The sequence below is a fragment of the Diplotaxodon limnothrissa genome, linkage group LG19 (assembly GCF_057381915.1).
Source record: "Diplotaxodon limnothrissa isolate DT_005_m linkage group LG19, D_limnothrissa_male_GT1.1, whole genome shotgun sequence".
In the NCBI taxonomy this organism is placed as follows: Eukaryota; Metazoa; Chordata; class Actinopteri; order Cichliformes; family Cichlidae; genus Diplotaxodon; species Diplotaxodon limnothrissa.
In genome coordinates, this window is record NC_140614.1 from 12,439,320 (window position 1) to 12,693,277 (window position 253,958).

Genomic DNA, 253,958 nt, shown 5'->3' on the forward strand with positions numbered 1-253,958 from the left:
TCGGTGAGGTCACGTCACCATTTCTTTCTTCGTACATGTGCAGAAACTTGTGTTGAAAGCAGTTTATCTTGGAAATCTGACACCGTGCCGACTACACACAGCACAGAGCTCCTGTGTTTTCAGCGCCCACCAGGCTTCGTGATTACTTTCCAAGCCTTCCATGCATGCAAATTCAGCTCCCAGGCTTCACTTTCCGCTCATTAAAAGCGGGCCCTCAAACTCAGGTTGAGAACGACAAATCTCTCCGGTCATCACATTTCTCCGCTAAAACAATACTGCAGTGTGTCGACTCAGCACTTCCTCCTCTTCCCACGTTTGGGGGCAGGAGCGGGCCTCGCGGTTCTTGTGCTGGGACGTTTTATTGACTGTTGGACAAAAAAGGTTTGGAGGCGTGTGCGTGCTGCAGGTGGGGATTCAAGTGCAAACACACACACGGGAACACATTACATCACGGCCGGATGCTCATACTCTGGAGGTCGGGTTACCCGGTGTTGCCCTCGTTAAAGGTTCTCCTCTTTTTCCATAAAACCCAATTGTGGCGTTTTCGGCTTCGTTTCTCAGTCACGGTGACCTTTACAGAGGTCAACTCAAAACCTGGACACAACATGGCTGTGAGACTGTTTTGTGTCCATCAACAGCAACAACAACATAACCATGAACTGAAAATGGCGTTGCATGAAGTGGGTTTAAAGGCATGACCTAATTTGGTTGTAGCCAGCCAGCGAAGGATTGCCTCATTGGAGTAAAGTTCAGGCCGCCATTAAGAGCTCATAAAATGACTCGTATGAGATTTTTGCACACCCTGAAGCACCAGGTCACCACAAATAAAGAGTGTATGCCCCACTGCCCCATTTCTTCTTTTTTCAACTCCAATAACATCTGAAGATGCAGACTGGTTCACCCGAGAGAGAAGAGCTGTTTATACAGGGTGTGAGTTCAGTGGCTCTGAGGTTTCCATGTGCTGACCCAAAATAGTGATGACAAGAAACTTGCTGTTGTTTTGAAATAAGTGAGGACATACATCCTCGTTCATTTCAGCCAGGATGTAATTAGATTACATTGTGTACACGGCACAGTTTTTCCTCTGAGTGGTTCATGAAAACAGAAACGCCGCCTCGCTCATGCTCGTGTTTTTGTTGTGAATGATTACACCACATATTTCAGAGTCAAACCCAGAGGGTCAAATGACTGACGTGCAGGGAGGACGCAGGAGGAAATGATCACTTCAGAACAGAACAAAGAAGCAGGCCTCAACATTGACGAGATAATTTGGGGACAGTTTCATGATCCTGCGTTTCAGACTTTCAGTTTCTGTTGAATGTTCTCTGTTTGTGTTCTTGTTCATATTCTGTGTTCGTAGTTCTCATTGTTAGCTATGTTGTAAGCTTGTGTTCCTGTGTTCCCTGCTTCTAGTCTGTGTCTGTTTGGTCTCCCATGTTTACTTCCTGGCGTCCTGGAGCTGCTCTACAAACAGCGATACTGTGCTGTGTTAAAGGTCCGTCTGCAGGTAGATTGTGTTACACATCTGCAGGACTGACACAGCTGTTAGCATGTGACGTGTATCGATGATGAGCTAACCTGCCGAAGGCTTTAGCTCTGATGATCTTGTTAGCGGTGGCACGGTCCTGCAGTGATCGAGCATTTGTGGAGTTACTGTTTCCATCTGTGTGTGATTCAGACCCAGGAAGCCAAAGATATCTAAAATGATAGATAAATGAAAGGCAGTAAACAAACACGGCCTGATTTGTATTAAAAAGCCACATTATTTCTTTTTTAGGATTATTAAATTGTACTATGCTCTGTTCTTGTTTTTTTGCATCTAATTCAAAGTTACAGAAAGTGACTAAAGAGGGTCCACGGCATCTGAAATGTCTTATGTGGAAACAAAGTGTGCACACAAAGTTTGTGTTGTTTTTTCTGATTTCATTGACTTGATTTCAGTTAGTCTGGTGCTGATATGACGATGAGAACCTGGTGCAGGGACTGCTCTCATTTCTATGCTGATACACTTCACGCTGCCACGTCATTTGTTGTAGATTTGCAAAAGCAAGGAAAGCAATGAGCATCAGTGAGCCACGCTGTGTATTCACTATAATTTCAGCTGTCAGGTTGAGCTGTAAGCAGTGACCGGAGGCTGAGGCAGAGATGTTGGTGCTGAGCTCTTTATTCTTTCTATGACAGGATGTCAGTAAACTCATAGAAACGTTGGAGGCATTTCATGAAGAAACAAGTTAAACACAGCACCGCTGGGCGTGTTCTCAGGTTGGCCGGACAATTGATTTGTTATTCTTTGCTTCTCCAACTTTTTGAAGAGGTCATGGGTCAAAGTGAGAGCCTGGGGAGAGATGCAGCCTGCTGATTAGATAAACAGTGTGGTGGCAGGATCAGGTAAGCCCTGAGAGATGGAGAGACGTTGCAGACTCCCCAGAGGAGGAGGTGGGGGGAACCAAGGTCTGGTAATGGGATCCAGAGTGGTGATGTCATGAAGAAAGGCAGCCATGTGCATCAGTGTGTGGATGGATATGTGAAGAAACAGCAACTCGGGGAAGATGATCACATTTAACCCTCTAACACTCTACTGCAGCTTTAATCCTGTTATTGCTAAAACAGGCTGGGTGAGGTCTGTTACAGAGTAAGAGGTTCACACAGAAGCACTCATATTTCTGCTTCTTTAACCTCAGCAGCTAAAGTGGTGGAGCAGTCCTCATTCTCTAAGGTTTTTACTCAAGTTATTAAAAGCCGTGTACGTTTTATTTGATCATAAGCACAGACTGAGTCTGAGGAGGTTTTTTGGGGGGGGTGTAAACATTTAGCCAGCAGGTGTCACTGTTCACCTGCAGCGCCTCTGTCACAGTCTCAGCGCGTAGCTGTTCCCTGTCCAGAAGATCCTGCAAGAACTACCCCCTCAGGCAAGGTACAGAGGTCAGCGCTTTCATTTTTCACTTTCACCCTCATTTTTCTTCTCTACGTTTCCTCGGTGATGAGAGACGATAGGTGACAAGAAAGCCTTACTCTTAAATTGGAATCTAGGGTTTGAAAGGAAGGGTCATCTAAGGGGCAGAGGGCCAGCTTTGTTGGAAGACGCTACAATATTTCAAATTTGAGGGAAAAGGAGCAAACATTGTGAAAGCAGATGCACATAAAACTGACTAAACACGTGGATATTCGTCACGCTGAGCAGCAGGCTCGCTCGTCCCTCCAATGACATCACTGATGATAGTTTTCTATATCACAAGAGCAGCGGTGTGGTACAGCTGGCACAGTGTCCAACCTTTCCAGCATTTCTAAAGCAGTTATGTCATTTGGTTTTATTTGAATTCAAGCTGACCGCATTTTATTAGACACACAATAAAATAAAAAGCATTAAGGACTCGTCGACCGAATGCTGCGTAGCCGACCGCTTTGAAACTGCACTGTGAAAATTATAGTAAAATCCAAGTAAATGCTTTTCAGATGACGTGTGAATATTCAACAAAAGGCAATCTTTAGTGTTAATTTCATTACGGTAGGAATTAAATTCTGGAAAAAGAGCGGAGAGGTTTTCTGCCATTACATTTCACAATCTTACACTTTGATCTGACCCACCGTGAAATCTGGGTCAGGATAGTTATTGAAAAAAATGCCTGTTTAAAAGCCAACTGCAAAAAGAGTTTCACACAAGTGCTGGAGGATTTCTTTATAACCAGTAGATGATGATGGCCACTTAATTTGGAAAGACTGTTGCTGTGGAGAAGACTATTCCAGATGTGATCACCTTGAATTTGAATGAATCATTTGCCTCATTACTTGGACCCCTGGGGGGCTGGGGAGCATTTTGGACCATTTATATGCAAAGACTTCCAGTCACACAATCTTTTGAACTCACGTTGAGGCTGTACACTCACGCATTGTTTCCTATGAGTGTCTGGTTGTTTCAGGGATAGTAAGCCTCCTTCATTCCTCCAGCTTCTAGTTATTTTTCCAAAGTAATGGGCCTCTGCTCTCTATGCTGGATAACTGTTCTAACACAGCTTATGATTAACCTGCTGCTTTCTTAAGTTGTGCGTGTTCTCAAACATATTGTAGCTCCAGCTGACGACACCCTATCCCAACACTAACCATTTTGTGGGCTATTCATCGCAGTCAGCTGATGCGGGAGAGGCTGAAAATGTGACGACATGAACTGCAGAATGAGATGGATGTTGTGTTCTATTTATACACAACTGAGTGACATCACATACTACGTGTGGGTGGGCAGTATAGTGGCTCTCTCATCAACTTTACAGGTCACATGAAGGTTTGGGCATCCGGATGCTGCAGGATACACTTACACACATTTTGGCACCAGTTTGACACACCTATACTTAAAGATGCTTCTAGAGATTCTTAATAAAGTTAAGCAGCTAAAGCTAAGACGAGGAGCTCAGTCTTATTTACCCTCACGATTCCCTGAACCTCTCATTCTAAAATAAAAACCAGACAATCACCTTTCACTTCCTGTACCATACTAAAACTTCAATAGGAAACATCTGTGTTCTCACATCTGCCTGCATTCCTCTGTGTTTGGGATATAACTGCTGTTTTTTATTTTTTACGTCTCATACTCAATTCTATCATTGTCACTTTGATCCAGTGCTTTTCTTTCTCGCTCTCTGTCATCTTCTCCTCCAGCACCAGTCTTTGGATTCTGGGAGTCGCGTCCTGTTTCCCACATTCACCGGCCAAATGATGTATCACTAAAACTCTGTACACCCATGAATAGAGTTTGCTACTTGAAACTGATCTCTCCTTACTGACGTAAACGTTTCTTTGAAATTTTATGATCGTTAGTCTCACCGTTTGTTTTAGCAGCATCATGATGACCAATCTTACATCTGTGTGATCAATAATTACAGAAACACTTCAACGAGCTTGCCATTTGCCTACTTCTCGTGTCGAATAATTGCAGGAGGCACAGATACAGAACATGTCTTTAAAAACAATTTCCAAATCCAAAGGAGCTCCTCCCAGTAAGGAAAGAACACAAGAAAGCAAAACCAGGAACATACACAGACGACACGACAAACTATACACACTCTGGAGGCTAATTAGGGTTAGACACAGGAGTGAAACAACGCACAGGTGAACACAGTCAGGAGACGACAGACAGGAAGCACGACTAACACATAAAAGGAAACGACTAAAACACAGATACGACTGCAAGCACTTTACAAAGCATCACCATGGACATGAGACATGGACATGAGACATGGACAGGGGAGGGAGGGACAAACAGAAGCACTAATATTGATAAATATAATGACTGGTGAGAACTGAAACATAGAGAACGAGAAAACTGAAAACCAGATGAACACAAAATCACAACCTTAAACATAAAACAATAAAACACAAATCTTATATATAACATATGAGTCAAATGTGTTAATTAAAAATCGAAAACAACAATCGGAAGTCAAAAGAAACTACAACACAACCCAAAGACCAGAAGCGCTTTTATCTAAACATCGACATCATTCTCACGTTTGTCTCAACATCCAAGAAATCCAAAAGCAAACTGTTGACCACACAGTTTAGGGGCTGACGTGGTGCAGTTAAAATATGTGAAGTGTGTTTGTAAATATTCAGCATAATTAACAACCCCTGGCTTGGTATGTCATTATTTTTGATGCAGCATGGGAGAAGATGGGCAAAGATGCAGAATCCCGGCTGTTCACAGAAACAGGAGAGCGATGATGGGATCAGGAACAACCAGACTGGAACGTTTGTCGTTTAACTTCAGCGTCTGCAAATGTCTCTCTAACCAGAAATTTTAATTTCTCACTGTTTCTGCAAAGAAGAGACCAAATCATCCCCTTTGAGACTTTTCCATCTTTAGCCTGCCTCATTCGAAGGTTTTCTCTAAGCCTAGCACAGGTTTTATGACAAATGTAATCCTTTATGAACAGGCTTTGAGCATTTCTTCGTTGCTAAAATGGAAAAATTGACAATTTCACATATTCAAGTTAAAAATTCACAAAAAAAATAAAACAGAAATGAAAATGAAATCAGTTTTTTGCGCTGCAAATGAAACCAAAAAAAGGACCCTGTTATTTATCATTTTTCTGTACTTGCATAAATGTGTAAAAAAGCATTGATATTTCTAAGAACAGGGCAGTGAAATGTAGATAATTCTGTAATTAAAAAAGGAAAAAAATCTTTTCCTCGAGTATCCTGTTGGACATTTACCTTTAGGTCACAATGTGATCTTTGGCACACGGGCTGGTTTAAATCTGCCCAAAGGGAGAACATTCCTTCGTTTCAGATTCCCAACATACCAGAGGTCGGATAACCCCAGCACAATACCCCATTATGGGTTTAAAGACTTCTAATGGTCCATCTCTTTGAGTCGGGGCATGCCAGAGGACTGATCAGAATGTGCAGGACTCGCATGCAGAAACTTGCATGGAAACCAGCACATTGGTTCATGTTTGTACACAGCAACAACACTCGGTTTATTTGGCTGACTTCTCAGGCTTTCATCACAGCGGCCACAGATCTCCTCGATGCTATTTGGGTGATAAACAATATGAAGAAGATCTAATTAATCCTTGTCAAACAATCATGAGAAAAGGGATGAGTAGGCTATTAGAATGTAATTAAATAATCAAATGTTTACTGTTGTAACATTTTCCAGAAGCTCTCCGAGGAAGACAAGTTGTATTTTTTGTTCTTTTCCCCAGAGAGTAAAAGAAAAGTAAAAGTTTGAACCGGATGATCCCCAGAAAGCATGTTGAAGAGGATGGGTAATACCAGAGGTCGTCTGTGCACCGATTCCCATGGCAGCGTTTCACTGTTTAGTCATGGAACTGCAATAAAGCCACAATGGCCTCAATGCTGACTTATTATACCAGTAAGCAAACACCAGTGCTACAGTATTCAGTGTTACGCCCACTATTTACCAATCTAAATGGAAACCCCGACTCTCTGCGGCCCTGCTTCAGTGGCTTCTATATAGGGGACATCAATCCATACCAGCAACCAAACCAAAGGGGATTTGTGGCCTTCCAGCTCTTAGTTGTGGCAGCGGAAAGGGTTTTAAATGATCCCTCATCCACAAACCCTGAAATTTGCACCATGTAGGCCTCTCCTTTTCTGTCTGCATAGCATTTTTCTAACTGTTGCAGATGCTCAAAGGGCAGCAGAGCCGAATCCATTTGGCTTCCAGCTGCCAGTCTATAAATTAGCATTCTTTACATTCTGTTAATTTATCGAATAGACAGACGTTGTTTCTCTAGACTGCTCCTAGATCCCCTTCTGCATGTTCATTCATCAGGACTGTGGTCTGGATGGAGCACACGCACACCCTTTGTATCAAACAAGGACAACTGGAGGTGGGGGATTCGGGCCGAGCGTGAGGCTTGGCTCGTTGAAAGACATTTTCCATTCCTCTGGATATGCAGGTCCGGCTCCTCTTTTGCCTGCTTTGTATAATCGGCACCAACACACACAAAAGCTGAGTTTGTTCTCACAAATCCCACATATCCTGGAATTAAACACTCAAATGTTTTATGTGAGGACCATTTATGATGTCAAAGCAAACGTCTAAATTTAGCTGCTTGCTCTATTTAAAGATAATGTGCTGTTTATAAGAACAATAGACACTTATCCCCAGTTTATAGCTGTGATTTTGTGACATAATTACTGATTAGAGCTTATCATTTAGAACCTACTTTTGAAAACAGTTAAAAGGTAAATCTGCTGTAATTCATAACCTTCTGCTCCCATATATCTCATGACTACACAAGCAGATGATTGTTACCTACTTATCGCATTTGCCTCGGGCTCTCAGAGCATTTAAGCATCTTGTAAAGTCTTAAACTTCTCTTACTGTTGCTTTATCTGCAAACGGAGCTATTTTTACATTGAAAAAACTATGATAACTCTACTGTAGCTCAAATGGCAGACAGATGTATGATCTCAGGCGTCCAGTCATCCTCCAGCTCTCTTTCACAACATTGGCACAGCCAACGGTGCTAATTTGTTTTCAACTCTAAACGATCAGGGTAATCAAGCATACTGCAAAAAACTAACAAGCCTGAGTTAGTGTGATGTTAGCAGTCAGATAGCCAGCAAGCAGATGATCTGGCTATTTCTAATGCTGCTGCACATTTTTGTTAGAAATAAGGTTTCTGAGAGTTCACAAACTGAAGACACCTAACTGACTATGACCTGTCATCCTCTGGATAGATGCAGCAGAACTGTGGGTCTAATAAAAGCACAGCATCACTGGAGCTTCCTCCTCACTAAGCTCTGCCATCAAACTGCCAGAGCTGAACTTAGAGGAGGTTTTGTTGTACTGCTTTCTGCTTAAGCTGGGCAAACACTGTGCAATTATTTCAGTCCTGTTATTCAGGGTTAGAAGTTCATAGGTCATGATGCAGGGTCTCACACTATACCGCCCGATGCTCTGATGTGACCTGAGTGCTCACACTGTGCGTCCATAACATGAAGCTTACAACACAAAGTCTGTCTCTCCCTCTCTGTCTTTCACAGACACGCACACCACCACCATCAACTTTGCTAAATTGCTAATGAAAAACATTGATCAGGCAGCTGAGATTGAGCAGCAGTGTCCATCCAACTCTTTTCACGGTTGCTGCGGTCGTGATAATTTTGTGAGGCCACATTAAAAAGGCTCGGATGAGCCAAAGTTCTACAAGTTGTGCCTCCATCGCTTGTGTCCAGATCACACGCTGCACTGCCGTCTTTTTCACTTTCATTTCTGTTTGCGTGTGCGCAGCGTGAGAGATTACGTTGATAGCCTCACGAGGATTTCAAACAGGTTTGATTTTCTTGCGACCATATGATTGATGATCGGGAGCTTGTCATGAGGTGTTAATCGCCAGAGGTGGGACCAAGTCATTGTTTTGCAAGTCTCAAGTAAGTCTCAAGTCTTAATCCTCAAGTCAGAGTCGAGTCTCAAGTCACTGGTGTAAAAGTCCGAGTAAAGTCACAAGTCTGAAACTTTGAATTTCAAGTCCTTTCGAGTCTTAAAAAAAAAACAAAACGGAAAAAGAATGTTGCAGTTATATGCTAAATGTAAATATTAGACCATGTGATTTTTAAATCTGTGTTTTTCTGAACACATGACAAAATAGTGAACAAATTGTGAAAACTGCACCTCTATAAAATGCAGCTCAATTAAACTTAGCTCCAAGAATAATTTTCACCGACAGTTCCAAGATAAGCTGCATGTTATTCTTGGATGCGCTCGTAGGACCGGCTTTAAAATCGCATGACAAAAATATTATACACATAAAAAAACTGTATCACCAACGTAGCCTGGACAACGTTTGCTAGTTATATGAAGTCAGCTATCTCATCGTAGCAAAAGAGAAGCACCACATACCGTTCTTTATGCAACTTCAACTGTCGGACAAAGTTGGAAGTTGTTCCATCTCTGTCTGTGATTCTCTTCTTGCATGTTTTGCATATTGTATTTCGTTTTTTTGTTGACTACTTCATAGTTTATGTACCTGAAAGAAATAACTACTTGCAGCATTTTTTTTTCTTTTTAAAAAAAATCTGGTTAATTTGATTGGCTGTGCTACAGCTCACGCACTCATACATACGGAGTGTGGTTTGAATAAATGAATGAATGAATTGAATTAATAGTGCACACCTTCTATATAATATGCGTGTTAAATTTTATATTTGGGGTGAAATATCAAGTCTTTTCAAGTAAACCGGTTCAAGTCCAATTCAAGTCCCAGGTCATTGGTGTAAAAGTTCAAGTCAAGTCACAAGTCTTAGAATATTTTTTCAAGTCAAGTCTAAAGTCATAAAATTAATGACTCGAGTCTGACTCGAGTCCAAGTCATGTGACTCGAGTCCACAACTCTGTTAATCGCTTCTCGTTACCCCACGTATACTACACGATGCACGACTTATGATTAAGGCGAAACTTGGGTCGATTCCCCAAAACGGTCGCACAACTGAAAACTCGTCTCAAAATGGGCCAAAAATCGCACAGTGTATGCCCAGCATTACACGTGCACTGATGTGATCTGGTCTGATGGGACCTGGGACAAGGTGGGGTGCAGGTGTCCCCTGGAAATGACCAAATGACAGCAAGAGTTCTCAGATATATTAGAAATCTTTTCATTTTGGTCTTTGCTAAAAACAGAGCCGTTGCAGAAAGATGCCGTTCCCTGGTTTGTGTCATACGACGTCTGCAAACACAAATCTTACACCAACATTTTCCCTTTGACATCAGGAATGTTATATTATATCGGTAATCATGGCTTTTGCACACAAGCTAACAAACCCGTCAGCTCTTCAAGTGGAATTAATCAAGCAACAATTATCCAACACTCCCCATAATCATTCAGGTCTAAATATTGAAGATTTAAAGTTTACTTAATCTCAAAATTGAATTTCCATGCCTTCTTATTCCTGTATATACTGGAGTAACACAATGGAACTAATGTATTGACTATAGGGATGAATAACAACTGACAATGTGCTCACACGATTGGCTCCAACTGTTTCTCAAGGTCTCCAGAAATGTTTCTGCACTGCAAAGAGGATTTACTGCTTGCTATAGAAAATAAGTGATGGTCTTTGTTTAAAAAGCAGAGCAATGACTCAGAGGTCTCGGCCTGTTCCCTTACATTAACTTACTGTTTCACAATGGTGCGCTGTCTCTGCAGCTATCGGGCCACGTTTCGTGTAAATAAACAGTGTTGGGAAGGTTACTTTTAAAATGTATTCCATTACAGAATACAGAATACATGCCCCAAAATGTATTCTGTAACGTATTCCGTTACGTTACTCAATGACAGTAACGTATTCTGAATACTTTGGATTACTTAATATATTATCATGATTTTTACAACAACGTGAATGTACTATTGCTGTGTGATTTATTACTAATACTGAAGGTCCGCGACTTCGAACTGTAGTAAAGGGACCTCTGACTAATACGGCGGGGTCCCTGTCGGCTCGTAGCCGAAAAATAGCTTTACTTTGTTGTGTGGGTCAACTTTTCTTGCGAGACACAGAGAGAGGCGTTGAAAGACTGCTCCAACGGAACTTATTGTTTTCGGAGGAAAACACGAACACGGTGTACAGTCGAGTCTTAATAGCTTACTTACAACTGGGCTCGTCAGGCACTCTTCTTGGCTGCAGTGGTTATTATTATATTTACATGCTTCCAGCTCCCGTTTTTCCTCGATGACAGCTCCTACCTTTCCACTCCCCTTTTTCTCCCTCCTCGCGGTCACAGACCCATAACGTGTATGGCAGTCCATTCTCCCTGCAACACGGACTACACTGCCCATGATGCTACATACTTTAGAGCTATGCTTGTAGCATTCTGCCTGTTAGCTTAGCACAACAACAACAACAATAACAACGAAAAGGCGCTCTCTCACCCAGGAAACACACAGTCGCAGAGAGAGAGAGCGTCGCCCTGTAACCATGGCAACGGTAACGCTGCCGCCTGGAACAACAGAACGTAGCTGTCAAACAAAACCCAAACAGTCCTGACCCGCGACAAAATGAAACAGGAAAGTACCGCAGTGTAATCCATTTATTTCAACAAAGTAACTGTATTCTGAATACCACCTTTTTAAACGGTAACTGTAACGGAATACAGTTACTCATATTTTGTATTTTAAATACGTAACGGCGGTACATGTATTCCGTTACTCCCCAACACTGTAAATAAAGTATATTGTTATTGCTCACAGTGTTGCAGCATTAATGAATATTAACACACTGCGAGCCCATGGGAGCTGTTATCCTTTATTGCAAAAGCAAGAGATAAATAAAGTGGTTTGCTATAAGGACAAGCTCTTTGTTGCAGAACAATAAACTTTATTTATTGTGATCAGTTACGTCTGGGCAAACGGGCGGGTGAAAGTCGGCAAAGCTGCTGGATTAGTGCAATCACTCAGCAGATAATACAACTGTCATGTTGTAATCCCAGACACTGTGAAGTTTGAACTCTGAGCCCTGAAGCTGAAATGCACCCAATATTTGGAGTTGTGGAGCCAATCGACAATCAATCTGCCACTCAAAGCCATGGCTGCTGATCACAGCAGGAGCAGCTCTCCTCACTTCAGCCGCGGACACGTGGCACACAGAAGAGGACGGTCTTGGACAGCAGAGATCGGCCTTTTGCAAGCTATGACTTCCTTAAAATTCATGAAAGCTAAAGACTAAATCTGCAAGTGTTTAAGCTGAAATAATCAAGTCATCGACTTAATATTTCTCCTTAAAAAAAGCACACATTGATCTTTATATGCAGTAACCTGGTGGTAAGACACCAGTTTGCAGAGCAGATCCGAAGCCTCTGCATAGATTTTGCCGTGTGACCAGAACATTTGGCTTGCATTAAAAAGAGTCACTTGAGGCGAGTCTTTATGGAAAGATGATACAGTAATTGTCAGTTTAAATATCTCTGCTGCTTCCCCCCACAATTCACCTTCAGACGTTCTCCGCTGCTGGCAGCAAAGCACAGAGCTTTTCCTGGTTTCTCTCTTTAAAACTCCAAACCTGAGGGAACATTTCTTGCCTGGAGTTTCTGGCACAATAGTTATGTTTGTGAACACAATATAACACTGTGGCAGGACGTGCATTTAATCCAGCATGTCAAAACTCCTGAGTGAACGGAGGAGCTGCCGTGTTTTAACGCTTTGCCCGTGTTCTCTGTTTGACATGTGAAGCAAGCGCAGCGAATCACTCCCCTGTTACAGGACTGGTGAGTAATCCACCTCATGTTTTCTTTAGTCAATCAAAGTGAGACATTTCCAAAACTTTTCAACTTAAATTAGTTAATGGAGAAGGTTCTACAAGCTCTTAACAATAATTGGTGTGTAAAGTAATTTCACACTAATGACTGTATCAGAGGGAATCATTAAAACGTCAAAAACTAAAAACTGATTCTGTTTTAAAGTACTTGTTATTTTCATTACGATTATAATCCAGTTACTCATACGGTGCATTCACAAAGAGGAAGAGCGTTTTAGTGTGCAGCATATGTTTCTACAGCTCAGTAGCTACAGATACAGCGTGTGAACATTCTCAGTCAAAATAGCATCGTCTTCTTTTCTGTTCCATGGTGTAGCTGCAGGGTGATGGGAAAAAGAAAGTACCCCCCGCCTTTTAACCACCTGAGTCACATTTCTAAACTGGGACGGCAACACGGCTGTGGAGTTCTCTATCATTGTCTTTATGCTGTGCAGACTCTTTTAAAAAGCAGCTGAAGACTTTTCTATATAAACAAACTTTTGATTAATTAAAATCGTTTTATGTTATTTTTTCATTTCTATTTCTGGTTTTATTGTGAAACACTTTGTGATATTATCCATGAAACTGCGATAAAAATACATTTTACTTACTTACTTCCCTTTTTCGAGGGTAAATAAATCATCTGGTTCTTGACAGGTCTTAAATTATGCAACATACAACTTACTACATTTACTTACTGTGTAATTATTTATTTATTGAATGGTTTAATGGTTTAATTATTTATATAGCACATTTAATTACAACAGGAGCGTTGACCAAAGTGCTGTACAAGAATACAACATATACATAATAAAATAACAAATAACTCTCATGCTGTATTAAAAGCCAGTAAATAAAAATGCGTTTTAAGATAAGGTTTAAAAAGACTGACAGTGGGAGCCTGTCTGATGTATAGGGGTAAATTATTCCACAGCTTAGGCGCTACGACTGCAAATGCTCGATTGCCTCTATGAACCAGCCTCGACCTTGGTACAGCTAAAAGCAAAAGATCACTTGATCTAAGAGATCTAAAGGGGGTATAAGTCTGCAAGAGGTCAGACAAATACCCGGGAGCCTGTCCATTCAGGGCTTTGTAGGTCAACAATAAAATTTTAAAGTTAATTGTGCGGACAGGGAGCCAATGAAGAGAGGCGAGCACCGGGGAAATGTGTTCACGTCCTTTAATACGTGTCAGAAGATGAGCTGCAGCATTCTGGACCAACTGAAGCCTTGCCAGGCAGGTCTGAACCTGCAAAACAAAATGCTGAAGCGCTGTGTGGAAAACTAAGTACACTCCATGACTGATCACCTTATAGATAATATCTTCTCCCACAGTCTCCCACAGCGTTATGTTGCAAATGCTGCTTCAGGTTATTGAGGTTTGTGAACACTTGATGATCCCTCTACAGCAGAGATCTGGGGTTTGGTTGGGCTGTTGCAGCACCTTGACTCCCTCCTTGATCCTTTCTCTAGTAGATTTGCGACTATGCTCGGGATCGTTGTCCTATTTTATGACCCAGTGTTGGTCAAGCTTTAACTGTTGGACAGATGGCCTCGACTCTAAAACACTTTGGCACACAGAGGAACTCTTGGATTTTTTGCAGTCTGACCTTTGGGTGAATTTGCTGGGATGTCCACTCCTGGGAATACTGACAAATTGCTGAATGTTTTGCACTTCAGATGGTCTGAAAGCCGTGCCCAGACTGATGGGCAGCAAAATAAAATCACTCCTGATGTCGGCTCTGCACACACCTGAATCCTCCAGACATGCAAACTACCAACGCATCTGCTTTTATTAGATGATCAGCTGATCAAGTGCAAAGTGCTGGCTGCTGCTTACACTCCTTTCTATTTCGTTAAATAACGACACGGTGTAAAACGGCACGTGCCGTTGTTCATCTGAAGTTTTATTTGTTCTTGTTTTTGCTTTTTTGTGATATCCTGAAATGCAAAAATGCAGATTTGGAAGCAGGTGTTCCTTCTTTCTATCATGACCGTTCGTAAGGACTCGAAGTCAACGACTTTAGATTCCTCTGTTGCAATGACATTTGTGTGGAGTGCTGTTTTCAGATGGTCTTTTTCTGTTAAACTATTTAAATAAACTGCCAGTACTACAGTAGTATACTACACTGATAGTGTAAGCTTAACATCCAGCAGGATGTGATTGTGTGAGGAAACCGTGGTTCTACTTCAGCTTTGTTGGTGGGCTTTAAGATCTTCTATTGTGTTTTTATTTATCGTCTTTAAGAGCCATAAAGAGGAAACCTCAGCACTCATAATGGTAAATGGTCTGTATTTATATAGCGCTTTACTAGTCCTTAAGGACCCTAAAGCGCTTTACACACTCAGTCATCCACCCATTCACACACACATTCACACACTGGTGATGGCAGCTACATTGTAGCCACAGCCACCCTGGGGCGCACTGACAGAGGCGAGGCTGCCGGACACTGGCGCCACCGGGCCCTCTGACCACCACCAGTAGGCAACGGGTGAAGTGTCTTGCCCAAGGACACAACGACCGAGACTGTCCAAGCCGGGGCTCGAACCTGCAACCTTCCGATTACAAGGCGAACTCCGAACTCTTGAGCCACGATCGCGACGTATTCAGCCATACTTCTTGCTTAGACACTGGAGGCACTGCTCACCTTGCATTAAGGTCTAACATGTTTACACGATTCATCCACTTGCTGTCTTGCCAACATCAGACACTCAGCTTTTCCACCTCTAAGCCTTCCCTGTGTATCCGGCCTCAGTTTGTGACCCTGCCCAAAACTGGTTGCTGCGAGTTAGGAAGAGGGCAACAAAAGATATTTAACGAGATAAATGCGTTAAACATTTATAAACATTTAAAACTTCCTCACTTAGAGAACAATGAGCTTAGTTTTACCTGTCAAATCTACTTGGGCATGAAAATCCGTTCATTATTCACAGAAACGCGGGACTTTCATTTAATAAATGGCATTGCAGTATTGTAACTGTGCATGCAAGTAATTAGTCCTATTTATCTACCGTGCAAATGTTCAGATAATTAATGTTGCATGTCTCCTGTCCACTGTTTGCTGCAGCTGTGGAGATGTAGTCTGGGGTGTATTTTTAACCATCCAGATGTGAATGTTTAAAAGCCATCAGGATGAAGCTTCATCTAATAAATAACAGTCATAAGCTGCAGGTACACACCGTTTCATATTGTCTTTTGTCGTGACAACATGATAGGCATGGAGGTCTTTGCACCCCAGGACCAGATGCAGAACAATTTATTTAAAACAACACTGCATGAGGCATTTTTTAAAATATGAGTTTTCCTGTTTAAACTTAACGGCAGGGACATTTAGCAAGTTCACCATGTGGAGCGTTGGCTTCATGACTGTTCACACTGTTGCACTACATGTGAACAGTATTTAATTCCACCCCCGAAGGCTTTATATTTGAAGTCGCTTCAAAAAGTCCAGATGCTCCCCACATGCAAATCTTGCCATAATGAATTAACGGTTATTTATTTTTCTTGCATAGATCCTGCTGTAATTGTCCTTTTTAAGAAGACAAAGATCTTTGGAACACAGAGTATCAGCGCTGAACATCAACCAAGAGCCTTCATTCTGCATTTTTGTAAAGAAACAAAAGAGAATTCTGTTCAAGTCAGATTGAATAGACATAATAATCAGAAACCTTCAGATCCTGTGCGCGCAGCTTTTTAGAATGATGGCCAGCACTCTTATTAAGGCTCCAAATTTAGTCACTGAGTAACTTACGATATCCAGAGAGAAGACGATGGATGTCGAGGGAATTCTTGGAGCCTTGAGGAGACTTCAACCTTCAGGAGTTTGAATAAGTAACTCTCTCATCCTCTGCTTTGTTTAAGTCTGATGATTTAAGGTTGCCAGCAATAAAAACATGCCAGTTAATGGATGCTGTGATTATTTGGTTGTCAATTGATGACGTATGGACCCTGCTTCCAGGTCCAAACGACTCTCTTTATTAAGGCTGTTGTGTTTTTAACACATTTTAATGCTTTGTATTTTGTTCTATTTAATATGAACAAGCCCCCAAAACAGTCAGTGATTACTGTCGGCCTCTCTCAGTTTTTATTACCACTGGTCATTTTAAAGCTCAGTTTTTTTTTTAAAAAACTGACTCATTACCCCCAGTGTGCTCCTGCCTCCTTTTCAATTCTGACAGTTGCACACAACTGTTTCCTGTGATTAATCTGAAAGACTGAGATGTCAAAGAAAGTTTTCACATTTAAAAACAAACCAAGCTATGGTTGAGTTTCATTCCAAGAACCGGCTGTTTGGTTATTTGGCCGTGCCTGTGGTTCGAAGCAGACACGTTGTGTGTAAAAACACCGTGAATTATCATTTGTCTCCTCTCCTCTGTCCTGATACTTTTTTCTATGATTTTTAAACTGCCGTTCAAACGCTGTGGGTAAGCTATTAATCAATTCATAACTATGCCGAAGAAAAACAAACAGAGTCCAGTCATGAATCTTCATGGCAGACCAACCACATTCACTGCACTGCAGATTTATGGAGTAATTAAGGTCTGCACAATTTCTCTGAATGGAAAATGTATGAAGTATTGTGCTGTGCTCTTTAGCTGAACACGCTGTTAACTAAAGAGGTAAGTGCTTCCTTAAGATCATTATTATCGTCAAAAGTTGGTTTATTTCACAGGATGAAATTGTGATATTCTAAGAAGAGCAAAACCAGCAGTAACACTTTGTCTGCATAACCAGGACCTGAAATATCACATTTCCATGTGACCCAGATCTTTATAGCTGTAGCTATCAGTAGCTGGTGTCACGAAATTAATATATTGTTAGTGCTTATTTAGTGCATATTGTTACTTGCTTTTAATATAGTCTAAAAGGGCCACCTCTGAGTCTGAGCCCAAAAGTACTGACAGGAAACTGCATGCTTTTGCAGAGCACATGAGGTGCAGACAGAAAGTGAAAAACGTGTTTGATCGAAACTTAATGTGTGCGCGAAATATGGAGAAATATTCATCTGAGTCCATCCACATCAAAAAGCCCAAGTTGGTGTCAGGATGTCAAAGTGGTCTTTGGAAAAATATTTTTCTTACTTCTAAGTTTTTGGACCTATTTCAACTCACTGTTTTATGTACAAATGCACATTAACTGCTGGAATACACCATTTATTCCAGTTTGAACAGTGTTTGCTAAAAACTACAGCAACACTTTATAACACAGGCCGTGACTAAGAGCATCCTTCTCCTGAAATGAAAATTCATTTCGATGTAATTACATTTACATATATATTTGTAGTATTTTACCTACAAATATTTACAGTAGGCACTAGAATAAAGGAGCAGCAAATCAGGTCTTTACGGGAAATAAAGAAATAATTATACTCTAAGTAAATTTTAGTAAGTAGTAACTAACTTTTAGTGTGGCAAAACAAACACTATCTCCCCATGTTACATATTAAATACACCGAGCTTTTTGGGCCGGGGCCGTATTTTTTACAGGATTCATCTTTACTTTTAAGATCTTTACCTTAAAAATCAAAACATCACAATTTTGCAGTGACCTTAGAATGATGGAACCAATCATATTTGAACAATCACAGTTCAAATATAACATTCAAATGGTGTATTCAGGAAATTAGACCTGGACGTTTGGCAGCGTTAAGCCACTCCATAATATGGCCCAGGACCCGGCACACCTATGACACCTGGCTAATCGGAGGTCAGGGTAGAAACGTGCTATATAGGGCTTTGGAGTTGACGTCACGCCGCAATGCATTGTGGGAGCGCAGCTCCATTTTCGGGGTCTACGAATCAAAACAAACACACTGTGTTGGAACGACGACGACAAGAAACATGCTTAAAAGCAGCTCAAAAGAAAACGGACGGTATAGAGACCGATTGCGTCCAGAGGCGAAGCAGCGGTACTTGAAAAAAAATAGAGTGCATCGCAAATCTGGACCCATTTGAAATACGGCAGTGGAGTAAAGACCCAGACGACTTACCGCCACTGTCCTACCCCGATATCTTCACGTATCTTGTTTGTGGAGTAAGCGCTTACACAGCGAACCAGTTTCGTAATTACAAGTCACTGGAGGCGCACATCCAATTTACAAATGGCTGGGTGCAAGATTTGGCTATTTTCAAGCCGCCAAACTCTGAGTACGTCGTCAAAGTAAGTCAGCTGGAGTGCACTGAGTGAAATAGCCATTTTCCACCCCCCACCATAATTAATGTTACACATTTATCATTTAACTGCTAAAATATCGTTATCATATTATATGCCCATAATTGTAAAGTACATGCAAGTTAACACATTGATAATCGGGTAAATTATTAACGCCAATTTGTGTCCTTCCTGTCTCATTTCATTTATTGTCTTTACATCAACCAATCAAGTCACTCCATTCTATGTTTGATCGCAATTTCTATAACTTCTGAGACCACCAACGATGATATTATTCAGCTATAAAGTGTGATGTGAACATATTTAGAACTTACCGGAATGAAAATGTCTTGAGCACACCAACTGATATCTGGAGACGTAACAGAACTTGATATCAGCTCGTCTCACGGCTGCTATCCAGGCTAGACGCCTTCGTTTGGTAATATCCGATACATGAGCTCCTTCATGTTGCTTCCAGGTTGGGAAAGCATAAAAAGACAATCCAAACTTATTCCCGTGCCGGTCGTAAGATCGAACATTGCAGCCGACCGCACAGCAAGTACGAACCATGGCTATGCTTTCGCTCCTTACTTAGACCCCCAAAATGGCGGATCGGGCCAAAATCCTTTCCACGCCCACCCCCGTGACATCACGCTCCAAAGCCCTATATGAAACAGTCCATTTACTATTTGTTATAAGAGCAGGGTGCAAGATGCTAGCAGGCAGGATGTCATGGAACGCCATAACCAAGTAGCCAGTATAGCATGCAGAAACATCTGTGCCGAGTATGGCCTGGAAGTCCTGAGGTCAAAACGGGAGACGGCCCCCTGGCTGGTGGAGAATGACTGGGCTAAGATCCTCTTACAGTGCACTGCAGCTATTCTGCAACTCTCTAGGCAGAGATCCCACCACTAATCATTAATGGCGACTGTGTAGAAAGGGTGGCAAACTTTTGATTCCTGGGAGTCAACACTGAGGAGTACCTTTCCTGGAGTGCGAACACCTCTGAGCTGCTGAAAAAGGCCCAACAGAGACTTCCTGAGAATTCTCAGGAGGAATAACATCACACAGAGACTGCTGGTGTCCTTCTACAGCGCCACCATTGAGAGTGTTCTAACCTATTGCATATACATCTGGTACACTAGCTGCACAGTGGCTCAGAGGAAAGCACTCCAAGGGATCCTTAACAACGCCCAAAGGATCACTGGCTGCTCTCGTCACACTGGAAGATCTACACAACACCCACTGTCTTAAAAAAGCTCAGAACATTATGAAAGATACCAAACATCCTGGCAGTTTGACCTGTACCGGGCAGACTGTACAGAGCAATCAGTGTAAGGACAAATCACTCAAACACCACTTTTACCCAACCGCAATAACACGTCCGACTGCTGCTACTGAAAAATGTCCATCACGCTACTCTGGTATTGATCTATGCACTGACTGAAGCATGTATGTGAATTTGTGCTCATACTTTTCCTATTAGCACTTTAAGTATTTTATTTATTGATTTTATTGAATAGTATTGTTTTATTTATATTTTCATTGTTTTAGGGATGATGCACTGATCAGGGACCACTTTTAATTTCCTTGTACCTGTGACAATGACAATATAGACATTCTGTGAATGGAATCACACTGATCAATGGTAACTGGTCTCCCAGCCTATTGTTCATTCAGTGGGCTGGTTTCAGTTATTGTGCAAATTAAACAGTTATAAGGTTGGAAACCTGCAGTCAGCTGAGACTGAAGAAGTCACCTGGATGATGACGAAACGTTTCTCCCACTGAAAACATCCAGATGAACAGAATCAACCTTTTGAGGTTTATGTACCTCAAACAGACGCAACAACATTGTCATCCCCTATGTAGCCGGTGTATCAGAGAAACTCAGGAGAGTTTTCTCCAAGCATGACATCCCGGTGCATTTCAGACCCAGCAACACGCTCAGACAGAAACTGGTTCACCCGAAAGACAAAATGCCAAAACACAAACTTAACAATGTGGTGTATGCTGTACAGTGCAGCGAGGAATGCCCAGACCTCTACATTGGAGAGACCAAACAGCCACTTCACAAGCGCATGGCACAACACAGAAGAGCCACCTCCACAGGACAAGACTCAGCAGTCCATCTGCATCTTAAGGATAAAGGTCACTCTTTCGAGGATGCCAATGTTCACATTTTGGACATAGAGGACAGATGGTTTGAAAGAGGAGTGAAAGAAGCCATCTATGTCCACTGTGAGCGACCATCTTTGAACAGAGGCGGGGGTTTACGACACCAACTCTCTGCCATCTATAATCCAGTTTTGAGATCCCTTCCCAGACGCCTTAACGCCCACTCACATCCTGGGCCATCTGACCTCAGGAATTCGCATGATAAGGTGGGGCCAGGTTTCACAATGAACACACCCGAAACTCTGGCTGATTGGGACCCACGCCCAGTTTCACACCTTGGCTCAGGCGATTAGAGGATCATCAGGGGGTCCTTTTGTCCCTCTGTGGGGGGTCACTCCCACTAGGTTTATATCTGGGACTCTCCACCATTTGACCTTAGAACTGAAGAAGCTTCTCAGATGAGAGGTGAAACGTCTTCAAGTAACTTAAAGAAGTCCAGACGCCTTTCTTTGCAAGCTCCTTTGACTACGATGACCTGGATGACTGAGAACCTTCACAGACATCAAGACAAGATCCTGTGGCATCACAGACTGGTGATGGCTAACCAACCAAACATAGTAGTGGTGGCCATGCAGATGAAGAACATTAAGAAGAAAGAACAATATCGGTCCCAGTGGCAATCGGAGCACTCGGTGACCGATTGCGAGCCATAAGCCGGGTGAGCGGCTCCAGCAGATCCCAGGAGTGAGACTCAAGATCTCCCCCCAGAAGAGCGCAGTACTAGGAACAGCAAAGGTGCTGCGCAGGACCCTCAAGCTCCCCGGCCTCTGGTAGACTGCCCACAATATTATACAAATATAATATTAACTAAAAGTAACTTTACCATAAATGCCAAATTAAATACCAGTAAGTTACCATGGAAACTACTGAAGTTGAGGTCTATTTTGTATCTCTTTCCGTCCCAGTCAGTGTGTGATGTCTGTCAAATGAAGAAAAGTGTTGGCTGCACTTTAAGAAGAACACACATTATCTCAACAGAGACGAGTTTAGCCTGAGGGAGCGAAATGTGCTGCTCAGAGGTTTAAACAGCCAAACCTTTGGAGCAGTGGCGCAACATTTTGACTTACTATACAAAAATGGAGAATAAAGAAGTTTCTGATGGCATAAAGGTGCCATCTAAATTTATTTATGAGTTATTGTTGGACAAAAATCATATGAAAGTTGTTTGGACAGTTGTGAACCTGTCATAGATGAGCCCAATCGACTCTTCCTAAGAATGTGGGCCCTTTCAAATAAGCTCGACTGAGTCTGGGTGATTGATCACGAGAGATGGAGAATAGTTACCTGCATTTCATAGATGAAGCAACAGTTATGCTCATTAACGGCTGCTGCCATATTTGTCTGCCTCGACGTATTTCTAAAGAATTTTCCACGTGAAAGCATCGGCACAGTCTAGCAAAGGGGAACAAAGTCCGACCTGTCTGTTTCTCTTACGCCATTTCCAGGATTTTCTTTAAAACAATCAATTAGAGCTGACTGCTCCATTGCATAAGTAGATAGGTGGCCTTGCTGAAAAGGAATTATCCAGTAACGTCTGCAGTTACGCACCCGTTTGAGTGAAGTAAAACACAGATGTGAAATCTGTAGATCTTCAAAGTTGGGCTCGACTTCTAGACAAAAATCAAACGAGCTGAAGCTCACAAAAGTTTCTTAAAACAAAACACCTGAAAACTGCAGTAAAGCTTTAAATGTTGTTTTATATATCGTAAAGCAATCCACAGGAGACTGAGATAATTCGTTCCTGCTTCAACACAATTTAGTTTCCTAAAGTGTTTCACACATTTCACTGAAGATCGCAAATCATTATTATTCAAGGAATGCGGGGCTGTAACAAATTGACTGTATTGAACGTGGCTTCAATTAATATCTTTTTATATTTCCTCTGTGGTCTGTTTCTTTCGTGCTGTTGCTTCACTGCAGCAGAGCGATGCTCGGATGCCAGAGTGTATTACTCCACCGTACTGTCCAGGGATCTTTTTTTCTAAAGGAGTCAGCTCATTAAGTGTAAATGATGATAAATGTATTGTTAATGTTGTGGTTTCTTTCTTATATCTGTATTTGCCTTTGGACCATCTGCAAAAATACCCGATAAATCACTAAAGAATGACTTTAAGTATCACTGAAAATAGCATTAATGGATAAAAGGAAGAAGAAATAAATAGGAAGCTCTTTAACAAGCTGGATTTTCCTCCTGTATAGATAATGCTGTTTCCAAGTGGTTGAAGAAAAGCACAAGATAAATGCAGTTCATTCATCATTTTCAGTGTCAAAGACCAAAGTGCACTCTGAACCGTCGGAGTGCTGCATGACCCCAGCAACACCTCTGCAGATCTGTCAAGGGTTGAAAAAAGGAGCGGATAAACTCCTTAAACTGTAAATAACCAACAAATGTGCGGCTGCGTTGTTGTATGTGAACTATACACACTGTAATCAGCGCGTTTACTCGTGAGCCTCAGCTGCTTTTGTGGGGCTTCCACGTCCTCACGCACACAAGCCGCTGAGCACACGGCGATGAATGACAGCAATCACAGACGGTTATTTCTGGAACCGGTACCAAAAGTGCATCGAGCACAAAACAAATGGAAATATTAGCAGGAAAGCATATGTGAAAACTAAAAGGAAAGAAACCAGTGATTACATTTAGGCTTTAATCTGAGATTCTGTTCAGTTTCCAAAGACTGATCGCCTGCCAGAGTCCACTTCCTATGTGGTGCCAGCAGATTTCAAACACACACAAACCCAATGACATGTTTTTATCAGTGACAGGGGAAGCGAATCCCTCTCTGGAAACACCTTTGTTGTTGCTCTAATTTTTATTCCCTTGAAATAAAAAGATTAAACGATGGGTTTTATGCTGGTGACTTATGCTAAGACGAAAATGACTCCAGACTCATTGCCTAAATTACCACCATGGTTTAATTACAGACTTCCTCCGCGTGGTGGTTGTTACGGTTTGTTAGTACAAGCAATTGCTGTAAATGAAAACTATTTTAAGGTCATTAAATTGTTTTTTGAGTACTTTAGGAACTTTATTTCCATAACGTGTCATCGTTCAGCTTAGATAAAGATCACAGCCGAGTTACACAAGCCCGGATAACCAACTTGACCGAGAGGCCCCAAGATCACTTTGTGGTGCAATGATTAGTCTGTATTTTTGGTAATGAGCATCACAAGAGTGCAATAAACAAGACTGAGAGCCAACAGCCAGCTTTGTTTTTCACCGTGCTGTAATGAGGCAGGACCTACAGGACTGTAGCATCAGGAGTGCAGAGAGAACGGCCTGGGCCACACAGGCACGGAGTTAGCATTTTGTGGATGGATGGGAAATATGGATGCCGATGATGTCACCATGGCTGTGTCCATCTTTTATATACAGTCTATTGGAAAGAGATTGAAGAAGATTGTTTTTAATCAGGCAGGAGAGATGCTGGTTGCTAGCGCTGCTCTGTTTTGCTCTGTTTTGTCTTATTGTTGACACGGTTGTTGTTTATCTCACTCAGTCACCAGGACTGGTGGCTTAGCTGGTTGGTATCTGGTACCCTGGGCAACACAGATTGTGGAAACAGTGGGTGAGCAAGTGGGTTATTCCAGCGCTGGTTATTATGAGGCGTGGCATGAAACAACTGCCATGTTTTCAACATGTTTTAGAGAAATGTCCAAAAATTAATGTAATATTTAAGTCAAGCGTGTGCTTCAAATCTCCTAAGGAAAGAAGTGCGCAAGCTCTCTTTGCTCCAAACAAATTTTGCACCTGCAGTTTATGAATCTCAAAAATGTTTCAAGCTGTCTTCAGTATGAAATGCAACTGCAGAATGTCAGCTTACAACATGCAGAGGCACCGAGCAGCAGATACTGGGCAGTCTCAGCGGTAATAAGCAACAGCCATGTTGACTGCTGGTTGTTATACATCTGCCCGAAGCTGTGAGCGAGACAACATAACATCTCATCATGTGAATCACCAGGATCATGTTCAACATGGGGGGAAAGCTCTGTCAAGCATTACCTGTTAAATCCGTGAATGTGCATGAAACGGAGCTGACAGGTCGCAGCTTCATTTCCCATCATGCCTCCCTCTCTTTCACGCAGCAACAAAAATGGGGAGAAATAGCCAAAGAAGAAAAAACAGAACTGAGGACATCTGCAGCTCTTAAATGTCCACATGAAAATCTGCTGAAAACATTATTTTCCCCTTTTATTTGTTCTTTGCAACCAGCGACTTTTAAACACTTTGGAACATGGAAAATTTACTGAGCTGAGTTATTGACAGAGTTTGTTTATACTACGTTTGCACGCAGAATGTGGAAGGACTTTCAGTTTCTTTAATATCTGCCTTAAGCCTGCAAGTTGAAGCATAATTCAAAACTCTACAGGGAGTCTTCTCCCCCAAAGCCCGCTCAGTGTCGACAGAGCTGCAGCTGAGCGATCTCAGCCTGGATGAAAATGTGTGAAAAAGGGGGTCGAGGGAGTTCGGTCCGCTCTATTCTGGTCAGGATCAGGTTGACTGTTGGCTGAACGATGTTGAGGGGCGCGGGGAGTTTTGATAGGAGGCAACCGACATGATGCCCAGAGCCAGCGATGGATTATATATCTCACACATCTGTGGAAACTCTTAAAGGGACTCGCACACCAAGCAATTTGGAAATCCAGAGAGTCCCAAAGCCCCGAGGCCAAGCTGAGCCATCTAGTTGTGTTATTCTCCCCTCACTGTGAACATTATGTCCAGTACAATCACCTGGGCAGACGTTTGGAGGAGTGCCACTGGAGGGTACATTTAAAATCGTGTTTTTGAAACTCAGTCAGTCAGTTTAAAAGCTGCATCCTGAGTTACTGGACCAAAGGTGCGGTATCTGTGTGGTGGAAAATTTGGAGCTGTAAAACACAGAATTTCCTCAACACAGTTTCAAAGAGGAAGACGAAGAAGTCTCAAGTTCCTGTGTTGGAGAGAAGAAGTGGAAAAAGCTGGACATGCCAAGCTAAGAAAACACCCCAAGAACACAATAAAAAGTGCAGATATGGCTTTGAAGTGTTGGTATATGAATATGTTACGAGTGCAGTAAGATGTAAGTAAGAAATAGACAAAAAGTTAGACGAGTAGTCTTTAATTTTGTTTTGTCAAACTTTAATCTCGATCAAACTCATATTTTCATTAACAAGAAAATAGTGATTATAATAAGTGACAGTGGAGAAAGTTTAAAAGAAATAAGGGAACAAATATTGAGGTTTTGCAGACACATGGACGAGCCACGTTACATTAACTTATCCACCTTTTTGGACGTGTGACAATGGTGACACTGCATGATCCCAGTCACACTGAGAATCTCCCACCAGTTGATGAGGTTGATGGTGAAACTGATTGTTAAAGCCCCCACTTGCAAAGACCAGTCAGAGATCAACCTCCAGCTGCCAGAGAAAAAAGCATGTTCAGGTTGAGAGAGGGGCTCGAGCAGATGTGGAGAGCAGCCTGACAGGTTGGAAAAAGCCTTGTTGCAGTTGCTTTGGTTGCGCGCACATTGCTGCAGTTGCCTATAGTTTGCATCGAACACGCGAAATTGTCTACCAGCGCTTGCCAGCTGCTCTCCGAGTGGTAGTCAAACTTTATTTTGCCTTCAAAATAAAAGTTGTGACTTTTGAAATGTGCTGAAGTGTTAATGCACAGCTTTTACTTTGAAGGCAAACATGGTGCATTTCCAGTTTCCGTTGCACTTTTTCAAGTTTTACTACTGCGTGCTTAGTTGTTAGTGAGTGTTTGCAGACAAGTCAATGTGTTCAGTGTGCAAGCTGTGGGTGATCACAACAATCTGCGAGTGCTCAAAGCAACCACGGAGAATCATGGCAGTGTTTTTGCCGCAGCACCTCTTTGCGACCAGTTGACCTGAACGTTCGCCAACGTCTTAGGCAATCTGCATTTTTGATAAAACACAGCTGATTCTGTGTGCAGGGTGAAGTATAGGTTATATGTTTGCACTATTATCGTCTTAATAATCCAGCCCACTGTGCTGTCGTCAAGATCAAAATCCTGTTTTAGCTGTTTGTTTTTTTTAGTTGATTTTCAAAACCTAAATCTGGAAATTACACACGTGGTTATAGATTTTCCTGAAAGTCCAATCCCCTGTACACAAACAAGTAAGAACAGAACATCCAAAAGATTTGGCTTCAAAGTCGGAAAAGCACTGACATTTATTTGGTTTTAAGGCAAGGCTGCTTTCAAAATATACCTGCGAAGATCATTAAATCATCGTGTTTACTTTGGATGACTCGGAGGAACTCTTTCCTACCATTCTGGCAAACAGTGCAGTAATAATATTGCCATATTTCATTCTGTCTGTTTACTGTGGAATCAGGGACAACCAATAAATTGGGGAAGAATTACAAACAACGAGAAACACCAGAGGCTGTCAGAGAAAAGGAAAGCTTCTGCTGGTACTATCAGAGCTGCTGGTAGCCCATTAAAAAGGCCAAGAATCTGTAATGCTTTGCATTTATTAGTGCGGATAAAACCCACAAACCAAAAATGTTAATGGACCAGTCTGTAAAATTGCGATGGTGTATTGGATTCTTCATGGCGCCTGAACATCATCTCCTTCCTCCGCTGCCATTTTTGCCTCTGGTTGGTGGGACTTTGTGCCGATTGAGTGCGTTCGCCCGCCGTTCTCTGATTAGGCTTCATATTAGTTTCAAATCCACTTGAGGTGTTTCCAGTGTTTGTTCGTAGCCTCAAACAAATCTCCTGGAAATGTAAGCCGTAAACCGCAGGACAAAAAAATGGAGGGAAATGTTTCAGCACATGGCTGACGCAGGACGGAGAAAGAGAGCGGCTCAGCAGCTAGTATCCAGATTACCCTGCTCAGATTGCCAGAAACCACTAAACATTATATATTTACGTATATATATTATTCAAAGCAACTAAATCATGGTATTTAGTATAGTAATGAGATTGTTTGTGATACAACAGGAAATGAGGACAGACAAAGTTGACCCACAGTGAAAATGGGGAAATATTATGGAAATACTAGAGATGGGCAACTTCATAGTCCAGGCATCCAGCTGCCCCATTAAATCATCATCTTTACTCTGGATGACTCTAAAATGTGCGCTCTTGCTACTTCTTAACTTAGTGGCCGGCTGACACCACGACACGTCACACAAGAACCCAGAACAAGGCTCGTCTCACATCTGCTAAAAACATCTGGATCATCCTAAAGACTTCTGCGTAATATTCTGTGGACTGACGAGACAAAAACTGAGCTGTGTGGAAGGTTTCTGCATCAAACTAAAGAGAACATCACAGCAGCAGTCAGACATGGTGGTGGTGGTGTGACGGTCTGGTGTGGTGTAGCGATTCATGTTGGAAAACCCTCCAATGTGGCAGAATTAAAGTAATTCTGCAAAGAAGAGTGGGTAAAAATTCCTCCACAGTGATGTGAAAGTCACAGGGTGGAACAACCTATTGGTTTAGGGGGGCATTTACTTTTCACACAGGGGAGGAAGGTTTACTTTTTCCTCTTAATAAATAAAATCATTATTTAAAAACTGCCAAAGTTTCGTCTAATATTCAAATGTGTTTGTTTGTCATTCATATTCAATGAATCACTCAAAACACAAAGGTTTTCTTCCCAAATTTAAACCGAGTATGTAACCTGTGGAAAAAGACATATTTCTGCTTGTGAAGCAAAGTGGATATGAGTTTCTCAAAGTGTGAGCTCTCCTTTGCTGGCGTCACAAATTTAACCACATCCAACCCTCAGACTCGTCGCTTTCCTTCACTACAACTGATGCAAGCTCATGATGAACGACAGCGGTCGAAGCGGCGGTGAGGAGATGAGCGTAACGTCCCTGGCGTGCCAAAGCTGGAGTTATTGTTTATTTGATTTGACTGATTATTAGTTGAAAATCGCAGGTTTTTGGCATAAAACACATTAAGCAGTGGGTACAAATGATAGGCCGACAGTATATCCCTCAGCTGATGAGCCACAGAATCCACTGCAGAATCTGTATGTAGGGTCTTTGTTTCCACTGGAAAGCTGCCACTTTTATTCTAATCTTTCACATCTGCTTTGTTTAAACATCTATTGCCGTCTCGTCTCACACGGAGGAAAATCTTTCCCGCAGAAAGTTATACTGTATATTTTATATTTACCGAAATAAACAGTCAAACCTGTAGCCGAGCCGAGCCGTATCTACAAAACGTCGCGTTTTATCAGCAAGAAACAAATGAAGAAAAAGAATCAAACACTGAACACATGACTGGAAATCTCCAGAGTCAGAAAACAACTACTTAACTGTGAACACGACTGTACAGAGTCTCCGTGCTGACCTGTGCTGTATGGAACGCCAGGACTGCCATAATGAATTAATTAAATACACCATTAAATAATTAATTAAATGTGTCAATAATTAATTAAAATTGGAATTAATTAATTAAATAAATAGTTATGACACATGTAATTAATTAATTATTGACACATTTAATTAATTATTTATGTATTTCACATTTTAATTAATTATTGACACATTTAATTAATTATTGACACATTTAATTAATTATTTAATGATATATTTATTTATTTCATTTTGGCAGTCCTGGCGCCTGGCTCTCGTCATGAAATAATTTTATCTGTCAGCCTCACCCATCAAACTCAGGGGGCGGGGTTAACGCTGCCCATGCAGCTTCTCTAACATTTGATTGGTTGCCGTGCAAAGTAAGTCAAAACAGGTCGATCCTAGATAATCGATTGCTTGTGTAGACTTGGGGCAGCCAGTTATCCCAGAATGCAGATCAAATCACAGGCAGCAATGGTGGTGGTGTAGTTTTAAAATACCCCGTTTTTCTGTCACCAGCTACACTTTTAACAGTGTTTTAGCCGCGAATGTCGCGCCGTATGTCTGGTCAGGTTGTCAACATAGAACATGCTTGCAAAAGTGCTCAGATGTTTTCAGAGATTTCACTAGCTCTGCTAACAGTTAGCATGCAGAGCGCACCGAGGGGGTACATTAACCGGTTTGTTTACATATTCCACTCTCCGTGTTCCACATGTTGCATTCGCAGATTCTCATTTTCACCGAACGATCGTCTCTTTCCGCCTGGTCTTGTGTCTCTGTGCTTCTGTAACATAAAGAACGAGCTGACATTTTTCTCACGAAACCAGCGATCAGCTCAGCAGACCCTCAGTTTACCTGCATGCATCCTCCTCCTCATCTGTCAGCTGTTTAACACCTGCTGCTAATTCAAGAAACACGCCTAGTTACCTGGTGATAGTCACAGTTTAACTGCACAAGATAAGTAAATATAGTATTTTCCCCGAGCGCAGAGCTGCTGGAGCTCGTTTCCTTACAGAGCACTTTATAGGCGAGCCAGCTTTATCAGCGGCTGATGTCCAATCACCGGCACACAGCTTTCAAACCTCAGCTGAGTTTTAGCTCTCAGTGGTTAAACGCTGGACTTCATTCACTCAGGTTCTGTCTGTCGGGTCACGTTTACTTCGCTGTTTTATTTACAACTGAGCAAATCGGTTTGGCTGAGGTTAAAGTTACGTTTCATAACTGCATAGTTTCACAGACGTTTAATGGTTCACTGGCACATGTGTTAGACTGAACTATCATCTAAATATCATCTGTTTTTTAATAGTTATTCAACTGTATTCTAAGCACCAGCTGTCTGTTAGAATGTGATTTTTTTTCTCTCTCTGTTGGCAGAGGTATAAAAATGCGCAGGAAAATCTGACGTGCATGGCGAACTTCACCGACGATATTTAGGGAGGAATAAACACACATCAAACATAAATGAACCATTTGCCTGTCTCCATAATTGAGAGCATTTTCTCTTCTTATGTCAACACTCTCTCTCTCTCTCTCTCTCTCTTTTTTTTTTCTTTTTTTTTTTCTTTTTCGGTCATGTTATGTTTACCTGTCAAAGGCTTGTTACAAACTATGAAACACATTGTGCAGACTTCTGGATGTTAGAAGAAAACGAATACTGCTCATGAATGAGACTAAAGGCAGGAAGGTGTCCTTTAAAACTAAACATGTTAATAGGACCTCCCTGTTTATATCATAGTTTAAGATATAGCACGTGTATTTCAGTAATAGCCTGCTGAGGCCACTATACGTGCTGGCCTCATATCAAATGTGAAGGCAGACTGAGTCTATGTTTGACGTTTTTTATATCTAATCTTCCTTTTCAAACATTTAAACAGCAGCGAGTCTGCAGCTGAGGGAATACAAATTCAAATTGTCGGAACAGGTTTGCTCGTTTCTTGGATTCATTTGGTGATTTATTAAATGTATAACTGTTATTCTAATCTGCTGCTGAGTCTCTTACACTTTTCTTTATGCTGTATATTTTCATGTCTCTGGAATAGTTGGCAGTTAGATAGTCAGCTGGGAAACTTTGTGTTAACTCATGGAGCTGAGGATATCGTGGATATGCTGACCTCGCTGCGTGGTGTACAGAGCGAGGTCAGCATGATTAATATTCACAATAAAAATATTAGCCGAACATCATGAAGTCTGTATGTGTTTCATAGTGTCGAACAACCTTTGTACAGTTAAAGCCAGCAGTTACTACATGACGGAAACACCAACGTTATCTCTTTTATGTGTTTATACACAGGTCACGCTGATTACTGAACAAAAACCCAAAGATCAGATGTTAAACAGATTTATTTGCTCTCTCTCCTCCTTAAACATGTTTTTAATGTTAGTTATAATTCAGAATTGGCGACTGAAACACGTAGGACACATAAGAACATCAGGAAATAAAACACCGATAAATATAACCTCAGTAAAAGAAGTCAGCGGGGGTTACTACAGCTGTGTACCGGGGCCTGCGCTTTGTCGGTGGGATTGCTTGCGAGGCGAGCGGGTCTATCCCACGCTTTGCCGTGAGACTGGGACGACATCTCCGAAATCATCGAAACACTTTTGCAAAGAGGCTGTATCTTGACAAACCGACCAGACACATGAAGATTAAACCACTACATTCTCGGCTAAAAAAATATTAAAACGGTATTTGGTAACACACAAACAGGGTTTTTCAAAGCTCAGTTCTGTTAGCTTCCACATGCCGGTTGTTGTGTGCTAGAAACAATGGCCACCAGGCCAAAGCAATGGTTTTGACTCGATCAGCGTTAACCCCGCCCCCTGAGTTTGATGGGTGAGGCTGACAGATAAAATTATTTCATGATGAGAGCCAGGCGTCAGGACTGCCAAAATGAAATAAATAAATATATCATTAAATAATTAATTAAATGTGTCAATAATTAATTAAATGTGTCAATAATTAATTAAAATGTGAAATACATAAATAATTAATTAAATATGTCAATAATTAATTAATTAAATGTGTCAATAATTAATTAAAATGTGAAATACATAAATAATTAATTAAATGTGTCAATAATTAATTAATTACATATATCATAACTATTTATTTAATTAATTAATTCCAATTTTAATTAATTATTGCCACATTTAATTAATTATTTAATGGTGTATTTAATTAATTCATTATGGCAGTCCTGGCGTTCCATAGTGCTGGGCCAAGCGAGCGTTTTAGAAAAGCGTTCATCGGATTCACTTGCAGGGTCAAAGAAAATCCACACAAATTTAACATACTCGTTCATGTCTGCTTGGGTGGAGCAAAGTCTATTGTAGTTCAGAAGGAGCAGATTCTAATCCTTGACTTTAATCCAACAGAACCATGTAAATTATAGTTGGAACGTGACAGCTGACAGGCCACGCCCACAATCAACTGAGCGTGCTCTGTTGTGGTTATTATAACGACACTCGGGCCAGCTTAAACTTTCACACACAAGCGAGATTATTCTCCTCGGTGTGATTACTCTTCCTCTCATTGCGGTTGTAATGTAAATTAACAAATCACATCTATTAGAAATGATCCCAAACAGAGCCTGATTTTTCATCGCGGCACCCGTCCTCCATCACTTCTCCAGGAGCAGTCTTATCAAATACCTGCATAAACTCCAGAAATCTGCACGTCATTTGGAGCTAATGCGGTTGCCGTGTTGATTTGTTCCATGCGTGTATTGCATTTCCAGTCTGTTTATCATCTCTGTTCATTGTGCATGACCTCATAACTGGCACAAAACAACCAGAGCCAAGAAGTAATAAATGCTGATTTTTAGCAACGTCCATTAACCGAGGCCGTGTTTCAGATTTAGACACAAATGTCATTAAAAATATCTCAAAGATGATGCAGGGACACGGAGAACCATCACAAAGGGATGCAGTGGGCAGCAGTTTGTCTCAGAACCACATAAGCAAGATATTACAAAGTGAAAGATTTGCATCGTCTCAGTTTGGAGTCAGTATAGTTGCTGCTGTACGTTATACTGTAGACGCAAGTTTCAAACAGTTAAATCAGCAGCCTTCACAATCAAGATGTGATAAAAAGAAAAGTACGGCCTCTTCTTATTTACACAGAGGTTTGGTCAGCACTCGTTGTTTGCCAAAGTACTTAAAGTTAAATTAACTTAACTTGATTGGACCCTTTGTGAGGTCTCAGGATTTCGGTATCAGGGCACAGTAAAATCATTTTCTGGTCATTAGCAGCTGTTAAATACAACCTAAGCTGAACAACACATGACATATGGCAAATGCAGAAGCAGTGTGTGATCTCCAAACAGTGCTTTTGCAGCTTGCTTATATCTTGAAAGACCACCTTTAGCAAGAATATCTTGAAGTCATTCTTTTGTGTTTATCGGTCTCTCACATCACTGTGGAAGAATTCTGGCGCCCACTCTTCTTTACAACATTCCTTCAGCTCGTTGAGGTTTACGGGCATTTGTTTATGCACAGCTCTCTGAAGGTCAAACCACCAACTACGCTGAGGTTTGGACTTTGACTGGGCCATTGCAACACCTTGATTCTTTTCTTTTCAGTCATTCTGTTGCAGATTTGCTGCTGTGCTCAGGATCACTGTCCTGTTGCATAGTTTCAGCCAGGCTCTGGCTGCGGGACACGTGGCCTCACATTCGCCTTGAACACATTGGTACAAGGAGGAGCTCACGGTCAAGGTACCCAAATTATCAGCCCTCCACCGCTGTGCTGACATTCTCCACATGAACTGTGCAGAATGGACAAACGTCTCCACTTTGGGCTTGTGTGTCTTTTTTTGCTTATTCAGATGTTGCAATGCATCCAAACAAGACATAGTTGGTCAGCCTTTGTCTAACTGCACTGTCACAAACTTTAACCTTTAACGTGCTAACTCAGGCCTGCAGAGTCTGAGATGAAACTCTTTCTCTGACCATTACATGCTCTGACCCTGGGGTGAATTTGCTGGGAAGGTTGGCAGCTGCCTTGAATGCTTTCCACTTCTGAATAATCAGTAATGGTGAACTTAAACAGTTGCTTCTCTGCTGATGTCCTTCCTCTTTGGCATTGTGTTGACACAAATCTGAATGCTTCAGACCTGAAACAGCTAAAACGTTTATGGAGGTGCTCACGATCACTAATTATCAGTTCATCAAATGCATTTGATTAGCAGCACCTGGCTGTTACGTATCCTCTTAATCCCTGTGGAATTAGCAAAGATGGACTTTTGGTAAATAAATATTCCAAAATGCAGACGTATGCATGACAAACAAAGAACCACATTCTTTTTTCCCCCATGTATGTAAAGCCTTAGAAATAAAAGAGGGTTACTTTCTTTTTGCAAGAACTGCAAGGAATTTATGTTATTTCATCAACAGGCAAAAGTAAAAGATCCACAGATTCTACTGTGATTCTACTGCACGACCACCCTGTCAGACAGATTAGCAGGCTTGTAGACCGGAACAGCCAGGCTGGGATTCAGACTGTCAGCTGTAGCCAGGGCACCTCTCCCTGCTGATGCGAGAGGATTATCGCAGACTTAGGGACAAACTGTGGAAAAATCTGCACCTCAATAATTCATCTGTAAATTCTAATGATGACTATCGCTAATATCTACAGCTGTTGTTAACACGGTGTCTGCAGGATGATGTCATTGCCGAAATGACTTCACGTCTGCTTCAGACGAGAGGAGAGTTACGGTTTTAGTGGCGAGGAGCGATGCACGTTTAGACGACTTTAGGAGGAGATGAAGTGAGGATTGGATCTCTGGGATGTTATATTTTCTTAAATATTTAATTTTGACTTAATAGAGCAGGATTTAATCCAGTAGCCACATCAGTTTCTGTCTCCCCAACTCTCAGGCTTCCTCCTTTCAACCCCCAAGCACATATGTTGCAAATTAGCCTTTTGGCAGCAAGCGTAATCTGGAGTCTTCCTCCGGTGGATGCGGCCCAAGCAGACTCTCGCTCATCCTCGCTGACAGATCTCAGAGGAAAGTCCAGCTTTGCTGTAAAGACACTCAGAGGGCAGAGCGGAGCTGATCGGAGAGAGGAGCGGTGAGTGACGATGCTACCACCGTGGCATCAGGAAGGAGAGCACCTCCGCTTAATTTGATTTGATTTTACACAGACTGGCTGCTCACATATATCTCTAATATATGCCAGCTGTCAACACCAATGACAACAATATTAATTTCTACTTAGTTATCATGACTTTGACCTGATCTCTGAGCCATGAGGAAGCATGTGTTTGCAGTTAATCTGCTGTGCTGCGAAGAAAAACCTTGATTAGTTTACGACCAAACTGTGAGATGCAAATAAAAGAACAGTCATGTTCAAGCACGTTCAGACCAGGATCCTCAGCTGTGCCTCCATCCTGCTGCTGCTGATTCAGCGTTTCTGCAGCGCAGATTTCCAGATTGCATTTCATTTTCTCCTAATTGTGATAAATCATCGCCCGTCAGTCGATCGAGACAATATGTGCTGTAATGTAATGTATTTGTAATGTACATCATAATGAACACACAGTCATAAATCCCCATTAATAAGCGTTCATTAATCAAACTATGAACTATGTTACTGCACGTGGCTTATGCACATTTCTCCTGGGCTAAGGACAGATATTAAAGTTTATGTCACCGTATTTCTAAGAGGTTTTAGGCTTTTGTAGATCTTTGCTGTGTTTGCACTCTGCCAGAGCGACATCTACATGTCTTCTGTGTTCAATAGAAACACGGTTAACAAGGAAGGAACAATCATACATAAAAATATACCTCAAAAATATCAAGACAGCAAAACTTCACAGTACGTAACATAGTGTGCACAGTTACAGCAGAATGTTAACTCTGTGTGAGCATCCCAGACGTCTCCTTCGCCGCTCCCCTTGATGGCTGTAACACAGAGTATATCCATCCTGGTAATCGCCGGGAGGCATGTGGTAATTTCATTTCTGAATCTTATGGTAAACCACAAGGAAGAAACTATCTGTGCTGGTCTGCATTTCTCTTGTTATGCGATGCTTTCTTGATGTCTACTTAGACATGTGGCAATGCTTAAGACATCTTTTTCCACTGGTGTGAGAATCTGCCATGCATTTTCTTTCCCCTTTCTACTTCATGGAGTTCAAGGCCTCAGGTTTTATTGAACGTTATGGAAATGTAAAGCTGAATATTGTAAATATGAGTTATTTACAGAGGTAGAATAACTGTGGCAAAGCTTTACAGTCGAGCAGACTATACTGCCCGGCTGAACAGAGATCGCTTTTCCTCGTTTTCCTTTTATAGTACTTGGCAATATTCTTGTCTTTTTTTTTAATCTCCAAAGGAAATTAGTGGAGACTTTGTACAGGTAGAATGTGATTTATTGCTAAGTTAATGTGGTGAACTGAAGTTTATTATATAAACCGGTACATTTCATACCAGTACTTCAAAAATTGTTTATTTTCTTAATCAAATTGTATCAACTTAGTAATTTGACCTTGATATATACACATTAACAGAAGTTTGATATTTTGCATCTTACACCAGGAAATAATTACTATACTGTACTAAACTGTACCTGGGCTGTGAAATCTTACTGTAACAGTGTAAACTGTTAAAAACTGTTTGTATTTTTGGACTAAATGAAGACATGGATAGGCTCAACACAACAGGAACTCAGCGCAATTGGCAGTCCACAAATATAATCAATCAGTATATGAGCGACTTTGGTCTTTGCGATGCATGGCGCTCTCTTCACCCCACCAGTAAGGAATATACTTTTTTCTCGCATGTTCATCACTCTTACTCTCGTTTGGATTATTTTTTGGTCAGCAGCTCACTGCTGTGTGACATTTCAGACACTGAGATTCATCCTATAGCTGTCAGCGATCATGCTCCCGTATCCTTAACACTAATACACAAGAATAACACTACGCCAAGAAAAAACTGGAGATTTAATATATCACTACTTAAAGATGAAGACTTTATTAAATATTTTAAAAAGGAATGGACTTCATATTTAGACTTTAATGACACTCCCGGAATATCTGCTTCTGTTTTATGGGAAGCAGGTAAAGCTGTGATGAGAGGTAAAATAATTTCTTTCTCATCACACAAAAAGAAAGAAGAAAACAAAAATATTCAGGAATTAGAAAAAACCATCAAATCACTAGAAGAAGCCTACGCGTGCAACCAAGATCAGGAAACATTGAACAAAATATGCAAAACAAAACTAGAATTAAATGAAATTATTAATAAAAAAACACAATTCCTTATACAAAGACTACGCTTGCAGAATTTTGAACACAGTAACAAATCAGGTCGATTTCTAGCTAACCAGCTAAAAATAAATAAAGAAAAAACAACTATATGTGCTGCTAAAGATTTATCGGGGAACACAATATATGATCCTGGAAGAATAAACAACATTTTTAGGGATTTCTATGAAACTTTATACTCACCACAAATAAACCCATCTAAAAATGAAATTGATCTGTTTCTTGACAACGTAACTCTTCCAAAATTACTAGACAGTCAAGCAATGGAACTGGATTCGCCACTGACGCCAAGTGAACTCCAGGAAGCCCTGATAAGTATGCCCAATAATAAGGCTCCAGGTCCAGACGGCTTCCCTGCAGAATTCTACAAAGAATTCTGGACAATTTTGGCACCAGTATTCCACGGCATGTTGCAGGAAATCGAGGAAAATGGCAGACTACCACCAAATATGAATTCTGCCAACATTAGTCTCCTGCTAAAACCAGGCAAAGACCCTTTATTTCCCTCAAGCTATCGTCCAATTTCTCTTTTAAATGTAGACCTTAAAATAATCTGCAAAGCTCTCTCAAAGAGATTAGAGAAAATGACCCCCCTCTTAATTCATCCTGACCAAACTGGTTTCATAAAAGGTCGGCACTCCTCAACAAACACTCGTAGATTACTTAATTTAATAGACTACTCATACGATAAAAACATCGAAACCATAATATTATCTCTAGATGCAGAAAAAGCATTTGACAGAGTTAACTGGAAATTTTTATTCGCAACTTTACACAAATTTGGTTTTGGAAACTCTTTCATAAACTGGATAAGAATATTATACAACTCCCCAACAGCTCGTATCAGAACAAATGACCAGACATCCTCCAGCTTCTGTCTCCTGAGGGGCACCAGACAGGGATGCCCACTCTCCCCTTCACTTTTTGCAATTTTTATCGAACCTCTAGCAGCAGCATTTAGACAGGCTACAACAATTAAGGGCATAAAATGTAAGAACATAGAACATAAAATCAGTCTCTATGCAGATGATGTGTTGCTTTTTCTACAAAACACACAAACCAACCTCTCAGAGGTAATTACTTTAATAAACTGGTTTTCAAGAGTTTCAGATTATTCAATTAACTGGCCAAAATCTACAGTTCTCCCCATTAACTGCTCCTTCCATAATTCTTCCTCTGCCCCACTGCAATCCGGAAATATTAAATATTTAGGTATTAATGTCTCTCCTAAGCTTTCAGACTTAACTAAATTAAACCACATCCCACTTCTAAAGAAAGTAGAAGGCGATCTGACTAGATGGAAATCTTTACCCATATCACTCATGGGAAGGGTCGCCACTATAAAAATGATGATCTTGCCAAAAATAAATTACTTATTTTTGATGATCCCTAACAAACCATCACAAGATTGGTTCAGATCTCTGGATTCATATATTTCCAAATTCCTTTGGAAAGATAAACCCCCGCGTATCAGCTTAAAAACGCTACAAAGAACCAAGGATAGAGGAGGATTAGATCTGCCTAATTTTTACCAATACTTCTTAGCCAACAGGCTTCAGTTCATCTCAGAATGGTTAAAACATACCTTCTTAGTTGAGCCCTGGCTAGATGTTGAACAGGCACTATGCAAGGATCTAGAGATTTCAGACCTACCATTTATTAGCTCAAACATCAAAAGACATGAATGCTTTAAAAGTATCAACATCAGCTTTTCTCTGACAGCATGGTGGGAGTTTCTAAAAATAACGGAGTCTTCACTAATCCCATGCAAACGTACACCTATCTGGAATAACCCTGACATATTACAAAACAATAATATGATTAATTTCCCAGAATGGAGTTGTAAAGGAATTAAATACTTAGAACATATATTAGAGGGAACAGAATTTATTCCATTTGACAGACTAGTTGCACAATATGGGATCAACAAGACAAGATTTTTAGAATATCAACAAATTAAATCCATAGTAAAAAAGAAATTTAACCTCAGTCAAGTTGAATTACAAACACCACTAAGTGCGGCACATTTTCTTACTTTTAAATCCCCCAAATTATTATCTAAAATATACAGAACACTTTCTAAATTAGATGAATCAATATCCCTTCCTATTGCAAAGTGGGAAGCAGATTTATCAGTCAGCTTAGACCAAAACTTCTGGTCTCAGATTTGCTTAAAAACCTTTAAATTAATTAAAAATCCCAGTCTGCAATTAATACAATACAAAATACTACATAGAGTGCACTATACAGGTCATCGGATGTTCAAGATGGGCTTTACATCTTCCAACAACTGCTCACACTGTCAAGGCAATACACCAGACAATTACATCCACGCTCTTTGGTTCTGTCCACCAGTGCAAAAGTTTTGGCGCGAGATATGTGAAGACTTATCAAAGTGTCTGAAATGTAACATTCCAACTTCCCCCTTAGTGTGTTTGTTGGGCAGCTTAGATAATGTCACTACAGAAAAGAATATCGCCCATATGGTTTTCACTGCCCTATGCATAGCCAAGAAAACTGTCCTCATGAACTGGAAAAATAAAAATAATCTTAATTCTAACCAATATAGAAATTATCTATTAGATTACATTAGTCTTGATACAGCCTCGGCCACCACATCAGATCAATTGCTCTGGGCTCCTTTTATCAGCTCCATCACCTAGTGGGGGTGGGGGGTCATAGTTTGGTCCCGCCTTCACTGTTGTGATTGGTGTGGGGGTAGGGACAGGCTTAGGGCGTCGGGGGGTTCCCCGGAGGCATCTTCCTTGGGGGGCTCAACCCGGGGTAGCGGTCATGTCCGGTTGGGGGCTCTGTTGGCTCTCAGGTGACTGTTTCCTCGCGGCTGCGTGCAGCGGGGCTAGGGGAGGGTCTGTGCTGACGGATGTGGGTTACTGACCTGGTAGCCTGGCTGCCCCTGGGTGGGTCCGGGATGGGCGTGAGGTTGTGGGGGCGCTCCGTCTCCGGGCTGGGGCCCGGGCCGGGCCTCGGGGGCTTGGGTCCTGGTTGGTGTGTTGCCGGGGTTGTGGGCGGGTGGGTGCATGGGGGCCCAGCCCTGGAGCAGGGTGCCGCCGGTGCGTCGAGCCGCCTGGGGGGCTCTTCAACTGGTGGGGGAGATGGTCACATCTGCAGGAGCTTTCCTCTCTTCAGGGACTCTCTCTGCAGGAGGGGGAGACACAGGAGAGGTGGAGGAAGATCTCAGCCTGGGCGTTTACTGTCTTATGTAGTCTGGAAGATGAGTGGATGGTGGGGTGGGTGCAGTTTTCTCTGTGGTGGGGTTGGGTGAACTGTCCCGGGCTCTGTGGGGCCGGGAGGCGCTGCTGCACTGGGCCCCGGTCTGGATGGGCCTGGGCCCTCTTTCCCTGGCGGGTCGCGGAGTGTGGGGGTGCCTACTGGGGTCAGCGGGGGAGCTGGCCCCAGGGAGGGGTTACCTGCCCCTCCCTTCCTTCCCTCCCCATCTCCAGCTGCCTCCCTCTTCCCGCTCCACCACAACCACCCACACATGCAGGACCTTGGAGTAGGGGTATGTCACCAGGGTGCAGAGGAGGCTACCCCCCCCCCTCTGTCCCCTTCCGGCTGCCTCTGCCTCAATTTTATCCCACAACTTAGACATTCACATTATTCACACTCTCATTACACATACATATAGGATCTTGGGGGTGGGCACAATCACGGAGTCCATATTACCATCAGGGTGTACACCTCACCCCTGACGTCGTTGCCCACCTCTCAATTTTAAATAAACTTAGACATTGAGGGCTATCAGGAGGGACTATGCGCTTACCTGCTGCTTCTTGGCAGGTAGCTCCATGCCCTCCTGGGTTTTAAATGCACCTTAGAACACACATGCATCAACACTACAATGAGCGGGTGGAGGGAGGTTTGGAGTCTTCTCCCACCCCCATTCCCTGCGGCCTGCTGGAGCGGGAGGGCTAGGAGGAGTTGGCCGTCCGACTGCGGTCTGGAGTGTGGGGCCTCCCTGCTGCTATGGAGTCGGGGCGGTCTGCCTCTCCCCACCGCAGGGAAAAGGGTAACACCACCTGGGTCTGGGTGCAGTTCCCCCCTCCAGGGGCAAGGGTACCTAGACCCGGTTTGTAGAGTACGCTTGGGGAGTGTGATCGTGTGTACAGCGTCTCTTTATGTCTGTCTCCACGTTGGTTGAGTGTGGAGTGAGTGCATATGAGAGCATGAGGGGGGGAATGGATGTTTGTGTCTGTGTGTGCCTGTATGTCTGTGTCTATATGTCAGGTTGGGTATCAGACACCACCTCTCTGGGGACACCTCAGGCCCTCCAAGGTTTGGAGGCCTATCTCCACCCACCACCACTTCCCCTGCCGGTGGCGGACTCCCTCAGGTGTCGGTGCGTTGGTGGTTCTTTGTGTCTGGGGGTGGGCGTCCAGGTACACACCGGCTCACTCCTTGGCGGCCGCTTATCGGGGCCTGGGACCTGGGGCTCGCTCGGGCCACTTCGGAGGTGGGGTGCCCCCGGCCTCTCGGCCTGGGGCTCGGTCACTCAGGCACAGCTGGCTGCCGGCGGAGCTCACGGGCGCGTCACTGCAACTCCCCCTGGCTTCTGCTCCGCGGCAGCTGAGTGAGCCCTCATCTGGGACTCTCCTCAGCTCTTGCTGGGACAGTGGCGCGGCTGCCCCTCTGTTGGTCTTCTATGGTCTCTTGTGTTCTGGGGGCCTCTGGATGTCTGGAGTTTTGATCTCCTCCATACCTGCTTCATACCCTGGAGGACAGGGCTGTGGCCCCCCCACACTCCCTAGCAGATCGTTACATGGAGAAACCTTTGGAATACAAGCACGCTGATCCACACAGGTATGCACATGGGTGTTCACTGCTCGTAGACTTAAATTATACCTTTCTTGGCTACTACTTCGAAGCACATCTGTCCTGCGTACTGCACAACAACATTGAATATTTAGTATTTACTGCTGTTTACACTTAGCTAGATTAATGCGATGGTGTTGTGTTTAGTATGTTGCTTTGTTTTTTTTTTGTTTTTTTGCTTGTTTTCTATTCTTCTCTCAACAGGTGATCCAGGAGATTTTTTTTTTCTCCCCCCCTTTCTCACTGTCCCTCTCCCCTTCTGTTTTTCCTTTCCTTCCTCTTTCTTTCTCCCTTTCCTATCCCTCACTCATGTCTGTCCCATCTGTAACATCTGAAAATAAAATATAATAAATAATAAAAACAAAGATCGACCAAATGGACCAATACGGCAATGCCACGAAGATCCATTTGGCAAAGTAAATCCATTGGGTATCCTTGTTGGTCTTCAGACAACAATTCTGATGGCTAAAGAACCAAATGGGACAGGCAAAAAAAAAAAACAAAAAAAAAACAACTGTTTGTATTTATTTCAAAAGGTGTAAAGAACAGAAGTAAAGATGGAAAGAAAAAACATCCATTGTGAATAACTAAAATAAGAAGAGAAAGTCACGTTCCTGATCAACAAAAAGCCTAAAACTAAACTTTTCCAAACAAGAACCACAAAAAATCCAGTCTGGAAACTAAACTGAATTAAACACAAAACGTGTCACAGTGTCCGAAGCAGACTATACGTGTTGTGAATGAAGGACACAAAAGCAGATCAAAAACAGAACATGAAACATGACTTAGAATTAACAAAAGGCGAGCTGTTTAATAAGGCTGATAAAAAAAATTTAAAAAAAGGTGCAAACAAAAAGCAAGACAACTGATGCAAAACTAAATATTGACCTAAACTAAAAAGCAACACTTGACATAAACCTGAACATGAAACTTGGAAAAATGGTGAGAAATAAAAGACAAGCTGACAACAAGTGAAAGAAAACATACAGATTAAATACACACAGGAGGCGATCAGGGGAAGTGGGAACACACGGGGAAACAGCCGAGGCAATCTGACAGAAGGAGACAAAGGAAGCAAAGCCAGCTACACTGACATAGGACACAGACTTTCAAAATAAAACAGGAACCAGCATGGAACAATGTAAACATGATAACACAAGCTTGACAACACAAGAAGACAAGAAACATGACTAACACAGAAGACCTGAGTGAAACATAACTAGACTGAACTCAAGACAACCAAATGACAATCCTGTTACTCAACATATTTAAGGGGATAATTTAAGAACTCAAAACGTAAACAGATCAGAGACCCAGGATCGTGACAGAGCATCAAAATGTAATCAAAATAATTCTAAAATACAAATCTATACTAACTCTGCTGTTTCGGGATTAATGGCTGTAACACAGATTATATTCATCCTGGTAATCGCTGGCAGGCATAATTTAATCTCCGAATCTTATGGTAAACCACAAAGAAGAAACTAGCTGCGCTTGTCTATATCTATAAGTTTCAACCTGTAGTGGCATTAAAGGTGGACTTTTTATCAGACATTCCTTTTCTGTGTCCTGATGTTTGGAGCTTGTACCTATTAAATCACCTCTGTGACAGGTTAATGTAAAGGAACTAATTTTACAGCATTTCAGCTTTACACCAATCATCCCAACAGCTGACGTTTTCAAAGCACGTAAGAAGTTCAGACTGTTTTAGATTCCACGGCTGCCCAGACTGTTTACACCGTGGAAAGTTTGGGTCCTTTTAAATTACAACAGTGCAAATATTGTTTGAGGGGAATGCTGTGAATCATCTCTTCCTGATCATTTATTGGAAGCCCTATTGCTGATGTACTACCATTCATGCATAAGCTTCACTACTGCAGCAAAGCATGTGTGCAATGATTTACTGCTCCTGCTATGAATGTGAGTGGAAGGCATCTCAGCTGTGGACACAGTGAGTCACGAAGCCCAGACCGCCCTCGGTTCCTTCTTCTGCAGGTAGCTGGGCCCAGCGCTGGTAGAACTGGCTGCCCGAGAGGTCGGCACCATGGAAAGTGTGGTTTTTGTGGTTCGTTTGAAAGGACAACAGTGCAAAGCCAGCAAAGGCACCTTTAGTTTTACTGCCGCTTTGGTTACAGAAGAGTCTGAGCATCTCTACCCTGGAAAGCCCTGAGACATACAGACGACGCCTTTGCCACATTGTGTTTTTGTCTGCAGACTTCAGAACCTGTCCCGATGCTCAACAACAAGCCTCGTATCATATCTGCTCTTCAGCAGGATATTTTTATATTTATACAAACGCTTTGGGATCATGACGTTAAGGCGGTTAAAGTTAACACCAGAAAACAAAGGAATGTGCAACACTCTCATTTCTTTGTCATGAAACAGTTTCCATCAATAAAATCAAGTTCCAGGAAGCAAAAGCCTTGTCTGGGCTCCGTGAACCAGTGGAACGTGACCTGACTGTTGTGCGTTGCAACACGTACATTAACATGTCATATTAATCACTTTTCAGAAGAAGCCGCTTTCATTGTCTTTCTGTGTATGAAACGTGATATTCCCACGAGTCCAGAAAGTGTCGTCTCCACTAAACAAAATCGACTTTAAACAGTAACACAAACTCTGGCAGCACTCATTAGTCATCTACTTCATTAAACTCCTGTGTTTATTTTGGTCTTTTCATTTTACAGATTTGCTTTAAGCGTCATGTCCTGTTCACTGTTTTTTTCTAAAACTCTGAGGACTGCCGGTCAGTTTCTGCACCTTCACACTGTTTGTGCTTCTACATTATTCCTATAAATTAAACTAATCGGTCGCATCTGCACTCTAACTGAAAGTAAAAATAAGTTAACACTGATTGGACTGATCAGGTGGCGTTCTAACTTTAACGTTACATTTAACAATAAAGTTATAATCACCTCCCGCGTGTGGAGTGGATACGTATGAGGAGGAGCCCCGAGTGTTTGGGTGAAAGCCCAACTTCCTGTTGAAAACATAACCTGTAAATTACAGTAATACAAACTGTTACATTTTGTGTAGTTCTGGTTTAAGTTCTATTCTTTGATTTGTTTGGTTCTCTTTTTATTATATTTATAGTTTCTAGTTTTCTGTCACTGCGCCTTCTCCGTGTTCCACGTTTAGTTACTCTTGTCTCCATGTTTTATGTTCCCTTCCATGTTCTGTGTTCAGTATGTTGAGTTTTGCTTCTTCTTTGTCTCGTTAGGTGTGATTATTCCCAGCTGTCTTCTCCCCGTGTGTCTCATTCCCTCGTTACTCCAGCGTGTATTTAAGCTCTGTGTTTTCCCTCTGCGCGTTGTTGTGCTGTATCCTCATATACTTTCTCAGTGCTGTGGTTCCTCTGTGCGCCTGACAAATTCCCAGTTCTAGTTTTGTTTTCTTGTATTCAGTGTTAGAGTTTTCCCAGCAAATAAAGCTGCTGCTTTGAGTTTCCCTGTCCGAGTCATGCAGTTGTGTCGTTCATGCTCCCTCCCACACAGAAACTTTAAAAACTTTAAAATGCTTGAATTTCCTTTACAGATAATCTGTCAGATTATTATTGCACAAGTGGAAGACAACCCATCTCAAAGCAATAAGTCTGACTTGTACTCACTCGAGTCACAGCCTTTACACACCACAAAATCTGAGTAAATATTTTGTGGATTAAAATATTTTCAGAATTTATTCTTTTTTTTTTTTCTTTTTTTTTTTTTAACAGTCCCAATTTTGCAGAGCAACTCTCAGAGAATCTGAATATCAGTTGCTAATCTGAATTTCTGTTTATGAAAATGGGAACAGAGTTACAATTTTCACCAACTTATCAGAGTTTATTGCCATGTTATCAAATGGATTGCAACAGAAAACAGACCCACGCAGTCGGATGCACCAGAGTAACTGAGACCGTCTGCAGATCTGGTCCTCGTCTTCAAAGCACAGTTTCATCCTGCGGCCCTCCAACCAGTGCATGATTATAGACATACTGGTCCTGCGCTCTGTTACCAGATGAAAACATTTTTGGTATTAAGTGCAGAACACTTAACTGCATAACCATAGCAACAGATGCTAGGACACCCTTCGGAGACCAGGCAGCATATAACTCAATTAAGAAATCGAGACTAGTCATTCCTTTAACCACAGCTCAGGGCAAGAAAGCCGACTGTTTGTCCTTGATTTAAGCACAAATAGACCACTCTGCGCTATTTTCAGCATTACAAGCTCCGTCCTAATGTTAAATTAAAGACTGAGTCAGGATGTGCTATTTACACTGGCTAATGAGAAGCATTCCCTGACGCTGTAGCTGACCGAGAGCCAGCAGACTGTTAACTGCACTCACACAAGAAATCATGCGATGATTGTGATAATCAGCGCCCGATGCCTGAACACGGCTCCTGCAGCCTGTGAACAGATGAAAACATTTGGTCATTTAGGTCATCCAAACATGCAAACCGCAAGCACGATAAAAGCGATAACAGATTTTACTGCCTGTGATATTGAGGCAGTGTACTGCTCTGAGACTTCTCAGACGCCAGCGCTCACTGCTCAGAGCGCGAACTCTTTACCTTGTCACAGACGTTTTTGCTAATGCTGTGATTGTACGTTCGTCGTGTTGGATGCTTAAACCGGTCCAGCTTGTGTTTTTACATCAGAGTTTCCTGTTATGATAGTATTTTCTCCTTTGGATGAGATTTTTATAACAATGACCTCATGTTGATGATCTCAAACTATGTAACAAGGAGAAAAAGTCATAAGGTCAACCAAGAATTCAGACTCAGACCACCAACAGAGCCACCGTGCTTTGTTTCACTGAACAACCTCTTTGGCCACCGTAAGCATTAAACCCTGAGCATGAGTTACAACTGCCCTGAGGCTCGCTGGTTGCTGAGTGGCACTTTTGTGGTTGCGGTAAATGGGCAAGCGGCGCTCAGAGAGGGAAAATTGGTCATGCTTCTTATTCTCTGTGTTGGAGGCAAAATCACAGGGATTCCTTTCTCCTTATTGCAAATTCTCTCATTGTTAACTGGTCCTATAAGAGCATATTATTGTTCTTGTGGCAATTTTAATGCTCACTCTAACAGTATAATGACCCGGTACAAAATAAAGCATCTAACCTGTTGTGGGAACAAGTTTTTCACTTGTGCAGACATATTCTTTCAGGATAAAACGCGTAAAATAAGAAACATCAAGAAGTGAGGATGAACACCTGTATGTACAGTACGTGTGGCCACCCACAGTTTTTAATGCTTCCTTAAACGTTTGCTGCTCTTTTACACATGAGAAAACAAACTGAGGTCCTCTGCTCTGCTTTCTGACATGGAGGTGTCCACAGAAGCTGCAGCAGAGCTCCCGAGGTCATCGACAGAGTCCTCGCATCCTGTTTCACAACAGCGTATGACATCTAAAGACCTGCTGTAATAATCCTTCACATTATAAGATTAGATTTCACACAGGCATGTGAGTTGATTAAGATTAAAGCAAATATCAATCGCAAACCCTGCTTGTTCTAAAGTGTGATAACCTCAGGCTTCATGCTGAATGAATGTTGGTTTTAAGAGCCTCTAATTACACGTCAGGATCATTTATACAGGTGCTGTCAGCTCAGCTGACGGATGCGCAGCGTGCCAAAGCAACGAACTCTCACTAAAGAACATCCTTCCTCTCCTAAAAGTATCCTCTCACAGCACCCTCAGACCCCTCCCCGCGTCATCCCCCCAAACTGAGGTTTAAAGTAATTAGGAAAAAATGTTGGTTGTCTCGTTCTTCTATTTGCAGCTGCTGAATGGTCTTGGCTTGGAAGAATGTGATCTTCCACCCTCTGCTCAGTGTTGCCTCGGCTCATTTGGGAAAGAGAATAGCAAGAACCTTATGGTTTGAGACAAAAAGCATAATTCTGGCTCCTGGCAGCAGCTCCTGGAGTGGTGGTATTGTAGCCCCTCAGTTTACGAGCTAATGCTGGGGACAAAGAGAAAAAACGTCCGGAGCTGTTTGACGCAGCAGAAGTTGGTTTGCAAATAATTACACACAAAAAAGCTCACAATCGCTCTTATTTTGAATCATTGCCATGTTCCCACACAGTACAGTATTAATCATCTACTGTACATGCCAGACAACACATTATATTGAAGTTTTTTTAAACAGGAAACAAAACTGGTCAAACTCGCATAAATAACTCTGCTCCTGTGTTTGCTTTGCCTCCAAGTCCTGCATACCTTGTTATTGAGGAGCGCTGTCCTCAAAGTTTTAGTCCTACTTTGGACATTTTACAGGAAATCGTTAGAGATTAGAGATTTTGCCTCTGACAGAAAACAAAAATTCGTGCAACCAGATTTAAAATTCATCTAAAAAATAAAGAAGACAAAGTTTTCCACTCTGGGTGTGTTTTCCACATGAGAGTGACAGTTAAAGCCACCAAAGGGAGTAAAATCAATAAAGATCATCGGAGCCACACTTTGCTCAGACCAAACCCAGAAGGATCCAAGCATCCCCGTCCGGTTTGACTTCATGTGTCAGGTCGATGCCAAAGAAACATTCACTCTTTTGCTATTTCTAGTTTCGCCCCCCAAAAGAAGCTTTTACTGGAATGATTGTGGAAAATGACACAACAGAACCTCTTAACAGTTTCCAGTGATTCATAAAAAAATTTTCTGGTGCATAATGCGATGGAATGGTAATTGCAAAGCATCTGTAAATGGGCAGTTAGGAGAGGTTTTTAAGAGGGTGGAAAGAGAGGACAGATGCTATAAAAATATCAGACACACAGCTGTGCTTTATAGCTGTTCATGTAAGCACAACTCTGAAAACTCACATTCTGGGGTAACCGTGCCCAGCTCGGGTCAACTTTTTATTATTACCTTGCGAGTCCACCTCAGGCGGATATGGCAGATACTAATTAAAATATGGCACCTTTGTGTCAACTGGCAGACTGTTCTTTCTTTTTGAATAAAGGACAAAAAGAAAGAACTCCCTGCTCCCAAATACTGGAACTTAAGCTTTCCTAGCAGATGGAAAATGTGAGTGGAGGAAGAGCAAACAGTGGGGAAAGAAAGTTCCAGCAATGGTTTGAACAATTTCTAATTGAAGCAGACAGTTCCCGACTGCTCGGACAAGGATCTCATTTTCTGTACATACTTCACAGCAGGAGTGGCTTTCAGACGTTTAGCCCGTGGATAAATAAATCAATAACAGCCTAAAGGTGTAAATTGTCTGCCAGCGTAGACCTTGCAGGGCCACCTCATTTAACTGAAAGCATAGAGGATGTAGATATGTTTAAATGAAAGGAAAAGGTGTCAGTAAGTGGCTTAATGACAGACGGCTGTTTCTCTCTGTGTCTACTTCAAACCCCATCAGCAAGGCTTGTTATCCCTGGTTTAGCTTCCCTGTTTCATCCTCTTTCCATCATTCATACAACCTCCTGCAAAGTGTTCCCGGCTGGAATGTTTTCTAAGGATTGTGTTTACTGCCTTTTATTTTACTGTAAAATATAATCAGCATCAGCTGAATTAGCATTAAGAAACAAATACCAGCCTTCCTCAAACTGCCTCTTTATATGATTTGATTCGGTTGACTTAACAGCTCAGAACTCCTAATTTAATTACTGATGGGCTTGATGTGAAAACCTGCACTGCTGTTTGCACTGGGGAGACTTCAGCTTTTACTTTAAACTTTCCTAAAACACTGACTTTTCCAAGCAAAACTGCTGATCAACAAAGTAGCCCGACACTTGCACATGTCGCACACTTGTAAAGCGCTGATTTTTTGTGGTGATGAACGATAGCAGATGTAGCATGTTGGACCTGCACAGCCTCACAGAGAGGTGCTGGCTGAAGCTAAAGCTGCACTACGCACATTTTAAAGAAGGTTTTAACAAATGCATGCACAGCAGGAAAAAGCACAGATGTCACTGGTATCATTAAGAGCTGCTCTGCTATGCTCAGGTATCCCATTATGTCATTAAACCGCAGCAGCTAAGTGGAGTTCAGGCCTACACCTGTGCATTTTCAGCTGTCGGAGTGGGCTTGGTGTCAAAGCCCCGCCGGCGAGCCGCCGCTAAAGATACCCTGCAGAGTTCTCTTGTAAACTCGTTATCTTTACTCGGTGCCTAGCGGGTTTCCTGGAGCATTAGCAAATATGTCGAGTGGAAAGTACTCTGTCAGTGGAGTGACGTCTTTTTCACGCTACTGTGACTGACTGTCGATCAGCCACCTGACAAATTGTAGTTGATCGATCTGTGGATGTACAAAAGACCTACGACACAATCTGGAGCCTCTTCTTCATCTAGTCACATGATTGCATCCTCATTCATGTTCTCCTACATATCCAAGTCAGGGTCACTGGGGGGCTCGATCCTGTCCCATGTGTGCTCCACCCTGGACAGGTCGCAGACTGACGCAGGGCCAACACAGAGGACCATTCATCCTCACATTCACACCTACAGCCGGTTGAGAACCACCAGTTAACCTAACCTCACTAACTGCATGTCTCTGGGTTGTATGAGAAAGCTAGATGACCTGTGAGACAAGTTCCGGGGTGCTACCCTCTGTGATCATGTTCATGGAAAGTCACCGTGGATCTTTTATGTGGTAGCACGAGTCACTTTTGTTTCACTCACTTACCAGACTCGTACACCAAACACACAGTGGGATGGTTCGAGGCTTGAGCTGTGTTTTGGTTTGCTGTTTGATTTCCTCTCATTTGTTCACTTGGCAAAGTTTAGGCACTAAAAATAGGCACGGTTTGAGTTCAACACTGTTATGGTCACTGTGGTTCTCTTAGTTCGGAGTCATTCTTTGCGTAATTTTCTTCCCCTGCCCGATGCGTTTCCCCGTCTGTCTCCATGTCTTGGTTTCTTCTGCTTCCCTCCTTTGTGATAGTTAGCCTCGCCACCATTTCCACCTGTTTGATTGGCTCCACCTGTGTCTTGCAATTAGATCTCAGATAAATTCATGGCGCTGGCAAGAATCAAACTTCCCACTGATATTGGCTTAAAAGGAAAAATATGCACTTGTAGATAATTCATAAGAAAACACAAGTAAAGCATTTTTCTTACTTTACAATGCTGAGTTTTCTTTTTGAGTTGCAGCTGCACAGATTTTTGAGGGCAGCAGGGTTGGTCTGAAGGCCGAAGGTTTGGATGACAGATGAAATCTTGTGTGCAACTATGTTCTCTCTCTCTCACACCCACACACCCAGTGACTGACCGGACTTTCCCAGTCACTGGTCGCATGGAGGCAGCATCGATCCTCCAACAAGCAGCGTCTCAGCGGCCTCCATCACACACTCGGCCCGAGTCGCCTCCATAACGTGGCTCGCGGCCAGAGGACCTCGCACTCTTGTGGAAGCACACCTGAAAACTCGCTGGCCCAAGAACACTGCAGCTATGACGCGCATGCAATTACTTCGATGCACATAATTATCCAAAGTAAGCAGCTGCACAAATTAATAAAAATAATAAACATGTTCTGGAGTTGAGCATCTGAGGATTTGCAACCACCATCAATCTTGTACTACACTTGCAGTGTTAATGCTCAGACTTCTCAGAGATTTGTGTGACTCATATTGAGAAGATTTAAATTACTGCCATAAGTCTTGATATTGCAGTAAAAATTCTCCTGAAGATTCATGTTAGAATCCTTGATGTATTGGGGATATCTAGTGATATCTGAGCTCAATTATTTAGTATATTTTTAGGAGGTTTGATAGATCAGGGAGATTATCAGCTAAGGCCTCAGTTACAAAGGCCCACAGGAAAAATGTGTATTGGCAAGTGTTTCACCTCCACTTGGAGAGTAAATAACACGTTTTTCATGAAAACCGATGATCACAGCAATCTGCTTGGATTCAAAACAATCACAAGGTGACGGGTGTGTAACTAAGGCCTCAGACTTTAGGCTAAAACCTGGAAAAGTCGCTAGTACTCCTACTGGGACTGGAAGGCTTTAGTTTCAATTTGAGTAGACGTGCACTTCAGCAGATCGCCACTGCTGTGCGCACACAGTTATGAAATGCTTTTGACCTGTTTGTCACATCATTGTTTATGAGGAAAGATTCTGAGCAGATGCTGTGGATGATCTGTTAAGTCCGGAGTTATTTAAACGAGCAGCCGAAGGATTGTCTATGAAGCAGAAAAAAACACATACAATCACTCTTCAGTATTTGCGGCATGTTTCTACGGTGCTGTGGGAAAGTAAGAACGGTTTGTCATGATAACTTTTTAATTGGCAGGAAAATGAAATCACAAGCTTGGCGCTGTGAACAGAGTTTTTCTTGTAAAAGTATATGGGAGGCCCGTTACCTTAGAGGAATCCCCGCGATCAGCCTGGAACTACCTTCATGCAAGAGCCTATTGTTGAGTTCCCTCATCAGCTCAAGAGCGATTACTATCTAACTATGCAGGATCTGAGCGATGCCAGAAAGGGAAGCGAGACGCTGGACACTACCACTGCACTCTTTCCAGTCTAATCAAGACTGTAAGCTCACCAGAGCAGACGAAACCAAAGACATCTGCCGAGACCCGGCTGTGGACCCTCAGTCACATCACTGCTGAACTAGCCAATGCTAGAACTAGCGTTGGGTAACGGTGAACACATGCAGAGGGGTGTGTTTTCATACGTAGGTGAAGTAAACATGACAGTGGATCCAGACCATGAGTGATGAATGGAAGAGACTGCCATCTGCAGCTCCGTGCCGCCTGTTTATAATGCGACCAGAGCTCAAGGCTCAATCTGTAATGCTCTGGCTGTCACTGAAAGCACAAACGCCAAAATCTGAGTCATGTTTGCCAAAGCAGAAACACCCTTGTTCAATGCAGCTGCGTTTTGACATTAGCAACATCCTTAAATCCTAATCACTAGACCCGATCAGAAAAAACACCCAGTGCAATGAGCTCCTTTAGCACTACCACACGATAAGCAACAGGTTTCTCATGTTTTATTTATTATTGCAGTTTTCATCCAGCGAATAACCATAAAGTGTCCAAAGGTGGGCAGACATTAATTTCAGGTTAATCTCAGCCTTCTTGGTTAACTGGTTAATATCAATAAAAGTCATTTAAGACGACATTAAAGCAAATAGTTCTTGATTTACTGCAAACTGTGACTGTGATGGCTGGTCTGATGCACAGCAGGAGGTCCTAAAGGTATCCTGCCATCAAAATGGTGAGAAAAGACGAGTAACAAAGACAGATTGTTTTTCCTGCGTTCATCTCCAACAAGTTCAACGACCTAAAAAACAATGACTAGAAAAAAACCGAGGCAGATCAGGATAGACCCATCAGGATAGCTGGAAAGTGAAACAGTGGAGATAAACTTTCCAAACAATGTTTCATTTGTATTGTAGAACCGCAAATGTGTTTGGCTCCTGAATGAGTCCGAATTAGATGAATACTCTCATGTCTGTACTCTAAACAGAGAGCTACCCCAGAAATAAATGAGCTTAGCTTGCCAAATATGCAGAAATCAGTGGGGAGCTACTTGTCTTACTCTGCGTAAATCCTTCAAACTCTTCTGAAAGCATTGATTGTTACATTTTAAAGACAAAATGATGATCAATGATGTTTGTGAGCTTTAGCATTGAGCTGTAGCTGTTTTCACCTTCCAGTCTTCATCATGAGCTTACGAACAATCTTATAAAGTAGCATTTACTAATCATATTAATTCAGTATTAACATAAATTTGAATAATTAAACTTGACACTAATGTAAGTCTTCAGCTTCAAGCTCCCTGATCACTTTTTCGTGCTCGGCTTGTTTGACTCAGGAGAACAATACAGCAGAAGGTGGTAGCTGCAGATGATATCATGCTGCTACAAGCAGCAGTTAAACAGAAACCGCAAAATAGACTCTGTGGCAGACATATGAATTTGCTGAGTCCAAGTTACCAGGGAGCACAACTTTTGCTGTTACATGAAGATATCTGCACAAAATAAATGGTTACGTGTTCTTTTCTAGGTTTTCCCTCCAACAAACTCAAAACTACACTTTACATGGTGTCCACCTCACCGTAAAATCACCAGGAAATTTTAAATGAGCAGAGATAATTTTCACCTGGAAACTTGTCCAACAAGCCTTTGCAACTGAAACACGATCTTTGCAGCCCAGAATAAAAGCATTAAACCCACAAGCTTAGCAAGAAAGGTTTGCAGACAAGAAAATTGCCTCTGCTGTCAGGAGTCTCTGGTGCCTGCACCTAAAATCTGCCTGAGGAGAGAAAAGTTGGGACCAAATTGGAGTTACAGAAAGTAAAACAGCCTCGGTGAACTCCAGCGAACCTTCAGCCATGGAGTAGTTTGGCCCAGAGCTCTACAACAATCTATGAATTCTGACAGACAACAGGGGAGCCTGAAGGGCTTTGACATGCAGGCCATCAGGTTATCGTCTGTCAGGAAAACCCTTCACACCACATCGTAGCCACCTACACACTGGGAGCAAATGCGAAAAGCAGACGATTCCCGACGGCAGTGCTGCCATGAGAAAACTTTGAGGGTGTTCACGAACTCGGGCTGAGACTCGTTTGTTCTTAACAAAGACACAAATCTCTAGAAAATGGATAAAAATTTAAGATTAAAGGAGTAACAGCAGTGCGTTTATTCTGGGCTTTTTCACTCGCTGATTGTTATATTTTTTTTATTAGCTTTTACAACATGACTCAAGACAAACCGCGGTGTGTGTGTGTGTGTGTGTGTGTGTGTGTGTGTTCAGGCTAATGAAGGAATTTATCACCCAGTGGAACGATGTAATGATGTGGTTTAAACAGTTTTTGGACAACGAGGGAGCCGCGATATCAGGTTTTAGTTATACAGACAATACTCATTAGTAAGATAATGTCATTATTCCAGTGCTTTTCATTAGTTTTTGTTGCCTCTGGTGTTATTTTCTCCCCATGCTTGCTGTGTTCACCTCTCTCTCTAATCATGATTAATGTAAAGTCCTCATGTCTCCATGTTAGCTATTTTTCTTTTGGTTAATTTGGTAGACTTTTCCCATGTGCCTTACTTAGATTTTACTTCATGCTTTCGTTTCCCTTCATTTATGAATGTCTGGCTCATTCTCACCTGTGGTTTGTTCTTCTCACCTGTGCCCCCTGTCTGTGTGCTCGTCTGCAGAAGGTTTCTAGACCAGGCAACTCCAGGCCTCGAGGGCTGGTGTCCTGCAGGTTTTAGATGTGTCCTTGATCTAACACAGCTGAATCAAATGGCTAAATTCCTCATCAACATGTCCTGAAGTTCTCCAGAGGCCTGCGAATGAACTAATCATGTGATTCAGGTGTGTTGACCCAGGGTGAGATCTAAAACCTGCAGGACACCGGCCCTTGAGGCCTGGAGTTGCCCACCCCTGCCTTAGACCATCGTCTGAGTTTGACTCCCTTGTTTCCCCAACGCATGCCTTCTTAGAGAGTGCAGGCAGGGTAGAGTGGGTGGAGACGAGTGTCAGGGGTGATTTAATGTGATGAGTAGTTGATGGTGGCGATAACAAAGCCAGGATTGGAAATGAGTACATCAGAGGGACAGCTCAGGTTAGAAAGGTGAGGCTGGGATGGTTTGGACATGTGCAGAGGCAGGCAGTGTTGGGGAGTAACGGAATACATGTACCGCCGTTACGTATTTAAAATACAAAATATGAGTAACTGTATTCCGTTACAGTTACCGTTTAAAAAGGTGGTATTCAGAATACAGTTACTTTGTTGAAATAAATGGATTACACTGCGGTACTTTCCTGTTTCATTTTGTCGCGGGTCAGGACTGTTTGGGTTTTGTTTGACAGCTACGTTCTGTTGTTCCAGGCGGCAGCGTTACGGTTGCCATGGTTACAGGGCGACTCTCTCTCTCTCTGCGACTGTGTGTTTCCTGGGTGAGAGAGCGCCTTTTCGTTGTTGTTGTTGTGCTAAGCTAACAGGCAGAATGCTACAAGCATAGCTCTAAAGAATGTAGCATCATGGGCAGTGTAGTCCGTGTTGCAGGGAGAATGGACTGCCATACACGTTATGTGTCTGTGAGCGCGAGGAGGGAGAGAAAGGGGAGTGGAAAGGTAGGAGTTGTCATCGAGGAAAAACGGGAGCTGGAAGCATGTAAATATAATAATAACCACTGCAGCCAAGAAGAGAGCCTGACAAGCCCAGTTGTAAGTAAGCTATTAAGACTCGACTGTACACTGTGTTCGTGTTTTCCTCCGAAAACAATAAGTTCCGTTGGAGCAGTCTTTCAACGCCTCTCTCTGTCTCTGGCAAGCAGAGTTGACCCACACAACAAAGTAAAGCTATTTTTCGGCTACGAGCCGACAGGGACCCCGCCGTATTATGCTGGGCTTACACTGTGCGATTTTTTCAGTCGCGCGATTCAGCTCCTGCTCAAACTGTACGATTGACTCGCAGGGGTTAGAAGTTCATAGGTCACGATGCAGGGTCTCACACTATACGACCCGATGCTCTGATGCGACCTGAGTGCTCACACTGTGCGTCCATAAAATGAAGGTTATAACAGAAATTCTGTCGCTCGCTCTCCCTCTGTCTTTCACTCACACAGACACGCCACCACCACCATCAACTTTGCTAAATTGCTAATGAAAAACATTGATCAGGCAGCTGTGATTGAGCAGCAGTGTAGATCCAACTATTTTCAAGGTTGTTGTGGTCGTGATAATTTTGTGAGGCCGCATCGAAAAGGCTCGGATGAGCTTTCCATAGTTCTACAAGTTGTGCCTCCATCGCTTGTGTCCAGATCACACGCTGCACTGCCGTGCTGCGCCGTCTTTTTCGCTGACATTTGTGTTTGCGCGTGCGCAGTGTGACAAACTGCGGTGACACCCTCACGACCAAGCGATTGATGATCGGGAGCTCGTCGTGAGGTGTTAATCTCTTCTCGTTACCCCACGTATACTACACGATGCACGACGCACGATGAAGGCCAAAATCGGGCCGATCGCCTAAACGGTCGCACGACTCAAAAATCGGCTCAAAATGGGCCAAAAATCGCACAGTGTAAGCCCAGCATTAGTCAGAGGTCCCTTTACTACAGTTCGGAGTCGCGGACCTTCAGTAATAGTAATAAATCACACAGCAATAGTACATTCACGTTGTTGTAAAAAGCATGATAATATATTAAGTATTCCAAAGTATTCAGAATACGTTACTGTCATTGAGTAACGTAACGGAATACGTTACAGAATACATTTTGGGGCATGTATTCTGTATTTTGTAATGGAATACATTTTAAAAGTAACCTTCCCAACACTGGAGGCAGGATAGTGGATATACGGGAAAGTGATGTTGAACCCAAGGACCCGCTCAGCGGGAAAAGAAGAGGATGTAGCTGAAGGACATGCAGGGGGGCTGGTGTGACAGAGGAAGATGGTAGGGCAGGGTGAGCTGGAGACAGGTGATCCACTGAGGTGATTGTTGAAAGAAGCAGGTTTCCCCCAGCGTCCCATCTTAGTTTGTTTTAGACTTTGTAGTTTTGTTGTTCCTTTCTCAAACTTCTTTTTTAAATCACGTTTTAATAAAGCTGACCTTTTTGTTTTGGTTCTACCTTTGCAGGAATCTTAACAGGATCATTTGTAAGGATGGTTTCATTAAAATGGAATCTCCCCACCCACTACCGTCCTTGAACTAACTTGCTTTATATAAATTAAAGTGGATCAGTGTTGAGTGTAATGTGGCGCCGCGCTTTGTGGAGAGCTTCAAATCTGGCAGAAACACAAAGTCATGCGATAATATTTCATTAGTGGTGCCACTAGGATACATTTAAAGGCAAAACCAAAACCGCGCAGCCACTGACAGCCTCTCATTCAGCAGTCGGTTGGCGTACAGGCCCAAATTACAAACTCTGTAGGACGTGAAAAGCTTCCATACACGATTCATCCTGAAAGCGTCGTGAGCGCTGACAATGGTTTGACTATTTTATTCAGTTGCGATGCAAAAACGTTGAACATAAAATCTAATTAGCTCTGGCAGTGAAAATGGCACGGGGCTCTCGGTCGTCATCTGTTCAAACCGGTGATTGAATTTCCATTAAATTATGCAGCTATGTTCCCAGAATCATGCAAAAGTGTTTGGATGTAAGTTGCTATGAAAAAATGTAAACGAGGCCATGTTGAAAGTGCCGCAGAAGTTTTCTTCTCATCAAATATAAAAAGACTAAATGTTTTGTCAGTTTTATGTTCAGCTGCAGCTGAACCTTAGTTATCAGACTGATTCTCATTTTGTTTGGCATTGTTGTAATTACAAATAACAATAACAGACTCAGAGTTGTGCATCTGCATCTGCGCTACCTAAGAAAGGGAGAAGGAAACGACTCTTTGAATATGAAGATTTATTAGGCAATTAAAGATCAGTGAGTAATCTGGCTACAAAAAGAAAAAACTGGCTCTAATTGAGTAAATTACAAGGATATTGTTGCATGTTTGGGTATTCTGTTCACCTCATACAGAAACAAGACAAGCAGCGAGCGTCATGAATCAGATGTTTCGTCTGCAGCCAAACTAAACAGTTTACTGACCGTTTCCTAAACCTCTCCCCCCGAAACAGAAATGTCCTTTCAACCACAGATACTGTTTTCTTTTCCAAATCATTGTTCGCGATCGCAGTGTGAAAACAGAATTGACTGAATTCAACATATTTCAGCATAAAGAGGTACGTCTGACCGCTGGAGAGCATACTCAGCATGTCTGTTTTACATTAACCTAAACACTGTCAGTCTTTTAAATCCAACCCGGGGCGCGCTGCCATTTCACATTATTTGGCAAGGACATGCATTTCTTGAGGGGGAACAAACGGGAAGGGGGGGATGGAAAAAGGACGACTCCTCCAGTTGTCGTCCGGTTTCTCTGTAACAGCGCAGCAGTGGACCGCAGACAGTGATAGTCTGCGAAATCCATCACTGATAGGAACTGGATTATAAAACCTCTGCTTGGAATGTCCCTCCCACACAGACAAAGACCATCACGCTTCATAGCACCTCCAGCACGCTGCCCCCACCTCCCACCTCCTTTTCCTTTACCATCTGAGGAAAAAATTACTCATGTCATCAGCAGGGAGTTCAAAAGAGGGAGAAGGAGAAGGAGAAGAAACACAAGTTGATGTTTTCATTTGAATGCATAGATAAATTTTCACATACAAGCTGAGGCGGGATTTTATCATGGAAACAGCTCTGAACTCTCTAGACTTAAACTAATGTGTCCCATCAAGATGTTTGACGGTCATTTCAGTGTGAAGCTGTAAAGTGACTTCAAATGACCAGTGGGGGACACATGGAAGGGCCGCTGTGCCTGCAGTTTCATTCCTCTGGCTGAGCTGCAGCAGTATGGATGGAATTAGGGCTGTTTTCTCAGCCTTAACTCAAACGTGAGGATGGAAAGAGCTGCCTTCCTGCCTGAAATCAAAGTTTAAACTTGTTATGATTTCAAGATTGGCCTTCCCGAGTCAGTTGAAGTGAGAATAAATAAGTGACAATTCAATTTAGGCTCAGCTTGGTTATTAATTAAGACTTTTTGGACCTGCCAGTCAAATCAAGCTTGAATGTCTGTCTAACGGGGACATGTTTAGAGTATAGTGGAAACCAAAACTCTTCTTTTTCTTTTTTTTTTTCCATCGAGGGATTTGTCAGTAAGTAACTTGGATGATCCAAAATACAAATGGTCACCATAACTTAAATTCGTGTGACTTGAGAGGTTTCCCAGCGTTTGCTCCAGCATCACAGTCCTGAAAAGGCCAAATAGTTTTCTGTTTTGTGCGTTGCCCACAGGAGAAACTATTTGTGACCTCCTGATCTTTCAGACCAAACCTCTATCCATCTCTTTTATGACCCTTCTCTGAGACTTGGGTCACAATGACAGCAGGCTCCTCCAGCTCTTCCCAGGCCACCGCAGTGCTTTCCCAGGTTACACGGGCAACACATATGATTTCAAAGAGAGAAGGTCATTGTTCTATTCTGAGAACCTTCCAGATGTCTGCCCCGGGTAAGCCCTGCTACCTCGCTGTTTGTATTCAATATGTTGACTAAGCTCAAGAATCACTAATGTGCCCTCACATCCAAAGATAATGTGCTGCCATATTTGGCCTGCTACGAATATCAAATGATAACGAGCAGTTTGCAGTGGACTAAAGTGAGATGATTTACAGCCTCTGAGAAACGAACCCTTCTAGTCTGGACACTCCATGAATTCAAATTAACAGCTGGCTCTAGATATTTATGATCCTCTGACTTTACCACGAGACATCATCACAAGACTTCTCAGAATGTAATAGGCAGGGATGATATTTGATCACTATGTTATATTACAGCACTGAGAATAAAAACTGTAACCTGGACCAAAGACTGTGACATGTGTTTGAAAGGTCTGCAAGACCTACTGAGGGCAAACTGATTAAGCAAAGTTTACAACACAAACTACAAAATGCTCACAGACCCCAAACTTAAGATTAATAATAGGAAATTCCTAATTTTAAAATCCATAGTTCCAGTAAAAACACAGCGAAACTTCTTAGTAGATGAGTTCATGATGTTAACAGGTTTTGTGGTCATATTAAAACAAGACAAACCTTCATTTAATGTTTTTCATAATTACTCTATAACCCTGAAATACCAACAATTAAACAGCTCTCGTCATTTTCAAGCAGCTTTTCACAATTATCTCTAAATAAGTTTATTGTGTTTTTTTGCAGTGCGTTCATTTCCTTTCAGGAAAAAGAAGTAACGGGCAACATAAGCCATGCTTACAGATATTTTCTCCTTCTTTTTTTGGCCTTTCCCAGAAAAGCAGGCTGTATTCCTCCCATTCCTCCCATTCAGAGACTCCTGTGAGAGCTGAGTCATGCAGACAACTCCTCCGCTGGGGTTTGCCTCTCTGACAGCTGCTCTGGCCTGAAGGGGAAACTGGAGATAATTTTCTCAAAGTTGCTCCACAAGGAGAGAGTGACACAGCATTTTGTTCACCCCAACATGTCTCTACCAGCACTTACCATCCAGGCCCATACATTCGGTAGCAATCAGTAAAGTGGGTGGCTGTAGCTCAGGAGGTGGAGCAGATCATCTACTCATCAGAAGGTTAGTGGTTCGATCCCTGGCTCCTCCAGTCTGCATGCCAAGTATCCTTGGGAAAGATTGATCTCTGATGTGTCCATCGGACTATGACTGGTAGTTAGGAAGCACTAAGAAACCTAGAGTGAATGTGGCGTGTTGTATAGAGCACTTGTAGGAAAGAGGAGCCCAGTAAGGTGGGCCTTACTCTGAGGTTTGACCTGATTTCTATCTATTATTAGACTCGATTGGTTTCTTTCAAAATGTAAAAGAACCCACCCAACACATTAATTGCAGTCTAGATCTCGTTTTAACATATGACATAGAAACTGAACATTTAACAGTGTTGCCTGAAAACCTTCTCCTGTCTGATCATTTCCTGATAACATTGAAATTTAGATTAAGGATGACACAGCAGTGGGGAGCAGTCAACACAGAGCAGAGCAGCTATCTGAATGCTGCTCCCACAGAAGTCGATCATCTTGTTAATAATTTTACTTCTTCAATATGTATGACTCTGGAAGCCGTACCTCCTCAAATCAGAAGTACTTCACTCTTTGCCATAACTCTCAAATATTTTATGACAGCGATTAGAACATGCTGTAGGTATTACAGGTACTGCACTGCAGTGGTTTGTATCATATCTATCTAATAGACTCCAATTTGTGCATGTAAATGGAGAGTCCTCTTCACACACTGAGGTTAATTATGGAGTTCCACAGGGTTCAGTGCTAGGACCAATTCTGTTTACATTATACATGCTTCCCTTAGGCAGCATCATTAGAAGACAGCATACATTTACACTGCTATGCAGATGACACCCAACTCTATCTGTCCATGAAGCCAGATAACACACACCAATGAGTTAAACTGCAGGAATGTCTTAAAGACATAAAGACCTGGATGGCCGCTAACTTTCTGCTTCTTAATTCCGATCAAACTGAGGTTATTGTACTCGGCCCTGAAAATCTTATTTAAAAGTAGAATGGGAGGCAGAGCCTTCAGCTTTCAGGCCCCTCTCTCAGTGGCGGCTCCTGAAAAAAATCTCAGGGGGGGCAATTTTTATGATATCGACTAAAATGACCCATTTAATGAGTACATCAAACAACACAATTTTAATTTAAATTTAAAATGAACAACCATATTCTGGCCATTTGTATAGATTTGTAAAAATGAACATGAACAGATTTTTTTTTTTTTTTTTGAATGAATGAAAAATAACTATTGAAAACAACAACTGTAAACTGATTGGGGGGGTGGGCTAAAGAGAGAAAGAGAGAGGGATGGAGAAAGAGAGTAAATATGGTTAAGGGTTCTTATTTGTACAAGAACTTTGCTCGTCTGTCTTTCTGAGTGGCCTGTCAGCCACGACTTGCGCTGGAACCAACTCCGACAAAAAGTCCTGTTGTATGCTTTTGACTTCTCCTTCGTTGCCTGGGTTAGTTGAATTTCGGGCTTGTCAGGTCCCAACTCTTTAACTTGCAGTTTTTCTGCCATTGTCCTTCTGGCAAAAGGGTAGGTTAGAAGCGATCTAACCGAATTTGGGGGAGGCTGTGCCTCAACCGTTAACAATACCGCTGCCATCGTCTCTCTCTGACCTTATAGCTCACTTAGGCTACTGACTGAGGTAAAATTCTAGAACAGCAAATCTTCGCGCGTTTTCTGCAGGGGCGCAATTTTAAGCGCCCCCAAACCATTTAATTCAGCGACGCTGATAGGTCAAATATTTATTATTTTCCCCTGGCAACCATTTAATGATAGGCTATTTCGCTGCATATCAAGGGCGCTTTGACGAGCGCCCCAGAAGAAGAAAAACACCGTTTGTTGGTTGAACTTTAATGAGTCAGCTGGTGAAAATGTTAAAATACGCCTGGCTGTATATGGGCACACACATAGTAAAACTATCATTGATGAATTTTTTAAAAATATATATTTTTACTCCTCCACATTTGGGGGGGCGGAGCCCGAGCGCCCCCTATGGGCCAGCCGCCACTGCCCTCTCTTGTGTTGAACCAGCTTCCAGTTTGGATTCGGGAGACCGATGTCCACTTTTAAGATTAGACTTAAAGCTTTCTTTTTAGTTAGGGCTGGATCAGGTGACCCTGCATCCTCAGCTGCACTGCGCTGGGTGTAGGCTGCTGGGGGATTCCCATGATGCACTGTTTCTTCTTCAGTCATCTTTTTTACTCACTATGTGTTCACACACATCTGCAGTTAATCATTAGTCATAATGTTTGTCTCTCTTCCACAGCATGTCTTTGTCCTGTCGTTTTCCCTTCCAGTCACCCCAAACGGTCGCAGCAGATGGCCCCGCCCCTCCCTGAGCCTGGTTCTGCCAGAGATTTCTTCCTGTTATAAGGGAGTTTTTCCTTCCCACTGTCACCAAGGCACTTACTTATAGCGGGTCATATGATTGTTGGGTTTTTCTCTGTTTTCTTTGTATTATTGTAAGATCTTTACCTTACAATATAAAGCGCCTTGAGGTGACTGTTATTGTGATTTGGTGCTGTATAAATAAAATTCAGTTGAACTGAATTGACTGTATTCATTTCCCACATTCTTCAGTAAGTAACATTTGTAACTTAATCAATACAGTCTGACACAGAAGAAATGTTCCCATAAAATCTTTCACACCTCATCTTTGACTTCATCTTGACATGCAGCTGTCTTTGGACATCTGATGTCTTTAGTGAAAAATGCTAACAACACTCACTGTGCGCAGCCACTGTGGGGTTACACATCGCTTCGCTTGCAGTGCTGTTAGATTTCACTGGACTGAATGTGCTGGGGGAGAAAAAAGGCTGAAATACATCAGCTCTGATTGAAGCAGATGAATCATGTCACAGGATGAGGTACTTATCCAAAGTCATTACTCATAGCTACCCAGGAGCATTTAAACCGCTCTTCGAGGATGGGAAGAAACATGTCAGGTATTGACGTCAGTTGAGTTAATTGGGTTATAAATGGTTTCGTGCACACCTATGCACTTGGATGATCCAAAGATATAGCAGGATTGGGATTTATGTCTTCAGCTGTATGCCCATAGCACTCAACAACTGTCTAACCCTTTGATGATCATTAAGGCCTCAGTCACAACCCCAAAGTGTCTGAGACCACCCTCAGGTCTTCATAAATATACCATCACGTCTCACTCTGCTTAAAGGTCAGACTTCTTGCACATCCTTTTCTGGGATCGGCAGAGGAATCAAAACACTTGTTGGCTCCCGACCCGTGATCTCCGCAGCTGTGCTCTACGTTGTGTTGCAGGAAGCAGCACATGCAGAGCAGTGACCCGGGTGGGGGACGTCTGCTGAATCGCCTTCCTTGCAAAACAGACAAGTTGCCCAGCATGGAAAAATTTGGACCTTTTCTATTGCATTGGAAGTGACATATATTTGACAGAAAAAGACATTCATGATCAGACTGGAGGTGAAACAAAAGTCGGGGGATCACCTGATGGATACTCCAAGACTAATGACAGTAGCTTTACCTGAAATCCTTTCAGAAGGAGTACAGAAGTTTTTGGCCGTGTGCATAGCAGTGAACTGACCCTCTGTTGGGACTAGCAGGGACTAAAACACTAAACACACTGAGCAGAAGAATCAGAGCTGAACAGTGACTGGGTGTCGATGCTGAGACAGGTTATATAACAAGTGTTAGAGAAAGCAGTGTTTGTCATTAGGATTTAAGTGATTAACTGGGACTATTTTCTCTTTAAGTTGTAGTTCTTTGGTTCTTGTCTGTGGGAAAGAATTCACAAACAAAGACCTTTTTTAAAAAAAAACAAGGTCAGCGGGAGAACTGTTGGCGCTCCCTTTCCCTTCCCATATTCAAAGAGGAGCAGTGCTCAACTGTTGCTTTTGGCATCTCAGTCAGTCAAAACCTTCTGTCTGTATGTTCTCTGAATATTTGCTCTTTTAGGAGTCAACATCCCCCCCATCCCCTTCAAGTTCAAAAGGACTACTCCGTTCCTCCCTCAGGTTTTGGTTGGAAAACCGCGAATCAAGGGCCGTCCGTTATAATGGGTGGCTGCTCAAGGGTGAAGCAATTCCTATACATTTGTGTGATTGTATCTTTATTTATTTCAGACATAATAAAACAAACAAAAAAAAACCAATATATACTCGTCTACATGTATTTTCATTTACGAATATGAATATATGTGTAGATATACACACACACACACACGTATTTGTACAGACAAACAAGAAAAATATAATAAAATAAAACACATTCGTCTAACATGAGATAACAGTTGTCTGGTCTGAAATGTGGTTCTCTTTGAAACCACATTAAAGCCAAGCTAACGTTCTGGGCTTAGAAAGTCTGTGATGAGATGATACAATTTACAGTAAGCCCATGAGTAAATAGCTTTGCTTGTATTCTAGAGAGCTTTGAAAGGATGTTTATAAATCCATATATATCCATAATAATAAATTATTCTGTTGCATTTTCTTGGAAAGTTGGACTGCCACACAGTCTGAATGCTGGTTCATGTTCACAAAGCTAATAATACCTTATAATTTAGTGGGAAGGTTAAAAAAAAAAAAAAAAACTAACTAAAGAAAACCTTTTTAGTAATACAGCATTCAATGAAAAGCTTTATTATTGGTCTCTAAGCATCCATACTGGTCAGTCCCTCCCAGAAATGGTGAGCTTTGCAACCTCACTATTTCTGTAATACATAGATGCCACAGAGCAGCTTCTGTGTCCCGAGCATGGATCCTAAATGTCTGGAGTCCAAAAAAGGTTTCACAGCATTATTCATGAAACCAGTAACCCCCTCATGTCCCACTGATGGAAGGATTGGCATCCTAGCAAAGACAGCTCTCAAAAGGGTAGAAGTGTTTTCATTACAGGATAAACGAGACAATGTTACCACCCTGCTGAAGTGTCCAAGAGCAAGGCAGGGCTTTATATACACCTCACTGACATCTGACACATGAACGGCACCACAACTGATGATTATTGAGACTACAAAGGTTAGGAAACCTCCTTTTAATGTTTAGCAGTGTCTGTTTTAATACATAGTGGTACACAGTACGTATGCACAACTATTAGTTGTAGGCATGTTATGGAGCACGGAGTGAAAAGCACTAGTGGACCAGAACAACGAAGCTCACTACAGTAGAAGAAAAATAGCTCTTAATGGCGCTCAGCATTTGCTCTCTGTGCACTGACTTGATTGTTGATTGAATACAAACGTAATAAAAAGGTGTTGATTGATAACAGTGTTCCGAATCACAGGTGGTGGTTGTCACCATTTCCCGGTTCAGTCAAAACGGCAGTAATTGAAATTTGGCAGAATATCTCAGTTCCGGGATTGGCCCATCCTTTCATGTGCATGCTTGGAGCATGCAGCAAAACTAGCCAGGTATCTGGGCTAGCATTGATCTCTCTTATCTGCCGATCACAGTGATTAATATCATCACACGGCGTGCAGATCAATGCTTAAAGCCTGATTTTAATAAAAAATTTAAATGGCCCATATGTTTCCACCTTCCACTGCATGTGATTTCCATTATTTAGCTGTCAACCCAGAAATTCATCTCATGCTATCACAGCAACCCTAAAAGTCCTCATAAAATTCTACTTTTCAGTCACTGATGACGACTTTTCGATAAGAGATTCCTTTCTTATTGTGATGATGTTAAATGCTCATAAAATGCTGTGATTAACGCCATGAAATGAAGAAGTTGACACGTCTCTGCAGCGTTCTGTAACGTTTTACTCCCACAGCTCTGTTATAAATCAACAGGGTCGAGTGGCTTTGGTGGGTTTTTCTTTCTCTAAAGCCAGTCTGTATTTTTGTTGTATTTTAGTGTGCCAGTGCTGATGGAACACAGCTCACAGGAATTTGACGCTGCCATATTGGACCATTGTGAGAAGAACATCAAAGCATTTTTTTTAAATAAGCAAAACATATCTTTATGTAACATCAATGTCTCCTCGTGACACCCAACATTTATTACATTTATGGAGCATATGGTGAGAGTTTGGCTTCTTCTCTTCTTGCTGAGAGTTAGATGAGAAAGTTGGTATCACTGTCATGTCGGAACAGACAGGAAATGAGAGAAAATGAGTGACTCACAGGTGCCGGCACCTTTTGATGTCATTTTCTAGCTTTTACATCTGATTGACACATTTGGATTGGATAGTCCTCTTTTGTGACTCTAATAATGGCCATACTTTACAAATTAACTTCCCATTTTATTCACATTGACTTGAAACTATCGGCTGAGGTCACAGAGCAGAGCGGGAGCCGAGGGCTGTTTTCCCGTAGACTTCTGTACAAATGGAAGTTTTTTTACGACCAGATGAGTCGCCCTTGACTGTCCATTAAAAATGCAGGTTTGAGCACCAGTTCAGCTCGCTGGTCTGCCTTATGTCTAAAATGTAGCAGCCTCGCTTTGAGTCTGAGAATAAATCTTTTTAAAAATGCAGGTTTACGTCACTGACTGCAGACTGTTGGCCTTTTATGCAGTTTATAGTTTAAACTCTTGTTTTGATTGTCTGCACTTTAAGGCTAATTCTTTCTTTTATTGACTTAGCTTCACAGTGATGGGAACATGTTAAATGTGGAGGGAGGGGGGACTGTTACTGGGAATGGAACATTGTAACTTTGTATCTAAATTTTGGTTTTGTTTTAGCAAATCTAATCAGAAGCTGACCAATTAAGAATATTAATGAAGCCATAAAACGCAGCCATGAATGAAATTCTAAGCACCCACATTAGGCCCCACCTTCAGAGATTGACAGACCACGTGACTTTCGCGCATTGCATGCCGGGAACTCGTGGCAAAACAATCCAAGTACCGCATCAAATGCAAGCATTTGCAGCACCGCAAAACTTTCATTCTCCGGTTCCAATGAATTCTTGGTTTTTCTTTGTCCCCCCAAAAAGTTATGTACAAAACGAAGGAGAACAATGCCGGTCCGTACAAAGACAGACTCGACGAAAAGTCAAAGAAAAGATACGAGGAAAAAAAATCCTCGTATCTTTTGTGAAAGGGTTAGACCCTTACGAGCACACAGAGTGGACAAAATACTGTGGCGAGCTCAGACAAGGAGGAGACGGAGGTATCGTTTGGTCTTGCTTCCCGTGAGTTAGCCAGGGAGCACAGCCGTTTATTGACATCTGCAGAAGAACACTGCTGCTAGCTAACTGCTCAGCGCGGCAACAACACAGCAACAACAACACACAGGGCGCCCTCTGACCCCGGAAGGACACACCGCCGCAGCGAGAGGGCGTCACCCGTCACTATGGCAACATAAACAAAACATAACTGTACAAACAGAACCCTGAACAGCCCTGACCCGCTACAATACGTTAGCGTGCTGCCCAACTTTCACCACGCTCATATTTATAATTATACGGTTCTTGGAGTGAGTGCATACACTCATGAAGTTTAGTAACTTCAGGTCACTGCAACAAGCCCAGGTACAGTTTACCGACGGATGGGTACAGGACCTTGAAATGCACCGTGTAGATCGAAAGACCATCGTATGAACAAAGGTAAGTTTACCAGTCTCACAAATCGTCTTCATAAATACACATTCGCTAACAGTTTATTAATAGGACCTTTGAGCTCAACGGTAATTAATTAGTAGTGGAAATAATTTCTGGTAGCGTTACAGAAATGTAGCAGTGACAATAATACTGCATGCTGTAATCGTACTGGGCAATTAGTGATACAAAAAAAACCTGTTTTATCCTGTGAATAAAAGTATATGTTTTTGTCAATGTACCATGGTAATAACAGAAGCGAAACACAATATTCTGTCAGGACAATTCACTATTTATGCACAATAAACAAAGGAGCGACAATTTCTGTTCAGTGCCAGACTTGCTTGTAACCTATATCACCAATTATGTTAAGAAAAATGACGTATTAACTACAACAAAACACTGACCTTTGTGGGAATGCTTGGAGCAGACTAACATGTGAGCTGGAGTGTTCTGGGACGTTATATTTTGTCTTTGAATGGCTGCAATCCAGGCCATCCGTCGCCTCTTTGTTACTTCGGAAACATGGCTCGAACAATATCTCTTCCACGACGTAATCCGATAACAACCGATCTCTTTACCCGTCGGCTTCCCGTGGCTGTCATGCGACCGGCTATTGCAGTCAAGAATACAACAGCTTCTTGCCATTTTTTGTTTCTTTTTATCGCTGTGTAACTGATTTCAATTGAAAGCCTGCGTGCGCTAGTACCTCTTGCCACGAGTTCCCAGAATTCTTTGCGGTTTTACCCCTGAATGACGTCACATTTTCAATCTCTATGGTAAAACTTGTTTTGGAGATGAAGTATCAGAATTTCAGGAGCAGGACCTCCAAACATGCTCCTTCCAGTTCTCATCTTTTTTGTTCCCCAGTTCTACAAGCTGTTTGTTCTCATTCACGTGCCCCACCCTCCCTCCACTTATCAATTGTTTAACTTCTTCACTTGTATTTATAACACGGGGATCTGCCAGGCCCGGGAGCCCCTTCGAGGCCTTCCCCAAACCGCAGCTCAATTCACATCCAAGCCTTTCAGCTTACCTACTAAAACGCTGTCAAACCTAAAGTGAGGACGTGAAGTGTTCAGATGAACAGATATGTTTTAAAGAGCTTGGAGAGCGTATGAGAAGTCTCAGCTTTGCTGTTCATCCTTTCAGCAAATATGTACATTTTCCAAAACCTTTTCCCTGAAGTCATAAAATGCTACATAAGATTACAAATATTTCTTCCCACTGTAGCCGAAAAAGTGCTTTGTTTGCTGTTTTTCAAGAGGACATCCAGAGATAAAACAGAAGTGCGTAACAACCGCTAGAACAGCCCACTTGAAACTCTGGCCACAAAGTGAACACAGATGGACGCTGGATTGCCATCAAACTCAACCAGACCAGGTGGATTACAGTGAGGCATCAGTAAGTTTGGGGGGAAACGCGGTATCGTTTGGATGTGGTGGAAAAATGGGGGCAAATGTAGCCTCAGAGTTTGCTTGGACGGTGTCGTCGAATGATGTTGAGATGATAATGTGTTTGCTGTATGTTGAAACGCAGTGTGAACTCTGTATGGCGTAAAAACAGGTGTGGATACATTTCCATATGTCGCAGTAAACATGTCTGTAAGTACTATAAAATAAAAAGGGGAGGGGCTTAATAGAGAAATCATGTGATAACTAAAGCAGTGAGAACCATCAGCTGTGGGTCCTTTCACTTAAGCCTTTGTGTAACATGTAGCAGCTGTTTTACACCTTCATGCACTTATCATCAGGAAATAAAGGTAAGACACATCCAGAGTGGAATGTTTCCACGTTTGTGTTGCCGAGCTTGACCTCGGGACATTACTCGCAGCTCTTATCTGTGGCATTTGTGCAGAACCCCTCCTCAGACATGCTTTCCCTTTATCACAACAAACAGAAACTTGTCAGTTGTTGCTTACCTCATACGTCTCTTATTTCACCATTAGACATGCTTGAAGGGCATAAATCTTTGGGTTTTTCCAGTGCTGGTATTGGCCCAGTTACCACTACATTGTTTCCTTATGGATCTCTAAGCTTAATTGTTGCAGTCTGATAGGATAAAAGCCAAGCGGTTTCATGTCAAAGACTGTGAAGTAGCTCAGAAGTTGAGAAAGCTCTTTCTTTCTTTCTCTTCTCGTTGTCTTGACAGGCTCAAAATATCTTTAGCTGTCAAAATAAATAAAGTTTTCCACTTCAAAGTCTTTTCCTGAAAGTCTCATGTTGAGGAAAAACAGGTTCTGTCGCTCAAATAAACATCTAGAGGAATTTCGAACAGACAGCAGCTGCGGCTCAGACCTTTGACGTTTCTGACTCAAAGTTCAGTTTATAGAAAAACGATAAGAAAGCTCAAACAACTGTTACATTTTCAGTAGTTTTATTGAAAAATGCCTCTTTCGTTTCAGAAATAAATAAGAAAATAAGGCTGTGTGGAATTCACAAAATGTGCAGTTAAAACATGAAAATAGCAATCCTATGTCCATAGTCTTGCAACCAAATTGAAACTGCATCGATAGGAAATGACAACTATATTCTGCCTTAGAAATCCTCAGTAAATATACAGCACAATTATGCAATTCCACCTTTGGTAAGAAAACAAAATATTTAAAAAGAAATGCTGCTTGTTACAAAGAGTCAGAATATCAGCGGGTTTACAAATTGGTCACAATGTCACAGGGGCGATGTTTTTTAACTGAAACGGCAGTACTTACTGAAAACGACATGGGTAGATGGAAAGTGTTCAAAACATACACGATGTACATCTCTGGACGGGATTTTACACGATTAGTGCACTGAAGCCCGATTAACACTTGCGGTTATATTACAAGCAGACACTTGGCAAGCACACAGGTTTGTAACATGTACATTTGTATTCATCTTCCTAAAGTTTGTCACATCAAAAAAAAAAATATATGTTCATTATAGCCAGGGGTATCAAACCCATATAAGTACTAGTTTTGCTCTGGATATCGCTTCATCCTCACTTAAGTGTTCCTGTAAGTTATTCAATAGTAGACTTTCTGACCGCTCCTTAACGTAGCTATGATGCTAGTGTTTCTGTATTGTCCTGTGGTAGCGATCGCTTTCCTCTGGGGTTTCGTGTCTCAAACTCTCCAGCTGGCTCCACAGGTATATTCACTACTTCGGGTTCAGGTGGGTACTGGTTGGCTAGAAACATATTGAGGATGGCCAATCAAAAAACGGGCTGCTTCTGCAACTTTTCACATGCACAATTTTAAATTATATTGCACTGTGGACTTTAAAAAATGCCCTGTGTCAAACTGCTTCTCTCTAAAGTAACAAAAAGAAGTTTTAAAAGCTGTGATGACATTTACAATAAAACCCAACAAGATATTGAATAAAAAAGACATAGTAACATAACCAGCTGATACTATAAAAGACAAATGGAAATAGCAGGAAAGCAACATTTAGCACCATTTTCACCAATGTACACAAAGAGCACGATGATTAAAAAGTACAAATGAAACATGCTTCAGTCTGGACCAGAGCTGTTTAGGGCACTCAGGCGTCATAAACAGGGGTTATGCTGATGTAAGTAAGCAGAGGGTTACAAGGCACGAGCTCAATACAGATGTTAACTTGATTTTTAGTGAAATGTCTCGTTTCATACAATCATTTACAAGGCAAAACATTAGTTTTATTTACACGTGTCACCTCTACATTAACGCTCCTCTATGTTAGTACTTGTTTTGGGTGGTATTTGTACATGCTCCTTCCTCTGTAGAAGTGCTCAGTCTCTGCTTTCTATCTCCCAACGGTTTGTGGTTCAAGATGCAAACAGACCAGCAGGTTGCCATCACCGTAGCTTGTAGCTGTGAGATGATGTTAGTCCGCTCCATTCGTGTTTTTTTTTTTTTCTTTTTAAATGTTCAATAATCATGTCCGTGGCGATTTATCCTTACATGCCCCATAGCAAACGGCCAAACATCTCAGAAACGGGACTTCAAAGTGTAAGCAGCACAGTTGACTTAGAACGTTTACTATGCAAAACCTGAAAATAGTTCAAACAAGGTGTGAGTTTTCAGTGGAACAAAGTAAAAAGCATCTCATTTGACCAATAGCTAGAATGCTTTACATGCCAGTTTCAAACCTGGACATTAAATGTATGGAGGTATTTAAATATACAAGTTACAAATTATTTGACCGCTTCTTCAAAAGTTGCTATTTTTGAAAATTTGTCACACGCAAACCAACAAAGCTCAACAGAGCAGCATGAGTAACTGAAAACGAATCCCAGGGAACAAAACTAATAGTTTTATTCCGATATCAACACTCTGCTGCATTCATACCTCCATCCATTGAATTTGTCCAATGAGCTGCCAGTCTAATAATCGTGCATACACTTGGAGTTTCCTCTGATGTAGCACCATGCAGGACCTACAGCGCATCAAGCGTACCTGTGTAACCTTGTCCGTTGTAAGGAATGCCAACACACTGAGAGGAGTCGCAGTACCCAGGTGGTCCCGGTGGTCCCCTCACGCCTGGAGTGCCCTGACGACCTGGAGGGCCACGAGGCCCAGCGGAGCCAGAAGGCCCCGGGGATCCGGTTCGTGACTCTCCGGGTGGCCCTGCAAATGGGAGCGAGAAGGCGAGTGAAGCCAACCTGAGCAGGGAGTCTCTACAGCTAAGCACAAAACCCCACTGACATCATCCGCAACCCGTCTGTGGAAACGGTGGGGGTTCACAGGGCAGCAGAACTGTAATTTCAACTTTTCAGTGGCTCAATTAAAGAGAGGGATGCAGTCTGGGCTGTTTGGAATCACCCCGGCCCCGTCTGTCTAGACAGCAAAACTCACGGTGGAATTTTCCCCCCTCTTTTTTCTCTCCTTTAAGTGAGCCCATGTGTTGTCAATGAAGCCACTAAAGAAAGCTCATTGTACAACAATCTGACCCCCCCACTCACACCCACACACATACACAGTGCGTGTGAGTCATCAGCGTGGACTTCCTAGTTGTTTCTCAATTCATTCACAGAAACAGAGATGTCAGTGTTCGGTGTGGGGTAGACATCAATAGGAGGTTCCTGTTGTTGAGGAATCACTTCCCAAGGGAACGGAAACTTTCTCGAGCACTTTTATAAGCCGCACACCAGATCTCATTTTCACCTAAAGAAAACTACAAGCTCATTCAAACTAATGACATTTTCTCTTTTTCTTGAACTGCAACACGGTCTAAAGACGTCCTGGGTGCTGTCTGAACATCACATGTGGAAATTCTTTTTCCATTTACCGTGGGTGTCTTTGTAGATGTCTAATATGCACACATCACATAAATCTTTAAGAAAGGAAAGAATTGGGAAAATGTTTGGGGCCTCTCCAAAAAATTTATGTAGCGCAGCTGCCCAAACCAAAGATCCTGAGCCACAGTTACTGTAGGTAAATTTCAGCCTCTTGCTGAAATGTGTCGTTTTAATGGGGCCAGTGGGAGTACTCGGTCCTAGAAAGGTCCACCAAGAAGGTTGGAAAAGGCTGTCACGGCGAAACTGTGTTAGAGTCAGGATCGAGTTATAAATTTGAACAGTGGGAGAGCAGCAGACTGTCTGCAGCTGCTGGAGAACAATGTTCAACAGAAAACAAGCTTAAAGCAGCTCGTTTTCTTCTCGCTATGGCCTACTTCACTTCAAAAAGATGAATTGTGTTACCTGGTGGTCCACTTGGACCTCTTTGTCCTCTGATACCGGTTCCTGGAGCCCCTCGCTCTCCTTTATCTCCTGGCAAACCTACAGAAACATTAAAGAGTAGAACTCACTTTCAAACAAATGAAAACAAGTTCTCATATCTGGCAAAAAGGAGAAATGTTCAGGGTGTCTATGAAACACAACTGAGGTGACTCTTGATTAAAGTGTTTGCTTGGAATTGTGGATAAACCACAGAGTTGGTATCGCACCTCTTTCTCCTTGATTTCCAGGTAAACCAGGGTTTCCAGTGAAACCAGTTCGGCCAGGCTGTCCGGGCTCTCCGCGGGATCCCGTGTTGCCAGGAGGGCCCGGAGGCCCAGGTGGTCCAGGAGTGTTGCTACGATATCCGGAAGGAATCTGGTTGAGCAGCATGTCGACTCTGCTCATCTGACCTTCAAACAAAGAGGACGCATCAAAGAGATTTAGGACAGAAATATCATTTAAGATAAATTCCCAGAGTTATATGAAACATTTGACTCACTGTTCACAAGCTGTTCACAAACTTGTCGGGCAATGGAGCGCATCATGTTCTGGGATGCAAAATCTCCCTGGAAAACAAAGATGTTGTCATGAAGCGATTGTTTCCTAAAGCGTTACAAAACAGCGATGAGAAGATGATACGCACCCTCTCTCCTTTCTCTCCTTTAAGGCCAACAGGTCCCTGTTAATGAGAGGAACAACATGAGAACAAGCGTACCACGTCCTGGACCCCTATATTTGTGCCACGTTATTCAGTACGTACTGGACTTCCTGGATCTCCTGGTTTTCCTGGTTTTCCTGTTATTCCTGGAACACCTGGATTTCCAGGATTTCCCTAAAAAAAAAAAGGAGAATTTTCAGAGAAAAGCGGTTTGTATTTGAAATGACTGCACAGTAAATGTAATCGTAACATTTAACTTCTGCTCCCTGTTAATAGCTGCATAACAAGCTTTAGGTAGGGAGCTATACTTTAGCATCTGCAGCGGGTTGGGGGGGGTGTAGGGGCACGTGGCACAAGCTGCCAAGAACAGATTGAAACACACACATGCACACAAACACACTCGCCAGCCGGTGCTAATGGCTCTTGGAGCACTCAGGATGGTATAGTACGTGTGCGTTCTATACTGGCTGGCATGGCGGCTGGATTAAGTGGATTCAGACCTCCTTAAACCACAGAAAAAGGAAATGAGATGCACGCACGAGCCTGGTAACAGTGGAGGAAGCTACAGACTACAGCCTGCTTTTCATGTGCCGTGGAGCCAGAGGAGTAATTGTTGCAGATATATCAGGAAATAAAGCACACTCCACTGAATATTTATTTGGCTCCTTTCAACACAAACAATTCCACACTCACCATGGGTCCTGGTGGGCCTCTGGGTCCAGATGGTCCCTCCTTTCCTGGTGGCCCCTAAGCAGAAACAACATACAATCACACATGGATAACACACTGGAGACCCCTGCAATACATCAAGCCTGTGTGTGTGTTTTTACATTAGGCTTATAGGCAGTGGCTCAATGGTTCTGGCTGACGTAAGTGAGAACATGGAGGCAACATCAAACATGGGGCCGTGTATAAGTGGCTGATCGCATGTAAAACATGTGCTTGAGTATTTCTAGGCTTTGAACACAGTGTGAATACAACGCATGTCCAAAGATCGATCTTACCCGCGCTCCGCTCGGTCCAACGGGGCCCAGAGGACCGCGCTGTCCAGCAGGACCCTGGGAAAAAGGCAGACACACTTCATCAAATGTGAATGATCAAGAACAGGACGTTTATAGAGCTCCCCAGTGGCCCCGCTGACCTAGAATTAACAGAAAAATCCTGCATTTTCCTCAGTGTCGAGCCAAAAACAGTACATATTTTGGTAGGAAAACCTCTCTCTTGTCTCTTGACGTAGGACATCTTGTAGAAATGTACATAGGCTGTTATAATAAGCTGTATTACGTAAGCAACGATCACAATGCTGCCAACAAGCTCTGGGACTTTCTCTCATGTCTGAATTTGCTTATTCAAGGACCAGAATGGCCAATAGTGAGGTTCTCTCCAACTGAACGGTGGGAGTTGGCTGGATGAGTGAAGCGATGATGGCTACGCAATACCAAGCCTCTCAAATCCAGAAAATTCCTAACTATTATATAAAATGGATTTGGCCTAACTTCATATTTGCTTCTGACAGTCAAAAAAAATCCGTGCAACCTCAAAGAACTCCCAAGAGTCTGCTTTTATTTTACCTTCATTTTCATCCACAAGCTCAGCAGGATGTCTTCTGCCATAAGTCAAAGATGCTCAAACTTCAGACAGAGTGCAAGTCTTTACCACGTCCCAATCATCTTCAGTTACAAGGCTGGAGAAGAACATGTTCCATTCCCCATTTCCCCTTTGGTAACATGAGCCTGCACTTCATAATAATTTAACTGCATCAGCGGCCTTCTACCGTTTGTCAATCAGTGGGCTGATCTGAGAGTGTGGGACTCCCTGAGGATGGCATGGTAAACCTCCCACTCTGAGTGTGGTTTTCATCCAGCCATATGGACTAAATCCAGGCTCCAGTAGCAACACCGCTCTCTGTGGATAGTCTCCCGTTTCCTGCTCACAAACCACAAAATAAAGAGAAGTACGTACTTGCAGACCGGGCATGCCTGGGTCTCCGGGATCTCCCTTCGGTCCTGGGCGACCCTGAAGATGGAGGATGAGAAAAGACAAGCTTGCTTTAGACTTTGGGGTTGTTTTCTTTCGGTGAACCTGTGATTGTGATTGATTTTGTGTTTTCACAAGAACATCTGCAGGTAAAAAAAAATCCTAAGCGAGCCCTCTGGTCTTTCTTCACGTCGAGGGGAGTGTGATGTGTTTTGACATTAGTTATAAATCCAACTCACTGGCAAAATGTAAACTACATCAGCTATTCATCAACTTTCACACAAACTTCACTTATCAGCACATGTGAACGGTAATTTAAAGAAAAAACAGTGATAGTGTGGAAACGTACATCTACTCAGAGGATTTCTTTGGAGTGTGGATGAACTTACTGGTTCTCCAGGCAGAGAGAGTCCGTTAGGGCCTTGTGGACCTGGTGGTCCCATCGAACCTGGAAGTCCTTGCTCACCACGTGGACCCATCGAACCCTAAAGCATTAACCGAAACATACAACGAAATGTTACACAGCCTCTGGCAACCTAAAGCAAACCTTTAACTGCACATATAGACAATGATTGCCTCGGGAAACGAGCCTTTAGGTTACCTAACATAGGCCCCTCTAACTGTAGCTGTGGAAAAACATACAGTCGATAACTGACTTCAGATGTGTGCAATTTGCAATAGCTTGCGAAATACCATGGCATCGCGAAGCATATTTATCACATATCTAACTTTACTTTAGGAGCCTCATAAAATCAAAGCCTACAGTGATGTCAAGTTTAACTTACAGGCTTGCCAGGATCTCCTCTGTCTCCTCGAGGTCCTTTGGTGCCCGGGCTTCCCTAGAAAAGTGAGGAGCCAGAAATCCGAGTGAGTGTAACAACAGGAGCAAGTTCCAAAACCCCTAAAGCCCCAAAGCCAGCGAAATCCTTGCATTGGCTTAGTGAGGTTACCAAGCCCACATATTCCAGACCTCTCCTCAAGACGTCTGTACTGCCATTTTTCCGACAGGCATTTATCTTTTGACACTTTTCCCCAAGCCCACTTTTTTTTTTTTCACATGTGCCACTTGTCTCATCCTCAAATGCTCTTTCCAGAGATTAAAAAAAACATCCTCAGTGTGTTTGAGTACAAATGTGAAGCTGTATGGTCACTGTAACAGAGAACGGTCTGGCTTTATCATCATCATCTCTGAAATATTTCTGTCTTCTGAGAAAACTGCTTTATCAGGTGAAGACACGCAGAGGAAGAGGAAGTGAAGGCAGATTAAGGGATGATGGAGGGAGTTTCTGTACCAAAGGTCCAGGAGGTCCCTGGGGGCCGATGCTGTCCTGCGTGCACGTGCAAGAGTGAGGAAGGGATGGACACTTGGCCTCATCTCTCTGAAAAGGACCAAAGTTGAGCAGAAACACACATTATTATTGCATATTTAACACCAACTGACAATCGAAGGCTTGTCTTTGAAATCTGTAGCATACAATTACACAATTAGGCAACAGTATCCCAACAAACTCTGGTCATCGTGAAGCTTCAGGACCAAACGCTGTCCACGTATGGAAATGATTGGTTGATGTGATGTGTTATATAAGACTGGAATCATTGACATGATGGATTAATATGTGATGCAAATTATACAAGAATTACTTGTAATTGCCTAAATGTGCATGCATCCGGTTTTTACCATAATGCATCAAAGTAAATGTGATTTAGTGAGTGCTTGGTGATCTAAAGGAGCGTTTGTTTTCATGTAATCGGGAGGTCATGATGGCAATAGTGCGATTAGCACAATTACACAGGATACAAGGTTCCATTGAGGCCAGCTGAGGCGCTTTCTTTTCAAACAGCACTATAGCGTTTTGCTTAATGACCACATACCAGCAAACGTAGACTTTGGGCTGTAAACCCAGGATAGTGTATACAGTCACAGTGGACCTCTGGAGATGTGTTACAGCTAACAGCAAAGATTAAAGGCTTCAGAGAGAACATGGGAAGCAAATGTGGCAGAATAGCCGAACAGTGCGCATGTATGTCAGCGGCCTTCTGGCTTGTTTACGACACGATTCTAAATTGTTCTTACTGTTGCAGGCAGGTCGCAGCATCTGTCTCGGCTGATCCAGCTCAAACTGCAGACGATATCGAACATCTGGAGCTGGAACTACACAACAGAAGAAGCGAGGCTGTTAACAAATGGCTCCTACGCTGTTAAAAGACAGACGCATTCGGTGGGAGCAGTTAAAAGTGAATTGTGCATTGGACAATTGGACAAGAAGTTTTGGATGTTCTTTCTTTGGAAATTTAAGAGATGATCTTCCAAAAGCGTTTTTCCAAACTTTTGCAGTTTTAATGAGTCCCAGCTCGTTTTTTTGACTTACTGTAGCAGACTGCCTCCTTCCACCTCCAGACTTGACCATCTTGCCAAGCACTTCATAGCCATCCAGTGTGATGTTGTTGGCCTCTTTGATGGGCTTCTCTGCCACCTCTTGGCAGTCAATGTTGAGCTTGACTTTCTCTGGAGAGACGGTGATGTGGAGCTGCAGGAGGGACGGATGAAGAGAGGGCACCATTAACATCTTTGTCTCCTCAGCTGCCAAGTTGGTTGCAACAATTATTTGGCAAATATTTCTAAGAACATTGGCGCTTCTGAAAAGCTGGTTTGGCATTTAAATCTCTTTGGCTGCCGTTTAAATATTAATCTTTTCTTTATAAGAAAGTGAAACCATGAGACTAGAAATGTTTAGTCTTTGAGCTGCTGTTTGATGCCTCCACAGATAAATGGACAGTAAAGTGGGAATATACAACACTGGCATTTCCATGTGGTATTAAAGTGCTAGTCAGTGATTGTATAACAGCACAGAGTGACAAAGTGCCAGTTTCTGAAGTTTCCTTTTCAGAGGACCCGGCTCCACATCTTGAAATAATATCTTTTGCGGTGTGCCATCAAAAGTCCTACACTTTCCATAGTTTCCCTTCAGAGTTGCACATTTTCCTCTGCCTATCAGTCAGACAAGCTTTCTTTATGTCAGGAAAAGCAAGCTACCAATTCTTTCTACAAAGCTATACCAACCACAGACTAGGCCATAGTTCTTGGCAATCAATCTTAAAATTATAGTTTACTTCCTTGGAAACAGAACAAACTATCTGGTGAGACCACATAGAGGGCTGCCGTTTATCTCCAGGTCCTGGCGTGGATATAATTCGCCACGATGCTCCTGAGGGCTTACCAAAACATGGTTGGATGGTATACTGTACATATTACCTCACTGACCAGCAAGTAAACACAGTAAAAAAAACAAAACAAAACACAGTGTCACTGGAAATTGAGGCTTCAGGAAAAATAATGACCAGCGCTCCCTCAGCTGATGGTTGCTGTTAAATGATTTTGTCCAAATGCAGCAAAGCGTTGACAGACGAACAACTTTCATTCATCAATTGTTAACACAGAGGGTTTCACTGTGCTCTGCTGTGTCAACACTCCACAGTCACAGCACATATGGTGAGATTTCAAGCTGACACCGTCGCCGCTCCAATGCACATGACATCCGAGATTTATATAATATCACATTTTGTTGCTCTAGGCTCCGTCCTCCGTCTTCCTCCATTTTTTTTCCAATCCTGAACCTCAAAAGACTCAAAGCCCTGTTAATAAACAGGTGTAAGTCTTCTCTATGAAAAAAAAAACTGAATTATCTTTAACTTTGTCGACTTTTTTGTCAGAAATGAAGATTATAAACAATTTGGCATTGGGCTCACAAAGAGCGGTACACTGGCACCGCCTTCATGAACAAAGACAACGCAAACTAAAATGTACTTTTCACTATTACAACAACTTACATGATCAAACTTTAAGCAGTGAACACGCGATTGGTCATCATGACATATGGAAAAAATCTTTGGTTACCAGCAAGGTTCCCATCAGTCAAATGTGGTGGGGGGCGGGAATTCCCCAGTGGGGCTAGTGAGTGGTTAGCATCTGCTATAGCCATCTCAGAGAGTGATCCCACATGTTTAAGTAGCAGTTGACCACGACCTCCCCAGCTTGGGTTACTCTTTATTAACTAGCCTGAAGGACACAGAAAATACTCTAGAAGCGAGTCAAAAACCTGATTACAAGACACAAAGTGCTTTCTGTCTAACATTCATGCACATCCAGACTCCACTGAAAGCATCGGGACTGGCTTGCAGACAGAGATTGATTCAGTTCCAGTTAGCAGATGATATCCTCTACCAGCTGATCCAATGAAAGCTGAGGTGTAAGGTTAGAAAGTAAGTCTTCACTAAATCTGTATTCACTCCGTATTTCAGATCTCACTGCGTTTCGCTTTTCTGCACACCCACAAAAAAACCCAACTATCATTTGTGACAGTCTCATCAGTGGTCACTCTGGCTGAGCCTGCGCACACTCATGCTGAGGTCAGTCTGTAATAGCCACAAAGTGTTGGAAAACCACTGACAACATGTAAACACACTCCACCGCAGCAGTCAGCAGCGGCATTTACTCAGCAGACCAGCAAATAAGCAGCTAGGTAGACCGCTGCAGACTCGCCAGCTCATGCAACGCACATGCACGCGCAATCGCACGCACCGAAGACTCGACCGACTGTGATGCAATTAAAATCCAATCCTGACCCAACATTTTCCAGGGTCGCATTCGTTCATGAAGTCACCCTGCAATTAGCTGTGTAGACGCTAAACGGTCAAACTAAAAAGTAATTTGCTGCAGGCTCTGATCTCTGGGCCAGTACATCACGCTGAGCTCTTTCATGTCAGGAAGTGGGGTGGCAATCTTTGATGTCAGATAAGATGTCTGTATGTCGAAAAGGGTCGTTTACTTCGATGACCTTAGAATAAATGTACAGTGTACTAAATAGAAATAGCAAATGCAATTGGTTGTGACTTGGAGTACACCGAAACCAGCTGCTTTCCCCCCGGTGATCAATTTAGCATCATAAATCTTTCCAGGTTTGTAAAATATACCGTCTTACTGTGCTGAAACAGAACAGGGGATGTTTTGAAGTCACTGATGCTTTGCACTGGCCACAAAGACAGTCCATGTCTCTATTTACCGCTTTCTGTAGCCCAGAGAAAAAGCATACGATACAAATGGTGTTTATCACAGTAGTAAGCCCGGCATGTGTTCCTAATATAGCGGCTAAACCGACGAAGGGAAAGAAACAGTCTGAAACACAATATCGCCGCTGTTGTTGATATTCTGTGTAAGATGAGAGGTTTTGGCCGATTGTTTGAAGAGTTGATGTTCACGAATCTTTAAATACGTGCCACTTTAGGAGTTCTGGCTTAATTTCTCACAGGAAATCTGGAGCAGATGATGGTTTCAAAATAAAGAAAATGTTTCATCAAGACAGTTGCAAACATCTGGATCCTGGAGCCTTAAATCCACCGCTCACTGTCCTTGCAGCATTCCGCCAATAATGTGTTTCCTTGCTTTCACAATGAGAAAAGTACACATTCCAGCCCAAATCTCCACCGATCGCACAAGCAAATTTCAGCCGATTCATCACGGGGGCTACTGATTTTTATATCTTCAGCGTTAACTTAAACTCGTCCTGAAATTTCAGCTTTTAGTTTGAAAACAGAGAACATTTAGCAGACGGGGAGGTCAGGTGAAAGACGCTTTTTCATGCACCTGCAGGAATGTCTTTTGGGGAATTAAATGAAGATGTTTCGTGTTGTTTGTGGAAAAAATGCAAGCAAGTCAACTGAACCCACATAAAAATTGATACAGCGAGGAGCAGATTGGTTTGGAATTCATCTAACAACTACCAGGAAAGCTTAGAGTATTAATGTGGTCAGACCGCCATGATTCACTCTAACAGTCTGCAGCAGAATTTCCCTCCAGCCAAAGTTTTTAAAACTTATTTATAGCCTCCACAGCCCATTTGTCATATTCACTGGCCGTGGCTTAAATTAAAGAAAGAAATATATATATATATATATATATATATATATATATATATATATATATATATATATATATATATATATATATATATATATATATATATATATATATGTGTGTGTGTAAAAAGGGGCCACTTTGGCAGCAGGTTGCCACTTTGAGATTGATAGCAGGAACCTTTTGATACGGCTACATGACCCTGAATGTTTTGTCACATCTTCGCATTAAAAGGTAATTCAGCCAAAAGAAAGGAGGCATAGAAGCCACAGAGTGTGAAAGGATGTAAAAACAGACGTGAAAAGACTGAAAACACAAAAGCCTTCAGAAAGGAGAAGCAGCGCTCAACTCACAAACAAAAGACTCCCAGTCTTTCGCATTAAAGCCAAAATGTCACTTTGCTCCTCTCTTTAAGAATCACGCCCGATGTTTACCTTGTGGAAGCTGCCATGGAAAACCCGCCTCACTTGCTGCTCGTTAAATGTGGCTCTCTGGATCTCTCCTCGGGTGTCCTTGTTGTAGAACGTGACTGTTTTGCTGGAAGCTGAAAAGAGAAGAGCCTTTGATGAATCCCTGACAGTGTGTTACAGCGCAGTGGCACGCAAAGCACAGACTATAGAGAACACATGCTCGCAGAGAGAGCAGGATAAAGGGAAGGATAAAGGGAAGGCTCGGAGGGATTAGGACAATTCCTGTGGTTATGTGCATGCACATGGTTTGAACAAGGTGCTGTTTTAAGAGTTAAAGCTCCCAGCGAAACAACAAAAAAGTCCAATTGTATTTCAAGCAGTATGTCCTGAAGCTTTGCAACTAGCACCTTTAGTGATTTATACAAAAAAACAAAGTATGATTTTAAAGAGTGTACAGCTCAGGGTAAGAATATTCAGCAGGGGAGACTTACGGTTGACCGTGACCCCGACTTCAGGGTTGTTGTTTTTGTCGGCAATCTGCCAGATATCAAAAGCTTCAGAGGGCGTGTCGGGCAAGAGGCGGAAGAGCAGGATGATGGTGTAAGAAGGGGGAAGACCATCCGGATGGATCTCCCTGTAATTGTGAAAAATCACACCCTGTGATCAGACGCTGTGCGCTCGTTACTGTAGCAGATTAATAATGATATGCATAACAAATGGTCTACTGTGTGACACAGCCGGCACATGTTTTTCCCATGGCCTTGATTAAATTGTGCACATGTTGAAAGGATTTTCTGTCTTCTTTCAGGTTGAAAGTGTTTCCACTTGTGTGCATAAGACAAATGCTGCACTCACGCACACTAAAGTCGCATCATTATAAACATATTAAGAAGACTTTTGGACACTACAGCTGTTGTGCAAGTGTTTAACAACGCCTAAATGGTGCCCAATAAAGAGACAAAGCACTTGACTCAGCGGTGATTTGTTTTCTCCTTGTAAGAAAAAGGTGGGAGGGTGGGGGTCCTGGGGATTAAAACGCTACACCCAAAATGTTCCTGCTAACACCTCATATTCTATGAGCTGCAGCAATAAACAGGCCTGAGCATCGGGGAGACCTCTGTGACTGCAGAGGCTGTTGAACTTTATTACGAATAATGAAGCGTGCAGGCGATAAGGCCAGTAACCTGCGATTATGCACACCCTCAGCTCTTACTTGGTGGGCTGGTTCAGGAAGGAATCTTTGTGCAGCCTGTAGGCGATGTAGCTGTTAAAGGAGCCCGGCTCCATGGACACACCGTTCATGGCAGCGAATGTCTTGTCTGTGATATTGAACGCCTCGAGCATCCTGAAGCCTGGAGGGGAAGAACAACGAGAGAAACCTCCTAGTGTACCACATAACAGCATTTAGCAATGTCAACAAACTCTGCAGGGATTATCTGCTGTGTACACTGCATGGTGATGTTGTGTGCTTACCAGGCGTGGTGAATCCATTGATGTAGATCAGAGGGCAAGCTGAGACACAACGAAAAGATACAATGAGTTGGAAAAACAGATTACGGCAGAAAGAATGTGATTTATATGCCTTTATATATTTCCCCAGGCAATGGATCGGTAGGAGCGTGCGACAAAGGGAGAGCTTCCCCTTAACTCCGCCGTTCACTAATCAACCTGTCTAATAAAGTTTGTCTGCGCCTGCGAGTGAAACTAAACTTTAGTTGTTGTTTTCTGATACATGAAACTTACTGGAAGTGGCTGTTTCACAAATGAAGGTGATCAGGTTGTCCTGGATTTTGGCAAAAGCGTCGTAGTCGTCTACCACAAACACGTGTCTCTCGCTGGGCTTGCTGCCGATGCTTCTCAGCTCGGTCATATCCACGTCGGCCACTCCGACCACAAACACGCTGTAGCCTGTCGGCGCAAAACACAAACACACAAAAACAAACAAAGACCATTGTTAAGTCTGCAACAAAAACCCGCTGCGGGGATTAATACAAGAGTTTATTAAACAGGCCAGAAAGTCTGGTTCAGATGAACTAAATCGACGTTCAGGAGCAAATGCTTCCCCTGTTTTACTTCTTCTATAGCACAAATGCAAACACACGAGCCAGCGATTCATATTTCCACACATACCAGAATGCTGCAGCTTCTCTGCACTCTTCTTGACCTCATCCTGGGAGCGTCCGTCCGTGACGACCACCAGCACCTTCGGGACGTTCCTCCTCATGCCGTTGTCTGAGGTGAACACCTTCTCATAGACGTGCTTCAAAGCAATGCCTGGACGAAGAAGAAAACGGGAGAAGAAGACCATCGAACCTCAAACGTTCACTACAGTCAGAACTTTAAGTTTGCAGCTTTTTTTCCCCAGAGCTTCACCTGTCTTGGTGTTGCCTCCTCTGTAGCGGACGCCCTGCAGAGCTGAGATCACGATGCCTTTGTCGTGGTAGGTGTTCAGTTTGAACTCGGTCCTGGCGTCATCGCTGTACTGCACAAATGAAACCTGTTCACCGAGAACAAAAATAAGAGGATGGTGACGACGGTGAACACAGATATTAGGAAATATGTGCATGATTTTTTTTTTTTAAGAAGCCACCGAAACATCAGCTGACCTGCATGCCTTTAGGGCTGATGACATCGAAGGCTGCAGTCATGCTTGTAACAAACTGGAGGACTTTATTGAAGCTGTCGTCTCCAATACTCCAGGAACCATCGATCAGGAAGACCAGGTCGGCCTTGGCACCTTTGCACACTGCGATGCAGGTAAAGCAACGTTAGAGGCTGATCGCGCCTGGACAAAGTAAATACATTGATTAAAGCTATCCTTACCATCTAACGCAGGTGGGACTGTTGCTGGAGGAGGAGGAGTGGGAGCCTTTGTTGGCACTGGGGTGGGTTTAACCACTGCAACGCAAGAAAGAATCGCATGTATGAATTCATCATAGCTGGTAAAATGACATCTTTGTAACATCAAAGAAACAGGAAGTTCCAGCAGCAGCCGTTTCCTTACACGTCCTCTCTTTGATACTGACTCCAGGTCCCTCGAGATTGGGCGTTTGCGTGTACACGGTGGCATTGTAAAGAGTGTCGGGGGTTAAGCCGTCAAAGCAGTAACTGTTCTCTGAGCCTCTGACGGTGATCTCCTGAGCCCCGCTCCTGGAGGCTAAAGGAGAGGAAAGAGGAGAGCGACTTAGCAACTGATTCTAAAACGTTACTGTGACGTGTAACCGGGTGAACTGAACTTACTATCAAAAGGATTGACTTTGAGTCTGTAAGAGGTGGCCGCTCTGTGAGGGGCCCATCGGAGGCAGAAGGAGTCGTAGCCAACGTTGTAGGTGTTCAAGTCCGTCACATTCAGATACACTAAAGACAAGCAAACGCAGCTCATTACAAATCCATCCGATCCAGACATCAACCATCAGGTAGCAGCGTACTTACAGGTGGTGCCTTGACCGACCAAAGGTGCACTGTCACCCGTGTTGTACTGTGCCAACACCTTCAGGTCATAGGTGGTTCCAGGTTTCAGGTTATGGAGCTGGTGGGAGGTTACGTCTCCAACAGACACCTCCATGGACTCATCCGAGCCTGAAAAGCAACATTAATATGACTTGCATGTAAGCAATGAGGCTTTTTGTCTAGTAACAACTCATACAACTAGAAAAACAACAACAACGATATATAGTTTTTGATCCAATGCTAAAGCATGTCCGTACCCTCAGGTTGGTAGATAATCTTGTATCCGTTAACCCTGGAGGGGGCGGGGTCCCAGGACACCCTGAAGCGGGTGTACCACTCATCAGAAACACGCAGATTCCTGGGGCCGAGCATTCCCACTGCAGGAAGCAAAGACAGAGCGGCGCAGTCAACACAGGATAAGGTTCACTGTAATGGGATGCACAGGATCTGAGTTTTGGTGATCCATCAGCAGCTGGGTAATTTCTGCATCTGACTTCACTGCTCATAATAACATTGAGTGAAATATTCTAATGTGCGATTAGCGGGATGATAAATTCCAGCACATGAAAGAAAGTAAAAAAAAATCATAATAAGAATAATAATCTGCCTGAAGGAGCGGAGCGGCATTACGATACGCAATAGTGTTTCTTTTGTTTGAGAAGCAAAGTTAGGCAAGACTCTGGCCAGCACTACGAGGATACGATCTCCTTCACTGGAGTGCAGGCAGCTTTTCTGCCAAAGGCATTTTGTGCTTTTGGCATTCTTTAAAAGTCAACAATATCACTTATTCCACGTTTGGTATAATGTTCAGTTCCTCAGGAACCTCATTAGTGAATCAATCCGTTCGGATTTTCTGCTCGCCGCTGATCAATAACACTCGCTTATTGAATAAAAACTCTCACAGGGTCGCACAGATGGAACAGCTTGTACCTGTGCGTCCATCACCATCCACCTCTCCTCCTGCTCCATCAGCATAGATGGCGGTCACTTTGATGTTATACGGCGTGTCCGGGTCCAGGTTCTGCAGGATCACGTTGTTTCGGTTTCCTGGCACTGTAGTCTACAAGCAGAAGAATTGGATGCATAAACAAGTGCCTTTGTTATTTATGGCCACAAAAACATCGCTGTCGAATTATAAATATGCTCACATATCCCTCAATCGGGTCTCCTGTGATCTGGGCGTAGGTGATGCGGTACTCCATGACAGGACCATCTGCATGGTCCCAGCTGACAGAGAGGGTAGTGGTGGTGGGGTCGTATACGCGCAGGTTCCTCGGGGCACTTCGAGGCACTGAGCACAGAAACGGGAAGAAGAATATGGTTTTGCATTTTTGTTGAAAACACCTGCGCGTCTCAGAGCTGCTAACAAAACACACTGGCCCGGGTTCTTACATGTCTTTCCTGCATCCATGATAGCAGGTCCTTCGCCATCGCTGTACAGAGCAACAACTCCCACATTGTAATCAGTGTTTGGAACCAGCTGCTGCAACAAGGCTGTGGTGGTTGACCCTGGTACCAGAATCTGTGCAGAGACACAAAATAAGTGAGCTTTTATGCACACATGCACCAAAGGGCCAAATCCAACATTCACGCAGCCACAGACTCTGCCCCTCTCGTCTGGCAGCTGCTTGTTTTCTACACCTGCCTTTTACTGAATGGCTCCTTGTTGTCAGCAGCAGTGAAAGGAAGAGCCAAACAGTCCTTTGATGTTCAGAGGTGTGATAGTGGTTTAAAAAAGGACAGAAAAGGGGGCTAGGTGGGTGACAGCCAGCACTGATGGAGGTGACAGCTGATCGTGTGTCCTTAGCCTCAGAGCGGTTATCTGGACAGGCTAAGGTCAGCGCTCTGGCCTGGTGGAGGTTCAAACATGTTTGTGGGTGTCTGAATCATGCCACAGTGTCTCCTGGTCAAACTTAGGCTTAGGACTCAGCAGCCAATGATGATGAAGCTAAAAAGCTACGCTGCAAATTTCCAGCTGGCGTTGGATTTGGTGGTGCTGGCTGAAACAGGCTACATTACCACTGACCCGCATAATTAGCTCTGGCCATGCAAAGGGCACGATCCTGTCCTAAACGTGCTGACCAAAGGGGGGGAAAAGAAAGCTGAGTGCATGTCTTTATCAATACGCTGGAATTTCTATCACCTTCTTAAAGACACTGTCGTTAGCGACCCAGTGAAGAAACTAGTGGTGCAGTCCATCTGGCATGGATGTTGAAGAAAGCTGATGCAAAGAGACGCTTTAAAAGTTTTATGGATTCTTTGAGCTGCCCAGAAATCTTTAACATATGAAGATGTGGGCCCTCTGATGCCAGATGGCACGCAGCACGGAGAGAGCGGGAGCTGCAGCTAAAGAATTTCTGCTTTAATGAACGTGTTTGAAACTCAAGCACTTATTTACACAAAACAATCCAAATGGCAGAAAGTGCACACATGCAAACACGCTCGCACCAATGCGTTTGGTGAGCAGGCCGAGTGCTTTTAAAAGTAATTGCACGGTAAACTGCAAATGCTCCCACTTCCAGCTCCATGTGGTGATCCTCAATATTTGTGCGCATTCTGTATGATTGAAGGCATTAGAAATAAACCTGCTCTCAGTTAGTTTTCTCAAGTATAATCTAGTAATATAATTTACGTATCAGCCATTCCCACACAGCAGTTGGAAACTCACTGATTCTGAAGGCTTGGCACCGTTCAGAGGAGAGTAGACCACCCGGTACTGCTGGACTGGACCTGTGGCAGCTTCCCAGCGAACGTTCAAAGTGTTGGTGGTGGGGTTGTAAACCTGGATGTTTCTGACGGGGCTGCGCTCCACTGCAGGGACAGGAATATTGTTTGGTAAGAAGGAATTAAAGAGGGGCAAGAGAACGAGGACGAACGGAAAGGAAAGGCTGACAACTGCAAAAATGGCAATAAATTAAGGCTAAAAAACCAACAATTAAACAAAACCCATAAGAATGAAGCACAAATGCATAACTGGGGTTCCAGTACTGGTAAATACTCCAGATGAAAAGGTTTACGAGTATCTAAATAACACCTCTGTGAATCTCCTGTAGTCCTGTCATCCTCCCTTTGTCAAGGTTTATAAATCATGGTCTGGACTCATTTTATGGCCAGAACAGGACAACATGAGAACTCTCCAGTAAAACTCCCCCAGCAGCCAACAGAGACGAGTTTAGGATGCTATTTAACAATACAGCTATCAACAGGGCACTTCCTGTCAGTGCCCTGAAGGTTAATGAAAAGGATACAGAAAGGCCTATGTGCAGCTCTGTGTGAAGCTAGACTTCTAAAAAACCAAAGCAGATGTTTGGAGGTTTTGTGCTGCTCTCAATTATAACCCCATAAACGCAGGAGAAAAAAAAGTAAGCAAGCTTCCGTACTTTAAATGTTTTACAGACCAACGCTTGTTACTTTTAAGATGCTGTGAATGCTCGCCGAGCAGCTTGTTAGCTCAAACGGTTGAATCAGACGAGAGCCGATTCAAGGCCTGACGTTAATGAACATAAATATATGTACACAGGCAGCGTGAGCTTTGACTTGTCCACTGAAAAGCCACTGAACATGATGAACTATTGCTACAGAAGGGAAAATGGGGGTAACAGTAGCTGGCACGGCGCATGACCCCAGCAAAGCAGGCTGAGAGCAATTATACATATAATGCTCTCTATTCATTTCAAAGCCCCTGTTTCTTTTTCCCAGAGAGGAGCCAAATACCCCAGCCCCGCCATTACCCTGACCGCTAGCCTTCACTCAACCTATAAATGGACAATGTTACAGTAAAGAGAGAGGAGACACCATTATAGTGCTGCCAGGCCAGAGGAATTCCTTCCTGCGCAATCACCCCACAAAATGCTGACTAATTCCCAGCAGAGTTCGGTGGTTCAGCTGTGGGAGAAACTGGAAAACCGATGTTCACTCAAACTAAGCTGACTGAGCTCAATGCTGTCATTTATTTTAAGCTTTAAGTTCCAGTTTGCAGGTAAGGTTTAAAGCTCTGTCCCAGCGAGTCAGCTGAATGCTCTCTCTGATGGACGTTTTTCGTACCCGGGACGTCGGGTAATTGCGGGTACCCCGGTTCAGACTTATTCAGGTATTTTTTCACTTCTGGAGAAGGAGATGGGATTTGAGCTGGCTGGATTGCAGATTTTCAGAGGATTTGGATGATATTTTTGAAACAAATCAGTTACAACTGGCTGCCTTATTGAAGGTTTCTGACCCAGCAGGCCAGCAGCCGAGGCCACTCGGTTCATTCCGGATAGACGGGAATTGATTCCTGACACTGGAAAATAAATCCCACTGCCACGTCACGGCATCTCATTCACAGGTCTTCTTCTTGGTCTGCGTGGGCTTTTCTATACCCTGATGACACAGAGGTGGCTGTCGCTGCCTAACGACCTCGCGTGGATCTGCAGTGGATCTCGTTACCTACAGCAGCAGTTGCATGCGTGCAGTGCTTACATGTTTTGCCGTTCTCAGACATGCGCAGTCCTTCTCCAGCAGCATATACGGGAACCACAGACACAGTGTACACAGTATCAGAATCCAGGTTCCTCAGGACGGTACTGTAGGTACTGCCTGATACCTGCACCTGTGCAGAAATACAACACAGCATACATCATGTCGGGGTTGTTCCACTGGAGATGGCTGAATGTCGTTGTTAATGTCTTGCTTACCATGTCTTCCACTCCTCCAGCTGCAGGCACATAGAAGATCCTGTACTGACGGACGCTACCCTCAGCAGGCTCCCACTGGACGGTCAGGGTGCTGGTGGTGGGGTCAGTTACCCGCAGGTACCTAACACCACCCAGAGGCTCTGGAATAACATAAAGATATGATAACGTTGCATCCATCAACAAGGCTGAACACCATGTGTGAGCTTTTTTAAACTGAGAGACTTTCCATGAGTGTGATGTATTCATATATCCAAGACTTGGCTGTCATATTTGTTCACAACTCACTGGTCTTTCCGATGCCCTCCAGCGGCCCGCTAGCTCCTTTGGCATAGACTGCCACCACGCTGATGGCGTACTCGGTGTCAGGCGTCAGCTTAGGAAGCAGGACTGTAGTCTTCTTTCCTCCAACCTGGGTCTAGTTAGGGAACAACAAATGAAACATAGTTACCTAGTTTAGTAAATTTCACTTGGCTTTTCAGTCCTTAAAATATTTCTGCATTTCCTGTCTCTTTTGCTGTAGCTTTAAAAACAACTCTGCAGCTCTTTTATGTGCTGAGGAGGAGGTATTTCCTCTGTTTTAGATGGAATAAAGTATCCTCTGCGGGGTTTCTCAGATTGATAACCTGATGGAAAGAATTCTACCTGAAAGCTTCCAGGTGGAATGCTCTGAGTGTTTTTGGACAAGGTTAGCATACAGTACAGTGGCCAAGGTAAATATGTCCGCTAATGGTGGAAACAGTCAGATGTCTTGTTGTGACTAATGATGGATTTACTGCAACGCTGTTGGCTTTTGCTATAAGGAGTAAATATTCTTAGAGAGTGTGTGTCTGTTTGCATTTGCTGGATTTGTTTTATCACTGCGTTTCGGGTCAAGACGGCACTTATTATTTTTATTATTTGGCACTGTGGCAGTTTTTTCTTCTTTAAGTACAAAATGTGTGCAGCCCATTTCCAAAAAACACACTTATTTAACTCAGGGTTACTCATACACGTTGAAATCCGGACACTGAACCAACACGTAAGTAAGCGTCCGCTTTTCCATTAGCACAATTACATTTCATCAAGAACCAAAAGAAGAAACCTCACCGAGCCGTATTTTAAACATACAAACAGTTTGATGAACTTCCAGTCTTAGTCACCTAAAATGACAAATTCTGGATTGCACCTGTTAAAAGGTGGCTATAAAAGTGTGAAGGACCAGTGCACGGCAGCACTTTAAACTTGATCTGCAGGATAATATCTGACACCAGTGACCGGACTCTGCCTCTTCAAACATCTCAACTTTTTATGACGTTCAAGTTTGATCTCTTTTAATCTCATAAATAAACGATCAGACGCTTCGCATCAGCGTGAAATCTCGTGTGTAGATATTTGCTCGTCCTCAGGCTTCTGGTTCTCGTTTTAATTCTTGCTCGTGGAAGCTCTGAGAAACGTCTGACAGAAAATTGAAACCAAAAATTCAGCTGTCATCCAGAAAGACTTTTGAAAATTCAGCGAGACGGCCAAAAATGCACGACCAGCGGGAGACAGTCTGCAGCGTCAGGAAATACTGAGGAAAGAGTAGGAAAGGTTTTGTCCACACTAATGCCGCTGTATCCAAACAACAGATTATGAGATTTGACTCGGAATAAACTCAAATAATTGAACACCGATGCCACAGCTGTATAGATTTCTTGGAAGCAAAGTCGCTGTGGAGGAAGAAACAAATCCACCGACTGAGTTAAAGCCATAAACTATAAACCGCAGTTGTCTGGATTATTAAAGCGAGACTGAGAAAGAGATGAAAAGAAAGGAGACACTAGCTAAAATATTAAAGCCTGTCACTGCTGCTAAACACTGACAAACACGAGCTAACTGTTGTGTGACTTACAGTCTGAATCCTGTCTCCAGATGTGGGGACGTAAGAGATCTTGTAGTTCTGGACACGGCCCGTCGGTGGAGTCCACATGGCGTTCAGAGTGGTGGTGGTTTCATTGTACACAACCAGGTTGGTGGGCGCTGGAAGAGGCACTGCACAGTGCAACAGGCAAGCACATATATGACAGTTAAAGCTACGCCAACAGCAGTTATACGGTTTCCTTTGAAAGCGTTTCTGATATCACTGAAATATCTTTTAAAGACACAGTCCTTGAGATTATTGGCTGATTTGAGTTCAGATGCCAGTTAATTTTCTGCCTTTTGTTTATGGTTGAAAGAAAATAGAGCAATGAGCGTTAAACAGGACTGCAGCTTTAAAAAAGAAAAGACAGTCGCTCTTCGTCTTTTCTCAAGCAGGTGTCTCTTGACGGACAATAGATGGAGGAGGATGATAATGATATGATGATGATGATGAATGACAAATGCATGGATGAATGAATGAACATGGATGGATGAATGAACTGATGGTGGCTGATGGAACGGGCTTTGAAAACAGGGATTGAAATCCTTGTTTTGCCAGGCATGCATGGTGGAACTCCATCCAGCCATTTCATGTAACCGAGTAAGGACATGAAGAAGCCGTGGGATGATGGCGTGGACAAACGCAGACAAGCAAACACGTAAGAATAAAACCGGGCTGTGACAGCATCAGCACCACTGGAGCGATGGATGGGTTAAGGGTCTTGCTTGATGATGAAATAACAACGGTTCTGATGACTGGTTGCAACAATAAAACATGCTTTTGTCACTTGAAAGAAAAAGCATCCCTTTGGTTTGCTATGAACACACTTACGTGGGGAACCATTTTGACGGCGCACTATAGAGGCAGAAATAGAAAGGCATAATGGGCAAACCCTTGATCGAACACTTCACACAGCATCAAAATGCAAAATTAACACCAAAAGAAGAGAAACTGTGACAAATACTTTAAGCATACAGTGTTAGCTAGAGTTATTACTGAGTCGTCATCACTGTGTGCGTCTTACATGTCCTCTCGGTGCCTAGCAGGTCCTCGCTCTCCGACTCATCCGGGTAGATCGCAGTGACGGACACGTCGTAGGGCGTGTCTGACTCCAAGTTCTCCAGCAGGTGGGTCGTCTCATCATTGTTCAGAATGGCCTGATGAGGAAAACACAAAGACAGCTTAGCCAATAAAAACCAAATGTAAGCCATGTAAAATTCATCGTCTGTTTTTTAGATGTTCTCCCTGCCTCCACCGAAGGTCTTTCCTAAGCAACGCCAAACGCCTACTGTGGGACTCATCGTGAAATACCTGCATGATTTATTCCTAATATAAACATCCCGGACATCTGGTTTTCTCTTACGTATTGGGTGTTGGCATCTCCCTTCTTAACCCAGCCAATGCGGTACAGAGCCACGTCAGGCGCTCCATGCTCCCAGTGAGCTACAAAGCTGGTATGCGTGACTTCTGTGAATCGCAGGTTCTTTGGTGCTGGAACCACATCTTTAGAGCGGAGGAAAGAAAATGCAATTATGATCTCCATCTCGGTCAGAAGCAGCAAACGGGGCCGGCGCCATGGTAACGATTCTGACCTGTGATGGCCTCTCCCAGCATCGGCTGTCCGGGACCTTCGTCGTAGACTGGAGTAACAGCTAAAGCGTACTCGGTCTGAGAGATCAGGTTATCCAACTGTCTGCTGGTCACGCGTCCTCCCACTTCCAGCTGTAGAACAATAAAACACAGTTGTTAAATGTTATTATACAGTATCAATAAAGAATATATAGCGCTTAAGAATCACTTTGCGGAAAAGTGTAAGGCTTCGTTCTCAGGGAAGGTTTCCTGGAATTCTGGTGACCTCACTAATCTGCACCTCATAAAACCGGTAGCAGTGTGACCAGCAGGTATAACACTAAAGCAAACAGGAAGAAACTAAACACACGAAATACTTTGTGCTCTTGGTTTCACTCGTTAGCTGAAAGTTAAGATGTTGTTAGTGGCACCATGTCTCTGTGTTGCATCACATATCTTCAGCTCAGTGTGTTTCCACCTTTAGAGCACCTTAATCTTCACTTCCTGCAGAATGTGCTGCTGTAGCCCAACAACTCCCACATGGGGACATGCAACCATAAAGTATTCCTCCAGTCCCCAGTACCAGAACCAGCCTGTAAGCCTTGCAAAATCACATTCAGAGAGTTTCATAATATTTCTTTAGACTCCAGAAAATCCCCTCATGTCCACTCAAACAGCTGCAATCTCCACAATGTGATAACGGATCAGTCGAGAAATATCCAACAACTTAATCATCATAAATCCTAATGACTATAACAGACAGGAGGTTCTGCAATAGCAGGAAGGGACTGGTCATAACAGCGGTTGTAATACCATGAAAGGAAAGACGAACTCACTTCTTTTGCATCTCCACTCTCAGGCTTATAGGTGATGAGGTACTTGCGAACGGGACCGGGAGCAGCATCCCAGTCAAGCGTCATGGTGCTGTGGGTAATATCCCGAACCCTCAGTTCTCCCGCAGGTGGCATGGGCACTGCACATGAGTTAAAAGCTCTGTTAGTTTATCAAAAATGACTCTGAATTTGTGCTGAAACATTGAAATGATAGGCTGGTTACGAACATGTGACTCCCTGTTTGGTCAGTGGTTCGCTGGCTGATTCTCCATGGAGGGCAAATAGGGAAAGCGTGTAGGCCGTGTTGGGGAGCAACTTCACCAGCTGGACGTCGGTTGTGTCGCCGCCCACTCTGATCTGGAAGCGGACCAAACCAAACAAACAACACAGGTTGAGAGGGGAAGCAGATGAGGGGGACTCCTCGCTGGCTGGGAAATATGGTGAGGAGAAATACTGGAGCACATCTGCTGCATCTGGGTTTGCCCCACTGGGGTTGACACCTCATGAAGAAATGATGATGATGTTCCCTTGGCAGAGTGAGCTCATGGTTCAGCCACCCCTCTGTGGCTGACAATGTTTCTTTGTATTTTTTCCTGTTGCCTTGCTGCTGAGTGACGAGGCAAACACTGGTGTCTTTGTAAAAAGTTATTTCAATGTGTGACATCTGCACTCAGTCAGAAATGCTGACAGCAGGTCACTTTGTGCTTTTAGCGAGGCGCTGCGTGTGTTTGGTGCTCGTGTATGCGAGCAGGCATTCGTGTTATGAACCTACAAACACATGTGAATGTGTCCATTTCAGTTCTATCCACAGCTGATTGGCTGGATGCCTTCTGGTTTCCCAGAATGGATCTTACCTCCTGCTCTGTAGTGGGCTGCGTAGCATTGATGGCGCTGTAGAGCAGCATGTAGCCTGTGGCTCCCGGTGCCCTTTCCCATCTCACTCTCATGGTGGTGACCTGCTGATCGTAAATCTCCATCCTCCTCACAGCACTCAGAGGAACTGGAAAACCAGGAAACAGCAAATACTTGTTAACCACTGCATTTGTATAGCCACAATTATAATTAATTCTTTGATTGCATAAAGTTTGCATTTACACTATATAATCTTTCTTTCAAATTTGGACCTAAAACCAAATTTAATCTCTTAATTTGCATCTAATCAAGATTTGGTACTTTCATCTTTTTGCAGCCACATATGGTTTCACAAACAAGGTGCGTATATATGTGTATATATACATATCCTTTGAACCTTTTATTAATGGAGACCACACACGAATTACAGTCTCTGAGTTGCATTACGTTTGTGTTACGCAACCGTGCCGGAGAGATTGCATGATGGCGGCTGACTCAAAGGGCAACTGCTCGTAAAGCAAAGACTCAGGGTTCGTGAGAGCACCAGAGTCTGCTCGAATTGAAACCGTAGCTCTCTCAGAGCCCCATTTATCTGGCTTTCCTAATAGCGCGAAAGGTCTGTTTGAGTTAGACTCTAAATGATAACCACTTAAGAGCGTGCAATAAAATACGGTCACATCTGCAGTTCATCATCACGTACCGATTTAGCTAATTTTTATTAGTGTCATATGCAGCGCTGTTTACAAAGTTAGGTTTGCATTAACGTTGTGTGTGGAGTTTTAGTCACTCAGTCTCTTTCAGTGAGCTGAGGTGGGACATACGTGTGGTCTCTTTTCCATCCAAAGCATCACTGCTCTCCTCTCCCACCACGGAGTAGACGCTGACCAGGTACTGTGTGAGAGGGTTCAGCCTCTGGAGAACCACAGTGGTCTGACTGCCGTCCACGATCACCTAATAACAGACAGGAGGATCAGAGGATTGATGAAGTTTTACTAATGTGCACCAGAACTGTGAATATCTTCACAGACATTTCCAATCAATCCCAGAAAACAATCTGTAAATTTTTACCAGGCTAAAGGTCAGCCTCACCATCTATAAACAAATCCACAATGTTCACTATTCAAGCAAACCCTGGGAGCTGCAGAAAAACAAACTTCTGCATATTTGTTTCAGACTCCAAAAACACATCCACGCCGTGGAGCCGAGACGCTGCCGGCCAGCGGGGCCATCTCTCATTCAAAGTCACGAGATTTTCTTACTAATCTCTGAAACTGAGACGGCTGTTTTTGTTTCCTTGGCCTGTGTCGAGCTGCAGTGTAATCAGACACCCAAACAGCAAGAAGCCAACACAAACAGGTGGCTGGAAATAGAAGTTGTTTCCCAGTAGCATCAGGGCAGCATTAACACTCACATACTGCACTAGAATTACTTGCGTGTGATTGAAGCAGAGCAAGTTTTTTGGTGTTTTTGGCAAATACCTGTTGTGGGGCTCCCGATAAAGTCCTGTACTCCACACGGTACTTTTCTGGTTGGTCGTCGGGGCCGTCCCAGGTGACTCTGAAGGACCGGTGAGTCACCTCTGATGTCACCAGATTAGTGGGTGCATCTGGAGCGCCTCCTGTTAAGATGCAAGCATAGAATGCTTGAAACCGCTGCGTATAATTAACTCTAAATCACTGATTTAGGGTGAATTATATGTAGTGAAAAGCTCTGAAACTGGCCAACTTTCTCATTTCATAGCTTCATAGCTTTTCCACGTATGAGGGAGTAAATGATGCTCATGCAGGGGTCGTTCTTTGCATCTAATGTGGCTTTTTCACGAGGATCCTTGATGCTGTCCACTATAATTATACTGCTTATCAAACACCTTGGACTTCACACACCTGGCCCTTTGACACTGTTACACAGGTTGTCAGAAACCCGGTCCACAATGTCCAGCAGGAAGGAGAAATCGGCCACGTTGTACATGTGAATGTCATTCGGCTCAGAGGCGATGGACCTCAGCTCGTTCTCGTCTGCATTCTTAATACCTAAATAACAATGATATAAAGGTCAAGGGTCAGCAGCAGCTTTTTAGATGCAGGAAAAGCACAAGTTAACTGCACCACTCTTTGCTTACCAATGGCATAGAGCTCAATGCCCTGATTGCGCAAGTTTTGAGAGTTGGCAATGACATCATCCTGCGATTTTCCGTCAGTGATCAAGACGCCAATCTTTCGAGCGCTGGGACGCATCCCGACGTCCTCTTTGAAATTGTTCTGGAGGATGTAGTTCAAAGCCAGACCTGCCACGAAGAAGGCACAGAGTAATGCGAAATGCTCGTTTGCGTCTACAAAAGCAAAAAGATCAGAAACGAAGCGAATCACCTGTCATGGTGTTTCCTCCCTTGTAGGGCAGGTTGGACACAGCATCCAGGAGAGACTCTCGGGTTCGGTGAGCATTCAAGTGCCATTCGGTCTTTGGGTCTCCGCTGTACTGAGCAAGCCCTAAAGAAGCCGCCAAATCTTAGTTAGAGCACCTCAAAGAAAACCTTTGCTGTATTAACAAATACATACTTTATCATTCTTATTTTGATTCAACGCACCGATTTGGACCCGATCAGGGCCGATGTCAAAGACGCCCACCATACGTGCAATGAAGGCACGAATAGTCTTGAAGTTCAGACGTCCGATACTCCAGGAGCCGTCCACCAGAAGCACAATGTCAGCCTGAGCATTGGTCCTACACATCGTATCTGACAGGGCAGAGGTTCACGTGTCACGAAGGATCCCAGGTGAACGTTACAAATGAGTTTCAAATATAATCAAAAATGCTCTAGTGTAATGGTGGAAGAGCTTTCAAGGACGTGTGAGAAGAAAAGAAGGGAGGAAAGAAGAGCTGACGGCAATAAATTTCCACAAAAATCCAAACAATTTCCTGAATGCTTAACAAACAATCTCTACATGCACGCAACAAATAATTCTGCTCTTTCTTCCATCCCCTCTGTGGATAACAATTATTTTCCAGGTGGTATAATTATGATCTTCTTCACTCGGCAGCATGTGGAGGCAGTAATTCTTTCAGTGGTTTTCCCATCCACGGGGTACTCCCAGGAGAATGTGCCCTTTATATTAAAGGCCTCCGCTGAGGAGATTATTGTGCCCTGCAGAGCAGCGAGGAAACATTCACATCCTGTTTTCCAAACACCTGTGTGATGAAAAGGAAGTCATCCGATCCTTTGTACCTAAAAGAGAACTGCAGATGTCGCACTAACTGCTGCTGTCTGCAACTGAAAACAGGTTACATGATTTTACACATTAGAAGTACACACAACATCTCCAATCTGTGGGCAAAAAGCCCAAGAAGTGGTATGTGGAGGTAAAATATGATTTTCTAAAGTCATTTGAAATAGTTTGTAACAATAAAGATCCAGGAATAAGTGCCTTTAATGTGCAGACACTTACTCGGTAGATGTACAAGGAAACGCTGATTATGTCACCTCACCGAGTCTACATCTGCCTCCTTTTTAGGAGAGGGCTTGCAGCTAACTGGTCACGCTGACCTTTCCTCGCAGCAAACACAACTTCTTTCCTCGTCTCACACTTGCTGCCTGCCACGCTCTGACTCACTGGATAGTAAAACGTTTTATAAGTGCAAACAGATTATACACGCACGGCTCGTATCTCCGCTGGCTGGACTGGAAATAAAGAGCGGAAGCCCAAAGTGACACGGCGAAGAAAGCAGGGAAAGGGCAGGCAGATGGAGTTGCCATTACATCTGTTATTTCGTGAGACAATTCGCTTTAAAGAAAGGTATTCAGCTTTTATGTGGCTTGGATTTACAGAGGGGTTTTTCCCCAAACAAAAATGTAATATGTGACACACTCTCCGATGTTTGACAGAGAAACAAAACATACTGGAGACACTGACTTAAACAGGACGACAGATACAGTAACAGAATGACTAAGACTTTTTCATTTGTTTTTGCATAGAACGTGCTCTGCGCCTTCTCTTATTCTTACAATGACCGTGTGCAATGTACATCACATATATGTGGGTAATATTACTTGGCTTGTCAAAATTTGGAGGATCAGGTGCGTCAGAGTAGGTGGTGTACTCCTCTCCAGCCAACGGCATGCTCTCCCCTCCTTCAAACATACCGAACACACTCACTGTGTATTTGGTACCAGCTCTGTCAACCCAAAAAACAACTTTCATTACAAAATATGCAGGAGAACATAGTCCAAAGTCCAAACGAGTCTGATAATAAACCGTAAAAACACGAAAAAGTGGGACAAACCTGAGTTCTTCCAGCACCACAGTGTTATCATAGGGACCAACCAGAAGTTGCCCCAGGTCGATGTCATCCTCCACTGGGTGGTAAGTGACTTTGTAGCCCCTAACGTCACCGGGAGCGTGGTCCCAGGTTACACGGAAACTGGTCTTGGTGGGCTCTGAAGTCTGGAGGTTCCTCGGGCCTTTGTAAGGTGTTACTGGAGGGGAAGGAATACACAGACTGATCGGGGCAGATGTGGAGGGTCTTTAACGACTTTATAATAGCCTGGATTTACAGTGTCATGATGTGTAGTGAACAGCGGGCCAACCTACATGTAGTTCCTTCCCCTTGCCTTGCTTTGCCTTCTCCGGAGCGATAAACGGGCACCACAGTGATGTCATAAGTGGTGAGAGGGGTAAGGCGTCTCAGCACAGTGGTGGTAGTGCCACCGGGCACTTTGGCCGCCAGCTGGCGCCCTCCTGCCTGTGGTTTGTAAGTGACGCGGTAGTTGACGACGTTTCCAGGTGCCGGCTGCCATGTCACCTTCATGGACTTCTCCGTCTCCTCTGAGACGACGATCGATCTGCCAGCAGCTGAAACTGCAACGAAGGAACAAATATCAGAGAGAAACGATGGATAGATGGCCCCGGGGGAATAAAATCACCAAGGCTTTCCTGCTGCTAAGGAAACGGCGCAGTCAGCTACCTCGCAGTAGCTTTCATCGGCTCATTTTCCACGCGTCTGAATACAAACCTACTCACTTTAAACAGATGCAAAGTTACATGATTGATTGTGTTTAATAGGTGGTTTTGGGCGCCAAACTTTGATGTCTTGCCGTGACATCTTGAGGAAATTCTTTGTGTGTCTGTTGAGTGCTTCTTACTTTCCCTGCAGGAAGGGCAAGTGTGGGCAAGTGTGAATTCTGACCACGCTCATTCGCGTGGTCACGTGGAAGCAAGATGGCGCCGGTGTGCATGGCTGACCGTCTCCGACCACGTCTTCGCCTTGGCGTTGTACTTCTCGTTGTTTTATCTTTGGTTTTATGTTCTCTAGGTGATTGTACACTAATAACTTATGACAGAGACACGCTCCTGAATCTTCGGTTTTCCTGTTCTCAACGACCTGACTGCCTTGGGACCGCCGGTGCCGCTATCCCCCTGATGCCTGTCTCCCCTACCTATGTGACCTATCCTCCTCTTCCCATGCTCCGTAGGAAACGCCTCAGGAAACGGGGTAGGAGGAGCGGCGTCCGTGTCCGCGTTAAGGCTTATATCAGAGCCATGGCTATGGACTTCCCTTCTACAAGCCGTGAGCTATCCTGTTTCTTCCACTATCTCAGCAGCCACTCTGCGGCTAGATTGCTAACCCACCGTTGGATTTGCTCCGTCGGCCTTCAAACCTACCCTGCTCGCCCAGTGGCTTACCACTCTGCCCGATTTTGGATAACACCGCCTGGCCGCGGTGTTCAACATAACAACCTTTGCTCCTTGCGACGGGCTACTACAAAGGTCCTGGCCCCCCGGATTCGGTTGGCCTTATTTAATGTCAGGTCTCTTTCAAATAAGGCCTTCCTCCTAAATGACTTTTTTCTCACCTCGGGACTGGATGTCCTATTTCTAACGGAGACCTGGACTTCTCCGGGTGAGTTCATCCCCTTCTCTGAGCTTCTACCTCCTGACTCTGCCTTCTTTAGCTCACCTAGGCTAACTGGTAGAGGTGGTGGCTTAGCCTCGGTTTTCAATAATAAACATGATGCACGGCTGCTATCCTCTCCAACCTATTCCAGTTTTGAAGTTCAGCTATTGGAACTGACGGGCTCTCGGACCACTTTGTGTGTCGTGGTCTATCGTCCGCCTAAATATCATAAGATGTTTATCTCTGAATTTGCTGATTTTTTTTGGGATCCGTTCTTTTTAAATATGATTCTGTTATTGTTTCTGGAGATTTTAACATTCATGTCTGCTGTATGAATGACCAATTGGCTAAAGACTTTCTTGTGCTGACTGATTCTTTTAATCTTATTCAGTGGGTGAATGAGCCTACCCATGTTCAAGGCCACACCCTTGATTTGGTTTTTTCATTCAATGTGGACATTTGCATTAAGGAAATCAGGAATACTGGTCTCTCTGATCATTCCCCGGTCATCTTCGATGTAGACCTGGGTGATACTGGACAATACCTAAACTCTCCTCTTTATCCTACGCGCACTATTAATGCCAATACTGTGGTCAACTTTATTACGTCTTTTGTTAACTCCCCATTTAGTATGCTGGATTGTTCTTCCCCACACACACTTGAGAACTCTACTAATACTCTTTTTACCACCTGTTCCTCGATTCTTAACATTGTTGCACCCATCAAAATGAAACGCCCTAGAACTTTCTCACAATGCTGGTTAAATGATTCTGTTCGTGCCCTACGACGTATATGTCGGCGTGATGAGAGGAAGTGGAGGAGTGATAGACTTCAGTCTTCTTATGATATTTTACGTATTAGCCGCTCGAAGTTCCAAACTGCTGCCAGAACGGCTAAAGCGGCTTTTCTCTCTAAAATTATTACCACTAATGGTGATAATCCACGAATTCTATTTAAAATTTTTAACTCTGTGGTGAACCCCCGTCCCTCTATGCCACTGCTGTCTTCCCCGGGTCTTTGTGGAAAATTCTCAAACTATTTTTTAGATAAAGTTTTATCCCTTAGATCTACTCTTCCTCTGGTGACTGATTGTATGTCTACTCCTGATTGTTCGGCCACTTTTTATCAATTTGAACCCGTTTCTCTCTCCACTCTGAAGCGTCTAATTGATAAATTGAACAATACTAACTGTGTACATGATGCTCTCCCATCCCGTATTGTTAAGGATTGTTTCAGTGTAATTGGACCTTGTTTATTGTCCATATTGAACTTCTCCTTGCTTTCTGGCTATGTACCTTCAGCTCTCAAGCATGCCATAATCCAACCTGTTCTAAAAAAAAGGAACCTTGAGCTTAGTGATTTTGCCAATTTTAGGCCAATTTCTAAGCTTCCCTTTCTGGCTAAAATACTTGAGAAGGTGGTTCTGCTCCAACTGCAGACCTACCTTGATGAGAATAATATAAATGATAAATTTCAATCGGCCTTCAAACAACATCACAGCACAGAATCAGCATTGCTTCGTGTTTTCAATGATCTCCTACTAATGGCTGACAACGGACGCCCCTCAGTCTTAGTGCTTTTGGATCTATCATCGGCATTTGACATGGTTGACCATAATATCTTATTAGCGAGACTTGAGCACACTGTAGGCATCAAGGGCGCTGCCCTGGATTGGTTTAAATCCTATCTCTCCAATCGGCTCTCTACGGTACATCTGGCTACATCCTCTTCCTCGGCTGTACCTGTTTGCTGTGGTGTCCCCCAGGGATCTGTGCTGGGCCCTACCCTTTTCTCATTATACTTGCTTCCTTTAAGTGCCATCTTTGAGAAATACCATATTGCTTATCACTATTATGCAGATGATATCCAGCTCTATTTTGAGCTAAACGACGATCTTGCTCTGTCTCTGAATAGCCTCCGAGAATGCATGTCTGAGGCCAAGAAGTGGTTGTTGTCGAATTCTCTTATCCTTAATGAGAAGAAAACCGAGATTATGATTTTTGGTAGTAATGCCCTTCGTGCCAAACTCCGGGATGCCTTTGGTTTTCTTAGTTGTTCTCTCTCTGATACTGTCAGGAATCTGGGTGTCTTATTTGACAGCTCCTTTTCACTTGACAAACAAGTGTCTGCTGTTGTCAGATCTAGTTTTTACCAGCTTCGTCTTATCTCTAAGGCCAGGCACTATATCCCGCATAAAGATCTCGAAAAGCTCATCCACGCCTTTGTAACGTCGAGGCTAGACTATTGTAATTCACTTTATTGTGGTCTCCACTCTTCCCTTTTACAGAGATTACAGACAGTTCAGAATGCTGCAGCACGCATTCTAACTAAAACCAGCAAGTTTGCCCACATTACTCCTGTCCTTGCCGATCTGCACTGGTTGCCTGTCAAATATCGTATTCAATTTAAAATTTTGTTGTTTACTTTTAAAATTACTAACAACACTGCACCCAGCTACCTTAAGGACCTTTTAAACCCTTATGCTCCTGCTAGGGCTTTAAAGTCATCGTCACAGTTACTGCTGGCTCAGCCCAGATCTCGACTTAAGACTAGAGGTGATCGATCGTTTGCTCTTGTTGCACCTGTGCTTTGGAACAATCTCCCGATTGGCATCCGGGCATCTGATTCTATTCATTCTTTTAAATCACAGCTTAAAACATATCTTTTTAAACTTGCCTTCTCCACCTTTTAATTGCTGGTTTGTTTGTTTGTTTGTTTGGTTGCTGTGACCTATTGACCTCTTGTATTAATTCCCTCCTATCTTTCTATTGGTGTCTTTTATTATGGTGGTACAGCTTTTATCTTGCTATTACCCATGTGCTGTAGTCATTCTTATTGGTAGCTTTTATCTATGAACATAACTCGTTATTTTTATTTATCCGTTATCAATGTTTGAACCTTTTATTGTTTTATGTAAAGCACTTTGGTATGCCCAAGGCTTTTAAATGTGCTCTATAAATAAAGATTGTTGTTGTTGTTGTTGAATTGTCAGAGGATTTGAAATGGGCTGAGGAAAATATTCAGAGCCCTCTGCATCGGTGGGAGCACGTTTATTAATGGAAAAGGGAAGCACATCCAAGTTAGCTGCGTGTCGCTTCGGCCCAGGGAGGTTCTAGATAGGATGGTTGTATTTGGTGGGTATGCCCCCTCTCCTGCTTGCCAGAATCAATAAACAATAATAGTGTTTGGAAATCTTTTTCCTTGAAATCTTTTTTACTAACTCTTGAACTAAAATCCTCCCAACTGGTGCAAGTTTCTGCACAATATGCATGAGTGAGGCCTATCTGCTCTGGATCTCCCATGAAAATTCGTGCAGGTGTCCTGGACATGACATCACCTCTGCACACATATATAACATACATGCACAGCCTCGAAGACGTGCGTGTGAAGTCTCCAGATTCGTTACTGCTCAGGCTAATGGCATCAGCTATGACGTTATCTCTGAGCTCAACAGAATGAACTGAGCAGTAAGCGCTGATGACAGCTCCCTTTTTCTACAGCTTACAAAATACCACTTTCAACACTATTTTTTCCTGGACCACTTTTAAGCCTGCGTCACTGACCCAGAAAGCTCAGTGATGATGCTCCTGGACCGTATTTGGAGTTTAACAGATGCAAGAAGCCCTAAGGCTTTGTTTGTGTTTTAGGTGGGGGGAAATATCTGAAGGTCCCTTTGTGTCTTCTGTGGTTTTATGGCTGTACGGTGACATCACACATACTTAGCTTCACACTTTCTAGGCATGACCGAGATGAAGTCTTCAGACTTCACACAGAAAGCCTATGAAGAAAGCGAAACAGACCAAGAAAAAAGAAGAGTAACTTACCATCTGTGGTTTCTTCTCCAACCAATGCCTGGCCCGTTCCATGGCCGTAGACGGCAAACACAGACACCTCGTAGCGTGTCTCTGGGGTGAGACCCTGCAAAACTGTGGTGGTGCTGCTTCCTGGTATTACTGCTTCCCCAGACTCCGTAGTGAACAGAGACTTGTACGTGACCCTGTACTGACGAACGTTACCCGGGGCCGCGGTCCAAGACACGGCAAAACTGGTGTCTGTGACGTCACTGGTCACCAAGTCTCTGGGTGAGCCGAGCTCTGGGGGATGGATTCAAAGGCAGAAGTAGATCAGACATAGAAGTTTGTTTTGAGTTGGTTCAGTACTTTATATTTGGGCTGAGATGCTGTTAGTACTGCTAATGCAGACATATAAAGATCTGACGAAAGGGACGGAATGAACAATGGCGGTGATAAACCACCAGACATCACTCATCTGTCTCCACCTTAACCCCTGAGGATGTGTTTGAGCACCCACAGTTTTCTCCCTTCATAATAAGAGACGGTTGGAAAAACTTCTGCAGAACTAATCACATATCCTCAGCACCTCTCCTGACAGCTCTTTAATTTTCCATTGAAGCAGAGGAAACCCGATCCAGAAATGTGCGCTCGCTACAATTGCAGATGCTGTGCTCGCCGTTTTTCTCCTTCACTCTCTTTTCCTAGGAGACTGTCATGAGAGGAGAAAGCTGCAGAAAAGGCAGGGAAGGGAACTTTGCGGTGGCGTCTCGCAACGCACGGCCAGCGCACGCCTGGCTGAGAGGGACGCTCGTGTTGAGACGGCTCTTCAATCTGGCCGCCATATAGAGGAGCTGGATATCTCACAGGAGGATGAGGATGAGCTGCCACGCACAGCCTCCCACACAACCTCCGAGATCCTGATCCTCATTCAAACACCTAACCCACTGCGGGCGAGCAGAGCAGAGCTGACCAGCTGGGTGGTCCCACTCAAACCTCATCTATCAAACCTCACCAAATGAGATTTAATAAAAGCAAAAATGCAGTTGAAAAGAATGTAATGGAACAGAAAAGTCCTATAAATGAAATGCATGATGATTTCAGGCCCTGCGACTCATCCAGTCTGGCTGAATTGGAAAGCGAACGGAAGTAACGGCACCGGGCGTGCCTGCCAAGCAGAAATCTGCACCTTGAGAGCAAAGAGAGGAGGCACTTGTCAAGCGCAACGGCCACGGCCCCAAATTAATGAAGAGTTCCAGATTTATGGATACCATGAAAACAGCGTGGACCGCTCATAAATACCCAGATTGTTCCATCAAAAGAATTATCTTTGCCAAGCAGATGAACTTGACTGACTTTACCGGCTGTGCGTGAACCAACGGTGGAAAAAAAAAAAAAAAAAAAAAAAATCACAACATAATGGTTTCTGCAGACAGCGGCTCACTTTTCATCAGCACTTGCAGACAAGCTATAGAGAAGGGGAAACACATGCTCCAGTCCAAGCAAAACCTCTACAGCAATGCAAAAAAACAAGTTTCACTTCTTTTCTGCACAGTTTGTAGTTCAGTGCTTGGTTACAAAACACATGTTTAGATCTTGTTGCATTGTTTACAGTGCCACCTATCAAAATAGAACAATTATAGCCGCCTCTATATAACACCCCACCCGCCTCCTGAGCATCCTACCCATCAAGGCGAGGAACTCTCAAATTAAGATCTGGAACGAGGGTGGCTCACAAAATAACAGTAAGGCCTCACCCATGTCTAGAAAACCGCATATGACACAACCGAAGATCATCTGAGAGATTTCCTGCAGGGCATGTGCCGACATAACCTTCACATCTGCAGCCAACGACGTCTAAAGCTCGAAAATATAAATGACTGCAGACGGCACTTGAAAGAAATCAGTCGTGCCAGCAGGCAAGAGAAATTCAGAGGAAACACGACTAACCTGCCAGCACTGTCCTAATCGTTTTACGCAGCTACATAGACTCAGGTGGGTCACTGTATATATTACCTGACTAGACTGAGCACGCTTGCTTTCTCTGCAAACTCCTTCAAAATCACATCGGGAAATACATTGTGCCATCTCAGCACTGGCAGCCAGGTTCAAGCTTCCTTCGCTTTATTGCTCTTGGTCAGCTAAGACGTACACGTGGGCCACGAAGATCAAGCCTTCAGTGTCTGTCAGCCAGGGTTGCCTGTCCCTAGTCTTTTTACCTCAAAGGACCTTTTACAGTGGTGGAAAAAAATATGTGGCACGCCAAAGAGTCTGGCACTGCACAAAATTCATTAAAGGGATAGGTTAGAGGAAACCGAGCCAAAGTGCTACAACCTCACCTGGTGCCGAGCTTTTGTGCAAGTCAAAGCTCGAAAGTCCTTCATGGCATAAACACATCAGAGGTGTCATGCAGGTAGTTAAGCATTTGATAAATGAGGGGTTGAACGTTTGACCTCTTAGGGAAGAAACAGCCTGAGGCATTGTGGTTCACATTTTCAAGTACCCTGTTTTCCCTCTGCCTTTCTCTCTGCCCCTGCCTGTCCTTTGCCCCACCCTGGAGGAAGATGAACAGACGGCTCTCCCTGAGACGAGACAGACAGCTCACCCAGCTTTCAGGGTCCTCTTAGGTAACATCTTCCACATGCCGACTAACACTCCCACTCCTTAAGTAAATAGTTAGTGTATAATATCCACATTTAACACATTGATGTAAGCATTCTGTGTCACACCTTCTCTCTGCTCCCACTCGTTTCAGGATGATTTAATTCTGCTCTGCTCAAGGCTTCTGTATTGTCTACCATCCTCTGTTGGCCGTGAGAGAGGCCTTTGTGCGAGCCACTTTCTTCCAGTTCTTGCCTACATGGACTTCACAGAGTGGGTCACTCAAAAAGAGTGGCACACAATGAGATCAGTGTTTAGGCATGCTGATATCATGACAGCTTAATAAAAAATGCCTAAACAGAGTGCTTTGTCATGGAGCTTTTTCCTGTGGGGGTGTGGGGCTGACTGCACAGATTTGACCTGTGGAGACGGCTTTAATCCAGACTGGGCTCTCCGGTCAGTGTGGGAACAGCAAGAAATAAAGACGAGACCACTTTTCATCCACATTTTTATGGTCACCGAAATTTACACAAAAATGCTTTGTTGAAGTTGTAAATTCAAGACGGAAATTTAGTTAATTTTTTGCACTCGAGTCTTCTTATTCAACCTGCACTGGGAAGCCTATTAAAAGCAGATATATCCAGCACGCAGGACCTCGCCAGTGGTTTCAATGTAACAACATAATTGTAAAGACCAACAAATGTACTCTTTAATATGTCCAAGGGCTTAAATTGCTTTCAGAGAAGACTCTGATTCAAATGAGGCACAACTTAGATGTGATGAAAAACAGCCACCGTGCCATTTTCGTCTTGGCACTCGACAAGATGAAGAAAACACAGTCCCACTTTTTCTATTACTGCAAAATTCATTCTCTGATCTTTAACTACCCAAAAAGGACTCATAAGTGAAATCGGCCAAGTCTACTTTCTTTTTTGCCCTTTTATTAACAGTTTGGCCAAAACAACAGCAGACTTTATCTCTTCACACATTATTGAGATTCAAATTATTGTCCGTTTAAACCACAATTTGGGCCAGAACAGCTAGCTCCCCAATAAAACTGAATGCACAACTAATAAAATTCCTGATTTTATAAACAGAATTTGCAATCAGTAGCAATTACTGACAGAGAGACAACCCCGCTGAGCGACTCTAACACAATCATTCGCGTGTCATAGAGATGCAAAGGTCTCAGCAGGCGAGCATATGCCTCTCAAAGTCAGTTCCAAGTCATTCCATAGGTTTACAAGCATTCCACACCCACTCATTTCCATCTTACTGCCTTCATGGGTGGCAAAGTCACCCCGAGCTAGGAGTCCAGCCCGTTCTCACTCCTGAGGCGTAATATGCTGATGATTTGTCAAGTCCTGAGGCGTTCCTGAGGAACACGAAAGGTGACCACCCGCGTTCTTATGCTACGCGCCGGGTTACGGATGAAATCCAGTAGAATGACACTCCCGCGGTATTCCAGCCCTAACCTTAACCCTAACCAGCACTTTAATGACGTTTTAAACAGATTTAAGTAAAACGAACATACATGTGTAGATTGATTCCAAACGGTTCTCATGTTTCCTCATTTTTCAGATCTCGTAACATAGAGATGTGTTGGGTGCTCGGAAGCGTAATATATCGATGATTTGTCACGTAGCGTGAAATATTACGCTTTAGGAGTGAGGACGTGTCGGGGAGTCTGTGGTAAAAGAACGCTTACACATTCCATATTTTTCACACCAACCTTCCAAACTACTACACAACTTTCACTTTATTGGTGCAGGGACCTTTAGAGGACAGGAAACAAGTTCCCAAATGCGTGTAGTTTCACAATAGGGGGCCTGTTAAGCTGGAAATACTAAGCACATCTACAAAGCATGCTGCAAACACTGGAAATAAACATGATCCGACTGTGCTTCAAAGGCTTTAAAGTACCAATATGGCAGCGTCTCTTACCTTCTAAGGTGGTTCCGGTGCCCAGGAGAGGATCGCCCAAACCAGAAGAATAGCGAGCGCTGACAAACAGCTCATACTCAGTGGCTGGCTGGAGGTTCTTCAGTACAGCCTGGGTGGTGTCTCCTTTGACAGAGATCTCCTTCCTCTCACCTCCCTCAGCAGGTTTGAAGGCAATGCGGTATTGAAGAACATTGCCAGGAGCAGACCTCCACGCCAGTTTCATCGTAGATATTGTTTCATCGAAGACACGCAGGTCACGGGGAGAGCCGCGGACTGAAAACAGATCAAAATGCATCATTTCTCAAAATTCACATTTCTCAAAACTTCAGTTTGACAATAGTGTCAGCAGTTGTCCTCGCTCACCCTCCTTGGTGGTTCCATCCACCTGCATCTCGCTTCCAAGGCCGGATGCGTACTCAGCAGACACAGACACACGGTAGGTAGTGATGGGGAAGAGCTCCTGGAGGACTATGGTGGTCTCTGGGCCAAGGGTCTGAGCCTCCAGTATCTCTCCTGTGCCGCTCAGCGGGACGTAGGACAGGCGGTATCTGATCACTGAACCCGGCGCGGCTTGCCACGACACCTTGAAACTGTTGGTTGTTTCTTCTGTCACTCGTAGATTTCTTACAGCTCCTTGTTCTGAGAAGAAAAACGCAACTCTTAGATGCTCAGTGTTTTTATTTTGATTACATTCTGTTAAATTCAGGTAAATCTCTTACCTTCGAGAGTTGTCTCTTCACCCGTCAAAGGGAAACTGTCTCCTTTATCATACTGAGCAAAGACATTGACTTCATAGGTGGTGAGGGGATAAAGATGGGGAAGGACAGCTGTGTTGGTATCGCCGGGCAAAGCCAGGGAAATGTAGTCTCCGGTGACATCTTCCGCCTTGCGGAAACGTAGCAGGTAAGACAAGACATTGGCAAGAGGAGGTACCCAGGTGGCACGGAAGCTTCGGGAGGTAATTTCAGAAAAGCGCAAATCGCTCGGTGGAAGCAAACCTGAAAATCAAAGAGGTAGTCAGGTAGTTAGAGCCTCACCTGCACGTGACTTTTATAAAGCTACTGTAGTTTAACAAATATGGATTTCAAAAGTTGAGATCTTGAAGCACTGGACGGCACACTGGCTGATTGTCGAGTGTTTTGGGCTGCAGCTCTCGGTATCACTCGAGCTCATTCAAGAGGCACGTCCGTGGTTTTTGTGGTATGTTTATTGGCAACTCTGATGAAATGATTCAATTTTGCCATGTCTGACAGCAATTTACAAAATATGTTTCTCTGTTTAGCTTTTCCATGACTGCTCTGGCTGTCAGCGGCTAAAAATGCAGTCACATTTCAGGGTCTAATATCCTGTGGACCAGTGTGAAGGTGCTAACACATGGAAACCATCAGAAAGAGAAGTAAATCTGAGCTCCAGATCATAGTAAAGGAGTTGATCTTCTTCTACTTACTTCTCTTTTTGATGTTGAGCAGCTCCTGTTCAATCCTCAGACAGATGGACTGAGTCAGCTCCTTAGAGATCCTCTGAAAAGCGTCAAAGTCCTCCACCTCATACACATGGGTGTCAGCCGGTGGATTAGCGATGGCCTCCAGCTCTGATCTCACCGCATCCTTCACGCCAACAGCAAATATTTCCACATCAATATTCCTCAGTTTGGTGGCCGCATCCCTAAAAGAGTCTGACGACTTTCCGTCTGTGATCAGGACCATGACGCGGGGGACGTTCTGTCTCGCTCCACGAGCTGGGACGAAGATCTTCTCCCTGACGTAAGTCATGGCCCTGCCGGTGTTAGTGGAACCGCCGCGGTAGGGGAAGGTGCGCACAGCTCTGACGACAGCGTTAATGTCATGGTGAGTGTTGAGGGCAAACTCGGTGTATGTGTCGCGACTGTACTGGACCAAGCTAATCTGGATTTTGTTTGGTCCGATGTCAAAGGAGTTGACCAGAACCTCCAGGAAGGCACGGACTTTTGCAAAGTTTTGTAATCCGATACTGTACGAGCCATCGACCAGCAGGACTACATCGGCCTGCACATCCACTCCCAGTGAGCACTCTTGAAAAAGACAGGAAACCAAGTCACATGACTGCCTGTGATTCATTCACGAGTACATCAAACTTAAAAGCTGACCACACATGACAGCAAACCACCTCACCTGTTGACACCTTGACAGGCTGCGTCTTCTCCAGTTCAACGATGGGTTCACTGGGAGTCAGACCTTTGAGTGCGTACAGGCTGATTTCATACTCGGTCTCGGGGGAAAGGTCACGGACGTTGACGGATGTCTGTCCAGCCCCAATGTACAGCTCTTGGCGTTTCATGCCGGGCAGCATGGGATTGACGGTTAGCTTGTAGCCCGTGATATCACCCAAAGACGGGGCCCACGTCACCCTCATTGACTTGGATGAAACTTCTGTGACCTCCAAGTTGGAGGCTGGCTCCACCACTGTGGGAGGCATCAAAGTAAACAAGATGCTGCACATCAGTATACTGTAACAGCATTTTAGATGAATCCTGCATGGGCATGTATTAAATATCACTTGACTCACTCTCCTCTCCGCTGACCAGAATGTTCAGCTGCTCGTCAACACCGGAGCACACTTGTGTTATGATCTCTTTCTGGACCTCCTGGATCATGTCAAAGTTGGGCACATTGTACACGTGTTTGCTGTGAGGCGTGGAGGCTATTTCCCTGAGCTCATCCTCATCTGCTCCTTTGATACCTGTGAAGGAAAAACAGTAACTCATGTGTTAGGACTGTCTGCTTTACAGATGTGATTTAGGGCATTGCTTATGTTAGGCAATACAACAGTTTGACTTTTACTGGGGCAAAACTGCATCTTAAAACGAGCCATCGATGGAAAATCAAATGGTTTCTGAGAACAGGCAGACTTTCACATGGGAAAGCACAAATCAGAAAGGAAAAAAAACACTGAATAATAAACCATACCTAGGACAAATATTTCCACTCCAATGTTCCTAAGTCTTCTAGCATGCGCCTCCACTGGGTCTTGGGATTTTCCATCAGTGATGATCATGGCTACCTTTGGAAAAGCTTTCCTGGATCCAGCTGCCTCAGTGAAAATGTTTCTCACCAGGTACTCTATGGCATCGCCTTTAAAAAGAAGTTCATGTGTATTTTTAAGTCCTCGCTCGCAATCAGGTTAAAAAACGCAATTCAAAGCCTCCTGATAAACATCGTACCTGTCATGGTATTTCCTCCTTTATACGGAAGTGAGTTGATAGCTTGGAGCAGGTCTCCTCTCCTGGTGTAACGAGTGAGGGGGAACTCTGTACGAGTGTCTGAGCTGTACTGAACCACCGCCACACGGGTTTTGTCCTCGCCAATGTCAAAGGCCCCTGCCAGCGAGCCGATAAAGCTCCGGATGTGTTTGAAGTTTTCTCTTCCTACACTCCAAGAGCCGTCCACCAGGAAAACCAAGTCGGCTATCGCACTGACCGAACACTCTGAGGACAGACGGCGGACAGGAAAGACCGTCAATCAGGAGAACAGTCGATGAGAGAATGAATAAACACACTTTAACTGATTCGTATTAGGAATGGATTGGCTTTCAACTTTTGGTGAACGATGGGGTTAAAATCTCAGAAAGCAGAAAACTACATTCTTTACATCTCACGGTGATATTTTAAATCATGGCATTTCTTCTGTCCGTCTGAATAAAATAAAATCTTTGACAGGTAGTTGGACGACTGAGAGATGTGCATTCTTGCATCAAAGGAACTCTGAGCCATTGCCAAAAGTGGGCTGGTGCAGTTATTCCAGCAGACTGAGGCAAAAATGTGCCTTTGTAGACTAAATATTCAGCAGAAGTTCCACTGGTGATATATACTTTTAAACACTGAGATCCTCAAGCTTTTAAATCACAGATGCAACAGAACATTTAAGTTGAAATGCTAATTGGCAGGGCTTATGTGGATGGACTTTATAATCCTCGCTCCCTGCACTCTCATTGACTCTAAATGCGATTCCTCCTGTCTCACATGAAACATTCAGAAAAAGGCATCTTCAGTCAAAATGCTCTGACTTAATGTTTCAGAGGATCTGCACTCATGGTTGCAGTTTCCAATCATCATATGAGGGAAAAGTGAGCACGTCTGCCCATCAGTCACCACGGACAGTTTGAATAAGCTGAGGAAAGTTTGCAATGGCGACGCTTGATCAAAGCTGAACTCGTACCTCAGACCTGCCTCCTGCTCCTTTCCCCTCCAAAATCGTTCTCCTTAAGGGTTGAAGCTGAGAGCTCAAGGGAGCTTTTCTCTTGCAGCTTCAAGCCTTCCTTTACTTTTTTTTTCTTCCTAATTCTAACCAGGCTGCTGGTTAGAATTAAAGGAACCAATGTGCCTTTCCACTCGCTGCCAAAACCCTGTCTGTCTACCCAGTTGGAACCCAGTAAGATGCCTGACCAAATTATTCCATGGGAAAAATATTATGATGACAGTCAAAAAGGAAAAAATACATTTTAAAAGTTCGGAAAGCCCTGCGAAGGGTCGGGTGTGTTTGGATTTTGGCCGACACTGCAGTAAGCATACTCACTGATTGCATCTGCCTGTGGCCTCCTGACTCGTCCGCTGCTGTTACTGGACTGGACTGAAACACAGGAAACACTCGGTGAGTTAGCGCCGCACATTGAAGCCTCACTGTGTACTTTTTCACAGCGGAAAAAGGCAAGAAAATCAACACATCATAAAAGCAGCTCCGTACGCACACAAACGCTGCATTAACTACAAACAGCGAGCAATTCAAGAGTCGGTAAACAGATGTGATTTTTCCCTTTCCTAGATTTTTTATGGCTGGATGGAAATGCTATTACTTGACTTTTACTAGCATATTATATGATTAAATTCTCTCCGTGTTGCCGAGGGAGTAAATGCTTTGTATCAGTGAACATAATTCAGAGGTTTCAATAGCCAGCAAGGAAAAGTGATTTCCTGATGTCCTGAATTCACATCAGGACACAATAAGAACATTATAGAGCGTAAAAACATACACTTACTTTTTAAAAACCTGTTTTCCACTGAAAAATATGTTTATAAAGCATAATCAACTCACTGGTCAGTTGTCCAAAGATGGGGATGCTCTCCTCTGAGCCATAATAGGAGCTTATTGACACAGAGTAGTCCAAGTCAGGGGTCAGGTCAGTGAGCGATGTCATAGTGGCAGATGCATCTAGGGTAAAGTCTCTGGTCGGTTCATCTATGAGGAGCAAAGCAGGAAGTTAGAAAGCTGCTAGGGTTTCAAAGCGTTTGTAGTGTCAGCACACCAACACACGCACTGACCTCCATCCGGCACTTGCACTTGTATTTTGAAGCCCTCTATCGTTGCCGAGGGTCTCATCCACGACATTTCCACTGTATTCTCATTTAGAATGTGAAATTTCAAGTTTGAGGGCGGCTCCACTGCAAATAAGAGACGAAACGCTGTTAAAACACAAGACGCGTGTGACCATGGGCGTATTTCTGATCAAATGAAATAAAAGGGCATCTTTGATTAAACATTCACATTAATCCCAACGACAAACACTTCGTGGCTGAAGCGGACTTGTTCGTTGTTGGGGCCAAACACACAACACGTCCCTCTGTGAGGGTGACAGGTGAGCAACACGTGACAATGGAAAAGTGTGAGAAGCCATTTTGGAGCAAAATGGCGCTTGTTTGAGTTGCCCAGCCGAGACGGCCCGGCAACTCAAGCACTGGCATACACGTCAGTCTGTGCACGAATCCACGCAAACGCCACTAAAGTGCAGACACTGAGTGAACCATCCAACACATGCTAAGTGCAGTTACAACGCATGCCCCACATATTAAACTGCCTTTATGATGGAGCCGAGCTCAGAGTAACAAACACAACAGTGACTTCATTCTTAAGTTACCGATTATACAATGGAATCAACGATGCCATGTAGCTGTTGGAGTGACAAAATGAACACCATATGTTATATACACAACGTATATAAACATATCTGAGGGACAAAAAAAAATACTTTGTTGTTTATTTGCTTACGACTCTTTACAAAAGCGTGTGGCACACATCCATTGCAAACCTTTCAAAAAGAATACACAATTCGTCACCGGCGACTCTTGTGTACTTTTTCCAGCAGCAGCATAAATGCACAAGAAGGTGTGAGAGAACAAGACTTCCTCAGACAACCAAATGTGCTTTTACAGAGAAAGGTGTACATGTAAAATAAATATGAGAAGACATATACAGTGTGAGAAGACCGCAGGCCTTTACATGGAGCTGACTTGATGACAACATCATGCAGTGTGTACATGAGAAAGTTGTTTGACTCAACAACTTTGACCGGCTGGACATTAGTTTCCATGTACAGAGACAGAGATGACAAACATATTTTAGAATGATATTCTTTCTTACGTCTTTAGGCTGCAGGCAGGCAGAGTGTTAACGTTTGAGTACGTGAGTACCACACATGCATTAAAGTCACATCAGAGTATTTCAGGAACTAGCAGCAAACTTCTGACTGCGCTTCTGTCAACCAGGTTAACCACTGTTAGAGTCGGGTCACGGTATGGGTGTTAGTTCATATTTTGTGAGCTCATCTTTCAGTTACTTCTCATGTAATCATGCAGCTCTGAAAGTCTTTTCACTCAGTAAATTAGTGTCAACAACACAATCAAATTAATTGCCGTGAGGTTAATGAGGTTAGCGCAACCAATCTTACGTGGTCCTCTGGTGCGGGTCCTCGTTTGTCCGTGTAGTGGCGGGGACGCGAACATGCATAAGATGCCACGGCATGCGGTACTGGGTGCATGCTTCATAAGAATATCATTGTAAAATATACTATGAGGAGGAAGCCATAGCTTGGGACACACTGAGTGCACAGGCAGATGACAAAGAGGAGCCCACCAAATATTTAAAAACTGGCATTGGAGGATCACCAACCTGGCATCTCAACTCAAGGAGCCCCGGTGGACCATGTTGCCCCTGATTTCTCCACGAGTACTCATCTCCAACACCAAAACGGTACGGGTGTATAGTGTGTGTTGGTACTTGGGTGTGGATGAGTTGGGGAGGGGTAGTGAGTAGCACAGCGTGGACGATGAGTGGAAAATTCAGCTGCAGGATGCGCCTGCCGCTCCCACGTTTGTTCATGGCGAGCTTGTCTGAGCATCTTGTTTTGATTTGCTACAATTCCTTTCACCGCATGTCTGTCTGCTCTAAAAAAATGTAGCTGAGGAACAAATGTGGTTTTGTCAAAATAATCGCGGGTAGGTTATTTGGACTTTGCGGTTGTGTTTGTTATATGGACGTCTGTCCCATCAGCTCATAATAAAGGACACTTCTGTCTTCCAGGGGCCAGAATCTGGCTCCCGTTGTGTTACCTCAGTCTCCAGCAGTCAGCCAGCCAACCAGCTATCCTGACCTGAGCTGCTGCCAATAGGAGAGACCAAGAAGAGGAGGAAAGAACACTGACTCTCCCAAAGAGGCAGGACAGATGCCAAAGTAATTCCACAGCCTGTGCTGACATTAAACATTACTGCATATTAACTTTCCATATGTCCTGCAACTCAGCATTTTCACAAATGCCCGCAAAGAAGCTCGAGAAAGGCTCTTTGTCTTTGAGCTGTCTGAGGATTAATTGGCTATTCTCCTATTTCATCTTTCCACTCGGTTAGCGGAGATACCCGAGCGCAGACTCCTCTGCCGTGCGAGAGCAGGATTTCATACCCCCTCTCTATGTGTCATTATTTTGGACTGAGATGTTTGAATATTTAATTACATTAAGTCATTTTCTGTCAGAACTACTCCTGCTACAACCGATTCCTAACCGTTGATGATGTTTTACATCATGTCGCATGTGGAGCGAAATCATTTAGTTTCTACTGAAACTGTAACGTAGAAGCGTGAAATCAGTGTTGGGAAGGAAAAAGCCAGACACTCGAGTTTTAATCACTTGCATTTTTCTTGCACAGATCCACTTCTGTCCACTAAATGACTCTACTCCAGTACTGATGCACTTTTCACATTTCTATTTATTATTAAAACTGAAATGACTGTATTCTACTTTATCTTTTGTGCTTTTGCTGTCATGCACAATAATCTAATGTTTTAACAGCTGTTAGAACCACTGCAAAAGAAATTTGCATATGTTTTAGGATCTTTCTGCACCTTTAGTGTAATGATGATAACATTTATGTAAGCCAGATTAATCTGTGCGTAACTACCTGGTTTGGGCCATCTTCCCATTTTTGCTTTGGAAAAAGTGTAAAACGGAAATAGCAAAAACTGTGCTAAAACATTTATAGGGAAACATTAACCACAAAATGCCTTTTGTTACACTTGTAGTCTGTGCCTCGCTGTTTAATACATTCAGTTAGAAACTGGAAATTAAATAAACTTTCGTGTGCACGGTTTCTCACATGTGCCAAATGTGGATGAGAAACTTGCTCGTGCATTATTGGTTTAAAACTCCTAAATTACAGTTTAATTCCAAGTGAGTGGGATCTGGATTTGGAGTTCACATCAAAGCAAACAATGAGTCCTGATAGATACATTGGGAAAATATGCCACTACTGAGGAATAAAAGCATGACAGACATCAAGGAATCAGTCACATAGTCAACATATCATACATATGAAATAAGATTAACTTTATTCAGTCAGTACAAACAGTTCATGTTTGGTTGTGATGAATCGCTCACATTAATTCCAGTAGCTTCAATAAGGAGTGGAGATAAGAGGTAAAAATAGAAAAGGAGGAGATAAAGACTGGACAGAGTTGAATAGTGTGTGTGGGGAGAGTGAGGCCAGATGCTTTGTATTTACCTTGAGCATCTATGGAGGACAACAGGGCCGCCAGGAAGGCAGCCGTGGCCAGAGACAGCCCTATCTTCATGTTTGGCTCTAAAGGGTCAGCAGCGCATCAAAAAGTCTGCAGACAACAACAAAAAAGGACATTTGCACATCTCAGCTCACTTTTACACTGTGGTGTAAAGGCATCAGCTTTACACCTAACGTAGAGCTGCGTCTAAAGCGTGACCTGAGAGCCTTTACAATTAGACAGCGTGCACGCAGTTCTCCCTGGATCGTGTTTCTTTGAATATAAATCTAGATAAATAACTTTAATTAGTCAGTCATCGCTTTCAGTCCCGACACACAAAAAAAAACTGCTGGATCCACCTAGACTCCTTTACACAACCAACCACACCTTGCTGCCTTCAGTTGACTCCCATGGCCTGAGGGAGCACTTTTCTTACCACTGAATGAAGCTCTGCAGTTATTCAGTAATAAGAGAATGAAAGAAATATCCAACACATGCAATTCAGTTTTGATTTTCCAGTGCATAAACTGGAAAATTGATGCATTTCTGGTTGTTTGCTGACTTTGGCAGCTTGCTGTGCGGATCATTACATCCAGCATAGACTCGCTGGTTCTCGTTCACATAACACCTACGGGGATGAAGACTGGATGATTAATTTTAAATCATGCTTTTTATTTGTTTTTGTTTCTAATGTCTCTGTAAAGCACTTTGAATCACCTTGTTGTTGAATTGTGCTATACAAATAAACTTTCCTTGCCTTGGAGGACCTCATAGTATCACTAAGTCTGTGATATCACGGGCTACTCTGTGATGATTCATTTTCATGTATATGAAAATATATTACTCCTCTATCCTTCCCTAAATCTTCACTATGATCCTAAGGGTTCCCTTGGGAAAAGAGAAAAAAAAAAAAATCACAGAAGCAAAAATTTGTTTTTAATACATTCATTTCCTGTTGCAGATTTACTTGGATGTGATTAATTTGCATTTTTGACATTATTTTATTATTATAAACTCATGAGTCGCCCTCACACGGGACACTTCAGGCTGAACTCGAGTTCTTTAAACTTAACCGCAGGCTGTGCGCTCCGCCTGGTGCACATGTGAGGACACTGCAGCCCTGGATCCAATCGGATATCTTGGATCATACAAAACACAAATATTAGGCTAAATCTAAGTTACTACAGGCTTACCTGCCTCTCGCGGTGGCTGCATTTAAATCTGTTCAGCTCAACAACAAAAAATCGAGCTCTTATCTTAAATCTTCTAATCTCAGATCAACAACTCATTTCAAACTTCTATAATTTGCTTTAAGAGCATTCAGCTTGGTTTGGTGATCAAAGCGCATTCAATTGAAAAAGTGTGAATAAAAAATTTAAATATCGTATCGAAATTTTGTGAGGAAAAATAAAAGTTGATCTTTATAACGTAATTGTTAGAAATAAAAGTTTGTCTACTCACCTACTGAAGTTCCCCCAAAATTCTGAACGGACCAAACGTGAGCGCAGCCCGCTTGAAGCCTCCCCCCTCAGGAAAGTAAGAAATTTCAGGAGCTGCTCCTGGACCCCCTTTCCTCTCTCTCTAGCTACTGGAAGCTCCACCAGCAGATGTCCAAGAAAGGAAAGCCTCTTTCCAAGTGGGAAGAATCTTTCCACCATCGGCTACTTAATAAGGGGGGAGTTCCCAGCTCTCAATTTACCATCATATGGGCTTCTTACGAAAGCTCCGTCCTTCACTTGATGTATGTCCCCCGCTAAGACCGACCGGGTGTTCGGAAATTACATTTTTCCCAGCATTCGTTCGGTCTGGCGACGAGTTTCCAGCGCCAATTGTGACTTCACAGCAGGGGCACCTTTGGCCAGAGCGCACCGAGGGGAACTTTCTTATTTGCGCAATGAGCAACTTTATCCAGCTTATTTACACAGATGTCAGCTGAAATTAAAACTTCACCTTTTCATTTATAAACAATAATTTTTTTGTTGTCATTCTCCCCATAATGCGCTCAAGATGCTTAAAGAAACAAAAGCGAAATCACATCAGTCCGTTTGTCTTTCAAGTTTATTTAAACTATAAAGGACTGAGTTTAGTTGGCTTTTATTGGGGAAGCCCTGGATTTTGAGCAGCAGCTGCTCCTGAAACTGAGAGTCGAAGGTTTATGGCGCCCTCTAGTGGTCATACTAGAGATAGACAGCAGATACAGGCTTGGGAAAGAAGTCTAAAACAAGGGTGTCAAACTCCAGGCCTCGAAGGCCGGTTTTAGATCTCACCCTGGGTCAACACACCTGAATCTAATGATTAGGTCATCAGCAGCCCTCTGGAGAACTTCAAGACATGCCGAGGAGGTCATTTAGCCATTTAAATCAGCTGTGTTGGATCAAGGACACATCTAAAACCTGCAGGACACCGGGAAATTCTTGGGATATTTTCCCATAGAATAAATGATTTTGTAGGTTTTAATTAAAAATACCAACATTCCTTTAAAAAGAGAGTGACTGTGATTTATCTGCACAATAAATAAGCAGTGATCTCAAGCATCTGATACTGAACTTTTACAGAGTTACACCATGAGACAAACACCCAGGAGGGTGCTATAACAGTGATCAGACAAGAGACAAGAGGATGCAAAGGGGTCTGCATGGGATCCTACAGCCATGTTGGTGTAATTAACTGGGAATGCTTTTTATTGATCTTGTTTCACTGTGGCTTCCTGGGCATCACAGCACTAACAGCTCAACATATCCACTCCTTGTGAGGAGATCAAACAAGAATTACAGATGTAACCGAGATACAACACAAGTTAATAATCTAGACTTTAAACAGCCTCGATGATGCATCGTCAAATTACAGGCATTTATCTTTAGAAGACAGTTTGGGTTAAAACGCTGGGGTCGGGACGCGGGCGTGTTTTATCCAAAACACAGAGTGAGACATCTGAAATTAGCCTGACTCATCAAATCTCAGACGAGAGCTGACATACCAAACACACTGAGACTTATTGCGGCTCTGTGGAGCGGAGCGTCCTTTGACCCACCCTTCAGATGATGATGGGCATGCTGTTATCCTCCTGATCAAAGAGGGGGAGGAATGAAAGCACATTATTGCTTCAAAGGCTTCAGTTTCTGTGTTCATGCATCTAAAAAAAAACAAAGAAATAATATAAAAATGATTTGAGCAAATTTCTCCCAACAAGAATGTCTAAAGTTTGCTTGCAAAGAGCTCGACTCTGGTTAACCACAGCAATCAAATGATGTGCTGGAACAGTGTTTGTTTTGGGCTCCAGATTTCTAGTATTATGGAAGATCAGCAAAGCCTGGCACACTCTGAATGTTGACTTTGCAAGATTTTTTACTTGCAGCACACAAGAATAACTACTAAAGCCCAGCTCCCCTACAGGCGGAGATCTTTCAATAATGCAGCAGGTATCTCACATATTTATCCTCCAGGCTACAAAAACGTCAAGGTTCTGTCTCCAGAACCTGCAAATCCAAAGAGACCCTTTCATTTTACTGTAACTCACTGAGAAATACAGCCTGTTATCCTGTACCTCCATCTAAAGATTCACATAAAGTAAAAACAATATTTCAAGCAAACATTTGCTTGTAATTTACTTATAATAAGCTTTAAGACGCCACACTGCTGGAGGAGTCTTGTGATCACAATGATGCACAAAACAGCAGCGTTGGTCAAAAGTGAACCGACAAGAAACAACTTCACTTCAAATCATCCCAAAACCACACAATAATACTGAAAGATCTTCACCTTTTCTGCTTCTGTGCTCTGTCTGTCTGTGGGAACCACCGGACCTACAATTAGGCCCTTAAAGGCTGATAAAGCCAAATGGCGACACCTGCTGGTCAGCCCTGTCCGTTGCAGTGAGTTCAGTTAAAAGATGAATTCAATGGTATATACCAGGTTTAGGCAATGCCAGGCCCCGAAGGCCGGTGTCCTGCAGGTTTTAGATCTCACCCTGGGTCAACACACCTGAATCAAATGATTAGTTCATTACCAGGCCTCTGGAGAACTGCAAGACATGTTGAGGAGGTCATATAGCCATTTGAATCAGCTGTGTTTGATCAAGGACACATCTAAAACCTGCAGGACACCGGCACTCGAGGCCTGGAGTTGCCTACCCCTGGTATATACAGTCCATAATTCATATAACGTTAATTAGGCATGATCTAATTACTGACAAAAGTCTTCTTAACAAAAGTTAGCTCCCCATTTTCCCCAGTTCCCAGAGATTATCAGCATGGTGTGTTATTGATGATCGTCTTTGTTGTGTATTTCAGTGTCTGAGACAGTCAGATTTCATTTAACGTTCTGATGATGATGATGTAATCAGCTGGTAAGACGGGCGCGACTGAATCCAGAGCAGTGAGAGGAGCACAGAAGCATTAAGAGTAGGAGAGTGTATAAGAGACACATTAAACACAACCTCCTCCTTACCTGGATAAGTGGTGCAGTCCACACAGGTGAGGCTTTAAGTACAAGGACTGTTTTTTACATTACATTTTACAACATCACACCATTAAGCATTAGTAAGGTATGAGATAATGTTTCATTCATATATCATTACTCCTCCTTAGTATGCCATTTATCAATACAGATGTGTTACTATTGCACCACACAGAGCTATCGCTGCTGGTAATGATCATTAAAATATATCTGGATTTATAAATGACATACTAAGGAGAAGTATATAATGATGTATATAGTGATATATAATTGACAAATTAAGCACTTACTAATACTTTACCAATAGTGTGACATCATTATAAAGTGCTACTTTTTATGTGTTTAAATTCTTGAGGGGATTGTTTCCCCTTATTTCATTAAGTTAATAAAGGCCAATAAAACACATCAACATCCCTACAAATCACAGTAGCATGGATAATGGAAGCAGTGGGAGTTCTACCATTATAATCACAAATGACAGCGATACATTGACCAAGTTCTTTAATTGGACCCTACAAACCTTATAAAAAGCCAAGGAGCTCAAATTGAAAGTTTTAACAGCATAAAAAACCAAGAACAGTCCAGAAGGGCGAAACAAGGGGGAACCGAACAAACGGGACACTTTTAAAGTGCATATCGTTTGGTCAACATTAACCAATCAGACGATTTCACACTCTGGCCGAACCACTAACAAACAATAAATTAAGAATTCCTGTGCTCCACCCACCCAGAGACACCACCTTTGAATTAGGAATACTGTATAAAGTAAGTTTTATGAGTGATAAATAAAAGACTGGCTCCTCGGTCACAGTGGAGGGCAGAAAAGCATATTTCTGTTATTACTTCTTATTAATGCTTTATGACTCTTGAATATCAGTATTTATCCAAGCAATCATAATCACCTTCAGTATTCAAGGTAATCCCAGAACCCACAGAGGTATGTCAACGAAGTGTTACGGTACATTCATCAGCAGGACATATAACTTTACATAATATGGACAAAAACTTGCATTAAAATTACATACATCCTTCAATAATTAAGCCATTCGCAAAGCACTGCTAAAATGAAACAGGTACTTTGATAATGTTCAGATAAATAAAAGACTGCAAACCTGAAGACAAAAAAAAAAGACATTCTCAGCAAATCGGCCTGAAGCTATATACACAGAGACACACGGAGACGCCTCGCTACGCTTAAACACAGCTTTGATGAGAAACTGGAGACGCTACCGCACGACAGCCTGGTACGGCGTACGCACTCGTGCATGCAGAGGCCCGAGCGTGGAACGCGCCGTTTAGCTTGGGATATCCGCACTGGTGTTGCGGTTGTCGTATTTGTGGTGGATGATGAGCAGAACCACACCCAAGAAGAAGCAGATGGAGCCCACGGTGATGTAGGCGATGCCCAGGAAGGGGTTCTTTCCTCCCATCCAGGAGATGGTGCTCAGGATCATCCGCTTGCGACCATCAAAACTGAGTACGGGGTAATCTGATTACATGCGGTTAAAGAGAAACGACAGAGCGCGCGCACACACACGAACAACGATACACCCTTAATCTACTGAGATTCGAGAAACCAGAAAAATGATCTTTTTAAATATCTTTACACTCAATGGACACTTTATTAGGTACGCCTTGCTGTTGTCTTCACAACCGACTTAATGGCACAGTTTCAACAAGGTGCTGGGAACATTTTGATTTTGGAGATAAGGACAAACTCCTGTTTCACCACATCCCAAAAGTGTCTCTATTGCTTTAAATCCATTGACTTTGCAGGGCATTTGAGTGCACTGAACTCTTTATCACATTCAAGGAACCAACTTTGTGACATGGCGCGTTATCCTGCTGTAAGGGCCAACAGAAGATGGATACACTGTGGCCATAAAGGAATATAAAATAATAATCTATTTGTGGCCCAGAGTGGATACTTGAGTATATGTAGATGTGTTTAAAATATTTATATCTGCACACCTCTTGAATCAAAAGCTTCTCCGTGTGCTAATCAAAGAAGCAGAGATACTGCAAGTAAAGACCGTCTGATCTGTTAAGCTTTATAAGACACAAAAAACTCACGCTAGCCTGTTCAAAGCAGCATGTCTAACTCTAGTAATGAGATTACTGGAATGTAAAGGATACTGTAGGTGATGTTCAACATATAATTCCCGTTGGGGAGAGTTGGGGTGGTGCCAGACTTCTTCTGGATGATGCGATAGAGCTTCCGAAAGGTGGGCAATGCAGCCGTGCGCATCCACACGATGAAGTCCTCATTGATAAAGCCGTTGTTATCAGGATCCGACGGGTCCAGCTCGTACACCGGCTTCGCCCAGTTCACCGGCTTCGCTGTGTCTGAGAGAGATGAAAACAAAACCCAGCTGGTCATTGCAACTCGAACCTGCGAGCCTACAGGGTAGGGATGCACCGATACCACTTTTTTGGAAACGAGTACGAGTACTTGCATTTCAGTACTCGCCGATACCGAGTACTGAATAAAAACATGATTTAAATTTACAGGTAACAGCTTTAGTCCTATAATTTAACAAAAAATAAAACAAGGGACTGGCTTGGAATTAAGAATTATTATTTAAAATGAAAAGCATGTTGTATGCAACATATTACAGAATAAATAATTATGAAAAAAATATTTAAACAGTGACAGTGCAACTCACTCACTCGGCCCTTGTGATTAACCCCTTACATGCCGCTCAAACATAGACAGGTCTCAGACCGTGGTATCGGTCCCCGGTATCGGGGGACTTTTAACGAGTACTTTAGAAAATGTGGTATCGAGGCCAATACCAGATACCGGTATCGGTGCATCCCTACTACAGGGGCCTGTGAACTGTGTGCAGATGTCACCTCGGAAAGCTAAAGTCAGGTTGCTGTTTCCAGCAGGATTCCTGAATTTCACATGCTTGTCCGTCCACCACGCAATGCCTTTTTTTACCAGAGGAACTTCAATTTTGCTGTTGTTGGAATCGACGTAGTACAGCACCAGAGTGTCTGAAACACATAATCAGTATATTCAGTACAGATATCAGGCTCTACAAAGCTTTAACACAGCAGTTTTAAACTGTAGATAAGACTCCAGTTAAGCTAAACAGCTGAGAGAGGGAAAGTGAAGTTTTTCAACACACTCACCATTGAAAAGGCTGTTAGCTATGGCCCCACACGGAGCAATGGACACATCTCCGCTCTTACGGTACGGCTCACACTCCTTGCTGGGATCCTGGAAAAAGGACATAATGTTCACCTGATGGAAGAAACATTCACTGGATTCTCTGAATTATCTATAGGCACAAAAAGTACAGCAGCATACCGTCAGAGCAGACAGGTCACCGTTCAGCTGTCTGTCATCTCTGGACTTCACATAGCGTCTGTGGTTCTGGTAGAAGTTGGACAAGCCGTAGTACATGAAGACGTTGCTCTGTACGAGAGAAAAGACGGCATCGCTGACAGAATTAGGAATCAGTAACGACCAGGATGAATGAGCAGCTTTTCCGTGACAGGGTCTTACACACAATCTCTATGATCAACATAAATCATCAAGAAAATCATCAAGATTAAAAGATTCCCCTTCGGAAAACAGTGATGGAAATTCATTTGAACTCACTGGTTACTGGGACTGGGAGATAAAACCAAATCCAATGATATCCATGCATATTTAAAAATAAATAATACATTTGTAAAAAGGTTAACAACATAGAGGGGCTTTGTTTAATGTGGGACATGCGTCTTCTTGCCAGTCTGTGCCTTCATAAAAGGCTGTGGTGCTTGATCAGGTAGTGATGTTTCTCCCACAGCGTTACGGCACCGGTGTCATCTTTGTTTCGAGCAATCAGGCCAGTTTTACAAACTGCTTTTTGTGCGCACCATCACAGCTCACCTGGTTGAGTTAGCAACCCATATACCACAGGCTGGAGTCCTTACTGCAGGGGCCTGGGTTTGAGTCCGCGCAGGTTTATTTGAACCATTTCATTCCTGCTCGCTCTCCCTATTTTCTCTGCTGTCTGTTAAATGAGGACTAAAAAGCCCTAAAATAAATTTTAAATAACCTCATTTTATACCTGTATAAAATGTTTTATACAGGTATAAAATACCTGTATACCTACTCCAACCAGAGACAATAACAGGTGCTGGAAATCTACAAGGAATATAAAAATAACATGGTACAACGCAATAGTGCTGCTGCAAAACGACAAGAGAGCAGCACTCCAGAAAATCATTAATCTTGCACATTCATAAGCGTTTGATTTCAGTATGAAGAGAACGCTGAAATAAACATTTAAAGCCCAGCTCATTTATTTTGTTGATCAGTGCTGCTGTTCGTTTCTACACAACTCACTTCATCAGGTTTGTTAAACTGAAAGAGCACATGATTCCATTTTCTGTTGAACGTGAATAACTTTGTTGACAAAAATACTTCACCTTCAGGTGATTCACTGTTCAGGATGCAGTGTACTTAATACAAATACTTCTTCTGCTTCTCAGAAAAGAAGCACGCAAACATTTTAATTTAAAAAAAAAGCTATTTTACAAGCTAAATGCAAGCTGTTAAATGAGACTAGTGCAGACAAGCAACTGAGAGCTTTTTATAAATAATCAATGAAGCCTTCTGAAAGCTGCAGAGCATATTTTAAACCTACAACAATCAATAGTAAAGCAGCCTCTAAACAAACCTTGAGTGTTTTTTGTTTGTACTCAAAATAGATCTTAATGGACAATTATCATTAGGATTGCACAAGCAGCACTCTCCGTCCTGCAGGTAAATGCATGCATTATTCATTAACTTCCAATGCCTGGAAGCTGGTGGGGGATCTGAGCTCACCTCAAACGGCTGGAGCAAAGTGAAGTTGACGGTGCAGACACAGGGCTCTGTGGTGTTCCAGGTGAAGTTCTTTGCACAGTTGTAGCACGGGCTGTCACTGCTCACACCAGTGTAGTCGATCTGAAGCAAAGAGGAAATAAACTGATGTTGAAATACACTCAGTGCTCCGTCTATTCAGTGCAGCAACATGACTAGAAGAAGGTACAGACTTGAATCAAATACAGGAACACTTTGTTTAATGCACAGGCAGCAATCACTTATGATCACAGCAGCCCTCAAAGGCCCACTGCGAGGCAGGAACCCCGGACACATCCTGTGTTTCTTACCTTCTAGTCCAGCTTTGTTTAGACTGTTTTGAAGCCATGTGGAAGCCACTTTAGAGGCTGTGGTTTGTGGTGCTGTTAAACCACACTGCCCAAACTATGATCAGCCACACTGATATAAGCCGTGATTCTGATCACTTTCTAGCCTCATTAATATTAAATATGTGGTGCCGACTCCCCATGTCTCTGATGTTTTTACCATCTAATATCGACCTTTGATACAAGTGTGTAGCAACCACATTTAAAAGTAACGTCGAATGAATGCGCTTCAAACTGAACTTCAACACTATGTTGTTCATCTTTACAATTAACATTGTTAACATTGGCGTGACGTAAAGAAGCTACGTCACTTATCGAAGAACCACTTATTCCTGTTTAGTGAGCCTCCTTCAGCAGGTTTACTGTGTGTATAAACGGTGTGTAGCTACACCGGGCTGTGTAGGAGAACCGAGAAGAAGCCAGAGTCGGTTAAAGGCGGACAGGAGCGCGACTGTACCTCAAACTCTTTGATGTTGTTCGATGTGACGTACAGGCCGATGCCGATGGGGATAAAGATGAGCCCAATGACGAAAAAAGCCGGCAGCACACTGCCTGCAGTGAGGATGGGCTGCCAGGCTGGAAGTCTCTGCTGTTTGAACGCCGTGTTGTCCGGTTTCTTATTTTTCGAAAGGCCAGTGCCGCTCGAAGCGCCGGAGTGGTGTCCGTCCTCTTCCTTAGCGTTGTAGCTCGACGCCATCATGGCTGCGGTCAGCTTCGAGTTAAATAATCCTCTCTGACAGACAGCCGAGCTGCTCCGTTAATCCCACACGTCAAGTAAGACACAGAGCGGTTAGGCAAAGGGTAAAACTGTGAGCGAAGTGAACTTTACCCCCAGTCTAATGAAAATATCTGCTCATTGTAGCGCTGACTTCTTGTTTGCCTTCAACTGCGGTTCTCTCTCCAGAAGAAGAAGCCGGAAGCTTTCGAACCAATAGCAAGAAGTAGCGTAGTAGTGACATCATCGCAAACATTAGGGTAACGCCCCTTTGTCACTGACAGCTGATAGTACCTGTAGGCGTCTGTGCTCGGGTTTTAACGTGAAGGCTCTACATGTTTGACTGTTTTTAACCTTTTTTCTCTGTCCTCTGTCCCTAGAATCCTCCTCAGTTACACCAAACCTCTGCACGTCCTCCTTCACTACATCCTTGAAGCTTCTTTGTTGTCTTCTTCCTTTCTTCATACCTGATAGCTCCATATTTACCATCCTTTGTCCAGTGTCTCCTCTGTCCAAGCTATCTCAACCTCACCTCTCTAACCTCACTTCCTGGTCACTCCCAATGAAAACCTTCAAAATCTTCAGTGTCACCATCTCCAAACCATGCATCACAGCAGGTCTCACTGCCATCTTGTAAACTTTCCCTTTCCCTCTTGCTGCTATCCTTTTGTCACAAATCACCCCTGGCAGTGCTTTCCGGATGATCTGATATCATCGTGTTGGTGTTGTTCCCACATCATCATAATAAATGTTGTTCCGGGTTTCTCCTTCACCTCTCTTTGGATGCTTGACCCCAGGTGTTTAAGCACATCTACCTTCACGACCTCTGCTTCTTGCACCGTCACTGTCTCATTGTTTTCTTTGTCTGGCCTCGTGCACATTGCTTTTTAAAGATTTCTGTTTATATTACAGGAATCAACCAGAATATTTGTTATTCCAAAAATATTTACGTAAAGCACAGGATATGAATTTTTTCATTTCCCTCAATCCTTGGATGCAGGCCCGGGCAAGAAGCACTGGTTGTCACAACTGCAGGTACACAGATGAGTTAACATAAGTGTCTGCATAAATGATCACACCACACTTTGCTCTAATATCACTTTTATTTACAATATTTTCAATACAAATCCTTTAGAAATGCACCAAATTTTCACATAATTGTGTACTTTTTGTGTCTAATATAAAACAAATAAACTCATTATAGATTAAATATCCACCCCAAGAAAGAAGCCATTGATAGCAGCAGAGTCTTACCCAAATGCCCATCACAACACACTGTAAAAAACAACAAAACAAATCATGGATGTTTCAGTCTAAATGGCAGAAATGCAAATAAGAAGTAAAGAAGTAGAAAATACCTTATAAAAAGTATAAAATCAGTCTCCTGCTTAATAATAATAATAAAGAAATGCCTTGTAAACTATAGTTGAGTTGTACTCAAACACCACAGCTTTTACTATGAATCTCTCTGAAGCACCATGTAGATACGTTTGGTACTGTGTCTCTCAGGCTTTTCCTCCATTCTGTAAAGTACTGCTATTCACGCTGGATTTCTTAACTTCTATCCTCATAGACTGACTCTCAGCCCGCGACTCCAGTTTCACTCCACCGGAGACCCCCAGGGATCCCAGCGCAGCCTTTCCCGTCTTCAGGCTCTTGGACATTGGGATGCGGGTCAGCCCTGAGCGCGGTGGCTGGGCATCGTGCCCGGTCTGTTTGACAATAGAGAGAGAGTACAGTTTCTCAGGCAGGAGAATGAAAACAGTTGAGCCACACCGACACTAAGTTATGGATTCATGGTAAAAATCATGCAGGAAACAGGAATTGTAAATTAGTGCAATGTAACTGATCTTATGTGCTAAAAGAGCAGCACAAATGAGAAATGTAAACATTTATTTTTCACTGAGCGAGCGAGTGCTTGTCCAGGCCAGGTTTCAGTACGCTGCTGACGGTGCCAAGCTGTTTTGTGTCAGCCAGAGCACGGAGGGCCCCGAGCCACGGCTGTTTGTGAATGTAAACAGTAAACACAGTGTAACAACTATAAATTACAGCCTGATTAAAGCAGGGTGGCAAAATTCCACCTCATTATCTCTGCTGCTCTCAGACCTGCACATGGCCCCGTTTCTGTCACACTACCCATCGGATCCACAAAGAGCAGAGTAAAAGGGGTCCCGGGAAACACCACACACAGTGCTGCATTATCTCTCATCTCCAGAGATGTGAAAAGAAGCTCATGGTGAACTTAGGAAACCGCTATCAGCTTGAGTGTTCCTATCAACTCTTTGATCCAAAAATGTAAAAGAAAATGAAGAAGGTAAGGAAAAGAGATGATCCAACTTAAAGAAAACAGGAATTATCCAAAGCTGGATGAAGGAAAACTTACCATGCCTTGTGTCGTTCTGGAAGAGGAGGACGTAACAGGAGAAATTGTAATGCTGCTCATCACTTTGCTCTGCGTGCTCCTGGTAGTAGTGGTGGTGATTTGACGAGGCGAGCGCAAAACTGTCCCAGTCGATAAGGTCATTTCCTTGCTCTCTGTGACAGCAGCCACCGGCCTGACGACCATCTTTGGGGCGATGTTGTTGCCTAGATGAATGTGGATCTTGCTATCGTCAGTCGTGGTGATGATACTCGTGTTGCCGTGACCCTTTCGTACAGGCGATGGGACCATCTGCTTCTCGGGGGTAACCTTGAACACGGCTCGGCCCATGGTCATCTCCTGAGGTTCTGGGGAGGCAGATGCTTCGCACGCTACAGCTGTGCTCACTGTCATGATGGAGACAGGGGACAAGGGTCTTCCTAAGTTAGTGGAGGAGGTTCGGCTGGTTTCTGGAGACTTGGCTCTAGATATAGCTGTGATAGTGACTGGAGACTTGGCCCTTTCGGGGCCCTGAGACACAGCGGGGGACTTTCTCCGCTGGGTCGGAGCAGTGCCGGTGGGAATGATGGTGATTCTGGATTTGGGTTGAGATGGATTGGGGCTGAGGGGAGCAGAACTAGAGAAAACGTCCCCAGCAGTCGGGCTTCTGATTTCAAGAGTTGCCATGTTGTTTTGGTGATCTGGTGTCACTCGGATGTGGAAAGGCTGACCTGGCTTCTGGGGCATGGTCAGCTCAGAGGAGAAGCTCTCTCCATTGTGCAGTGGCTTCTCCAGGTGGGTCTCTTGAGGGCTGTTGTCCTTTCTTCTCATCCAGGGAATCCAAGATCTCTTGATACCTAAATCACTGCCAGATGAAGGTGAACGCTCAACAGCACTGCCTTTCTCTGCTGGCTTCTTCAGGCACTTCTGTCTTAAGTTGTTCATAATGTGGTTCTCTTCTTGAACAGACTTTCTTATAAAGCCAGCCGGGGTATCCTCCTCTGCTGGCTCGGAGGACGACGCTTCTGTCTGCACGCCAGTGGAGGTCACCGCCACGTCCACTATTCTTCTCCCATTCAAGCTGGGTCGCAGCGCTCGACTTTGACGCTTAGCCATCTCCAGTTCTTTGGTGAGATGGAAAACTTCAGTGCTCATGTTCTTGGCTTTCTCTTCTTCTTCCAAGAACCTCTGCTGCAGGACGGAGAAGTCCACTTGGAGCTGAGAAAGCTGGTCTTCTTTGTGCATGAGTTCGTGGATCTTCTCCTTGAGCGCTACCACGTCGCCTTGCAGTTCCCTGGTTCTGGCCTCCTCTCTCTTGCAACGTTGACGCAGATCTTCCTCCTGGCTTTCCTCCTCTCCTTTCTCGATTGCTTTATTCCGTGCTATCTGAGTCCGCATTTCCTCCACCTGCTGGGACAGAATGTTGGCTTTGTCCTGTTCACTCATGAACTTTTTCTCCAACATGTCGTACTGATCCTCTGTCTTGAGAAGATCTCCCTCTACCACTTCGAGCTGTTTGAGACGGTTTTTCAGGCGCTCAATTTCAAACGTCAGCTCCTTAACTTTGTTGTCATCTCTGATGATGGGCTCAGATGTTCTCTGCATGTCACATTTCACTGAATTCTTTCCAGAAAGTTTTTCTGTTTGCTCAAATCCATCTAACTTCTTTTTCATTTGGTTGACTTTAGAGCTAAGGTCCTTAGTTTTATCAATTTCATAAGCTAGCTTAGTGCTAAGCTCGCCCTTTTCATTCGTTAAAGTCTCTATTTTGGTTTCCATCTCTGATTTCAATTTTAGGAGCTTTTTGCTTTCTTCTATCAGCTTCTCTGTCACTTCCATAACTTTATTCTGCTCAGCTTTGACCAGGTTGCTTAAATCGTCCTTTTTCTCCTCACATGACTTCACTGTTTCCATCAGGGTCTTACGTTCTTCCATCAATGCGACGGTCAGTGATTTAAGCTTACTGAGGTCATCCTTAAGGCTCAGCTCAGACTTTTCCAGCTTTATCTCAGATGACTCGAGCTCTTTCATACGAATCTTGAGAGCTACAACTTCGTCTGAAAGCTCTTTGGTCAGGCCCTTCTCTTTTTCTAGAGCACCGTGTAACTGTGCACACTCGGCTTTGCTAACGCTAAATGCTCCCTCGAGTTTTTCCAATGCCATGATTCTTTTTTGGAGCTTCTCCACTTCCAGTCTGAGGTCTTTACTCTTATTGTCCTCCTCTTGTAGCCTCTTCCGTAGCTCCTTACACTGATTTTCTGTTTTAGTAATCTCCTCATCCTTTCCTTCCATCTCCAGCACTCGTTTTCTCAAGTTCTCTAATTCAGCAATCAGGTTTGAGTTGTCACACTCCCCCCTGCTGATCTTCTCCCTTAGCTCATGCAGTTCCTCCTCAGATCTCCTCAGTGCTCTGTTGCTTTCCTGTAGCTCCGCAACCTCATTCGTGAGGCCTGAAAGTTTTGTATTTAGTTGACGATTGAGAAGCTCCTGACCGGCTAGCTTGGCACTCATCTCTTCGTGTTGTTGCTTGAGCTTGTCGGCTTTCTCTTTAAGCTCGGCCTCGAGGCTCAGCACCCTGTGTCCATCTTCCTGAGCACGCTGCCTGGCTTCACTTAGAGCCTGCTCACGCTGCTGCAGCTGCTGGCTGAGCTCCTGGACCCGCTGGCTCTGCTGGTCTATTTGTTCCAGGTGCTGCTGCCGCTCATTGACCAACATCAGGGTGAAAGACTTCAGCTTGACCAGCTCCTCTCGCACCTTGGTCAGACGTTTGGCGTGTTCGTTCTCCTTTCTGAGCTGGTAGGCTTTCTCGTTCTCAAGCAACTTCTTCAGTCTGAAAGGAACAAAAAAAGAAAGGGCATTATTCTGGAAGGTCACTGACTTTAAACTTGAAATTTGCATGTACGGGAGGAAACTAGAGTCACAACTCCAACAGAGTGAATCTAGGAGCCTGTGGCAGGGATTAAGGACAATAACGGATTATGAAGCATCAACAACCGGTATGACGAACGCAGACTGGCAGACAAGCTGAACACTTTCTATGCTCGCTTCAAGGCTGCATCATCAACAAGTGCCCAGTGGAGAGAGTGGACAACTTCAAATACCTCGGAGTTCACATCACGCAGGACCTGTCATGGTCCTGCCACATCAGCACCGTGGTGAAAAAGGCCCGACAGCATCTCTACCAGCTCAAACGCTTGAGAGACTTCCGACTGCCCTCCAAGGTGCTCAGGAACTTTTACTCGCGCACCATAGAGAGCATCCTGACGGGAAACATCTCCACCTGGTTCGGGAACAGCACCATGCAGGACAGACGAGCTCTACAGAGGGTTGTGCGATCAGCTCCGCTCCGAGCTCCCTGACCTGCACTCAATCTACAGCAGGCGGTGCTGGACCAAGGCCAGGAAGATCGTGAAGGACATCAGCCATCCCAACAATGGACTGTTCTCTCTGTTGAGGTCAGGAAAGCGATTCTGCTCCCTGAAGACCAACACAGAGAGATTGAGGAGGAGCTTCTTCCCGCAGGCGATACGGTCTCTCAATCACACCACCACACAGTACTGACCCACACATATAGTTCTTACACACACACTGGACATTCTGGACATTTGTTTACACCAGTGGCCACTGCACAACTACACTGCGTGGTCATCTAATCTAATCACTCTATCACAAGTCACTTAAATAAATCACTTTAAGCATATTTGCACTGCACAAGACACTTACATGTGGATTGCACAGCCCTGGACATTATATTTCTTGATACCATTTAGTACTTTTACAGCTGCTGGTATTGTTCTATATTTCTTCATATATTCTTATATATTTCTATATTGTGTAATTTGTTGTACAATTATTTTATTTTTAACTTTAATATCAATATTTTATTTTATTCCTTCCAAGCTAAATTTACCCTTCATTTTAATTTTCAGATTTATTTCCTATCCTATTCATAGTCTTTTTTTCTTTAGGTCACGAGCAGTTGTCTAAGCATTTCACTGCATATCCTACTGTGTATGACTGTGTATGTGACAAATAAAATTTGAATTTGAATTTGAAAACTTTATGCACTGACTCCACACTCTAAATCAAACAGTGGTATAAACAAGCCCAGCACTTGAAGCTATCTAGAAAGAACACGGATAAAACAATTATCAGTCACAGTCCTGGTAGAACACATAATTCATGCTACAGTGTCCCAAACAAGCATCCAGAGGAAAACCTGTCAGAATGAAACACTCCAACATTCCTACTATTTTCAATCCTGCCAAAGCAATAGTACAAGAGAACAAACTGCTACTGAGTTTCACCAACACCCCCTCACCAAGCAGTCATCTTTTCTCTTAGCTCCTTTCTATGCTGCTCATGTCCATTCTCATTTCCAGCTCGAAGAAAATCCATACAAAGCAGAATGCATGCAGATGCAGTTCCTGCCTGTACACTCCCGGGGATATTGTAATACAATATTCAACCTGAACCTTTTTGCATTGCAAATTAAACCAAATTACAAGAGGCATCAGCGCAACAAGGATGACTGTGCATTTTAAACAACTCGTAAAGAGACTAAATGAGCTCCATTCAAAATGTATGTGGTCACAAGACCTCAGAAACTTGCTAGATTTAAAACTTACCCACTATTGATGCTCTACAAGTAGCACATGAACCCTGTTCTGCCCGTGCAAAAATCCACAGTAGCAGCAATAGGAGTAGCAGAGACCTCCTGTCACTTAAATCTTCCACCGGCACACTCCAGGCGTGGCATGAGGGCAATGAAAGGTGAATAACTACTGCGAGGAAACAGCAGACTTCTAGTGAGTGATGCCACCTCATCCATGTAAAGCAGTGTGAGAGTGTGTGAGAGAGAGAGCTCTGCTTCAGACACTGTGAAGGGGGTGGGACCCTTCCACAGAACCAGTGTTTTGCAAAGCTCCCCTCAGTTTTAATGCTTTTTATAAAAATAGAGATTAGCCCAATATAACTTTGTTTCCAAGTTTACTCCAAAAAAAATGAATTAGTGTTAATGCTTTCTGAGGCTCACATTCAAAGTTATATCATTGTTGCTCCATTTTCCATTCTGTGTGCAGGATAATGTCTCTGCTGTGAGCTCACTGGTACAAGAGAGAATGTCTGCTGCAGTTGCACTTTAGGGGAACCTGGACATGAATGAGGCTCCCTGCAAAGTCTACATATGATGAGGAAACCAGATATGGAAGAGTTGGATGCCTCCCTTGAGGTGACGGAGACATGGGAGGATAGAGACATGGCAATAAGAGTACGAAGCGCTACATCCAGACTGCAGCGCGGGGCCGTGTAGCTACAGTTAATCATTTAAACAAAACCACAGTTTAAAAAAAAACACGTCTGGCAGTGAACTTGTAGATAAACATCGACATTGATTCATAATGCCAGCAGCTTCCATTGCCAAGTGTGTTTAGCATACCTGGCTACTGTACAAAGAGGCCGTCCACATGTGAAAGTGTAGCTCATAACATTTCATACTTACACAGTCAGAAGTCACTGACACCCTAGAAACTGGAACTCTAAAATTACTTTCATGCAAAGGTCAGAGTCATGATGTCAGAGGGGTTTGGCACTTGTGGCCAAGTCATGTAGATTTCTAGTTTACTGTTACTAAGGAAGAAATAATTGTGGTGTACAATGTCCAAAATGGGAAAATACAAGTGTTTGTGTTACCGTTTCTATGAAGCACAGCTTAGCTTGTGTTTCAACTTTGCAAGAAATTGCTTTGCGTCCATGTAAAAGTGTGTGTGATCTAAAAGCCTGTGTCAGTAGGATGAAGATGGATGTAGAAAACAAGTGGCAAAAGGTGCAGAGCCTGAGCTCTGTGCACTCTGACTTGGTGTTAAAAGAGAGCAGACAGCATGCTCGATAACGGCAAACAGTTTAAGTTTGGAGGCCACGTCTTCATTTTGTGTGCGTGACTTTGCGCTCTTTGAAACTCCCGTCAGGAGTGGGAGCTGCTTCCTCCGTCAGTCTGAACACATTCCACTGTGCCACTTGAAATATTTAACATCTTGACACATAAATTACTTGTTGTCTGAGAGGGTGTTAATCGCTGATGGCTGCCGGTCTGAAGGAGCTTCTTCTCTGCCCATTTTCTGCATTCCTCAAGGTGTTTGGCACAAGAGCGTTTGACTTCTCTCTCTTCACTCTCATCTAGATGGCTGGAGGAGATCACATCCATAAGGATGAGAGCATGACACGCTTCCATCTCACCTGAGAGAGTGAATGACTGTCTGTTTGCATGTTTTTGTGTAGCTGTTAGCACTTGTGTCATGTTCTCTTTTAGAATCAGAATCAGAATCAGAATCAGAATACTTTATTGATCCCTGGGGGAAATTATTTTTTGTTACAGTGCTCCATTTTAAACCAACATTAAGACAAGACAGACAATATTTTAAATCAGTTTTTCCTGTTTATGTTAACCCCTCCAGCCCCTGGCTACTTTTTTTCACTTTCTAGGTAAAGTTTTAGTGAGTAAAAACTCCATAAATCTAAGGCCTAAGGGAAAAACCTGCTACTGTGTGGACAGCAAACGTCTGTCCCATCTCTCAGTGCAAGTGAGATTTGAAAAACAAAATTGGAAGTTTTACTTCCGGCTAAACAAAATTGATGTAAATTAGACAAGAATAACACTGCGTGAGCTTTACTGCGAGCTCCGTCAGGCTTTCTCTTTAATGAATATACCATGGACATGTTAGATTTCCTCCTGGAGTTGAGCTGTTTTCGCATCCCTGTGTATGGTGCAAATAGAGGAATCTGAAACGTGCAGGTGTTGACAGAGTAAAGACCTGGCAGAGTTCATCCTCTCTGCTCTCTCTCTTTGGGGTGACAGAGGCCGCCATGTGTGCGAGCCAAGGAACCTGCTGGAAACCACCTGGCATGAGATGGGGATCAACAAATGATCGAGTAGAAGTAAATTAACCCGTTTAGTTATGATTTGGTCGCTATTACCAACCGCAGCACTTACAGCTAAACTTCACTTATCCTTATCTCTCTCAATAAAGGTTATCTTATCTTATTAATTATAAAGTTTCAGATCAGATTCTTTTGGAGTAAAGTTGTGGAATGTCACTCAAACAACTTCACAAATATCAATTAGTTGTTTTCCTTCAGAAATGTTACAATAACCTCATTTGAATATTTGCAGACTCCTTTTGGTTCATGTCGGTGGTAAAGACGGACAATTTTATAGGTGTGGTCAGGGTGAGACCACTACCTATGTACCTCACTGCTTATGCCAGGGGTCTCGAACTCCAGTCCTCGAGGGCCGGTGTCCTGAAACTTTTCCATGTGTCCCTGTTGCAACAAGCCTGAATACAGTTAGTAGGTCATTAGCAAGACCCTGTAGAACGTGACTGCATGCTGAGGTGACAATTCAGCCATTTGATTCATGTTACAGCAGCTCATGAGTGAATGAACATGGTGCAATAAAAGTACTGTTAGAAGTAATTTTTCCACTTCAGCACGCAGTCAAGTTCTATACTCTTACTAATGACCTACTAATTGTATTCAGGCGTGTTGCAACAGGGACACATGGAAAAGTTTCAGGACACCGGCCCTCGAGGACTGGAGTTCGAGACCCCTGCTTATGCAACACAGAAGAGCTCGACCAGTCCAGCTAACACAGCAGGATACACCACAGACAGGTCAGCAGTCCCTCTTTCCTGTTGCTAAAACTCATGAAATACATGCAGTTTAAGCTGGTTGTGTGCACTCTTTCACTAGGGCTCTGTTTAAAACAGGGGTGGGGAACTCCAGGCCCCGAAGGCCGGTGTCCTGCAGGTTTTAGATCTCACCCTGGGTCAACACACCTGAATCACATGATTAGTTCATTCGCAGGCCTCTGGAGAACTACAAGACATGTTGATGAGGAATTTAGCCGTTTGAATCAGCTGTGTCAGATCAAGGACTAAAACCTGCAGGACTCCGGCCCTCGAGGCCTGGAGTTGGACAGTGCTAGATTAAAGTATCAAATTTCACATAAATTTACTTTAGATTAGTCTTTCTCAAACTGTGGGGCGGGCCACAGTGGTTGGTTACTGCAGGTGGTCGTTTCTGTGGGTAAATTCAGCTGCTTATTTCCCAGCTGTGTGTGTGTGTGTGTGTGTGTGTGTGTGTGTGTGTGTGTGTGTGTGCCCGTGCAAAGAGGTAATGTCACAGTTTTAAAGCAACTTTTTCACAGTCATTATAAATTGCCACATAAGTGCTCCAGTCTGTCTTACAGATGATTATGTCGTCCACATATTTTGCTGTTATTTTTATTTTGCAAACTATGAGTGCGAATAGCTTTAAATTATGCATCGCCGTCCGTTTGTGGAAGCTGCAACAAAACAATAACAAAAGAATAATCTCCAACAACCAACAGTCAATTAAACCCTTTTATATGGGAGTGTTTGCAGTTAGCAGGGCCTTCTCTCTCATACACTCCCATGGCACAAATACGCTCTCACATACAGGCTTGCTTTATCTCTATGAGCCTTCTAAACACAGAATTTCACCATCTCCCCTCCTGTGTTGTGTGTCCATGCAGCCGCTCTGAGGTTGCGAGCCCATGTCACAACCTCAGCAATGAAGCTCTGACATGTCCTTTAGCCCTGCGCTTGTCTTTCCTGCTGTTCTTCCACCCCATGGCTCTGTGTCCTCTTCTCTCAATATCTGACCTGTGTCTTTCCCACAGCAGTCCAAGTCCACCCTGCCTCTGGCCTCTCTTTCCTTGAGCTGCCTGACTCTCCCCTGCATACAAAGCTATGCGAGGTTATCATTCAGTAAGCGGCACCTCCCTGTCTTCTCCCGTCTCGCTTGCGTCACAGGTTCGATGAAGCCATCTTTCATGCAGTCTGAGATGTTTTTCAAGCATTCCTTCCCTCGACTCTCTCCCTTGAGCCACTGGATGCACTGGCTTCATAGACTACACTGGAACTGCACTTTATGCTTTCTTCTTCTTCCCCTGCTGCTTTTACCAGGTTCTCCTTCACAGTTCCTCCTTTTACTTCTCATACCTGTAAAATTCTGTATGAGCATCACATGATGTTTGCAGTGCTACAGCAATAAATTTACTTTCTGTACACCATTTTTTCACTTTATGTGCATATTGCTTTCTGTTAAATGAACATATTTGTAGGTGCTTCTCTCAAAGCTTATTTACCAAATGATTTAAAATAGCGGGGCAGCTAAACAGTGTCCAGGTTCAGATAATGGTGTTGCAATTTTACAGCCGCTGGCTCTTGCATTCCTTCCCTGATCTCCTCACCTTTCTCTCTCCTGCTCCAGGAGGTTGGTGAAGTCGTCGCTCTTGTTCATGTAGTCGGCGTGCTTCCTCTTCTCTGTGTCCAGCTCGTGGATCGTTCGCCGGTGGCACTTTTCTGCGAATAGCAGCTGACCCAGCATCCGCCGGTACGTCTCCTTGTGCTTCTCCTGCAGACGCTCGAGCTGAGACGGCAAAGACGAACACGCACACACAGAAACAAATAATTCCAGTTGCTGTGGTGCAACATGCCGAGTGTTTTGTAGCAACAACCTCCTGCCAGGTGGTGACAAAAACATTACTTTTATTAGTTTCTGTCTTGTGATTTCTTGGATTTCGAGGGTCTTGAGGCCTGTTAATAAAAAAGTAATTTTGATCATCCCTCAGGGTTTGTGACTGACACTCGCCTACTAACCTCAGTCATCGGTTTCTGGTAGACACTGTGGTTGTGTGGTTTGGTGCCTGTGATGACGCCGTCTCTCTGAAGGGCCTGGAGGGCCGAGCCAGGGACCGCAGAGCCATACTGTGACTCAAGGGCTTCTGGGGAACTCTGTTTGGACTTCAGCATGCAGATAACATCCTCTCTGGCCTGAAGTTACACAGAAATGATACAGAGGGTGTTAAAAACTTGCTAGTCTTTGCTTTGTGGATCACCAGTTTACCTTTCAGAGTTCTCTAAAGTACCAACTCGATAAAGTCTAAGTGTGGTTGTCAGTTTTCTCTGGTATGTTACATTTTAAACCACAAGAGAGAGCTGTTGTGCAAAACTTGCAGTTACTCAAGCCAATAATGTTCAGGTACTGCGCTCATCCACCCTTTCTCTTATCATTGCACTTGTCCTGCTTACAGCTGCAGATCACATACAGAAAGCTAAACACAAAGGGAAACAATGCCTCGCCCACCTGAATCTCTCCTTCCATGATTCCCAACAGTGTCAGCAAATCCTCTTTAGACAGATCCAGGATGTTCTGTCTTTTATCTCCAGCCTTGGAGGAATCCAACGGTTTGTCTTTGTCAGAGATCACCTCGACCTCCACTGTTTCCTCACCATCTTTCTGCTGGACTTTGGCCTTCAGGGTCTTCACAGGCAGGCTCACTTCCTGTTCTTGGTCACCCTGTGGAACTCCAAGTACCCCATTGGCTGGGGTGTCCACCCCACTGCTTTTGGATCTCATCCTACCTGAACCAGAGAGAGAAGGAACAGGTTTCTCTGTTTTTAATTCAGCCTTTTATTCGGTTGCATCCCACTACCATTCATCTTTTTCCTTTCATAGGTATTTTTGGTTCAGGAGTGTGTTGTTTGAGTTTGGCTTCCATTCCTGTTCACATTAACAGACCTTCTGACCTGCACTGATCCGATGACAAACACAAGCACAATCATTGTGTTTGTATTAAAACTGGATAAACATGTCTTCTGTTAACATCCCTAATCTGGAGTGAATATCAATAATTACCCACCTGTGTGTGTGTGTGTGTGTGTGTGTGTGTAGTCCCAAAATCACAAAGGCATATAAGGGTGAGTGTTGGTAGAAGTGCATGTACATACACTTATCACTGGTTCACAACTTCTGCTGTCATTTCTGAATGTTTTAAATAATTTAAAAGTAGTTTGCAACTGAGCCTGTGCACAGCATGAGTTCATTTGTATTTATGAGTCAAGTTTACAGTTGTCAAAGGTTGGAGACACAGCTACAGTCAATTTAGAATAACCAATGAACCAAACCGCCGGTGTGGCTTCTCAGTCACAGTAATCCACACAAACTCCACAGAGAAAGATTCAAACCCAGAAGCTTGGTGCTGTGAGGTGACCATGCTAACCACTGAACCACTCTGCCACCCTCTTCAGTTAATATCATTTTTTTAAAGTTATGAAAGCAGTGGGTACAACTTTTGGAGGACATGGATACACAAACTAATTTATATTTATCCTCCTACGACCTGGTGTCCACACATGTGGACGTCACATTTTGGGTTATTTAGGCCAAAATCCTCAATTTTGCTCTTCAAGGGCCTGATATCCACTTACGAGGACATTATGCTGCCACTGTTCTATTGAAATTTTAAACAAATATCCTCATATGTGGCTCTCATTTTTCTCAGAAACAAAAAAAAAGGTCAAAAAAAAATCTGGTAATTCTTTGTTTTTACATTCATCAGGTGCCAATCAGCCCAAATATCAAAGAGAAACTTAAAATGCATGTTGTGGAAGAGTTCAGGTCTTAGGAGGTTAAATTAGTTACAAAAAATGGCAAAAATGTGACATTAAAATTTCCACATTTCTGTGATGCTAAAACAAAAGCTAGGGGCAAAGACCTCTACCCAGTTCTCAAGCTGGGAGCTGACTCCACACACGAGAACAACAACCAACAATGTTAAGAGACTGAAGAGAAGTTTGTTTCTCTGTCTCTGTGAATGTGAAAACGTGCGTGTTCTTGTGTGTGTGTTCACGTTCTGTACGAACAGAGTGCTCTTTGTGATCGGTTTCAGATATGACATCAGCAGCTCTTTATAATTACAAACAGAAAAGCACCCTGAGCACCTAGAGTCCCCCTGTAAGCCCACAGTGATGTCATAGCGCCCTGACCTCTGAATCATCCCAAATAAGCCGTCCAAACTGTCAGGACTTCTCTCTGGTGCACGTTCATGGAAGTGTGCGATAGAATTCACACATATGCTCTACTGGAACATCAGTAACTATGCGTATCAGTCCAACCTGATAAAAAAGTAAAGCTCAGTTAGATTTTCTATACAATTTCGAGAAGTTTGAAAGAGAGTCTATCAAACTGCTGCTTCACATCAAGAGAAATGCTTATCTTCTTCAGTAATAAAGGTCACCAAAGTCAAGACTGCAGTGAATTCCAATGACGCTTGAAACCGATCTCTTTGAATCCCACTTGTTTCGGGGAAAAACACCCATGTACGAAAATTGGGGTGCAAGATAACAGTGGCAGCATCTCTCAGTTCAAATAAAGAGGAAAGAAAATCAAACAAACGGACCCATTAAGTGCATCCTTTATCTCGGAGTTCAGAGAGTGCACTTTGGCTCCGAGGAGATCTGGTTCTTAACTGGAGATTAATGGCGGTGCCTTCTTTCCTGCTCATACCTATTAGTTTCAGCTGTAGGCTCGCTAACGTTCATTCCAGTGTTGTGGTGCAGCAGTGTGCGCGAGTGCTGATAGTGTTGGGTCCACCATTCAAACTGTGCCAGTGTTTCTGAATGATGCCCAGAGGTCGAGGGCATTAAAATGACCACCTCTGGGACACGAGCGTGACGAAACACAGAAACATGTGTAGTGCTGCAAATGACTCTGGCAGACTTCCTAAGGACAAGATGGTTGACACCGAGTGAGGACCGTGATGGTTTATTTTTAATTTCTGGGCCGACGCCATGAAAATCCAGCTGCTGTAACAGCTCGGCTCACTTTGCAGTGTTACTATCGTTCAGCAGAGAAGGCGGGCGAGTGCAGTTAGAGCTGACAGATGTAAGAATAAAAATAGCTTCAGGTCAAATTCAGTCTTGTACAATAAAAATTCATATGAGGAAAATGTAAGAATGCATTAAAAGTAAAGCAAACAATCAAAACAAGGTTTCAGACAAACTGCCCCAGAACACAAACATTAATTCTGATCTTATTGTTGAAATGCAGCTCACTTGACTTCACGGCAACTATATATGTTTTTATCATGTTTAGCTCTGAATAAAGGCTTTTGTCCTTTTTCCTAATAGGGGGCGGGACCCTATCTCGCTACTACAGGCTCAGAGGCAGGTCACACCCCGGGCAGGTGACCAATCTGAAGCAGGGCTTTGAGTAAAACATACAAAACTTTATTTAAACCTACCAGCTAATGCAGGGGTGGGCAATCTCAGTCCACGAGGGCCGGTGTCCCTGCAGGTTTTAGGTCTCACCTTGGGTCAACACACCTGAATCACATGATTAGTTCATTACCAGGCCTCTAGAGAACTTCAGGACATGTTGAGGAGCTAATTAGGCCATTTAAATCAGCTGTGTTGGTTCGAGGACACATCTAAAACCTGCAGGGACACCGGCCCTCATGGACTGAGATTGCCCACCCCTGAGCTAATGCCTTTCATTTAGGTTTTTGGAAATAGCACATCATTTTCTACTTAGTTTAGCACTGATTTACAGTACTAATTATCCTCCTCATGAAAGGCAGTATTCACTCTTCTTTTATCTCTTGTTTGGCCTCCACCAGCTGAATATACAACTGTGTCCTCACAGGAACGGTTCTTGCAAAACTAAAACACGGATCGTAAAGAAAGCTCAGATGAGTCCATCCAGCACTCCGTGGCTCCCGCGCCGCCACCCGCCTCGTCCGCTGGGGGTTCTGGCGAGCCCGTCCAGCCTCCCGTCTCCGCTGGGGGGCCCAAGGGGCCCGTCCAGCCACCTGTCTCCGCTGGGGGGCCCGAGGGGCCCGTCCAGCCACCAGCTGCTCCACCGGCAGCCTCATACACGTCTGCAGTAGCAGTGTCATCCACGCCGCCGCCAGCTGCAGCGCCTCCGTCTCCGGCTTCATCCTCGCCAGCTGCAGCCTCCGCGTCTCCTTCCTCGTCAGCTGCAGCCTCCGCGTCTCCTTCCTCGCCAGGTGCAGCCTCCGCGTCTCCACCCACGCCGTCGCCTGGTCCAGCTCCAGCATCATCAGCATCATCAGCATCATCAGCTTCATCCCCGTCTGTAGCATCAGCATCATCAGCTTCTGCTTCCGCCTCGTGTGGTCCATCCTCGTCTGCAGCGTCAGCTGCTGAGCTGCCGTCTGGTCCTGTGCCCACCGAGCCTCGGCCAGTACGCCTGACACTTAAGAGCCGCCGCCGCTTTCCGCGGCTGGCCCCCTGAACAGCTCCGTCGTCTCCTTCGCCGCCGCCGTTGCCTTCCGCGCGGCCAGCCCCCTGAACTGCTCCGTCGTCGCCGCCGCCGCTGCCTTCCGCGCGGTCGGCCCCCTGAACTGTTTCGCCGCCGCCATTGCCGTCCGCATGGTCGGCCCCCTGAACTGCCCCTGTGTTTGGGCTGTTTTCTTGGGCTCCGGTGTTTGCTGTGCTCTGCTTTTGTTTTCTGTTCCGAGCCCTCCGTCCTGGGCCCCCGCCGCCCGCCCTGGGTTGTTTTCTGTTTGGTTTTGTTTTTCTGAGTTTCGGTTGTCTGGAGCCAGCCCTTAAGGGGGGGTGGTACTGTCACGGTCCTGGGTCTCCTGACCCAGCGTTTTTAGTTCTTTGTGATGTTTGTATTATTGTACTTGTGTGAGTTATTCTATGGTTTCTAGTTTCGATCCCTTGCCCTTCATGTTTCTCTGTGTCCCCTCTGTTCTGTGTAGTCTGTGTCTGCATGTTTGAGTTCCCCTCTGTGTCTCTCGGTTCTTAGAGTCCTCTGCCTTATGGTTTATGTCTCTGTGTTTCTTGGTTGATCTGATATCCTCGTGTTGGTGTTGTTCCCAGATCATCATACTAAATGTTGTTCCAGGATCAACATTGCAAGTGACCAATCAGAATGTTGTGACGTCATACTTTTGCGACTTCGGGAAAAACCGGCGTAAAACAAAAAACTGTACTAAAGCTGCGTGAAACTGCCTCTGTCCGCCGATCAACGGACCCTGACCCTAACCGTAACCCTTTAATAAACAGTAAGCAGAATTGATATTGTCCTTGCAACATTGGAATTTCATAAATGCACGAATGGCTTGGCGCGCAAAAGAATAACGTCACAACAATGTGATTGGTCACTTGCAATGTTGAACCTGGAACAACATTTTCATGATGGTCTGGGAACAACACCAACACGAGGATATCAGATCATCCGTGTTTCTTAGTTGCTGTCTCCACTGTGTCAAGTTCGCGTCTCTGTGTGATACTTCCTGTTTTACTTTGATGGTCCGTGTCCTATGTGAATGTGTTCTGCTTTGCTTCCTTGTCTCGTCAGTCCTGATTTCTCCCAGCTGTGCCCTCCTTCTGTGTCTCATTCCCCTCGTTACTTCCCAGTGTATTTAAACCCTGTGTTTCTCTGAGTCAGTGTCGCGTCGTCCCTCATGCTGTGTGTGACTCTCCCCTTGCCTTCTGGTATGCATTTTAATTAGCTTTTCCCAGTTTAGTTTTATATTGCTTGTGTTCTATTTTCCAGCAATAAAGCTGTGCTTTTGAGTTCAAGTTCTGTCCCCGTGAGTTTGCGTTTGTGTCCAATCCCTGCCTGCCACACAGCCGAAACATGACAAACACTGCACAGAGTGTTAGAAAACTAAATATATCTCAACGAGAAATGCATTTGTCTTTAGAAATCAACTTTTAATTTATTATTATAACAAGTCCAACATTCCTCAGCTGCACAACCTGATGACATTTAATATCCAACACTTCCTGGTAGCAGAAAATAATAAAATCATTACAGTTTCACGGCCTTTGCTGATTACAGTTTAACAACTTTTGCAGAGTCCATAAGTATTTGGACTATTTGACCAGGTTTTTCTCCATGTGCAACCACAGCTGATCTGAAATCTTGCTGTTGAAACTGCTACATATTTATCATCCTCATGGCCAATTACAGGCAACTCATGAACACAACTGTCATGTGTCAAAGCCCACTGTCTTCACAGTTTTGAGTCACCTTGACTGGTCGCTGCAGTCTTTATCAATTTAATTCCGCAGAGAGACAAGCTGGGATTCCTGAGTCACGTGACCTGAATTCCTCCCTGCCGTGAAGCATTCCCATTTGTCTTTATGGAAAAGAAAGGAGAGCATGCAGACAGTAAATCTGTACTCTAACATCAATGACCACCTGTCACAATGTCCCCACACACTCACAGCATCTAAGCCATCACCACTGATGGTGCGGCATCCAGTACTTCAATCTAATAAGAAATATCCTAAAACCCAAGTCCAAGGCCTGAGTCTAAATTTAAAGTGGGACCCATATCTGCCCCAAGGCTTGGGCAGGTCCAGCTGTCACACACGTGTATTTATAGGCCCCAACAAAGCACGTGCCTCCATTCCAAAGTGATAAAAAGAAACTGTAAAAGCTAATCAGTGGTCCGCACCGATGTTCACTTTATGGCTTACATATACCTTTAGTCCGAATGATGTTTGCTCCCAGCACGCTCTAATAAAATTTAATAGGCATAATGTTGTAGCCTGTGCCAGATACACTAATTATGTTATGGTTACACACAGAGTTAGAGTTGGAGAAAATGACTGAAAACTTATTAAATAAATGAGTCATTTATTTGCCAGTGGTTGGTCTGCTTGGGCAGATACGAGCCCTCAATCGCACAAAAGATGGTGGAAAGTCAACTACCTGCATCCTGTGTGTGTTCATTTGCAGATATTCCCTTTAAAGACACCATTAGCTGAAATAAAATTATAGCATGATAAGGTCACGAGGCTACTGAAAACTGAGCTTGTATGTGATGCTCGTATCAAGAGGTTGGGCCTGGTGGCAAAAAACTGGCATATAACCAAATTGATCTGCCGGATGAGGACGGAGGTGATGAATAAGGAAAAATGACTTTTTTGATTCGGTGTGATTTGATGTATTCACAGCACAAACCCAGCGTGACCAAAAAAGGAGAGAGAACTGCACGAGAGCATTAGGGTACCAGTTCTGCCAGAGAACACAGATAAAATGCAGCGTGCTCGAGCAGCAAGAAAAACACACCAGCCCTGCCAAGACATGAAAGCTCCAATCAAAACCGTCTCTGCGGATGGGTTTCGAAGCTACCAGTCAATCCATTTATTATTGAAACTTTTGTGAGGATGCAAGGGTACAAAGCCGCAGTCTGCTCCAGGAATCCATTTTGGGAGACGGAGCCTTCGAGCCGAGACGGCCGGTGGCCTTCACGGGTCAAATTTTACATAACAGTCTTTTCCTGGGAAAACTAAAGACTCTGTTGGCAGAAAAAGTTTGGAGTGATACTTGTTCACATTCCTTAAAGATTCTGCTTTCATAAACGTTCTTCTTGTAATGTTAAACTGAACCATCAAAAAGATTTTGTGCACATAACGCGAGCATTTACAGCTTGTCTTACTGTAATCATGGCTTCTATTAATACTTAACTAATGCTGGCATAGCACACTGGAGCAAAATGTCAGCATAGGTGGTGGGTTTCATCTTGTAGTATTCTCCTGATGTCACATTAACCTGATCCCCTCATGGGAACCAGCCGAAGCTTGAACAGTGAGCAAACCGAGAAGAATGCAGGTGGCTCTCTAAGTAAGTCTTTGCTATTAGAGCAAACACGCTCTTTGCTTGATAAACACTCAGCGCAGGTAGGCCGTTAATCAGTCACTTATAAAACAGGACGCATTCGTGAGAGTTGTTGTGAGGGCACTTTGTTAAATATTCACTCAAGCTGTTTATTCACTCTTACTGTGTAAATCCACCGGCGAACCTAGCGAGATGAAACATGCTCAGATTTGGGTCATGCATTATAAACACTGCTGCACATGAAGCACACTTAGATTAGACATAGTCTATTAGAAACATAGTTTCAAACACGACGATAAACGTCCACATTTTAACGATTCCCATAGCAACGGCATTTAGTAAGAGTCACTTGACTCTCGTTGCTAAAGTCTAGCGGCAGCATCGGTAAACCAACACCAACTAATGAAGCACTAGATCTTTCTAGATCTGGTTATCATCTTTACCCTCTCTTAAGGAAGATATTAAGTTCTGAGTGTGCTATGAATAGAAACAGCAACATATGGATGAAGCACATTCAAACGTGGGAAAGAGACATAGGCTCGGCCATTTGTCTAAAATCCTCTGAATGCCAGCTGAAGTCAGCGCGGAGCAAAAAATGGGCGACTGAGAGAGAACTTAGAAAGTCATCTTAAAGCACACATCAAACGTCTGTTTGGTTTCCATAACATGTTTTCATAGCTGTTCAGAGAACAGTGTTTTTGTGCTAACTTGCAGCTCTTCTCCAACCATTAGAGTTCTGGAATTTATTGGGAATTGGACTGGTACTGATATGGTGCACTGGAGCACTCCAAGTCCTTTTCTACTGCAAACCTCATTCACCCAGTTTCATACATATTCATGCAAACACTGTTTTCTATACCTAAGAGCTTTGTCTGACAATTGTGCACACACACACTGGACTGGAGTAGCTGTAAAATAAACATCGACCTTCCGACGGGTAAGTGACCAACTCTACTTCTTGAGCCCCTGTTGATCCCAGCTGTATGCCAGGGTGGCGACTTGCAGAACAATCACAAAAACCTGGCAGGCACAAAGGCTCCTCCCTCCATTCTGTCCTGCGTCTACTATCCTCTTCAGTCACACCAACAGCACCCAGAAGCTTTTTTAATCATTCAAATTAATAAAAGAAAATGTTGATAAAAATGTGTCACCGCTACCAAAGGTGTAAAAGTAACTGTTGCTGGAGATGAAAATTGAGCTTAGCAACTCAGCGACCCAGATATTTTATCTGAGGAGGGTGTGGAGACCAAAACAGAGGTAAAAAGGCTCCAAAGGTCAGAGAGATTAAATATGTGTGGACGGGAAAACAGTGGGCAGAAATTTCAGCTTTAAAGTTTAAGGTTTGCAGCTGGCCTTCCAGTAAACCTAAGCTATCGCACGTCGCAGCGCTCGGAATGATAATGTAACACATGGCTAACCACAAATCTCCAAACTGCTACCCATTTAAGTTTGTAAGTGAGCATTTGCATTGTCTTGTGCTGGTGCCATTGTCAGTTGTTTACCTTTTTTACAGATGGGAAAAAATGAAAAGCATTGTTGCAGGTGAGACAAAAATAAACTAAAGCATAACACGTCTGTCAGAGAAGAGCTCTGACTCGCTGAGAGACGTGTGGAGTCACAGAGTGATTGGTTCAGGGACAAAGACGGCCTGTCTTAGTCACAGAGGCCAGTCATCTTCATTCTAAAGGTGCCTTCAGATGTTTTACTGTATATGCTGGTTTGTTCTCTCCTGACCAGTAATATCGCTGGAATGATGAAGGCTGGTGTAACTTATCACACAGGAAATCACCAGGAAAGTCATGATTATGTCACTACTGGCAAACAGGGGAAAAGTTTACAGAATGGGTCGTGAGGTTTGTTCCCAGCTGTGAAATTTGAAATGTCTCCTGATGCAATCCATATTTAATGCCAGAGCGGTCCAGGCACATCATGGTCCAAAGATCCGAACCTAATGAATGACATCACTCGTCTTATTATCGTTAAACATCAACAGCCAGTTAACCAGTCCCCTGTTTTTAGCACGTATGCGTCGCCATTCTGACCACAACATATCAAGTGCTCTTTAGAATATCTTGGGTTGCCATGGAGTTCTGGGCTTATTTTTAAATGAAGGGCACATGAGTTATAAGTGCCGCTGTTCTGCGAAACATCCCGAAGTATCTAAACTGCATTTTTGGAATTCAAGACCAGGGGCATTTATACGACTGTAGCTGTGCATGTGTCGGTGACAGCTGTTGTCGAGGCCCCCCAGACACGCAGGAAAGACACCGGCTACTGGCGGAACAAGCTCCGCCTCCTGTTTCTGTTAGTGCACGTGTCATAAAATGAATTAGCCCACATGAACACGAACACACAAGATAGAGGTACAGGTGCATATCGATGCAAGTATAAAGAACGGTATCATGATAAGCAACATTTACAGGGTGCTGAGGTGTCGGTGTCAACGTTTAATCCTGGAACAATGCTGTTCTGTCATGTGTACCACTGTGTACTCACTGCTAAACTATGTCACCTTGTGCATGAGAAACACCTTAAGTGACATAGAGCTCAAGTGATGTCGTGAGGTGACACACGAATCAATGCTGCTCTGGCGGAGACCCAGCCTCAGCTTAGTTTCAGTTAATCAGAGACTGCATTATTGATTTACACAAAGACTGATCCATTAACAAGCTGGGACTGATTACAGTCACAGATCTGTCTCTTCTGATTGCTCATTCAGCTGACTGAATTTCTACAGTGGCCAAATGTAACTGAGTACATTTACTCAAGTACTGCATTAAAATACATGTTCAGGGTTCTTGTTCTACTTTAGAAACCTTTATGCTTCTGTTATATCTATTTATATAGTAGGCCAAGTCTGTGTATGTTTTACATATAAAAAAATAAAAAGTAAGAAAAAAGAGTTAAAAACAATCCCGAATTGAATCAGCTTTATTTCTATGGCGTAAAATCACAACAACAATGTTATATTGTAAGGTAATACACTGCATGATAATACAGAGAGAACCCCAACAATCAGATGGCCTCCTATGAGCAAGCACTTGGCAACAGTGGGAAGGAAAAACGTCTTTTTAACAGGAAGAATCAAACTCCAGCCCCAACCTGCCACGGTCACGTGCGAGAGGAGGAGCTTAGCCACTCCATCAGCAGCATGCAACATACATAGTAACACTGCAGGAATAACAATAACGCACTGCAGTGACTGTGTGACCACAGAGTAGCTTTAAGTATGCTTTACTATCAATAACCCACGAAATATCATTAGAACTCCTTCCATCGGTGAATTTCACAGACTATCCTGAGAGTGTGCAGGAGTAAAGAGGACTTACAAGCACAGAAATGTTAATGAGCAATCTCTCTGCACCGGGTCTCTCTGTCCTGAGGCAGGGCTGGTACCACTGGAAGGCAGGAAGGGAGAGGCTGCGCTGCGGTCTCGAACACTCAAGGAGGAAAGAAAACCCTCGACTCATCAGCGGGAGCTGGCCTTGAAGAGACCGAGGCGCATTTCACATTTTTCTTTTCAGTTTACTGAGACAGGGTGACGTATGGCCTGACAAACAGCGACTGGCAGGAGCCATGTGTCTCCTCCTAAACACTGGTGACTTCATGTGAATGAAATGGAATTCATTTCGGTGTCATTACATCCCATAAATATTCCAGATGAAAGATGTCATCGTGCTGCAGCTCGTCGGGCCTAAGCTTCTTAATGCTGAGCAGCGCAGCAGTGAGAGCTGCATGAGGAGGCGAAGGCGGCGCGTGTGGGAGACGTCGGGGGCAAAGGTCGACTGTGTGAATGTGTACGATATCATTCTCATTTCTTTGCAATATCTCAATAAACCACCATGCCCTGCTGTGTTGTGGGTGTTTCCTCCCACATGCCCACATTCTTTACAGTAAATGGTCTCATTCACACAGTAACAACGTGTAATTCATTGAGAAATGTTTGATTCATGACTTTCTTTTATCCGAACGTGCTGCATTTCCATTATCAGCACAGAGACTAGTCGTGTGTCTGCTCGCACACTAATTAATTCAAAATGTTTAAACGCTCATTATTTGGAATTAATCACACAGGAATGTGGGGAATAGTGTTTTCATTCACATACTGCAGAACAAATGAAGCCAGGAGACTCTTTTGACCAGTGCTCTTTACTGGCTCAATAAAACTGATGACAGCCGAGCAGCAGCAGCACCTGCACTCAGCCGTTTCATTCACTACAGCCTGAAAGCAGAACAGCTGATAAGCTCCACTCTGCTAGAACCGCATGTTTGTCATTGGCTCTTTCCCTCTAAATAGCAGAGATTTTTTTTTCTCCAGCATGAGAGATGCAAGAGATGATCACTCACCTGCCGCTCTGATGTTTCCAGAATGTTTAACCAGTTAGTAAACACAGCAAGTAATCCTAGAATCAAAAATAATAAAAGGCAAGAAGGAAATACAGAGTCCACTCGTATCCTCTGGCTTGTGTGGTCCACTGGTGGTGTCTGCTTCCCTGCTCTCTCACTCTCTCCCTGCCTCTCTTCTTTTAGGTCGTCGGGTCAAGAAGGGAATGGTAGAGAGCAATAACAGAGGACTGTAACTTCCCTCTCTCTCACACACACACAGATACACACACACACACACACACACACACACACGCCCTCTCTCGCTCCCACAGCCTATCCAGTTCTGTTTCACATAGCAGGCTAGCACACACCTCTCATTTTCTTTCCCTCCTATCCCTTCAAGAAGCCAGTTGATGAGCGGTGTGTGTGTGTGTGTGTGTGTGTGTGTGTGTGTGCGTGCGTGTGTGTGTGTGTGTGTGTGGAGGGGGGCATGCGCTATTCTCTTCCCGCTCTGTCTGAAAGAGGCCGTTGCCTGGTGAGGTGGACTGTGATGTCCTTTGTCACAGGGCCAGATCTTTTCTCCAAGCCACATCCACCATCATCCCTCTCTGTGCTTTTTGACCAGAGTCACAAAAGCCAGAAGTATACTTCTATATTTAACTCATCCACTGCTGCCAGCACGGGTGCCACTAGCAGCTGAGGCTAGCTGAATGCTAGATGTTTTGGCCGGCCATTCAGAGAGCCAACTCTCCCCGCTGACCCTCGGTGACAGCTGAACAGTGCTGTGCCATTCTCACAGGCTGGGAAAGTCCAGTGACAGCAGCCACCCAAGCCCTAACAGTGGCCGAGTAACCGCCAATTGCCGTCTTGGGATGGTTGAGCGTGGCCAAACTCTCCAGGACTTTGGCAGCCAGGCTGTCTTTTTGGCCCTGCTTGCAGAAAACAATCTAATTTAGGGAGGCGAGCAGAATCTGAGGTGCGGTAATTGTGCTCTGCATCAATGGGAAGAGCTGCTGCCAGGGTGCTGCTGAGTCAGAGTGAGTAAATGAACCTAACCTTGGTTCACCTACCTGTTTTATATGTGGGGTAGTTCGCTCTCAAGTCCAGCATAAATAAATATATACTGAAAAGCAAAGACAACATCTAGTCCATGTAGTTTAGATCATAACTGAAGAGCTCATTACTGCTGGGAACTGTGCATCTTTACTGGTTATAAAAGCCCGGCACCAGTGGCACATTTTCTTGACACGCTGATTTGCGATGATGAAAAAGAATAAGTAAAACATGGCGTAGGATGGAAGGCTTAGAGACAACGAAATAGGTGAGTCTGAGCTGGTTTGGATCTGGGCAGAGGACATCTAAGGACAGGGATGCCGGAGATGGGGCCAGGCAAGAGGAGAGGAGCAGTACGGATGGAGGAAGATGAAGAGGATGGGAAGAGGAATGCATGATTCCCAACAGGAAGTGAAAATGAAAAGGGCACCTCACTCTAGAATCAAGCACGAAGACAGATGTGACCTATTGAATGAAAAGGAAATGCCAAAATGAAAGGTGTCTAGCAGCTCTTCTAACTCTGCACTGAACTTTAAAACTGTCTTAACTGTAAAATATCTAAGCAGTAAAACTATATTTAAATATTTGCAAAATCTCATCGTCTCTCCTTTCAAAACAGTACATCACATTAAGGACATAATGGTTCCTTTTCAATGCTACAGTTCATCACGGCTCATACAGATGGTTTTGTAATATCTTGCCAGCAGTAGTCCAGTATATGCTCTCAGATTTGATATCATATACGCTAATGTAAGGAGCATAAACTGTCCTTTATTCTGCATGCGTGTAAATTATGATAATGTAAACAGTGAAGTGAAAGCACTTTGCATGTGGCCCATGGCAGAGATCAGCAGTGAGTGATGGTAATGTTCCGAAACATAAACCCAGAGCTCCTCTGCTTTCTTGTCTGACCAGGACAGAAAGTTTAAAGATTTCAAATCACAGTTACGGGTGATGCACAAGGAGTCATGGCGGTCTGCGTCTTTCTGTTACTAAAGTGAAAGTCCTGTCTGGTCACCAAGGAGCAGGGCTCGGTGCACATAATGACGCTCTTATCTCTATGTGGAAACCAAAGCAAACAAAAGAGGCAGCGGCGAACAGACTCACGTACTCCCTGAGGAGTTATGTCAGATGGACACTGATGCATTCACTCCCTGTTTGTCAGAGCAGTTGCGTTCAGGAGTAGCAGTTGCTGGATTATCTGGGCGTGGTGCTGATGTCATGTTTTGTTCCATAAAGTGAAACCTTGCTGCAGCGGACATAAACCCATGCATACACTTCTCTGCTTCTTCAGATTCCTTTACTTCTGTTGTCATGAATCATTTCTCCAGGCGGCCTATCTGAAGATGCAAAATCACCTTAACGTGCACGCGCTCTGCAGCTAACCCAAAGCTTTGAACTTTTTCTCATCCTTATTTGTGACAATCAGCATGAATGAGCGCAAAGAAAAACAAAGCCCATTTGTTTGACAGGCCTCTTCCTCCTCACATATGAAGTCATTCCTCTCCATTTGGTATCGGAGAAGAAGCTCTAGCCAAACTGAGGTCATGAGAAGGTTATTTTGATTGGATGCCATAATTCCCACACCCAGAATGAAGTCATGTGGTGGGATTCTGTGAGGAAGAGGTTTGTTATGATTTCAATCTGTACACAGAATGCCCGGAGGACGGTGGGCCCGTCAGGGCGCTTTGGGCTGTGGTTGTTATGAAACATGTGGGCTGGTGGAAGGAGCTGCCATTCCTGTACGATGTGATCAGAGCGAATCGCACTCACGTCTGATAAATACAAGATGGGTGATAAAATTTTGCTATAAGATGTCAGCTTCATGACCCAGGTGGAAGCAAAAGTCTTGGTTTGAGGTTTAATCGAGGGAAACGTAGGCAGAGAAGATAACATGACATCTGCACTGTATGATGTTACATACCAGACTCTATTATGTAAGTCTTTCATATCTCCATTTTTCACGCCGGTCTTTCCCATCCAACGGTCACGGCTGTCTTCACATCACTCCACCAGCATTAGCGAGTCTCTCTTCACTTCTACTTCTTCTGATCAGCCGTCACCTCGGCTCTCCCGGGTCGTTTTTAGGTTTGGCCTCGCTGAAGGATGCTGATGAGCTGTCCAAGCAAAGTGAGATTAGGCTAAACTGAGAAAACAGAGACAGTCGTATTCTGGGCCTGAAGCCATGAAGGGACTGAAGATGTTTTTAGATGAAGGGATGAAAAGACAAAGAGAACGGCACTGATGTGCAAACCTAAGGGACGGGAAATGCACCAGTCCTGCTTGAAAGCATTTTGAAAAATTGTAAAATAATCTACAAGACATTTTGTAACACAGCTGTGGCTCAGTTATTCAACACTGCCTGGTATAAGGTGACCGAGAGTTCCACTTTAGGCAGTCATGTGATTTATGCCAAAACTTTAATCTGCATAGTTTTTTGTTTAAGCTTTCAGGAATGCATTCAAATGACCACAGTGTAAGAAAAAAGCTGATGGTTTCTGCATGATCCAAAAAGTGTTGCCTGAAGATTTGAATGACCTGTGGCAACACGAAAAGTGAACCTGGAACGCTTAGAACAGGTGAAATTCCAAGAGAAAGCTTCCAGAGCGACAATAAAAATATTTTGCCAACTGTGTTTCTGCATAAAATTAAAAATATTTGTTAGCGTACTGCTACCTGACACATGCACATGAGTAGGCTGCTGGAGGTCACTTCATGGAGCTCTGGTTCCATGTGCTCCTCCTGTTGCCAGGTTATTGGCCTTCTACGGCCCTGTCCAGCTCTCTTCCTGATATCCTCCACACTATTGTGACTGTGCTGTGAGACACAACAAATCTTACAACAACACAGATGGATGTACGGAGAGGTAATTCCATGGAGTTCTGGCAGTGCCTCCTGTTTCTCCTCACACAAAAGAGCAGAGAGCAGTCATGCTGCCGGGTCGATGGCCTTCTACAGCCCCGTGCAGCTTCCTATGGTCTGTGGCCTCCATCTGCCAAATCCCTCCCTTTCTGCAGGTTGTCTTGTTGCTGCCTCTTTGGTGCACCTGTTGCCACTTTCATTTACACCAAAGCACATGAAGGTTTCTGCTTCCTAACTGAACAGATTGACATCCCTGAAGTTTAGCTGACTTTGAGTGTTATCTTCATTTTAATTCAATTTGATTGGTTTGGTTTAGGAAGACAATCTTTGTTAGCTGCTACTTGCTGAAAGGTTTAAAACATAACCCTTCATAACATAACAGATTGTTGATCCTTGAGTTTTTGAAATGATTAAACTAAATATGTCTGACAGACCAGCTGAGCCCCTTTGTCTCTAAGCTAACGGGTATTTAGCTGTAGGTACATGTAACAAGAAAGCAAATACATTTACCTTCCAAAATAGCTGCTTTACTCACTGCCACCAATCAAAGACAAACCTCAGTTATTTGTTAAAGGATATATAATCAGATTAACTTCCCTGCAATGACAAGCAAGCTTTCAGTATTTGAATTCACGTAGGAAACCTTTTTACAGTAAGACTGCTCACCAAACATCTTATGGTAAATTATCCAGAAAGGGCCAGCACGTCTCAGGATACCACAAAAATACCACACCACATGTATCCCAGGATCACATTCATCACCACAGGAATTCCTCTGCTGAAGTACAGCTACCTCTTTCATGTGGTGCTGTATCACAGGAATTCCAGTACGGCCGATGTTCGGTCTGTCTGTGTAAAGTCTGTTTGTATTTTTCGCTTCCAAACACAGAAATTGTGACCTGGCATAAAAATGATAAATGTAACATAATTTTTCTTTCATAAGAACAATGAAAATGACATCACGCTGCTGTTTGAGTCAAACTACTCATCAAAAGACTTCTAGAGCAATTTGAAGGTGGTTTACTGTAAGCTTGGACGTAGATCATGTTTGACACCAAATTTCAGCTCAGTAAAAACGAAACAACATAAACAGAAAATCAGTCACAGGCGTCACCTTTGCCAAAAACTGGCATTCATGCAGTCTCAGACCAAAGCGACTCTTTAATTTAAATTAAAAAAGTAATAGTAAGACCATAGCACTCAGTGGAATCCAGTGTTGCCATGATAAACAGGGTATTCATAAGAGCGTGCATCTGGTTTCACTTTTTGGGCTTTTAACCCTCCTGAACTTGTTACATCACCCGTAACACATCCAGATAAATATAGGGGAATAATACTGACTCAACTGTGAATTATCATCATAACAGAAGTTATTGCTGTACATCTCTTGTGGTTTTTGTGTTTATTGATGTGAGCCTGTGTCTAAAGCCTAAATTGGCTGGGAAATTACATGCTGTTAAGTATTTCTGCCTTTGTTTTTCTTCTCGTGTTCCCATTCTGGTGATGAGTTACCCGCTCAGAAATGTTAATTACTTATGTTTCATTTCCTGTGTGTCCTGATCACACACTATAGAGCTGCATTGAGGAGGTGATTCTCTCTCACACACCCTCCTGCTCCCAGACTGTAACAATATTCAATAAAGTTTGAGTCCAGCTCACACAAACGATTAAAAAAAGTGATTGATATTTTCTGGCACAATCCAGTTTAAAGTAGTTTCCATAGCAGCAAACGCAGCATGACTCTCACCCACCGACACCGCCGCTGGTTTTCTCTCTCAAGGTCAGCCCCAGCAGGAGTCAGGACTGCCAGTCATGTGCCAGACTTTCTGGAGGGGAAGGGTATTTCCATATGAGGCTCAGATGCCTATGAGCCAGCGTGTCTCATGAACAGAGGAGGGAGACTGCAGGGCCACAGGGTTCATTCCAGACAACAGCTGGGCATCACTCAGTGTCACAAAATACTCAGACAATGAATAAATATCCTACAGAGCTCTAATAGAAGCATATAGCCTGCCCATCAATGGAAAGGATTCAACAAGTTAAGAATGACTCTCCCATCTTTTGCTCTTTTAAAAGCTACATTTGGATTTTTAGGGTTGTAGATTCTCTTTCAGATCTTATTAAGAGAAGAAATGGTGTAAAATTAGGACTACATGAACCACCAGGTGCCACTGTGTGCGCTGAAATGTCTCCCCCTTCTGGCGAAGAGGCGTCATTCATCAACACCAGCCGCCCTGTCAAGGGCACAGTGGAGCTCCGCCTACTTTAATTTGATTGGGTGATACCGGTGTTCGACGAAGTTTATTGGATATCTGGTCGTCAATACGATGACGAATAAGGAAATTCAAGGAAGAGAGCACCGCCGGTGACAAACGTGGGTAAACTCCTGTGTGTTATCAGTCTCGTGTACTCGTTGTGTGTCATTGTCATTTTTATCTCGATTTTTGGAGAAAACGGTCACGTGTTTCGTGTAAATTGGCGGCTTTCCCACGAGCTCTGCGAGCTGCATTTTAGACAGCAAGCTAACATTAGCTGCAAATGTTAGCTCCTGTGTTAAGAGTGTCACAGCAGAGTCAGCTGTCAGCTTCAGAGTGGAGTTCATAAGTCCAGTTATTCAGCTCCAGTTTCTCCTCCTAAGTCGTGGATTTACGTGACGTTGGCCGTCACAGTGAACGTGTTTTCATAACGTGGAGAACGGCACATAACTGTGTGCGGGTGTTTTCATTTAGTTTTCTGCTCAAAGGCCACAAGGAGGCGCACACAAGACACGGAGAAAAAACCTGATGTGCATCTGCTCCCATAGGTTTTTGGAGAGTTTCTGTAGTTTTGTCTCTGTTCCACCAGCACAGTGGATTTTAAGAATTATAATATCACGGTGTGGTTGAAGTGCAGGATTTCAGCTTTAATTCAAGGACGTTTTATACATAGTCCCTCATTTTCAGAGGATCTAAAGTAAATGGACAAACTAAAAAAGGTTAAGGGTGAATATTAGTAGTTCAAAGTGCTGGAGGCTAGACATCATGGACATCACTAGGTGCTGTGTTTCCTGCTTGAGATGCTCTGCAGGCCTTTAGTGCAGCTGCCTTCAGCTGCTGCCTGTCTGTGAGGCGCTCTGCCTTTTAGTTTTGTATTCAGTGACTGATAAGCTGCTCTCCTGGGCTGAGCTCAAGTGACTGGCTTGCTGATTGTAGAATACCCCATTTCTTTGCCTTGAGAAACTTTGCAGTTTGCTTTGGGCTATTATCCACCTGCACTGTGGAGCTCTGTCTGATCCACTCTGCAGCACCTGTCTGAATCTGAGCATAGAGTATAGCCTTGAACACTGCGCGGTTCATTCTGCTGCTTCTGTCAGCAGTCAGATCATCACAGAACAGTGACCTGTCATACATGCTCTTTCCTTCTACATCATTCTAGTAAAATTCACTCTATGTATCATCTGTCCAAAGAGTTTTCTTTTAGATGATTTTTTTATTTTTTATTTTTTTGGGAAAAAGTCGAATCTGGTGTTCGTGTCTCCCCCCAGTTGGCTGTAGCTCAGGAGGTCCTTTAGGTCTGGCTGAGCTGGTCAGTGCATTAATTTTTTTTAGTTTTGTTGCTTTTTATTTTATTTTTTTTGTTCTGTGACAGGTTTATGTGGGTTTTTCAGCGATTGCCTCCTTCTCTTGTATCAACATCTTTTTGTACTTCATATTCAGAGTTCCAGTGGAAAAAGTACCAAATACAAGTTCAGTACTAGGACTCAGCTCCTGGTCTTTTATCTGCTAAACATGCCACCAAACTGTAAAGAAACAGGTCTCACCTGGTCATGAAGCAGTTTATAAGTCCATGGTTCAGTTGAGCTGAGACTAGGGGTGGGGGAAAAAATCGATACTGTGTAGTATCGTGATATTTTGTTTGCTAATAATGTATCGATACAGGGACAGCAGAAATCGATATTTTGTTACAAAAAAGGTTTTTGTGCTCTGACTTCAGAGCATGTTGATCCTTTTTCTGAGCAAGAACCCTGACATTCCTTCACTGTCCAAATGTGTTTAACTTTTTTTTTGGCAGCAATAAACATGACAGTTTACTTATTTTAATTTAAGACATGTTTTATTTTAATTAAGTTTAAAACTTTTTATTTAATGTAAAATTATATTTTGTTTTAATTTACTTTCAAATTCTTCAGTTGCTGAATGGGCTGCATAGTTATCATAAATTGCATAGTTCAGAATAGCTATAATTGTACCAGATGGTTGCATTCAGTTAAGTTGGACTAGACTTAGTTCTTATTTTATTTGTCCAGATTGGTCTTGACCCTGTTAATATATTAGTTTTATCATATTTTATTGAGTTATTCACCATTCCACTTGTTGTTCCGCTAGTCGGTTGTTTTATGTTTGTTTTTGGGTTTTTTATTGTAGCTGCTGTAACAAAGGAATTTCTTATTAATACTGTGAGATTGTGTTTTTCTTTGCTGAGGAGGCTCATCAGTCACATTTAGTCTCACAGCTTTCTGCCTTTGTTTCTCACAGCCTTCTCCCCAGTGATGGCTGCCTCGGGGAAGCTGGCTTCCTTCCGCCTGCCTCCCCTGCCGACTGTAGGTGAGCTCATAAAGCTGTACAACTTGCGAGCAGAGAAACAGCTGTCCCAGAACTTTCTGCTGGACCTGAGGCTCACAGGTTAGTCATCCAGCATTTTATTTTCTTTCTTTCATTCCTCCTTCTTCTTTTGCCCCGTCTGCAGTGTACCAAGACCCTTGAGGTCCTTCTCAGGGTACAGTAGCGTGTTACATGCACTTGATTGCACGGTGCTGCACCGCCTTGTTTGAAGGCATCAAAACCGACAGGCTTTCTTTGTAGGTGAGGTTATGTAGATCTCCTACTAATGCGAATGGACCAGCTCAGTTGTTGTAGCCCTTGAGAGCTGAGCCTTAACACAATTATCAGCGATGCAGTGCAGCTTTGATCTGCTCTCTCGTCCTTGGACAAGGTGACTGTTAGATTAATGCTTTTCATCTTCATCACACAGAGGAGAGCAGATATTGCAGCATCACACTCTATTAATCTCAATTTGGACGCCCGACTCTGATGAAAACATTTGATTGAAGAACATCTTATAATTTATAGGCTGCACGAATTGAGAATGTATCCCAGGAAATTACTATAAATGAATATTGAGTGCTCCCTCTCTGTATTCTCAGACAAAATAGTGCGCCAGGCGGGCAGCTTGAGAGATGCCCACGTGTGTGAGGTGGGGCCGGGTCCCGGAGGCCTCACCCGTTCCATCCTCAATGCTGGGGCCGCAGACCTGCTTGTTGTGGAGAAAGACACACGCTTTATCCCCGGACTGAAGGTGAGCAGAACGGCCGGATCCAGGCTGGCTGAACGAGGTCGCTCTGCACAAACGGCTCAAACGTCCTCACCTGCAGGAGCCGGCTCCCTCTCTTTGCAGCTGTGGCCGCTTGCAGAGTGACTGATGAGTCCTTTTATTCTTTTTAAAATGATCGTTACCTGTTTATTTTTTCCATTTGCACAGCTGTTGTCTGAGGCAGCACCGGGCAGGCTGAGGATCGTCCACGGTGACATACTCACCTACAGACTGGATCGAGGATTCCCAACAAATATCTCTAAGCCATGGGAGGGAGGTAAGAGGATGAGCGTACGTAAGCTGTTACGGCAATCAAACTGAGGGAAATACGTGTGACTAAAACGTGTGTGTGTGTGTGTGTGTGTCTTCACAGACCCTCCAAACCTACACATCATAGGGAATCTCCCATTCAGCGTCTCAACCCCGCTGATCATCAAGTGGCTGGAAAACGTAGCGAACAGAACGGGGCCCTTCACGTTTGGACGCACCCGACTCACGCTCACTTTCCAGAAAGAGGTGGCAGAGGTGGGTGAACTCCACATGACCCACATAGACCCTAAATAAAGTCAAACACCCGTGTTTGCAGATTTCCTGAGCAATCGTCACTCTGCAGACATTTTTATTCATTTCATTCTTATTTTATTGTTGTGATTTAATATTGATTCCTTGATTCATAATTAAAAATACTTTGCAGCTGAGATGAATAGATTTGGGATGGGCCTTTCATGATTCAGGCCAACAGGCTTTATTGATGTTTGCTTAATTCTTCTCTGTCTGTGATGCAAAAATCATCTTTAGGACACGTTTAATATGCTTCAGTAACTTTCAGCAGTTGTTTTTTCCATCCAGAGGTTGACGGCCAGCACAGGCAGCAAACAGAGGAGTCGTCTTTCCATCATGGCTCAGTATCTCTGCACTGTCCACAACTGCTTCACCATCCCCGGACGGGCCTTCGTCCCCAAACCAGAGGTAGTGTTTAACTAATATTTGACTTTGTGACACTGAAAAAACCTCATCAGTGTGCTGCTGAAGTTTAATTACTTTAGAGCTGGAGAAAAAGGTGTTGGGTAGGCGTTTGGCAAAGCACATGGCGTCTGATTCTTGACTTTGTTCCTCGTCCAGTTTGTGTACCAGCCGCTCGGATTAGGCTCTGCTTCAAACTGTAGTGGAATATTTTCGGTTTGTTTCAAGGTGCTGTTGAAGTTTGTGCTGATAGTTACGGTTTATTGGGAAAAGCTATAGCGAGCATTCAGATCCCCGCATGCACACCCTCGGGGGTGATGCTGGGAAAAGATTTCTTCTTTCAGAACAAAATGAAAGAAACGGTAAAGTATATTATTATAATAATAATAATAATGATATTAATCTTCAATATCCCTCCACTCGTTCTTCTTGCTTTAAGGCTTCATTAAGACTGTGTTGAATCAGTGTTGTCTCACTTCTGTCTTTGGACCCTTTTTTTAGCTTGTAATGATGCCTGGTGGGTATTTGAGATGTGGCACGATCACACTGTGCCTTGTAATGAAGGCCTTGTTCTTTTTTAGGCCCAGTTTCTCTTTCTGCATCTTTCCACCCGTGTGCGAGCATCAGGGCCGATCGCGCATTTCGTCTTCAGCTTCAGTGTTTAACGTAGGACCAGAGGTGATGCATTAAAAAAAGGATCAATGCTGGCTAATACGCAGCTGGAGTTTATTTTAAATCGCACACATTCAAGTGTTTTAGAAAACTCAAGAGCTCGCTTGCATCTTTTGTACAAATAAAGCCATTTTTTTTCTTTCCCAGAATTAAAGGATAGGTGTTAGGTGGATGTCAGAGATAGACTGCTGGTCCCTCGAAGATGTCCTGGCTCTTTAGGAGACCCACTGACAGTAAATATTTAATCTCCCGTGTGGAGTAAAATGCAGCCGAGTGAATGGGACCAGTGCTGATTGCTCATTCTCTTAGAAGAGATGGATTCCAATGATTATTTCATCGCACTCAGCTGCCTTTCTGTGCATTTGTTTCTCTAGAGCATTTTATTTTTGTGTGTATGTCAAAGTGGAGCTTAATGGGCTTTAGCAGGCTTTATCTTTTGATGTAATATGCTCATATGGTATGAATACATTTGAACAGGGGAAGTTTCATGCTACACATGCGTGCAGATGAATCCGCGCCTCCCACATGCCCACACGGGCCATCTATTCCTACTAAATGTTTTAATGGGCTCTTGGTCAAATTGGTGTCATTAGGAGAGATGATGGCTGTTTGATGAGCAGCCCTCCTGCTGCTGGTGTCCTATAAAAGACCAGGAACAAGAGCACACAGAGTAGATGAAGTCTATCGTAGTAGTATGTCATGTAGTATAATTCATAAAAAGCTCAGTGGCTCTGCTTTGTTTACTGGTGCACACCAGAGTAATTACGCAGAAAAGCATGAAGAGTAAAAATGTCCTTCCATGGTTTACAGGACAGAGAGGCTGAGAGGAGCGGGACCGACTGAGGTTGTCACTCATGGGAATATTGACAGATTTCCTGCTAAAGAGAAGAAGTAACCGAGATATTGTAGATGTTGAATATACAGAAAGAAAAATGCTGCGTGCATAAATTGTTATGGTTGCTGTGCAGAGTGTTAGTACTGTACACTGCTCACAGTGCTCCTTATGAAGATGGCGATGGCTAAATACCCCCCTTTGTAGAGAGGAACTAATTATACTGGTGCTGTTAGACTGCCAAGTACCAAAGGTCTGTGTCTCTGTATCTTTCTTGCTTTCTTCACTTTGCGTGAGCCTTTTTGCGAACGTGTGTGCCAATCATTGTTGGGATTATTCTGCAGCGATGCTAATGCTTTGTACAGGACAGTAAAACAAACTGCACGGTAGCAGGTGCTGTGCACACATGGCAATTAGTGAAGTGTAAAAAAACAAAACATGTGAAGTGGTTTAATACTGTGAGATCAAACAAAGCGAGTCCCAGAGAGCCGCTGAAAAAGCAGTGAACCTTTCCAAATAACCACGATGAGAAAATAGCATCACTTCAAGGCGAAGGGGGGAGGGGAGTGTGGGTTGATTGGCCGGCTGATTTGAACGTAGAGGAGGCCGAGTATTGCAGGCTGATGGGATAATGAGAAAGGAAATGTTGAATCCATTTTACATCAGCGGCTGCGGGGCCCGTATTGACGCGGGGTGGGCAGATAGGCTCTTATCCCCGCTGCTTAATTTGCCAGTCTTGTCCCTCTCGCCTCTGTGTCACATTGAGTGACTGAGATTGTCCTTGAAGGGTTTCGAGAGTGGCGATTGGCTGCTTTGATGGTGTTCCCCCAGGCTCAGGGTGCCCTAGGTCCGTCCCACTGCAGATCACACCTGCCTCCTCTTCCTTATTAGTCGCTCTCCTCCTGTTAATTCTCACATAGATGGACAGACTGAGTGATGCTTGCATCGCTTCTGGGGTTCACAGCTATGCACGTATCTGAAGGCTCCCTGAGAAAACCGAAATAGGAACTGCCTTTCTGTTTTTGCTTTTGCTTTCATACACATCTCTAATTCATATTCTGGTCAGGGGTCAAGGGGTTTCTGAGTGCACGCTGACATCAAGCATCTGCATCCTCACTGCCTCCTTACATGCAAAGGAGCTGATTTGAAAAGAGAAAAGAGCACACTGTCATGAATCGCTGTGCGGCAGGCAGGAGTTGGACCCAAAATGCAGGACTCACAGACTCGGGGAGGTGAACTCAAAACACAGCTTTATTTGCTGGTAGAACAAACATACAAAACTAGACTAAACTGGGAAACCATAAACTAAGAACTCACAGGGAGACACAGGGAGATCCACACACAGCATGAGGGGCGACGCGACACTGACTCAGAGAAACACAGGGTTTAAATACACTGGGAAGTAACGAGGGGAATAAGACACAGAAGGAGGGCACAGCTGGGAGAAATCAGGACTGACGAGACAAGCAAAGCAGGACGCATTCACATGAGACACGGACCATCAAAGTAAAACAGGAAGTATCACACAGAGACGCGAACTTGACACAGTGGAGACAGCAACTAAGAAATACAGAGACATAAACCATAAGGCAGAGGTCTAAGAACCAAAATACACAGGGAAATACTCAGCTGGGAACACAAGAGACTAGACTAGAGAGAGTAACAAAAAACCAACCATGAGAACATAATGCACAATGCAGAGTGACAGAAAACAAGAAACTCAAACATGCAAAGACACACAATTACACAGAACAGAGGGGACACAGAGAGACATGAAGGGCAAGGGATCAAAACTAGAAGCCATAGAATAAATCACACACAAGTACAATAATACAAAAATCACAAAGAACTAAAAACGCTGGGTCAGGAGACCCAGGACCGTGACAGTACCCCCCCCTCAAGGGCTGGCTCCAGACAGCCCAAACACAGAAAAACAAAACCAAACAGAAAACAACCCAGGGCGGGCGGCGGGGGCCCAGGACGGAGGGCTCGGAACAGAAAACAAAAGAAGAGCACAGCAAACACCGGAGCCCAAGAAAACAACCCAAACACAGAGCAGTTCAGGGGGCCGGCCGTGCGCAAGGCAACGGCGGCGGCGAAGGAGACAACGGAGCAGTTCAGGAGGCCGACCGCGCGGAAGGCAGCGGCGGCTCTCCAGTGTTAGGCGTGCTGGCCATGGCCCGGTGGGCACAGGACCAGTCGAGGCAGGACCAGGCGACGACGGGGCCGGACCAGGCGACGACGGGGCTGCAGCAAGCGAAACAGAAGCCAAAGACGAAGCTGGGCCAGACGAGGACGAAGACTCGGAGGCCGGACCAGACGAGGACGCAGAGGCTGAGGCTGGACCAGGCGGAGCTGCAGAGGCTGAGGCTGGACCAGGCGGAGCCGCAGAGGCTGAGGCTGGACCAGGCGGAGCCGCAGAGGCTGAGGCTGGACCAGGCGGAACTGCAGAGGCTGAGACCGGACCAGGCGTAGCAGAAGCACAGGCAGAGGCTGGCCCAGGCGTAGCAGAAGCACAGGCAGATGCAGCCGGACCAGGCGACGACGAGGCGGTCGCAGGTGGCGGCTGGACAGGCTCCTCGGGCCCTCCAGCTGATGCGGCGTGAGGCTGAACGGGCCCCTCGGACCCTCCAGCTGACGAGGCGTGAGGCTGGACGGGCCCCTCGGACCCTCCAGCGGAGACAGGAGGCTGAACGGGCCCCTCGGACCCTCCAGCTGACGAGGCGTGAGGCTGAACGGGCCCCTCGGACCCTCCAGCTGACGAGGCGTGAGGCTGGACGGGCCCCTCGGACCCTCCAGCGGAGACAGGAGGCTGAACGGGCCCCTCGGACCCTCCAGCGGAGACAGGAGGCTGAAAGTGATGGAGGTGGCGACTGAGCGGCTAACTGAGCTAGTGGCTGCTGGGCAGCTAACTGAGCTACCGGCGGGGCAGCTGACTCAAAAAACACAGCCCCGGAACAAACAGTCACACAGTCCAAAACAGAAAAAGGGTCCTTCTCACTCACCACAGCCGGCAGTTCCGAAGTCCTAATCTCCGGCTGTGGGGTGACGCGCCAACGGCGCGATCGTCGCTTCCTCCCGGGCAAAACCTCCGGCGGGCCGGGCAAAACCTCCGGCGGGCCGGGCAAAACCTCCGGCGGGCCGGGCAAAACCTTCACCGCCGGGCTGGGTTGGGAAGCGGTAGCGGCTGGTGGGTGAAGGTGCAGCTCGTGAAGAAGGAAGTCTTGTGCTAGCGGGTGAAGCGAGTCCAGCAGCCAGGAGTGGGCAGAGATTAGCTGCTGTAGCCTGGCTTCTACCGCGCGGTGAAACCCTTCCCCCTCGTGCTCGAGCCATAAGTTGACCAACCTTGAAACAGTGTCAATTAATTCCTCCCGAAACTCCTGGGAAGGTGCGGATGCTGCTGGGTCCATGTTGGTCGCGTCGTACTGTCATGAATCGCTGTGCGGCAGGCAGGAGTTGGACCCAAAATGCAGGACTCACAGACTCGGGGAGGTGAACTCAAAACACAGCTTTATTTGCTGGTAGAACAAACATACAAAACTAGACTAAACTGGGAAACCATAAACTAAGAACTCACAGGGAGATCCACACACAGCATGAGGGGCGACGCGACACTGACTCAGAGAAACACAGGGTTTAAATACACTGGGAAGTAACGAGGGGAATGAGACACAGAAGGAGGGCACAGCTGGGAGAAATCAGGACTGACGAGACAAGCAAAGCAGGACACATTCACATGAGACACGGACCATCAAAGTAAAACAGGAAGTATCACACAGAGACGCGAACTTGACACAGTGGAGACAGCAACTAAGAAATACAGAGACATAAACCATAAGGCAGAGGTCTAAGAACCAAAATACACAGGGAAATACTCAGCTGGGAACACAAGAGACTAGACTAGAGAGAGTAACAAAAAACCAACCATGAGAACATAATGCACAATGCAGAGTGACAGAAAACAAGAAACTCAAACATGCAAAGACACACAATTACACAGAACAGAGGGGACACAGAGAGACATGAAGGGCAAGGGATCAAAACTAGAAGCCATAGAATAAATCACACACAAGTACAATAATACAAAAATCACAAAGAACTAAAAACGCTGGGTCAGGAGACCCAGGACCGTGACAGTACCCCCCCCTCAAGGGCTGGCTCCAGACAGCCCAAACACAGAAAAACAAAACCAAACAGAAAACAACCCAGGGCGGGCGGCGGGGGCCCAGGACGGAGGGCTCGGAACAGAAAACAAAAGAAGAGCACAGCAAACACCGGAGCCCAAGAAAACAACCCAAACACAGAGCAGTTCAGGGGGCCGGCCGTGCGCAAGGCAACGGCGGCGGCGTGGAAACAGTTCAGGAGGCCGGCCGTGCGCAAGGCAACGGCGGCGACGTGGAAACAGTTCAGCAGGCCGGCCGTGCGCAAGGCAACGGCGGCGGCGAAGGAGACAACGGAGCAGTTCAGGAGGCCGACCGCGCGGAAGGCAGCGGCGGCTCTCCAGTGTTAGGCGTGCTGGCCATGGCCCGGTGGGCACAGGACCAGTCGAGGCAGGACCAGGCGACGACGGGGCCGGACCAGGCGACGACGGGGCTGCAGCAAGCGAAACAGAAGCCAAAGACGAAGCTGGGCCAGACGAGGACGAAGACTCGGAGGCCGGACCAGACGAGGACGCAGAGGCTGAGGCTGGACCAGGCGGAGCTGCAGAGGCTGAGGCTGGACCAGGCGGAGCCGCAGAGGCTGAGGCTGGACCAGGCGGAGCTGCAGAGGCTGCGGCTGGACCAGGCGGAACTGCAGAGGCTGAGACCGGACCAGGCGTAGCAGAAGCACAGGCAGAGGCTGGCCCAGGCGTAGCAGAAGCACAGGCAGATGCAGCCGGACCAGGCGACGACGAGGCGGTCGCAGGTGGCGGCTGGACAGGCTCCTCGGGCCCTCCAGCTGATGCGGCGTGAGGCTGAACGGGCCCCTCGGACCCTCCAGCTGACGAGGCGTGAGGCTGGACGGGCCCCTCGGACCCTCCAGCGGAGACAGGAGGCTGAACGGGCCCCTCGGACCCTCCAGCTGACGAGGCGTGAGGCTGAACGGGCCCCTCGGACCCTCCAGCTGACGAGGCGTGAGGCTGGACGGGCCCCTCGGACCCTCCAGCGGAGACAGGAGGCTGAACGGGCCCCTCGGACCCTCCAGCGGAGACAGGAGGCTGAAAGTGATGGAGGTGGCGACTGAGCGGCTAACTGAGCTAGTGGCTGCTGGGCAGCTAACTGAGCTACCGGCGGGGCAGCTGACTCAAAAAACACAGCCCCGGAACAAACAGTCACACAGTCCAAAACAGAAAAAGGGTCCTTCTCACTCACCACAGCCGGCAGTTCCGAAGTCCTAATCTCCGGCTGTGGGGTGACGCGCCGACGGCGCGATCGTCGCTTCCTCCCGGGCAAAACCTCCGGCGGGCCGGGCAAAACCTCCGGCGGGCCGGGCAAAACCTCCGGCGGGCCGGGCAAAACTTTCGGCGGGCCGGGCAAAACCTTCACCGCCGGGCTGGGTTGGGAAGCGGTAGCGGCTGGTGGGTGAAGGTGCAGCTCGTGAAGAAGGAAGTCTTGTGCTAGCGGGTGAAGCGAGTCCAGCAGCCAGGAGTGGGCAGAGATTAGCTGCTGTAGCCTGGCTTCTACCGCGCGGTGAAACCCTTCCCCCTCGTGCTCGAGCCATAAGTTGACCAACCTTGAAACAGTGTCAATTAATTCCTCCCGAAACTCCTGGGAAGGTGCGGATGCTGCTGGGTCCATGTTGGTCGCGTCGTACTGTCATGAATCGCTGTGCGGCAGGCAGGAGTTGGACCCAAAATGCAGGACTCACAGACTCGGGGAGGTGAACTCAAAACACAGCTTTATTTGCTGGTAGAACAAACATACAAAACTAGACTAAACTGGGAAACCATAAACTAAGAACTCACAGGGAGATCCACACACAGCATGAGGGGCGACGCGACACTGACTCAGAGAAACACAGGGTTTAAATACACTGGGAAGTAACGAGGGGAATGAGACACAGAAGGAGGGCACAGCTGGGAGAAATCAGGACTGACGAGACAAGCAAAGCAGGACACATTCACATGAGACACGGACCATCAAAGTAAAACAGGAAGTATCACACAGAGACGCGAACTTGACACAGTGGAGACAGCAACTAAGAAATACAGAGACATAAACCATAAGGCAGAGGTCTAAGAACCAAAATACACAGGGAAATACTCAGCTGGGAACACAAGAGACTAGACTAGAGAGAGTAACAAAAAACCAACCATGAGAACATAATGCACAATGCAGAGTGACAGAAAACAAGAAACTCAAACATGCAAAGACACACAATTACACAGAACAGAGGGGACACAGAGAGACATGAAGGGCAAGGGATCAAAACTAGAAGCCATAGAATAAATCACACACAAGTACAATAATACAAAAATCACAAAGAACTAAAAACGCTGGGTCAGGAGACCCAGGACCGTGACACACACGTTGACTCGCTCATCTCTCTTCCCCTTTCCTCTCCCCCATCTGGGTACAATGTGATTAAAATCAACCTCTTTCCATCGCAGGCGGGTCTGTAAGTCGTGCAGTAGCTGCTCCGTCGCAAACAACCTGCTGTGTCCTCTGTAGAGCTCCTCGGGGGCTCCACGTTGTGCTAACAACTCGGGTATTTGCTGAATAAGGTGAGAATGAAATTGAGGCATGGGGTAGGGCATAACAGGAAATGGAATGAATAAAAGAAAATGAGCTGAGAAATAAGGGAATAAGGGTGGGTGATGATGCAAAAATGGAAGGAAATATTGGTGATGAAAACCAGAATAAATGGAAGCAGGGTTGGAGAGCAGATTATCGTCTGAATATGAGATTTGTCAAATGAAACAAAGCCCAGAGAGCACCAGAAGACAGATTCATGACAGAGATGGATCTGAGAGGAGAGCGAGGCGTACCTCCAAACAGATGGTTGTCTGGGCCGGTCATCAGCCCTGCTCTGAGTAATGGCCGTCACCCACCAACTAACCGAGCCTCACAGGAGGAGCGCCCTACAGATGTTCGCCTTGTACACAATAGTCTACCAAGAGCACAGGCCAGATGAGCAGAGGCTAAATTAAATTTGTTAATGCCGCATTGAACTTCGGTTGTAGCTGGCAGTAGTCAGAGAGCGATTGGACTTGAATTAAAGGTACTGTACATGTACTCCTCCACAGCTCCGAGTTTTGGAGACTTTTTCCTCCTCTGTTGAATTAATTTTATCCTTTTGAATTGAAACAGGTGGTTCACTGGGGAGCATGACCCAGCTCGGACCACCGTGGTGATGAATATCTTCTCTGTGATGTAATGTGGCCTCGCTGCCCGTCTCTACAGCAAGAGTGAATCTCCTCAGAGGGGCTGTGCTGCTTTCTCACCTCCCGCCACACATCCTCCACTCTCACAATTCATCTGAGCCTATTCCTATCCCATAAACGGGGTCAAACGCGGTATCAAGAGTATCAGGGAAAGTTATTTCAATGACTCGTGCCAGCCCAGAAAATGCCCGAAGGCTTGGTCTCAATACATCACGGACCCAAGGTAAAGAAATCTAAAAATACTCCCTTGCTTCTTCCTTCTCCTCTTCCTTCATTTCCGCTCACCTTAAACAAAACGCCAAGGTTGGCAGAGCTAGCTTAAGAACATCTCCAGAGAGCCACTGCCTCCTCCTAACAAGTAACTGTGCCGAGTTTAGCAAATTCAGCTCTGTTTGGTTAGTGAGCACGCAGCGGAGGGGGTGCGGTGTTTTAAAAACCCGGCTATCCTCCAAGGAAAGAAAGTTCAGCTACAAATGAGAAAAATCAAATTACAATACATTTATCATGGGGGAAAAGCCTCACCGCGATGGGAGGCATCAATCTATAAGCTATTAAGTTGAAGGCTTACTTGAGTGTCCAATTTCAACATCACACGCGGCGGTTTGTGACTTACTTTAAGGCTTTTTATGGCGACTGAAGGTGTGGGATGGATCCCAATTTTAAAGTTCCAGGTAAAGATTTACTGGCTATATTAACTAGTTTCACTGGTGAGGTGATGAACAGCATCTTATGATTAAAGGAGCTTCTTTTTCTTTCTTTCCTTGTTGCCTGTCTACAGTAATCATCATTTTAGTCAGGAGAAATATAGATTATCTAAAAATACAAAAACCTTCAGCACCCTTGAAGCGTTTAGCCTCCCTCACCTTCAGCTTACCGGATCCTCCCGGGCACGCGTCGGTCTGCACGCTCCAAAGCTAAAATATTAAAGGGCCTCCTTTGAACTGTCACAGCGTATTGTTTTCCTACAAGCTTCCCTTTTGTCATCTTCATAGCTTTTACTGCCTCTGTCAGCGATTTACCGAGCAGCTAAGGTCGTTGCCGTTATTCCCCGGCCTCACATGTGCGCAGGGACTGGAGGAGAGCGACAAAGGAAGGTCATCCTCCCTCAGCGCTGATGAGCGCATTATATTTCCAGTATGAACCTTCATGAGCATAACTGCTGTCCGAATCAGAGAGCAGCACTTTAAGGGTTGTGACACGTTGGTGCAATTTTGAGCAATGTGGATGTGAGCGATGGCATTTCCCTAACGTGCACCGAGTCTTTTGTTCATCTTATTACCATCCACGCCTCCTCCTCCTTTTTTTCCTGTTTGGTGATATCTGGAAAGACATTTTGCTGACCAGGAAGGTCAACAAACAAATGTGAGCTCGGAGTTGAAAGAAAAGCGCGTGATTAACCCCTGCCTGCAACTGACAAGTGCTCACCTCCCCTCATTTAAAGCTCACACTCCAGATCTGTCATAGCAGCAACTCGGGGTGAAAGCCTTTGATGAAAAATGTAGGTTAAATACACAGAAGGGCAGATCTTATTAGCGTTCCCCCACGAGAGGAGTAGTTATTTGATCTGCACTTGTATTGCATAACCAAACGCAGGGAAAGAATGAGACGGGGAGAGAGAGAGGCTTTAATAATCCATGTTTGTTTCAGGAAAGCATATTTTCACTCACCCTCTGTTGATGAGACTCCAATCAGCTGTAATGAGAGCCCGGATTCTAATGTAATAACCACCCCATCTGAAGTGTATAGGCTAAATATGACACCAGCGTGAACGTGAGGGAACGTGCTGTGCAGGATTGTGATCTGAACCAAACTCCCATCAAGTCTGAGACATTTTCACAGACATTTTCAATTTTAATATTAGACAAAGATCACAGAGTTTGTTTGTTGTATGAAGGGGAAAAGCTATCCAAACCTAGCTGCTACGGTACCTTGTTAAATCATGAATTAACCACAGAAAGCTTCAGTTTCAGGCCTGATTATAGCCAAACCTGTTGAATAACATTAAATAGAACCTGTGAAGTGAATCAGGCTAAAAGAGAAACAAGTGAGAGACGAGGTCACTGCCATCTCTCAGTCTGGAAAGGGTTAAAAATCCATTTCTAAAGCTTTGAGATGCCAGTGAACCACAGTGAGAGGGATTATCCACATGTTATCCACAAACCTTGGAATAGAGCTGAACCTTCCCAGGAGTGACCGGCCTACCAAAGTTACTGAACGAGCGCATCGACGCCCCGTCCAGGACGGCAGAGAACAACCCCAAACAACACTTAAAAAACTGCAGGCCTCACTTCTCTCAGTCTGACTCACATCCGAACGGCTCAGAAACAACAAAATGAAAGTTTTGGAGTGAAATAATCACAGTCTGGGTTCAAATGCAGTTAAGACGCTTTGGCGTGGCCTGAAACGGGAAGTTCATGCCGGAAAACCCTCCAGTGTGGCTGAATGCAAACAATTCTGCGAATTCCTCCACAGTCATGTGAAAGGCTCGTTGCTGGTTATCATTAAAGGTGGCACAACCAGTTATTAGGTTAAAGGGAAATTACGTTTTTAACATTTGTTTGATCTGAAACGTGTAAATGTGACAAATCTGCAACAAATTAAGAAATGAGAAACGGGGTAAATACCATTTCATAGCACTGATTAATTATTAAAGAACTGGGACAAAGAAGTGTGGTCTGCAGCGGAGGAGTAAACTAGTCCATTTTCAGTTAATCTGATTGATCAGTTGGTCTAAGGATCCTTTTTTTCTAGCAAAAATGTGATAAAATACCAAAAAGAGAGGCGGCAAAAAATGTTCTTCTTTCCACCAGTTGGCAGAAGAGTTTACATGTCGTTAAAGTCGTCGCTTTGTGCCAGATAAACCAGCCAACTCGGATAACTCGCGTTCCCTTCAACTCCCAGAAGTGTCGTTATTGCTTCCTTCGTGTATTCGCTCATGTTATCACTAAGAAATAACTGGAGGAGATTGGGAGCAGCTTTATAAAACCCTTTCTTTAAGTGCGATTTTCAGAGAATCCTTTTTATTTTTTTTATTCTTGTTGTTGGACGCACTGCTGTACTGGTGGGTGCTGCATACGAGCAGCCTGCCTTCCCTCCTGCACGCTGCGCAGCCTGTACCATCCAGCAATCTGTACATTTGGCAGGAAGATGAATGCTATCGCCGTCCCCATCAGCCACACACATAAAAGCACACAACATCCAGCAGGCGCGCTGCTTTCACAAAATAGTTTTATTGGTAAAAAATAGAACTACTTGCACAAGCACATTGAGACAACTGTATCAGAACTTGTGAACTGTTTATCATCACAAATATGCTCTGGCAAAGTAAGAAGTGCTAAAGCATCCACAAAAATAAGCTGCAGTTATCAAAACCATAAATCAACGTCTTGGTACAGGATACGCAGGAGAGCTTAACTCTTTTTAGGACCTAGTCACTTTGCACTCTGGCCATTTATAAGCTAATGAAATCGCGTGCTGATGATCAAGCTGCACAGCCACAAAAAAGAGAGATTTTTAGCTAATTTTTTTCCCTGCATAATCATATCAGACCGAAAGACTTTCCCTTTTTTTCCAGAGTGCCAGTTGTGTGATGTACTTGTCCTGGTCCAGAGAGGTTGAATGCTCAGCCATTTGAACCGAACTGCTGTCAAATAACGTAAACGTGCACTGACTAGTCTTCTTATAAAGAAGATATGATATGAGCGTGGTGTATCTTATACTGAACCAGTGTGAAGGAATCCCGATCCTTCAGTAGGAAACCTAAACGTATTAAAAATCTAGACGCTTGTGTACAGTTGTCACAGACCTGCAGTAAACCGGAATTCCTGAAACAAGCGTTATTTACTTTTCACTCGTCTTCCTCCTGTTTCGTCTCGCTGTGCTTTGGGAAATGAGGAATAAAGAGGATTTAAAATAACCCTCGAAAGCCGCACCGGACTGTACACAAGCATCCAGCTGATTCGGACGAATCACAAATCCATAAAACATTTGCTAATGTAGAATTCATGTACAAACAAGTTGTTAAAAAAATAAACAAAAAGAACTTCAGATATTATTAAAACGTGTCATCATGAGACCATTTGGCACATTCTCAAAACACATAACGTGTCAGTATTACTTGATGACTTGGCACATTCTTTACTTTGTTTATTGCATTGGTAATGGTGCCTGGGCAGTGAGTCGTTGTCAGGAGGCCAGTTCCTTTGGGAGCAGTCTGAGCTGGGCAAGAGGGCTAAACCGGGGCGGGGCAAAAAAAACAACCCCGCGGGGCCACCGGCAGCTCCCACAGCGAATCCCGTGGTGTGCCGGCAGCAGCCTGCAGGTGGCGAGCTGGGCTTAGCCATCTGCTCTCCCCCAGGAAGCTGCATTCTTATGAGAGAGAAGGAGAGAATGTGCAGTTCTATACATCACTGCCAAGGCCTGTCTCAAGCACAAAAACAATATTCCTCCCATCTTCTTACCTCAGAAAATAGAGCGCACGGTAACTGTGAAAGCGTAGCTGCAAAACTGACACGAGTGCGTGTTTGTGTGCGTCTCAGAAGGACATGCTTTCAACATGCATCAGTGTTCTCTTGTCAGGAATCATATCCTGACACAAGCAGGACGGGGAGATGGAGTAAAAAAAGACGAGGGCGATGAAATTTAAGACACTGAGACCCTTCTGCAGGTGCAGGCTGGTAGTGTATGCGCATTGCTGACGTACTTGAAAAACAAGTCGCATATGGAGAATGACTCAAATCATTTTTAGCCTCTTGCCACACGACTACCCAGTTGGCTGTGACTCAGGATTCCTCCTCTTATCTGCTTTGTTTTTTCCTCTGTGCCACTGCACCATTAAACATGTGTTCATCCATGTGAGACCGCATGCACGGCATAGACACCATATAGGGGTGTGTTACAAAGAAGAGCCATTTTCCAGCCCCCCCCCCCCCCCCCCCCCCCCCCCCGACCAGGGCTTCTGCTTCATGTCACTGGTTAATAAAGGGGATTAGTGAAAGTAGTGTGAGCAGAGGCTCTGATGAAAGCTTATGGCATGCCATGGCAAGAGAAAAAGATGCCCCCTACCCACCCGCCCACTCAAAATAAAACAACTTGACTGATTGACACGCACATACCCCCAGACAATGCTTGAATTCGGTTTCCATGGCAGTGTGGAGGTGGATGACAGGAGAGAAAAGCACATGCAAAAAGCCGGCGTGTCGGAGTGTTTACTGCATACGAGAAGACGCACAAGTGCATGTGTAAATGTGTGGGCGTGATCGTCTGGGATGGATCGAGATGGGTAGCTGCTACTTACAGGCAGACTGTTTTTGTTTGGATGGAAATATGAGATGGTCCACTCTGCTGCTGAAGTATTGGATCACGCTCTTTTCAATTTCTCTCCATCTCTCTCATATTTCCACCTGCAGAGAGAGACGCAGGCATCTGTTTGCCTGCATTTTCTCTCTTAAATCCAGCCCAGCAGCCCACATCTACTCCTCCTGACAGTCCTCTTTGAACAGTTACAGCAGGGTAATGTTTCTACAGCTTTTCAGGCACAGGCATTGTGTGGCTATGTCTCAGTCTTCTACCAGGCATTCCGCTGTATTTGTACACAGGCTCCACACAGCATGCTTTAGAGGCAAAATATCAACGTCATTCTAGTAGCTAACAAAAATATGCCCATTTATTTCATTAGTCAATTCCATGTTGCATTCTAGTGGACAAGCATAGGATAAACTACAATGGCTTGCTATGTGAGGGTTTCCACCTACTGCTCTTGGGCTTTATATTGCCTGTTTTATCAAATGAGACGAAGGACTGAACGATTGTAAATAGCAGCTAAATAATCGTATGTTTTTTCCTTCAATTTAAACCTTTGGCGAGGAAAAAAAAAAACTCCACTCAAGGCTTCCTTATTTGCTTAATTCATTCCGCAGGGAACTCTGTGTGATTTACTGATGAAGGATGTCTGCGTTTGGTTGGCAGCTTCCGTCAGTTCTGCAGCACCTTATCCTGGTATCCTGGCTCCTTGCACATTCACGCCGTTTGTTCCAAGGCGCTGCTCAGGGAATACCTCGACTGCTTGTGCTTGCAAAACAGAAAAAAGAAGATGGAGCAGAAGGAAAAATGTGATTTCAAAGTTGTTGCTCTCCTCTTTTTTTTTTTTCTTTTTTTTTTCCCCCTCCAACTCCATCCTTGAGTAGATCCTAGTGCGTAGCCGTGATGTTTCCCCTCGGGCTCGTCTCCCTTTGGCGTGCACAGCACTGCGTTATTACACGTAGTCCTGCAGGCTGTAGCCCGTCTTATTGTCTAATGGGGAGAGAGAGCAGTACTGGTGCTGGAGCTCCTGCTGCTGCTGAAGCAGCTGTTGTTGCTGCTGCTGGAGAAGCAATTTGTCAGGGGGGGGCAGCAGGACCAGATCCTGGGGTCCGTGTCTCTTTCCCGAGCAGGACATACAGAAAATGGACCCCCCCACAAAGAGGAAACCTGCGGAAACAAAGGCAACGTACACGGCACCTCCAGGCTCAAACTTATTGCTCTCGGGAACGCTGGAATCCAGGAAGTTGGTGATGACCTCATTGGTAAACCAAGACGCAGGCACCAGACACAGAAAGCCTGCAGCGACGAAGCAGCCGCCGCTGGCGATGGCGGCGTGTCGCTTGGAGCGCCGTCCACCTCCCCAGCGCGTGCATTTTAGTCCCAGGGAGGCGAGGCAAAGGCCCATGGCAGCCAGTACGCAGCACAGCACCATAGTGGTGCGAGCAGTCTGCAAGTATGCGGGTAGTGAAAGCACTGAATACTTAAGTGTGCAACTAAACATGCCTGTGCTGTACCATGTGCAGTCCATCCACAGTCCCTGCATCTGGGAGATAGCTGTGATGATGTTGGAGCCCACATCTGCGCTCACCTTCCAGTTAGGCAGCAGAGTGGCCACCATGGCGCCCATGATGCCCAGCAGAGCTAGGACGAATCCAAATATCTGCATGCCCGTGGATGCCATGCTGCTTTTCAAGTCGACGCCGCTGCCGCCTCAGCCGTTGTCCTCTCCGGGCAGCATTCACCCCGCTCCGGCACCGCTGCTCGTGGACCCCCGCCGCCTCCCTCCCCTCCTTTGGTGGTGCACCAGCTGCCAGTCAGAATCCCCCAGTTCCCCGGCTCCTCAGCTGCAGCTCCACTGGGCTGGAGGAGAGAGACGGAAATGAGAAATTCACATCTCATTCACCTCACACAAGCGCAGACTTTTTTCTTTTTTGGCTGGAAACAAAGGACAGCATCAAGCACTGGCGCTAAGAGCTGGCTCAGGCTCACTGTAGGTAAGCAAAACACCGCCGGTCGTTGTGAATGTGTGCTCTACTCCTCTGCTTTTACAGAGCTACTGTCTGTGAGGAAGATGAGTTTGTGTTTGAGGTATTTGCCATGCTCAGTAGTCACAGTATGTGGACTCTGAGCTGCAGTGCCTTCACTCCACTCACACAGTCGACTGTATTTTCTACCACTTTGATTTCAGCGCTGTTTACCGAACAAACTGAGACTAGCCTTTAAAGACTTGCACAGCCTCATCTAAAGCTGGAACACCAATTATTATTTACTCGGTTGCAGAAATAAACTTTGAAAATAAAGCTTTTTTTTCTCTATATTACTATTTTATTTTATTTTATTTTATTTTTTTTATTCACATTTTTTAGTCGGACCTCCTGACATAACGGTTTTTCTCATTCACGGCTCGTTCCAGCTTGTAATGAACAGTAAACGCGGGCCACTTGTTTCCGTTTTGTTTCCCGGTCCAGTCTGAAAGAAAGCAGCGCTGTGGGAATGATCTCTTACCCCGGCTGGTGCAGAGCTGGCGCGTCACGGTGTTCGCAGTGATTCCGGTAAACACGGCAGGCTTCTGAGGGGGCGAGGAGCACGATTCATCCCGGACCGCGGAGCCGTTCGAGCCATCCATTTCCTTAGCAACAGAGCGGAGAGACCACACAGGCTCGGCCGGAGCCCGGAGGAATAACCGGAGCTCTCTCGCTCTCTCTCGCGCGCGCTCTCTCTCTCTTTGTGAGTCGCTCCTCGCCGGTTTGTGTGTCTGCGCGTGCGTGGGCTCGCGCGTTGGAGCAGAGCGGTCTCTGCCTCCCAACTTCAAAGACGGCTCAAACCTCACAGCTCCGCGCCGCTACTGTACTACCGACACCTCCTCCACCTTCGAGCAGCCAGAACAGGACCGGAACTACTTCTGCCGTTTCACTCGAACCGAACTCCTTTAATTACTGATTTCGCGTCATTTTCACTATTTTCTACATTATTTATCATTAATTTCACTAAACAATTACGTGACTAGTCATATATAAGTTATATATTTACATGTCTTAGGTTTATATACAAAAAATGACTTTTGTCCCCTAGAGAGAGCTTCAGTAAAATAAAACTGTCCAAACATCAGATTTTATCTGGTTATTTATTTATACATTATTTTTGTGAATTTGTTTTTGTGTTAATATTTTAGAACTGATTACAGTAGTGCATGTTGTTACAGAGTGCTATTTGTTTTTTTTTATTTTACAAAAGGGTCATATTGGCATATAAAGAGTTTATGAAACAATAACAGGGAGAAAAATCCTTGTGCTATGCAGTATAAACTGCCCGGGGCTTTAAAAGCGCCTTGTTTGACAGAAACCTGTACATTTCCCGTTGTTTCTGGCTGTATAATAAGCAGATTTTTGTGTCGTGCAGGATTAACTTAAAGACCAGTTACAAAAAAAATGTGTGGCTCGTGGCTCAAGCATTTATTAAAAGATACCAGAAATCCCCCCCATGATGGGGAAAAATGCTGCTAACTAACAAAATAAAATGATATTCATCCCATTGTTGCACTGAGCTTCCTAGTTAATCATAATTCAGTGCTGCTGTTGTTAAAATGTATGCCTAAGTAATGACTGAGAGGGCTAGATAAGATTTCCAATCATAGCCTGACGGTACCATGGGGAAGGGTACTCTAATTAAGGCAGAAGAAATAGCTGCTATGATTGTGGCCAGATGAGCTGGTCAGGCTTTGGTATTGTGAGGCTTTGTTTTTCTAGGTCCAGAGGCCAGAGGAGCATGTGTATCCCGCCATGCCAAAACTGACCCTCCCCAGAGCATCATCTTCATCAGTGAGCAGGATGCTAAAATTCACAGCTGCTCCCCTGTCTTTGCCCGTTTTTCCTCCCTTCCCTGTAGAGGACATAGAACAACAGGGGGAGTGGCTAGGACGGCCTTGATTCATGAATGACAAAGAGGACAAAAGAGCGAGAGAGGAAGAAAATCAGGCAGGGTTTAATAGAGCCGATATCCTGATATCCTTGTAAATGCAGATGTGCGTTGCTCTTATTTTGCTGCAAAGGCACAAAAACGTCCGGCTGTGGGAAATAGTTTTGCCAGTCTCCCAACTGCAGTACAGGCCAGGTATTGGAGACGGTGATGCGTGGTCATTACGTGGAGATGGTTTGGTAGCAATTGATTTGTTTAGCTATTGATCCGGTTGTTTATTTCTACCCAGCCTCCACTGTTTTTCCTGTAAACTACCCCTCAGAGACCCTGGTCTTAAAATGAGATGTGGGGATGGTGCACACAACATTAGCTCCAGTGTGATGCCGGTGTCGACCTTCGGCGCTACATTCTTAGAATTCCTTGTGGGACGCACCTGCAGCGAGATGAGAGATTTTCCAGTTTTCTACACGCACACTGCAGTATGGCGTGTGTGACCTGTCTCCTGGTAACTGATGAGATCTTAAGTGCTGATGCTGCTGTTGTTCGCTTAGAAGCAAGATAAATAAATAAATAAATAAATAAATGCATTATAGAGGGAATGGATGTAGCGGGAGAAGAGCAAAATGCAGTCAACAAATACCCAGTGGGTGCAGATGTGACGCTGTGATGTGTGAAGATTTTGTGGGCTATTATAAGCGTGGTCCCTTTTTATTTTATCACCTTACAGCAGAGCTCTCCAGCGTTTCTGCAGCGTAGCTGTGAGGCGCTGCCGGCCCAGCCGTGCTCCTTTTTGCCCGCGCGAGGGGCTTTTATCGTTCACTTTACGTTTTTTTTTCCCCGTTTTATGTCCGCTCTTGCGTAATTGGTTTTCAGGCTCATCGCCTTGCAACAGCGATTTGTTCACAGTTCCGATGCAAGGTGTCTTGCGATAGCTGTGATGTTGCTGTCACTGCAATCTTGTTGCAGAGCAGGGTCCAAGTCTAGTTTCACCCTACATAATATGTGCAAACCCGTCTCAGACAAAACATTTCTGACATTTTGTAAAATTACCAGCATATTAAAGACTCTCTTCGGGCTACACCGTGAAGCAAGTGGCCGAGCCTGGACTGACGTGTGTGAGGCTTTTAGTGTCCCGTATGAACTTCTTTTTCCCATGCTATCATCATTTACTGGCACGGTAAATTTCACATTTTTGGGCAAAGTTCAAGCTTTTCTATGATGAAAGTTTCTCTCCAAGGAGCTGATCTTGTCAGAGGCTAGGCTGGAGTGTCTCGAATGTCCTGTGTGCATGCCAAGGGCCAATTTCATGGGAAGTATGCTGGGCTGCCTGCACAGGAAGCCCTAAGCCCTTCCTTCTTAAACCCCTCAAGCAATATCAGCCTGGTATATTCAGTGGCATTGACTGCTGCCTTCTCCTCTCCGAGAGGCTGTCTGCCTCCTCTGATGTAATGGAGGTTGTCTTCCCAAGGTATTGTCATGATTAATGCAGCTCTTCCCTCTTCGGTTGCAGGATCTCCGTGAGCTTTTGTCTCGTGTATTCCCTGGCTGTATAGCTTTCTTCCATCCCCCAGCTCTTTCTCCAAACCTGCCATTATGTAAGTGTCGGAGGTTCAGGTAGTGTAGTGGCTAGAGCCCGAGGGCCCCTGCCATCTCATCTTGACAAATTACTGCTCACACGCAATTGGGTAAAGTCACCAAGAAAGACACATCGGAGATGGAAATGGGGGGAAAGGAGAGCAAGAGAAGGAAGCTGTATAAAGTAATAGTGCTGCTTTTGGAAGGTCAAACACATGAAATATAGTAAAGTGCAAATCTTTTCATGCAGATGTCCGATTATTGGGTCAGAAAAAGGTCTGAAGTTGAGGACGAAAGCAGACGTGACTGTTCAGAACGCTCGAACCGAATCACTGTACGCTTCATAAAAGGCGCCATTGTTGGTTAATCGGATTATTTGAGTTGCCATATTTGGAATAAGAAGCAGGTTCAGAGTTGGTGTAAATGTTTGAAGTCGTTGTTTCCCAAATGTAATCAAGTTATCTGAATTAAGTGAGTCAGAGCGAGAGGAATGTTCATGAGCTGGACTAAAGATCCTTACATAACAGCTCAAATTGGGCTAATGAGTCGCTTGTTTATTTTTCTTCTTCTCCTAAAAAAAATGACTCCCACAGTCTGGCCAGCCTGTGTGCTCTGCACAGGTGATCCCCACTGCTACCTTTGTACAGCACAGGGTGAGGGATAATGGGCTCAGAGGGGGTCGGTAAGTCTGGGATATGCTTCACAGAGAGCATTGAAGGCATGTTCACAGCGCCTCGGCACAGGAGCCAGGTGATGGCACGTGATTTAAGATGGAGTTTCCTTACATGTTGGGGTTATCGAGGGGAGGGATTAATGGCAGGGAGTGGGACATATTACAGTGGTGCTACCTAGTGAAGTCATGTAGCAAGGCCACACATAAATCAAACGGGCAAAGTGACTTGGACAAGCTGATGGCTGAAATGCTGCTGCCTGTATAGTCCCAGTATCAACTTTTCCCTTGCTCCTCTCTTAAATCATGAAGTGCGGAATATAAATGGCCTAATTATTCCAGCAGAGAGTGAAATTAAAGACGTTCCTTTTTATTGCTTCTTCCTAGCAGATGGTGGTCTGATCTAGCGTCACCAAAGCACCCATACAAGTGTTTTTCCAAATTCCAGATACAAAGTCCTGACTGAATTTCTGTCGACACGACAGGTGGAGACGGCGCCTTTCATGATGCAGACAAAATACCGCAGCCCCGCCGCTGGGTGCCCAGGACGGCTCGTGGCCTTTGATTGTAAAATATTCTCTGTGTAAATGATAAACTCATTTTGAAGAAGATTTAAGATTAATTGTTTATACCCACGACATCCTTTGTCCCTGCTCCTTATGCTGCATCCAGTTTGAAGCATTCCCGTACTGTTATAGCGCACAGCCTTCAGGGCTGGTGAGACAAAGAGTCTCCACTGCTGCTGTCCCATTAAAAGCCTCTTTGGCAGGATGCTCAGCAGCAACCAGGCATCTCTGGACTACACAGGGATCTATAGATCTGATATGAGATAGAGCTGTGGTTTACAAGCGCTCCTGAACGCTACATCTGTTTTTAAAGAAAAACAACAACTCTAAATGGCTTAATTAAAATCCTTTGGTACCCTTGGACCACTTTAGCTTTCTTCCCCTAATTATCAACACCAGCCGCGACTCCCGGACAGCACGAAGCAGCTGAGAAGGAGAGTGAATCACACAATCCAGAGATACAAGCCACATGGGTGCACGAGGAGCTCCGCGGGGCACGTCGTCACCACAGGAAGACTTTGAACGGAGTTGAATTAGATGTCATTTTATTTTACCCCCGTTAAGCGTGAGAAGGGGGCGCTTATCCTTAGGGGATGTGTGGTTCACATGTTTGTATTGCCTCGAATCTTTAAATTAACATTGCCAGTCATGCACCAGCACGCTTTGCTCCTTTTGCAGCTTTTGCCATCTCTGCGGTTCCTCCCAGCGTATACCTGAATAAAAAGTCATGTGAAATTACAGATAAAAGCACTTAAGGACTACGAAATGTGTTATTATTAAGAATAGCACTCTGGATGTGTGTCTATGTAGCTCCCCTTTTCGATGTGCTCGAGCAGTCCCACTCAGTGCTCCCTCCTGAGGGAAGTAAGGCTATTACCGACTATGGAAAGACTGACAGGCAGCTGTTGTGCTCTGCTGCCCGTAGTCTGCCTGAGCTTTAGGTCCCCACGCAGTGCAGTATCACCCTGATTGTACAGTATCTCCTTTAACTATAACTTACAGAACTGGCAGCATCATGTGAAATGTGCTTGAACAACGATGTCCTTCTTTGCGCTGCTAAAGCAAAGATCTGGAGATTCAGAAATAGTCTTTTTAATGTATTTTGGTTCTTTTGAGCTCATCATGACATTGAGGAGATAAAGAGAGTTAGAGGATGCTTTACAGGAGAACAAGTGAAGTGCTAGAATAGAACGTGTGTACGTATAGGTGCTTGAAAGTAAAAGATCTGAGAGTGAGAAAGATGCACTCTGCTGGCTCAGACGCGATTACTTCATCAGTGTGTCATGTTAGCTTAGAGCTGACACAGGAAGGATCAGGAGGAGGCTGCCAGAGTGGAACTGGAGCCGAGAGTCCCACCACCAGTCCTTAACTGGGGTTCGCTTCAGGTTCCCGAACGGGGGGTACCTAAAGGGGGTTTGTGGTAACACTGTAAAGACTTCAGCTGACGTGAAATAAAAAAGTGCGTCCCTGGTCTCTCCGTGGGCAGCTCTGGATCACCTCCAGTATAGCTGGTCCTGCTTTCTCCTGCATCTGCGGTGTGCTGGGAGGTTCCAGATTTATGGATTTTATAGATATTATTTATTATGTTTGTGGTTTTCAGATATTTTGCTACAAGTAACAAAAATAAATTAATAGTCAGATGTATTACGGTGTAACACATGGCCTTATTCGTTTATTAGGGACTATGGGGCTGGTGTTGATTTAACCTGATTGGCTCCTAAGGTTTCAAACTGTTGCTGTAGTTTCTCCTGAAACGCTCGTGGGACCATTTGTCCAAATGTGACCTTCAAAAACAAAAACATTTCCAAAATATCTCCACCTTCCTGGGCTCCACCGAACCCTGGAGTACTTTTCTGGGACCTTCTTAAGTGAGCTGAAAGCAGGTATATGCGATTTAGTTCCCGCTGAATCATCCATGGCTGCCTGCATCGCTGCATCTATATATGGTCGGTCCTCAGTGGAAATGTTAGAGGCAGATAGTGGGATAAAGAGATGCGCTCTACGGTGAGTCAGGCTTGCAGGTATTAAGGAACTCGGTGGTGATGCAACAACAGAGACTCAGTTTCTATGGTCCATTGCACAGGTGTTACTGTGGCAACTGGAACTAGCTCGCCAACCAGCCGTGCTGCGTCATCTTATTTTCTCCCTTCCCTCCTTCTTTTATCCCGGAGTGTTGAGCCCTTTCCCTCTTTCGCTCTCTTTGTCCAGCTTTGTATCTCTCGTGCCATTTGTCAGGAAAGCTTGTTTTTTTGGCACACTTGACATTCCCCCTCTGATCACACCTGACTGCTCTTTTTCTGCCACTTTCTTTCACCACATTCCCATGAGCACACTCTCTGCAGTCTAGTTTTAAGGTCTGTGCTAACCCCCCGCTGTCTGGATTTCCTCTCGTTGTAGGTTGACGTGGGAGTAGTTCACTTCACCCCCTTGGTTCAGCCCCAGATCCAGCAGCCCTTTCAGCTGGTGGAGAAAGTCGTCAGGAACGTTTTCCAATTCCGTAGGAAGCACTGCCATAAAGGAGTCGAGTAAGTACACGTTAACCTAATGAAGCTTGTAGGGCCTCGATCCACTCTTTCCCTCTTTTTACTTTTTAATCCATGCGTCATTCACATCAGTTATTCTCTCTCTACATTTTTCATGTCTGACGGCAACGTCTTCATCTCATCGTTAATTAGAGTGGCTTTATATATTTTTTATATTCACCATTCAGACAGCTTTTGAGTGTTTCTCTAACCAAATCTGAACATTCGAGTAACTTCAGAGCAGCTAGTAACAAAGCCAGACACCCACATGCGTGTGCCCATCGCCCCCGTGCCTGTTAGGGAAGTGTATGTAGGCCCGGATAACAAAAGAGCGCTGGCTGTTTGAAAGAGAGCAGCAATTATGAGTCACTGAGGTAGCATAGGAAAACGAGGAAGCATATTTTATGTAACTGCCGTGGGTCGGTGGCAGCAGCACCAAACTGGGGAGGCGGCACCAGCACTCGAGCACCTAAAAAGCATCTGCAGATTGTGTGGAGCTGGCTGTCACTCACTAACCTGCAGCGAACGAGTCCGCAGCAACATCTGAGGCAGGGACAGCTTTCAGGGTGGGAGACGGCAAAATAAATAAAAATTAGCAATTGAAATCACAGCTGCTCTGTTTCTGATTTAGAAACTTTGTGTGAGTTTAATGGCAGCCCTGGACTATGCAGTGTGGCTGTGGAGTAAATTAACAATTCATGAGGACTTTGTGTGATTTCAATTAACTTCACCGATCTGGAATAATTGCTGAGGGATAATTTCTTTCTGTTTGAACTTTCTGATGCCATTAAACTTGCATGATCATTAAGATATCAAAGCGGACTAAGCGCAGGAATCTGTACTCTCGTGTCGTCGCTTTTTCCCCACAGGAAGTTGTTCCCTGAGGCGCGTCGTGTTGAACTGACACAGGAGATGATGCAGCAGGCCGACGTGGACCCCATCCTGCGCCCCACAGAACTCACCATACCCCAGTTCAGGGCGTTAGCAGATGCCTACGCTCGTCTCTGCGCTCACGAGCCCGCTCTTCTCACCTACGAGTTCAGAGAGGAGCTCAGGCTGAAGCACGTTGCCAGAAAAAGCAACACGGCATCATCGCCTACACTTACGGACGCACCGAGCGGCGTGGCAGAGTCCTCTGCAACCCCGCTGAAAAAATAAAAAGCATGGACACCAAGAGAAGGGGACTAATAGCTTCTGTTAGCACAGGGAGACAACAGTCTGCTCTTAGCTGTGACATTTCCACCTGGCATAACCATGCATTTTTAAAGCATTTCCCCTGCACACACACGGCAATTTGGTATACAGGAAATACTGGGACTCACACACAGGATCCACACAGGCTTTGGCTCAGCCCCTTAACCATTTCCTGGGATCCAACAGCTACCAGCAAGTCACGTGTTTTAGGGAGGATGAAGAAAGGCGGCTAGTTCGTTCCCCACAGAAGCTTTTTAAGAGAAAGCATCTCTTTATGTCCCAGTTCTTACTTCTTATCCATCTCACATAACACCTCATCCTGTGGGACTGAAAGAAACAGTGTTTTCAGGGTGATTTAGACAAGGAGAACATGGCAGCTCCATATTCAGGCCACTTTTATTCCTTCCAGTGTGTATTGCTCAGTCTCTGGGGAGACGGCGCTTTAAGGGACAAAGAGTGCTGTGAATTTGTCAGCTCAAGAAAGACTTGTCATGCAAAAGGAAGATGGCTGCAATTAAAATATTTTTTTGTTCAAAACTTTTTGTGTTGCGTTCTGTGGGCTAATGGTGGGGTAAGATGTGCTTGTAGTATAACTGGAAAATGAGGCAAAATAATAAAATCTTACAAGTGACTGTTGTTTGTTTAATCAGAAGTATGAATAAATAGCAGCGTGTGCAGTGTTTCTCGGTGAAAGCATTGTAGTTTTAAATATTCCTCTATGAGCAGACTGTCACCAGCAGAACATGGCAGCGCTGCTTCCTGCCAGTATGGCAGATGGCGTGCTAGGGCTGAGTAGTTGCCAGAGTTAGAATTCACTCAGTTCTGATGATAGGTGGGTGATAATCGACAGCCACAATCAACAATCCACATGACGTGCAGGAGTGATGTGATGCGCGCCGTTCAGTCTGCTCAGTCACCCCAAAATAAACTGCTCTTACGATAAGCTTTTATTTTGGTAGATGACGGCGTGTGGAGGAGGACTGAAGGGTGAGGAATTGCATCACGCAGAGGAGGAAGATAATTAGCCACTAACAAGATGCAAGGCTGCGGTCGTAGAGGCATTTGTTTGGTTTGTCTGATACCTTTGAGCATTAGTGTACGCATCATATCTCAAAGTCAATTATACTCTGAATAATGTACAGAAGCGGCCAATCAGGCACCGTGTCCACCACAGCTGTGTGAAGACCGTCATCCCGCAGCTACAGGTGAGTGAAAACTTGATGAGCTGGTCAGGAAAGTCACCTGTTATATTTTTGGATCAAAAATTTAGTTTCATTTGGTCTTTAATTAGTACACAGCGTCAGCATGGCTGCAGTAAACTTAGTACTGCAACATCATGCTACAGTAAAAGTAGATAAATATTTATCTAAAAAGAAATTATGTAATTTCTGCATCCAGCTTATCAAAGTTCTTAAAATGTGTATATTATTCATTTTTAAATGTGGGGCTGGCTGAGCTCGTGTTGGGCACCTGTATGAGTTATGATCATAAACTCGATGGTTTTGTTTTTGGACAGTGTCTGTAGTGCTGTTACTGTTACATCATCACAGTGTGATTAAAGTTCAGACTTTCAGCTTTAATTCAACGGGTCTAACAAACATTTTGCATGAATTGCATGCTTTTTTGTTTTTCCAGAGGCTCAAAACCTATTTGACAAACAGGATTATTGTAATAATTCTACATATAAGGATTGTTTTTAATACTAAGTAATTCCTGCCTGAAGTTCAGTTGCTTTTCCTTCTGGAGATGTCCTGCAGTCGCCTTCAGGTGCTTGTTTGTGGGTTGAGATCAGGTGATGCTGAAGAATATCTCATTTCTATGGCTGTATCCCAATTCAGGGTCTGCAGCCTTAAAGTACGCATTTCAAGGCCGATTACGTCACAGCGGCGCGCCGAAGGCTGTCCCAATTCAAAGGCTGCTCGAAATGCGGCCCTCAAATGCGTCCTTCATTTCCCTGAATTTTAAGGCTGTGGCAGTGTAGACTTCGTAGCCCAAAATATCCCAGAATGCATAGCGCGGCGATGGGTGTGGATAAATTTGCACAAAAAAAGGGCGGATGAGGGGCGCCCGAAGAGTAAACTTTAAGTACTGAATATTATGTCACTTATTTATGCGCAAATGTTTAATAACGAAGAACATTAAACATTGCTGTTGGCCACATGTCGGCAAAGTTATGTGACATTAGTGACGTTTGTACGAACTTGGTTTTAAAGCCTTTACTTTAAAATGTACGCCGTAGAGAATGATCAAAGATCATGTAGAAACAAACAAATGAACAAAAGAGTTTCTCCTTCATTTCTGTCAGAGCTATGACACGTTTCCAGCTGTTAGTATCATGGTTGCTAGGCAAACTGGGCAGCGCAACGGAGGCTTTTTTAAAAAAATTTTTTTACTTTATTGACAAACAACAGTGTCAGCGCAACGGAGGCTAGACCGTCCCATTACACAAGCCTCGCACTTCCGGCCTTAGCGGTCTTTGAGTACGCGGCCCTTGAGGATTGTTGAGGCTGCGTACTTTAAGGCTGCAGACCCTGAATTGGGATACAGCCTAAGTACTGAGAAAATCTTGAGTTGCTTTTGTGGTTTTCTTTGGCTCATTATGCACGTGCACTGTGAAGCTCTGTCTGGTCAGTTGTGCAGCAAGTTCCTCTTGTAGACTCAATACGCTTCCTGCAGAGTGTTTTTGTCTTGGTTAGATGTTGTAAAGTTGTTCTTATTAATCATGGAAATAATTCTGTCATCATGCACTTTAGCTCCCTACTGTGCTCTCTGCGCTCTTTTGGTGTCGCAGTCATTGTTTCTAAGATTTAGTTTTCTCTTCAGCTTAGTGTTGTCATTTCGAGAGCTCCAATGAAAGCTGCTTAAAAAAGTTTAGCACCAGTCAGCTGCAGATCTTTTATCTTCTTTTGTCATGAAATAACAAATGAACTTCTCTCACCAGGTGTAGTATTTGTAGCATGCAGTATTTGTAGCATGCAGTATTTGTAGCATGCAGTATTTGTAGCATGCAGTATTTGTGTTGAACTCCTTGACTTTAAAGCAGAAAGTCTGCACTTGGGTTACACTGATGTACAGAGGCTAACTGGAGTGTGAGTCTATTTTCCACTGATAGTAATGTACATTAAAGTAGTAATGACACCATTAATAATAATAATAATAATAATAATAATAATAATAATAATGGATTGCATTTATATAGCGCTTTTCAAGTCACCCAAAGCGCTTTACAATGCCACTATTCATTCACTCTCACATTCACACACTGGTGGAGGCGAGCTACAGTTGTAGCCACAGCTGCCCTGGGGCAGACTGACAGAAGCGAGGCTGCCATATCGCGCCATCGGCCCCTCTGGCCAACACCAGTAGGCGATAGGGTAAAGTGTCTTGCCCAAGGACACAACGACCAGGACAGAGAGCCCGGGGACCGGCGACCTTCCAGTTACAGATACGCTTCCCAACCCCCTGAGCCACGGTCACTGACAAAGTCCTGCGTTTGAAATTTTTCACTTCAGTAAAAGTGCAGAAGTGTTAAGCAGGCACGTGCAGAAGGGGGGGGGCTTGAGCACCCGCCCCTTTCCTGATGTGTGCCCAAAGTGCCCTTTTGTTGAGGCAACTTTAAAAATATATATATATATATTTATAAAAAAAATTTATGTGTGTGGGCGTGCGGAGTCCTGTCTGTGCCCCTCAACAATAATGTATACTATTAGTCACAGTTTTGCTAAATAAAAGGATCTGGCTTGCATCAGTCACATGATCACTATTAACCAATGATCGCCCTTGACGGCAGAACGCGCTGGTTACGAGCCGGGAACGAGCTCACAAAGAGCACGCGCATTTTTTGCGGTCCGGAGCTGTAGGAGAAACACAAATTACCACAGAGACACAGACTTACTATATTTCTTCCATACAGACTGATGCGACAAAACCAGTAAGTAGGTGTACAGCGTACACTGTAGTGTATAGCACACAGGAGTATTGGCTTATTATGTACACGTTGGTAAGTTGTCTTGTGGCAACTGACGAACAGAAAGAAATGAGCGTGCTGTGTGTGCAACAACAAACATTAACTGACCTGTTATTAACTGCACAGGTAGTGCTGGTCATAGCTGCTAGCTCACTGTGTAAGGCTGTCATGGGTCTGTAGCTCTGTCACCGTTTTAGGGAACATGTTTAGTTTTAAAGCAAGTTTCCGGGCTTTTCCTGCCTTTCTGGAGGGATTATATTTCACTAAAAAACGATCTAATATGCATGTCCACATAATTATGCATTATTATAATATTTAAAAAAAAACACATGCTGTATTTTAAAGAACATACATTAAGAAACAGATTATATTAGATTTATATTCTAAATAAGACAAAATTTGGATTTTACAGCAGTAAAATTATTGTATCTGTTTAAAAATGTAAAAAGCTTCCCCCTGCACAGAGTGGATAGTGAAACAAATAGAATCATCATAATGACATTATTTCATATTTATTACTTCCCCCTCCTCATTGCTTTATTATTGTAGCTCTAGTAATAAATAATAATGTAAGGATTCTGGATCAGCACCATGATGCCCATAGTATATACAGTATTCTGAAGAAGGTCTAAAATGTCACTGTGTGTGCGTGCATGTGTTTGTTTTATGTATATGGATTATTTTAAATTATTACTCATGATATAACATTGTGCAGACATGGCTGGTAAGGACATGAGGAGGAAACAGTAGGAGCTGTGTGAGGCTACCAAAGGCAGGGCTATAACATTTTTCTGTCATCATTTAATTTTAGATTAAGTGCAAGAGTTGTTAGGTGTGGATAATTAGATTATAGTTTATTGCAATAGCAAGTTGTGCCTTGTTCTCAGATGGACAGCAAGTGGAGAGTGAAATATGAAATGATGGGATGGAAGGAAGAAGAGAAGCAAAGAGTGATTCACAGGCAGAGCCTAAATTATTTCTCACAGTTTTTTATTGCCTTATGGTTCCAAGCGCTGTCACCAATCTTTGCATTTTGTTATTCTCTCATGACACTTGTTGAATCAGCTACCATCTCTCCTATGGACTTTTTAATGTCTACAGTCTCAGATCAGCACAACCCTGCCCTCCAGCACCATCAGCAGCAGGAGCAGCAGAAACCCCTCAACAGCAACATTGTACCCATCAGGTAAAACATAGGCTACGTTTGCTTTGCCTTGTCGCCACCTCACAACAGTGATATAGTATGATGCGATCCCATATTAGATTCTTGATGAATGTGTGTTGTTGTTATTCAGCCTGGTTCAATGTGCCCCTTTTTAACTTAAAGGTCTCTGCACGGCCCTGGTGTTAAGAGTGAAATATTAGAGCCGAGTCATGTTCCGCTATCAGTGTTACAACAGATGCATTAATAACTTCAAATTACAGCAGCTTGAGGCGGGGTCACTTTAAATGCTGTCTATTTGGCCATTTTACTTGAGTAATTCAAAAAGAAATGTATTTAATAAACTGACTGTAGTGTAGTTTAACATAACTTCACAATATTTCTACCATTGTTGGAGTACAGTCTTCTTACCTCATTATTAAGGAGGTCTCTGCAGGATATTTGACATTAGTCATTCATGACGTTATTTTGGTCCACAGTCATTTTTAGCACGCTTTCTAAGCCGTTTAAGAGCCTCTCCTAAATCACGCCCAACCAGAACCGTACACCTTGTATCCTTGTTGCTCCATCAGCCACTGAACCAGCCTCATGACGTATTCATGCCATGGTGATTTGTCACCTACTGTAAATTCCAGTAACTCTTCGGTAATAAAAGAGCACAGCAGGTTTCCTGTTACTCTAGCACCGTTGTCCGTGCACAGTTACTTGAATGATCGGCTGTGCGCTGTATCATTAAAAACTCTCAGTGAAACTCTGCAATGGCCAAAGTGCTAGAAGAGTCTTGCAGCGTCCTTTTTTCCCCTGGTGCTGTTAAAGCAACAGTATGGAACTTTTAAGCAGGAAATGTCAGATTGCTTCACCTCATATTTTCTTGCTGGACCTGTTCTGGTGTGACCAATAACCTTTTATTGTGTCTAATATCGGCCAACTCCAGCTAGAGTTTTGCATTTTAAGTCGGTTCAGAGTTTAACACCTTCAGTGTGAAATATTTTCACATCATTATCACTTAGAGGCTCGGTGGCTGTTACACAGCAGGCTTTCCGTCTGCTTTAAGCTGCTGGATTTAATTCCACATTCTCCTCTTGTTTGGCAAATGTCTCAAAAATGAAGGATCTGTCGAGCTATGCATTTAGGGCTACGTGGGGGAAATTAACAAGACGAATGAATTGTGCTTTCGGTGATGCTAAATAATGAGCAAACAAATATTTTCCCATCACGGAGATTAATTGTCGGTGTGCGTGAAGCCTTTTGCCAAGTCTTTCTTCGTGTAGCCGTGGCCCACTTCTGTCAAGTAATTATGTATTCTGAGGAGACACCGTATGCTTCCAACGTCAGGATCATATGACAGCTAATCGGGGACCGTCCATCAAGCCCAGCCCTGGGACTGAGCCTAAGATGAGACGCTTACCTGTCAATGAAACATAAAGGACATGCAAAACTGAAGTGGCACGCTTTGAAGGGCAGCCTGGAAACACTTTCCCAGATGGTTTTCACAGATATACTTTTATTTATAAAACAGTTCCATCAGAATGGAGCATTCACATTCATTGGTATGCTAGCATTAAAGGCATGGTAGAGTTCAGCTGAAAGGGTAAAGCATGTAGTGGTTTGCCTTTTTTTAGTACAAACATGTACTTAATGTAATGGCAAACGCTCTTTACAAAAATATCAACTGTGTTACTGCAAGATCCTGTTTCGTTTCTGTACAGTGTCAAGTATGTATGAGTATACATAAACGTATCAAAGATAGAAAAGATTATATATACAGGATACATACAAACATTAAAATCATCGGGTTTTAAACATTATTGCAGTTTAAATCGGTCATCTGAGTAAAAACATGGACATCCCAATGCAAGAAATTACAATCTGGAGCGAAACACAACCAAATCCAGTAGCTGCATTTAAAAATGAAGTGATTAACTCTCAAACTGTTCTCTCTCATTTAAGAGTCGACCGAATCTGTAGCCTCGAGTTCAAGCCTTAACCCAAAGAGGATAAAATAAACATAATGAAACCCAGAAATAAATTAAAAACAGCAGTAATAACAATACAACCTGTACAGATATTTCAAATATGTAGGCAAACAGTGTACTCTTAGTGCACAAAATACAGCAAAAAAAGGCGTAGTTGATGCCTCCTGTTCTCAGGAAGTCTCACTTGACCGTTGCAGCTCTGTGGGTGCGTCTGTGATCACCTTTTTCTTCTTCAGTGCCTCCTTTCATATTTGTACTAAAGTGAAATTCGTACAACGTTCGGTGTATTAATCGTTTTCTTTTGGTTTCACAGAATCGATACAAAAGCCTGTTGCCTGGCAAGCTTTGCCGAATTACCAGTGTCTGCCTGAGAAACTCAACTCAGCGTCCTGTGGATTTCACCGCCTCTCAACGTTTGGGAGTGACAGACGAGGACATTCTTCGTGAAAAAGGTCAAGAACCGAATAAAAACTGCCAATCAGCAGCAGCTGCGGGGCAAACTTGAATGGAACGCGTCGCACTGATGGTTTGTGGGGAGGAGGCAGAGCCCAGAGAGCTGAGGACGATGCAGACACACATCAGTGCTCAGCAGATTCATTGTAGTCATCATCACTGCGCTTTGCCTCTCTAGGGGAAGAAAGCCACAGTCCCAGCCGACGAGCTGCCATCAGAACACGTCGTTTGCATCTAACCTTGTGTGGGCGAGTGTGAGACTTAAATCTGTAAGGCATTGAAGTTCATGCACAGCTTCGCAGTCATCGCCTCGGTGGCCACTAAAGTAGCCCAGGTACTGTATGCCCCGTCTATGCTGACACCTGAGACGAGGCGCCGGTGGCACCGCTCTCAGCTGGGTCATAGAAACAGTCTTCGTTCACTACTGAGGTCAGACTCTGGACGCTGAACTCTCTCTCCAGCAACGTGTTGAGGTCCACGGCTCCACACGGCAGCGCTGCATCCGTCTGGCTGTCCAGTGACCTGCTCTGCTCCTTCATCTTCAACAGGGCTCCCGGGCTCCTCCTGAAACTGCACGGTTTCCTCTTAACGGCGGTGAAGTGGCCTCGCACTAGTTTGGGTTGCATCTCCGGGGTGTCGCCAACACCCTCGGGCTGAACGCGGGGGGCCGGTGCACCTTCTGATGCAGAATCCTCCGACAGTTTAAGTTGGAGAAACTGAGCTTCAATTGCACTAGTTGGGGAGCTGCTGTCTCCGCTGTCCCTCCTCGTCCCCCCCTCGCTAAAGCCGTCGTCGTCCTCGTCGCTCAAAATGTCAGACTCTTTCACAGAGGTGGAGCGGGGTTGAGAGTTGGAGCAGTGTGTCTGAGACCAGTTCTGCTGGACTGGAAAGATGGGCGAGTCGGAGGACACGCGGGCTGGAGGAGCCCCGGACAAACTGTAGGTTCCACTGCTCAGGCTTCCCTCGTCAGAGTCTGGCCCGAGCTTCGGAGCCTCGCCCTGGGTGGAGAGCTCTGCAGGCAGCTGCTTGCACAACCAGGAAGCTCTGGAGGAACCTAGAAACAAAGGTGGGGATGGAAATTCCACTGTTATCTGAGCTGAACACTTGCAGAATAAGCAGCCGAGTGCCAGCCGAGCGTTAGGCGGCCAAATGACTTCAAATTCCAGTCGACAAGAATTATTTTTATAAAGAGATGTTTTTACAGGAAACCTTCCCAGGAAGACGTGCCTGGTACTAAAAATGAGTGTGGAGTGTTTCATACAACCTAAACTGGATGAAAGATCTCCATAAGAACGCTTCAGAAACCCACCTAGCCTGGCGGAGGAAGGCAGGGTGCTCCTCAGAGGAGCCAGGTGCTCCTTACAGCTCCTCTCCAGCGTGCCCTCGCCCTTCATGTTCCTCCTCACGTTCTCCCTGAGGATGGAGCGGATCACCTTGATGATGCTGACCTTGCTCTCAGGCACACTGAGAAGAAACCAGAGGTATCGCAGTAACGTGAGAACGGGGCATGCTCAGTTTGATTTCACAAGCTAAATATAGATTAAGATTTGCGAAGGGTTCGTTGTGTCCCCGGCGAAATTACTGATGTAATTTATTAGGACTGATCCCGATTTCATAGTATGTAATGAGAATCACCGATTTAGTCACAGGCTCTCTCGCTACAGTTCCCATGTAGACTGTTTGTATGAAATGGGTCTTTTTGGGGGGCAGAGAAGAAGTAGCTTTATTTGATTATCTAACATTATGGATAAAATGTTCTATTAATAGAAAACTTAATTAACCATTTCCAGCCGATAGACTATATTCTTTAAGAATTCTGGGTCATTATTAATGTGACAGTCGTGTGAAATATGTGACGGCTCCTAAAAACCAGAGTTTATCCAAACATCTTTGGACGAGAGGCCGACATTCAATGTGATCTACAAACTGCTCATTGCAAACATCATGACAGTTTGTATCGACTAAACTAGTCTGCAGAGTTTTCCTTTGTGTTGACGACCTGTCAAAATATTTTACTGCTCGTATTTCTTTTGCTGTCTGACTTCGTTTTCGCACCATGTCATGATGCTCCCAGTGTAGCATTAACTTAAAATCGGTGCGTTTTTAGAAAGCTGTGATTTCACCTAAACGCTGAATCTCTGACCTGCTGCACAGCTGGAAGACTGTCTCTGGTCTCCCCTCCACTTCAGACCTGGAGTGAATCAGCTCCCAGATATAGCTGCTCTGCGTACCTGTTCCTAGGAGAGCCGGGAAATAAATGAGAGGCCTTTAATCATGTGGTGCGTGTATGGTTTATGGTTTCAGAGGGAGATAAGAGGGGTGGAAGCTGAATAGAAATGTGGGTGTGTGGGTAATGCGAATGGGCTGAGGGAAATATGAAAGGAGAGAGATTTAGTGGATGTACTTTGTGAGTGATTTGTTGGGGATAATTTGGAAGCGTGTCGGCCTCTTACCTGCAGTATTTCCCAATCTGACCTGCAGAGCCGAGAGCGGGATGAGCCAGCGGAACTTGAAGGGGTCCGAATCTCCGTGAGAGAGCGCCGAACGAGGGTTGGCCTGGCATTACAAGAAAAAAGAAAAATGGGGTAAGAGAGAAAATGTAACGTTTCACACCAAACGCACTCGATGTGGGAACGTGACACAAACATACCATTTTTTTCTTCAGCTTGTTGTTTTCCCTGCAGACCAATATCACTGCTTTCTTGAACACTGGTGAGAGAGCGCGAGAGAACACATGAGCGTCTTGGATTTGACTGTGCATGCCTCTTGGGGAAAGCCGACTGAGGGAGCGCAACCACAGAAGCATTTTAAATGCCAGCTTGAAGCCTTAAAGCATATATCAGCGTTACAGCTGTGGATATTAAAATTCTGTTCCTGCACACTATTCTGTGCAGCAAACCCAATACAGCTGGTTTATATCGATTCACTTTCTCTACTGCAAACATCCACGAGTGACAATTAAGGGAAATGGTGAAAAATAAAAAGGGCTGACTCACCGAACACGGTCATTTCGGGGTCTTTTCTCATGCGGCCCAGCGACGGATGAGGGTTGAGCCAGACCACAGAGGAATGCATGAGAAACTCTCCCATAGAGATCTCTGTGACCTGAGAGAGGCGTAAGGGACGGCAGACAGTTTAAGAAAGAGTCGAGGCAGGCGCTGAGCTTTTTACGGCTCAGGCTAAGCGTGTCTGTGAATGGAGTTGCACTGCACACTCGGGTTTGTGCACAGGCTCAAAGCTCAGGCAAATTTAAAAACACTGAAAGCATACGTGAACATAGAAAACATGATTTGGCTTTGAGTAAATATTACATCAATTTATAAATGTATTCAGACCCTAGAGGCGTGCGCATCACCTAAACTGCTGCGCTCTGATGTACTGATGGAAACTCCACCAAAAATACACTAATTCACCTCTTTATCGTGGCCAGTCTGCTCGGCAACAAGCTGATCGAACACGGAGCCGTAATCCTCGTAGATCTTCTGCATCTCGTTGATGTGGCTGGCCACCTTCTCCATGGCTTTCAGGGCCTCTGCAGACACAACAGAGTGTTAACAGGACCAAGTCGTGACCCTGTGGGTGACTGTGTTCACCCTGTACTGGAAAAATGCCAAAGGTTATCACTTAATGTTTCCACGTGCGACTAACGTGACACCGAAATGCCGAGTGTCAGCACGGCCTGTTTATAGCACAGCGCTTGATTGCACGCAGCCTTCCTACCGGTGAGGTGGTAGTGTTCCTCGCTGTCGCCGTCGGTAAGGGAGACCAGCTCCCTCAGCAGCAAGGGGTACTTGAGCACCCTCTGCACTGGTTTAATCAGGTAGGACTCCAGGGTGGAAGAGTGCTGCTTGGTGGGGTTCCTGGCATCGAGGAATTCTTTGAAGGTCTGATCCGTCTTGGCTAAAGGAAAGAAACACTCAGACTTAATCTGGATCTTTTTAAGCCGTCTGTTCTCTTTGCTTCTGGTCTATGTTTCGGACCGTGGCTACGTTATTAAGCTCTAACCTACTAAAGCAAATGTGGGTCAGTGCAGAATCGCGGTGCAATAATGCGTCTCCAGCAGGGGGGAGTGTGAGCTTCTCCACCTGCTACGACCACTGTGGTATCAAAGTGTAAATCTTTGATGCTGTAACATTAAATCTGGTAAAACACCAAGTTGGGGCCGCATGGTTAACGTGAAACAGCAGGTATAAGACAGAGCAGGCCTTCGGTAAAGGTGCTGACATTTTCCCCGAGCGCTATGCTTCCACAGCGTTACCGAGGGGGGCCATTAAAGTATTAATTATAGCACTGCCAGCCACAGACGTGCAGCCACGTCGACGCCTCGCAGAGTAATTGGCAGGCAATTAACGAGTCGACAAATAAACAGAAACTAAGGCAACCCGGGCCCCATGGCGTGGCAGAAGAGGAGGGGGGATGAAGATGACAGAGATGAGTATATAATTACTTAAAGGACTCACAACAGCCGCAGATTTCTGCGATGTGTTGTGGATCAGCTGCTCGTGACCAGAGGTGCGCTGGGTGTTCTCGGTTTTGCTGAGCCAACTAGAAACTCGCACGCCGTCACTTATGTTCTACTCGGCTGTTTTATCCGTACTAAGCAAATATTATGCTTCCTGCTCAAATATCAGTTTGCAGTCGTCAATTGTGAGCAGCACAACCCGTCATTTAAAGCTTTGGCTAAAAGAGCGGGTGCACAAACCCAGTGAATATCTGGCATCTATTTCCCTTACTCAAACACTTGGAACCATTTTGTGCCAAGCTAGCACCGCCCGCATGCTGAAGCACTCAGGAATAATCACTACGCCAAAATCACAGATGCTTATGGGGGGAAAATTTTACCTAATACATCTACATATCTGAACAATTGGTTAAAAAAATAATCTGCATCTTCAAAAAATAACAGGAGGCTTTACCTCTGCAGCAAAACATCTTTTTATAGCCTGCTTTTAAGCATATCATTAACATAATTTACAAGATCAAATCATTTTGACTGTTCCTAAAACGCTTTCAAGTGTTGCTGGTTAACCATCCTCAAGGTACTTTAGTGATTTTGTCCCATCTAATCCTATTAAAGATCAGCCCTGCTGCTTCCTTCGAGGAATATCCCACACAGCCTCCCACACAGCCCCGTCAGCTAAGAAGCCAATCTGCTTACACTCCTCTCTCTCTACTGGGCATTCATCCCAAATAGTGGCGGAAAGGCCAACATCTGAGGAGGCATAAATCAACTTTAAAATTTCTCCAGCGTCACATGCTGTGGGAGAAGCGAGAGTTATTGTCACGGTCACACATCTGCTGTTAGAGGACAAGGTTATCCAAAGCCAGAATATTTATATGTGCATGTATTTGTTTAAACATCATCTGTTTGAGGAGAAAAGGGCGATAACAAACTGAAAGGTGGAGAGCCGTGTGCTCCTTCGTGCGTGGTGCTGGAGATGGAGCGGGACTGGTGCTAAACTGGAGAGGCATCGCTCACCTCGCTTTCACCCACCGTCTCACTCTGGGACATTTACTTTCATACATAATTGATTTGCTTCCCAAAAGAGAAGACCGAACCTTCAGCCGTGAGCGGCCGAGCTTCCTCTGACGCAACACAGGAGCACGGAAGCTAAATTTAGCGGAGGTGGATTAGTTTGTTTTTGCATGCTGTTTCTCGTTACTATGCAGAATATTAAGATGTGTGTTGTACCTCTCTCTAGGACCTTTTGGACCTTGATGTGGTTGGCACAGAAGCCGCTGTAGAGCTTGAAGTGATCGGCGTAGTAGAGGAATGAACCCCCGAGGGAAAACAGCAGCTTCTGTGAAGAGATGGGGGGGGGGGGGAACACCAGTGTGAACACAAAGCACGAGAGAGGATTGGAGGGTGTGAACATGTGAAGTCACGACTGAATCACCGTGCCCTCCCTTCAAAATGCCCCCTCTGTCCTCTTCCTCTCACCCAGCCTCTTCAGTACACTGGCTTTCAGCAGCTCACAATCCGACCAGTGAACCGCCGCCGCGATCGATAGACCTCACACCTCCTCACACTGAGGCCATAAATCAGCCGATGACGCTTCTGTTGCACCACCTCAATTATTTAAAACCCAACACCTGAAAGATCTCTCTTTTCTCTGTAGCCTGTGTGGATTCGGGACTGAATCTTTAGATATTTAACAAACAGCGTGACGTTTCTCTACCTAACGGAGTAACGGAATACACGTACCAGCGTTATGCATTTAAAATACAAAATATGAGTAACTGTATTCTGTTACAGTTACCGTTTAAAAAGGTTCAGAATACAGTTACTTTGTTGAAATAAATGGATTACAGTGTGGTCGTTTCCTGTTTCATGTTAGGCTATGTCCTCCCTATTTTTGGTATTTGGTGGAAACCCAAACAAAACGCGCATTAAGAGGCTCTAATGTCTGTGTCTCAATCTCGCAGCCCATGTCACCTCTACTACACCCCACATAATGACGGGAAATTAAGTAATGGAAAGTATTCAGAATACGTTACAAATACATTTTGTAATCTGTAGTGGAATACATTTTAAAAGTAACCCTCCCAACACTGCTTACCTTGAACTGCGAGGGGGTCTCCAGGGTGCTAAAGTCAGGTGACGAGGCAATTCTCTCCTCCAAGGTCTGCAGGAAGACCCTCTGGAAGTCCAGCATCTCAGGCAGGCTGCCAAACAGACTCTCCATCTTTGAGGAGGCAAAAGGGAAGTAGAACAATAGTTAGAAAGAGGAGGAGAAGGAAGCGACACAGGTGACAGGTGAGGACGTATGAAAGAACATCAGAGGGTGAGAGAGTGTGTGGCAACGAGGAAAAACAGACAGGATAGCTTGTAATTCATAGCAGACGGCACCCCAGAGTGTTATAACAGCTCCACTGTGATGGCTCCATCTCTGACAGAGGCACTTAGGGACAAGCTACAGCCGCGCACAAATAAAGCACATATAAATGGACACAGTAAACTTCAGCTGTGTAACAAGCGCTATCTGACACATCCAGCCAGGGTCGCCACTTCCTTTCATTAAAAGCTCGCGTGCCCTTGTCTGTCCTGTGTCCGGTCACATTCCGGTGTCCAATAATGGCCTCTTAATTTGCCCCGATGCTTAGAGGCCCATCAGCTGGTGTGTCTTGGTAATACTTGGGAGAGATGTGCTACGTTTGAGGTCACAGAGCTGGAAAGTTGCGTGCTACAGCAACGATATATGCTGTTGAGTTGTTAAACGGAGAAAAACAGTCCTTCTTTAATGAAGAGTACGTGCAGTGGACAGCCGTGCCGTGGCATATTAAGCTGAGGTGGGTTGGCTCTTAAGCCGCCCTTTATTGGTGTGGCCCTCTGTCTCGGCGGACGAGAATGTTAATTTGTCCTCCAGGCAGTTGGAGCAGTAATGAGGGAGATTTGGCCCGGCAGAGTTCATCGATGGATAATAAAAGCTCCACATATTAGGTGTCCAACAGAGTTAGCATACGTAAGTTTTCTTAGGGTGGCAAAATCAAACCACATGCAGGTGGTTACAGATGGTTACAATGATTCAAATGCAGTAAGTATACATGTTTTTCATATAGTCTATAACTTAATTACTTTCTGTAGCCCACATAATTAAACACTTTAGTTACATAAAAAACGTGAGTTTTGATTTTATGTACTATATAGTCTGTATAATAAATAAGTCTAAAATCCAGAAAGCTACACAACATGGGGCGGTTCATCTACAAACACACGTCTAATTTAAGTTTCACTGTTTTGACCGTGGCTCAGGGGTTGGGGAATCGCACCTGTAACCGGAAGGTCGCCGGTTCAATCCCTGGGCTCTCTGTCCTGGTCGTTGTTGGATTAACCCTCTGAGGTCCAAAATATAACCGGACATTTTTGATAGCGTAGTGGTTTGACTACACACCTTTGGAGCGGAGGATCACAAGTTCGATTCCCACCTGGGGTGTCTGTATCCAGTAAGGGTCCAAAGGCTAGTAGACCCCCCCCCCCCCCCCATGCTAACCAAGCCTACAGCAGATTAGGCTGAGTGAGGAAGTAGGTATGATATAAATGCCACGGCAAGGGGGAGCCAGGACGCCAGGTCAGGGGAGAGATCACCCCCACCTGATCGGGGTGGGGTGATAGGAGAAGGATAGTTGAGTGCGATAGGAGGATAAATAATTCTCCACCTACCTCATCCAGTGTGAGGAAGGTTTCGTTCTGTAGAGGTTTCAAGTAGATCTCAAACAAACAGGTCAGGTCCTGAAACAGAAGTGGTCAGCACTTAACCTTTGAACCTCTTATCAGATCACCACCACAGCCCCTAATTCCCCCACTCCTTGCGGGGACTGTTGTACTCATTAAGTTGATATATGGGCTTTCCCCTCCCCTAGTTGCATGGTGAAGATGCCTAAAATCAGGCCACACTTTGAAGACAATCCTCTCCCTCAATTGCAGGCTGAAGAGGAGGCGTGTGGGGGGAGGAGACTAAATGAAAAATGGTAGGTGGGGGAAAAAAGGTTATAAAATGACTGGCCAGACAGGCTGAGCGACTACTCACAGCTAACAAATTCTTCTGAATGCTTGTTTTATGCTCCTGATCTCTTGTTCATCATCTATTAAAGTAACCTTACATAAAAAAAAAACCCAATTTACAATAAGGGCACAGCTTTCTAAATCATGATGTGAAGTTTAATATTAGAAATTCTTTGCTGGTCTCACCTTCACGTAGGACTTCTCCGTGTCCACCAGCTCCTGGATGACCTTGCGTAACCTCTCTGTGGCCGTCATATGCTTGGGGCAAGGTCTGAGCAGGGCAGCGTCTCCCGTAGGGCTCGAGCCCAAATCCCCTCCCTGCCTCACCGAGGGTTCCCCGCCGTGATCCATCAGACCCCCGCTGCCCGAGCCTGACCCTTCCTGGAAGGAGTGGTAGAGAGTGCACACTGTGTCCACGCTCTGTAGGGGGCGACAGAGAGAGAAGGTGGTGTATGTAGGTTAGGCAGGATTATTATAGTCAGCTGCATAAAATAAGAAGATATTGCACTGTATGATGACACGCACGGCCTGAACACAAACTCTCACGGATCCATTTAAAGATCCCTCATTTAACCATCCACAGCTAATGACTGCAGCCCCAAAGCTGTGTAAAATAACCACGTGGATCACTCCACCCTGCGCTTGGTCAACGATCCCCCTGGGTACAGTAAGAGTGTTACTGAGATTTAGTTATGTACTCTGTGCTAATTGGCTTTGCATCAAAGACTTTACAGAATTAGCAACTGGATATCCCAGCAGATAGCATTACAGCACATTTCATTATTCTCCATAATCCATAATAGACAGTTATGCAGCTTTGTGTCACGTCGATTACAGACAGTCTGACATGGCAAGAAATCCCAAGTGGTCGTATATTAGTGTGAAATATTTGGTGTTTGATGAAGAGGAAGTCTCAACCTTCCACACATAAATGAGTCATTTCTTCCAGCTTACACCTTTGATGGGTGGAACCCCATGAAGAACTTAGCGTCACAGCATTTACAAAAATATTCTACAGAAGCAGATCGCTCGCATCCCATTTTAGTGGACTGTACCGCCCGGGGTGGAGAACTTAACATCAGCCGTCGGCAGCGCGCTGTGAAGTTTTGCCTGTGGCAGGTAAGACTTTCAGAGCAATCGTGTCAGAAAGTGAACTATTAGGAGCTGCTCTGTTCTACGGAAACAAGAAGCAAAAGGGGGAAAAAACCCTCTCTGTTGTTTCCAACTTACACCATTGTTGCAATGTTTGGGTTGCAGTTAGCAAGCACTGCAATACATGCAAACTATGCTCAAGTAATCAAAATCCTACCTACTAATTTCTTACCTGACAGGCGTGTCAAGCAAAACACTTCAACTGCAGCAAGCTTTGCTGCTATCAATTACCTTTGATGCTTGTGATAAAAATGGCCTCATGATGCCCAGACCCCCTTATTCCAAGTGAATGGCATGATGTAGCATTGTAATCTGTGGCCAGTCACAAAAAATCAGCAGGAGCTGATAAATGCCAGTAATAGCAGGTTCCAGTCCGCTGCACAGCAACACAGCACAGCGGGACAGCCAAGACGCCAAACAAAACAGCTGCTCAGCACTCTCTGCCTCCTCGTGCATGTGCTGCTATTTAAAATATTGCATAAGCAAGCAGTCAGTCGCAGCTCCCTCTCAAAACTGTGCAGTAACAGACGTGGATCGATAAAACCTTCATTTTGTCACTACAGAACAGATACGCTGCCAGGAAGTGTGTGAGAGCTCACCCGAGTCACGCATCTTCTCACAGTGTGTGTGAGGTACGACCCGTAACCCCCCAGCACCACCTCCGCCCATTCCCAGGGAGACCGCAGATAATAAAGTCTGCCATTAATAAGCTTGCGACTCATCAGCTAGCTCATTATAACATGGTCACTCCAGAGACGGCCCTCCAATACTCCAGCAAAGACTGTGTGTGTGTGTGTGTGTGTGTGTGTGTGTGTGTGCAAAGACTGAAAAAGAGAGAAGAAAAAGGGAAGGGGGAAAAATTCCTCTCCATGCCCTTTATGTATGTCTGGGCTAAGCCTCTTTCAAGTGATCCACCTCCCACTGTAGCTCCACTCTGGAGGTCTTTGAATGTGGGCTGATAATTATGAGGGGACTTGAAGTCTCCCTGTGCTCTGATGTAGGGACTAATGTTCCTAGTGGAGAGCACAACACAAGATGCACTCATGCTGCAGACATACCTGTATAAATGTTTGCAGTGAGAACCACAGCAACGCAGCAGTAATGCTGCTCACAAATAGCATTTTTCTTTAGCTAAAGCTAGCATCATGTCATATTGAGCATGTTTGAGGTGACAGGAAACATTTAATGCGACTGTGCGCGTGTCATTTAGCATTTAAACGCTTTCAAATCTGAAGCGATTCAAAGAAACATGAGGATATTGGAACATAAGTAGAGCTGTTGACACAGGCTATCCCTTTAAAGATCATAAAATCCACCTCCAGCACTGATGCTGCTGCCACACACACACACACAGCACCAGTCAGCCTTCATTCACTGATACACGCTTTGGGAGAACTCCATAATGCACCATGGAGGCAGACGGTGGGGGGGCTGCCTGAAGGAAACACAAAGGTTGAAGGATATCAGCAGGACATATTCATCAAACAGCCCGCTAGTATCTCCAGACAGGAGAGAGCATCCTTGTGCAGACAGATAACTGTGTTTTATTTCAGCTCTGGCACCCGAAGGTGAGGTTTGCCCAGGTCTTTAGAGACCTCCATTCAAGTGCCGACTTGATTCTTGTTACACACCCACACACACAAACGAGATGATGGAGGAGCCGGGTGAGGTGGGGGGAGGAGGGGAAAACACTTTCAGCTCTCACACAGGTCGCTTAGTAAGATTTTCATCAACGCTAATGACGGACGGAGCGTGATGAGAGAAGGAAAGCTGGTGGGTGGACGCCACGCAGTCATGACTCGGGAAATGCATTCGCCTCACAACAATCCCACCGACACAGCCTGACAGCTAGCCCAAATAACCAATTAAGAGCTGAGGACGTGAACCAGCAGAGGCGGGAGAAAAGCCAGGGAGCGCCACGGAAAACAAGCGGATCTGACAGCGCTGCTGTGAATTCCTGATCAGGTTTTCTTGCTGACAGGTGTCAGCCGGGGATAGTGTTTCGACTTCTGCTCAAACCAATTTGGAGAAGAATTCTTCTTATTTTGTCTGTGATGCATTTCCAGCTGCATTTCTTTTTATTTCCGCTCGTCTGCCAGCTGTCCGTTTCCTAGATCCCCGAAATCAAAGCCAGAGATTTTAATTCCAACGTCAAGTCAAATAAAAACACTTTCCTGTCAATCCAAACATCCCAAACACAACAATCAAGCACAACCTACACCTAGTTTCCTTCTCCAGCGAAGCCAGACTACATCTGTTTAAATGTTTAATCCTGATGGCTCTAAAATCTCCTACTGAAGCTCATATTTTAAGGTTTAAACATCCACTACCTCTCCCAGTCTGCGAGTCACCATGACGAGCAGTCTGTAGAGCAGCCTCCATGCTGCCGTGGCCTGCTGTTGGGTCCTGCGGGCGAGCGAGCAGCTCTTCCTGCGTAGCCGGCCTCCTCTGGACATTGGCATAACAGCTCGGAGAGAGTGAGCTCTGAAGTTTACTTGACCTGCCTCGATTCTTTTTTTAATTCCCTCTGATGATCAGTCAAATACCCTCATCAACTTTCCTCCTCCTTCTTCTTCTGCGGTTTCTCTTTAGCTCGCCGTTGCCCGTCTCTCCATCAGGCCCAAGTCAGAACCCTCAGACTTCAGTGCACCTCAGCCTCTGGGGCGGAGTGGCCACTGGTCTGTGAGCGTAGGCAGAGAAAAAGTGCTTGCTGCCTGCTTGTTTTGCATATCAGTACGTAGCGGACGGTCTGGCCACTTGGCCTGTGGGGGAATTTCTCCTCCAGGAGCTATTACTCTCTGTCGCCGCGTATCAGCGTTGCTCTTCCGATGTCTCTACCGCCACAGACTGCCATCCATCCTACTTCCTTTTGTCCGTTTGCCTCCAGATATGCCTCCTTCTTCTTCCTCCGCTTCTTCCTCTCCTGTTCGGCTCCAGGTGACCTCGCTGGTGTGATTTCCAGAGAGCTGAATTGAGAGGCTGGGGGCTGTATCTGGGTCCAGTCTCTCAATAGCGACAGTACAATGCAGACTGTTCTGGCTTGTTACCTCTACACACACAGGAATGGCTGACTCAAAACTGGGAGGCTCTGAGCGGGTGGGGGTAACAGTGCAGGAATGTTAACTATGGCCTCGTACAAGAATAAAACATGACATGCATCGCTCGCTCGCGGGCTACTACATGTGGACAGAAATAAACAGATGCTGGATGGTTTTAACAACAAACTATAATGGAACCATTTTTCTCACCTCACTCGGGTAAATAAATGTAAGGGATTACAATTAGGAAGGTTAGTTATTGTCCTATAGCTTCCTGCTACTGTTCTTTTACTTCTACTTGCACTGCAGCTTCCTGCCTGGTTGTAAAATGCTGTGTAAATGCAGTATAGACGTGTAAGACACCAAACTGCATCTAACACTGCAGACCTGCGTTTCAAGTTCTGCCAGTAGGTGTGTGGAATCACAATCAGTTCTCAGGTCCTCGATGATTTTGTAGTAAACGTGACATGAACATCTCATTTTGACTCATGGTGGCGGCGCACAGCGGGAGGGGAGCGGTGGAGGAGAAAGGGAACGGCATCTGACAACAGTTCGCAGCCTGATGCAAACCAAGGCTGTGGCGCTTCCTCTTTCGCAACTTAACCCCCAGCTGTTGCTTGTTGGGCAAGTTTGTCTGCAAAGCCTTCACACCAAACTTCCCAGTTTTTTTAAGCAGGCAATCATCATCAGCTAGAGCAGAGCTTCTAGATACAGCTAATCACCTGCTTTCAGTCCTCGTCTTATATATTTGCACCAGACTCAGTGAATGCATAATAACAGACGTCTTCCTGCCAAGCCCAGATTTGAGCAGGAGCATCCTCGGCTTTGGCATATCGGGACTAAACTTTACAAACTGCACCAAACGAGATTAAGTTCTGTTTAAATTTGGACTCCTCTCACCCCGCGGTCATCCGTCTACGTCCTCAGTCTCCTTAAAGAGACAGTGTTTTCAGTTCGTGTGCACATCCACATGCACGTACAATATTTTTTATATTGAGTAAGCTAGTAAAGCATGCCGCTGCATAATTAAGTCTCACTTATTTTCTCCAAGTCTGGGCAAAAACACTTGGAGAAAACAAAAGAAAAAGAAAACACAGCTGAGCTCTGTCAGAGTGGGAGGATGCAAGATAAACACTAAACAGCATCTCTATCTCCCTTTTAATGCTCCGATGGAGTCATTATGTACAGAGCTCAGTCTGCCTTGCAGATGAAACGTTGCTCAAATCAAAGGAGAAGCCTTGCACTTTACCGGCGGAGGAGCCCCATCTTTGCAGGAATAAACAAACAAATGCGGGGAGAGAGGAGATAAGGAGGAGGGCATGAAAAACAGGCGTGTCCCCCGGGGCTGGCGTCAAGCATGACAGCCTTGTCATGACACCGTGAGGCCGAGAAAGAGAGCGCGCGAGAAAGAGCGGAGGCCTGTGGCCGGTGGGCAGGCCGGTGATTCATTTGCCGTGTTAGTGGGCTATAGTGCCACCATGCCATCTTCTTTTCAAAGCTCAATAAAAGAAGACGCGCACTCATAAATCAAACAGAGCAGAGGGGAGGAGAGAGAAATACGAGCGGGGAGGGCCGGCCCCGTCGCGCTCCGCTCGAGCCCATTTACGCCTTTTATTATTCATCCTAAACAAATATTATTCCGCCAAGTCTCCGAGGACTTTGAGAGAGGAGTGTGTTTTAATAATGAAGCCAGCTTCACATTAAAACACCCGTTCTGCTCAGCCCCCGAGGCTATTCACATGCACTCCACTGCATTAAAGCCAGAAGACAAAGTAATGCCACGACTCTATGCTGTTCCCTCTCAAAGGGATGCCCACAACTGAATAAAAGGTTAAGTGGCGATGCTTGTTGCTGATGTTAAACACCTCTCGATGACAAATAATTCACAGTAATGGCAAACGTCGTTCTCTAGACCGCATCCGACCCAGAAAAGACTCTGTGTGAATCAGAAGCAAAGGATCCACGATACAGCAACAAAGACAGCAACTACTTATCAACAAGTAACACTGCAAGTACACTCCCAACATAGCATTAACGCTGGGAAGACACTATCCCAGTGTATCCCAACACTATGACTCTTTACCTTCTTCCACCTGCCGTCACCACGAGCCTAAAACAGAGCTGCAAGCACACGTTGTTTCATTACTGCTAAGAGCCTCTGACAGTAAAACTACTCCATGCTTGCATTTGTTAGATTATTTTTACTGCACACAGAGGGATGTGGGCTGGTTGTGTGAAACTTTGCAGCTTAAAGTGTGAAGAGTCTGTACTATCAGCCATCCCAGCCCCACACAGAAAACCACGAGCCCATCCGCCCACAGTTACCGGCTGTTTGCCTTCCTTGGAGTCTCTCTGGCAGGACAAGCAGGCGGTCAGGTCCTGGACCACGCAGGACAGCTTGTCTTTCAGGAGCCGTCCCAGCCTGAGAAGCGCAGATCCTAAGAACGGGGATTTTTCCTCAGCTTTGCAGCCAAACGGCCAGAACCAGCAGCAGCACATGGCTGCGACTGCGCCCAAGGCCTGAACCAGCGACCGACCCCTCTGAAGCAGCTCAAATAAGATGGTGAGGCAAAGGCATGGCCGGGGATCCTCATCCTTTTCTGCTAATGCCATGGCCATGCTGGGTCATTGTGCATCGGGATCCCCGTTGCTTCCTCCGTCACTCAGTTTTTATCTCCACGTCTGGAAGTTCTTACTGTGGAGTGGACTGAGCAGGGGAAGGCTAGCATTAACTGTGCTGACAGCAGTAAGCCTAGATTATTAGTATGCTCGTGGCCAGATGGCGGCTTAGTCATAACACACAAGCACTTCCACAAATTACCCACACCTACCCACCCCTCACACACACGTCTGCTCAAGTTTAGAGGGGGGTGACGGTAGCTTCAAGGAAAACAAAATCATCTGTGAAGAAGAAGATACAACCTCACATCTGCAGGCATGTGCCAACGTTTTGAAGTTTGGGATCCATGATAAGAGGGGAGAACTGAAACATCCTCCTCACAAGCTTTTAAAACATATTAAAACACCTCAGACTCGTCCAGCCCGCAGACAGGTGCCAGAGTCCAGAGAGCTGAAGAGTAAAGATGTGAACAAACGGTGCGAGCCTGCTTATTACTCAACTTAATAACATCACTGCCTGAATCAAGCCAAATCTCGCTGCACTGACATCCAGACAGAGCATGGCTCCAGTCATAGCGCTCTTCATAAGTCCATTCAAATGCTCTTAGTGAAATGTCTCGTCTGGACAAATGCAAAGAAGCTTAATATGTCTGTCCGCTGTTTAACCTTTGGTTTAATGCAAAAGATGACTGTCTGCTTTGCTTTGCATTGCATCAAACACAAACCGCAGAATTTATTATGTCATCGTTCATATACAAGGACACATATACAATACACCTGAGCTCAAAGCTGCACTGACTGGTCCGTTTCCTTATTGATTATTTTAACCGCAGTTTTCCCAATAAGTGAAAGAAGTCGATTAAACCCTCAGAACAAACTTGGGAAACTTGAATTTAAATGATTTTAATCAATCACTTGCATGCGGACTGGTGTCATGTGGTGAAACCAGATTACTTCCCACGTCCTTCCATCTGTCTAATGGGATTGCACAGCATCCTATAGATGCTTATGTTCTAGCGCAGCAGCGCGGCGGTTAGCGCCGACGCATCACATGCAGTCCGGGGCCTTTCTGTGTGGAGTTTGGATGTTCTCCAGTGGGGTTAGGTCATTCTCTATTGACTGTAGGTGTCAATGGTTTTCTGCGGCAGATTGACTACCTGTCCTGCGAGAGCTGGGATAGGCTCCGCCTCCCCCCTGCAATCATCTGCAAGCAGAAGAAACTGAACGGACGATGTGCGAGAATCTGCCGATCGAGGCTCCGCTCACGTCTTTCAGACCACTTTAGTTCACTTCGTCTGCTGAGTGGCTCAGCTCATTATGGTACAACAACACTGTTAAACCGATTGCAAAGGCGCTCACCATCCAAACGTTTCATTAAATAATAGAAACAATCATTAACTCAACGGTAAACAAAGCCGTTAACTTTGCCTGGTAAGCGTTTCAGCTCGCTCACACACACACACACACACACACACACACACACACACACACACACACACACATTGGACTGCAATAGACTAATTAATCAAAAACGATCAGTCAGGTTGAGGCAGCTGATCGCATGTGTGACAAGAGGCTTGAAATTGGTCCTTCCCTTCCATCAATCTCTATCGACTGTGCGAGCAGCGTGTGCATGCACGTGTGCAGCTCTGTGCTGATGCATGGCCGGTTTTCTACCCGGTGACTCGATTTCTTTCTGCACGCCCTGGAGAACAAACTGATGGCTGCGCGTTGATTATATCTCACCCTGTATTTTATTTCTTTTTAATTTCCTTCACAGTGGTTGATTCCCACCGATGCAGAGGGGGAGCCCTTTTCTCCTTTTTCGTGGCAATGTGCACACATCCAGTGGCACGAGTGACACGGACACGCACACACTCATAAACCTCCCTCTCTCGCGCACAGCCGCACACCTTCCCATCTTCCATTCGTTCCTTGGGAAAACAGAAACGGCAGGGAGCTGAGCAGCAGTGGTGCAGTGCAGATCCCAGCAACAGGACTGACTCACGTCGCCGGGCAAACAACAAGAGACGAACAGAGAGGAAACGACAGCAAGAGTCCACCTCCCGGCTGACCTCGGGTCAAACACGTGGCAGCTACGATTAACGTTTTTTACAAACATGTCGCCTGTATCGCCATCAATGATGCCTGCTCCCTTTTTCATTTAGTCTGCATTACATAATGAGCAACTTGCCAAACATGCACTCGCAATCGCAGCAGCGACGACTATACACAGCTTTGAAGGGCATTAAATATTAGCCGAATGATGCAAGAGGAGGTGAACATGCACGAATACGTTTAGGCTTCCAGCCATGGCTGCATCATTAACACACGGCTTTTTGCTGTGACCACACACACTCATTACTGCCCTCAATAAACACCGGCACACAAATCTTCCCGTATTACATTATCACATCACTGAAGCGTAATTCCCAGCGGAACAGGCTCGCGGTTTAATGACTTCAATAAAGTTGGTTTGCATATCAAAAACCTGAGTAGATATTGAGCGACCAATAGGACAGAAATAGGCGCACAATCTGCCATAACTCAGAAGGGACAACTGTTTGGCACATTTACAGATATGAGATATTCCTCTAAAGTGGCCTGAAAGGAAGTGTTGCATTAACTGTAGCGTGCTTAGAACAAAAACAGGACTCTTACGGCTAACGAATGCATGACGAGAAGGAAAAGTCTGCATGTAACAAGCAGGGTAGCTCTTAATAAAATGGTGCATGTGCACGGTTAAGTGAATGACAGGAGAAGCGTTCTCTTCAGAGGATTTGGCTTTGCCCCCAGGCGTGCTTGTCCTCATGTGCATGTAGACACATGTGAGTGTGTGTTTGTGCAGGAGGCAGTGGGAGCCTCCCCTCTCAGTCTGCATGCCGTCTGCGTGACAGTAATAAGCTGTGTTTATACCGGTGGCTACGATTGAGTATCCTAATTATGGAAATGCTGAGGATTGGTGCCAGTCTGGTTTCTGACAGCCCCGCAGCTTCTGCTGAGAGTGGGCACAAACACAGCACAGACAATTTCACTCACACAGACCTGGAAGGAAAGACGGGCACAGAGTGTGGATGTTTACACGTCTTTTTTTCGCACTCGGGCCCCTCCTACCTTGCTGTGCTGAACAGGCCTGTGTGCGCAGTGGGAGCGACCATCCTCCAGTCCTACGTACAGAGATTCGCCACCGCCAGCTGCAGTACAAACATCTGGAAAGAGAGATTGTGGAGAGACAGAGAGTCAGCATGCGTCTATTTGTGTTTGATGGTGTTTTAAGCTCATACCGCCCCTTGAAGCGCATCCTTCTTCTAACCCACAAAGCACAAACAATGCAGACGAGAGTCGGTCTGAAACCACTGTGGGCGACTTTGTCGTGTACACAACTTAAATATGTCTCCAAACTAAAAACACCAAGGGCATTCAGTTACCCAGAAAAGCAAAAAAGCACACGCCTGGAAATCCTAATTAAAGACTCAGTTATCTCTTTCCTTGCTCGACTGGGAAAAAAAACAACAACTCTGGAGATAAAGTTTGCTGCTAGTCCAGCCTGAAAAATGTCTGCAAATAATATTTGCATCATTACAGCATGACAAACAGATAAACAGTGTTTTGAAAATAATTTTTCAGCCTCCTTCTGGTTAAAATTCAAGGCCTGGAGGACATGCTCTCTAGCAGCTGGCACATGCAAGATTTCTGATTGTCGACCGGGAGGCAGGCCAAAGTGTTGGCGGGAAACAAAATAAAACTTCTGGGCCTCCCATTGAGCCGAACTTGGAATTTTTTAAGCCGGCAATCATCATCAGCCAATGTCTGATAGCTAGGCCGCAATTTCTAAATATATCTAATCATCTGCTGTCGCTTCTCTCGTCTCGTACATTTGCATCAGGCTAAATGAACGCCAGATGACAGACGTCTTCCTTCTAGGAACGCCATGGTGAAATCCTTTTGTAATTCATGTCAGACAAGTGTTAATTCCCCCACTGAGGGCACATACCTCCCTGCCTCCTTATCAGCCTGCCTGGGATCATGTGCCCTCTAGAGACGGAGCGGGAAAACTGCAGGCGCTTTGATGGCACCATTTGCAGTAATGAGGTCTTCAAGTCATTAATCCCTTTGTGTTCAATTACGGCCACAGTGGAGGAAACGCTAATGAATTATTATCATTAAGATGACACTCAAGACTGTTTTTGTGCAATGAAATGCAATAAAAGCGACACAAAATGATATGCACATCTTAAAGGAGGTTTTGCTACACAACTTCTTCTTTTGTCTTGCAATGACTGCAGTTTTATTACATATGACTCAAAATAACATCAGCCATACTATTTCTTTATTATGTTCCTTACCTTGAAATCAAGAGCTGAACAACAATCGGATATTTTTCTCTTCCAGCTGGGGATCAGCTGTGCTGACACGGATGCCCTGCTCTGCTCTGACACCTCGTCTGCACCGTGAGACTAAACCAGGCTGACAGCACTCTATACATCCACAGCAGTAATGAGCCCTCTGCGGTCAAAAGCCCCTCCCGGCCCTTCCTCTCCTCCAGAACACACAGAGCTGTGAAACATCATCTAGAGCCCCCCCCTTTCTACTCGTTTAACTCGGGGAAGTGGAGCTATTAACTGAAACGGAAACGTAGTGACAGCACTCCCACCGCTTACTGGTAACAACAAGCAACAGCTCACCACTAATAACTCTGAGGTTCAAATAAACAGTAAATTCTAAAGAAGCATGGATTCTCGGATGTCACAACAATAATGCTGCCTAGATGATGGATTACAAAGATAAGAAGCGACTGTAGAAAAAGAGGAAAGAAAAACTGAAACTTTGCGGTTTCTGAGTTCTGCACAATGACACCGAATGTTTTTAGCAGAAGTAACATTTGCACATTCATACTCAGAACTGTGAAAGTGAAACTGTACGTGTCACCCTTCAACTTGTGCCACCATTTGTGTCACATAAGGTTTCAATACCAGCGTCTCTTTCTATTCTACTGTTAGCTGTTTGCAGTAAGTAAAGCTAATGTCCGATAATGACTCCATCTACATGAACGTGTGTGTGTTCAACTGTACGTTTGCGTCTGATTAAAGCACCTGAGGACGACTTGGCTCGGTGGTGTTTACTTCGAACTTCCTGGCTGTGTTTAGTGGGAGGAGACAGATGGTCAGAGGTCACAGGTGGCAGCACGGGGCCCTCCCGCCTCAGGCTCAGGTGCACAGTTTGTTCAGCAAACAGCATTTGGATCAATGCCAGGTCCAGACCGGGGACGCACCGACCATTCAGGACCAGGATCTCATCGCCAGGACGCAGACCTGCTCACACGGGCAAACTCGTTTCAGAAAAGCCACGCCGATCTCAAACGTGACGCTCTTATTGGTCATTTCTAGATCGGCACCTTCATTGAAGGCCAGGCCATCAGGGAGCACTTCGCTGACAAAAACCCTGCTGTTCTTCTGGCTGTCTGCGTATCCTGTTACTGCAAAACCTGCCAGGAGGATTCAACCGGAGGATTACATAAAGGATCACGACATAAACTACAAACACGATTCGCCCAAACGTGCCCGACTCACCGAAGTCGCCGCTGCCGCTCTGCCTGCTCATGTGCAGCGTAAACACATTAGCCGGGACCACCTCCAACTGATCATTGACCTGCGGGGCAATATTAAACAAATCGATACACATTATAGAAAGAGCGGATAAATGAAGTGTTCGTGTGGGATCATGCGTGTTTCCCCTTCTCACCACATCACGGAGGAGCTCTCCGGGAGCCACGTATCGAACCTCCACGTGCTGCCCCGCTCGCCTGTGCAGTCGGAGGCAGTGCGCGCCCGGGTCCAGCTGTTTCACCTGTTTACACAGGAGCCTATAAATGCTTAGCAGACGGCACGCACAAAAATCATCCCACATATTTCCGCACCAGTACTTCGCCACACAGCTGCTGTGTGGCCCGAGGTGGGAATTACTCAGACTTTCCATGTAGTGATGGGAAATTTGCAGTAAACAAAAAAAATGTTTCGCCTAAGAAATTGCATGCATGTTGTTTTTGCATGTGTGAGCCCATGCATCTGCAGCCATTCAGGGGGGGCTGTGTGAAGTGTGTAATGAATTGGTGTCATTTCAAACCCTCGGGGACATAATGCAATCAAATCTGCTGCAACAGCTGTTTGAGGCCAGATTATCTGACCAATACTGAGGCTGTTCTCGATGGAGCTAAGAAGCTTTGCATATATGAAACATTCAAATGTTTTTTTGCTAAAACAGTCACAGGAATATTATCGTCTGATTTTTGTCAAATGGCATAATTTCTTTGAAACTCAACCTTGCACGCTGCACAGAGAAGGTCAGCAGCTGCCTGGTCTCTTCTGATGGGAACTTGGACCGTCAGCCCGTCTGGCATGTAGACACACATCAGCGCATCTGCGGCACTGCTGACGCTGTCCCAAAGACCGCCCTCGGGGGGCGACATGGAGTATATACTCGTCAGCACGTCCAGCCTCTGTGTAGGTGCAGAGAGGGGCATGAAGGCAGGATGCAGTGAGAGGTGGGTGAGGACCGTTAGATGGAGCAGAGAGGAAAGAGAATACGGGGGAGAGGGAGGTAAACAAAGAGAGGAGAGAGAGAGGAGACTTTGAGCAACAACACACAAATCAATACAGGTCCATTAGTCTAAATGCTTGGCTGTGGATCAAGTGGCAGAGCAAAGATGTCATACAATTAGCCTTTCAGAAATTCATCTGACATCACAGACGGCAGTTGCTCCATATAATAGTCATCATAATGACCGTGTACAGGATTGGCAAGCGTCGAGTGCTGGGTCTAGACGTCCCGATGATATCGCCGCAGTTCTCCCGGACTTTTTCTTCTAAAACAACCACAGGAGTCATTTGGACTGAGGTGAAGTGCGGGGGGGACAATTTATATCGGAATCACTCAAACTTTCAGGAGGTAATTATGTGCTGCATTATTTGCGGGATTAAGAGTGAGTGGGGTATTAAGGCGGGGGCGGGTTGGCCTCACAGGCGGCCATTTAGGGGTTTTGGTCGCGACTCGGTGTCTCTGGAGGAAAAACGCCACAGCTGCGATGTGGAGCTGCGGGGCTGTGGGAGACGCCACGGTGCAGCCCGAGACCACAATTATCAGAGCTCTGGATCACGAGCGACGGCTCAGTCGCAGCAAATGTAGTGAAACACGCGGGTGGAAGAAGCCTGTGATTCAGCACTTCTGACACAGACGATATGAAACGTGCTGGTTAAACTCAGACATGAGACCAAGAGGGATAATTGCTTTAGTGAATAGGTTGGGATATAAAGCGCAGTTTCAGATGCATTATGGCATGATAAAATAAAGCGTGGTGTGTGCCTGTCTGAGGCTTTCTGTCTGCTCTGCATGTGTGTGAGCTTTTCAGTCCGTTCCAGAGTCGAGCTGCCTGATGAATCACCTCAAGAGGAAAAAGACCTTTTTTTCCTGCCAGACAGAAGGCCTAAAGGGACGAGCTACAGTCTCTGATTCAGAGCATCAGTTTGCTCCACACACACACACACACACACACACACACACACACACAGACACACAAACATTTCCACCTTAATGTCCTTTTGACTAGCCAAAAAAAAAAAAAAAAAGAGCCACCTGTGTTCCTCCTAAAAATGTTTCCGTCTGCATGAAGGAACACAAGGTGCTGCTTCAACGCCCACTTCTGTCTGCAGCTTTATAAATGTCAGGTCACACTCACAACCTGAGGATGGAAAAAAAAAGGCCGACATGGTTGCGTAAATGTCCCGTTTGTGTCCCGGTGTGACTGCAAAACCAAAAACTCTGTCGTCCCGATCAGAGACAGACTAACACTGAACACTCATTCATGGTCAGAGTGCGTTCTAACGGGCCGACGGTTGCCTGGCCAACGCTCCGTGAGCCGCTGCCAGACACGCGCTGCACTTCAACAAGTGCCCTCTGTGGCGAGTGTGCGCGTGCTATTTATGTTTGCGTTCAGCCAGGTCATTCGAGCCAGGGCTTCAACGTTTCCCCTCCAGTGTGGAAATTATTTCGAAGCGAGCGGTCCTCCACCCGAACTTCTAAAGATGGAACAGAGTGGAGTAACGAACGTTTAGTGATGACCGCTGCTGCAGAAGAATAACCATCTCTGTTCCACTTAGCAACATTGTAACACAAATATTACAGTAGTTCCTCAAACAGATAGGAAAAGACTGAAAATTGCCAATCAGGTCTATTTAAAGCGTATTACTCCTTATTTCCTTAAAGCTCCACCCAGCGATCCCCTCCTTTACAGCGCAATGCCACCAGTTTCCACACTCATAACACTACTGACTGTTTCTTAACCCGAATCTTATAACTGAAGAAGGCAAAGACTCGTTTCATTTTACTCTCTTTCACCAGCAGACCTCTCAGTCTCCCTAATAAACGAAACATGGCTGCAGCTGACTAGCTGAGTCTTCATCATCTCACGGCTCTGCATCGTTCGCCCTAAGCTCTTCTGGTCAAGTTGCAATAATGTGAAAAAGTCTTTTTCAAATTCATTTCAAAGAGAATGAAAAGAATAAGTGCTGTAATTCCAAAAACATAACAACTCAACATTCCCTCTTGGTTTGGCGAGAGCATGAGACCAGGGGAGCACAAAACTCTTTCGAGGTCGCCCCTTTTCCTCGATGCTGTTCGTGATATTTCAGGCGAGCACCTTAAGGCACAGTCGGTGTGAGGGGCTCGTACGAATCACTCCTGTGCTTTTTGAAGATAATGTGGTTCTGTTAGCGTGATAACGATGCGACCTTCAGCATGCACTGGAGCAGCCTGCAGCCAGGTGAGAACAACCTGATATATTCGCCTCCAAGTCAGTTCTTTGCTATTCATTTGTGGACTGCACCATCCAGGAAAAATGAAACATAGAAATGTAGCGCGAGGTGAAGAAGACGCTGATGTGGAAAGCAAACCTTACGCTTCTGATTTACCTGGTAATGTTTGTTCCAACCTTCAGCCTTTCTGCTAATAAGGACTGAAATATTAGCCCCGCTATGAACGTTTGTTATATTTCGTTCTTCCTGTAAAACAGAGCAACAATGTTTTAAACACAGCTGTTCCAAACATCCCAGTTTTACTTTAGATATTTACATTATTTTACTTTGCACATTAAACTTGGAAACACACTGATAACTTTTTATGTCCTGATTTTTCAGCATCAACAATTCCTTTCGTCAGCTCACATCTTTGCTGAGGTTTACACTGTGTGTAATAAAAAATGAAAGCACATCATTGGTCAGTCATGATTTGTGCTGTGGCTCAATCAAAGGTCAGTTTTTCAGAGGTCTAATAATATTCACCATCATAATTTCTGTTTTTATCAGATTATAATTCTTTTATTATGTGCAAACATAAATAATCTGTGCTGGGGTGGGCGGGCTCATGATTCTGTCCTAATCTTTATAAAGAACCACTTAGCAGACAGAAGTGACCCAAACTAGGACAAGAAAGCTTTTTATTCCAAAAAGCAGCAGCTGAAGTGCTTTGGTTTGATTAAACAGCTTTCGGGAGTTTCCCCAGGAGGAAGGTACCAACCTTATTTACGAATAAAGCGTCAGGATGGATGGAGTGTGAAAATGCATAAATGAAGTTAAAGCAAAGCTGTTTTAGTAACATAAGAATAAGTAGCAAGGCGTTTTTCCTCCAGCAGTCAAAACACATCAGCTCGCTCTGCTGAGGAGTCTTAATCCACAGCAAAACAAAATCATCCCTGTGCCGTTTTCCACTGCTGGAAGCAGAGGCTGGACCGAAGATGTAAGGAGCCAAGCTCTGCTATGTGAGTTTTAACTTCACACCATACCAAGGCAACTCCAGCAGTGGCAGCTCGAGCCCATACAGATGTTTATCTCACCAACTGAAGGCAACAGCTAAACGTGACCTGCAGAAAAAGCTGGATGGAAAAGACCCACACAGAGAGGACACGACACGCACAAACACAGCAACACAAGGAAGCACAAGAGCGACGCACACCCTTCACTTGAAAGGATTAGTGCAGGATGAGTGCTTATTAGAGTAATTCAAGGGCTTTGAGTCCAAAGCAGCACAATAGGTGCAAAGTCATCAAGACGGAAATGAAGAAGTGTGCATGTTGACAAAAATCAAAGCGGCTGCGCAAACCTCTCTCTTTTCTAACTTCCCACACCGTGAAGCCTTAATCCCCCCGAAAAACAAAACGGATCCCTGCGACGAGCCGCTTTCCTCATTTACGTCCAAACCTGAGAGACTTTGAGTGAAAAGAGCAGAGAAGCTTCCAGCAACATGCATGAAAGCCAGTGTTGTTTCCCCAACACGCTTCCTGCTCAGAGTCCCTTTCTAGGCCCTTAATGAGGGCCGTTTTACACTTGCCACATTGACCACAGACTAATGCTATGAATCACTACATCCTGTGAAACACTGATCTTTATAACACCATTCGTCCTCCGTCTAACGCTATCCATTATACCCATCTGTCAGTGCCACATTTCATCAGGCAGGAAATATTTTGGCTTGCTGGAGCCATCAGGAGGAGGATGGACTGACTCATTACTGCTGCACTAATCTGATACTGTCACCACGCCACCAATCAGTGACCACGAATGTTTAGCTGCGTTTTTCAGGTCTGTTTTGGTCTAAATGAGCTGCTTGCTAACTTTAGCCTAGCCTAGCTTATAAAAGCTTAAAATCTGGCTCCTGTATCTGACTGAAAACTACAACATGCAGTCCAAAAAATTGAGACAGAAAACAATGAAATAGAAAGTGAACAATGCAGAAATGGGATTATAATAGGTGGCGTATTTGGATTCTATTTATATTCATGTTGGGAGTTTTAAACTGAAATGGGAATTAAAAAGAGAAGAACATGTGGAAGTTGGAGCCCAGCGAGGTGAGGACCTCAAGCTCGCGCTGCTATTTTACAATTACAGCCCTCAATAACCAGCAAACGCTGGCGTTTTAAAGTCTGGCTGCTCAGATGGCCTGAATTCACACTTGTCAGTCATCCAACGCTTCGCCCATACACACACATACACATTCACATACGACACCATCCTTTAACTCAATTATGGTGTGAATTGGACCCCTGTTCATGCCGGTTTTTCACAGGGCTCCATCCCTCCTGTTAGATATGCTCTCCATTTGTCTTGCAGACACCTGCAGATCAGCATGAAAGGAATCGCTGCTTTGATCCTGGACGTGTAATATACTCAGGCGGACACGTGCGCCTTGTGATCCCAATGTACGCACGCCCAGCGTGTTCAAATATCTTTGCACAGCGAACCATCAAAGCCGCGAAAGACGGCAGAGGTTAAAGTAGCAGCAGACCCGTTTCAACTGCAGCTACTTCCAACTTAAACTAATAATAGTACAGATGAAACTGTGCAACAGGATGCCCGCGACAGATGGCGGGGGAGTTTTTAGGAGATTATTTAAAAAATAAGTTACTGAAATCGGTGACTCACCTCGGTGCTCCTGGGAGGCAGGGCGCACGATTGGCCTCCAGCATCGCTTTCAAAGACCTGAAACCCAGAGACAGACAGTAAGAAGTACAGACAGAGGGGCACCACGCTGACTGACTCATGAGCCATTAGCACCTAGCCATCTCAGCAACACACATATTAAACACACACGGTGCTTTTATGCAGTTAATTAAAAACTACGCATGGCGAGTGCAGCGCTTTGATACTGCTTCCAAACAGGGTCTGTGGCCTTTGAAGGTGCATTGGTGGAAATGTGCAGTGTGTGAGTGAGTGGAGGAAATGTGTGTGTGGACACTGAGTGTTTTCTGTGTAGCAGAGAGATCAAAGGGGGGTGTCTGAAAGCAGAGGGGAGGGCCAGCTCCCACCTATCCGTCTCCACATCTACAAAGTTCTCTGGCTCCTCGAGTCCGTCCTGCCTGTCTGTGATTGGGAGGTGTGTTGCTAACCCTGCGGCCTCAGAACATTTCAACAACTCTATAATACGGCCGTGACAGAGCTATCCGTTATGAGGGCGTGCCTCGAGTCCTCGTTTAAGTGGACTGCAGTTATCAGGCTGTGCTCTGACAGTCTGTCAGCAGGCAGCAGAGACATGACAAGCAGCACAGCCGGCAAATTCAATTCACTATTTTGCTCCCCAAAAAGCTCCGACATGAAGTCAAAGGTGTTTGTTTTTGCTCACAAATTAAAGAGCTCAAGCGGACTTAGAGGGTCTACAGGACCAAGAAAATGTCTTTACAATCACAAAGAAACTTCCAGCTCTTGTTCTGCTAATAAGACTCTGCGTCTCTCCGCAGCATGAGGACGTTTATAAAATAGCTGTAAATGGTGCCGCTTCACTAAAAAAGCCGGCTTATTTTAGAAAGCTTTAACAACTCTTCCACAAATCCTCGGACCTTTCTGGCCTACTTCCCACAAACGACTGGCGGCCAGCTCCTTATGATCCAGAGCTCCGCTAAGGCGGATGAGAGAAGAGAAAAGGGGAGAGCAGGGGGGATGACTTTGGGGGAAGGTTGTGGAGTGTGCCATCAAAGTGGTAAATGGGATTTAGGCTTAGTCAACACACATGAGTCAGTATGGAGACTGTGGGAGAAGCACCGCCAGCTCTGATGTTTATGCTCTGAGAAATGGGGGCGGCTGGAGGGGGGAGAGGGACAACAAATGGTGATAGAAATTAGGGAACCGCACAGTTTAAGAGATGGAATAAATTAAGGAGCTTGGAGAGTGTTTTTAAACTGGTAGATGGAGAGAAACCCTTGGAGATGGCACGTTTGGGAGAACCTGAGGAGCGTATGAAGACGTATCACTCGTCAGCCCAACTTGCGGAAATAGCCAAAGAGCCGATGATGTCATGTTTGTGACAGCGACAGTTGAATTTCCCACAGAGAATCACAGAAAACCAAAACTCGTGCCGCACTGACCCCCTCGCTCTGGGAAAAAGATTAAGGAAAATAGCAGATGTCCAGGAAACCCCAGCATTCAGAAAATCCCTCAGAGCGCTTAGCAGCCATTAACTGTTCATGATTAGCCTCTAAGTAAAGACGAAAACACCAGAAAACACTAAAAAAGAGCTCGTGGGCAAGAGGAAACCGGGGGGGGGGGAATAAAAGGAGGCTGTTTAATATTTAGCGTCTTTACACCAACCATCTGCTGGTGTCTGCGGGGCTGAGGGAACCGTGGAGAACGCCACCTACCACATATGGCTTTTAATAATTCATGTGTGCTGCAGCGCCACCTCGGCCTCCTGCACTGTGAAATGTAACTGGGCCTCATTAGGCCGGCTGGCTGGAGTCCCCCCAGAAAATTAATAACACATACACGCATACCTAGCCGGTGACAGACGTGCGCAAATGCACGAGCATAAATATCACAGAGCAGGTGGCGGGATAGATGAGCCCGACGAGAGCAGGCGAAACAGGACAGGCGGCGTTTTGCTCGTAGTCAGGAGTCGGGGCTCGCCTACCGGAGAGCCGCGCTCGGGAAACGTTGGACGCCACGCTGACATTACGGCACAAAGAAACACAAAGTTACATTCCTCTGCTTTATTAGAGTCTCGACTAATGAACAGGGGTCCATAAAATTACACAAGTGTTTCCTTTGGTGATGCTTAAAATAGACCACCAAGGCTCGTCTCCAGGGCCGTATCTGCAGGGTACAGAGCGGTGGATTTCTGTATCAATAAATAACCAGCTTGCATGAGTCTAATTACTAACCTGAGAGGATTTAGATGCCCCCCCAATGCACCTGGGTGAGGAATGCTCCCTTGTGTTTACGTTGATGGGAGGTTTGCGCTCAGCCTTACAGGAAAGCAGGAGGGATGTGAGCTTATGCGCTTTTCATTTAATAAAGACTCCTCTGGGGGAGGAGGGGAAATGTGCAGAGAACGCTGCGTGACTAAAACAGTCTCTAGCTATTTCTTTCACATTAACAAAGGCACTGCACATGCGAGCGAGCGACGAGCCAGCATGCTTTCAGGTTGCTCCATTAACGAACGTGCACACTGTGCACTGAAGGCGGGAGCATCGGGACTCTTTCTCCTCATGTACAGTAGACGTGAACACTGCCTGTAATCATGCACGTTCATGTCGTTTATGAGGTTTTTTAGTGAATTTCAGATAAAAAGAAGAATCAGTGCATTAATGTTTAACCCGTTTAATTCTTTCTTTAAACACAGAATCTTATTAAAACATCTTCAGATGTCTGTGTGTTCGTGAATACCTGCGAGACAGAAGGTCTCTTGTCACGGCCTCTCCTCGTGAGGTTGTCGAGGCCTTTCAGGGAGGAGAACAGGCCTCTTTTGCGCTGTCTGTGAGTCAGGGACAGGGAGCGCCTCCTGACTGTGGCTTCGTCTCTGGAACAGATCTGAGCAGATACACTTTATCAGCACTACGATCATATTTCTCAACAGAAATTCCATCTAATCAAACCATCTTAATTAAGTTCATTTTCCTCCCGTGATGCACAAAACGAGCGTTTGCACGCTGCAATATACTACACTGAATAAAGAGTTTTCAAGGTTACTGCTAGACATCAAGTAAATCCAAACGTCCCATTCAGAAGCGTCAGAATCGCCTCTTTATGTATTCCTTACCAGTGCGTGAAAGGAGGAGACTGAGAAAATCCCCAGGCGTCCCAGGGTGGTTTTGGTGGGGCGGCTGGCGATGGCGAGCAGGCTCTTCGGGTTGGGCAGCTCTCCGCCCTGCAGACTTGCGAGGTAGCAGCGCATCCTGAAGAGATCCAGGTTGAATCTCTCCAGGTTCTGCTCCCACTGCTGGATCTGAGGGAAAAGGAAAGACGCGCTTGGTACAAGATCTGAATTTGAAATTGGTGTTTGGTAGGTGAGCGAGCAGAAGAGCGCTGGGGGAAATAATAATGGAGGGAGTTGAGGGGCGGGGAGGGAATGAAAGAGGGGGATCCAGGGTCAGTCTGGAGCTTTTCAGGGAGCTGCGATTGCTTGCAGATGTTGGTGGAGGGTAAAGGCATAAGTTCTGTGGAGGTTTGATAGTGAAGGATGACTGCATATGGAGCAGACGAGAGTGTGTGTGTGTGCAGTAAATTCAAATGCCCGTTTTTTATGGACGACTTGAGAGGCTGATGATGTTGCACAGACCACCAGTTAAACCTCCACACACACACGTACAGTCCCCATGTCCCCGTTTGCACTATGTAAGCTATAAGAAAGTGCTTATTTTGTTGGCTGGAGACCATTTTTAATGAGAACACTCAGTTAAACAACGCTCCATAACAAACTGACTTTAATGGGTCTCCTCTGCACTGCGAGTTCATTTACAATAACGCACCCTATGGCGCGCTCCCATTAGGTCTCGCTCACATTGACGGCATTCTTTCGGATTAGGAGCAAACTGAGAAAGGGCACGAGGGTGGTGTTTTATGAACCCTGTGACTTCACAAACATCTTAAACACAAAGGTTGCACAGAAATTGCCGAGAGGCCGACTCGCCGCTCTGTGAAAAGCTCGGCTGGGCTAACGTCCTGAGAGCCAAAGGTTCCTGTCTGAATCTTAGAAAGTCTGGAGATCAAGTCAAAGTCGAGTCAAAGGAAAACATTTTGACTCAGTAGTCAGTGTTAAACTAAAAAGTGGGTACTTCTGTGCAGATAACAGTGGCTGAAGGTGCCATTTCTATGGCGAGCACACCAGAAACCTGTGGATGGCTTTGCTATACTCATCCCTTAAAAGGATGCGTCAAACAGCTTCCTGTCTGCTGCGGCTCGTGCTGTTACTTGAACACAAGTTGGTTTTTTTATCCTGCTATTCTTGGGTCATTGTATAAAACGCAGTGTACCGTAATTTAATTCCCACTGAGCGGTTTGAAGATGACTTTAAAAGGGGGTGGGAGGCATCGCCGCCGAAATCAGATAAGCTCTTTCCTTAAAACCTGCAGGGCCGCTGCTTTGGAAAAATCCTTTTTATGTATAACAAGATCTGTGCGAGCTCCAGATTGATGTGCCACGGATCGGTTTGTCAACAGTCAAATATCCACGTCTTTGTGCCGGGACGGCCTAAAATAGTCCTGCAGAAAATTCGATTTGATGAGTCATGCTGGGGCGCGTTACTGATGAATAGAATTTTTATATTAATGCTTGATGCATCTAGCAGGCTTGAGTCAGCGCAGGATAAAAAATGCACATCAGTGGAAAGCGAGTCATGTTTGGTCACATCTGGCCGGCGTGCACAACTTACTTCCATTTCAGAGCTCTTCTGTTAAGAGATTCTCTTTTCTTATTTTCCCTCTTTAACATCTGCCTGATCTCTCTCTACACATCCTTCAATGCTGTTTCACTGCACTCTGTGTGTGTGTGTGTGTGTGTGTGTGTGTGTGTGTGTGTGTGTGTGTGTGTGTGTGTGTGTGTGTGTGTGTGTGTGTGTAGACTTCAAACATGCTCTACTGGCACCATAGACATAGGTGGGGGTAGGCAGAGACATCAAAGTAGTGCCCTGTTGGTGCTCCACAACTCCCCCAGAACCTTAAATCTATCATCAGCCTCATGGCGTCTTTATCAGTCCGGTCCTGACCCCATCATTGACTCCAACCATGTCCGTCTTCTTGTCTTGGCGTACCAGCTAATTGAAAACAGACCTGAGGACAAAGTTGGGCGGTGACATCTCCACGGATCAGCCCTGCAGTGAGCTTTTATCAGGTCCTCGTGTCTAATGTGGTGCAAAAAATGAAACGGACTGACCACCCTGTCAGCCACGACAACAGCCTGACGCTGCAAAACAAACTGTTTTCCCGTCACAGTGTTTTTCTTCCTGCTAAGCTACAGGTTTGGAGCTTTTTCCAGCCCTTTGTGATCTGCTGTATGTAGGCTAAAACAGCGCTGGGTGCTTCGGATTCTCCCTCCGGCTGCGAGGAGGAGGGAGAGGATAATGCATGTTGAGAGCCCATTACCGGGAAACATCTGGAATCCCAATCACATGCTTGGGGAGAGAGCTGCTCCCCTGGGCCCCTCGCGACACGTTTGGGACTGAAGCATTTAGGCCACTTCACCCACCCGCAGACGAAAATGAAACACAGGCTCGTCACCGCAGTCCAAAAAAGAAATAATCAGAAAAATGAAGTAGGGCACATTGTGTGGTTTCACCATGAATTATGCAGGGTAACGACACGCAGATGAGTTTAAAAACTGAAACATGAAGCGAGCACACGTTACGCCACTGAATCCGTTTATCACCGCTGCGAACGAAGCAGATTTTCTCTGAGAATTTGTCTCAATAGCAGGAAGTGTGCGAGCCCTCGTAGCCAATGTCTCCCCGCAGACCTCATCGCCACCTGCTCACCTGGTTTTCGATAGCTTTGCGGTTCTTTGGATCGCTGACTACGGTCAGCTGCAGCTCGGCCATCTTCTTCATCTTCCCGTCCATGTCGATCTTCTGCAGCAGAGCGCGGACCTGGCTCCGCAGCAGGCGCACCGTATCCTCCTTCCCCTGGCGCTTGGCCAGCAGCGAGGCACTTGCGGAGTGGATCGCCGTCACCCAGTTTTCCAGGTCGGTCTGGTTGCTGGCCTGGAAGGGAAATAAAGAAACGAGGAGCTCAAACCGCTGACCAGTATTTCCATTACATGCACGATAAAGTTACTGTACCATTTATCTCAGAAAGATCATTAGGAGGCAGCTGAAAGACTCCTGCTTAAATCAAGGTTAATGTGCTCTTTTCATCCTGAGAGGAGACTGGATGAGAAATCAGTTGAGCCCTTTTTAAATGGGACTTGGGCTCTAAGGTCATTTTATATGAAAAAAGAAACCAGCGGGTGTGTGCAAAGACTTTCTGAGAAATCTTGAGTCACAAGCACAGGAGTCAGGTGACTCTTCACCTGGAAAAGGTAGACGTCTCCATACGAGTTGCTGAGGCAGAACACGTTCTCCTTCTTGGGATGCTCAGGAACAGCCTGGACGATGCTGTCCTCGGCCAGGAGGGCGTAGCGGGGCGACAGCTCCTGCTCCGGAGAGCCTTTACTGTAAGTTTCATAGAACAGCAATGTGCACCCTGGAAAGGGAAGGAAATGCTTTTACCGTGTGATTATTGCAGACACTGTGTCCTTGTTCAACATGAAAAATAATCTAAGCAATGAACTTCAGCAGAATTGGAGTTGTTGCTGTGACATTGAGACATAAAAGCACAAATCCTGCACAGAATCAGAAAAATGGCAAGAATGCGTCACTTCATATATTTTATTTTCTCTTCTGATATTTCCAACTAACCCAAACTGTGAATTCTTCATCTGAGTTTCAAGGACAGGGCACCGAAGCTCACCTTTCAAGGTCACCCAGTACTGCTTCCACTTGCGCCGCGTCACCAGCTCCAGCTTCCTGTCCTTGTGCAGAGTAACGAGGGGTTTGAAGGAAAGCCAGCCGGCCCGTCTAACCACCCCCTGCTCTTTTTCAAACAGCAGGTCGAGCTGCTCGAGCGAGCCTTCGGCAGATTCGCTGCTGCTCTCGTCTTCCTCGGTGCCGGTGGACGGCACTCTTCTCTCACCTCCTCCCTGCCCGGTACCCGTCTCCAGCTCCCTCATGAAGTTTTCATAGATGTTCTGGCGAAGGGCATCGTTGGTCGTTTGGTGAATGGCTCCTGAAGATTGGGCCCTGGAGGCTCCGGGAAACCAGAGGAGGCTGGAGACCTGGGAGGGGGAGCTGGTGTCTGCAGTCAGACCATCCACCCCACTGTCAAACGTATCACTCAGGTCCTTGTACCGGGGTTCCTGAGGAGGCACAAAAGGTGAAGAAAGTGAATGAAGAGTGTGAGAAAAGTCAATTGGAGGAAGATCAGAAGTGTGGGGCTGGCTGCAGATTACAAACTTGGCTCTGACCTGCATTGTTCCCATCCACATTTAGGCAAAACACAGCATGTTTGCCCTCCAGGTGTACAGACTTCTGTAGGTACCCGTGAGCTTACAGCGGGACACAAATCAACTCTGCTTCTTTCAATTAGCCCCAAGGCACTGCGAAACTTTTGAAAAATCGAGGCAAACCACTCGAACCTACTTCAAAGTCTGCATTACAGTCTCGAAATTCTTCCTAGGCTGAAAAAGTGGGACAAATTTCCTGTGATGGCACCTGAGAGGTTGGCACCCTCCAGGCTCAGACAATTTCACGTCATTTGAGGTCTGCTGTGGCTTCCCAATTCCCCAAATGAATACTTGATGGAATTGCACCCTTTCATGCCTAATGACAGCCTACCTACACTTCACTAGATTGGAGCATCGATTCCGCCCCTGGCAACAGAGCGGAGCGCTCTCGGCGTGCAGACGCGCACGGCGTCACGACAGAGCTCTGTCTCCATCTTTTGTTTATTAATGCGTTTCACTCCAACCTGTCTGCGTCGTCTCAGTCCTTAATGCGCATTTCGTGCTGCATCCACACTCACCCTTCTTCATATTTAGCATGCAGTTCTGCCTCCCTGCGCCCTGTAACTAGGCAGCAAAGGGTTCATGTTTAAGTTTCACAGCAGGACTGAACCCGGTGAACTCGGTGCTCACTTGAGGACAGGCTTTGTTTACCATTTCGTCCTCTTGTAGCAACCATGAAATGCACCGTTGTTTAGTTAGTAGCTGTAGATGCACACTGTGCAGAGGGCAAGCTTCCTCTAGCCCAACTCTATCCAGCCTCTCCTCACCGTCCTCCATCTGCTTTTCATTACAAGCAGATTCTTGGTCTTTGGCATCAGGGTCGCTATGTGACCTTTAAACCCACGAGTCCAGGGGAACCAGAGCTGATGACCTGCTGAAAGGAGGCACTGTGACCAGCCCGCAGAGATATTGCACACCGAAGTTTGGCATCAAAACGGCTCCCAAAGGAAAGAGGAAATACAGTTTTAAACAGCTCAATGAATTTAACGAGAACTTGTTGCATGCCCCGTTGATTACGGAGAAAGGAAACCCCCGAGCATTAATCACTGACTTGTTTGTGAATTTGCCTGATTGGTTCAATTAGTTTATACCAAACTGCACCAGAAATGCAGACTTCGTAAGTATTTATGTGCTTCACACAATTACCCGTAATCAGCATTGATTACCAGACCTCGGTCCACTTCTTTGAATTTTACTTCTGGACGAGGAAACAAAACTGGAGCAGATCGATCCTGCACCAGCACGTGGTTAGAAATTAGCGCAGCAGCTTTAGAAGGAGGCATTTTTTTAAAAACACTCAAAATGAGTCGAGTAAGCACAGGGTCAGAAAACTGCGTCACAGCAAAGCTTCTTGCATATTTCACTGAAAATAATCAAGACGTTTCAGCACGAGAAGCAGCTTACACAGTCTCCAAGAAGAAAACGCCTTCTCATTTGTTCTTCTCTGTCCTTTGTTTCGCTCCTAGACTCAACCGACTGAACACCAATCCCTATTAGCAGATTTATTCTCCGAGGAACGTGAGGGGAGACCCGAAAATCTGAACACAACAACCAGAACAAACATAAGTCACTCATTAACGTTAGAGGAGGGGTGGGGTTAAATCTTCAGCTCGGATTTAGCCTCACTCTACAGATCCTCTCAAAGGCTTACAGCTATTCTCTTGGCAGCACCCAAACAGCGTTCTGAAAAGGCACAGCTAAACGAATTAATGCAGGAACAATTGCTTTCAAGCCCTCAAAGAAGGGAGGGACGAGAGTTCAGGCTCAGTTTAAGCAAATGTTTTAGGTCAAATTAAAGCTTGTAAAAACCTGATGTTTGTACAACCAAAATCAGGCGGTTCCTGCGTCCACGTGCAGGCAGCGGGCTGACAGGCTGCTCTCCTCACAGCACAGGTATCGTTTTACTTACACGAAGATCAGCTGTCCACTCAAAAGTCAATGCACCTCCCACGGACATCTTCAGTAACACGATTAATCGATCCGACTTGTAAACGAACGAGCTAAATGTGTAAAAGAAAGTCCTGCATGTTGCTAGAAAACAGTCAGTGTGCAATAATACTACTTAGATTTACCCACCCAGTAAAAGTATTCGTGATATCTGATTACCAGCCCCGCACTCCTCTTCGTCGGAGCGTCGTCCATGCTTCGGCATTGTGCTAAAAGTCACTCCCATCCTTGTTCCCTCCTCACTAGAACAACTAGACCCAGCCCTGGCTGCTTTACAGATTTCATTTTGTGTCACCCCGCTGCGTCCTGTCCTCAGACAGCTGGTGTTGTGTTGCTAAAGGACCAGAGGACGGTGGTTGGTTCCCAGCCATGCCAGGACAACCACTGTGGCCCGCAATCATATAAATCTTGCCAGGAGGGAAACTGTCTGATGACCACTCCCTTCTTGGGCTAGATATGAAGATACACTAAGATTTTCAAATATAAAATCTCTATAAAATATAAGGCATGGCTCTGTATGCATCCTGTGAGTGATAAAAAGAGTGTAATTCATTAAAGAGTAGTGACTAAACCCCAAAGCCCATCTTGTGCAGGCTCACCTGAGACTGAGACTTCCTCTTCTTGCGGCTGAGGCTGCCCGTCCAGTCACTGAAGCGTCTGATGCGGTTTTTGATGGAGTCTTTCTTCTGGAAGATGAAATCCGGCCCCACCTGTTCCTGCCGTTGCCCCTGGTCACGGTACTGGTCCAGGTTCTCGCTGACGGTGTGCGATTTGGGCCTGCGACAGGGCAGGGTGTACGAAGAGTACTGGCGGGGCTCTGGGCATTCTTCTTCCAAAGGAACGTCCAGGACGGACGCAAAGGACGCTCGGTGTGGCCTCTGGCCCAGTGGAGGCTCGTGTAGCTGGGAGGACAAGTCCCTGGCTGTGGGGAAAGTCGCAGCCATTGTGGGGTCTTTATACAGATCTGTGATGGACAAAGGGGGGGACTGTTCTGCAAAGGAGACAATTTGGTGAATGGGGGAGTGTGCTAACGTTCTGCTGGCAGAGCAAGGCTGGTCCTGCTCACACAGCTCTGTGCTCGGCCCCCAGGGGGAGTCATACCAGGAGCCGTCAGAGCTCAGTGAGCTGCCTTTGCTGGTTCTGGCTGTGGAGGAAGTAGAGGCTGGAAGCGGAGCGCTGTGATGACCATCCTGCCTGCTGCCACTGGACCCAGGCAGACTGGGAGTCGATGCCGACTCCACATTGGGGGAGAACTTGAGGAGTTGGACCGGGCCAGTGGCCTCATCCAGGTGGAGAGGATTCCCCGAGGTGTTGGTGAACTCCACCCTGAGCGTGCCGTCCTTTTTGATCACCACCCGCGGGCTGCTTTGTTCCCCTAAAACCTCGTGCTCGTCATCATCTCCGTTCAGGGCGTGCCCGTTGAGTTCGACCCCGTATGGATTATCATCGTCTGACATGTGCCGCTTCCTTATGCCGCATCCAGGGGACCGATGCCAGCGGTGCTGAGCCGGGCTCCCCCTCACTCCTTTGGAGACGTAGTCACAGAGCCGGGCAGAGTAAGGCTGTCGGCTTTTAGGAGGCGACAGACAGCCACGGCCAACGCACCTGGTCTTGTACCCTGAGCCTACCGGAGCATTTTTCCACCACGAATGAGGAGACAGAGCATCACCTTTGGCTGAGCCTAGCTTTAATGAATATGGCTTCTGTTTCCCGGGGAAGATAAAGCTGGTGCCTTTGGGACCCTGAATGCTGTACTGGCTCTCTGAATTTCCCATCCTGCCCTGGAAAAAACATAGAAAAAAGGAAACAAAACCATAATGTCACGACTGGAAAATCCGTGGTTCTTACACATTAGACATGGTATGACATAATGCTGATTCATCAGAGGCATAAATTTAACTTATTACTCATAAACAATAACGGATACACACAGTCATCTGAGCTACAGTGACAACAGCAGCAGGATTAATACGTCGCTGATGTCTTCCATAGCTTATTCTGCTGCATCGGGTCACTGATGCTTAATGATGTCTCCCTCTCACTTTATTATATTCTTGCAGGAGCAGATAACTGACACCAGCAGGCTTTAGTCTGTCGTGGTCGTTATGTTGACAATTAAAAACTTTTAGATGCTTCACAGCTCTCTTACATTAGCATCAGAGAGCTGTGACAAGACTCCACACTGCCGGTAAGACTATTACCGTGTCCGCCGTCGCCCATGATGTGATTGCATAACAGGTGGAAGTAAGGCCAAACACTTCTAACAGCCTTCAAGTCTTTGAATTAGCAAACCGAGACGATCAGGAACTAAAATAAAGCCCTGCATGACGCGTGGGAAGGATGCAACACTTCAGGTCTTTTATAAGATTCAAAATCTCTTTTTCAAGAGTGACCTGGCTATTAAATAAAATGAAAGTTGACCAGATAAAGAAGACAGAAAGCTGAGGGGTTGAACTAAAGCATAATGCTGACCCTGGTCTGAAGGCTCCTTACACTCACCTCTGAAGCCTCGTCTCAGACTGGAGCTTCTATGTTCGCGCCACTCTCCGCCTCATTTCTCAAAATAAACTCATTCCTCCGTCGTCTGGCTCATCTGAAACACACAGGGAGAGGTTGGCTTAGTGCTTTCCACAAAAATGTAATTTACTTTGTGTAATGAGCAGAGGACAGCATTTGGTGCATGCACGTTTGTTTTTTCATTTTGTAAAAATGATTTAGGACCGTGTCCTCGAAAATGCAAAGTACAAGAAAAGTTCCTTCCTGTACGAGGTAGCACGTCCAGCAGTGCCACACAGACGCTACAGCGCCCCCCCCCCCCCCATCAGCCAAACCAAACATTTGATGCATTTTTCCACCTCCCTCCGAGTAAATGACGTCGTCTTTGATCGGGTTTGGGAAAGCATTTCAAAGCCAGCTACAGTTTACCCATCTGTTTATTTTTAAACCTTTGAATCCTCGCTCGCTCCTTTTTTCAGCCATCATCTCCAAATTCGTCCAGGGGGCCGGGATCCAAAGGAGAAGAACGAGTGCACCACGTGTCTCTGCAGGCAATGTGACTGCCTTGCGTGTATGTAACACAACACGCCTAAACGCATGCAGTAATGCAGTCTGAGAGGGCTTTCAAACGGTGCTAACTCTGCTAAGCCTCGCAGCATACGTACAGCATGTGTACAGCATGTGTACGGTTACAGTAAAAACAAAGCTCGCTGCCAAGTGTCACCTCAGGATTAAGTGATCTGCAGCATTAAGAGTTTATCTGCTCCTGCTTGGGTGCACCTTGACTGCGAGGTGAGATTAAGACGTGTTGGCGGAGTAAGTGAACTAAAGTTAAAGAGCGCATTTAATACAGGGAGAAAGGAATTCCAGGAAACATCAACATTTTAAATAGAAAGAAAAAATAAAAGCCACTTGAGGAAATGATTCTCTTCTTCTGCAGCTGTTTAGAACGAGTGTGAAAAGTAGCAGCAGAAAGCAGAGTGGAAACTTGGCTGTGGAGACGAGCAGGCCCGGTAATGAACTCGAACCGCGAGTCTGACACGATCAGGGTATTAACTAAACATTTGCTTCATTTCACAAGAGTTATAAGGAGAAGATGTTGAATATAAGCATGAAATATAATCCTGAGTTACTGAAGCAGCTTTTCTCCAGGAATACATTTCCGGATATATCATGAGATGCTTTATTTATCCCACAGTTGGGAAAATTGCTGCCATTATTCTTACGAACCCTGGAAAAAGTCAAGCTGGGAGCGTTTATGGAGTATATGGTCAAACCCTCGTCTTCAGTAGTAATCTGACCAATGATAGCCCGCGTTACCTCCCAACTTCTGTTGTTCAAGAGCCAAGCAGAGCAGAAGGAGCTAAAAAGCAGAGTTAGCCTGATTCAGATGCTTTCTACATGAATGGAGAGCAACTAAACTATTCTCTTTCAGGAGTAAAAGACTAAGGAAGCAGCTGTCGGGAATCAACATAAAGCTGGTTGTCAAACTTGTCACAACGACGGCTTTCTTCTAAACGCTACCACTGATGCTTTTCTTGCAAAGTTTATTCAGGGGAGAGCAGAGCTGTGGGTATGAAAGGCTCAAAGGCGTGCCAACACACAAACTAAGGCACACGTTTGCCTTCTGCTGCGCGCCGAACTGGAGCATTATGCGAATGTTTTCGGAGAACAACAAGACAAGTCTTCCTTTTTAGCTGCGAACCGCTGCACCCGGTCGTGAACTCTCCCTCCCTCTTCCCCTTCTTCCCCTTCAGTCCTCTGTTCACGTTAAAAGGCTTCCTACAGGCCATCTGCTCAAGGGCAAAGGGAGCATTGCCACCCCGTTGCTCCTCGGCACACACCCCGTGACCTGGCATTCTTCTCAGCCCGGCCCTGGGTGACTCCTACGTAAGCTCCGTGTTTAGTCTGGCACCGTGTGTGTCTTGGGTCTGCGATTCAGGATAACGGTGAGGAATGAGCCACGCCTCATTTTGGTGTAAACACAGCAGGTATGTGAATTGTCGAGGATGTAACTGCCTTTTTTTTCCTTTCACCAAGACCACCGTGCATTTGTAGCAGAGAAGCTCCAACCTCTAAACTCAAACCCACACGTGCAGAGTCTGGATTTCCTAACCTGGCCCTTCGTGTGCTTGAATCTAAACTATAGAAACAGAGCAGCAGGAAAAAACTCCAGACACAGCAGTGACACACTCCCTGAAGCCCCACGGTAACGTCACGCTGCTGCTAGGGCAGCTTTAAACCCACTCTGCCACCACACAGGAGTCCTGCTGAAAATACAGGCAAGGTTTTGTTTGAAGAAAAGAATATATCACAGTGAAAGTGACAAAATAACCTCAAATATAATAAAGGATACCAACAAGGTTTCAATCTTTCTGAATTATTGTGCACTAGGAGCTATGAGGTCATTTGTTATTGGTTGTGAGTGTTAACACAATCGCACCGCTTTCCTCCTGTCAAATCACAGCCCGTGGGACTAGTCTCTTATCACTTTCCTCTGGCGCTGCGACAGCTCGGCTCTTAAAGCAACAGCACGCGTAAAGCTTCTCTCTCAGACTCACAAATTAAATTCAAAGTCATGCAAAACACCGTCGTTTCTTTCCGGGCAAAGAAAAACAACAACAGGAAGTGAAGAAGAAGAGAAAACAGGGTGGTTGAAGCCAAAGACCACGCCGTCTCCTGCTGACTTTTTGTCATACGAATCAGATTTAAAGTATCCTGCGGTTGTTTGCTTATGAGCAGAAATGTCCATCTATGAATCACTTGCTGAAAGCCCGTAATACTGTGCGGTGGATCCAGCCAAAGCCACCAAACATCCATCAAAGTGCTTGTTAAGTGTCTTTCTGACTTTTTCATTATACATTTAGAAGCTCTGAGCCTGGCTGCCGACCAAAAATGTCATGGCAGCCTGCTGAAAGATTTATACGTGTATGCCACCGCCATTCCAGACTAATGCCAAGAAAATGAAAATGTTTCCAAACACTTTTTGTACAATCGTGCAAACATCTAGAAACTTCACACAAAGTTTAGACAAAGGAACAAGTCTGTCAAACAAAGTTGTTCTCGTGAGTCAGACGAACGCGACAACCGGCAGAAGCAATAAAGTCTCAGACTGAGAAAGATGACCTTGTTGTGTCTTCATGTACAAGGCTGCAAGCTGGAAGCAAGTACATAGAGTTAGGCCGGATACAAGAGATACAAAGCGAAGCTAGCAGATCCAGGTGGGAACTAAACAGCATTCACACATGCAAGCACACAGTGTAAACCACACCTGTGCATCTGATAATGGGGAGCACAATGCAGCCTCTCCACTCCAGGCTCTTCTTAATCCAGTAAGCAGGAGAAACAAAGGGAGACAAAGATAAAACTCCAGTCCAGAGCAGACCTTACCTCCGTGGCCCGGGCTTTAATCTAAAAGCTCTTTGAAGAGCTTGCAAAGGAGAAATCTAGCTGCTGTTCTCTGATCTGGATTCACTCTGGGGAGGCTCGTTGAGTCTTAAAGCAACACTCACACACACTGCATCTGACTCACACACACACACCCAGGCACACTGGAGGACATGTGGAAACTCCCTCCCGGCTTTGGAGGAGCAGCGAATCACAATCCTCCGAGGGTAACCCTGGGTAACGGAGCGCCAAGAGGAAAAACCAGAGAGGAAAAAGTGAAAGGTCCTCGACAGAAGAGCTCTCTCAGGAAGAGAGGCGAGGATGTTTTATAACGCTCATCCAGCGCAGAAAGGCTCCACTACTCCAACGTGTTGTTTTTCCTACATCCAGCTTTTCCGTTGGCAAGGAGCAGGATGCAGGGTCCGCTGCAGCCCAGGCGGTTTTCCATAGCAGTCTGAGGGGATTGGCCGAGACAAGCTGGCGTGTAATGGCTGCAGCGCTGCCTGGGAGGCACTGCTGAGGGCGCAATGACTGGAGCTCTTGTCTGACCCTAAATACCACAATGACCCCAAGAGGAGGCCAAGGAGGCAGCCAACCACCCCCAAGAGAGAGATGTGTGCATGTTTAGTGTAGAAGAATATAAAAAGAGCGGGACAGCGACATGCCTGAGCCTTTTGAACGTTTCTGTTGGCCGGGAAGGAAGTCCTAATTTGAAGGGAGTTGATTTAAAAAGCAACAAAAAAGCAAAACTTCCCGGGAATTCGACTTTCTCAAAGTGTTGTGACTAAGCCGTCTCCCAGCGGAGACAAATTTGAGACCGCCGTCGGGCTAAAAACACACGCATGCCTCCATTTCTCTATGGTTCGCATAACTGTGGTCAGAGTCAAACTGGACCCATTAACAAAGCCACACCAGAACACAGCACGACATCAGAACTGGACCCTGTGTGCCAGACGGCTCTCTCACTTTATTTCAGAGTAACCGAGCGAAGATTACTGGATGTTTGGGGACGTATCAGCGCTTATAGCACATATAACAAGAACGTTCAGATGGATTCTCCTCCAGAAAATCATTGTGGTCTGAATGGCGATTCAAAGTCACGTCCGTGCACGCTGTACGAGCAGCTGTGGATAGGCTTCCATCAGCCAGCTGCTTCTGCTTGACACACAGACATCAGCTCCGGGACACAATATCAGCAGCGTTCACCAGAGCTAAACAACATTGTTAACAGCACAATGGTCCTCGTGGCCCAGGCTGCTCTCAAAGGCCTTTGTCCGGCTATAGATGGAGGCAGCTAAAAGGTTGGTCAACAACACACTTGGAGTGACTGGGAGACGTGAAAAGAGCGAGGCAGCGAGAAAGACAGAGGAGGCAGGCAGGGCCGCTGTGATGCATATTCATACAGAGCAGGTGCTCGGTCTAATTCCTCCCGGCCAAATGCTCTGACCCCTAATTACGATGAATTAAGGCTCCGACAAGCGCCGATCAACACAGCCAGATTAAATCCCCACACGTGCTCAAATCTCTGCACGATTTCCATTCACATCTCCAAGAGCTGAACTAGGTAGTTCATGGGGACTGTAGGTCACACTGCTCTACATGAAGACGTAACTCAAGAAAGCACCAACGCAGCTCATGTGCGCAGCAGCGCAGCTGTCGTGAAACACAAGGGAATGACGTAACTGACAGGAATACAAGTCAGCAGAAGTTTGAGAACGAGCTCCGGAGGACCCCGGATGGCCTTTCAGGCACCGGGCTCAATAATAAGAGTGTGAGAGAATCTGCACCCCCTCACCCCGGATTTAAAATCAAAGTTTAAACAATTAACCCCCCCTCCCTGGGAAAAAAAAAAAAAACATATGATGCACTCAAAAGCCCATCTATAATATCACATTTGGACAGTTCATCCCAGCAGTGTCATAAATTATTAAAAAGAGCAGAATTTGCAGCAGAAATTGAGCCTTATAAAAAAAAAACTGACTTTAAATACCTTTAAAATCAATTTTTAAAATACAGATGTGTTGATTTGCTATTTATCAACGTGTCTTTACAAAAATCAGACATCAGTCATCTCTCTCATAAACAGCATGCTGGAGCCATTCTCGTGGCTGGAGGCCGTTTATGGTTTGATGCCATTGATTATCCCGTTCACTGGGGACTGCAGTCTTCAGCAGTTTGTGAGTAAAACATCCACTGGGAGGAAATAAATAGAGCTTAATTGCTCATTTTAGCAGCAATTAGCACACAGCCTCACATTGAAACATCAATTTGGAATATTAAGAGTCTGGATTTGCTTTCAAAATAAAGCCTAGTGGGACGGACCGGGCGATGCAGGGCGGGTGTGTGTTTATTGTGTGTGTCTGGGGGATGTGCACTCACACACATCCCCCCACATAGGTGGGGTAGACTGAGGGAATTTACTTAAGCTGGGATACTTTAAGCCAGAGTGAAAGGTCAGGTCTTTTGTGCAATACCGTGTTTCACCCCAAAACATGCTGCTTTTACAAATCTATGACTGAAACAAACAAATGTATCTTTTATGTTCATTTCCACAAATGTAAAAGTCTGAAAATATCATGAAGCGCATTCAAACTCATCTCTCGGCTTCTGTGTCATTCAGAGACTCAAAGGTTATCCCTCCCACTATTAATCATCTGTTCCTCATCCCTCTGTTCCAAACTGCGATGTCCGTTTTTCCCGCCAGCTTCCCTGCTGTCAGCTCCTCTGCACAGTGGTGCTCCTGTCAGACGAAGCAGGCCTCTGCACCGAGAGTTTGGCACCAACTTTAAATAAACCGGGATGTGTGCGCCCGGGCTCTCAGCTAACAACACTGCAGGGACTGCGCTCTGTGTTCACACTGACGGTGTTAAAATCTAATGTGAGAAATGTTGTTTAAACATCTTTGGGGCCTTTTCTTTAGAGGGGACACGGGCTGAGGACATCCTCCAGGGTGTGTCAGCTTCCATCTGTTGCACAAGAGTGTGCATGTTCACATGAATGCGCACTTTTATGTGCATGCTTGGAATGGCAGAGGGACGAATAGGTTACAGGCTCTCAATCAAGAAGACTGTGTGTGTGTGTGTGTGTGTGTGTGTGTGATAACAAACAGCTGGAAGACTCCAGGTTCAAATCAGCTTTCCATCAGCTTCTCTGCTAATTAAGCAGCTTAATGGAAAGAGGAAGGTCATTCAGAGGTTTGAATCTGTAAAGGAAAAAGACACGAGATGCGCACACACAGCGTGCACTTGAACGTTTTCCAGAGCTGCAGTATCTGGCATTCAGGCTGATTGGTATTCTCACGATTTAGCTGGATTGATTTTCCAGTGCAATCAGCATGCTCTCACACACGTCTCAACATCTGTGCTGCAGCAGAACATCTCAGCCGAGCTGCTCGATTCTCTTGTGATCGGCTCGCAGCAGAGCACCATTAGAGACTCTCTGTCTTCAAGTTATGGAGAAAACGCCTGGCGGTGAATGGAAGTAATAGCATGAGTGGCAGCAGTGCATGCAAAACATGTGAAACAAGGGCGAAATAGGAGACCCTGAGGCTCCTGGGAGGACGAGTAAACAGCCAGCCCTGCCCATGAAGAGCGGGAGAAGCACAACAGCTGACAGATATCTACACATCACATCGCAGCATTCAGTGGTAACCTTCAGGAAGGGCAGAGGCATCATCAATAAAGACAAAGTTCACAATGACTTTGTACGTCCGAGTGCAAATGTCTGCATAAAACACCGACATTAAACCCACCAGCAAACTCTATTATCTCCACTCGAATCAACTGCCGCTGTGCACGGCGAGATAATCCGTCACACGCTACGTTTCATAAGCTCTAGTGATTAATACAATCAGCCTGCGACCCACTCGCTCATTAGCACTGCAGTGGTCACTGTAGTGTACTGTGGCAGTCATGTGAGGCACACTTCAGGATCCCCAAGGTGATCCATCAAAGATCATTGACCGCTGCAGGACCGACTCAGGTGCACAGCTGTTGGAGGTCACGCAGGAAACGATGAGGCGCCGCGGATCGGGGGGGAGAGAGACGCGTGCACGTACAGTAATCGATGTTCTCGCATAGAAAGCAGAAATCACTACGGCGCACATTCAGCATCAATCACCGTACCCAACAGGAAAGAAGAAGCTATTGAGGGAGCGGCAATCGATTCATCTGCGATCTGAGAAGGACAAAGTGAATTGTTTAAAAGGCCCCAGAGGTGAGCTGGCAAGATGAAAGCTGCGCTTTCAAATCAAAATGACATGCGGCTGGTGGCTACCGCTCTATCTGGGGTAGTAGGGCAAACAACCACGGCTGGCCTTGTTCCAGCAGACACACAAGCCGCGCACACACACCTGCTAAGCTGGTCAAACCATCTGCATCCAGATGCTCTGTGGGTGTATGTCTGGGCGAATGCGTGTGGAGCCTCGTCCGATCCATCACTGCCACAGGCATGCATTAATCCCCCTCTGCATTCTTGAGGGGCTCTGACGCCAGAGGGAGTTTACCCCTGTGGCCTCCCCCATCCTCGTTTTAGAGAACCACTCACGCCTCTCTCAGTCACTTTTGGATAAGGGAAAGCCCCGATTCAAAAATCTGTTGCTGTTGGATCGCTCGTGTCCGATTCAAGCTCGAAAAAGCAGAAAAAGAAATCGTAATTCAAACTTTGTGTCCCTGTGCCAAACTGGGCCATATGTTCAGGGTGAACTCGTGCTCTAACTGGCAGCGTCTCGCTTTTAATGGGCAATTAAAGGGCTAAAGTGTAGATGCAGTCAGGCCAGACGGGACACGAATCACTGATCAAGTTATCGAGCATTATTCTTTTGTCACACAGGTTAGGACATCATCTGAGCAACAGCACAAGAAACTGACCTCACTTTTGATAAATAGATGAAAAAAACCAAAACCAGACAACAACCGGGTCACAGTGAGCGCTGGCTCAGCACTCACCTCCATTCATACATCACCGTCATGTCTGCTGAAGCCTTAAACTGCGACACACTGACAAGCCAAAGCCAAGACGATGCTCCAAGTCTGTCAGAGGTGGTTAGACTAGCCTGGGCCCGTCTGCTTGGTTTGCTCACTGCGGTGAAGGTTAACATAGGTAACAAAGGACCTGCCGCTCAGTAAACTGTTGGGAGTCATTACCTGAAGTAATTAATGTCCTTATTACAGACTCTCTTTGAACACAGTGGCAGGTATGAAAGACTGTTTGTTTACCTGGCGGAGATGCCAGCTCATTTGACTCACCACAAACATGCTGACGTGACATAACTAAGTGCAACTCTAGCTGTCGTGTAGAAAACCTTTCTTAACACGGCAGCACTGATCTGTTTTCCCGGAAACAAGTGAACTCCAAACTCCAAACAAGCAGGATTATCCCTCTCCTCGTGAATGGGGGATTAACTTGTTTGAAACAAGTTTCGGGCCTGCACTGCTTTTTGGCACCGACCTTTCTTTGCAGCAGCAGCATGCAAATCCAGACCACATCACAAATGCACGACTGCAGGGATGCAATTCTTTCAGTTTAAAGTGATGATTCACCGGAGAGATTTTGGTATTCGCGTCACGCTGCCGAGCCAGCGTGTTTCAAATACACATCCTCGCCTCTACCCGAGCCGAGAGGAGTCGGCCGGCCGGCTGTAGATGGTTTGATAAAGTGGTGGAGAAGTCGGCATCGTGTCATGGACCTACATCAGAGGCCTGTAAACACAGGACCACAGGCTGGAGGGCTATATAAACCATCCATCAGGTGAAATCAGCTCTGTTTAGACATGTCTCGCTGTATTTAGACCCTATACATGTGCAAGTTTATGCACAATCACATTATTCACCATATAAACGTCCTTAACCAGTCTGCTGCCTCTAATAAGGACATATCCCACAGCACGGCTTTAGTAAACAGAGCTCACAGGCAAAGAAATGTAAATTACCGCATAAAGTAACCATCCTCTGACATCATGCTCCTCACAGAAACCGACTCTTTACTGAAGAGGAGAGCTAACAATCTCTGTTGAACTCTCTGCTGATCAAACAGAGCTGACAATAAACAAGTTATGAATCAAAGCCAAGTTGGTCGAATGTTCGGGAAAGCAGACCCACGAGTCGTCCGGTTATTAACAACCTGAACACGGAGTTTTATTGGAGGCCAAAAACAGGCTAAAGAGAACTTACAGTAACTGTTACTGTCCACGGCACAGATAAGAGGAAACAAGTGTGAGCTGGACTGTCTGCTAAACATCCTGGAAGCACTGATGATGGGTGAGACAGCTGGTAGGAGCCAGGCACACACACACACACAGACACAGATATTTTATTGAGGGCGTTACAGACTGCATGGCCCAAAATGCCAGCAATCCACTTCCTCCACAATCGGCGAATGCTGTTAGCTGCACATTGCATATGGTGGATGGATTCTTGCATACGAGCCGGGACTGTAAGATGTTACATGTTTACAGGAGATGCAACTGGGGGCAGTATGAATTTCCTTACACTTTGAGAAAGTCTAAGTATCTGCAAATGAAGGAATGCAATGTGAGCTTAATGCAAAGTCATGCAGTCAAAGTCAGATTTTTATTTGCTTACATTTAAAGACTTTTTGATTAAAAGGAAATCAAACAGCCAATAAACAGCAACACCTGGTGGAATAAAAGCAGAACATGAAGCTACGATGATTTTTGTGTGTGTGTGTGTGTGTGTGTGTGTGTGTGTGTGTGTGTGTGTGTGTGTGTGTGTGTGTGTGTGTGTGTGCGCGTTAAGGCCACAGTGCCGGCTCCTGCAGCTCAACACCTACGAACAGGTTTACTACCTGTGGTGAGCATGTCCCAGTGCATGACACAGTTTCTGTCCAAAACTGTGTCAAGGGCTAGCCTGATTCACTGGAGCACAACACTGTGTGAAAATGTGCCTGCTAATGCATGCGAGCAGACATGTGAATTTTCCGCCTCCTTTTCACTCTAAGCAGGAACAGATTTTGAATCCCAACATCAGGACGTGGGGTCTGCAAAGCTCGCTGAAACGGCGAGGGCCAGATTAGATCTCACTGCAGAACTATCTCAAGAAATTAGCCTTTATCGACCTATAATCCACAACAGGTGCTGGACAAAGCACTCGAGCGGCACCTGTGTTTAACTTGCAAAGTTAAAGAAAGGCAACAACAAAAGAGTGACCTGTGCAACCAGTCTCACAAGTCACGGCGATGCACAGGCACGTGAACCAATTCGATGGCTGTGAAAAAGTCAGAGGCAAATCTCCGCAAAGCTAACTCCTTTGTCCTTCTCTGCAAAGCCTTTTCAGAGAGGAATGTGGTTCAGAAAGGCCGATAACACAAAACAAGCCAAAGCGGGCACCAAACACCACCTCAGCGAAGGGCACGGCGAGGCTCGGCTAAGCACCAGCAGCTGTGCCGCATATGTGCCGCTTTTACCAACATGATTAAATTAAGGCTCCTGCCAAACTCGTTATTATCCCATTCATATAGGGTGGATCAAGAATGTCAATGAGGATCATGCTCATTATGCAGTCGTCGTGCACAATGCCCACAAAGAAACCAGCACTTTCACACGATTACACAGTAAATCTACAGCATGTTTCAGCTGGCGGCCATTCTTTTACTGACTTTGAAAAATTACAGTCCGACTCTTAATTTTTATTCAGCAAAACAAATTCCTCAACTAATCGAATCACCGCTCACAGGCAGATGTGAAAGCCCGGCGATGTCCCACGGGACGGGCCGGAGAAATCGACAGGCAGATGCTTCGACCGGCAGAGGTCACGAAAGGTCAAGCTGTTCCATTATGGGAGTACAAGGGTGGCATTTATTCACAGGCTTTCCCTCCTAAGCTGGCGTGGGCTCAGAGGGAATGGAGATGGATACTTAACCCTTGAGGCAAATAGCCAAGTACCAACAATGCAGCGTTTCTCTCATTGCTGGTGGAGATAAAGGAGCGCTCTGCCCGTGCCCACCACGAGAAAGGTATTAAAAAGAAAAGAGCGAGACATGAAAAGAAAACCAAAAACTTCAGACTTGCTCAGATCTTACTGTGCTGCCATCAATGCATGATAACAACAACAAAAGGAGCTTTTCTGACAGGACTGATGCACTGCAGCCCGCTTTAAGCAGCAGTAATGACCACAAAGGCACACAGCAGAGGCACTTCAAACACTCCGGCCTGATCCGACTTGTCTGTAGTGCCGGTGAAGCTGTTTCGCTTCACGCTACATCAAAGCGACTCTGCTGCGTGGCTGCACGCAGCATCAAGACGGCGATACAACAGTTCTTCGATGTTTTTTTATTCCATGTACAGTTAGTGGTTAGCTGAATGCTTACTGCACCTCGAGACATTAAACGTGACGGTATGGATGCTGGGAAAAGATCGGAAAAAATGAGCGCAGCTTTCCAGCTTGTTAAAATACTTGTTGGCTTAGAAAAGCCCGTGGCACTGTATGATAGAATAATTAGCAAAAGCAGCAGGCACGTCTGGGATTAAACATGAACACTTAAGACAACCCCCATTAGAGAGAAACACACACATCATCACTGCCCACTAACTAATGGCCTGTTTTACTATTCTGTTTTACTTAAGGGCCAATTGAGTGTGGAAGACAATGAAAAACAATATGTTTCCAATTACTGGAATCTAAATTTGATCAAGTACAAACGCATATATGAATCACACAGACGGGGAGGAAAAAGGGATGCACGAGGCTAATAACACAATATGACTGTAAGTACAGCTTTCGCAGCTCCTTGAACTGCAGCAATCATCTTAATTGTCAGGAAAACCCAGTTCCTGGCATTTCTCAATGTTGTTATTATTAGCTTAAGCCCGGGCATGCCAGCGTGCACCCATGTGCTGTAATATATCGTTATTAGTATAAAAAAACTGGTACCCGCAAGTTTCCAGTGAAGCCGATTTCTCCACGCGAGCAGACCGCAGGGCTTCCCGCTGGAGACAAAACCGCTCGCTCACAAAATTACTACAGAGGAGCAGGGCAAGCGCCTAAAGAGACAAAATTACTGTAATAACTGTGATATGTTCTTGAAGTTATTCTGCCAGGAAGAAACAGACATTTGGGACTCGTCAACAAAAACCTGTCCCCTCTAAAAGCCTGAGCAAACGAAGCCTCCTAGTAGCTGTTTGCAATGACAGACGAGATGAAGCGCAGTAACCTGGAGACCAAACAGTATCTGCTGCATGTCGCTGGGCCGAGTGACACAACATCAGCCGCATATTAGTCACCAGTCAGGGTGTGCTCCTTGGATCACTAACCTCATGAGACTGTGAATAAATGATTTCACCCTGCAAAGTGGAAATGATTTATAATGAATGACTTCACCTCTGTACGCATTCACTTTACACCGGATCCTGTCACATACGAGGGGAATAGCAATGAGGATATAAAAGGCTGTTTGGCGGATGTAGAAAAATCTTTAAAAAGGACTTTTTATGTTCCTTTGATATGCTGGAAGCAGGATTCCCACCATGAAAGCAGGTGAGATAGAGATCAAAACTCACAGCCGCTGAAAACCAACAGGCGCTTCGTACGCAGCTACTCCATCAACATGGATGTTGGAGGCTTTGAGAGAGCTATGCAGAGTAACACAGACTTCACATTATTCAGCTGAGAAGAATTTGGGCAGAAGGGCTGCTGCATAGCATGGGAACCACACTGGCCTCACATATTTCGGCAGTCATATTCTCAAAAAGACACACACACATAAAGAGGATGTGTATTGTATATCGTCTGTAGCTGTGAGTCACTCGTTCCCCTAAACTGCAGCACACATAGCCTCCACATCCAGTCAGATCCATCCAGAAAGGCCAACAACGGTCCCGCTGAGTGCGACAACCCACCTGGGATGTTTGAGTGGTTGTCAGAGATAACCCATACAAGCTCCTGCTCTGCCCGTGGTACGGTGTGTCTTTAACCCGGACTCAAAAGGCCTCAACAGAGGCAGAGTCATGACCTTTTCAAGTTTGCCTTCACTCCGCGGCGTTGAAAACTCTGCAAATAAAACACCAAGAAACTCAAGAGATTTCCCATTTAGAAGAAACAGCTGACCTTAAAGCTTATTTACTTTTTTTGAAACAAGACAAATGGAAAGATTGATGAAAATGTCACAACACAAGCTGGAGCTAAGAGACAGATGGGTCAATGAGCTCTACCTTTTAAAGACAGGAACTTGGTTAAGCATGAAGCATGGAAGCCGAGAACCTGCCTTAAAGCCCTCCTTTGACTAATAAAGGTCCAGCTACCCATCCATCCAATTTCAGCCAATTATCCGGGTCGCGGGCATCAGTCTAGACTGTAATCGTCTAGCTCTTCTGTCACGCTAGCCAAGCGGCATAAACCCTCCCCATGCATGAATGTCCCACAGTGGAAGGGTTTGCATGCCCACGTAATCCAAGAGCTAGATCGTCAGGCCAATTTGCCCCTGGTAGGGTCTCCAAAGGCAAACGCTTCATGGGCGAGGGCCAAACTAAGAGCAATTCAAAAAGACTCCATATGAACAGCGGTCCCCAACCCCCGGGTCACGGACCTGTATCGGTCCATGACTCGTTGGTACCGGGCCGCGAGAGTTGAGGCTCGGGTGTGAAATGTATGGTTTTCAGGGTTTTTATCGCTTTTATTGTTAACTCGGTTTCTCTGGGTCTTTTCCCGTGTGTAATGAATAAATCATCTTTTTTTTTGGTTTTATTTTGTTGTATTTATCCGTGACACCTTAAAGGCTGGTCCATGAAAATATTGTCGGGCATAAACTGATTCGTGGGGACCGCTGCATATGAATATTGAGTCAAGAAACATGGCTGCCCTGCCGGATTTCCAGAAGTTTGTACACAAGGACTTTTTTTCCCCTTCCATATCCTCCAGTGAGTTCATTATAAATCATAAAAGAGCCACAAGATTGCCTCACTGCAGAGGTCAAAGGTTTGCTTTAATGTTTCTGTATGTGAAAGTGGAATCAGTGCACTTAAACTAGGTAAAAAACTAAATAAAAATATTCCCAAACAATGTTTAATTAATTTTTTTTGATAAGAGTTTTTTGGGTCAACTTTATCTGTGCTGTCTGACGTCTTTTCTAATTTAAAGTGCACTGCATGAACAGAGACACCAGGATCAATGACAGTCCATAAACCCGGCGCTCTAGCACCTTAAATAACACGAGGATTGAGCAGTAGACAGGTTTGGAGCTCCAGTGACACCTTAATGTCAAATACCTGTAATAGCCTCAGGTATCCCCTTCACACCTCCTTCCATCAGACTCAGACCATCGCCGCATCAAGTTTTAAAGGAAGATTTATGGATTTGGTGATATGAGTGAAGCTGCAGCAATGAGGGTGTATAGTGTCGCCTGCTCTGACTTCTTTGAGGGAGGGAAGTGTATTAAATCTGCACAGCTGTCCCATATTACAACACGCTGGACTGCAAACCGCACCCTGTAATCTGAATGACTAACCATGGAAGAAACAGCCAATACCAACCTTGACTTTATCTAAATGTTGTGTCTTTTGTGCATGTCAACTTGCCAAGGATGCATTTGTGAGATAAGCACTATGCTTGGTAGCACAAATATCCATGAGGAAATATCCTGTGTTGTTGGACGTAAAGATACGCGAACAGCGGCCCTGCTCCTCGGTTCAAGTGTTTCTCCTCTAACGGAGTCTGTACGGTCTGTACTTTCTGTGTAGATAAAGCCGCTTGGTGTTGGGCACCTGCAGCCATCAGGTGTGAAAAACCATCCCGGCAGTTTCTTGTGGAGCCAGAGTGTCACAGAGAGCCAGCCGGGCAGTGGGTACGTTTGTCACTCGCAGCCAGGGAAGCCCAGCCCTGCATTAAACGCCTCTTACGTAACAGCTCAGATCGTGTCCTGGCACTAGCCGAACACAGAAAAGTGGAGCTGGAAGTTTCTGGGAGGGAAACCCAAGTGTCTAAACTACAGTTTGAGGTAGAGAAGGGGTGCCATAGAAAATAAGCACACACAGGATCTCCTACAGCAGCCTGGCTGATTTACCGCTCGGCTTAGGTTGAGGATGTGAGGCCTGTCTTACACCATTTAGCCACAATTTCACATTAACCTGATAAAATGTTCTTACACACTCTGTTTCATTGCTCTTATTGTGGCACAATGAAGCCCTTCACTTCTACATCCTTTTCCTTCGAACAGACGAGGCCCGTGAGCCGAACAAGCCTGGATGATGATATCAGCTCAGGAAACAGGTTATTTAAAAACATTTAACTCTTCGGAAAAAACAGGATTTTAGAGGAATCTTTAATTGAGCGTGTTCCATGAGTGGACGTCAGGATTGCTGGTTACCTAAAGCAATCAGGACCCCGTCTGTGTTTACACTGGCCGCACGCCAACGTGACAAAGGCTGGAGACTAAGAAGTAAAGAATAGAGCTTATCTATCTCAGAGATCAAACCGCCAACTGTTAAAGCAGGGAGTGGGCTGGACGGGCAGAGGGGTGCTAATGAGCCTGAAAATGTTCCTCAACATAACATGAATGCAACGGCTGCCAAAGACCCTCGAAACACTTTGCATGTTTCACAAAGCCCAGGAAACTGTGCAGATAAGGACATGGACTGGAGCGAGCTTCTGAGCGAGCGAACGAAGCGAAGCAACATCAATATCCTGCAAGACTGCAGTTGTGCAATTGTGATGATTGATATTTGACTGCTGAAGGTAAGGCTGGGATGAATGGACTACCGGATACAGTTGCATCCATGTGTGCACGATGATGGATTTATGAGCATCTTAACTTTATTTCCGACGTTTGTATCGCCCAGATTCATCATTTGTCATCTTCTGAAAGGATCCCATTGCAGTTGGGTACCTGTTAGACGAGTATGACAAGAAATGTGGTGTCTTAATTAACTATAAAAAACAAATTAATAATAAAAAAAACTATTTAAAAAGAGGTGAGGACTTTTTAGTTTTCTTTAAAACAAAAATAAAAATAGTTTACATCCACCCGCTGTTGAGCAGCTGGGACGTTGTTGTAAATGTGTACCCAGAATTTGCTCCATCCATCATGGAGGACAATGCAAGACGCACAGCGTCAGCTGAACATCCCAGCGCCGGGCACTCGTTTAGCCTGTAGCACCAGCTGTGTTTGCCTTTCCAATAGGGCCCAGATAGTAAGTGGGACCTTATGGCTACTGGACTGAGGTAGGACAGATCAATCACAATTTCTATTGTTATAAACAGGCTTGTAGCCAGTGTGTGTGTGTGTGTGTGTGTGTGTGTGTGTGTACAGACTGGGTTATTTCCATACAAACTGGGCTGTTGATTGCTTGACAAATGAGCCAGCACGCGTCATCTTTTAAACACAAACATCATGTAAATACAGACTTCTCTCGTGTACGCAGTAGAGACGTGATGCAGCTCGACTGCTTCCAGTCTGAATATTTACAATCCAGACCTCAAACAGGGTTTACACAGAGAGCTACGCTCTGGAGGAATATGCTTTGAGCGAAGACGATCACACGCCCTCCGACTGAGGTCTCTGTAGCCGCCATACTGTCAGTCATTTCATTGTTCACACATTTAGATAATACAAACTACTGCTTTTATATTCAAGGCCTTTAAATCACTTGGTCCGCTTTCAAAATGCTGAAACAGCACCATTACCAGACTGAAATATTGCACGCCGTCTAACAAGCTTACAAGAATTACATGCACTGCTACTCAACTGCTGCCATGGGAGCTTTTTCCCTCGTGTTCACCAATCGCTGCATGATATATAAGGCCATCAATAAAAGCGTAGTAACAGCCTAACAGTTATTTCTTTGGGGTTAATGAAAGTCTGAATCACACGTGAAGAGCTACGCCATCCTCTTCTTCATTTGCACCCCAATTGTTTACATGCCTGCCTGCATTTAAAACCTTACTGCCTCCCTTTAGCAGGTGACCCAGACAGCATGAAGCTCCGTTTAGCCCAATGCATTAAATGAATCTCCTCAAAGAGAGGAGCCAGTGTGAGGAGGAGCATGAATGGGCCGGTTCATCTCACAAAGTGGATGCACGCACGCTTGTGTGTGTGCGACCACCAGCCCAGTATCCACTGCAAAACAAGTTAAATTCAGAATCTCTGAATTATGCAGCACTCAAAGTACTCGGCGGCTTCTTTTTGCCGTTTCAGCGACAGGGTTCGGTTATTACTGTTGTCCAAGCGTCCGCTGAAAGCCAAGAAGGATAACCTCGGTGTTGTGTCCGTGATAGCTCTTCGACCTGTAGCTGCGTGAATCCAAGAAGGGGTCAAAGCCAGCCACGTGTCTTTTGGTCAGCCTCTCGGTGAGCGCCGTATGAAATGAGAAGTCTTGGCCAAGATGCTGTCAACAGCAGCTTTTAGATCACCTGCTTTTTATAGCAACCACTCCAGACACTGCTGGCAACGGGCTACCAGCAAACACTCTGAAAGCCAAATATAAATTCAACCACAGCAGCAAGAAATAGAAGCACGCAGGCCACCATTATGCTCGCCCGACTGTGCAGCCCGAACAGAAGCCTCAAAATGGCATTTCACTGGAATCAAGAAAGCGAACGTGCCGAGAAACCGAAAAGAAATCAAGTTTTTGCTCATTTAAATGTGATCCTTTCAAATCCTTTTGTCTCCTTCGTGTGGAGTCCCTGTGGTTTCCCTCTGCAGGGCCTCTCTACCTAGAGACAGTGAAAGGCCCTCATCCCCCTGTGACAATGAGCACAGATGTTACCCGTGCACCTTATATGGAGAAAAATGTGCAGAGGAGAAGACATGAAACATTGGCGTTTCTCGGCCAGTGTGTGAACACTTTAAGAATTAATGATGACAGGCGCAGTCAGGGGAAAACACTTCCAAGTTTTTGTGCCTGACCAAGGCTGCTTTTCACACGGAGCATCAAAAAGAAGCAAAGACGAGAGCAGTCGACAGTTAGACGGCTGTTCTTAAAGTTACTTGACAAAGTGCATCAGCTGTTGATGTACTGACTGCAGTTCCAGTGGTAATTATGTCACAGAGTCATGCTGTTTCTGAGCCTGTGACTCTGTGCCACCCAAAGAGAAGCCAGCGTGGCCTCACCCTTTTATCACTTGTAAACAACTTTGACGGCCCTGCCAGATGAAACTCGCCCCTCGTGCCACAGAAGGACAGAACGAACCAGCTAAACTATCA

The 253,958-nt window shown here is 44.7% G+C and overlaps 6 protein-coding genes across 8 annotated transcripts; 1 reads left to right on the forward strand and 5 right to left on the reverse strand.

The window, feature by feature from the left end:
* Nucleotides 1-71,383: 71,383 nt before the first annotated feature.
* Nucleotides 71,384-121,569, reverse strand: col12a1a (collagen, type XII, alpha 1a). Of its 3 annotated transcripts, none has more exons than XM_085342602.1 (66): nucleotides 121,377-121,569; nucleotides 119,921-120,026; nucleotides 116,414-116,533; nucleotides 116,187-116,330; nucleotides 115,671-115,724; nucleotides 114,320-114,583; nucleotides 114,066-114,230; nucleotides 113,665-113,838; nucleotides 113,271-113,561; nucleotides 112,568-113,170; nucleotides 111,840-112,118; nucleotides 111,484-111,759; nucleotides 111,121-111,393; nucleotides 106,609-106,878; nucleotides 101,482-101,748; nucleotides 101,174-101,366; nucleotides 100,941-101,065; nucleotides 99,480-99,629; nucleotides 99,262-99,381; nucleotides 99,015-99,179; nucleotides 98,779-98,925; nucleotides 98,374-98,513; nucleotides 97,717-97,846; nucleotides 96,898-97,043; nucleotides 96,271-96,400; nucleotides 96,047-96,183; nucleotides 95,234-95,363; nucleotides 95,005-95,144; nucleotides 94,666-94,798; nucleotides 94,473-94,496; nucleotides 93,633-93,772; nucleotides 92,048-92,177; nucleotides 91,763-91,902; nucleotides 91,548-91,677; nucleotides 89,758-89,900; nucleotides 88,482-88,611; nucleotides 88,238-88,380; nucleotides 88,020-88,149; nucleotides 87,347-87,466; nucleotides 87,072-87,218; nucleotides 86,880-86,996; nucleotides 86,644-86,796; nucleotides 86,463-86,537; nucleotides 86,246-86,385; nucleotides 86,013-86,136; nucleotides 85,770-85,913; nucleotides 85,383-85,547; nucleotides 85,113-85,151; nucleotides 84,853-84,991; nucleotides 84,131-84,273; nucleotides 83,664-83,773; nucleotides 79,688-79,846; nucleotides 79,393-79,470; nucleotides 78,611-78,697; nucleotides 78,104-78,157; nucleotides 77,708-77,803; nucleotides 77,304-77,357; nucleotides 76,346-76,399; nucleotides 76,035-76,088; nucleotides 75,444-75,515; nucleotides 75,327-75,362; nucleotides 75,183-75,249; nucleotides 74,911-75,093; nucleotides 74,666-74,743; nucleotides 73,422-73,592; nucleotides 71,384-72,171 (listed from the first exon to the last, which is right to left on the reverse strand). In XM_085342602.1, exons 2-66 carry the CDS (start codon nucleotides 119,988-119,990, stop codon nucleotides 72,044-72,046), a joined length of 9,333 nt encoding a protein of 3,110 aa, XP_085198728.1. In that variant the 5' UTR covers nucleotides 119,991-120,026; nucleotides 121,377-121,569; the 3' UTR covers nucleotides 71,384-72,043. The 3 variants fall into 3 exon arrangements, with proteins under 3 accessions (XP_085198728.1, XP_085198729.1, XP_085198730.1); XM_085342604.1 differs by having other exon boundaries at nucleotides 72,104-73,015; XM_085342603.1 differs by lacking the exon at nucleotides 94,473-94,496.
* Nucleotides 121,570-124,862: 3,293 nt separating this feature from the next.
* Nucleotides 124,863-130,448, reverse strand: LOC146611846 (cell cycle control protein 50A-like). Its single transcript, XM_085379261.1, has 7 exons — nucleotides 130,015-130,448; nucleotides 129,196-129,315; nucleotides 127,687-127,794; nucleotides 127,509-127,596; nucleotides 127,227-127,370; nucleotides 126,507-126,716; nucleotides 124,863-125,859 (listed from the first exon to the last, which is right to left on the reverse strand). Exons 1-7 carry the CDS (start codon nucleotides 130,255-130,257, stop codon nucleotides 125,666-125,668), a joined length of 1,107 nt encoding a protein of 368 aa, XP_085235387.1. The 5' UTR covers nucleotides 130,258-130,448; the 3' UTR covers nucleotides 124,863-125,665.
* Nucleotides 130,449-131,496: 1,048 nt separating this feature from the next.
* LOC146611847 (filamin-A-interacting protein 1-like) lies at nucleotides 131,497-154,612 on the reverse strand. Its single transcript, XM_085342632.1, has 6 exons — nucleotides 154,445-154,612; nucleotides 142,799-143,076; nucleotides 142,312-142,485; nucleotides 141,903-142,081; nucleotides 132,656-135,461; nucleotides 131,497-131,984 (listed from the first exon to the last, which is right to left on the reverse strand). Exons 2-6 carry the CDS (start codon nucleotides 143,069-143,071, stop codon nucleotides 131,778-131,780), a joined length of 3,639 nt encoding a protein of 1,212 aa, XP_085198758.1. The 5' UTR covers nucleotides 143,072-143,076; nucleotides 154,445-154,612; the 3' UTR covers nucleotides 131,497-131,777.
* Nucleotides 154,613-160,681: 6,069 nt separating this feature from the next.
* tfb1m (transcription factor B1, mitochondrial) lies at nucleotides 160,682-189,882 on the forward strand. Its single transcript, XM_085343056.1, has 8 exons — nucleotides 160,682-160,712; nucleotides 162,853-162,999; nucleotides 163,521-163,672; nucleotides 163,856-163,964; nucleotides 164,061-164,212; nucleotides 164,537-164,656; nucleotides 187,942-188,069; nucleotides 188,936-189,882. The coding sequence occupies exons 2-8, from the start codon at nucleotides 162,867-162,869 to the stop codon at nucleotides 189,222-189,224; spliced, it is 1,083 nt and encodes a 360-aa protein (XP_085199182.1). The 5' UTR covers nucleotides 160,682-160,712; nucleotides 162,853-162,866; the 3' UTR covers nucleotides 189,225-189,882.
* On the reverse strand, nucleotides 179,384-180,580 carry LOC146611849 (claudin-20). Its single transcript, XM_085342896.1, has one exon. It carries the CDS (start codon nucleotides 180,497-180,499, stop codon nucleotides 179,771-179,773), a length of 729 nt encoding a protein of 242 aa, XP_085199022.1. The 5' UTR covers nucleotides 180,500-180,580; the 3' UTR covers nucleotides 179,384-179,770.
* Nucleotides 189,883-195,879: 5,997 nt separating the features above from the next.
* Nucleotides 195,880-235,489, reverse strand: tiam2a (TIAM Rac1 associated GEF 2a). Its single transcript, XM_085379256.1, has 26 exons — nucleotides 235,425-235,489; nucleotides 233,525-234,706; nucleotides 230,387-230,831; nucleotides 229,947-230,119; nucleotides 229,414-229,638; nucleotides 226,705-226,890; nucleotides 226,332-226,475; nucleotides 223,599-223,655; nucleotides 218,450-218,626; nucleotides 217,873-217,977; nucleotides 217,701-217,779; nucleotides 217,526-217,615; nucleotides 217,224-217,442; nucleotides 215,245-215,339; nucleotides 205,508-205,741; nucleotides 204,980-205,048; nucleotides 203,379-203,504; nucleotides 202,511-202,619; nucleotides 200,539-200,718; nucleotides 200,232-200,350; nucleotides 199,815-199,923; nucleotides 199,469-199,527; nucleotides 199,272-199,374; nucleotides 198,962-199,055; nucleotides 198,128-198,282; nucleotides 195,880-197,872 (listed from the first exon to the last, which is right to left on the reverse strand). Exons 2-26 carry the CDS (start codon nucleotides 234,698-234,700, stop codon nucleotides 197,169-197,171), a joined length of 5,232 nt encoding a protein of 1,743 aa, XP_085235382.1. The 5' UTR covers nucleotides 234,701-234,706; nucleotides 235,425-235,489; the 3' UTR covers nucleotides 195,880-197,168.
* Between the last annotated feature and the right edge of the window lie 18,469 nt (nucleotides 235,490-253,958).

Bases quoted from the DNA above. Each gene is read 5' to 3' on its own strand.
- col12a1a (XM_085342602.1), bottom strand. From the start codon at position 119,990: ATGAAGATAGGGCTGTCTCTGGCCACGGCTGCCTTCCTGGCGGCCCTG. The intron at 87,467-88,019 runs GTACAAGCTGTT...TGCTTCCTGCAG, and splicing joins GGATGGTGATGGACGCACAG to TGGGAATGCTCGGCCCCAGG. The intron at 78,158-78,610 runs GTACAGAAACTC...TCACTTTTCTAG, and splicing joins AGGGACCTCCTGGACCTTTG to GGAAGCCCGGGCACCAAAGG.
- LOC146611849 (XM_085342896.1), bottom strand. From the start codon at position 180,499: ATGGCATCCACGGGCATGCAGATATTTGGATTCGTCCTAGCTCTGCTG.
- LOC146611846 (XM_085379261.1), bottom strand. From the start codon at position 130,257: ATGATGGCGTCGAGCTACAACGCTAAGGAAGAGGACGGACACCACTCC. The intron at 126,717-127,226 runs GTGACATCTGCA...CATCTCTCTCAG, and splicing joins CCTGACTTTAGCTTTCCGAG to ACACAGCGAAGCCGGTGAAC. The intron at 125,860-126,506 runs GTATCCTTTACA...GCATGTAATCAG, and splicing joins TATGTTGAACATCACCTACA to ATTACCCCGTACTCAGTTTT.
- tfb1m (XM_085343056.1), top strand. From the start codon at position 162,867: ATGGCTGCCTCGGGGAAGCTGGCTTCCTTCCGCCTGCCTCCCCTGCCG. The intron at 163,673-163,855 runs GTGAGCAGAACG...CCATTTGCACAG, and splicing joins GCTTTATCCCCGGACTGAAG to CTGTTGTCTGAGGCAGCACC. The intron at 163,965-164,060 runs GTAAGAGGATGA...GTGTCTTCACAG, and splicing joins CTCTAAGCCATGGGAGGGAG to ACCCTCCAAACCTACACATC.
- LOC146611847 (XM_085342632.1), bottom strand. From the start codon at position 143,071: ATGAGATCCAAAAGCAGTGGGGTGGACACCCCAGCCAATGGGGTACTT. The intron at 142,486-142,798 runs GTGGGCGAGGCA...GTGTAACTTCAG, and splicing joins TCATGGAAGGAGAGATTCAG to GCCAGAGAGGATGTTATCTG. The intron at 135,462-141,902 runs GTGAGGAGATCA...TGTTCCTTTCAG, and splicing joins CTGGAGCAGGAGAGAGAAAG to ACTGAAGAAGTTGCTTGAGA.
- tiam2a (XM_085379256.1), bottom strand. From the start codon at position 234,700: ATGGGAAATTCAGAGAGCCAGTACAGCATTCAGGGTCCCAAAGGCACC. The intron at 226,891-229,413 runs GTGAGCAGGTGG...CTTTTCCCTCAG, and splicing joins GCAAAGCTATCGAAAACCAG to ATCCAGCAGTGGGAGCAGAA. The intron at 200,351-200,538 runs GTAGGAAGGCTG...TTGTGTCTGCAG, and splicing joins GGAACACTACCACCTCACCG to AGGCCCTGAAAGCCATGGAG.